Source organism: Perca fluviatilis, chromosome 19, assembly GCF_010015445.1.
Source record: "Perca fluviatilis chromosome 19, GENO_Pfluv_1.0, whole genome shotgun sequence".
Classification (NCBI taxonomy): domain Eukaryota; kingdom Metazoa; phylum Chordata; class Actinopteri; order Perciformes; family Percidae; genus Perca; species Perca fluviatilis.
In genome coordinates this window covers 15,099,386-15,368,249 of record NC_053130.1, presented here as the reverse complement: position 1 = coordinate 15,368,249, position 268,864 = coordinate 15,099,386, and the positions used below count along the sequence as shown (strand labels likewise).

General features: G+C 39.9%; 11 protein-coding genes and 2 long non-coding RNA genes across 18 annotated transcripts in view; 7 read left to right on the top strand and 6 right to left on the bottom strand.

Moving 5' to 3' along the window:
- Positions 1–26,236: 26,236 nt before the first annotated feature.
- Positions 26,237–28,123, bottom strand: LOC120548217 (dickkopf-related protein 1-like). Its single transcript, XM_039784303.1, has 4 exons — positions 27,731–28,123; positions 27,452–27,596; positions 27,125–27,259; positions 26,237–27,006 (listed from the first exon to the last, which is right to left on the bottom strand). The coding sequence occupies exons 1-4, from the start codon at positions 27,944–27,946 to the stop codon at positions 26,741–26,743; spliced, it is 762 nt and encodes a 253-aa protein (XP_039640237.1). The 5' UTR covers positions 27,947–28,123; the 3' UTR covers positions 26,237–26,740.
- Positions 28,124–30,707: 2,584 nt separating this feature from the next.
- Positions 30,708–119,050, bottom strand: LOC120548216 (cGMP-dependent protein kinase 1). Of its 2 annotated transcripts, none has more exons than XM_039784302.1 (18): positions 118,452–119,050; positions 108,732–108,898; positions 91,316–91,429; positions 66,135–66,240; positions 59,612–59,675; positions 52,931–53,008; positions 51,134–51,228; positions 42,168–42,233; positions 39,293–39,367; positions 35,263–35,359; positions 35,009–35,148; positions 34,324–34,413; positions 33,976–34,117; positions 33,355–33,518; positions 33,066–33,188; positions 32,909–32,971; positions 32,734–32,800; positions 30,708–32,602 (listed from the first exon to the last, which is right to left on the bottom strand). In XM_039784302.1, the coding sequence occupies exons 1-18, from the start codon at positions 118,706–118,708 to the stop codon at positions 32,504–32,506; spliced, it is 2,007 nt and encodes a 668-aa protein (XP_039640236.1). In that variant the 5' UTR covers positions 118,709–119,050; the 3' UTR covers positions 30,708–32,503. The 2 variants fall into 2 exon arrangements, with proteins under 2 accessions (XP_039640236.1, XP_039640234.1); XM_039784300.1 differs by lacking the exon at positions 118,452–119,050 and adding an exon at positions 114,410–115,000.
- A 15,324-nt stretch (positions 119,051–134,374) lies between these two features.
- zgc:91976 (uncharacterized protein LOC492359 homolog) lies at positions 134,375–158,411 on the bottom strand. The gene is made up of 6 exons (XM_039783471.1): positions 158,281–158,411; positions 142,510–143,397; positions 142,285–142,402; positions 141,046–141,199; positions 139,443–139,609; positions 134,375–139,015 (listed from the first exon to the last, which is right to left on the bottom strand). Exons 2-6 carry the CDS (start codon positions 143,130–143,132, stop codon positions 138,839–138,841), a joined length of 1,239 nt encoding a protein of 412 aa, XP_039639405.1. The 5' UTR covers positions 143,133–143,397; positions 158,281–158,411; the 3' UTR covers positions 134,375–138,838.
- Positions 158,412–161,325: 2,914 nt separating this feature from the next.
- LOC120547789 (multiple inositol polyphosphate phosphatase 1-like) lies at positions 161,326–176,461 on the top strand. The gene is made up of 6 exons (XM_039783470.1): positions 161,326–161,962; positions 162,046–162,240; positions 163,340–163,437; positions 164,509–164,639; positions 164,974–165,371; positions 176,131–176,461. The coding sequence occupies exons 1-5, from the start codon at positions 161,395–161,397 to the stop codon at positions 165,350–165,352; spliced, it is 1,371 nt and encodes a 456-aa protein (XP_039639404.1). The 5' UTR covers positions 161,326–161,394; the 3' UTR covers positions 165,353–165,371; positions 176,131–176,461.
- Positions 166,907–176,461, top strand: LOC120547788 (multiple inositol polyphosphate phosphatase 1-like). Its single transcript, XM_039783469.1, has 5 exons — positions 166,907–167,578; positions 168,713–168,907; positions 172,308–172,405; positions 173,812–173,942; positions 175,733–176,461. The coding sequence occupies exons 1-5, from the start codon at positions 166,990–166,992 to the stop codon at positions 176,109–176,111; spliced, it is 1,392 nt and encodes a 463-aa protein (XP_039639403.1). The 5' UTR covers positions 166,907–166,989; the 3' UTR covers positions 176,112–176,461.
- A 3,130-nt stretch (positions 176,462–179,591) lies between these two features.
- Positions 179,592–198,651, top strand: LOC120547674 (bifunctional 3'-phosphoadenosine 5'-phosphosulfate synthase 2-like). Its single transcript, XM_039783209.1, has 12 exons — positions 179,592–179,768; positions 181,958–182,072; positions 182,229–182,464; positions 182,646–182,784; positions 182,958–183,076; positions 193,288–193,401; positions 193,961–194,072; positions 194,285–194,490; positions 194,766–194,901; positions 196,670–196,938; positions 197,070–197,299; positions 197,815–198,651. The coding sequence occupies exons 1-12, from the start codon at positions 179,742–179,744 to the stop codon at positions 197,954–197,956; spliced, it is 1,845 nt and encodes a 614-aa protein (XP_039639143.1). The 5' UTR covers positions 179,592–179,741; the 3' UTR covers positions 197,957–198,651.
- Positions 198,652–200,364: 1,713 nt separating this feature from the next.
- ptena (phosphatase and tensin homolog A) lies at positions 200,365–211,695 on the top strand. 2 transcript variants are annotated; one of them, XM_039783207.1, is made up of 10 exons: positions 200,366–201,169; positions 205,054–205,138; positions 205,255–205,299; positions 205,396–205,439; positions 205,643–205,881; positions 206,307–206,448; positions 208,085–208,153; positions 208,672–208,838; positions 209,603–209,872; positions 210,568–211,695. In XM_039783207.1, the coding sequence occupies exons 1-10, from the start codon at positions 201,091–201,093 to the stop codon at positions 210,751–210,753; spliced, it is 1,326 nt and encodes a 441-aa protein (XP_039639141.1). In that variant the 5' UTR covers positions 200,366–201,090; the 3' UTR covers positions 210,754–211,695. The 2 variants fall into 2 exon arrangements, with proteins under 2 accessions (XP_039639142.1, XP_039639141.1); XM_039783208.1 differs by lacking the exon at positions 208,085–208,153 and having other exon boundaries at positions 200,365–201,169.
- A 12,959-nt stretch (positions 211,696–224,654) lies between these two features.
- Positions 224,655–230,622, bottom strand: LOC120547672. Of its 2 annotated transcripts, none has more exons than XR_005637098.1 (4): positions 230,525–230,622; positions 228,796–228,833; positions 226,506–226,589; positions 224,655–225,699 (listed from the first exon to the last, which is right to left on the bottom strand). It is a non-coding gene; the product is annotated as an uncharacterized LOC120547672 (long non-coding RNA). The 2 variants fall into 2 exon arrangements; XR_005637099.1 differs by having other exon boundaries at positions 226,506–226,592; positions 230,525–230,615.
- Positions 229,928–234,761, top strand: fas (Fas cell surface death receptor). Its single transcript, XM_039783205.1, has 9 exons — positions 229,928–230,106; positions 230,553–230,641; positions 231,455–231,589; positions 231,698–231,815; positions 231,965–232,032; positions 232,155–232,253; positions 232,455–232,501; positions 232,922–232,943; positions 233,636–234,761. The coding sequence occupies exons 1-9, from the start codon at positions 230,033–230,035 to the stop codon at positions 233,929–233,931; spliced, it is 948 nt and encodes a 315-aa protein (XP_039639139.1). The 5' UTR covers positions 229,928–230,032; the 3' UTR covers positions 233,932–234,761.
- A 2,409-nt stretch (positions 234,762–237,170) lies between these two features.
- Positions 237,171–257,577, top strand: LOC120548563. Of its 3 annotated transcripts, XM_039784907.1 has the most exons (6): positions 237,314–237,525; positions 248,795–248,842; positions 252,444–253,453; positions 253,619–253,774; positions 254,020–254,112; positions 256,532–257,577. In XM_039784907.1, the coding sequence occupies exons 3-6, from the start codon at positions 252,821–252,823 to the stop codon at positions 256,625–256,627; spliced, it is 978 nt and encodes a 325-aa protein (XP_039640841.1). In that variant the 5' UTR covers positions 237,314–237,525; positions 248,795–248,842; positions 252,444–252,820; the 3' UTR covers positions 256,628–257,577. The 3 variants fall into 3 exon arrangements, with proteins under 3 accessions (XP_039640844.1, XP_039640841.1, XP_039640843.1); XM_039784909.1 differs by lacking the exons at positions 237,314–237,525; positions 248,795–248,842 and adding an exon at positions 251,993–252,156; XM_039784910.1 differs by lacking the exons at positions 252,444–253,453; positions 253,619–253,774; positions 254,020–254,112; positions 256,532–257,577 and adding an exon at positions 249,468–250,962 and having other exon boundaries at positions 237,171–237,525.
- On the bottom strand, positions 239,115–241,443 carry LOC120548564. The gene is made up of 7 exons (XR_005637195.1): positions 241,242–241,443; positions 241,008–241,134; positions 240,788–240,908; positions 240,648–240,712; positions 240,342–240,469; positions 239,817–239,911; positions 239,115–239,713 (listed from the first exon to the last, which is right to left on the bottom strand). It is a non-coding gene; the product is annotated as an uncharacterized LOC120548564 (long non-coding RNA).
- A 4,954-nt stretch (positions 257,578–262,531) lies between the features above and the next one.
- LOC120547654 (cholesterol 25-hydroxylase-like protein) lies at positions 262,532–263,446 on the bottom strand. The gene has a single exon (XM_039783184.1). It carries the CDS (start codon positions 263,435–263,437, stop codon positions 262,652–262,654), a length of 786 nt encoding a protein of 261 aa, XP_039639118.1. The 5' UTR covers positions 263,438–263,446; the 3' UTR covers positions 262,532–262,651.
- A 1,034-nt stretch (positions 263,447–264,480) lies between these two features.
- Positions 264,481–268,864, top strand: part of LOC120548155 (inositol 1,4,5-trisphosphate receptor interacting protein) — a 4,894-nt gene continuing 510 nt past the window's right edge. Inside the window, exons 1-2 of the mRNA XM_039784213.1 lie at positions 264,481–264,611; positions 266,963–268,864. The exon at positions 266,963–268,864 is cut by the window's right edge and continues 510 nt beyond it. Coding sequence (XP_039640147.1) covers positions 267,030–268,628 — 1,599 coding nt within the window. The 5' untranslated portion in view covers positions 264,481–264,611; positions 266,963–267,029 and the 3' untranslated portion in view covers positions 268,629–268,864. The remainder of the gene's footprint in view (positions 264,612–266,962) is intronic.

Sequence of the window (268,864 nt, the reverse complement as noted above, 5' to 3'; positions counted from 1 at the left end):
TGATTGATAATTGTCGAGAATGAAAGTCCCCATAAAGAGGTTTTTGCATTATCACGTACAGTGTGGACACAGTATTAGTAAGTTTACTGTTTGATTTGTGCACCCGTGTTTGTTGATCTTTGCTCCTGTGTGTGTGTGTGTGTGTGTGTGTGTGTGTGTGTGTGTGTATATATATGTGTGTGTGAAAAAGAAAATACAGTTGCCACACTTGTATCACATGTAAATACTACACATTTCATAAATGTGTAAAGAGATGTTTGATAGCTAAAGCCATAACATAAGCATGAAGATTTGATTTTCTGTGTACACAGGAGGAGTGGCTAATACATTAATGCATATTCTACTTACTCAGGAATGTGCTTCCCAGAGACAGGTAAGCACTGTTCTCATTTCAAGTCCACCGGCGAGCCTCCTGAGTTTCACCTATTAGCATAGCCTATATAGGATATCCTGGCCTACAGCAGGCAATATGGTAATCGACCCATGACTCATTCTAAAGGAGATTATCACAAATCCCTAACGGAGGCAGGAGAAAGTCCTTATAATACCTATCCGTCACCATTGCTTATTGCATGCCCAGACCTGGAGGGCAGGACTCTTCGTTTCCTCCAAAATAAAATGATCCAATTCACTACTTTAGACTTTGAGGTCATATATTCATTCACTTTTGCAAAATCAGTTGAGGATAGGAATACAACTGCAAAAAAAGATCATACATTTTATCTAATCCTGAGCCCAAATACAGAGGCAGAGAGTTGTGTGTTTTGTGAGTACACTCCACAGCTACAGGTGAAATTACAGCTCATGCCATGCATCCGGTGTGTCATTATTTTTGTTATGCAGTGAACTCTGGCTTTTTACTCATTAAACTAGATCAGATCTGCAGCTGGCACAGGGACAGATGGGAATAGTTCAATACTGCAGGGTAGACTGGGGCTGTTCGCAGGTTGGTTATTACAGTGGAGCCACATTAGAGGGTGCTGTGCAATACTGTTTGTTCCAAACACACCATCTGGCGTAGAGGTCATTTATTTGATATACAGCAAAACTGTGAGGTGAAGGTCTTTTCTTTTTTTTTAACAAGCTAAAGCCTTGATGATTTTCTTTGAACAGGTGCTTGCTGCTAGTTTTCCTGATTTTGGGGTTTGTTGCACACACAGTACGTACGTACAGGATTCTCTGATTACTGTTTAAATGCTAGGTTGTTCCCTGTGGCCAAAACTCATTAATCGGTCTACGATAATGAGCTGATAATGGAATATTAAACTGTGAAATGTAATGAATATGTATGAAGAGTATGTATAAAACCCTGGTGGTCTACCCTCCATTCACACAGCTTTAAGAATGATCAGTTATCTTATCTCAAGATGAAGAGCAGAGACACAGGTATGTGTTGTCTTTCTTGCTTCATCAGTGCCAGATGAAGTTACGTACTGTATTGTATTGTTCTCGTGGGCTTATTGAGTTTGGTGTTTTTGTAGCTTTTGATAGCTCATTAATCCGGCTGACAATTGATGGTATTGTAGGAGCTTCGGCCTTTACTGATCAATGCTAAATTCATCAAAGCTTCCCCATCGGCCATAACTTCATTAACCACAGTCCAATATATACACATTCTGCAAATTCTCTTTGGGGCACTCGGAAGCCACTAATTTCAGTGGTGATCAATTTGGCTCTCACCTTTTTAGTTTTGCCCTGCAGCTCAGCCACCTGTTAAGATTACACTTAACCCTGCTTCTTCACATTTCAGCACATCACTGCTTGCTAATTAGATTTCCTCTAGCGTACGGAGTCAAAACTCTGATCGGGGAGATAGCAGGAGAAGCCAACTGAGAATAACTTTTAGGAATCCCTGCATGACCCTCTGGAAGCATTTGAAACTGTTAATCCCAGAGAGAGACACCTTGAGAAATGATAAAAGTCCAGCAAGAACATCATGAGCTAGACTTCCTTTTTTTTAAAGGAACAAAGTATTTGCAGCAATATAGCTATATATATATATATATATTAAATCGCTTCTCACAAGTTATTCCCATGCAGGCCTTGCTTTTCTTGAAGAGTGAACTTGTTGAATTAAATGTCATAGTTATGAATTGTTACTATCTCTCAGTCACTGTGTATTCCCCCCGTCAGTCATACAGAACATTTGATTTTCACATTATGAAAAGGAAGGCAGCAGAGATGATAATGAATTGTGTGATGATTTGGAAATGTGGTGCCATTTGCTTCCAGACACATTAGTGAGACCGGGTTGCATTGTTACATAAACCAGTGCCTGTCATTTTAGCAACGTTTAACTCTGTGATGCATTTCAGAGAAAAAATGAACTGATGTAAACCTGATGTTTGCCTTGAACATGCCCTAAGTGCAGTTCAACCATTTGATCAATTAATGATGCATTTTCAGCCTCATGTGAACACAGATGTTGTACACGACCACAAGATGGCGCCTAAAACTCACAGCTGTGGCTTGACATCTGCCTGTGAGATGAAAAAGCAAATGAAGTTGATGACATTTGCTTATAAAGAGGTGGCACTGACAGAGTTGAAATTAAAGATGAATCTATTTGACTTTTACTTGATACTGCAGGGCTGCTTATTTATCTGATGTGGGATTATTTCCCCACTAAGTGATGACATGCTGTAAATAATGACACTGATATTTATCTTTGACCAAAATAGGAACATGAAAATAGTCATAACAGAGTAGTTATTGCATTGAAGTGGGTCATATTTTAGGACTGTTTCTGAACTACACTTTTCTTTTGTTGCCGATGTTGATCTAATTTTAACTTGATTGTGTTTTGACTGCTAATTAAATATTATTCACAGTAATAAAAATAATTGAGCTTTTATGCTTTTGCTTTATAGAAATATAGCCATGGTTAACTGGTACTGTTAACATGGTACTGTTAACATCAGTCACTTGTTACTGCTCCTGCCTGCCTAATTAGTTAACATTTCTTTCAATCAGATTATTTTCTTCTTTCTTTCTGGCATGTAGAGGACAACAGATCACTCCTATTTTCAGAGAGCGGTGCTTAGACAGAGGGTAGATTCAAGTCCATCATCATCTCCTCATTTCCTGCAGCTATTTAAGACTGCGCCTCTCCAAAATAGGCGCCCGATGACCGCAGCCGAAGCTATCTGGGGACCTGCTTTCAAACTAATTCAAGGATATTAGGATGTCTCAGAATGTTTTGTTTTGACATTTCTATACCTTCGTCAACCGTTGTGTGTACAAAGCGTGTGCCATCTGACTTAATGCCATTTTAGAAGTCATCTCAGATGCTTTTAGGTTTCCATAACTATATATTGTACAACTTGAGTGCTTTATAATTTCTATGCTGCACATTGTTATTTTGGAAATGTACTCAAAACCCAAAGTAAGGTTTAACTGACACAGACAGGTCACACACACACACACACACACACACACACACATTACAGCTTAGTGAGCCCAGTCCTTCGACATCCCGCCCAAAGGTTATATTCTATCCGAAATGTTGGGTGTGTAGCAAAATACATGCTCCACACTGTCTGGCTCTCCTAATGAAGGGGTTTTTAACTGGTAGTCCTGTGTTTGTACCATGTATCATGCATCACTATATCACTGGATACAAGGTCAGATTATATCTCATCCTATATCTGCCAGCAGTGCAAGTCTGCAATGAGAGCTCAGTCTATTAGACACAGTGGAGACATTATTCCAGGACATGAAGCCACTATTTAAAAAAAAAAGATTCTGATAGCTTTTGAGGCATAGAAATATGATTGAATGCTTTTTGGAGGTTTTTCTGGTCTCATTGTTCATGATTTTATAAACAGCACATAATGGGGATTTTCACAAAAAGCCTCTCTTGTGTTATTCTGAGTCAGACGAAGCTGTACGTGGCCAGACTCGTCAGCTTTCAGCACCCACAGTGTTAATGTATAATGTCAACGCAGTAGGGAGCCTTGTTAAAAAGCAATTAAGCCAAAATGATTTAAACATTGTGCGGTTTGGCCATTGGCGAGCCTCGAGGTACACACTGTGTTGTTGTCTTAAAATGAGAATTTCACTGTCTGCTTACACTGAAAACCGCTATTTGTGTGAGTGTAGCTCCAACCACACTTTCCCACACCCGCCAAACCATACCAAACCACAGACTTCAGATGAGTATGCGCACCACACTCAAACACAGACACACATACACACACACACACACACACACACACACACACACACACACACACACACACACACAGTATTCACATGAAGAGTAATTGAGGGGTTTGACTAGTTTTTGGTGCATTAAAACAGTAGCTGTTTTAAATGACAGGGGCTGAGACATGCTTGCATTGATGTCTGTGAGTCTGGTAAAGATGGCTGATTACTCAAAGAGGACGTGGCATTCAGTAACTCTTATTATATTTCTCTTTATTCAGTGGAGTTGGACTGAATCACACCACTTAAGCTGTTCCTGACTGTAATACATTCTTAATCCATGGCTTTCTTGCAAGTTACATTCATTTCGTGAGTGATTTCAGGGACAAGCCTTTCTGCAAACAGTTTTATACTTGGTCTTATTTTTGATGATCAAAACATTACTGCTGACAATTGAGAGTCTTCAATGGGCAACCTAGAGCTATTAAGTTGTTCGCCCTGTTTCCAAAGCAACAGCTCATCCCATATTCCATGTGATAATTTGCCATTATGTGTGTGTCTCCCAGTAAGTCTACCAGAGTTACGTAAGCAGCTTCAATTTTAGTTCCAGTGGCCGTTGTCTTACACTAAGATTAGTGCTAGGCCATATAGTCAGACACATTTTAGCTGTTGGCAGATTGTTAGCTAACGCTCTGTGTGCAAATGTGCTCATCACAGCCAGACTGCTTGGATGTGGTTTGGAACATCTGTGTGGTCCCCAATCCAGAAGAAGACAGACAGGGGAGAGACAGAGTGTGAGGAACAGTGGAGGGGAGGAGTGGTGGGACCCCAGGGCTGCTCAGAAAGAAGCCCTCAGTTTTTCCATCACTGCTGTCGCCACCACCATGGTGGCGGTGTTGCCTGTGAGCAGAGCCAGGGGACAGTGTGAGGCAGATGCTGTGTGTGTGTGTGTGTGTGTGTGTGTATGTGTGTATGTGTTGTGTGGGAAAGAAAGCGAAAGAAAGATGGAGGAGAGAAAGCAAGACGGGGACAGTAAGCAATTGTGGAGTTTCTGGTGACAGTCTTTAGTTGAAAGTTAGCCTGGCAATTCATGGAGTTTTGGGGGGGGGGGAAAGGTCTTAAAGAAAGAGCCGTCGAAACCTGCTGCTAAAAACAAACTCCCCACCACCAGCAGCAGCACCACAGCCCAGCTCCCTGCCTGTATGCGTGTGGTGTTTATTTACGAGCCTGTTTAACCACGGCGCGGTCCCTGTGGTGGACTGACACAAGATGACAGCAGCCTAAATGTCTTGCCCTTTAAATCCAGCCTAATGGCCGCTTAGTGCTATGGAGACAGGCACTGGGATAGGCGCCTGGGGTCTTTTCATAGGGGCCCTCTGAGTAACACATCAGCTAACACATCTATGGGCCACCATCCAGAGCCTTATTACTACCTGCTTCTGCGGCTGTGGCGCCACTGATTTAGCCATGGCTATGTGTGGGGGGACAATACGAGCATGGGAATATAGACACTATCCACCTATTACAGCTGCTCTAACAATGATTTGGGATGTGAATGTCTTTTTAATATCTGGGCCTGTGGCGTCTGGGACAGTTTGAATAGCCACTGGATGGCTGGTTATATGTAGAGTTCAAAAAACAGCAATTTAATATGATGCTTGGGATTTCTGCGCTCCACAAGAGCAAAATTCTTAATTCTGACCTTACAATTACATTTTTTGAGCAGAAAAATTGCATTCTTTTTTGTTGTTGTTATTGTTGTTTTTAACATTTCACTGCTGTTCAGACTAAAACACAAAGAGTTAATCCCTTGTGTTTTTGCCTGAAGTAACCATGTGGTAAGTTAATAGTAGATGTGAGTGTTATTGGGCAAATTATATGCAATATGATAGCAAACATCCACTTCACGTTAAAACGGCCGGCGTAAACACACCATTCATAACTACATACCATTCTGTGTGGGCTTGCCAGCCAATGCAATTAGACGCTTTCTGAGAGGAAGAAAAGATTATCATCCAAAACCTTGTGCCTTGCTCAATTCGTGTGAAAAAAGAGATGTTTATTGTGAATCAGATTCTGCCTGTCAATAATCCACTACAGATCTTAATTAAAGTCATTCTGATCGCACCTCTGGGATCTATGAGAGGAAACAGGCAAAGGGAATAAAGTTGGCCACAAATCCCATGGGAATCCATCTCTGCCTTAGAGTCTTCTCCTGAATCACCTGTTGGCCTACCTCACTGTTGTTACCCCAACCTCAACTTGTTGCTCAATGAAGCACACACACACACACACACACACACACACACACACACACACACACACACACACACACACACACACACACACACACACACACACACAAAGGCTTTGAGCTTCAATCTGCATGCTTCGGTCCTGTGCAAACAAAGATCAGACCATACTCATTGGGCCGTGTTTCTGGCACTCATCAGGCTGTTTGTACTGCAATTTCCTCCCTGCTCTTATCCATGTTTTGTCCACTGTCATTCCAACGGGATTATGGGATGCTTTCATCATGCAGCAGCCTTAACTGAGGCAGTGGGGGTAATGCAAAGGAGGCATGTTGTTTTGCTCCTCTCATCACACATAGTGTTATCATCACATGCCATAATGAATGCTGCAGTCTGGAGTTATCCCTAGAGCTTATTATTATTTTGTTGCTGCTCTCCTGTCCATCTAAACAAATACAGTGTTTAAAGCAAACTCATATTCATTCCACCTCTTCCAATCATTGGCAAATGCTGAAGATACTGTATAGCATGTGTCCTTAGAGGCTATAGGTATCATTGCATTAAGAATGAGGAATACTCTAGTAATATTATAATTATCGACCTCATTTACACATACATGCTTTTTTAGCGGCATTCAATCTAGCATTTTGGGCCTCATTCATGAAAAGTTCGTACACACAGATTTGATCCTAACTTGTGCATTACTTTTGTGGGATTCAGCAGTGTTTTCTTAATTTTTTAAAAGGCAAGAACACAATTTGCAGTAGTAAAATCAACTGATGTGTTGATGGTAAGCATCTTATTATGGTTTGTGGTTGATCCTTGGCCATAAAATAGCAAATAGCAAAGATGTTATATTAATCAGATACAGGACAGGTATATTATTGTGTCTCTTGTTCAGTTTTTACAACCAAATTTAAAAGAAGAAATAAGAAAACATTTGTGTATGAGGCTAATTGTCACTGCCTGTCTATCTACGTTCTTATTGATTTACAGCACTGAATGTAACAAAAGAAGACAAACAGAATAGTAATGCAACCAGTTCCATTAAATTAATGATCCAGCCTAAAGTAGATACTTGTTCCAACCAGTTGACTTTTATAGACAGTCATCTCACGGTCAACTCAGTTTAGTATTGATGTCAAGATACAAGGCTTGAATGTCTTTTAAAAACTAGTTTTTGTAAACATGCTTTTGTGCAACAAAATTAGTTTTTACTGTCAGTTGTCTGTTTATTTCAGTACTATTTTAAAATGTGCAGTATACATACATTACAATTTTTTTAATATCAGCATATGTGTACACTTTACTTGTGCTATTTGTAATCTTCCTAAACCAATGATGTCAATATCCTGATCTGCAAATTCCTTAGAATAAGTCATCAGAGTAGATTAAGGCTCTGTCTAGACACAATCTATGGTTAGTTTTGTATTTTCTCTTTATATTAACTAAGGCTTTGGTGAGGTTAAGATTATCCAAAGACATTGCTTCGAGGCTTCGGCCACTCGTGCCTCTAATCTGCGGGGGGACAGTTTAGTTGATTTAGTCTTTGATGAGGTGACCTCCGTCTCCAATACTGATGAGCTGTTTGTCGTCACCACTGCCCAGCCTTGCTTCTGTGGTCTAGACCTGCCGCCTCCCTTCTATCCAAGACCCTCATTCATCCCAAGACAAACAGACACAGTCATTACAATTAAGCAGTGCTATTAAAGGGACAGGCAACTGGCAGATTAAGAGAGGAGAAATGAAGTGGCTCTTTGTTATTGCAAGCAGTCAACTAATTAAAAGTTGAGTTAGTGAAGTTGTGTTTGTTTGTCCATGAGTCTAAATATACTTATTAGCTTGCATGTGGGGATTTGTGCACAAACTCACGCTCTTGGAAAAACAGCTTTGTGACTAAAGAAGTTTTTCTAAGTTAAAAATGCACTGCTTTTGCTGCTTTGTATCTCAAGAGCAAATAAAAACAGGCCAGCCAGAGGAGACGCTGAGGGCTCAGACTCCGTTCTTGAGGGGCCTTGAGACTTGAAGGATTAAGATTATGGGGGAGGTTCTTTTGAATGACTGATAGCACAAAGTGAGAGAGGGAGCATGGCAGGGCAGGGCAGGAGTCTGTGTGGCGGACCAGCAGCAGCTTTACTCTTCAATCAGTGAGATGAAAATTGCCACTCCTGTCAAAGTAGAGGTGTTTACTGAAAGGAGGACAAGGGAGAAAAAGAAATAGAGAGAGACCTCTGGAGAGGGAGAGTTATGCAACCTGTATGGTCCAGGGTTCCCATGGAGCAGTGCTTCTATATGTGGCCAATCAGGGCTAGAGTTGGTACCTTTCAAAGTCTGCGGGCAGAAATAGCAGAGGTGTTGAGAGATAGGATTGGGTATGATCCTTCAATGATGTATATTGCCACAAAACAAAATTGCACATCTCTGAATGTGGCTAAAATGTGGCAAAGAGAATGACAGTTTTTCGGGAATAAAAGTGGAGCATCATAGCGTTGGACAGCTGTATGATACACTCTATACTATCTCTTAGAGAAAGCTTTCTACAAGATATCAGGGAAAGTGAGACAAAAATAGCAGCACCTGAAGCTCCAGAAAAAATGTTAAAGGCTAAGAGAGGCTGTCGACGTGTAAAATGTCACTCATGACATCAAAACTTAATCATTCACAGGGGTTCGGGCATAATTCCCATTAGAAGTAGCCTAAATCTAAGCCTAGTGTGGTTTGTATCATGGTGGTCTCAATGGTGATTTATGATACAGTAGGGCCTTGTGGCAATGCTGCCCGCAGTGTATTCAGTGTCTGTCTAGATTTCATTGATTGGTGAGGTGATGGAGAGCTGCAGTCAGGCCTCTTTGTCGAGGCGGGAAGTCATTGTTAGGGCACTTCAGCAGTGATGAGGATCCTTCAAGTTTTATGACCTCTGTGGCCTTAGTGAGGTATTTTTAAATGTAAGTTTCCTTTAAATTTAAGCTTTCTTTCAAAGTCTGCCATCACGTTAAAGAACTTTGTGGCCTTCATAATTTAGAGCAATTTGCAATTTGATGTCACCAAGAAAGTCTGCTAGATTAAATGCTCATCCATTTAGCTTTTTAGGGAAAGTAGATCATATTTTTGTGGAGTGCATTCTGACATCTTCATAAATCAGCCTAATCATAGGGTTGTGGTACACCCCTGCCTTGTTTGTGTCTTTGTTAATGCCATGCACATGTGACCAATAACATGCTTGCATAGATGAGTGAGCGCTAGCGCGCTCTCTCAGCTGTAGAGGCGGTTAGACGTCTGCTCACATTCAAAAACCTATTGTGGGGGGAACATGCCAGACGTTGTTTGGATGTTTTGCTGTGGGCTTTGGCATTAAGCAGTCCTCCACATCATAGGTAGCCCCTACAGAAGTGTCTATCATCTTTACATTGTGCCTACATTTTAGCTTCAACTTACCTTTAATCATCTGGCATTGCCCATTTTATTTTTCTTTACATAATGGCTCACTACATCGATCATGATGATGTAATATATAGATCTTGCCCTGTCGTCTCACACAGCAGAATATATGAGTTTATCGTCATAGAAGCACACACTAGAAGCACCTTTATTGCAGCAATATATTTTACCAGGAAGAACTTGCTTCAGGCTAAACGCAGCTGGGCACCACATGCCTCATATCCTTGGTGTGTTCCCTGAACCGTTCAGAGACAAGATACTGCTGCCGTCTTTGTTTCACTTCCCTGGATTCTCATCTACGTGTCTCTTTCTCTTATCCAAAGATGTATATCATTTACTGTATCTACAGGCTGCACCCATCATCAGACACTGCATTTAAGTTTTCTTTAAAGAGATCCAGGCTGTCTAAAGTGGAGGCAGGCCTTGTTCAGATAGCAGCTGATGAATGCTGGAATGCTTTTGGTCTTATCAAGTTGTTGTCACGATCTAGCCACAGCGTGCCAAGCCTGAGCGACACACAAGTGAGACACGATGTCATCTTGAACTCAAAGGTTTGCACTACGCTGTGAGTCCCGCTTTAAATCAACATTTCCTTCTGCTGCTTTTACAGCTTCATGTCACACACAAGCATCTCCAGTGAGAACAAGGGTGCAACTTTTCATATTTAGATGTAGATTTCTGCAGGAGCATCTAATTTATGTTTTTGTGTTAAATAGTGGCTGTGTGTTGGTTCACAATCCAATATAAATAGCTCTTTGAAATGTCTATCTGTCATGTGCTGAAAATATGTTGCACTTACTGTATTTTTCCTATGAGATCTATTTAGAACATTTGTATCTTGTCAGGCTTATTAGGGACCTGTTTGTTGTACGAAGTGCTCTTCTGTATCGCCTGCCCGACTCATTTTGATGTCCCAGTGTGCTTGTTACATAGTTTAATGTTTTCCACTAGTCTTGTTTTTGCTTTCAGTTAAAGATGAAGTATCCATTTACTTTATGATTATTTCTGCACTCTACTTTATAAGGAATGTTACTATAATCACTAATTCTAGTTTCCCACATGAAGAAAACAAAATAATAAATCCAGTGGGTAAATACATTTGAACATTGTGGTAACCATCAGCCCAGTCACTGAAATATGGCTAGTATTTTTTTCATACCCAGAGCACTGGTGACACAGGCGACAACAGTATGACTGGCTGTCTGTCAAAGTTTCCAGCAGTCGCTTGTAGACTACGGTGAGCACAAATCTGGTTGTGATTACTATAACGGAGACAGTAAATCATGACGCAGCATGAGACTAATTTGTGGTGGGGAAAAAAAAGACCCGGCCCTTTTTTTTATGGAGTCGCAGTTAACTACAAAAGACACATTAACATGCGCGAAAGAATGTTTCAGTGGCAGAAAATGGGAGAAGAGGAGCAGCCATGAAAATGGGAAAATAAATCTACTGTTGTTTTATGCTAATGAAATAATGTACCGACAAATTAAGAGAAACACCAACATGTCTTACGTGTCTTAGTAAGGTTCTGGGCCACCATGAGCCACAAGAACAGCTTTAATACTCTTTGGCATAGATCCAAGATCAAGTATGTGAGCTCTGCTAGAGGGATGAACACCACTCTCTTTAAAGATATTCTCTCATTTTATGTTTTGATGATGGTGGTGGAGAATGTGCGTTAAAGAGCTGTGCCGTGGCTGGCCCACTCCTCAAATATAACTGCCCTTCGGGGCTATGGTGGCTACTGAGATACCACATGGGTGCCACAAGAAATGTGATTGGTGAGCTTGGGCTTCTTGTGCTTTCTCATCCAATTTTCTGATGCTGGAAGACAGAATGTGAAAGTAACACACATCTGGCAAAGACCTTTGTGTCCTGTATGGAAGCATCTGTGTTTGTTATGCTTCTCCACTCATTTATGTGTGTGCGTGTGTGTGTGTGTGTGCGTGTGTGCGTGCGTGTGTAGGAAATTATAAAAAGCCCCGAATCATCACTTGACTCAATCTCCTTAATCGTATTACAACCAACAAGAAAAATTGGAAAAATACAGAATGAGTAATTCTTTTTTGTTAGCTCACCTGTGTGGATTTTGTGCATTTATACAAGAGTCCCTGTGTCTCAGATGCAGATCTAACTGCATTTAAGTCATAATTTTCCACTCTGGTTGGAGGCCTAGTGAGTCAGCATCAATAAAAAATGTAGGGCCATCATGCCTTCTTTGAGCCAAAATCTAGCACTACAAACAGCATGCAGATAAAATGGGATTGCCTTGCATATCATCTTTCTAGGACAGCCTAAATGGCTTATTAGGACACTTAATCCTGGTCTGTTTGTTTTGGAACAAAAACATGTTTTTTACTTTAAAACCACAAAATATTTGACATAGCCCACAAGAGCATCCTGCCAGAGAGAGGGGTATGGGATAATAGGCGTTGTAAAGACTCCTTCATTTTTTTTTCAAGTCTCCAATACAACACAAACAATGTTTAGAAGTGCTGTCTGCCCCTTAATGTTTGGCTGTTGAGATGTTTTTGTCTCTACTGCTCTGTTTTTCAGTTTTAACTCCTTTGAATCTTACTCTCTGGGTCAAATGATTCCCTGGCTTCACAGCAGTTCTGTGGTGGCTCCACTAATGGCGCTGTAATTTTGCATCCCTTTGAACTTCTCCCCGACCGTTGTGTTACCTGAAGTCTGCGCTTCTCTGAGGTTTTGGGATGGGGCAGGGTAGCTACCCTCTGCAGCCTAATTAAATGTAATTGCTCCATTTTGTAGTGGTGCCCGTGTGGAGAGGGGAAGCCTTGTAATAAGGGAGATTGCGTGAAGGGTCCGAGGATCACAGACGCCAAAGAGGAGCCACGAGGAGACGATCGGAGACGCTTCCCCCTCTGTCGCCTCCTCTGTCCTGAGCAGACCTAGTCATTACCCCCACCACTCTTCTCACTCTGGCTCTGTCTCTCCTTTCCTCTCTTGCTCCTTCATCCTCTCTGTCTCCATCACTCTGTCTTCCATTCACTGTCATGCACGTGCACATTTCAATATTCCACTCAGACACATGCTTCATATGCAGTTGATTTGTTGTTCTCCCTGATCTTAAATTGTGCCATCTGGACATGAAAGAGATCCACGTTGCTGCTGAAAGATAAAACCTGAGTGTGTACAGGAAGTGTCTGGAATGATCTCTATGGCATTCACTCAGGTGGCGTCACAGTTGTGGGTGAAAAAGCTGGAATTCTTGGAATCCTTCAGGAACCTCTGGGACACCGTCACTGAGTCAGACACCAAAATGGGCTGTTTAGCCTCCTGACACTGACTGGTGGAGCGACAGGAGACACATTCTTTCCGGGAAAGAAGAGAGGAAAAAAAGGAAATTACAGAGCAGAACAGAGACAACATGACACACAGAGAGAGGGAGCGCCAGTTTGACCGTGACCCTGTGGGATGACAGGCTGACATAGGATGTGTGATGATGTGTGTGCTGTGGGTACAAAGGTGACTTAGATCGAGGGATAAGCATCATTCTCCCTCTCTGTTGTCTCTTTTTTTTGGGGAGGTGCCAGAAAACCCTCCAGTGGGGATGATGGCATTCCTTCCTGCTGCTTTAGCTCCACATACTTTTCCTGCTTGAGGTTGTCCGGCGATTTGCCTCCCTCGTCTTCCTCCTAGTCCTCCTCCTCCACCGCCTGTCTTCTCCGTTCTATGGTGCCAGTGCGTCTGCCACACGGCCCGTTAAGTCTAATGCGACACAGGCTCCGGATCACATTTCAGCCTCACATGAGCACCCCCTTCTTCATCTCCCCCCATCCTCGTCCTCCACACCCTTCCCATTTCCTCTCTTCCAAGCTGACCAGACCTGGTCCAGGAAGTATGCATTTGATCGGAGAGGGCAGATCAATAAAAGCTTAGGATCCCAAAGCCTTCATTTGGTTTTTTATGATTCAAGAAAGTGTCAGCTAAATGATTTCTCTGCTTGTTAAAATAGTTTTGTGAAGCTGGAAATGGGTGGCAGTAGCCAAACGTCTGCTGAGATGGAGTCGAGTCGCGGGGGGGTGGGGGGTGGGGTTGGCTGGTGTCTGTGTGTGTGTGGTGTGTGCTTTCCTGACAGTGAGAGTAGGGGTCTCTCGACGAGCAATGATAAAAGTTGAGGAGGGAAACATCAAAAGTGCGGTGGGGAACGAGTGTGGTGAGATCGCACACAGTGCCGGGCCTGCTGTCTCTCTCATGACCTCCCTGTCATGTGGCTTCCATGAGAACCAAACATCCAGCCACAGTTGTTTCCATACAAAACCAAGCTCCTTTGGTGATCTGAATGCTTTTTTTCTTCTTCTTCTTTTTTACTACCACAAAGCTAATCGTTTGGCTGTTTTTGCACGGCTGCTTTTTTCATCTCATTGTGTGTGTGTGTGTGTGTGTGTGTGTGTGTGTGTGTGTGTGTGTGTGTATTGGAAAGTGTCAGTATCACACGGTGGCAGATTTAATCATTCTCATTTGGTGTAAAATGTAACAGCGATCTGTGTCATCGCTTTATTGCGAGCCAAATTCTCTGTGCTATGTGGTCAATCCCTCCGTCACACATACCCATTCTGGTAAACACAGTTGAAAGATACCAAAAAAAAGCTTCTTAATAACCTGTGCTACTGCTCCATAAATCTGCCAACCTTATCACGCTCCTGTTCTAAACAGGGGGCATAACCAATTAACGATGCCTACACAGTAATTCGCTGTCTGCGTGTTGAATAACTCCTCACTCCCAGTTCCCATTAGTGGCTTATAGCTGCAGAAGTTCATAATTATACCATGAATTGTATATGTGCTTGATTTGTAATTATACCATCTGTATAATTATAGATGCATGCTTCCTCTGCAACCTGTTTTGACACATATTTCGTGAACTCTTGTGATCAGAGCTATTGGTGTGTACATGTTATTGAGTCAGGGATTGCAGTAGATCTTTTGGCAAATGGTTTTGTTGTTTCCAAACATTGGGTAAAAACTGTTTTGGTATTAAAAAGTGGAAACGCTTCAACTCCTTTTCTCTGAGGATGAGACTATCCATCGCTTTGATAAAGCCGAATGGTTCTCACTTCTAAAGAGGCCAATTTTATTCATTTATTTTCTATTCTTAGCAAACATGTTTTTTTCTGGGTTGGTACAACTGGAGTTATGAAGTATTCGCAACATGAAAATGCATATTTTCTAACCACGTGTCTACTCATGATTACTGCCTTTTCACTCCACAGTCATGGTATAGTAGGTGCCCTGGAATTAATGTAATTGTTTGAAGAGTAAAGTGTAAAATCAGCGTCAGATGGCGTTCATTCATGAGCTTATCAAACCCAGATGGAGCTATATTTTACTCAGCATGATTCAAATATCCATCTCTTTGAGTCTGCTTGCAATTAAACCATTCAGTGAACGTTCAACAGCCTGAGAAAAAATCCAGTCTATTGGAATCAGTGGGACACAAAGCAGGGTGAGCTGTTAACACCGTGAAAGACCACCCCAGATTTTGACTGTAAATGATATTATACGTCCGTCAGGCCTCCTAGTCCTACATCAAAGCAAAGCAACAATAAAACTGTGACTGTTTTTTGCCCTGTGTGAGAAAATCAGGAGTGTTTTGAGTGCTGTAGAGTTAATCTCTTCTTTGGATACACAACAGTGATGGCATTGCTCTGGAGGTACACTGTATGAAACACAGCCAATCAGGTGAAAAAGGGAGAGAGAGCCAGAGGACCAATAAAAATTGCACCATGGAAAACTCCAGATGTTTGGTGAGATTGAGAAAAACAAGAAGAATCCCTGTCAGAAATTGCCCTCGAGTAACATGGGGTTGTAATTTCAACCCCATTAAGATACTTTAGTGTTAATTTGTTTAAAGACAAGGAGCTGTTGTGTTGTGAGAAGAAAGCCTATTGTGTTGATAGTTGGGTGTGGACAGCGGCAATTAGATGTATATCTGCAATTGTTGGCAAACGTTGTTTCTTAACTAATGGAAAATATTTGTGTGCAGTTGATTAACAAGAAAACTGAGAATAAACCCACAGATACAATGAATTAAAAGTGTGTGTTTTGTGGCTAAAGAGAAGAAAGGCAAAGAAATATGTACACAATTTGACATTAAAGTGTAACTAACTAAATGACAGAACGGGGACTGCCTGTGATACAAATCATCTTCTAACCACATAATGAGATGGTATAAACGTGTTGCTTTAAAATGACATGGCTAATCCTAAAGGCAGCAAATCTGTTGTGTATATCTCTCATGAAGTTCAAAAGATTAAGCTCCTGATCAGGTAACAGGTAGCTCAAGGGGTGGAAACTTGCATTAAAGTCTCTCTTTTTTTCCTTTCACTTTCAAATATGTACTGTCGCAAGAGTGTAAATAAGGTTAACCAGAAATGTGTGGTAAGTTTCTTTTTTTTTATTATTAATTTGAGCGGAAAAAAGGGACCATTTGGGGACTGGTAAGTTTCCCACATGGACTGAGGTGGACTACTGAGCACTGGATAAGCTTCACTGGGGTCAAAGGGGCAAGATCCAAATGAGAGAAAAAATAATATACGTATTGGCCTCTCTCATTATAGTGCAGTGCACCGTGGGGACTTCCTGGGTTAATAACTGGGATGGGGTTTGCGTTACTTTGTGTCTTAGCAGCAGGAGAGGAACACAACCCTTTAATACAGCAGCTTCAATTACACCACATCAGGAAAACGATGTCCCCTTAGATCCCATTAACAAAAATAATACTCACAAACTGTGGCATGTGTGTGTCTGGTGCTGTGTGTGTTTGTGTATGCAGGAAGAACTTTAAGTTTGGTGGGGTAAATTTGACTCCTCAACTCACAGAACCGCATCAGAATTCATACATATGTCAGAACTGTCCTTAAGTCAGCGCTGGAAAGACTAATGTGTTCAAAAGTGCACCAACATCTGTTCAATTGCTGCCATTGATAATCATCTCAACTACCGGCAAATTGCTGCATCTTATCGTGGGCAATTAACAAAATACGGAACTTCTAAAACACCCTCTGGCTGTCTTTTCACTTCCTGAAATTCTCTCTTTCTCTCTCTCTCTCTCTCTCTCTCTCTCTCTCTCTCAGCTGCTCAGACATATGTGCCCTCATGTCAGGGGGAAGCCTCTTGTAGTGAATGCCCATTGAAGGAAGCTATTTTGCCAAATGCCAAAGCCATTGAGTTGCTTCATATCCTGTCAGATAAGAGGCCACAAAGAGCTCTCTTTTTTTTTCCCCGTCTTCCAAACCATTCCTAACATCTCAACATCCTCCCCTCTTCCTCCCCGCTCCCCTCCTACATCTCTTGTTAGTTGATAAAGAGCGTTGTAATGTCAGGAAGGACACACATTCCTCACAATGTACTCACAGATCTCTGAGGAGCAGGAGTTTTGCTTCCTCGCAATGTGTGTGACAGATCAGAGGCAAGAAGGGAGAAAAAGAGAGAGGGAGATGAGAGGAGCAGCAACACAACATTTTAGGGGGGACTCAGAAATACATGTAGTAAAATAAGGGGAGAGAAAATTTAAAAACACACACACTCAACGTTACCTTAGCTATTCTACTCTGTGGAAAAACTGAAGCTCTGAGGGCCAAACTTGGCATCATGCTGATCGTAATGTCTCAAAGCTCCAAAGTGCACCAGGTTAAACGATTTAACTTTATGTGATTGCACCGCAGGAGTCAACAGTAGCAAGTTTTCTAAGTCCATTAGTTTGTAAATTACATTCACAGCACAACACAAAGCCTCTGTGTCTCCAACGAGCCAATGTTTCAAAATCTCCCCTGTGGCAACATTTGGACGTCTCGCAAGTAGAGTGCTCAATAAAAAGCAGGTTTGGTACTCAGCCCCAAACCATTAGTAGTGAGCTGAGGCACTCAACGTTGTACACAGGCGTTAATTGCCTCATTGTCTGTAACTTTTTTTGGAATACTTTTTTAATGCTGTTGTTTTTGTAGACAAGATTGTTTGGAAAGGATTGTAAACACCTGTGTGCTGGGAAATATTGTATGTGATCCGGACAGTTGGACGCTATATAGTCTGTCTCGGCCAAATAAGTGAAAAGCTGCCAGTGTGTTTGTTCACAGGCTGGTGATCTTTGTTATCTCACAGAAGCTTATGGCTCTTGTCCAATCAAGGATCTTTTATTACGTTATTCTCTTTCATCTGTAAGCCATTCTTTGGTTTCTTACTCATCTTCTATTCCAAACCTGAAGCTGATCTGGAAACTGTCTCCAGATGCTCCAGTTGTTGTCTCTGACTCTATCCGTCTAATCAAGAAAACAAGAGAAAACTGCCCAATTCAAATGGTGACATTATTACCTCTGAGCATCATCATGCTCGAGCTCCTGATAATAATGTTTTTAACGTTTTCACTTCATGTGGATTAACAATCACTGAGCTTTTTTTAAAACCTTTCGTTCTTTCCATTCCTGCATAAGTCAACCTTGGCTCTTGCTCATTAGATTTACAATCCATAACATTTTACAGTCCATAACTGCCTTGAGTTTATTTTCATTTTATTTGCACATTTTCAATTTGTCAACATGAACTACTATCAATTTAGTTGCCCCGCTGACTCTTCAGAAAAGGCTGCTATATGTAGCGCTAGCAAAAAACTGTTATATACGAAGCCTTCCCAGTTTGGCTCCTATCAAAATGGCTGAGATGCTTGTGGCTTTGTGATTAAGCTGCTGCAAACCACACAGCCCAGGGAGAGTAAACCCAACATTTAAACCAAAACCCAGATACAGGCAGCCTGGGCAACAACAGTGGCATATTAGTAATTACCCCAAGACAAAATGTCCGTCATTTCTGTGTAACCCACATTCAGGCAATTCGGCTTTTCAGCACATGGAATTAAGTTTGGAAGGCTTTAGGGGGTTTGGAGAGAGTATTATACAGCTATTTGACATCCCTGAATTGTCTGGAGGAATTCAGAAAACTGGCTCAGGTGATTAATGTTGAGATTTTCAGCTTCACTATATTGTTGTCCTGACTTTTTTCACGTTATTATATTTTTTCTTGCATATTTTTCATTGTTCTTTTAGTCAAATACAGATCACCTGGTAGTTGGACTTCAAAGTGAGCAACAATTGGATATCATTACTTACCAAGTCCCTGTGATTCCCTTTTCTGGCCAGTGGGACCTTTTCTAGAGGGGAAAATAACCCATCTGTCCAGCAAATGCTTCCATATGGACACAAAGAGTGGGGCACATTCCTGTGGAAATGAAAGCAGGTCCTTTAATCTAAGAGACATAATCAATAAATGATAAGGCCTGTAGCTGCAGGGGAAAGCGGTAGTTTGAAGATAACTTAAGGCAAGATTAGTGATGGGACAAAATGGGGTGGTGGGGGGTGATGTTGAATTAAAACATTATGCATGGAGGACTGGAGTTAGTTGCTTGGTAATCACGGGTTCCTATCAGCTCTTTAGATCACTTCCTGCGAGCTTAGCTCAGTCGTATTCAAGTGATCATTGTTTTATCTGGAAGGAATGCTAATTGGAGTTGTAGGGTAGCCAACCCTTGCCGACATCACCAAAATACACTATGTGGTCAGTCTAAATGAGACAATAGATGCTTTCACAAGAACTATTATGCAAAGGAGACATTGGAGTACCAATTTGGAATGCAATCTCTGTCTAGCAAATTTGTACCAACAGCCAAAGACAGGAAAAGGAGCCTGAAAGACAGATAGCATGGTTAATGACTGAGTATAGAGAAGGGCTGAAATGTACATTTCAGTAACAGGGGGTTAGACTGAGGCTTCTGAGCGTGATTCAAGCCCCTCGGGAATGTGCTGAGTTGGACATTTGATGTGCAAGATAACCAAAGTAGTGGGCATTTTCAATCAACATGTCAACCCATATTTCAGTAGAGATTCAAAAATAACACCAAGGATGGAGGGATGGTTTTAGGCTTGGCTTTGATTTCATGGTACTATAGGCTTAAAGACCAGAATTCTATTTGAGTGCCAGGAGAATTTGTTCTTCTCTGGAGCTGTTTCTAATGATATGGAATGACCCAGACGAGTGCTACTGGTCTAAAGGTCCCTAAAATAGAGATGCTTATTTGCAATCCCACATTTGGACCATCCACACAGAGAATGGCAAACTGTGACACCATGCAGAGAGTCTAATTTTCCCTCTTTTATAGTTATTGCTGAGAATTCGCTCTAACAAGCCTGGCAGCCTTTGAAATAATAAATATAGAAATATATCCTTTGACATCTGTACTACTGGGGAAGAACAGCAGTGACACTGAAGAGTTGAGGGCTCATGGCATTCATATTATGATTCAATCTGTAAAGCAACTTTTCAATTGTTGCTTTTTTCCCCCAGAATCCTTTCTCTTTCCTTCAATCCAAACAATATCTGCCTATTCTTTTCTTTAATGTGAGACCTGCGGCTTCAGGGTGCATGTGTAGTTTGTGGTTTGTACTAGCAGGGGTATTTGTGAACGGATCCTTTCAATAGCCACAGTTTATAAAATTAGGGAAAAAGATGTCATGCACGATAAATGTAATACTTTGTCTCTGGCGTGTGTGTGTGTGTGTGTGTGTGTGTGTGTGTGTGTGTGTGTGTGTGTGTGCGTGTGATTTATACCTTTCTCTAAAATGTCAGCTGTGAGAGTGACAGTAATATAACGTTTCCCACCCACAACGGGGGAACACACACACAGTCAACAACCTCAACATGGCTTTTTGCTGAGGCTATAGGGTGTTCCCAATCATTTCCTTACCCACAACATAGACAATGAGCATGCTGCACTATTAAGGTTTGGTCCTGTGAGTGGAAGAACCAAGCAGTACATAAGGAAATAAAGCAGATTTCAGTCAGGCTGTAATTTGTGGAAAACTTGCTGTTTGAAATTAACATCAAGACTTTTTAACTTGTCCACTTGGGGCGGGTGTAACAGTAAACATTGGCAGTGATGTGGAGAAGAGCTGTGCAAACATCTGTAAAAGGAAGTGAACTTGACCACTTCGCTCATTTACATTCACTGGGTGTTGCCTTTTGTCAGCTCATTTAGGGCTCCTCAGATGTTGGTGTGAACAAATCAACATTTAGATAGTGTACTAATGTGCTGCTGAGAAGACCCTCTGAAGATAACTACCTTTGATATGACCCCCTGCGACTCACACTGTCCCCAGCTTAGCCCCACCAGCAGGGGCAAGACAATCCATTTGCCCCCAAGAGAGATCAAAGCCCCGGCCTCCTCCTTTTCATTCTATTACTAAAGACTCCACCTTTGCAAAGTCCCTACACAAATGAGATTGTGCATCAGCCATTTTCTTTGGTGGGGTTAAAGACAGTGTTTTTGAAAGGACAGAAAACAAGCAGGGACATTAAAGAGTTTGGCTGATGAAAGAAAAGAGATGGATGGGGAGAGGTGGGGGGGCTACTTGAAAGGAGATGGCGAGTGGCGAAAAGCTCTGATTAAGGCCTGATGACTGTTAATGGGACAATGGTTGAACTACTGGGGCCATTACTGTGCCATTGTCTGTTAGGGTGCTTCTCTATTGAGTAAAGGTATGCCATTATACAACATCCAGGGCTTTTGATGCTCCTGCTTTAGCACAGGGATATTTGTCCATGTCTCAGACAGGCAGGCTCATCTCCTGTGGACAATGTTTTATTAAAAATGAACCAAGGGCTCGAAAACACCTATTCCCTGCCCCTTAAACAAATGTTGTCTGCCTGCTTTCAGCATACTGGATCAGGCACGGTAACCAGCTATGTCTACTGATGGTGTGCACTCATACTGGGGTTTGCCTCTCATCAGTACCATAAGGTATTTTTCAAAGTATAAGGTTTCTGCGGTCAGCACAATTCAATCAGCTATGCTAATTGACTGTGACTCCAAAAGCCTGCCCTCTTTCAATCTTATATAACACATATAACTTTCATTTTTTTATTGAATAGCGACTCAGTCCGTGTTAGTTTTCCATCAACTCTCGCACTCTGCAATATATTTTTTTTTACTTCTTTCATGCTTCTACGTGAATAATGAGTAAATTATATGTGTGAAGCAGCTTTGCGCAATGTGGTTGTGGCTGAGGCAGACTTAACATAGCAGCCAGGAGCTGAGCCAGCTCTGGCCCTGGCCCTTGTCCTAGCCCCAGCCCCGGGCCGCCAGCAGCAAGCTCTTGGACCTACCATAATGAAGAGTATGCATTTGTATAAACAAGGGGCAGATTGTTTGTTTGCACTGAATTGGTCGCAGCTGTGTAAGCACTGGGATATGTTGCACATGGAGGGACTGGAGAGAGTGAGGGAAACCACCTGAAGGATACAGGTGGTGGAGGATGAACTGAAGTGCCTACATGGTCCTCGAGTCATGTCACCACTGGCTTTGCTGGAAACAGTCAGAAGCAAAGGGAAAATAAACATGTACGTTCAAGAGTCCAGAAGGCAACAGAGCATAGCAAAACACAGGGTATTGTGGTCAGGTATCTCCTTACTTGGGCTTCCATGCAGTGTTACTGTAACATGCAGCTTAGGCAACATAACATGACCACTTGTTTTTGTTTTAGCCCAACACACTTAACAGCCATGCCTTTACAGCTGAAGTCAGAGCAGCCGAGTTTCCCTCATGTGGTAAACGGGGACTTAAACATGGTATGACATCATCAGAGAGGGACCTGAGACCACAGAGGAGGTGTCAACTGCTGATGGAAGGAACACCAGAAGGATCAAACAAGTCATTCATGAGCCTCCCCTGGTTAGTAAACCCAGTGTCGCGGCTCTGTCCCTGGGATACAGTGAGAGACGGGCTGGGCCTTGTGGTTGCCACATGGAAGCCCCACACACAGTTCTCTGATTAAGTGGAAATGTTTCACAAGCATCATGCTGATATTTTAAATGAATAGTTCAACATTCTGGGAAATTGATCCTCTCACTCTTGGAAAGATGCCTATTTCCCAAATTGCTCTTTCTGTGTTAGAGGAGGCTACAGACAGCAACAGGTTAACCTAGCTTAGCATAAAGACTAGAAACAGGTGTAAACAGCTAGCCTGGCACCGTCTGAAGGTAACAAATCCACTTACCAGCATCTGTAAAGCTGCACAGAAGTGCTGGGCAACTAGATGAACCGTTCTTTGTTCTCATCTCACTCTGGGAAAGAGAGATTATGCTTTAATATTTTTTGCTCAAATCTATGCAAAGATAGAGAGATAGATTGACAGAGAGAAGTGAAATACAATATACAAATACGTAGGAGGTGAGTGAGAACAATTGTCCCTGGCAAATTACCTGGCACGTAACATGAGACCCAATCAAAGTACAATATGTCATCACCTCGCTCTGTGAAAAGCCTTGTTTCCCCTGTTGTGTTGACATCACCCAAAAGTTAAATCAGTGGAGCAAACCTGTTCACCTGCATTCACACACTCAACGCATTGTACTGAATAAGTTGTCCTTTGTTTAATTATTATTTCCCAAGTATAGGGAGATTTCCTTAGTGCTAGTGCTCAATCAGGCAGACTGTCATCCCACAGAGATGAATAGTGAGCATTGTGCTTCTTTTCTATGTTGTGATCATTGCCAGCACCCAGAAGTTTGACACCTCCCTGTGAAATTGTGTTTACATAAGAGCTTGATTTTGATCCGAATGCTCATTCCAGAAGTATGCCATCTCTTTCATCTGACAAAATAGCAGGCATTGCCTCTGTATACACTGCCTTGTTTCTTTACCCTTTCATCTCTGATGGTTCACTCATGAGTAACTCAAGGATGTCTGTCGTGGGTGTTTGGCAGTGATGTTAGAATAACAATGGCAGATACGCCAGGTACTCAGGCAGAGAAAAGCTTTATTGTACCTCTTAGATCCTGATGGGAGATAGCAGATTTTAAGGCAGCGGTATAAACAAATACATTTGGGGTAATACCCATTAACTGTTATAATAATACCCTCCACTTGATGAATATCAATGCAGCTAGGCCAGAACATGGTTTGGTTTAAGTTTGCAAACAAAAAACACATAAAATGCAAGTGTTAATCAGTATTTTCATGAATTATTGCACGCATGCGTGTTGTCAAGAGAAAAGTTTGCTGTAGTTACATGTTACCAGTTTTTGGATGCGTACAGTAGCATGAAAATGCATGTTGTTGGAAATGCTGATTCATTTTTGTGGCATGACAACACCAAATGTTGTTGGTTAGGATGCCATTGCTTGGGGGAGTGTGCTGTAACTCCAAATCTCTCACACCCCAAGATTCGCCTCTGCAAGGGTGTGTAAATGTGTGTGTACATGTGTGGACATGTGTTTGTATATGTGTAATCGCTGTGAGGTGGCATGTGGGGACACGGTTATGTGTGTCTGTTGTCTTGGATGCAGTTGTTGTTGCTGTTGTTTCTCTGGAGTCCACTAAATGTACCGTAGCTGAGTGTGTGTGTTGTGTGTGTGTGTGTGTGTGTGTGTGTGTGTGTGTGTGTGTGTGTCTGTCATCATTACACCAACCACAGGCCACAGGCATGTGCCCTAACTCAGGAAGGCCAGGGTGTGTGTGACACACACACACACACACACACACACACACACACACACACACACACACACACACACACACACACACACACACACACACACACACACACACACACACTCAGAGATTCCAGGACCCCCACAAACATGACTTGGCTGAGCCTGCATGGTATATTGTACTGCTGACAATGCTCCCATTACTCTTAATTACCATGAATAATGGACACTAAATTGTTTAAATGGAGCGCATTTCTGTGTGTCTGCATGCCTTCTTGTCAATGCATCTATCCTCAACAGTTGTGGAACAAATATTAATATCCTTTACGTAAAAGTAGCAGTATCACAATGTGAAAAAGGTCATGCATTCAAAATGTAAATAACTTAAGTGATAAAGTGAAAATTACAAGTATCTTACTCATTATGCAGCAATTTTATATTTTTTAAAATCTGTATCCACAAAGTAACTGGTAAGAGCAGCTACCAGATACATGTGGAGTAAAAAGTATTAGTGTCTCTCTGAAACGTAGTGAAGTAGAAGAACAATGGGAAATACTCAAGTAAAGTACCTTTAGAATTATACTAATTACAGCACTTGTGTAAATGATGTTAGTTACTATTCAACATTGATCCTCAATAACAGTCAGAATACACCTCACCTTGTCTTCCTTTGACAAACATCAAATTAATGTCTATGGGAGTAAATAGATAAAGAGGTTATATGGCTCGGTCAGATATCAAGAGTGTCTTGTGCTCCTTTTGATCGGACATGAGAATCAAGGAAAAAGTACAGTCATTTCTTCACCATCTTCTAATCTAAGCAGGTCTAATTACAGACACCAAGGTGATTTGGGTGGATTCTTAGCCTATACATTAGAGCACATATATTGCAAAACAGCCAGGAAATGGGGTGTGCAGTGTAATTGGACAGATTGAGAACCAAGATCCTCCTTTTTTTGGAGTTGCATCACAAAAACTGCGGTGCACCTCATTTCATGAATCCTTGTGTAGATTGAGTAAGACGAAGTAATTAGAGGCTTTAGTTTGGATAGCTAGCTATCTGCTCTGCTGCACATGAAGGCAGGGAAGTTATAATTAGAAACTAGCCAGCAACACCAAAGGGTTAGGTGGCAAACACTCGCCAGGACACACATACTTTGTTATTACCCCTTTGCAGTTATCATTTGATATGGCAGCATCCTGTCCTGTTTTTCATGTTATTCTGATGACATAGCCCCAATGTACCAGCATCTGCTTCCATAGCAGGATGTGGCCTGTTGAAGCTCCAGTATTGACTCATCAAAGTTTGTTGCTTGTTGTAAGCATGTTTTGTGTGTGTGTGTGTTTGTTTGTTTGTGTGCACATATTCCAGAAATTGTGTGTAATGAGTTTGAGAAGCATATCTGGGCCAAACATTTAAACCATCCACTCAGCCTCAACCACTGATTTGTGAATACTGGGCTATGGGTTTAAACACCACCAAGTGATTGTTCAAATAACTCTTGCTTTTCCAGAAGGGAATGATTGTTATTTTGCAAGATACATTTCCCACTCGTACCCACCGTTAAGTGAATATTTGGATTTAATGGTTTAGACCCTAACTGCTGCAGGATAATTTATATGTGAGGCATTTTGAGGGAAACCTCACTGAAACAATTTACCAAGACGTTTCTTTTGTGTGTTTTTTGTAGCACTGTGGATCAGAAAAACTATTGCCAAAAAATAATGGGCAGAAAGAAGGACTATGGTTATCACATGATGTTTAATAAAACAAATATATTCAATTTTTTATATAACATTTTCTTATAAAACAATATATATATATATATATATATATATATATATATATATATATATATATATATATATATATATATATATATATATATATATAACACATTTACAATGCATGCAGCACCAAGTCTTTATAATACTGGTGTTGACAGAATTCAATAGCTCAATTAAGTGCCACCTTCAGGATAATATTTACAATACAGTAATTTACTGCAATAACTGAGGCTTGAAGTTCCATAAAAAGAGAAACAAAACAGCTCTGCCATTACCGAAGACATGAATCGATCTTTCAAGACTTCTGAAATGTCACTTCCTAACTTCCGACTCCTCATCTGTTGATAGGGAATTGGATCAGTCCGTCTTGCACTGGTGCATCCCTCTGGGTGTATCGCTTTTCCAGGAATCATGTCTATCCTTCCGGATGCTGTTTGTGTCAGCAACTTTGGCAGGATAGAAAGTCTTAGGTGTTGGGTGTCTATGTGTATCAGCATCTCTGGTGTATGCAAGGCTTAAAATTGTTTGTCAGTGTCTGTGACTGATTTGTGGGTTTGTGTGTGTGTGTGTGTGTGTGTGTGTGTATTTCTGTCTCTGTGTGTGTCCACGCTTTTGTGTCAGCGCCTCTGACAGATGTGTAGGTTCCGGGCGGCAGTCCTGCTGACACTGTGGTCTCGCTCTCCTTTCTCTGGTCGGCAGGCCAGACTGTCGCCACAGTCGCAGCGCTGGAACAGCTCCAAGCCATGGGTGCCTTTCCTGCGGTGGCGTGTACACACCTGACCCTCTGTCAGCACGGGCTTACAGATGCGAGACCAGAAGTGTCTGGCACAGCACAAACCCTCAGAGCAGTCTGCAGATCTCAGGCAAGTATCCCCCTCCTGGCCTGGAGATAGAGGAAAGAGAGAGCTGAAAGTATGTTACATGAAACAGACTTCACTGAAAACTGTTTGTGTTGTTACTGGAACCTCATAAAGATTGATGATTCTTCACAGGACACTCACCTTTTGCAGCATTAGGCTGATTGCTGTGGGCAGTGGTAGGCTTCTTGGCGTGATGGTCCATGGTGTTGTTGTGTTTGTGCCATCCAGTGATAATGGATGCATCTGTACCATCTATGTCATTTGCCTGGCAAACACCTAGAAAGGTCAAAAGAAATAATTGGATTTAGGGTCTGTATTTACCACTGGCGCAAATTAGACTTAATGGATATCAGTAAACATGCAGACAGTATGACTACAAGCAAACTATTCCCAGTTATCAGAATATCACCAACAACTTGGAAAATCAGAAATGTCAGTATTTCTTTTAGGTGGGATGCCTCTACTCACCATTGCTGCAGCGGTTTCCAGCACAACACATAGAGTCCCGTGCGCAACGCTTCCGGCTCTTACGGCATGGCAGGCAGGCGCCTCGGACGTCGTTGCAGAATTCATCACCTCCACAGTCTTCATCATCCGTGCAAAGACCTGACTGCTATAGTTTGATAACAAAAACAAAAGCAGCGTGTCATTGAACTGTTGAGATATTACATACCTACAAAACGTACATAACTGCATCGTTGACGGTGGCGCACTGAACTGACTTTTACGCACGGGAAAGTTCATTACCTGCAAGGTGTCTACGGGTAATTTGTGTCCCATGCTACCGGAGGGAGAGGTGCGCGGACTCGGACTGACGGTATTGGTGCCTTTGCCAGCTGAAGCACCGGGCAGGTTTTTGATGGCATTGGAGTTCACCAGGACTGTCCCAGTGTAAACGTCCCCAAGGTATCCAAACAGCGTGAGATACACAGCCAAGAAGCGATGCGCTGGCGGTATCTGCATGATTTTCCTGTTAAATTCTGCTGTGTTGCAAACACACGGAAACAAATCCCCTCTCTTTTGCTGAAAAAGATGGCTGTGTGACAAAGTCCAAAGCGGCCTTGAATCCTGAATCACAAAGTTTCCAGAGAGTTTCGGCACGATCCTTTCGAAGCCTCCTGACTCACAGTCCTGGGATGATCTCTTTATACATGTGTCTTCCCGCCCCTCGCTGTGCACAACAAAGGCGGAGGGGTGGAATTTCAAAGAGAGCCCCACTGTACGGAAATGGCCATCCATTCTCCACGCACAGGACTACGTTTCACAATGTTTGTAATGATAATGACCTGCAAAGTCGGAATGCCCATCCATCACTATGTAATGCATATTGGAAATACAGTACGTCCACACTCAGGACTTTCTTCATCTAGTTAGTATAAAAACAATTATATATATATATATATATATATATATATATATATATATATATATATATATATATATATATATATATATATATATATATATATATACATATATATATATATATATATATATATATATATATAATTTTGATAGTCTAACCACATTTATACAACTCTTATAATATAAATATACATATAAAATGGTATCTAGTTTTAAATTAAAACACTCATTATGAGACAACACAATCATTGTTTTTTCCCCAAAAAACATTGATGCCAACAGTTCATCATTTATTTTAATATATTTTATTTGAATGACTTCGGACTATTACAGCCGTAATCAATCTAAAATAACACATATATATGCTACACGTATCTGCTACAAAATATTGCAGCACATTTGATCTGTTAACAGATTTATCTTTATGAAAGAAACTCACCAGTGTTCCTGCAAATATGGCATTTGTTTCTTTCTTCATGAACTCCGTTATCTGTCTTTATAAGAGGTGTTTGGTTATTCCAGTTTCTTTGACATTCAAGTAGCCAAAATGCCCTTTGGTTGTGTGAAGACAGTGATTGAAGTCACTTGCGTCGATTAACTACTTCATTTGATCCTTCTGATTGCAAAGGGGGCAATTATCCTCCAAAGTGTGCTCGATTACACCAGTGGCGGACATCAATGTGTGGGATCTGCAGACCATTAAGGGGTGTGAAAAGTTTACCGAATTAATGGACTTCCGTGGCGAGGCCTTTCAGGGTTGACTGGCACTTTGAGATTAAAGGCAACTCTGATCTTCCTACTCTCTGACCCTTTGGGCTCCTCCACTGCAAGAAATGTCCATCCTAAGGGCAAGTCAAATAAGTCTTAAAAATGTATGTGTTTGACTTTAGTCTACCAACCAAGCCAGGTCATTTCACCCTTTTGACAGCAACCAGCTATGTTCTATCTCCTAATCAGCTCCTGGAAATGATTGAAACAAGTGAAAGTGCATTTTGTGACTCAACTTGTTTCCCATATGCTGAGAAACAAAACAAGCAGGTGCTCAAGTGCGTGATGGAAAGGAGCCCTTTAGTTTAAGCTATCTTGGCACTTGGACGTCATCTGCTGGTCACGTAGCTTATGTTTGAGTGTGAGGCTGTGTGTGTGTGCGTGTGTGTGTGTGTGTGCGACAGAGAGAGATGCGCCATAGACACCTGACAAACACACTGTAGCACTTTGCGCGTTTGAATTGCTGCATGTCTTTTGAAGTAGAGCTTTTATGTCCACTTTACTAAATGTCAGTGCTGGTAAGGTGAGCTCCTTTGATGCACTTTGATCCTCTTTGATCTCGCAGAGGTGTCACCCTGTTGTTATGACCGAAGCCATTTCCCTGTCCCAACCAAACAGATTTGTTGTACGAATAACACTGAGACCAGAGAAGCTGAATCATCTGCACTTACCAGTAAAGTGGATGACATTAACTCTAGGACCGATTATTAGATATCAGGCAACCAGTTCACATCAGGCTGAGGCAGCTGGTTTAAGAGAGATCCGTCTTACCTGCAGCCTCCTCTTGTGGCTGGTACAGCAAACTGCAACATCTCCACAGCACATGCACGCTTTCTCATTCCGAGATGTTTAAAAATAACTAAGAGACAAACACAACTCAAAAGTATTGTTTTTATTCTATAATTTTAAAAATCTTACAGGTGGCACTCTGCAAAATTAATGTACAGCAGAATAAACAACATAACACAAGGCAAATATCAGGAAACATTACAGAAGGCGGTCAATATAAGACTCAACATCAGCGGTTTGTAAAGTGATGGCATACATAAGGCTTTGTGATAAACATAACCTGCAGCAAGAATACTTATGGTATGCCCACCGAACTAAGATTTATTCTCCATCAACATCATCCAATGATTTATATAATTTAAATGTAAGTGTGTCAGTCTGTTTGGGATGAAATATGAGTTGGGCTGTGTTAAAATGAGAATGTGGATGATGACTATGATCGATGCTATCATACAGTCAAAGATTGTCAACAGTGGTGAAGAGAATTTTTTTCTCCAATTTGTGAAATGTTCAAAACTGCAAATCATTCTTGCCATCTCTACATGCTCAGATTTCATGACTGAACCAGGTGATGGATGGTCCCTCAGAGCTATGATTTATAGTTCACTTTATATCAGGCCAGCTGTGGCTGACTTCATATCAACATTCATAGAAAAAAGCATGACATTACAGCAGTATCAGGTATGATACATTTTTATCATTTTACTGTTAATAAATGTTCCTGTGAGACAAATCAAAAGGGGTAAGCAGAAAAAGGATTTCATTTGCAGTTTTGTCAGCCATCAAATGACTTGAAATTCTCTTTCCATGGTGATTAATGTATTTATTAGATATAACAAAGGATGAGGTGCAGCCATCTAAGAGGACACACGTTTTGAGGTGTATATGTGTTCATGCAGCATCGAAAAGGGACTTGTGATGTTAAATTTGTATGCCATTGATTTAAGGCACTTACATTTCTTTAGATTTTCTGCTCTGATTGTTGGACATGAGAGAGGTGATGAGCTACGTGAAAAATCATGGCGCTAGTGGTAAAAGTTGTGAGTTCCACACAATATAATCTCCTTTGTCGCTGTTAGTCTCTGGGAGACGTTTTAAAATATCCATAAGATGAAGGTAAGTCAAGATTGTCTTAAGATAATGTGGATTTGATCAATTTTGCCTCCAAAGAAGAGGATGGTTAGTTTATATGGATAAACTTAATGTGTTTGAAAACCTTGAGAATACAACTTAGCACAATGCAAAATGGTGTCAAGTGATATCAAACAAATCTTCACTCAAGATTACAAATTGACACAAGTCTCCAATTTTCTAAATAAGGAAGTCAAGTACGATACAAAGAAAACGAATAAAAAAAAAATCACTTTACAAAAACAATAACCAGTACTGTCATCTCACCACTGCTTATTATAATTTATCAATAACAGCACCAAAGACATTGAAACCATGTTCACAGTTATGTCAGAACTACACAGGGGCGAACTGAGGATGAGGCATTTGGGTGATTTAAAAACAAATTTAAGAAGTATGTAGGTAGAGAACCATTCATATGCATAATTAAAAGCATATTAAGGAACAAAAAAAGAGTGTGACTTAATCTACTGAAGCTTAAAATGAGCTGTAACTGCTGATTTTCTCAGTTCATGGTCTTAAGTGCATGACACATTTGCTTCATGGAAATACTAGCTGACATTTCATGTGTGTCGGTGGGTGATTTATTACATTGAAAGCAGGGCCCTTTTAAGAGTCACATCACTTTCCACTGAATGAAGTGTTTGTGCTTTTCAAGGTAGGTTAATCTTATGTAAAGGGTACTAAGTATTTGCTTTTAGCCTGGTTGTGAGAATGTGTGAGAATGTAAATTCAAATACTATGTACCGTACATGCTGTGTGCCATATGGATGTTAAATAAGAAGAAAATGAGACAGTGACATTCAGGTTAGTCTTGAGCACTTGATACCAGTTTTACTTGCAAACTGTAGTGTGTAGATCTCTGGAAACTATCAGAGATTGCAGCAAGCAGCTGCATGTCAAAAACCAGGGAGCAACTGCAGTAACATCTTAAACCCTCCCAAAGTCCTCCAAACATTTCACCAAATATTGCGGAGAAACAAACACAGAAATAAACTCAATCATCAGCCTCCTCTCTTTTTTAACAGGCCACATGTTTCACACTCTTACTTATTCTAGAACCAAAACAAACGATAGACAATCTATGGAACATTCATCCACCCACCAAACACCTTTCCCTGTTACATGGGAAAACCTGGCTCCATAATTAGCCTCTGTTGTTTTGTGTATGTATTTGTGTATCCATGCACTTTCCTTGCCTTTGCTTTTAGAGCCGAGTGTAAGACAAGAAGTGCTACAGCAGTCCCATTATAAATGCTTGATCCAGAGCCACAGTGAAATAAAGGCATATCGGTGACCCAGAGGGTTTTGCCATCCATCCGTTTATCTTCTTTTCCATATCTTCTCTTTCTTTTTTAAGCAGTTTTTTTTTTTTTTTTTTTTTTTTACAACACAGCCATGTCCTCAAGATGGCCTCCATGCCAACAAAAGAAGAGTTTCTTTTGGTTTTAAGTTGAGAGGAGGACTTCAGAAATCAACGTCCCAGCCGGAGTTGTCATCAGGAGGCGGGTCCTCGTTGTCCTCAGGGAAGTTGTCGAAGTTACTCGTGTCGATTGCTGATGTAACCTGGTGGAAAGAGAAGAATCGTTCACAGAAAGACTAAACAAGCAGACAACAAGTGGATTGTAAGTATGAGATTGACGACAAAAGAGAAACTAGAAAGAAAATTCTAACGAGTATCAGCAGTGTGCACTTACATTAGGGATAATAGGAGGCGTCAATGTCCCCTTCTTCAAGCCCTCCCAGTTAAAGCCCTCAAACCATCTAAAGAACAAACAGCATTACTTCTTAATTTCATAATCATGTTTTACTACACATCAGGAACAGAAATGTATAAATAAGAGGATCATATTAATTCATAGACATGCTTACTTGTGCTTTTGGATGTCTTTGACACCATTTTTCAAGTTTCCCAGTCGTTCAGAAGGATTATCCCTGCAGTAGAAAAAAAAAAATGATGATTCAGCATACAGACCACTTAAATTAATGACTATGAGTTTAAATTATCGCTGGAAACACAGACGCTCACCTGCATAGCTTTTTAATTAGGTTGGCAGCATTTTTGGTAATTTTCTTTGGAAATTCGATCATGTCAATGCCTCTCAGGATGATGTTGTAGGTTTTCATAGGATCAGGGCCAGAGAATGGAGGGCTACATAACAGGCAAATATAGTAGTCTTGAGTAAAACAAGGTTTCTAAATAGCATTTTATTTGTTGTAGATTTTGTTGTTGTTGTTGTTGTGTATGACAACAGATATGCCATCACAGGGAACACTTAAGATATTAGTTTCATGGACATGCCCAGGCTTGTGTGTACCTGCCAGTTAAGAGCTCAAACATGAGGATTCCTAGAGACCAGTAGTCGGCTGAGATGTCGTGGCCCTTGTTCAGAATGATCTCTGGTGCTACATACTCCGGCGTCCCACAGAAGGTCCACGTCTTCTTCCCAAACCCGATCTTCTTGGCAAAGCCAAAGTCAACCTGGGCAACAAAAAAAGAAATTTGAACCATGAAGTTGAATAGGAATTTAAATTCATATCATATCAACTTGGTCCTTTTTTTGTATGAGATCATGTTCAATTTTATGTATAATAATGGAAAAACTGAAAATTGTGTAAGCATTTCAGTATTACAGTTTTCACTTGATTCTTTGGCATGATGGATAGAAAAGCGTTGAGCAGCTGGTTGCAGCTCTGCCAAATGCTACAAACTGGTTTCTCCAGCAGGAGAGTAGGGAATGGCGGCACCCCAAAAAAAACATAATCCGACTTAACCTCAATTATATTATAATCATACTTTTATTTACTGCCAAGATGAACTATGTTTACGTTTCATTTGATCCTTCATTGTAGCATCATAAAAAATATGAGATTTCTCTTGTTTGCAGCATTTCTGACATTCAGTTTCTTTGGGTGATAATCCCTTACTGATCTCTTACCAGTTTGGCATAGCCCCTGTGGTCCAATATAAGGTTCTCTGGTTTGAGGTCTCTGTAGATGATTCCTTTGGAATGCAGGTAGGCGAAGGCCTCCACCACACACGCTGTGTAAAACCTGGTGGTTGAGTCCTCAAATGAACCCCTGGAAACCCAGCAGGACAACAGATACTTGAGGTGTTAGGACTATTACTGTAACTGCAACTCTCATGTTGTAGTACTTACTCTTTGCATCACTAGCATTGACAGAAATATGACACAGCTAATACCATTTAGACTAAATGGTATTAGCTGTGTCATATTTGTGTCAAAATGATTTAGTTATATCTGACCTGGTGAAAAAGAGCTTACCGGTCGCGAAGAATGGTCCACAGCTCTCCTCCTAAACAAGCCTCCATCAACATGTAGAGGTACTTGCTGTCCTTGAATGTTCTATAGAGTCTGAAAACACCAAATAGATGTTATCTCAAACTGCTTTTAAATGAAAAAAATATATGCACAGGACATCTAAATTTAAAATTGTATCTGTATGCATGCTTAGAAATATAATTATTTAATCAACACAAATACAACGCCTAGTTGTATTTGAAGCAATTTTACACCAAAGTACCTATCTTTTAACCATAGTTTATGGTCAGAAATAGAGCCATTTTGATAATACTTCTAGACCTTTATATAGCTATGCATTATATACTGTATACTGTATAGTGTAGCATAAACATAAAAGTAATGTGCCTTCCTATTTTCTTTCAGGGTCAAAAGAAGTGGGAGCCTTTTCCAGCATACACAGAGAAGAAAGCAGGAAAACCACCTTGTTTATATCACCAGAGTATCTTAGGAACATCACAGGTAGACGCCCAAACACTCACATTCATTCTGCCCAATATACTTGATATGCATTTGTGAGAAAACCTTTATTAGCATGACAAAGAATCAGGTCCTTCTGGTTCTGAGGTAATAAAGTACTGATTCTTGTGACATGTACGGCATATACAGTAGATTATTTATATTCAGTGAAGCTGTTCATGCTGTGTACCTAACAATGAAGTCAGAGTGGGCCTCCTGCATAATGAGTTTCTCTGAACGAATGTGCTCCTGCTGTCTTGTGTCGACAATGTGTCGCTTCTTCAGGATCTTCATGGCAAAGGTTTTGTTCTCATCGCTCTTGAGCTGAACCTGCAGTGAGAAGGAAAGAAAGAAATTCAAATAAAAAGGCCGGCCTGCACATTAGCCCGCACAGTTTGTTAGACAATTGTGAAGATGTTACTGTCACAGTGCAGTGCCCCTTACCAGCTCAACACGACCAAAGCCACCAACTCCCAGAGTGTCAATGATGTTAAAGTCAGCCAGGTTGAGATTAAAGAAAAACGCATTCTCTGCTTCATACCTGTGGTGCCGGGAAAATGGGAAAAAAGACAGAATGGGAACAGGATTAGAGATGAGATGAAGGATGATGAAAGAAGAGATAATCCACTTTCAGCAAACTGAGACAAAATATCCGTCTCTCCTTGTGCTCATTTGTTTGCAAATCTTAGAGGATTTAACTCATGGTAATCTATTGAGGATGTTATTGAGGATGTGGAGTGTATAAATGTGAACACATGAACAGGATGTGTTTGAGTTTAGTCCTCTGGTCGACGATTTTGACCTCTCTTTGAACACATACAGTCTGTCCCCATTCTTGATAGGAAAAAGAAAAAGACGGAACGACTGTCACATGAGTTCAGTACTCAGCTGGCTCTGAAGACATGCCTTGACTCTGCCACCGAACACCCCAACATGCCATTGCAGACCTGCACATTTTGGCAGCGCAGATTGTTTCCACGTGTCCATCCCTTATCCCCAGATGCCCCGTGTCTTCTCTGGTTATTGTTTGATCCAGACAGACAGAGTTTCATCAGCTCAGTCTCTGGATCAGTAGGCTTAGGACAGCCTTTTCTGGGTCACTCAGAACAGACAATCAACCTCAACGCAAGGCCTTTTCTTGCACAAAAACAGTACAGCTGTATATGCCAATGACAGACATTTATCAAAAAACACCCCAACAAGGAAGACTTGTTTAGATTAATCCACAGTCTTTCTTCATGGCACAGCAGGGATTAAGTTTATGTACATAAGAGTTAAACAAAGGTAATTTTATGAGTACTGTTCTGGGATAGAATTTGATGAATAAAATGGCAAATGAGACTTACTTCACTCTAAGCTTATGCGGCCATTTGAGATGTGGAAAGAGGATTTTACTCCATCAGATCCACCAGATACGTCAGTTACACTGCGAGCCAGAACAACAGAACATTTTCCCTAAGCTGCATACCACTGGGCACAGTGGGGGCATGTGTTGGCAGGTTACTAAGCCAGAACGCTTCTCAGAAACACATTAGGTTACTAGGACAGCCAGTGTTTTATTTGTATATAAATAGGCCCTATAACTAGCATTTATATTCACAGGTAATCCTTTCATAGATTCACAGGTAATCCTTTCATATTTTTCTCCCCTCCCATCATCTGGAAGGTGGCCCAGAAAACACTCCAAATCCCCAAATGCTCTCTGATTAACAAAAGGATGGAGAGATGTAACCGAGAGTACATGCATTCCTGTGTGTGGGAAGGTATTATTAATAGGTCATGGTGTCCGACACGTGCACATACACAGACTTCTGAGTGCACATAATGAGGGAGGTCTCACAAACTCTGTCAGGATCATTTGACATCATGCAGGTCTTTAGAAAAGGTTTTAAAGTAGTATTATCATTTGGCCAGCAGATAGCAGCGTTGCTCCATTTGAAGTATCGAGGTAAGGAGCAAATACTTGAAGCTGATGAACAATAACTCCAAGCATTTCAAAGCTGAACCAAAAAATGAAGCTATTGTATAAGGTGGCAAGAATCAATCCATATATCTGACGAGCAGACCAAGTGGGACTGGAACCATACCGGACCTTGAATAAAAACTAACACAGAGCTCAGCTACATCCAACACTGTAATGTAACCCTGGTTAGTTATTATAAATATGTGTTTTTTGACATTGTAACTTATTACTATTACATGGCAAATATGTTACTAGCACTGCAATACAAAGTGTTCCTATGCCGGTCAAGTAGCACCCCAGTGGGTGATAATCTGTATCAGTGAACGGATGAGATCATAAAAAATGATGCAATCCCCATGTGTCCAAGTGTGTGTGTGTGTGTGTGTGTGTGTGTGTGTGTGTGTGTGTGTGTGTGTGTGTGTGTGTGTGTGTGTGTGTGTGTGTGTGTGTGCTATTGTCTTCATTTCCTTTGGTCTAGCCTGACTCAAGAGAGAGTAAGGAGGAGAAGACAGCGTCTCTGACCTTAAAGCTGACTCATTAAATGTCACTTTTATTTACCAGTTATTCTGGCTTATTGAACTCCTATACCTGCTCAGACATGGGATGTGCGGAGTCATACTGGGCTCATATTTTCTCATAATTCTTCATTATGCTTGATGAGCCATGATTAGCAGTAAGTGGAAAGTAAAGTATTTATTCTCAATACAGGACATCTGCAAGTGTCATAAACATAGATCTATTAGAGGATAGTTTAAATTACTTATTTAATTGGAGCTCCAGGAAACAGAAGATTTTCTAAATGATTTTTTGCAAGGAATTTTAGGCCTTTATAAGACCGCTGTCAGGGCATGGGGGGTAATAGAGTTTAGGAATGGCATGCAACAAGGTCCCTGACCAGACGCAAACCGGGGACATTGCAGTTTATGGTCAGAGCTGTAAAACACAGGCCACCAAGACACCCCAAAAAAGCTTTAAAGACTTCTGCAACTGTACTTAAGATATGGGAATTTAGATACATTAGCATACATATGGACTCTCATCTCGCCTTCCACTAAACAAAATACTTAAATCTAAGTTTTATGCATGCAGAAATACAAGTAAAACATTTCAACAGAGACGGATGTATTGGTTGTACGTTGTTTAGAATGAAGCTGCTCCGGCAGAGAGAAGCAGCGGCTTGATCAAAAACAATGTGCACATATTGCACATAGCAGGGAGGTAGTCTTTGAAGAAAAGACCTGTCAACCTCACAAAGAGCAGCTGTAGTTTACTGTATAGTTACAGTACTGCTACATGGTGCTTATCCGCTGTGACCAATTAGAGATAGTTTCCATCACAGTGGGATCCTGACTCAAGCTTTCCTCACTAAGAAACAAATGTGCTCTGCTGGGCGGGGAGCGGCAGCAAGAGACGACACACACACACAGTATGCGGGCAGGGAAAGCTACCTTAATCAAGGTGGAAACGACTTCTCTGTGACAGATTTGAGGGAGCAGAGAAAGAGTGGCTTAATTTCAAGAGAAACTTCTGTAGAGAAAAGGGTAGATAATGAGGTTACAATGATGGCCATGATTTGTTGCTCATTTGCATGAAATCAATCTTACTAGCTTATCTACAGACTGCATAGAGAATGCACACTGCAGGTGTCTTTCTATCACACACATTTGCTGGCAATCATTAGCGGTAGTGAGCCATCAAGGGGGACCTGGCCAGCGCTGAATGCAAACCAATGCACTCCATCCCATAACACCCTGCATTGTCTTCTCTCATTCCTAAGTGCCTCTGCCCAACACAATAACTGGTGTTATGTTCTGCTCTTCGCTGACTAAATTCGACTGACTTGCAAAAGATGACTGACACGCTCAGTGGTCAGCTACAAATCCAAAGCATCCAACAGACATCTAGTCTGCTTTGTCACCCGTCTTGTTCTCTCTCTGTCTCTCTTCACTCAGTCCATCTATCAATGTCTTTTTTTTTTCCTTTCTGGGGCGATAAGCTGTTCCTGCTTTCTCACTCTCTGTAATCTGTCATTAACGGGTTCTTGTTTCTCTTCACCTTGACTCGCAACATAGCACAGAGTGAGCGAGGTATCAGATTATGCCAGAAGATGTCCACTTTATTGCCAAGGTCCCTTCTATAGTGCTTCTCTTGTTTCCATAGTGATGATAAATAGAGTACATATTAATTCCTCCAGAAATAGAGGCGGAGGTCATATCCTCTGCTGGCCTGCCACAGGAGTATTGTCTTGTTATATAACAGACCTAAAGGCACAATGCATTAACAGTTGGCAAGTTTACCTAAGAACAATGTTCCAGCTGGTGGGCAGTCAGGATATGGTACAACAATTTCAAGATTTATTGAATGTGGAAATGAATTAGCAAAATTAATTAATGGATTAAAACAAAAGATAAACAAAACAGAAAGCAAGCCAAACCACAAAGCAAAAAGATCTACATGAATAGTGGGTATTTTAATTCATTTGAACATATCAATACATTATAATTGTCTTACTTGGCTTTGGCATCAGCATCCTCATGGCCTTTACTGGACACATCCTCCAAACCTCCAATCAGGTGCTTGAATGAACTGCAATACAGATAGTAAACATTAAAGCAGCAAACGTTTCTGAGACTAATTCATTTGTTCAATCAATAATCTATAATCCAGCCAAAAGCAATGCACATATTCTCCATTTACATTATATAATGAATGCAGGCCAGACCGTCGTAAAAAAAACACTGCCAGTTACTATTAAATATTCATCAGTCTGCTTTTAGAGACAAGCCTGTAAAAATCATTGTAGAACAGATGAGATGACAGAGCTACCCTGATAAGGTGTAAAATAGTGTGATAGCAGATGGGGGAATTTTAGAGACAAAGGGAGGTTGTGCATAACTCTTTTTAATGAATAAATGATAGAATAGAAAATATACTGTGCTGAGTGACAAAAAGTAACCAAGTATTATGATAGTTATCATTTGACATAAAATTCCCATGACAATATTTATGTTATTAGTACTTAAAGTCAGTTAAGTTATTCAACTGAAAGAAACGATCATGTTCTTTTCAGACATTCAAAATAAATGTACAATTGTTAATTCATCATTTTTCTCACTGGATTGCCAGAACTTAATTAAGTATAATTATGATTACAGAGGATATGAAAATGAAAGACATATTACAATGAGATGTTGCGGAATAATAAGCTACATAATATGCTAAATAAAATCCTCCAAAGTTGCACTCGTTGGGAGATCTGGTACATGAAAAATAACATTTTCATTCTCACTTCAATCTCTCTCTTCTCACTCATTTCTCTCTAAAGTATGGCTGCCTATGCAGAAGACTCTAAACATCCTGGAAGAACAACACTGAGACAGTTTTCATGCGAGGCTCATCAAGCTGTCAGCAAGACGATGTAATACATCTGGTGTTTTCTCCTGTTGAAATCATAATGCCTGTAAACTGGGGCTGTTTCAAAGCTGAGCTTTTCTTTAAATGTTTGGCTCCTTACAGTGTCTATTGCCCTGAGCCTGTGACTCCCTGCCATTGGTTTTTATTCTCCTTTCAAACTGTCTCTCTCTCCTTCATTTTCTCTTGCTCAGCTCCTGCAATTGTCCTTATTTGGCACTGTTTTGTTTTTAAGCATTACACATGCAGAAAACGAATAAATGCACTAATAACCTGGAATTTGCACCAATACTGGCTTGGTTGACACAATGACCGATAGTTTTGTGGAATGTGACAGCATTAGCTGCTTGTATGACCAGCAGAGTAAAATGTAGTGATAATCACCTGTGCTGGATGACTCACTCACTATCCCCTCTGCTAGCTTTGAGGATGGCCCATTTGTGCTTACCGTGTTCCCTGAGGCTAGAGTGAGGCCCTGGGTAAGCTGATACCATCTCCTCCCTACGCCTAATCCATCTGTCCCTCTATTCTCAGCACACAACTCGATGCTAGAGACAGAGATGGTCAGAGACTAACCATCCTTAGTTAGAGACCTGAGATAAACGTCTTTGCATCTACATTTTTAAGTACCATAAAACCATTATAAACATTGTATTAAAATGTCAAACCATGTCACTGCAAAGTGAAGCTAAAAATTTGGTTTTGTTCTTCGATAATCTCCTGGCAAACATAAAAAAATAGCCCTTGTTAGTCATTCCTGCACAAATGTAGCATAAATCAAAATCCTTAACTGAAGTTGATTTAAGATGTAAGACACATTCTTTCATGACGTCAAATCTGTTTGTATTGTTTGTATTTAGAAAACATGTACATGAGAATTAGGTGAGTCCTGAACAAATAAATTGAATGAATGAGCAAACTTGAGGTGATGACGTGATTGCCTTTTATGTAGTCTCGCATTGCCAGACCTATCTATCCTATTTATTATGTCTTGTATATTCTGTATGTGTGAAGTGTGACTGATATTTTGCTGCTGTAGCACTGAAATTTCCCAATTTACTATCTATTACTATTAATTATCCAATCTAATCTCCACAGCGCTGCAGAGGAGGATCTTGTTAGTCCACACAGCATTCGGGGATAGGACAAAAATGTGCTCTGGTTTATTGCCATTTCTATAAACCAACAATTGTCTTGTGCGGCGCTCAGCGCCGGACACAATAATGGTGCCTCTGCAAAATAGCCTCGGTAAGGAACTTGTTTTGGTGGAACATGTGCTCATTCGAGAGTTGTTTTAGTCGTGCAACAAAAAACTCAGATTGGACAGATAGTCTAGCTAGCTGTTTTGATTTACCCTGCAGAGATCTGAGGAGCAGTTAACCATAGTCCTCATAAATCCACCGGAGTTTAGAATGCCAACACAATGAAAGCGGAAGGTGCGGGACATCCGGCCGAAAATGAGGGACATCCGGCAGATCTTCTGGTGGTGCTGGAACAATCCCCTAAATGAATCGTCGTTGATTCAGACTAACTTTTATGACTCCCAAACTTTGTGAGCAGACATTCAAACAAGACGCTGTAGGGAAGTGAAGTGAAAGAGAAGCATGATCCTGCAAAGGCACAATCTATTTCTCACCTCACATTTGTTGAATTTTTTTACATTAAATTTATTGGATTATTTAGGATAAAATTGACATTTCCATGAGAACTTTAATGTTTTTTGAAAGTAATGACAACTTAATTTGTGCCATGTTCATAAGGTGGGTTCATGTCTCAGTAAAGGTAGCACTTGTATAACCTGCTCCAAGAAATGTTCCTTGCCTGACCATCATGAGCAAAGCAGCAGATGTGGGCTAGTTTTAGACATCCATTCATTCACTGAGCTCTTGCACCACTTTAATGCGAAAGAAACAAAAGTATCAACAATGTAGAACATTCCTTATGTTATGTGAGGAATAACTTTATTGATACTCACTCTCTATCGATGACTAGACAGGTGACTGCATCTGCTGCAATGACGTTGGCCGTCCTGATGTCCTCCCTAGACAAAAAGATCATACAACACAATCAGGCACGATAGCCAAATTGGCACATTTCATCCACGGTTCACAAACTGTGGCCATTATTAAATCACAATATTATTTATTTTCAATGCTTTACTAGAGCGGTGATGATGGAAACAGTCAAAATGTAACACCTGCATATCAGTTATGTCTTCACTCCATAAATGCCACTGGCACACAATGAAAATATTACTCTAAACAGGCAACACACATCACTTGGCATTACTCTTTATTATATTTGACATCAGGTTCATCTTCCTCTGATGATGATGCTTCTTCAGAGGAGTTGCCCCAACTGCATGAGGCCTCTGAGTCTGTATCCCAAGAATTCATCCTTCACTGTGAAAGATTTTCTGCACAGCGATAAGCTCTAACTCTGAACCAGCGCACTGCCCAGGGCAGCCCTCCAACAAAGACACGTCTGTCGTACTTGTATATAAATCTCCAATCCAAGTGTAGTGTTATCCACTTTGACGCAGAGTAGAATATTACAGACGGGATACTCTTCGGGGGATGTCCCATTAGCAGATTATATTGTGCCCATTTTTTTGAAAAGAAAAAAGATCATACTCTGGATTCATTTAACATTCCAATGTGAGCAAAAAAAAAAAGCTAAAACAGACTTTGCTCTTGATTCGAAAAGAGGTGATTCAATTCAATTTAAGTTCTGACAGTAGCTGGCAATCTGTGTCTGATCTGAACTCACATACGGCAACCTATTTCAATGAGCTGAGGTGACAATTCCTCCTCGTGCTATGTCAACTCCCTTTCCCTCTTCCAAACACACCCCTCCTTGTGCACAAATTCACACACACACACACACACACACACACACACACACACACACACACACACACACACACACACACACACACACACACACACACGCTGCCTCACTCTTTCTGCTGACCCCTTTGAATAAAGGTCACAGCTGGTAGGGGAACAACACATTTTGAAAGGTGAGGACTACAGAGGAGTGGGGAGCAGCGGAGAGGTAGTGTTTGTCAGGGGCAAAGGATATATTAACAGATGACTATTGGGGCTCATTACTCATACAGTATTTCATTCACCTCTGATAAGCTCCTCTGGCCTGCATCCCTGCTCTTAACACAATACTCTGGCAAACACTGCTCCACCTGTTCTTCTGTTTGCCCACAACAGCATTCAATACCATGTACATAAGTACATTTACAGTATTAATAACCAGATTAATGGGTGAAAGAACAACAAATGTCCCAGTTTGGATGAAGACACCTTGTTACACCGGGGTTGTTACTATTGATTAGGTGATCATTTGTTTGGGGAACAAGAGTTGTGATGAGTGATAGTCCGTGGGAATGACTTCTCAATGATCACAGGACTGAGGTGGGAAGAGAAGAGAATAGAAGAGATGTTTTGGGATTTGTGTAAGTCATAAAGGGAAGCACAAGAGACCCTTATAACATAGGTTTAATTTGATGATTATTCAAATATTCAGAAGCTGAATAGGGGGTCAACTTGCTCTGTTAAGGGCTGTTGAGGCACACATGCTTGTACAGTAACGTCCCAGCTGTGAATTTGCAAGTGACAATCTGCCAGCTGTAGAGTCACTTTTCAAATGTATCGCCCCCACTCCTACAAGTAGACTTCTACATTTACCTGCCTCTGTCGAGTTACTTGAACAATCTTTTTAATTCTTGTCATATACTGTAGAGTAGGCATTACTGTAGTTTCTGAGTAACGGACCGCTGACTTTTTTTCAGTGTGTTTCCACCTCTCTTGGTCCTTTGACCTCCTTTAAACTCAAATTCACTTAATCATGGTTATTATTATCTTATATGTAGCTCATATTATGATATTGTTAGGGTGCAGAAACAGTTTTTCTTGTAACGTTTCATTATTTTTATACTTTAAAAAAAAATTAATTTCCCTTCTCTTTCTCCCACATTTTCTTTTGCCCAGTTGGGATAATGATAGGCAATGTTAAAAATTCCATTAAAAAACTTTAAAGAAGAATGTCAAGGATTAAACAATTTAAATAGCTTTTATTCTTATTTTAATATAAAATTTTAGAAGATTATGCATCACCTTTTCTAGATGGTAGATATTTCAACCAAAGGCAACCCATCACAAACACACACAAACATACACACACACACCAGTGTCCTTATTAATGATAATGAGCTACAACTACAGCGACAACAACAATCTGTTACAGAAGTTCATTTGTCTCATAAAAGGAAGTGTACAGTGTTTATGTCATTTACTTTTTACATGAATCATCCTAAAGAGACCTCAAGGGTTTCATATTAGAGAGCAGCTTGTTACACCTGTCCCCGGTTGCTCGACTCGAGGAAAACAACTTACTGTGACATTGCGTTGATACTAGCGATGTTCTATGTGAAACACAATCGCTAAACAATATCTGTCAGACTGATTCCTTTGCATGCTGCTGAGCCTAAACCTAAGACATTCGCCAAAGATGGCTCTGCACTTGTTAATTGCTGCGCAACAAGAAACGCATTGGAAAACAGACATGCACACACACACACACACACACACACACACACAAGCAAACACGCACTAAAAACAGCTGCATGCTGTGTCTGGAATGTCCTTTGGGCTTACACAGGAGGGAGCCTGTGGTGTTGATTTCCAGTAGATAGTTGAAATGAACCTGGTAATTGGACAGTGATCTGGTGTCCCTGGAAGGGGGGGTTATGAAAATAACGCACAGGCTTGGAGGCTGAGAATTGGGCAGTAGCTATGAGCTGTATTGAGGAAAGTAAAGCTGGGGTAAAGCCTGGGGCAAGAACAAGAGGTGGCTGTGGGATACACAGCCAATAATTTGTGCTTTAATTCTGTGACCGAGAGGTATTCAGGTGGGCCTGGATAGTTGTGTCACAGGTTGGTATTAAAGTACTTACTGTAAGTCAATGACTGTGCCAGTGTTTTTTGTGCATCTATTTCCCATTAACTGCAAATTACATTTCTTAATACATTTGTCCTACTCTCCGAGGCAGCCACTTTAGATACGCTTCCTGATTGGTGCATTTGTGTGTTTTTTTCTTTTCCAAGCCCGAACATCCAAGTGTTGCTGCTAAACATTGTTTCAGTCACAAGCTATGGAGTTAGAATAACCAAACAAAGTGTGGAAAAGATAATGTGGAAAGGTTACTCTCAAGTCTCAGATGCCACAAAAACACTAACTGGGAAACCGTGTTTATCATGTATGGAAATTATCTTAGTGGCCTTTAGTGGCAGTGTTTGTATTTATTATTTTCCAGTCTGCAATTGACAGATCATACCGCTAGACTGGTACATTCTTGTGAAATTGTTAGTTATTTTGTGAATTCTGCTGCAGCTCACTCTCAATGCTTAATGCTGTTTTCAGCTCTCCCACCCCTCAATCCCCATTCCCCCTTGGGTTCCAACACCTAAAATACATTATTGGCCATAGGGGAAAGTCTGAAGAAACAGTCCCTATTCATAACTGCATCACAACACAACAATGTTGTTACCAAAATAAAAAAGGGCAACATGGGATTCACTTTGAGAAAGTACTTCTCAAGCAGTCTTAAAAAAGCTTCAAATCTTTGGTAGCAATTTTCATGCCGTGAAGGTATGAACTGAGAGCAGTGGCTGTATAAAATAAGACGTGTCTTAAGTCTAGAAATCTATGGTATGCTTTAGAGCAAAATAAAATGTACAGAGGATGCAGACAGGAACATCCAGCAGCAATGTAAAATATACAGATTTGTAGTTAATAGCAGATGGCAGCCAATGCTTTGACTCGTGGGGGATGAGCTATTAAAAGATTTGAGGTATGAAGTGAAGGGAGATGGGTGATTCTACAAATCATTCAGCGTGTGGTGTTAGCATTTGCTTATTAGCACAAAACACAAAGTACAGCTGAGGCTCATGGGAATGTCATATTTTGTGTGTAGTCATGAAAGTATTTAAAAAACAAATTAAATATTTAATCTAATGATGGCACTAGATGAAAGGTTAACAAACCCAGGATTTTTTTTGCTGTGTCTGAGGTGACAGTGCTAGCCACTGGGCCACCGTGCTGCCATGTGATATGTATTAGGATACTCTGTCATGGAAGGGTAATCCATCCAATAGTTGATAAAAGTTATGGACCGACTGACACTGCCATCCCTTGAGCCATGCTACTGGCATGGCTAAAGCCCTGCAGCATGTTCCTTGTAGCAGTGTGCTAATTCTACTGTTACTGTCGCTGTTTAAACATGACTAACTTTGTTGTGGTGTTACAGTAACTTTCCAGATTTGATAAAAACCCTACTATAAATGAGTAAAAACTGATGTGCAGTGTTAATATCTGATAAACCTTCAAAGTGGACTTCCTAGTTGGTTTAATTTTCTCACCGGCACCTATGGCAACACACCCACACTGAGACAGCCTTTCTCTGTGATTTATCAGAGGGCTACTGTTAGTCTGAGAGTAGTCAGACACCAATCACATTTCTGTCAGTGACATCACACCTTTTTTTTAATAACAGTTGCTCATCCTCTACTGGAACCCACATACACACAAAATACACCCAGGAGAGGAGGTCAGGGCAACACACCGTCTGTTATTTTGATGGATCTACATCTCAACTGAAAGTTTACACTTCACTAGTACAGGAAGAATGTAACATGATATCTATTTCATTGTCTGATTAAATGTTGTTTTGGACCCCAGGAAGACTAGCTGGTCGTCTATAGGTCAGCTAATGGGGATCCTTATAATACAGTTTTTTACAATCCCTTTGGCACTAATTTCAGAACCTTGACGTCATTTTTCAAAACTCTAGACACAAAACTCAAAATGCACATTTTTCAAAACTCTAACACTTTTTTGAATTGCTTGGATACAATACACATAAACCTAAGATCATTTGTTAATTCAACAAAGATCACCTGTTCAATATGACACAACTTAACATCAAAGTACTACTATTTCAAAAAGCAATTCACACATTACATTTTAGATGATTGTCTATTCATTTCATTACAATCATCTAACTATCAATTCATACAACTACTCAAAATGATAAGTAACTGTTGCATTACTCTCAATGCATAGTTGTATGGAAACAGACAAACAATATTCCATGTTTAGATCATGAAAGTTTCAAGATAACAAGATTCATTGTCACCAATTAGCGTGGAGCATGAACCAATTAGACTACATTATCTATGGATGTAAAGTTTCATCATCCTTCTTTACTGTAATGTACTACTGTTTATCAGACACTGTTTCTATGGTCCCATGTACACTACATTATTACATTACATCCATTTATCCAAAGCGACTTACAACTGCTATATATGTCAGAGGTCGCACGCCTCTGGAGCAACTAGGGGTTAAGTGTCTTGCTGGTTGAATAGTTGAAAAGTGGTTGGGAATTGTGGGAATCAAACCCAGATCTCCCACACCAAAAGCATGTGTCATAACCACTGCGCCATCACCACCCACCATGTACCACCTTTCAGACTATTTACTGTATTGACAGTACTGCACTGTATGGATGCAGGCCCTTGGAATTGCTTGTCCAATTCTGCCAACTTGTTACTGATGATTGAGATATATACTTTATATATGCTTTATATATAAAGTACTGTATGTATATATATGTATACATATGTATATGTATATATGTATGTATATATATATAATACTGCTCAGTGTATAATACTGCTCAGCTTCCAGGTATGAATGTGGAACTGTGTGAATGTGACAGGTCGTCGTTGCAAATGCAAATGCAAATGTTCTCAATCAACTTACCTTGATACTGTAAATAAAAGGTAAATACAGTAAATATATATATATATATATATATATATATATATATATATATATATATATATATATATATATATATATATATATACTCATACCACATTGGTCTGTAGTATTCTCTCTACTACTGCAGTACTTTTACAGGGATATATTTATATGTAGTACCATAATGAAACATGTATCACCTATTCTGTACTACAATATTTAATGATTGTACGAACGATGACCCAGTGAAACTATGGGTAGCTTGTGTGTGGGTGATCTAAAGTAACGTTTCAATGGTATTTCACAATAAATTAGTTTTTTGAACCAATGATTGTGCAAGTGCAATATTTCTTTAAAGATATGAATGCACAATGCAATGTTTTGAACATTGGACAGCCTGTGTTACAAGTGATGATCATTTTGAGTTTTGTGTCTAGAGTTTTGAAAAATGACATCAAGGTTCTGAAATTAGTAGCAAAGTGATTGTAAAAAACTGTAAATACAAATACAAATTCCTAAAACATCCACCAACTATACTTGAGTATTCATTAAGGACTAACCCTTTAAAGAAAACATGTAATCTGATATTTCTTTGGCTGCTTTAATGTACACATATGTCACACACCAGCACTCACACAAGCTCGAACAAAACCATCATGGCTAGCAGGACATAACAGACTTTGATTTGTAAATATGTTGTTCTCGCAGATCAAAGGCAACTTCTTCAGATGGACAGAGTAGCCTTTGAGTAGGGGCTATTGAGTTTCATGAGCAAGGACACACACAGTTAACTTCTAATTAGAAAGATGGCCCTGCAGAAGAGCCCTCTGATCAAAAGCCTAGTTCGAAGATGGCCAGCATCTCAATCATTTAAATTTGCGAGACATGCTTGACCATCAAAGATGTAGTTGAATAGGCTTCTCCCACTCAAGACACTCCAAAACAAAAGGCGTTCGTGACAACAGACGATGAACAGCAGATGCCGAGGTGGGGAGAGCACTTTGTTTTAGTGGGATGTAGAAAAAATATGATTTTCTTGATTAAATAAAGCTGCTTTAAAGAGCGTTTCAAAACAGCAAATGTTTTGATGTAACTATATGAATATATTTAAGGATATGTGTGATGTGTTCTTGTGTGTGTGTGTGTGTGTGTGTGTGTGTGTGCAAATAGGTCATCGACAACATGTAGCACAGCTGCTCCTCAATCCATTATGAATGAATACTTTGTCTCATGCTCTCTTTCATCAAACAGCACGTTTCTATGTCTCATTAGTGTAGAAGGATCAAATTTATATTTGGAATAACCTTCTCCTCCCACTGCCAAGAGATCAAGCTTCCCGTGCCTAACATGTTCTGCATGCATATTAATACTTTGTCATCTTTCATATCCTATGGTCATTAGCTTTAAGATATGGGTAAAGCCCAAAGATCTGTGCAATTCCAGCTGTCGCCTGAACATCCCATCTAGCATCTGGAGAGTTCCTTTTGAAAATAACACATAAGCTGGCATTTATTTTTCACAGGATACTGCTTTAGTTCAATTTAAGTGTCTTTTGTGTTTTAAAGTGTTTACTATATGCGTTTGAGGCTTGAAAGCTAATTTAAAGGCTTTCTTTCGCAAACACTTTTTTTTTTCTTCCACAGCATATTTCTCTGTTTCTACCTGACCTCACCCATACACACCGCATTTACAAAAAAAAATTTATCCCTCCCCCCCACCAGGCTCAGAGTACAGTCATGACAAGACAGGACAAACAGCAGGGTAAAAATAAAACTTCAGGGCCCTGGGCTTTGATGCCAGAAGCCATATAAAATATTTTTATTACACTGAAGTGTTCTTTCAGTGAAAGTATTCAAGGGCATCAAATGTTAGCAGTAGCTGTGAATCATTGGATCCCTAAAGTATATACAGCCTGGTCAAACTTGTCTCAGTACATATTCACACCTAGAAATTCCTGGCACAGGCGTACATAGATGTTTGTACTATTCATGCTTGGCTTATGTCTGTGTATTACATGTTTATCTCTATTGACATGAGATGCTGTCTTAGTCAGTTACTATGCTCACATACGTAACACAAATGTTTCATAACAGTCGGTGATAATACATTATTACAGTCAAGGACAGCATTAAGATGTCCTTGATATCAGGATGCGCTGGCAACCAAGACAGGAAGTGAAAAGAAAAGACAAATGAATCTCAAGAGAAAGAGAGAGTATAAAGATAATATTGTCTCACTAAAATGAGTCTCCAGCTGAGAGCATACTATACCACTGTCAAACACAAATAATTAAAATAATATTATTTATATTAATTATAATAATAAATAATTACTTTTCCCCTGTGTTGCTGTGTGCAAAAGATATCACAGACAGGTTGTTGCTTGGTGTGGTTGTGAGGAATCTACACTGTCAGTTGAACATAAACTTTTTTTTCTTTTGATCGGGGCACAAATAGAGCTTGACAAAGAGAAGCATGCCACAGTAAATGTGTGTGCCTTTATTTGTACATTCTGCAAAGGGAGTTGGAGATAAAATAACTGCATATTTAGATATTCATGCTGTTTAAATAATTTTGGCTAGGAATATGATACGTAACCAATCATTTAAAAATGTTTGCTGTTTAAACCTGATCTCAACATATTTTTTCAGTTGCAGAAAAAATCCCATCTGATAAAAAACATTTGGATTTCTATGACAGACACTTTTTCTTTCTGACAAGTTCAAACTTAACAAGTTTTCTTTGGTTCAGAGATGGAATATTTGTGTCACATCTCAAAAGCGTGCCTGGAACAGCTACAGTAAATCAGGCCTGAAGTTGTGCAATGTGTGCACAGCTTTAAGAATTTCCAAACACTTAGCAAGTTATCATGCCTCTCAGGAGAAGTGAGTGATGGAAAAAAAATAAGGACAGATAGGAGCTGGAGGCTGATTGATAGCAAATTAGAAAGGATAGATACATGTTAAGTACAAGAAAGAGGATATTAAAAAAAAGGTTGCAAGTGAAAATTAGAAGAGAAGTAGGTGACAGTGAAGGAGAAAGAAACAGCGGGAGAACAGAAGATTTAAATTGGAAGAGGCAGTGTTATTAGAAACAATCTTACCCTTGCAGCGCTTTCTCTCCAAACCAGTCCCCTTTTCCGAGGCTGCGCAAGTAGACAGGCTCTCCGTTGGGCAAGTCTTCCCTGGTCACATTAACCTGGTGAAAGGACAGAAACCAGGCCAGGCGGAGGAGAGTTAGAGAAGAGAAGAGTAGTGTGACAGGGAGGAAGATGGGATAAAAAGTGAAGAAAGAAGGGGTGATGTATAACAGTACAAAGATGTGTGGCAGGTAAAGGAAAGTACATTTCATTTACACATCATTCCAAAAGAAGGTGGCATGTTTAATCTCTCAAGATGGCAGGTTAATCACACTATTACAAACAGTGGAGAAGACCCGGTGTGACAGATGTCTCTGTGTATGGGTAGTCTATTACAAATAGATGACTGCCATCTCTGGGAGGATCTGGGAGGCGGCACTGACCACTTCATTAGCTAGATGACATGTGAGCGATGGCACTGTGCTGTGCCGGAAGACTTTACAAATCAAAGTAATGGCACTTGAGAAGATTTTAGAGAAAGTGAATGGAGATGGTCGTTTTTGCCTAATGAAGGATCTTGTCTTCATCCATTACTCAGTTCTGCGCAGTGGTTGCAGCTTATCCAGCACCAGCACACTGTAAAGCTGCCAACACCGGCATGACAGCATAATTATTAAAGATCTATTATTATCATGTGAGAGCATGAAAACGCAAAGAGAAGAAGAGGGACTTAGGGAAGGTAAAAGGTGTAGGCCAAAGGCAGATTATGTATGTGTTGTGAGATGCTAAAATTTGGTGTGATGTCCTCTAGACAAAGTGCATCCTCAGTGGTCTAAATGGAGACAAAGTGAGAGCTGTGGGAATAGCCATGCGGAAAGCATTGATAAGGTCAGGAACGCTTGTGTGTGTGTGTGTGTGTGTGTGTGTGTGTGTGTGGGTGTGTGTGTGTGTGTGTGTGTGTGTGTGTGTGTGTGTGTGTGTGTGTGTGTGTGTGTGTGTGTGTGTGTGCGTGCGTGCGTGGGTGCGTGCGTGGGTGTGTGTTTGTGTGTTCATGTCTGCGTCCATGTGTTTATTTGTTTGTGATGTAGTTGTGCCAATCTTCTGAAGTGGTTTGTATCTGTTTGGGGTCAAAGGAGAGTAAAAAAGATGGGATATCTATCTTCATCCTTTACAATGACACTTACATCCTGGACATATGAACTGTTCAAAAATAATGTGAATTTGTTTTACTCACTGGGACTTGAGGGGGAATTTGATGGATATATTTAGTAAGTTCAAATCTTACCGTTTGTGGATTTAAAAGACTGTTAAAACTTTTCATTATTATGTTGTTAACAAAAGTACATACAGTAATGATGATGAGGAAGATGAGGGGCGGTGGAGGAGAAACATGAACAGTGAACGGAGCATCAGGAAAAGGATAAAGAAGATATGGATGACGAGCAGGGAGAAAATTAGGAGGAAGAGTAGCGGCATCAAAACATGTTAACAATACAAGCACATGAAAGACCACCAACAGTGTTGATGTCGGACGGGACAGTGTGTCATCTGCACTCGGGGTGAAAGCCAGTGTTGATGACAGAAAGGTGAAATGAAAGTGACTCCATTCGCCTTCCTAGATGCTCCCAGAGCATCTACAAGAGATGATGACAGAGGCGGCATCTACCTTATCTCAAGATGATTGATGACAGCCATCTTCCACCCAAAAATACTTCCACTTTGCTTCAAAGATAGGTGTCTTTTGCCATGTGTGGCACGATGCTCTGCGTTGTTGATGTTTTGATGATTATTTAGGTGGTAGGCTAGAGGCACTGTTCTCACCTTTCCCTTACTGATGATGAAGAAGGTGTCTCCTCTAGCCCCCTGTCTGATGATGTACTCTCCATCTCCATAATGTGTCTGTCAGAAGAGAAGACCAGAGACGAGAAGTGTTATTCAAGCACACTTTCTTCACACGTTCTTTTCTCTTCTTTTTCACATTGGAATTGAGACCTCTCTCACCAGAGACCAAAAGTACTCTGCAGAGGAAGTAATGCTAAATAAGGTGCAGTGAGATAATAATAACAAAGACATTTTCTTGTTAATACCACAGACAGGTAAGCTGTCCAGTCTGTTTCTCTGCCTTCCACCCACTGCTTGCTTGGATATACCCTGTGACCTTAAACATGAAAGAGCAGGTTAAAAAAAAGAGTGAATAAATGAACACTACTGCATCAGATTTGAAAGCAAATCACACCTACTTTCCAAGAGTAAAATTAGTACAAACATCCATCAATTTTCTATACCAAGTAATCCTGTTCAGGGTTGTGGGTTCCGGAGCCTATCCCAGCATGCATTGGTTAAGCACAACATCTGGACTGGTCACCATGCACAAGGCCAACACACATAGATAGAAATACACTTTCACACACACATTCACTCTTTGCGTTGAAAAATAACCTTTAGTGCCAAATAAGGAATACATTTGCTTCAAGGGTATAGTGAAGTGATTCGTAAGATATAAAGCACAATGGAGTCACTGATAAACCCTGATAAGGACCTCGGGCTAACATGTATCAGTTTTTGTTTTTCATAATGCAAGTCCTGGTAGAATCTTCACTTCCCAGCAAAATACACAATATGCTGCAGCAAGCCTAGACTGAAGACATACCTCACTATCTCTTGTTAGATCATTAGCAGATACCACACTGCAGTTGACATTTGCCAGGTTTCTATTCTCACACCATTTCATCTAGGAAAAGTACCTTACGTCTTAATTCACACTGAGCAATGTTTTTGTGATTCATGTCTGCTGTGTGTCACACAGAAGCAGAGCATGTTAAGAGCTGCAGTTCAGATCCATTTATTTATTTATATAATGTAGCCTTATTTCTCAAGCATGTTCTAAGGAGAGGAAATCTATCTATCTAAAACTATCTAATCAAAAATCAATTGCAGACCAAAATGAGTTATTATAGTAGAGGAGAAGACACAGGACAGCATGATGGATTTAGCCATTATGTGACCCAGCACCACCAAACTATAGGACCTCTGCACGTACAAGGAACAACATTAACTTATCTTTAAAAAGATAGAAAAAACCTTGAATGGGCCATGTCAAATATCACGCACCACTGATTGGTTGATTGTGGGGTGACGGGAATCAACAGTCTATGACTACGTTTACAAGCTGTCAATTTTCGGGTTATGGTCGGTTTAAGGTCACTATTCGGGTTTCTGAAACATTCGCAATAACCCGTTTACATGCGTGAGCAGAGAGAGTTACTCCTACATAGAATTTGTAATCAATTGGCAATATCCCGACGTAAGTACGGCGACCACGTTAGCATCTGGGGCGTAGCTCTACGGACAACCTTAAGACGCAATAACTTTTCGGTCACCTTCTTATAAATCTCACTATCTCTGTACTTTCTGCCGTAAACAAAAGACATTATATTCATGGTTTTCACCACACTAATAAAGAAATTGGTTTCCTCCTCGCTCCAAAAGTGTGGTGCTGTGCTGCGTTTACCTCTACTTCTTGTTTACTTCCGGTATACTGCGCGCAGGTTTTCTGCATTGACATATATATAACTATATTATTATAGTATATAATTATTATTATAACTATGTTTTCTGGCGCATACAAGAAGTTCCTCTAATCAAAAGACCAAGGTTCCTATGCGAATAGAACATGCGCAGAACACAAATCAATGTTCCTTTTGATGGGGATATGCCGATACGCGTTTACGTGACCAAAATTTCGGGTTAGAAAAGGGGTAACCCAGGTAGCATATTCGGGTTTTTGCCAGTGTTTACATGGCCGTGCGCGACCGGTTATTGCTAATATTCCGGTTTTGAACGGGTTATTGGTTGCACGTAAACGTAGTCTATGAAGCTAATAAATACAAATTGAATCAACTTCCCAACACTAATATCTCCCTCAGCCAACATTGCAAACACATTAATCAGAGTACATGTGTAGGCATGTCTAGAATGCCATGCAAAACATCTAATTTTCACAGGGTTAACATTGTGTGCATTCTCTCAGCTCACTCACACATGTTGTCCCTGCACCAACCCTAAATGATTATCTTATTCATCTAATTGCTGGCAAAATAGTTTGCACTCTGGTTAGAGAAGATTTGATCATACGGAAGGTTATCTGATAAGAGTGTGGTTCACAAGAGCTGTGCCGTAGATCATCCCACAGGCTTGTTTTTACATGCTGACAAAATAAATAAATAAATTCAGATTAGTTATAAGGCACAAACAGAGATCTTGAAATTCCCAAATATGTGAAACTGCTTTATGTCTGCTTGCATTACCCACAGCTCCATTTAGCCATGTGTCTTCCATTTTGCAATATCCACTTCACCTTTTTGATGTGGGTGGTATAGCTTGGAGCCTCCCTCATCCAATGTACTTGCCCACAATCTCTTTCTTTTCCTTGATGGAGTTGACCATCGCCATAGAGGTTGTTATGTGTACGCTCATAGATTTACTTTTCTTGCCCATCAACAACTGAACTGTGTCTATTGATTTACATTGTTACCCTGCTGAACTCTTTAGCTGTTAGGTCTTTGTATTATCGTCAATTGAATCATAACCCACTTACAGAAATGTTCCATACTGTGACAATCTTTGTAGTTGTACCGTGGTACCTATGCTACAAATAATATACTTTTTATTGACCATGGTATAAATAATCTACATTATGTTATTGGCCATTGTACCGGCCATGGCCCAAGTGACAAACACTGTGCAATGGCACTGACAATTATATACTGCCATGCTACAAAAATATAAAATGACACAGCAGTGTAACAGTCAATTGATAGCACTATGTTCATATCCAGTAGATTTAGCATGGTGCAATATTGATCGGTATATAAAATGGCACACAGTAGTTCTCTACTTATGAACTAAAACATTGTATGTTTATAAAGTTGAGGTACCCAAATTTAATATAATATAACCTGGGGTCCTATTTGTAGGCCTATCTAAACCCACCTGGTGGCAGCAGAAAAGGGTTGTAGTGATACTTAGTAACTAAGTAATTCTGGATTAATGCATGACGTAGCCTAATAGATCCTCAGTTGCTGTTGTTATTTATCATATTCTTTCAATAAAGGTCAGTGGCTTATATAATAGTATTTACTGTAAGTGGTGCTTTAAATGTGCTTGGCTCAATTGCCCGTCATGAGTGGATAGCATCTGCAATGTCAAGTTCCCGGGACTGTGGTAAAACAAAATTACACATGGCCAAAGCCTTTTATGCCACATGGGGCTGATTATCTGTTGCCTCGTCCTACAGTTTGATTGGCTAATTACCAAGTAGTGTAGTCGTTTGCTCGTAGTTGTCAGAAGTTAGAAGATAGTACTGTTAACTGCAGTCACCATGAACAATGTGGATTGTCTTTGACAGCACGAATTTAAGTCTGCATTTTGAAGAAAAATTTCAGATGAAACACCTCGGTGCCCACCAGCCACGGGATATTGTTATAAACCAAACCGCTGGATAAGAATAGTCAGATTTAACTGGAGTGATTCTCTAGAAAAAAAATGGCTAACTGCTAACTGGTAGCTTGTGAGAGAGGACGCTTTTATGCTTCTGGCGTGTTTTTCCTGGCATCTATGTTACTTTAGTTACGTCAAGAACAGGCTTTCATGATTTCAAGCATCTATTGTATTCTACAAGTGCTCACATCAAGTCTAAAAGCTCTCACATATTGCACTATATTTGCCTTCATATACAGTGCCTTGCGAAAGTATTCGGCCCCCTTGAACTTTTCGACCTTTTGCCACATTTCAGGCCTCAAACATAAAGATATAAAACTGTAATTTTTTGTGAAGAAGCAACAACAAGTGGGTCCCAATTATGAAGTGGAATGAAATTCATTGGCTATTTCAAACTTTTTTAACAAATAAAAACTGGAAAAAGTTTGCGGCAAAATTATTCAGCCCCTTTACTTTCAGTGCAGCAAACTCTCTCCAGAAGTTCAGTGAGGATCTCTGAATGATCCAATGTTGACCTAAATGACTAATGATGATAAATAGAATCCAGCTGTGTGTAATCAAGTCTCCGTATAAATGCACCTGCTCTGTGATAGTCTCAGAGGTCCGTGTAAAGCGCAGAGAGCATCATGAAGAACAAGGAACACACCAGGCAGGTCCGAGATACTGTTGTGGAGAAGTTTAAAGCCGGAATTGGATACCAAAAGATTTCCCAAGCTTTAAACATCCCAAGGAGCACTGTGCACAGCGAGCAATATTGAAATGGAAGGAGTATCAGACCACTACAAATCTACGAAGACCCGGCCGTCCCTCTAAACTTTCAGCTCATACAATGAGAAGACTGATCAGAGATGCAGCCAAGAGGCCCATGATCACTCTGGATGAACTGCAGAGATCTACAGCTGAGGTGGGAGACTCTGTCCATAGGACAACAATCAGTCGTATACTGCACAAATCTGGCCTTTATGGAAGAGTGGCAAGAAGAAAGCCATTTCTTAAAGATATCCATAAAAAGTGTCGTTTAAAGTTTGCCAAAAGCCACCTGGGAGACACACCAAACATGTGGAAGAAGGTGCTGTGGTCAGATGAAACCAAAATCGAACTTTTTGGCAACAATGCAAAACGTTATGTTTGGCGTAAAAGCAACACAGCTCATCACCCTGAACACACCATCCCCACTGTCAAACATGGTGGTGGCAGCATCATGGTTTGGGCCTGCTTTTCTTCAGCAGGGACAGGGAAGATGGTTAAAATTGATGGGAAGATGGATGGAGCCAAATACAGGACCATTCTGGAAGAAAACCTGATGGAGTCTGCAAAAAACCTGAGACTGGGACGGAGATTTGTCTTCCAACAAGACAATGATCCAAAACATAAAGCAAAATCTACAATGGAATGGTTCACAAATAAACATATCCAGGTGTTAGAATGGCCAAGTCAAAGTCCAGACCTGAATCCCATCGAGAATCTGTGGAAAGAACTGAAAACTGCTGTTCACAAACGCTCTCCATCCAACCTCACTGAGCTCGAGCTGTTTTGCAAGGAGGAATGGGCAAAAATGTCAGTCTCTCGATGTGCAAAACTGATAGAGACATACCCCAAGCGACTTACAGCTGTAATCGCAGCAAAAGGTGGCGCTACAAAGTATTAACTTAAGGGGGCTGAATAATTTTGCACGCCCAATATTTCAGTTTTTTATTTGTTAAAAAAGTTTGAAATAGCCAATGAATTTCGTTCCACTTTATAATTGGGACCCACTTGTTGTTGATTCTTCACAAAAAATTACAGTTTTATATCTTTATGTTTGAGGCCTGAAATGTGGCAAAAGGTCGAAAAGTTCAAGGGGGCCGAATACTTTCGCAAGGCACTGTAGTTAAGGTTACCCAAACTGATAACGCATACAAACGGGGATTGAATAGCAAATTGAGGAGAACAGGTCACGATATGTGCTCAATGGAATTATCACCTGTGTTAAACGGTGTAGGAAATGTGAAATAGTGCATTCATTTAACATTTTTCAAATTTTCTAATTTGCATCTGTGCAAAGTAGCTGTTGCCACATAATCTTTTCCACCTAAAATGCCACTGGTAAGGCTATATGGATAAATCAATTGTTATTGCTCAAGTTCAACTATGAAGATATGTGATGCAAAGATGATATGACATGATATGGCCTGGTTAGTCAATGACATGTTCACTAATTAGGTTAAACAACTCAACAACTTTTTTTTTCTTTTCTGTTTCTTTTCTGTAGTTTCAATGTTTGGGAAGTAATTGCAGAAAAATGTGTCATTGTGCAAGTTCTTGAGAGTAACGATAGTCACCATTGCAGGGGTGCTTGTAATTATTTATATTTATATTGAAGAGCTAATGTATATGTCTTATTAAAATAAAGTTTTTGTAGGCTACACAACTAGAAACTCCTACCCAAACCAGCGTAAACATTACATGGCCAATCCATTCCTCAGGGTAAGTCTTAAGATTAAAAAAATCTGCAACAAGTTTTCATAATTAAAGTCCTTTCTAATCTCTTGAAAGCAAAATGATCTGGAACTAATTTATCTTAAATACAAATGATTGCACATATACACTTAGTATCATTGAATAACCTAAAAGAAAAAGTAGGCAAAGGCCATATTTTAATGCAATTCAACATATTGAAAGCCTCAATGTTAGCAGCACACATCAAAGTGTAAATGAGAATGCGTTTGCATAACTAAATTATGCTGGAAAAAACATCAAACGAAGTGGTGTGCAGATGGGTAGAAAATTTGGGAAACATCTCAAAATGCACACTCAGAGTAAAGAAAACATTCTGTAGTTAAAAGGACATACCAATGATTTTCCATGTCTTAATCATGTTACAACTGCTGTCCATTTTGAAAAATAAGCTGTTTTCAAGTTTTAAAAGAGCAACTAAAGAGCAACAATCTAATAATCTAGTAAGATGTGTGGAGATATATGCTTTGTGCTGCAGATGTCACAGGCTTTGAAAAAGGCACTTACCTCCTCAAGGACATCAGCAAGCTTGCTCAGAATATCTTCCTGCAGGTCGTGGAATGTGGGAACGCTGTAGGAGAAGGGAAAAAAGGGCTTTTAGATCGAAGAATAGTTTCAAACATATTGCATTTATTGCTGATTTAAAGCTGGGGTTGACAGTTTTCTGGGAAAGGAAAAAAGACAACAGAATTTGAAAATACAGCCCTTCTCTTGCAGCTCTCCCCTCTCTGTCCTAAGCCCCTCCCACCAGACGAGCAACCTGCACGGGCATATGCATGATTGTGATCCTGATGCTATGTTGGTGTCTAAGTCTATATATATATTATATTGCGTATATATTGCGTTTATTGTGAGTCTCTCCTTTAGACTCTCTTTTTTATAAGTCTGTCTTCCTTTTTTGGGTTGCTTTGCAGTGTAGGCAGTTGTTGCCAATGCTGGAACAGAAATGCTTTCTGCATGATTTTCCACCATTGAATCGGGTTTTCACCATCTGAAGGGAAGTGCACTTGCATCTGCATTTGTAGAAAAGCTAATAGGAGCACTCGCTCTCTGAAATAACTTGTGATTGGCCAAAGTTTCCCATCTAGGGCTAGATTTTCTAAAGCCTGTAAACAGAGCCAAGAGGAGTTGCAGGAGTTTCTCACACCACTTTACAATATGCTAAAAGGTTATGGAATGTTTGCCCAGTGATGCCAAAGACAAACTTCCTGCCTAACCCAGCTTTAATTCTTTTGTTTTTGGATAAAAAAACTTTGAAAGAGTTGACTAGAATAGAAGCAGACCTTTGATCTGAAGTGAGCAACATACGTAGAGGAAACAGAAACACACAAAAATCTATATTATGCTATGAGAGTTGGCTTGCATATTGTATTACAGTATGTGCAATATAAATATTTCAGCATGTACTGGGCAACGTATCGAGTTACACAGCAGGGAATCAGATCCTAAGGGTGAATACACCAGCATGAGGCTCTAATCTTTGCTCCGTTTGCTTCCCGGCAGCATCAATGAACGCTATTTGCCTGTTATCAAGCCTACTAAATAAAACTGGCCTAATGTTTATCAAGGGGGAGAGAAAATAACCCCTGTTGGTGAACAAAGGACTTATCGCCCATGAAGCATCTTGTCTTGGCCCCCGACCAAGGCCCTAGCCACTGTATTGATCCTTGTGTTGTTGCTTCTTCAACAGAGGCACTAGTTAACCAGCTAGGTAGTGAACCCAACTCAATTCCTCGAGCTGCGGAGCTGTCAACATAAACAAAAAGACTCTATTGTAGTAAATTTTCAACAAACTTTCATCAAATTCAACAACTTAATTGTGTTACAGGAAATTAATTAACAAGGCCAACGGGGAAGTGCAGTTTCACTAATGTGGTGTTTTTGATCATTTGAAACATTCTAACATCATTACACCGTGAATAAAGACTACAAATAATTTCTGTGGTGATCTTGCAAACACCTAGAAAAACCAACACTTTGATGAAGGTTTGATTAATTTGAGATTAGATTCAACTTTATTGTCATTGTGCAGAGTACAAGTACAAAGACAACGAAATGCAGTTTGCTTCCAATCAGAAGTGCAAAAAGAGTAGAAAAGTGCAATGTGATATTCAAGTATAGACAGGACAAGAAATGTAGTGCAGTGTAGACAGTAGTGTACAGTTGGTTTACAGAAGGTGGTTTAGAGTAATATAAATTAAATATAAATGTGTGCACTGCAGTGTATTAGCAGTTACCTTATAAGAGCGGAATAAAAATGGCTCTGTAATATGAACAATGTATGAACAACATGTACAGATATGTGCAATGTAGCAGCAGTAACATTACAATAGTAGGAAAAAAATAACATAGATAAATGCAGTGTATTATTATAATGCTTTCCCATGCTCATTTTCCATGTTTTTTCATTTATCGTTGGGCAGATGGCATCTTTTTTCATGCCTTATACGTAGACTTTTATCTAAAGTAGAGTCAGAGGGAGAGGGTAGAGTCAAAGCCCACATGTCTAAAAATATCAATTCACACCTATATGCATTTTGTAAACTTCGGTGATGTTTGTCAGTTCATTAGACACTACCATCACAGTTACTCTTCCTGGAGCAATGTGTTTGAGGGATTACAAATACATACTAGTAAGAGGTAATAAAAAGCAAACTCACTTCCTGTATGTTATACCATGTGGGATTTCTCTGTTAGTTTCTCTGTTTTCCTCCTCCACAACTAGTAACAACAAGTATATCATTTCACAGCAGTTTAACTGTGGGTGGAAGACTCAAGGTCCAGCATGTGTTTGTTCTTATACACTAAACATACTACAGCTCTTTCATTACATGTTGCTAGTTGCTAGTAATGCTAGCAAGCCGATACTCCTTTATCAACCAAACACACAGAGTGAGCCCAAACCAAGCAATACGTATGTACATCTATTAAATATTGACTTATCTGTTGGACTGTTATATAAGAGCCGCTGAGAGGCAAGAACTGCCATACAGTAGGCTACATGCTCAAATCCTCAGTAAAGAGACAGACAATGTCTTTTTTTAGTCAAAGCCATCACTTAAATAGCTTCAGTCTTAGGACATGAAAGTAAGATCAATAGAATATTCCTTCATGGTGAAAGGGTACTGTAGATACAGCAGAGATTGAAGTGGCTTTATTGTGACTGACCTGCAAATCTCAGACTATGAAACTATCCAGGGAGACTGTTCTCGACCGCTTTTGTCATTATGGTCAAACAAAAGTTTTTTTTTATGTTTCCCTAACCGGCAATACCATGCATTACTGTGAAAATTGCAGTCCACTCTCAGAAGCAAAGGGAGAAATAGTATATTGGTTACTGTAAATGGTTATACTGCTGTAAACTAGTTCTGATTGAGTATACCCCAGCCCTCAGGTCTAAGTGAAGAGGTGAAGGTGACAATGTCTGTGATCTTTCCCAACATTAGCTATGTAGCCCGGGCCACATCGCCTAATATTACCTAGATGTGCGACCGCTACACGGAAAAAAAAGGGGACACGCCGAATCTCTAGATGAGCCGCCATTTACCCATATGGTTAAACCGCCTGTGACAGCACAGTACAAGTTCTGTATGTATTTATTTGTTCTGCTTTCAAATCCTTACTTAAAGTAAAATGAGAGGCATTATCAGCAAAATGTACTTCAAGGTGGACATTTCAGGAGGGGGCGGGGGAAACGACTCTCCAGTATTTTGAATTGGTAGTGCAGTAACTATTTTAACCGCTAGCTGCCAGTATTACACACAATATTACATATTGCACCTTTAAATGCTTTGAGAGCCGTCTGTAAATTATTTGGAAAGCTACAAGCAGCAATACAGGAGGCCAAGCAATTAGCCCTTTCCAAATAGGCATGTATTTATTTGTTCTGCTTTCAAATCCTTACTTAAAGTAAAATGAGAGGCATTATCAGCAAATTGTACTTCAAGGTGGACATTTCAATTCTTATATAATGCAGGATAGTTTTATGAATAATAATGCATTATATTTTCTGAGTAGAATCTAAATCTGCAACATTCTCTGTCATGTAAATGTAGTAATAAAATGTTTTACTATGAAGTAGAAGTACACAGTAAGTCAGTAGTATAGTTAAGTTGCATATTAAAGGTCCAATATGTAATATTTGTACTGTAATAAATCCAAAAATGACACCAATGCCTCATCAGATATTAAGGAAACATGTTAAACTGAAATACTATCTTTTCTGACAACAATGCTAATTTCAGTATTTTTTCTTTTTGAAATTTACATTCCGTGACGGAATTTATGTTTATGTTTTGATCTGTGTGTTGTTATCAACGGCCCAGTTTGACAGCCAGGCCGGGTTGCCAGATATACCTGTAAAAACGTAAACCCAGCGCGCTACAGCTGTAACGTTAGTACAGCCATGAAAGCAGCAAACAAACAAACAGGATCAATGGAGATAGATTCTACCCGACCTAAAAAAAAGAAAACAGCATGTTTCTAACAGTTGCGTGACCAGAGACGTAACAACCCCCTGGTAAATAATGGAGATGTATTTGAAAGATGGAGACAGCTTAGAGCCCAAAAGGACGCAGAGTTGGCTTATTTTCTCCTGAACCGTTAAGCATTAGCTTCAGGCTAATTTATCACAGCCACTAGGGACGGGCATTTTTGTCATTTCAACATTTGTGTTCTCACATTGAATTATATAGCTAGAGTACCGCGAGTTGTTACTCGCAAAAAACAATTGAGACACAGCCAGTAAAGTGATCCCGACTGGTCCTGGCTAACGCCGCCATGCTAACCCTGCTACCTGTTAACGTTACCGGAGAACCAGGCAAGGCCCCCCCGGCTGTTTACAGCATGTAGCCTCGTCAGCGGCTGGAGCCGACAATGGTGAGTTATTTTAAGCCACGAGAGGGGCTGTAAATCGGAAAGAGAGGACTGTGAGTTTGCAGTGTGTTTAGCGATTTTTGCCATAATTCTAAGCCAATGAAGTGTGTCGTTCCGGTAAGGTAGTGGTATTTTTAGCTTCTATTTTGTAATTCTAAGCCGAGGAAAGTGGCCTGACTGGCGTGTGGAGAGTACTGGTGTTGTTGTGTTTTTAGCGGTTCATACTGTAATTTTAAGCCAAAAAGTGTGTCTGTCAGTTGGTTACGGGCTCAGGCGCGTGGAGCACGGGCTTTATGACTGTCAATATAGCCAGCATCTACCGTTAGCTACCCGCGCGCTGTGGAGTTAATGTCTGGCTATGTGAAGAAAAGTGTCTAGCAACGTTGTTGTGAATGCTGCGGTCTCAGCCTGGCAACCCCCGTGAACTTCGAGTCTGGGCAGGAGGGGGCGGGGGAAACGACTCTCCAGTATTTTGAATTGGTAGTGCAGTAACTATTTTAACCGCTAGCTGCCAGTATTACACACAATATTACATATTGCACCTTTAAATGCTTTGAGAGCCGTCTGTAAATTATTTGGAAAGCTACAAGCAGCAATACAGGAGGCCAAGCAATTAGCCCTTTCCAAATAGGCATGTATTTATTTATTTGTATATATATATATATATATATATATATATATATATATATATATATATATATATATATTTTACAAACCCAAAGTTTGGATAATACCTTACATCATTCAATCAATGTGTTTCTTTATTTTCATGACTATTTACATTGTAGATTATACGAAGGCATCAAAACTATGAATGAACACATATGGAATTTGTATTATAGACAAAAAGTGTGAAATTAAAGATAGAAAACATGTCTTATATTTTAGATTCTTCAAAGTAGCCACCCTTTGCTTTTTTGATAACTCTGCAAACCCTTGGTGTTCTCTCAATGAGCTTCATGAGGTAGTCACCTGAAATGGTTTTCACTTCACAGGTGTGCTTTGTCAGGGTTAATTAGTGGAATTTTTTCCCTTATTAATAAAAAAGGAAAGCGTTGGGCTACTTTGAAGAATCTAAAATATAAGACATGTTTTCAGTTATTTCACACTTTTTTGCTAAGTACATAATTCCATATGTGTTCATTCATAGTTTTGATGCCTTCAGTGAGAATCTACAATGTAAATAGTCATGAAAATAAAAAGGAAACGCATTGAATGAGAAGGTGTGTTCAAACTTTTGGCCTGTACTGTATATATATAATATATATAGTAATTTAGAGTAAACCTCTATAAATGGGCGCCTGCTCCGCCAGGTAAGCTACCCAGGCACCCATATAGGCATGTTTTGAATAGCCAGTGCACTAGTAGGAGTAATTTTTGAAATAGTCAGGACTCGTTTTGGAAGGTGTTGACATACGACTTTTTCGGTAGTTTAGGTATGAGGATTTATGTGAAATGTCAAGTGAAAGCTGGATTCCTGCCTGCCTTGAAACAACTCTGTCAAATAGTGTCAGAGTGTGTGCTTTTATTATTTGAGGACTGAAGTAATACGGTACACACACGGAAATACAGTGGCCTGCATATATGAGAGGAAGTTAGAAAACAATAGAGCAGCTTCTTATGAGAAAATGAAGTGGTATATGAAATATAGGAAAGATGTGATATAATTTTCCTAAGTGGCTTGATGAAGACCAAAGTGGATACGGAAAAACAGGAAAGTCAAACAGAGATAGGGAGCGAGAGAGATTTATACTGCATTTGCATCTCATGCATCTTGATCACCGCACAATGCTCTCCCTCTGTCTTTTGATGAGTCTTTCTTTTATCCTATTCTCCATGCCGGCCTTTTAAGTGATAATATGCTTCTGGTGGTTAGAGTGTAGGGCTCTCTGCTAGAGATAGGGATATTTAAGAAAGATGTTACAGGTACAAGGTATTTTTCCAGTGGGATGAATGGCACCTTTAGTGACGCACCAGCATTTCATTGTGAGTTATATCATTTATAGGCAAAAAAGAGGAGTAAGGAATCTTCTGAGGAACAGCTCACACATATTCCCCTGAATTCATTTTGTTAATTCATTCACTGCATTTTAGAACAAAGCCCCATTCTGGACTATATTTCTGTCATTGTAGGACAGTTAACAGGCTTTCTCACCTTTTCAGAAACTCCATATACTCTGTGTGCTTGATGAGACCTGTCCTCATCATGATCGTCTGAAAACATTGTCGGTCAATGGCCCACAGCTTCACATTTGTTAGAGCTGGAAAGGAGAATACACATAAGCAATGTCATGAAAGACAGTTAATACCCTCAAGCAATCAGAATAATAAAACAGCACATTTCTATGCGTTATACATGCTCAGCAACATTTTTATGCTTTGCGACTTTTTGTTGGCAATATTATTACAATTACTTGCATGAAAATGTTTCTTTAGCCGCTGATCAGGCCTGCAAAACAATTAGGAGGCATTCTGAACAATCAGTCTTTACACAGCAGTTGAAGATAATTGGTATTTTTGGAATACCTTGCATGGATGGCTACTTTCAAGTCATGCTACAGCGTTTTAATTGGTTTAAGGTCAGGAGTCTGACTTGACTATGCTCAGGTATTTTTTTATTAGTTGAACCCCTTGAGTTACTGATTGCTCTTTGAGTTAAGGACAATTATCAACTGTGACAAAAGACAACAGATACCCCTGATAGAAGCATCCATGGAGCGTCCATGTAATGTAAGATAAACATTAAACGGGCAGCAATACGGGCATTCATTTCCTCTGTAGTATCTTTCCATGGACAAACTCATGTTTTGTCAGTTTTCCCATTACATACATTTTGCAGCTGCGTCAGAATTTTATGAAATGTCATGAGGTAGCAACAACATGACTCTCTGAAGCAGTCCGCTCCACTGAACTCAAACGAATAGCCGTCCGCTCTCTCTACACTTTCAAGGAAACTACTTTGAGGATGAGCATTTTAACAGTAACAGGACATCAATCACTCGCAAAGTCATGACAACCAAACAAGTACAGCCATATGAGTACAGCCTTTTCTCCTCATGCAGATTGACAAATAGGGATGAAAGCCTTGACGACTGCGTTCCCATGGAAACCACTCTCACGTGGGTCCCGCGAAATATTACAGCTACAGTAGCTTGGCAAATAGCAATATGGGGCACTGAATTTGATGAATTTACTGTTTATCAGACCACAAATGAGACAAAAATTAGTTAGCTAGCGCACCTCGCAATCCCTCTGCCTCACTCCTCGCTGCTAGAAGTCTACTTCGCTGAGAGGAAAGCAACATTTCTGTTAACCCTCACACTAACCCTTTTAACTCGCTGCTGAAAAGAATCCTCAAGGAGACACTGTGGCGATTTTCTTATTGTGGCTAGATAACATTGAATGCCCAGAATGCATCACTGTTACGCTACACTTCTTTGACACCTCTTTCAATAATGTAGGCTACAGTGCTATTGCCGCAATCCTTACAGAATACCCAGTCCTTAAAAGAACAGAAACAGTGCTAAACCTTTTCCATTTTTTTTTCAATTTTTATGCCGGGTTGGTGGTTGATGGAGACCTGGCTCTTTCAAAATTCCTTTTCTTGTCATGTTCAGTGTTTTGAGCCTCAACAGCTCTGTAGTCTCTTTCAATCAGAATATGTCTCACCTCGACAGATCTCTGTTGGAACCATGTGGGTTTTCATCAGAGCAATGGACCTCTAACCCACACCTGAATCTCATAATGTTTCCTTTCTTTTTTAGATGAAATTGGGTTGGGGGAGGCAGAATTTCTTTTAACAAAACATGTCAAAATCCCATATTCCATCTAGCTGAGCCACATAGTGACTTTTAGAGTGCAGTGCTTCACTTTGTTGACAGCAGTTTATGGTAATTATTTCAGAATAACGTTGGGGTTTCTCCCAGTATCATTATCTTTTGCAACAAATGTTCTCATTTCCACTTCACAACTTTAATTGTGCAGTTATACAGTAGGAGTAATAAAAATAAGATCTGACCCCAAAACAAATCTGGAGATCCCCAATGAGCACTGCAGCCACAGGGACATGTAGTAATATTAGAAGACAATTCATCAGTCTGCTTGGTAATTTCTTTCAGTCTATCTCATCATCCCAATGTGACATTTTTTCACAGAGTTTTAGATAAAGCAAACCTAAGCTTTCCTTGTGAGTACAGAAGTTTATGAGCGTGAGGATATTTTTGCACAGAGAGGTGATTCTGGCCAAGGAAATATTTTACTGTTTTTAAAACGTCTTATAACCTGGCAAATACTAGTAATGTAAATATGGCTACATGAACACACATACACACATGAAACATACACCTGTGCTAATGCACTAATTCATATACTCCATGTATTTATTTACATATACACACACATGAGTGACTGCACACACTCCCACGGACACCACAATTATTTCTCTGCAGACCAAGTGTTTGGCAGCACTTTAAAATAGGGCCAAACCTCAGGAGAAATGCCCTCATTACACAGACTGACACTGTTTTTAGTTCAAGACACTTTCTTGGAGCTGGAACCCCAAACACACAGCATGACATACAAATGTATACAGACACAGATGTGTGGATACATAGATATGCAGACATCTTGTACAAGCACACACAGATATCAGATACACAGAGAAAATGCACATACACACAGATACACACAAGTATGCTGTAGATATAAACACACACATGCTGCTGTGTGCATATACACATAAACATGCACTGATACCAGAGTCCAAACACACATGTTCCACACAAGTTATATATACATATATATATATATATATTTTTTTTTTTTTTTTTCTTTTTTTTTTTTTTCTTTCTTTCTTGTTCTTTTTTCAAACAACCTACACTATATCCCGGTCCTGTTATGTCTTACTTAATCAAAAGTTTTTTTTCTGTAGGGGGGATGTGGGCAAATTACTCCAAGGTAGACTGAGGGCCCAATAAACCTGGAATATGGAAATAGGTCTAGAGAGAAATTATTAGAGTAGCCTTCAAATTTGACCCCTAAGCAACAAGAGTGGGAGGTTAGACATCATTGCCCACTATGCAGTGAGCAATAGAGTGTTTTGGCGTGTGGGAGTGTGGGGCAGTGGGAAATAAGATATGTAGGGAGCCTGCAGTGCACCACAGTAGGTAAACGTATTATTTGGAGGCTTGACTAAATTGCGGTGAGACTCAGGGATCTAGTTATCCTGAAGTGAGGGCACAGATGAATGTCTTAATGCTCATGGGTTGCCGACCATTAGCTTCACAGCTTTCTGGATGTACATAACAACCCATGCAGTGCTGTAGAGATGCAATGATGTTGTCTGTGAAAGGTTTTGAAGAATTGGGTAGTGTGTTGTTCCAGTGGGATGACCATTGGAGCTTTAATAATCATGCTATGGTGGACTGGAAATGCATGCAACATGAAACCCACAAGTGCATACTGTATACAGGGGGTAGACAAAAACACCTGGGCAATCCAACAGAGGCCTGACAGCAATTGAGCATAATTAAGGCCACTTGCTCTAGATTGCATTGTATTGTTGTTGCATCATATTGTAACTTATCTGCTGTTATCATGCCCACTTAATGTAATGCACATCATATTCAGTCTTAGTCTGTGAACATGATCATTAGCATTTGTCAAATTCCAGTCATATCTGTTTTAGTTTTGCAGTAGATTTCATGGTGAAAGTTTAAGATATATGCCTTAATTCTCTTTTTTTTAAATGGCTTTAGTGCAACACACATATCGTGTTGGGGAGTGTCAAGATATTTGATGCACGTCAATTGACGCTTCTAGCATGCATGCCATCATGCAGACAGAGGAGGTAGTTTAGATACTGTACAGTAGCCAGGATGTGTTGGCTGGAAAAACTTGTCCATGCTTTTATCTTCAGTAGACTTGACTACTGTAACGGTGTCTTTACAGGTCTCCCTAAAAAATCAATCAGACAGCTGCAGCTGATTCAGAACGCTGCTGCCCGAGTCCTCACTAAAACCAGGAAAGTGGATCACATCACTCCAGTACTGAAGTCTTTACACTGGCTTCCAGTGCCTCAAAGAATTGATTTCAAAATACTTTTACTGGTTTATAAATCACTAAACGGTTTAGGGCCAAAATACATTTCTGATCTGCTACTACACTATGACCCACCCAGACCTCTCAGGTCGTCTGGGACAGGTCTACTTGTTGTCCCCAGAGTCAGAACTAAACAGGGGGAAGCAGCGTTCGTGTTTTATGCTCCACATATCTGGAACAAACTCCCAGAAACATGCAGGTCCGCTGCAACTCTCAGTTCTTTTAAATCTAAGCTAAAGACCTATCTTTTTGATGTTGCTTTTCCTTAAATAATCTATTTTATTAACTTTAATTTCTTATACTGCACTGTAACTTTTATTCTTATACTGCACTATCAATTTTATTCTTGTTTTAATTTGTTTATTAATGTTTTAAAATTGTTTTAAATTGTTTTCTAACTGCTCTTTAATGTTTTATGTAAAGCACTTTGAATTGCCCTGTTGCTGAAATGTGCTATACAAATAAAGCTGCCTTGCCTTGCCTTGCCTTGGCTCGGGGAGCAAATGTGATAAAATTGCTGCTTTTGTAAAAAATGTACTTCCATTGATGGTGCGAAGGTGGCCTCTTGATGTGCATCAACCTGCAATCCAGCGGTGTGTGGGCATACATAGAAAGTAGTTGGTGCAGGTGTTTTGATGCGTGTAATATGCAACAGATGTGTGTTGCACTTTGTTAAATCTCAAATATAACATTATGATAGTTCCTTCAAACAATGGTTTTTGTATGTGCATGTAAAGTTTGTAATTTACATACATTTGTATTATACATTTTTCTTCCTAAATTAAAATCACTATAACCTCAATACACACCCTGCTGATTACTGTTTAACACCTATTTTATCTTTGCTTCTGAAAGCTCCTCTAAATTGAATGTAATCCCACCTCAGTAAAGGATGGCTATTCATAGCTATGCTGCCCACAGCTGAGCACTTTGTCATTATCATTTGTTCGTGCTCCTCCTTTTCTTCCCTTTCCTTGAAGCAGTGCAGTGTAATCCCACCGCCTTGACTTTCTCTGCAATTACTTGCAACAATAGATCAATAGTGTTGATTGTGAATACTAGCAACCTGTACACCTAGCTCCTTTGACATGCCAGGCCTCAAGACAGAAGATCTGTGTCAAGCCTGAGGAAAACAGTGAGAGATAATGAATGTCGCCACAAGATAGAGTGCAGGACAAGGCATCATTCATTTGGCTCAGTCATAATTCATTGTAACTGAATTTAAGCCAGGGCAGTATGCAAATGCTCCATGTGTGTTCTTATAATCCAATATTGGCTCATCATATTATATAAATATAGGATGAGCTCAACAACATTTATTCTCTGTATTCTGGTCATGACAGTTTACATGCAGAGTGTGTGGGGGTTTGGAAACATCAAAACTGTGCGGTACTGTGACTGTAATCTTGATTTTTGTTGCGAGTGCTATGAGTTTTAACGGGGTTTAAAATCACCCAACACAGTCAACGTCCACGATGATTCTGCATATATGAAGTATAAAGTGTTTGACATTTGCACTGCAGAAAATCCACATTCCTTTCCAGAAGCCCCACGGGCTATATGAAAGTCCTTGAATAAAGAGTAGACCAGAGTCTCAAGCAGTGGAGTATGCAAGGAAAGGTGTACACTCTAACGACAAGTAATATATTTGTTAGTAACCTAGTATTAACATGGTGTAATGCCGGGCTATTCAATTGGCGGCCCCAGGGCCGGGTCCGGCCCCTGAGGGATTTTGTACCGGCCCGTGGAGTGAAGTGTAGTTATTACATATGGGTAGTCTCATACATCGCATGACTATGGTTAATTGTACATTCTTTCGTACGGTAGGAGGCGGTAGCGGTATGCACCACTGAATATCAGACATATATTTTGGGGGGACCACACATAACCAATCAAAATCGCCCATTCGCGCTCTAGTGCATAGCTCTAGTGCCGCGCTCTGACTTCCTTTCAAGCCAAGTTTGGCTAACAAGAAAAATGTCTCTCTCTACCTTAAAAAAAAGAAAAGTTGACTCAGAGAACAGGCAGTTCAACAGTGAATGGACAGAGAAAAAAAACGAGTGCCTCGCCGTGTGCAAAGAGTATAATTTGAGAAGGCATTTCAAGACAACGCATGCTAACTTTGATGCTACTTTCCCTCTGGGCTCTGCTGCTCGGAGGCAGAAGATAACGGGGCTTACATCTTGTTATGAGCAAAGACGTCGCATTTTGTTTTGGGCCTGTACAGATCAAGAGAGAGCAACTGCGGCATCGTTACGAGTGGCATGGATATTGGGCAAAAAGAAAAAGCCGTTTACAGACTCAGAGACAGTCAAGGAGTGTATGCTGGCATCCATTGAGGAGGTGGTAACAGATGAGAAAACCCGAAAAAACATTATCGATTGGATCAAGCAAATTCCAATTTCTGACACGTCAAATATGAGGAGAGTCGAGTCCCTTGCATCGGATGTTTTCGAGACGCTTTTGGACAAGCTGAGGAAGGCCGAGGTGATGTCTTTGGCCGTGGATGAGTCGACTGATAACAGTGATGTTGCACAGTTGTGCCTCTATGTGCGATTTTTTGATGGGGAATGTTTTCGTGAGGATCTGCTTGGACTAATTCCCATGGAGGGGCACACTACCGGTGAGATTATCTTCACCAAAATTGCTTCATTCTTTGAGGAGAACAACTTGGATTTGGCACGCGTCAACATGTTGGTGACGGATGGTGCGCCCTCGATGGCGGGCAGGGATCAGGGGCTCGCCGGCAGGATGGCAGCTGCGGCTCCGCAGGTGAGATCTCTGCATTGCCTCATCCACCACAGCCTCCTGTGTGCCAAGCTCAGTGGTGAGTTAAAAGAGACCATGGACTCTGTTATGGCAATTATAAACTTCATCCGTTGTACCTCCAGTTTACAGCACCGACTTTTCTGCAAGCTGTTGACTGACATGTTTGCTGAATATAAAGATTTGCTCATTCACAATGACATTAGATGGCTTAGCAAAGGAAACGCTTTGAAACGTTTTTGTGAAATAAAAGAGGAGATTCTGGTGTTTCTCCGGTCTTCAAAATTGAAAAAAGCTGGCAAGTTTCTGTCTCTGATGGAAAATGATGAGTTTAATGCCGCTGTTTGCTTTTTGAGTGACGTTTTCCATCATTTGAACCAACTTAACATGGAGTTGCAGGGCAGAGATAAAACAGTCGCAGAACTTGTGGAGAAACTTCATGCTTTTCAAAGAAAGCTCTCACTCTTCTCTGCTGATCTTTGTCCAGCCAAGATGCTCCACTTCCCCACATTGAGGAAATCTGGCCTGCAAATTACTGAGATGATGTCAGTGTTTATTGACTCATTGAAAAACAACTTTGCCACTAGGTTTGAGGATTTCAGCATCTCCAGTGAAGTGATGAGATTTGTGAAGGACCCTTTCTGTGTGAATGTTGAGGCAGACTTTGCGTTGAAAGTGAAGGAGCTGGTATCGTCATTGGATGAGGGGTCTTTTCAACTGGAAATCATTGACATTCAGTCATCAGATGACTTGCGACAGTCATTGCAGCAGGCAGGTTTTGAAAAATTCTGGACCCATGAAGTCAGCCGAGAGAAATTTCCACATTCAAGGGGTCTTGCACTTTTTCTTTTGACAATGTTTGGCTCAACATACACTTGTGAGTCATCATTATCACACATGAATGCCATTAAAACTCACAATCGCATATCCCTCACTGACCAGCATCTGCAACACTGCTTGCGCATTGCCCTGACAACATATACACCTGACTTCACTGCTCTTGCCAAGTCAAAAAAATGCCATTTCTCTCATTAGATGACAAATGTTGGCAAACTACATGCAAGGTAACAGGCATAACTAGTCAAGTAAGAAATGAGGATTTTTTAACACTATGATGCAATTAACATCGTTTGTCACTCCATGTTATGCACTTCATGTTTTTCTTGATGTAGTATTATTGCTTTTGAAATGTTTTGCCTTGATAAAGTGCCATGCACTGTTATGTTGTTTTAATTCTATTCTGTACCACATATGCACTTTGGTTATATTTTTGATGGTGGTTGCCTGTCACTCAAATGACTGCAATCTTAAATATCTGTGATATGGCTGACCTAGACTGATTGTTAAGGTGTCTGATTTATGTTCAAACTGGACAAAAGTGAGTACAGGAGTAGTCCATGTGAGGATTTATGGGGCAGTCTATTTTATTTTTTGAGAAGGAAAAAGTGTGTGTTGTATTCAGTTACCATTTAGCTGCATTTCTGTTTTCAACTAGTGGAGAAGGGGGACAGTTTGATATTTCTGAGGATTATTTCCCTCTTTACTTGTAACACTGAAATGTATCTCCTCATTGTCAATTGAGGATAATGAGCTGTAAAGTTGGTACAGTTATGTGCCATTAAGTGGATGTTTTCTGTTAGTTAATTGCATTTCTCTAATTGTCTGTGTCTCTGATTTTTCAACATTGTATTGTCTTTTGAATGGAACAATGTCTTGGACCTGTGTGTCTGAGTGTATCACAATGTGCATATGTTGTTCTGCATTTACAAAATAGAATATATTGACTCCTTCAGTATGTTGTTGTAATTTCTTTATTTGTTACTATAATTACTCATATTCTCCGGCCCCTTATTTTGCCTCAGTTTCATGAACTGGCCCCAATTCCAAATTAATTGAATAGCCCTGGTGTAATGCATGTTAATACTGTAACTAACTAAATCACTGTGCATTATTTGACAGAAAATAAGTTCTAAAATAAGCTCCCTCCCTCTCCATGTTCGTATCTAATCTGTCAACAAAAGCCCTGCCATATTAAAATCATGACACAGTTGTGATTTCTGTTCATCCTCCTCTCCCACATCAAATCAAATCATTATCACACGGCAAAGAAAACGTTTTAGAAAACCTTGGAAATATTAATCAACATGAGTCTTTGGGTCCATGTTGGTTATGAGGATGTGCTCGACTGTGAATGATCATTTTACCACTTGTGATTAACCTGGGGTTACACAGCTCTGTGAAAAGGAGTGGCATCTCCAAACTAATTAGTGGGAACTCCCACCATAAGAATCTTCACCCTGGACCACTGTTTTAAATGTTTGAGTTTGTGGGCATTTGAATTGGTTTTGAAATCTGTGACATGTTTCCTCCTGCAACTCAATTTCTGTCTCTTAAGTCCCCCCCCCCATCCCCTCTATCCTTCCCTGTAATGTCTGAGAAAATGAGAAAATCAACCATCCTTTTCTCACTGACACTAAGACACACACACACACACACACACACACACACACACACACACACATTGTCATGTGAACTCTACTCCTTCGAGACCTCCTGTCTTGTTTTGGAAAGGGTTAAGAGAGCGATGCTGTGAGGGCTGCAGGGTGGAAGAGTGTAACCCCCTTTCCCCCTAAGTCATTAATAATATCATAGCCAAGTCTGATTACATCTGGATGAGCTCTTTAGAGCGTGAGAAAGCAGGATGGGTCATTTACGCCAGACAGTGTCACAGAGTCTGAAGAAAAAAATTAAACAGAGGAATTCTCTTCATAATTATAGATCTAATTATTATTTTTAGTAATGCTTCAAGGAACACAAGACAGTGTAAGAAAAACAGATAGGCTGAAAGTTTCTAACAATCCTACACCAAAGAAAAACAGCCTTTGATTGACATGATTTGTTGTTTTCTTGTCTTTAGTAAGGCTGGCAGCGTGTGCGCTTATGACAGCTTTCACATCTCAGTGAATCCCAACATAGAAAGGTAGCTGGCTTAATCAGCTGCCGTCTCCAGCTGCTAGTTCTGCCAATGCTCACCCCATGTGGGAGACAGACAGCTGAACATCATGCCACCCGCCATCCACCCACCATGCTCACCCACGCTATGTTGTACAGAGCACAGTGGAAAACCTGTCTTTTGTTGCTAGAGAGTAACATACTTAATTGTTGTTATATTAGGTATTTATATTTGGTAACACTTTATTTGAAGGTATCGACATAATCGTGACATGACGCTGTCATAACTATGACATGACACTGTCATGAACGTTTATGACTCCTGTCATTAAGTGTCATTCGTTTTTTTGTCATGACAAGTTGACATTGTTTGGGTTGTCTTGATTATGACAACTTGACATTAATCAAAGTGACATTACCAGAAGTTGTCTTGGTCATGACAAGTTGACATTACATTTGTTTGGGATGTCTTTGTAATGACAACTTGACGTTCAATTTCTTTGGAGTGTCCTTATTAAGACAACTTGACATTAAACAGGATTACATTATGTCAAGTTGTCGTGACAAAGACATCCTCTGGTAATGTCATCCTGGTTATTGTCAAGTTGACACGTTCATGACAGTGTCATGTCATAGTTATGACAGTGTCACGATTATGTCGATACCTTCAAGTAAAGTGTTACCTTATATTTCTGTGGCGGCGATATAACAAGAGTTTAATATTAAAACCATCTAAGCTATCGTCCAACAATGTCCACCATTAAAAAGACACCTAAACGTGTGGGAGTCATAATATTTAAATGCATTAATCTAACACTGAGCACAGACGGGATACGCTTGTTACATTTTGGTCAGAAACTTCCTGTCAGAGGCTGATTGAATAGGAGTATTCCTTAAAGCGTGCTTTTAGCCTTCTCTGTCTTAGAGAAGATCTTAAACACAATTTAGCACTCATCTCTGTAACATTAACAAACCTCACTCCCAACCTTTATTCATTAATTATAGCCAAACTGGTTCGGAAGTTCATCATAAACATGCACACATTTAGAAGACTGGAGTTTGGTTGTTTTAAATTTGCATCCCATTTCATCCATCTAAAGTTAGCTTTGTGATTGCAGATTTGTTCATGTTACTAATATCTTAAAGGTCCCATGGCATGAAAATTTCACTTTATGAGGTTTTTAACATTAATATGCGTTCCCCCAGCCTGCCTATGGTCCCCCAGTGGCTAGAAATGGTGATAGATGTAAACCAAGCCCTGGGTATCCTGCTCTGCCTTTGAGAAAATGAAAGCTCAGATGGGCCGATCTGGAATCTTGCTCCTTATGAGGTCATAAGGTTCAAGGCCACACCTCCACCCTCCACCTTGCCCCCCTCTCCTCCTCAATAGCTACAGACACAGAAATGGCACATCCTAAGGAAAGCTCATTGTGGGACTGGCTCGAGTTGCTGTAATTCTGCACCAAGGCTGAAGTTTTAATTGTAAGTTTGAACAAAGGAGAAGGAAAGAAATCTACTTTTTGGTCAACCGAGTACGGGAAATGTGTAAACGGGAAGTCTGCTCAATACCACAGCAAATACACAATTCATAAGGAACATGTAAAGGAAATAAGGAGACTTAGAAAGTTCTGTATAGCAGTTTTAATATATTTTACTGTTCAATGAGATAGGTACAATCCAATCTTATGAGTCATGATTAATGGACTTAAGTATACTGAAGTCTAGATATCTATATATATCTGACATCACTGACATGCATGGTGCAGAGTGAGCAGATCTTAAACCTCCAATGGATGGAAGAAACAGGTGAACGCTATATATTTGTGGGCAAGTATTTCAATTACGGAGATAAATTAGTGAAATGGCAAAACAATAAAATGCCCAAAATGGTGATAGCTGTATGGTAAAATACCATGTATTTCCATAAGTTCATTTTAGGTATCTAGAAGTCTAGAAACAGAAACGGTGAAATGAGGAGAGGGGGTCATAGGCGATGGAGAAAAGTGAAGACAGGAAGCGAAAGAACAGTGCATTTATTTAAAAGAAAAATAAAGCAAACTGTAACATATTGTTTTCTTTAAAAGCCTTTAATCATTCCAATTAATTCTCAACAGGCTCCTGTATTTGGTTAAAATTCATCTCTTCTTTTCTACACAGATTTCATTTCATGATTGAAGTACTGCTACCTGAGCTGATGACGTCCATGGTAAGCAAAACTGCTCCTAGCTAGAAAACTAGCTGGTATCTACTGCATCTGAACACCAATAAAAAATTACCTTTCAGCATGAATTGCTTTTGCTCATCGGTTTGTGAGATGCATTTTAATTGTTTGTTGTCCTCATCATTATATACAACCAACCAGAAACTATTTGCCACAGAGGAAATCAATTCGAATAACCTGATAAATTTTAGTCTGCCCGGCTTTAGAAAATCACATGGAGGAAATGAAGTGTGTTTGCTATTCATCAGCAAGGAGGTTATTTTTAGGCCCTGGTCCAGGTTGTATCAGGTTGTATCAGATGACACATTTCTCTATATAGCTGGTTCGGTGGAGTACTCAAACTGTCAAATTACTGATTCGTCAGGCAGTGAAATACCCTGGGAACACACATTGTCACATATTGTCGGATTGAGTCATGTATTGTCTCAACGTAATAAATTAATGAATGAGAATAGTGTCTACACTAAAAACACAACAAAGTATGAGTTTTCTTTTTTTTTTGACAAAAAAAAAAGTATCCTTTTATCCCATTTATCCTCACTATTTGAAACAGTTTATGGTACCTTTCTCCTCTAATTATCAATTGAGACACTCTATACAGTCAATAGCTCAGAAAGCCTTTATATTTAAAGCTCCTTGTGATTGAAATTAATCTACCAGTAAATATTTGATACATATCATCTTTCAAACATGCCCGTTCGTCTTATAGTATGAATTGTACATTATACCACCTCTTTATATGTTTTCTAACTTTATTACTTATATATATATATATATAATATAACTTACATAAATACGCTATGAATGATTGATCAAATATCATGCTCTGCTTGGAGTTAGATCTCCTGATGTGGTTTTAATCATTTAATATTTAGTTGTTTTTTTTTGCTTTGTTTTTGTTACATTTGGTTTTGTTTAATTTTTATATATATATAAAATTGTTGTATTACTGTCATTGAGGGCCCCCTTTAAAACGAGATGGTACATCTCAAGGGGTTATTCCTAGTAAAGAATTTCCAACAATAACAAGAAATAACTTGTCATTGTTTAATTTCATCAGGCAGTCAAAGCTAATGAAATCTCTGCACCCAAAAATACCCAGTGAAGCTGGAGTGATAATCTCGACCCCTCCCCCTCCACTGCTTTGCCATAATGTGATGAATAAATGTTTCTGTGAGTGAGTGACTGCATGCCAGCATAAGTGCACATACTCATTGTATATGTGTGTACTGTATGCCACTCTTGTTAATTCTTTTCACAAGACAGTAATTATTCTGATAAGATGCCTCTTTCCTCTGCAGGAGTGCTACATTCAGCTCTGTTTATGAAATCTGTGGAGGAACTGTTCATTATAGGAGGAAAAGATGTATAATCAAATGAATGACAGGCCCAGAGATTACAAACGTCTTACTCTGTTCAGGGATCTTGTGTGGTAAAAAACAATTCTGCCATGTTTCAAATATAACATCTAACTTATTACAACTTCAAGAGCACATGATAGTCTTTGTCCCTTAATATTTGTCTTAATCCTTTGCACACTACCTCCAACCTACTCGTCAATATAAAGTGATTTTTATTCCGCCACCAGCAGTTAGTTTCAGTTTAACAGTCTGTTGCTAGTAGCAACCAATACTAGCACATTCCCATAGCAGTTTAATATTGGTACATCCAATGTTTTCACAGCTCTGTGACCAAGCAAATATTGTCAGGTATCTTCTATCCAATCTCTAAATGACCTTGTTGGACCACTATATGTTTACTTCATTTATTATAGCTACTTGGTAGCTTATAGTTGTTCTTCCACTTTCTTCCTGCAACCCTGTCTCAGAGAAATTACATTTATAAATGTGTTTCAAGAGACACGTAATGCCACCTGAATTATGTTTTTAGCAACATAATGAGGAAACATTTTTTATGAACGTATCGGCAAACTGTTTCGGCAAAAGAATAATACTGTATAAATTATAGAAAACATCACATCTTATTCACTATCATCTACTTGTCATGGGGCATGAAATTAAGTTTGGTTTTAGGAGGCTGTGGGTCAACAAATATAAATGCCATTGCCTCTCAGTCAGGTACTTTAATTGTATTGATGTGGTACCAAACATCGCGGGCTCTTCACTGCCTCAGACCAGAATTGGCAAGACAAAATTTACTTGATGAAACTGTGATGATATATTATATATCAAGCCCTTTATTTTGCTTTTCTAACCCTGTCCTTGCACCCTTTGCCCGTCATACAGTATGTTCTGCTGCTTGTATTTTTCCCCCATTCAGGTAAGAAACAACAATCAGTCTTTCTTGATGAAAGGTCGGTCGCACATTCTCTCTCAGATTTGCTCAACATTAGGGAGTCTAGCATTTCAGCTACAAATGGTTACATTGTATGCGTTCTAGACTGCTGGATCCACCTATCTGATCTTTGCACTGGAAAAATCTAACTAAATTCCACATTTAAATCTGTAACATGCATCTTGTTCCACACTCATTGATTTTGATTCTCAAGGTGACATTTTCTACACTGTGCTAGAAACAGCTTGCTTACCATAGATAGATCATCAAGTTCATAAGATCAATAAGTCCAAAAACAGCCACAGGTGGGTCATACATGTTTAGTCTGTGAAGGATTAGCTTTCATGTTCCTCCCAACCAACCTCTTCCACTGATCACTATCCATATCTGAGACCCCATTTACACGTAATTTTAAAGCTATAGTGCTTAGTTTCTGTCGCCCTCATGTGGAATTCTAAGTAATGACAACAAAACTGTCGGCGCGTCCACATGACACAAGCCTTCTGTGATCGTGCACAGCCCCCACCCTCCTCCACGCAGTTGCTCGTAGCCAAGGAGCACACGGAGGATTAACAAACACGATAGAATCTTCAGAAGAGGTAATTATCTTCACGTGAATTGCCGGATGACACAATCTTCTGAACATAGCCATACTGAGAAATACAGAGAGTGTTGTGTGGAGCTGATAGTCTTAATTAGCTTTGTAGCAACTCACTGGCAATGGCTTGAATGTAACGGACGTTCATTAAAATCGAAACGTTACTCACTAAAGCTTTAAGTCTCTTGTATCCCGAACAAATATAAATTACATTTAAGGCCTTTTCATTTCACGTAGACACATATGCGCTTCTGTTGGCCAGATTACAAATCTGATTGCAATCCATTTTTTCCCACAAATGCGCTTGCAAATCTGGGTCTGCCATACTCCAGTTCAGAGGGTGATGTTAATGCATCTGAAACTGCTACAAACACCAGAAGACAAATAGCTTCTGCACTTAAGCAGGTGAGTTACAACAAATAGTAGTTAGCAATAACAGCTATCTAACTAATAACCACCACCACTGACCATTAACTAACATCAACAAATAGATGAATTGAATAACGAGCGTGATATCTTCTTAGACTCATTTTCTCAAGCGACATGGAGAACGACACCTAATTTCAGTGTAACTTTCCATTAACATGCACAGACCCTGTAGAGTCTACTTCCACAGAGCACATAGTGACGTAGTTACATGTGGACAGACGGATGCATTACCTTTTTAACATCTGGCTTGATTGCGTCTCGGAAGGCGGTTTGAGCAACCAAATTCTTTTTGGATGCATTTACATTAATTAAGTTAAGTGTAAATGGGGTATAATATTCCAGACAAGTAGCACCTGATTTAAGGTATTGCTAAGTGAAGCAGCTCCACAGAGTTTCCTGAGCCATGTTCTCTAGCAGTGCTGGGGTTATAACTTCACTAGCAAATATCATTTTGTAAAACAGACTTTCCCCCAGAGCAAGATTTTCATATTATTAGCCTGTCCATATTGTCACTTGCAACTATTAGCATAAAACAAGAAAATCATTTGTTCAAAGCTACACCTGTGGGGCTGTTTTCTGACTGACTGACTGACTGACTGACTGTGTATTGCTGCTGTCTGAAGTTGCCTCTCTCTGGATGTTTTAACCTTTTAAGCCGTCTAGAGCCCCAGAAGAGCCTCTAGCTCCGGGCTCACACCTGCTCTCCAACTGAGAATCAGGACAACAGCAGCAGCAGGGGCCCTCAGTCCACACACACACACACACACACACACACACACACACACCTATAACACATGCACTTAGACAAGAAAGTACATACAAACTCAAATGCCTTGATGCAACTAAAATAAGGCGCATTGTCAAGTTATAAGCACCAGATAAAAATACAGGCAGTAACAACCTCGACTTCAAACAGCAGCAGCAGCAGGGGCCCTCAGTCCAGACCCACACGCACACACACACACACACACACACACCTATAACACATGCACTTAGACACAAAAGCACATACAAACTCAAATGCCTTAATGCAAATAAAATAAGGCGCATTGTCAAGTTATAGGCACCAGATAAAAATATAGGCAGTCACAACCTCGACTTCAAACAGCTAGGTAGGGGCTTCCCTGCCACCATTAACATTTTACCATCAGATTTTTTGCTGCACTCTGGCAACAGTGTTACCATGGCAGCCATGAAAACGAAGATTTTTCCGCGCTCTGTCCCACTGGAATTCTATCTACCGATGCCATTCTTTCCATCTTCTTCTGTCCCTGTTTCTGCATTGTATTTACTTATCTAATGAAACCCTTTATCCTATGGCATTATAGTTTTCCTGTACCTCTGAACACATCAGCACGAGGTGTTGGAAAGAGACGGAATGAATGAATGAAAAATAACTTTTGCAACAAAATGTGTTTGTTTTTCTAACAATCATAAGTAATTCCTGTTGCTTTCTGTAGTGCAATTTAATATGTAATTTCATATGTGTTATCTCTATTGCTCTGTTTGTGTAATTGCTTGTTAAATTCCAATGTGTAATGCCTGTGTGTAATGACATTTGCATATTTACTATTTGATGCATTTACACGTATGTCAGTCTCTCATTTCCCTGCTCTTGGTTGCACTTCTAATTGTGATGAGTAGCCTACAGTTGGAAAAGACGTAGCAGCACAGTAGATGGTGCCTCTGTGCTTCTCATTAAGAGTGCACTCACTAGCTTTCCTGATTCTAAGAGCTCTTCTCTCCAACTCTTTACAGCCCAGCTCTGGCTAATGATGGTGCTCTGTTCCGCACACAACCACACTAGGTTCACAACATAGAGTATAATTTGTTGTTTTTCTTAAAAGCTGCAGTGGTGTTAAACCTCCATGGTATACATTATATACTGCTAATACTCTAAACATACTTACATCTACTCTCTAAGGTCATCTGTCCATTTACTTAAAAGTGCAATGTGTTCCCTCTTCAGCAAATGTGGCTCTTCTCTCCCTTAGTACATACTGTGTGGATTGGACCTGCCACTACTTTAGATATTACAGTTGCAAATTATTTATTGTCATAAAAATTACAGAGAAGCAGTCGGTTTAAAATCTTAGGCCCTGTTCAGACCTGGTATTAAAGAGCCCCTATTATACTCCTTTCCAGCGTCATAATTGTACTCTTGTGGTCTACTAGAATTGGTTTACATGTTTCTCATACTGCCCAATGCTGCAGTGCCTCCACCTGAAACACTCCGTCTGAGCTCTTGGCCCGCCATCCTGAAAAGCCCAGTCTGCTCTGATTGGTCAGCTGGCCCACTCTGTTGTGATTGGTCATCCAAATTCAAACAAGCCGCTGGGCATAATAGGGGCTCTTTAATATGCTTCTTGGGTAATCTAATCACAAGTGAACAGCTAACGGTGTTCTAAAATTCAGCTGAATTTATAGGAAATTGCCATATTTGAAGTGCAAAGTGAAAGTGCTCACTCTGGTTTTCAAAAAGCACAGAAGGAGGGTGCTTTTACATGCTGCACTAACTTGATTTTTATCACAGTGAAATCAAATTGTATAAAATACTGTTATTTGTATCTGCTGGCAAGGAAAATAGCTGTTGCTTGGTATTCTGAGAGCATGAGAGCAGTCCCCAAGAATGAGAGGAGGCCCCGACTAGGTACTGGTGTTGTTGAATCATACTGCCGGGTCAAAGAAAGGCTGGAGGGGATCTCAGTCCCTTATCAAGTCATGTGAAAAATGTTAAAGTGCAGAAAGAATGTTTTTTAGGTAGTTTGCTCTTCTTAATAAGAGTTAAAGAGTAAGGCACACTGACAATCAACATGTTTTATTATTTAAACACAACAGACCCCAGCAAAAGCCGCCATTCTCCACCAGTCATAATGTTTAACTCAGCCTGGTCTCACAGAATTCCGTGAAATGACAGCGCATTACATGGTGGTGGAACGGAATGTGTGAAAATTCCATGTGGCCACCATGGAAAACAATGCCAATGTAAAGTCAATGAGAAGATGACGTACAGTAGCATTAAGAGCGACTAAGGTAGTGAGTAGTATGTAAGGCCGAAATTCCGCGTAAGGAGGTTGGTTGGGGTGGTGGATAGGTCAAACACAGGACTTTCACCCAGGAGACCAGGGTTTGTGTCCCGCATGTCACGTTTCCTAAAGTCGCTTTCTTCTTTTCCTAAACCCAACCATCCGGTTCTTCTTGCGTGTCACGGAACCGTAAGCCCACCCATGACCTTTTCCTTAACTTAAGGGGCCGTGTTTATTTAACAGAATTGTTCCGTGGGCCCATCACAGAATGTTTTGCGATTTCGTGAAACTGCCACAGATTTTGAGTTAATTGAAGCTGCAGATCTGCAGCTTCAATTAACTTAAAATGTTGATTTCATGGAATTCTGTGAAATCAGGTTGGTTTAACTTGTTGCCTGGTTCTCCATGGAGTCAAACCTGTAACCAGTGTTGTAATGTAACGGAGTACAAATACCAGGCTCGACATAAGCAATGGCCCGATGGCCCGCCCGGGGCCAGTAAATACGTATGTCGGGCTGGTTGCAGCCACAGTCACTGGTGTGTGCGTTACTTCACGCAGCACATGTAGCCTACTGACTGGAAACGTTACCGAGGATTATTTACCAGATGGGTAAGATGGCGCAGATGAACGCTACACTCGTTACTGTAAGTAAGTAGCCTACAATAAAACCTCCATGATTAAAGAGTCAATAATTATCAATAACCCACGTACCTGTTCTACAGGCAGAAACACGTAGAAACCCATATCTCAGTCTGATCTGTCTGCGCTGTCCACTCTCGTCCACCGCGCTGTGCAAACACAGCTCTACTCTGCAAACAGCTACTTTACAAACAAGCTAAAATGAAAGATGTCAGTTTGTAGTCTGACTGTTTGTCATAATTTGCAACCAATCTTGAACTTTGGACAAACTCTTGTAAACGTAGCTGATTTCTAAACGAGCCATCCTCTCGCTGGAGCGGTAAACCTATGGATGTATTTTAAGACCAAAACAAATACACGTGGCTACTTAATATGCACGTGAATGACGCGTTCTTCATTGTTGACGATGTTGCCAGTTGTATTATTTAGCAACAGAATCGTCTTATTTCAAATTAGGCATACAGGACTAATCTGAGATCATTTTCTAGTTAAGTAGCCTATCTAGTTATCATTATGGATTTTCCATGTTTTTAGGGGTTTGCTTACTAATGTAAAAAATATAGCATTAATTTAGTAAGAAAGTGAAAATATCAAGATGACAAGATGATGCGTATTAGGTATAATTTTCTTTTCTTTATTTGAATGTAGTTGATGACCCCTGGTCTAGCTTTGCTGATAATGGCACAACATCCAGTGGCAGTGGCTAGCTTTTTTCCTGCTTTTTTGTCCTTTTCCAATCACACCTATGATATTTCTTTCAGGGCCAGTAAAAATGTAGAAGGGGCCAGCAAAACTCTGATCTACTGGCCCTTGGGGCCAGTGGGGATTTTTTTATGTTGAGCCCCAGCACCCCACCCCCCGACAATAGTGGTGAACTCGGTGAACAGGGTAGTGGTGCAGATAACGTCATACACCCGTGTTGCAAGAAATGTTTCTGTACATTGATGTCAGCTCTAAACATATGCTGTTTGTTCTTTGAACTTAAGAGAATTGTGTCTGAAAAGTCCCTGAATATGCTTTATGCTTTACTATAAGAAAGCCACAATAAAAGTTCTAACCGCTTGCTTTTAAAAAAAAAAACTTTTACTTTTACTTTTGATACTTAAGTACATTAAATATCAGAAAATTACTTTTGATACTTAAGTACATTAAATATCAGAAAATTACTTTTGATACTTAAGTACAGTATATATCAGATACTTTAAGACTTTTACTTAAGTAATATTCTAAAAGGTAACTTTCACTTCTACCGAAGTCTTTTTCTAGTACGATACTTGTACTTATACTCAAGTATTGCTTTCTAGTACTTTATACAACACTGCCTGTAACTTATCTCACTCACTAAGGGCAGGGTGATTCCTGAGACTGAGCAGAAGTAGTCTACTACACATACACCCTTGCACATTTACACACACTCGCATGCACATTTTCCTCTCTTTGATTGATTAGAAAGACAACTGTTTGCTCACTCCCCAGCGGAAGGAAGGGATTTTAAACAGCTGAGCTACAACTCTATCACAAGGGCCATTCTCAGAAGTCTCCAGAACAATGATGTTGCTGGGGCTTAATTTTCTTTCTGTGATGCCATGATATGAAGTGTTATTTTTAGTAACACGTGTGTGTGTGTGTGTGTGTGTGTGTGTGTGTGTGTGTGTGTGTGTGTGTGTGTGTGTGTGTGTGTGTGTGTGTGTGTGTGTGTGTGTGTGTGTGTGTGTGTGTGTGCAAGCCTGCTGCTGGTAAATACCCAACATATACTTGATGGGTAGAGCTGAATAGGATTTCTCTCCACCTCATCCGGATCTCCCTTTAAATGCTCAAAGTACTTCTCAATATGAATTATAATGACATTGTTTTTGTTTTTTTGAAAAGTATAATCTAGTCATATAAAGCATTAGTGTGCATTAGATATGATCCAACTGAGAGCACAGCTGAGTTTCTGCAACGACGTCTGAGACTGCTTTTTCCACCACTATCATTAAGATGGAGCACACAGATAGTCAGTCTCACTGATTATGTTAGTAGTGACTGGCAGTGACCTCACTCTCTGAGGAAGGACTGGTCCTAAACAATGTCAGGAGTCCCAACACTCGTTTAGAGCCACTGTGACTGATCAATACGCTAATTTGTGTGAGTGCCACAAGCTCGTCTCATATTTGTTAGAGCCATAATTTTGTTTCCTAATTTTCTATTTCATTTGCTGGTAATAAAAAGTTCATACTTTACCTTGGGAACAAAAATCTTGACTTTACTGGTTGAAAGCTATGGAAAAGGCTACTGTAGACCACATGCCACACAACATGTGCTTGTGACTAATGTGTGTTCATATTTAGAGCAAGTAAAACAGGTGACGGCTTGTTAGCAATTTTAAATTAAACAATGAGACCTACAGAGTAAAGTGCACTACTGTTTGACCGTGTCGACTGTGTAGTGTAGTGTTAAAATTATCTATTAATTGTTCAAATTAATTCAGACAGCAAAGTAATCTGCAGCTATTAAGGTTAATCATTTCAAGTAATTTTTCAAAAAAAAAGACAGTACCTACTGTATTGGAAGTTACTTCTCCAATGTGAGGATTTGCTTTGATTTGATTTTTTATATCATCGTAAACTGAATATCTTTTGTGTTTTTGACTGATGGTTGTACAAAATAAGACATTTGAAGACATCACTGTGGGCTGTAAGAAATTGTTACAGGCATTTTTGGCTATTTTCTGACATTTTATAAAGCAAAAAATGAATCAAGAAAATAATTAACAGATTAATCGATGGAAAGAATTGCTAGTTGCCGAATTAACCCTTTTACCGTGATTTTGAAGTCACAGCTTAAGTTGGCATTTTCGAGACACAGACTGCGCCACAACAACAATATTGCTTTAAATTATTTCTTTCCCGCTGTTCAACTTCGGTCAACAGCTTTATAATCGCACCATCCTGAATTGCAGCCTGTCATGCTGTCCAAGTCTTTATAAAGCAGTGGCATTTTGATGCTATAAAAAGATATTATTTAGCAAAAGGCCACCATCCCTCTCTCTAGTCTGTCTGCAGACAAAAAAATATAAATTTTGTCCTGCTTCCCTTGAGTCCACTCCCTTATTTTGCTGTCACTGCTGTCCTGTATTTATCACCTCTCTCTTTTGTCTCTCACTCCTACCCCTTTCTTCCTCTTTTCTCTTCGGTCAACATCTTCCCAGTTGTTGTCATGTGAAAATGATCTGATATGGATTTTGATGGCAAGGGGATGTCTCAGGCAACATTTTTCTCTCAGGCTGCATGTGAAATTCCACCTCATTTGCAAAGACTGGCAGAGCCTACCCCCAAATGTGTAAATAACTACACTTGTACACAAGTGTCCTGAAACTGAACGTAACATATTGATTGGTGGAGCTTGTTGGGGACACTACGCAGCCTAGGAGTAAGTGCTGCTCAAAATGTTGAAGTCAGGGCAGACTTTACAGGATCCATTTCTCTTGGGAGAGTCCAAGCAAGTGTTCACACATGAAATCACCTAAAGGCTGAAAAGGATAGGGATTGAAGGAAAACGAATATCCTTGTCAGTCCCTCCAGGAATTTTCCTGGAAATGCAACAATTAATACAAGTTTAACCAATCCTCGTATTATTTTGTAGAGCTATTAATCTTGTCTCATCCCTGAAATACATACATACCGCTTAGAATTGTGTAATTGGACAAACACTTGCACATGTTGCCACATAAAATGGTCCAACACAGTTTTTGTAACAGTTTAGAAATGAAACGTTTATTATTGATTTACTGTATTATCTATTTGTTTTTCCGAGCCTTTTGTTTTAATATTGTTATTTTAATTGAACAGACTTCAGAAGTAATTTCATTGTCATGTACGTTTCTTTTGAGGTTTCTTTTGTTTATTTCTATGATTTCAACACAGATTTGTTGGTCACAATGATAAGTAACACAAAACAAATAAGGTGCATCCCCTGGACACATGGGTATTGAGTTTACTGCTTCCTTTCGATTTTAATGTGTCAGAGACACATGGCGCGTACCTAGCAACTTCACTGGGTTTGACAAACAACTTGCAAAGAACGAAAATGAAACGTGTGATAAAACATCTACAGTATCACAGTGAACATTGAGTCTGCTTTTATTGTTTTCTGAATCATGTTATCCCTTTGTTGTAGGTGCAGATTGATTTGGAAAGCTAGCAAACATACACACTGTGACAAATTTTCTGAAATCAAGCCAATTTCTGAAAATTCTGAAATTAATAGAATCCAAATTATGCCTGGAAGATAGGAAAGACACAATCAAAAATCTAAAACTCTGTACTATACTGAAATGGTTGGCACTAATTTAAGTAAATGGGCTAAAAAATGCTGTATCACTTTTATGGTGCTTTAAGACTAAAAGCAGCTAGCCTACAACACATCAAGCTCCTTTTACGCTCACTGGAACAAATTGAAATGTTGCACACTGCACCACAATTGAAACAAACACTGCAAATGTAATCATTATGTCAGCTACCTAAAGACTGGGTGGTGAAAAAGCCTTGAGTTGTTCTTGATTGCTTTGAGTGTGTTCAAATCATACCTGCAAACAATTTCTCTAACTTTAATTATTGCACATAAATGGCTCTGGTTTTCTTAATAGGCAACAGACTCCAATAATGTCTTAATTATAACTATTAGCAATAATGTCATCATATTTTGAGTTACCTTTGCAGTCAAAGGATGGAGGGGGGCTACTGTACACATTTTTGTGGAGTCCACATTAACAGGCTCATCATCGAAATTCTACCGAGATGTAGTTATTCATGCATATGTGAGAGCTTTCAATGTCAATTACACTGAGGATATATCCTCCTCTATAGGGTTCTACGTTCAGATCAAATTAAATGTGTTAATTGGAAGCTGAACCCAAATGCACACTCATCAGGTAGTTGCATGATTTCCATCGGAGGCCGACACCTCTTATACCCTGGGGCACAATTCCTCAGTACATTCTTCTAGAGACATACATTAAAACAAAGACAACCACCCTCTGAGACCCAGTGTCAGTGACCCTGTTAGACAGTAAACACACTTCTGCCAATGTAGACAATTACATCATTCGTTCCATGCAGAGTTTTTATAAAGCAGCCACCTCACCAGCTATGCGCTGACGTACACTTCTAAAGATCGTGGCAGGAAGTACATGCTGGTGGGCTGGTGGCAGGCAAAAGAACATATAAAAGAAAAAGACAGACACTCTGTCGCCTCTGGGAAGGGGAATATTTCATCCCATAAAAGTTGACTCATCTCCCTGTGAGCATTTGTTGCCATAGCAACAGGAGCTGGGAGTTTCTGTTAGGTTGGCTTTCTGTTGGTTACTGGTAGGAGATCATGGGACATGAAATGGGTCAGTAAGGTGAGTGCAACCTCGCTGCCACCATCAACAACCCTGGTTTCCTCCACACTCAAACTCACGCCTTCTTGCCCTTGTCTACAGGCCCAAGGGACCCCCTGTCCTTCATGCATTTATTGATACCCTTCATTCATTCATTCATTCATTCATTCATACCTGGGTCACAAACAAAAATCAACCAGGCCAGATTATATTGAATAAGTATTCTTAATGGTCTTAAGTGCCAGCTGGAGCACTCAGACACTAACCTACATTCATTTATTACAATTTGAACTGAAAAAAAAAGAAAAAAGAAAATATTTTCACCACCCAGACCTTATCTCATCTCACCTTTTTGTCTATTTATTATTCTATCCAAAGACACATTTTCCAGCTATTTCCCATTTCCTTCCTTACATAAACACACATTTTTCATCCTGACACACACTCTTCTAACACACTTGGTCTCAAATGTGCGTAGACCACCATCTGTCCTATCCTTTCTCAGTCTCCTCTCCTTACTCTGTTAGGCTGACTATTCAAATCCCCAGTCTGATAGACCACATATTCACCCACTGTGCATCCATAATAGTTGGAGCTTTGACACATAAAAGAGTAGACCTTGACATTCAGCTCACGGGGGTCTGCAAGACACTTAACTAGAGTGTTGTGAAAACACATAGTGGCGATAGTTGTTTCATCATGACTGAGAAACAATGCTTTCTGTGCTATACAGTGACTGTGTGATCCGCCTCTCTGTGTCAACGTAGGACTGATATCCTACAGGCAGAAAGACCCCTAATCCTCCACACCAAGGGAACAGATTTTAGTGAATGTGTGTTTGTGTGTGTGAACAGGTGACATTATCCATCAACTGGGGAACATGGGGACGTTCAGCACAGACTGATGTGAGCACTTTGGATATTTTTCCAGGTGTCTGTGGAAACTCACTCTTGACAGTGGCAGTCCTGGTGCAGTTGTAGAGAATAGCCAGCTCTCCAAACACCTTTCCTGGCCCCATGGTGCAGAGCTTCAGGCTCTCCTTCGTCACCTCCACCTTCCCGTCTGAAACATGCAAAGAAATACAGGTACACCATTAAGCATAATACTATTTAAATGACATGTTCATTTTGCCTGATAAGCCAAAATGAATGAAAAATGAGTCCTCTGCTACATTCAATATTTGCAGCAAACAAAGTTTCAGCAATGAAATGGAGTGGATGATAGGTGTCTGAGGGCTTCTGCTTCATTTTTGGGGCCACCCAGCCAAGGTGGTCTTAAATCACTGGGCTGGAAAAAAAATAAGATTATTTTGCAATGTGGAGTTTCCAAGGGCTACTGGCCTCCTACCAAGCCTGTGCCTGGCCCTGTTAAATAGCAATGCAGCAAGAAAGAAAATTCTACTTAAAGCTTAACACTCTATAACTCACAGACACAGTATGGTATGCCTTAAGGTAAGGACTGGTGCATTCGACCATTCACAAAGAATCCTCTAAAACATTATTCCTGCAGTATGTATGGAATCACATAGTCACTATTCACATCTGTCTCCAAAGTAAACATATGTTTGCATTAAAACAACATTACCTACCATTTACGGTATATGAAGAGCACTATTTAAGGAATAACTAACTTCATTTGATTAATCTAATACATTTCAATAACAATACTATTTTGCCAACAAAACCACATGCTAAACTAGAAGGGCACTCGAAGATCGCAGACCTCCACCAATGCATGCCCTATCTCAAAATGTTTGCACCACATGAGTGCAGCACAAACGCTCTATCTTGCAATGTTAACGAAAGTGAAAAATAATATGTGTATCTGCCCCGTGATTTGGATCTGCTCCAAAATTTAACAGGTTTCTCCTTGGCCCATGCTACACCCTTCAACCAAGCCTCATGAAAATCAGGCCAGTAGTTTTTCTGTAATCCTACAGACAGGCAGACAGACAGACAGACAGACAAATCAAACCGAAAGCATAACCTCCTTGGCAGAGGTAAAAACACTACAGCTACAATCATCCTGCTGCGGAGATGCATGTTAACATCTTAGCAAACCAACGCAATGGCTGCTTCCACTGTATTAAGACAAGCCTCTTCGAGCATGTACACTTTCCTGGAAACTCAGCATTCCAGCGGGACCTTAACTCTGATTCACAGAGCGCAAAAACCTAAAGAAAAGTCTGCTCTAGGCTACTGATAAAATATGGCAAGATGATAAGAGCAGGCGAGTCATCCACAGAGAAAACAATTTGACACGTTATCTTATTAAAGAGAGCTGGGAACTCCTTTGACAAAAAGCCTCCAAAACACTTACCCTGTGTCATGATTAGTTATTTTCTCAACTTTGTATTTTTTTCCACTTGGAACTTTAGTACACCTTTTTCACAATAGTAAACAGTACATCAACCATTAACACCCAGCATGAAACTATACATGCAGAGAAAATCTTCAACCATGTGTGTCACCATCTTAATGTCTACATGTACTACCCTGCTGTTTTCACTACTCATTTTGTGTCTGAGCTTCCTGTAACACTCTCCTCTTTTTCCACTCGAATGGAGAAACAGCTGGAGATCAAAATAACTAACTGGGATTCCTCTCCATTCAGCATTTTAACAATGCAGTGCCTATGCAACCTTCATTATTATCAGCTTAAGTAATCATAATCGCTATCTTAGATTTAGAAGAGAAAAGGTCCGTAGTCCTCAGAAGTTCAACCAAACAATGAAGATTTAACTTTGGTAGGGAACACAAATGTTCAAAAAATGAAGGGTCCAAGGCACTCTTCTGGCAAAAAGTTAAAAAGCCTTTATTTGGATGGCTATTTCATGTTGAAATTACTAGCACATGTTAAAACAGAGCTGAGTAACAATCCACCCGTAGCGGCACAATCAGCCTTCTTTAGTTTTCTTAGATTGATTGAAAAGCCTACGCAATAAATATCTTTCACATCTCTCAATTAAATGCTTCTTTCAGTTTAGTAACAATTGCACATATAATCACGGGACTGCTTACTTTCAGAAAGATTTGCAGTTTGGTTCTTAAAAAATACAAAACTAATCATTGTAGATTGTAGTTTCTTGTATTTTGCATTCTATTTTCTACTCCTTCACACTCATTAACATAAAAAAGACAACTTTCTGTGCGCCCCGGGATTTCTCTCAGGAAAGAGGGAACCCCTGCTGCTTGTTTACAAGAGCAACTGTAAAAAAGTTTCATTAACTGAGTATAGCTGAAACCATTTTTGTAGCGTCAATCTAGCCTTGCAAAGTCTATGAAGACTATAAATATTGAGCTCAATTTGCTGCAAGAATTAAGTCTGGAGAACAGCCATTGAGGATCGATTGAGCCCAACAAATATGTGCCATACTAATCAGTGAACTGTGAGGGGTGATGAGATGCTGATGTGACTTGTGACTAGGGATGGGGATCGTTGATTTTTATTTATATAACGTCTGTTACGGAGCATCAGAGAGCAGCGCAGACATTTAAGTGACACCGAAATCCGGTTCACATGCATTCCGAGTGTTGATCCGTACAGACCACGGATCAACTATGGTCCGTTGCACCACTAAACAGAACTATTGTTGTTTTTATTGCAAGAACTGTGAGTCTGTGACTATTGATTTCTTCTGTCTCTGTCGCTGTTTTTGTTTTAACGAGCTGATTAAGCGGCCCACAGAGCGGTGCTCTCTGTAGCCAGTCCAACTATGTTTTGAATGATTTGCGGTGGGGAGGCTAGTTTTTACATATATGGTCTTTACACATACTGTGCTCGTAAATAGTTTTTCCAGTTTGCGCATTTATCTATTTTTAGACATAACATTATATGATCCACCAGTCTCTATAGCAGTATCGAAAAGCTCTGACATTATTGATTTTCGGGTTTCGAGAAAACCGGGTCCTAATAGAACCAGGTCTCGAGACCAATCCCTACTTGTGACCTCTCAAAAACCCTGAGCCCTTATTACATCTGGGTGTAATAGACAATGGATGATGAATAGTTTAGAAGAAAATTGCCAATGGTTTCCAATTCGAGAATTGTAGGCAAAGACTAAAGTGTGTTTGTTGCCTTCATCTAATCGGGTGTAGAAAGGGTGTTGATCTGAGTGAAGGAGACTGTCTATCATCAATTGTACACCCAATTTGAAGTGTCTCTAATAAACAAAGCATAAATAATTTGCTCTGATCCATCAGCAAAAGAGTACCAACATGGCCTTGTAGTGTCAGGATGAAGAATCAAAGTGATGTATAGACAGACATAAATGCAATATATGTCTGTATCAATACAGACTATTGCTGCCATATTTAAATGGACACAAGAAACAGAACTTCATTAAGTGCAATGAAGGGTGGACTGAGTTTTAGTAGCAGTGTCTTGTGGACAGGTTCCTGTTAGGACAAAGACAACCACACATCTGGTAGCAAAAACGTTACACACGACTATGGACAAAGCTAATAATTTCCTGTGAATGGCCTTGTAATTAATCCCTGAGTGAGGCGAGCAGTTATAGCACAGTGCTTGTTTTGGACTGCATGCTGTGAGGGAATTGCAAGTCAATTAAATAATCCAATTAATCAGTTATTTGAATTCCACTCGTCTTTTTTAAGAAACTACTATTCAGAAGTTCACAAGAATCCATCCACACAAGCCAACACGTGATCCAGGTCATTTCCTGTTTTTGTGTCTAATAAAATCCGCTTTATCAAAATACTTTATTACAGTAGCTCCAAATTAACTTGTAATTCACCTCACATATGCACGTTTTATTCAAATCTTATTAAAATAGCAACACCATAGGCAAATACACAGCTCTCTCATTGGACAGTCGATCTGATATCAAAGTACAGTACATTTACATCTCACTGAGCCATTTAACAAGAGCTGTTTACTGTCCTGTCTAAAGGCAAATCAAAAATGGAAAAGAGGAAGAACTGAAACATTGATGATGCATAAAATATCAAATGTATAATGTTAACATGCTATTAGCGTTTTCCCTGTCAATGCATAACAGCATGTCTTCTCCCCCTAAGGTGGTGTATTGTGTTAATGGCTGATCATTTGAATGCACACAGTACTCCACATTGCGGGGCATCAGGACAGACCTCAGAGAAGACTTTCCTCTGGCTCCAGATCAAATGTGATTCTGGCAGCATTCCAAATCAAAAAGCTGCCATCTTTTGGGTTGACTTTATCTCACACCGGTGCTGACACTGATAAAAAGTTGACCCGGATGTGCTCCTACTAGCCCTCTAACAGGAGTGATTTAAATAATCCTCTATGATCTGAAGAATATCTAACCAAAAAAGTTATTTTTTTATTAAGATTTCTGTCTTTTAGAGTAAATCTAATGAATTGACATGGTTAGATTAAGGATAAAGGCATTTATGTAATTAATCTACTCAATTGTGCCCCTGCATGTTGCATGTGACACAAGGTTCTCTACCCCCAAATAAATTTGGATAAGAGGAAATCTGTTGATTTCCACTGTTGTCTTTCACACTGACGCCATTAGGCTGCGTCTATAAATAAAGAGTTTTAGGGGTCAGGCGCAGGATACTGTTTAATTCTTCCTCCTCTTCTTTCATTGATAGTTTATGTTTTTTCAAGCAGCACAAAATGGACATCAAGAAACAGGATGTGGGGGAGTTCAAAATCCCTAGAGGATAACATATAACCACCATCCCATCTTGATGGGCCTTGTTCTTCCGCCACTGCTCAGGGGTCCGATTACCCGATCCTATCCATTAGAGCAATGGAGGAACACTGACAGTAGATTAAGCAGAACATTGTTGCATCCTGCTCCAACTGGCAGTGGTGGCCTAAAGGTTAGGGAATCAAGCTTGTGACTGGAAAGTCTGGACTGGCAGAATAATCTGGGTGGGGAAAGTAAAAAGCAGTGCTTGCCACTCCTTCATTACCACCATTGAGGTGCCCAACACCTACAGCTCCAGTAGAGCTCAGTGCTCAGTGGCCAGCAGATCAGACTGGGGTTATAATGGACAGCTTCACAGGGGTCAATGTGTAACTGTGTGAATGTGATCAGGGCATTCCTGAAAAAGAGAGTGTTGCTCTCAGTGACCTGAATAAATAAAGGGATCATGACCACTGAAGGTTTTAGGTGGTTCAACACTATCGTTGGCACTTCACAAAAGTGACTTCAGGTCAGCAATGATATGTCTGTGAGAATAACATTATGTCTGAAAGTTTGAATGTTTTTTAAAGGAGAAAGCCATGGGAGAAACAATCTCTTTTTGGTTGAGCGTGGGATCAATTCATCAGGGACTGAAATCCCAGGGTTTAAAATTCACCATCTGCTCTATATGTATTTAAAAAAAAAAAAAAAAGTGGTTTAAAAGATCTTATAAATTGCTACATAAATAGTGGTCATAAATAATGGCCATAAGTGTCCTTTGATTCATCAGCTCTGAGCAGTTATTTGTGTTTTTACCTTGATTTTCAAAGAACCCAATGTGACCTCTCAAAAAACACAAATGTTCATACTGTAGCTGCCCAGTCATAAAAAATGAGACACATGAATCAACACATTGGGCAGACATCAGAAAATGAAAAATAAAATAAGATGAGGTGCATCTCAAGATGAATGCAGCCACTCTGCTTTACATTCATTGAAAAGAAATTGAAAGGGCTGGATGTCAAAACGATTGTGTTTGGGATTGAGGCTAAATAATGGCTTAGTAAATTATCAAAATCAAAATTAAAACAATTGGTAATTCCTCCCGCTCACAGAACTGTGACCATGGTTCAATAATGAGGACTTGCTGTTCAAGCACAAAGCATGTATAATTTTTCTCTCCAGTTAGAAAACAAAACAAGCCCTAGAGTTTAAGAAAATACGGATGTAAGCTTGAGCCAACAGCAAGAACAAACACAAAGGCAGAGAGTAAGAGCACTTCATGTTATTAATCAGGGAGGGTGGCTCAGAATTGGAGAATCTTATATGAAATTTAAAGCTCCCCAGTAATGAAAATGCGAAACACTCAAGTGTTGTTGTTTCAGAGAATTCCTGTTTGTATGACTGCAGGCTGAAAGAATACAAGCAGCAAGATGATGCATGGCTGGTGACTGCCAAAACAGGGATAGAGTGTGGGTGTAGTAGAGGTGTGTTGTCTTTGACTTGTGGAATGCAAATGTTAAGATATTTTTAGACGGTGAGTGGTTACCTCTGCACGTCACCCTGCAAAGTTGGTGTTCTGCATCTCTGGTGGGCAGCGGGGTGCAACTCTGCCGTCATGTCTAACAGCTACATCTGATCCTACTAACAACCTCTACCATACACTGCAGGCGGCTGCTATCCATCTAGTCTAATCATATCATCGCTTAGCTTAAGTTGTAGCTTTAAGCATAGAGAATGGTTAGCAGTATGACACAAATATAGCAATTTCAGCTAATGAGTACCATACTATTGGCCCTGATCAGATAATAAAACTTGAAGCTCATGATGCTCTTAAAGGTCCAATGTGTGGGAATTTCTCCCATCTAGCGTAGAGATCATATGTCGCAATCAACTCTCTCATGCCACACAGTTCAAAGTACGTATTACAGCTACGGTAGCCTTCACGCTTTTTTTCAGCAGTATGTTCTGTATGTCCCTTACCGGCTAACGTATTTCAAGATGGCGCATAAATATGGAGCGTCTACCCCAGTTCATGCAAACGCAAATGTAAAATTTCAAGTCAATAGGAATACTTGGAATTGATGGTGGTGGTTAATATTCATGAAAATGACAAGTTTTTACACACAGATTTTGAGAATGAACAACTAAAAACGTTACCCACTGGACCATTAAATCTTTTTAGTTGATAGACATACGCTCAGTTGCCAGTTTATAAGGTACACCTAGCTAAAACTAATGCAGTTTCATACAACAGTCCTGCATGAATCCTACCTTCATGAAGGTTATAATGTTCCATTTTTGTTGAATCAGATTTAGAGAGATTCTGATTCAATTTTAAGATCATTTTGGAGTCTGCAGTTTATAATGCTGACAGGTGTTTCTATTACTTTGTCCACCCCATTTATATGAGGGCAGGCTAAATAGCAGAAATACCTCTCTATATAATGCAATACAGTCCAACAGCAACACAATCTATATCCTCCAAAATGACCATACACTTGAATGAAAAAGTGTTATTATTAAGTCTGGGCCAATAGTGTGATATTAGTTAATTAATAATAATAATTAATAATTAGTTATTAGCTAAAATTGATATAGTAATCGACTTATACTGCTAACCATTGTCTAAACTTTAAGCTATAACATGCTATATTTAGCTATATGGTTAGATTAGGTAGATAGCTGCAGCATGTAAACATAAACACTGTTCGATGTTTGCCCTGAGTCGTCCATCCCTGCTCCACAGAGAGGCACGTCTGCATCATCTCCAAAAAAAATACACTTGTTGACTTTCATCAGCTTTCTGTCAACAAACTTGTGGATCAGTCTGCATAGCCTTCTGCAGCTTCCGAAATCTGAAGATGGAGTAGGAAGATTGCAGTTCCTGCACCGTTCAGCGGAAATCCAGTAATGTTGTAAGAAGTTGTTGTAAGTGGTACCAAATAATTTCAACATCTGCACGCACACAAGCATGCGAGTGATCAAGATGCTTTGGTAATATCATTGGTCGGTTACACTTTACTAGAAGGTATCTACATAAGAGTGACATGACACTGTCATGAACGTGTCATAAACATTATAAACAAGTCATAAACGTTTATGACATAACGCTTCTTTTAGTAAGTGTCATTTGGTTTTTGTCATGACAAGTTATGGTTAGGGTTAGGGTTAGGGTTCATGTGTCATGACTGTGTCATGACAGTGTCATGTCACTGTTATGTAGATACCTTCAAGTAAAGTGTTACCCATTGGTCTTTGTTGTAGTCATGTCAGTTGTTTTCTCTCAAAACCTACTTTCAACTCTTGAACTAAAATAAAATTCAGTGAAACATTTGCTGACTGACTAGCGTTGCACAACTTTCATCTGTTATGGCTGCAGTGCACTCAGTTCACTTTCATTTTTTTGTGTTCCACCATTCCTTCTAAATTGACGTAAGCAGAGAGTTTTGTTTATATGCACTGCTCTACGTGTTGGCTCTTTGTGCAAACTAGCTGACGTCGAACACTCTTAAACGCATGCCATTTTTTATTACAGGAGCAACAAAAGGAAATGAAAAAAGCTGTGAGAAGGCAAGTGGAAGAGAAACAGATGGACAGCAGGGGAGGAAGATGAGGACGGACACCTGATGCTGTAGGTGAGCACTGTTGAACATCATATCATTTGAGATGATAGCACTTCACATCCTTTTCAGTTCAACTCAGGCACCCTCGCACAGGGCTCCCTGCCATCGGCACGGTGGGAAACTGCACTGCAGTTTTTGTATATGTGGTCTGTGAGACCTACAGACACAAAACGCAAGTCGAAAGGATACGAGGGACAGCTGGTTTGATCCTTTTTACATCATTTTACCTTTGAGACAAGGGTACAGCAAGAACACACTGCAGTGCCACTTGTCTACTTGTAGAGCCTTTCAGCCTCACACTGAAAGTTACTTTCATTCAGTGGCAGTAATAGGACATTATGATAGTCTACTGCTACTCTCCTAGTCATAAAACTCAGATTATGGCTTTTGTGTTGACAAGCTGATTGATAGCCTGAGTAGGGGGCAGTGAAAATGATCATTTTGTATTCCCAGACCAAATCACAACATTTTAATTAGCAGTTAGCGTACATGCCATGTGCACATACTGTAGCTTTTCTTTTATGCAGACAGATGTAATTAGACAGCGTCAACATCAGAATACAGATTAATATGGCATCTGAAGTGCTACAATAATGGACCTCTCTCATTTCCGCAGCCTGCTCTCAACTCATTTTAGTAGCCGGCTGTGTCATTACAGACATGAGAAGGCATTTACAGGGAAATGTGGATTCCGTGTCAGTGTTGTCAGAGAGTAGAGAACACAAATAGTTATACTTACATACACATTGAGTATTTTCATACATACAAGTATGCATATACATATGACAAGACACTTAGTGTTGGCATGCTAGTGGCTCTGTGAGGCTGTACTTAGGCACAGCTTTGAGCTAAATGCTAACATGCTGATGTTTAGCAGGTATAACGTTGACCACGTTCTGCAGTGCTGGACAACACATTGACATTGCCATCCATAGAGCCATGTTGTGGGCTGAAAATGATTTCTAACTTTCCATTTTTTCAGATTGCTTGAAGATTACATGCTGCTCGAGCTAAAAAGACTTGAACCTCCTTGGCTCATGTAATCATTGTAAAATACCTTAGATAATGTCAAGCTTTTCTTATCAAGCTTAAGACAAGGCTGTTTATCCTAGTTTAAAAAAAGTTGAGATAATTAAGAAAACAGCAATATGCTGCATCTGCGTACGAATACACCAACAGTATGCAACACAGACATTCACACACACACACACACACACACACAAAGTCAGCTTTGAGATTTGTACTTTGTAAAACTTATATGAAAATGTAAGAATTCCCATGCTGGGGTGGAGAGCATTTGACAAAGGCAATCAAAGTTCAAAAAGAGATGAAAGATTTCCCACTGTTCCAAGAACCCAAATCACCAGCAGATCCACTTCAACATATGCCATAGGACATATTGGACTCCTCAGAAGAGATACGTCTCTAAAGGCATTCCTACTCCCTATTGCACGTTCTGCCAACCTGAACAAACTGGAACTTTCCTGCACATGGTCTGGGAGTGTGAACAGGTGCATGAGTTCTGGAATAAAACAACATCAGTAATATCTGATGTGATAGGATGTTGAATTCCTACTGACCTGATTGTTTTGTTACATAATGAAGACTCTAAATTACATCTGCTTGGGAGACAGAAGAAAGTTTGGCTAGCCGGCTCAACCGCGACCAAGAAAATGATAGCTCAACGCTGGCTCCCCCCCACTCACTCACTTTGTATAAAACAGTGGTTGGCGTATTTTCTGGACATAGTTATGCTTGAGCTCTCTACAGCAAGGATTAACAAAGTCAAATCATCGACTATAGATCTATGGAAAGGTGCAGCAGCACAAGTATCAGTCCTAAACATGTAACATATGTTAAAATATTCTCATACGATGCTTGTGAGCTCTTTTTGTCTGTCTGCCTTTCTTCCACTCCTCTTATGTCACACACACACACACGCTACTTTCATCGTCTTTCCAGATGAGGAACTCTCAAAAGCGCCGTTAACCACAAAGAAGGGATGACGGCTCAGGGATCATAGACAAATTGCTCATTAATTCTTGCTCTGTGGTGTATTCATCGGCCTCTGTGGAGTGAAAATGGGGATCAATTCTTATTGTAGAGTTCAGAGGTAAAAAATAAAGGCCATCTCACACTAATCAGAGAAGAGGAAAGGAAAAAAGAAATGGGGTGAATAGGAAAGAAAGGGAGAGAATATAAAGAGAAAAGCCGAATGAAAATGAGATAAGATGGACAGGTGGGAAAAGAGAAACAAAGAAGGATAAGACAGTTGTGTAAAGGAAGAAGTGATGAGCAGGTGGAGAAAGATGGGTGAGAGGACAGATTGGGGTCAAAGCCGGTAAAATGTGGGGAGTGGTGGAGGGAAACTCTGGTGCATGTTTCTGGTTTTGTATTTAAGCATTTCAAATTGAAAACTTGAACCTGTGTGTGTGTGTGTGTGTGTGTGTGTGTGTGTGTGTGTGTGTGTGTGTGTGTGTGTGTGTGTGTGTGTGTGTGTGTGTGTGTGTGAGTAGAGTGTTTGTGTGAAAATGAGAGAATGAAAGAGAGAGAAAGTGACAAAGGGAACAACTAAGAGGCAGAGGGGGCAAATGAGAAAAGACACTTGCCAGAGAGAGAATATTTTCAGGGCAGATGGTGCACTGCTCAGCGTAGGTAAGATTATTAGTCTGCAACACATGCATGCACGCCATTTGCACATAAATGGCGCATTAGCTGACGTTTTATTCTTCTTGATAGAGGTATTTCAGATCACTAGCCTATTGTATGTCAGCAAAACCAGCACGCCACCTGAATTTGGTGCATTGTGTAGAAAACTCTCATTTCCTGCTGCTTTGCTCATGTTTTCCACTGTGATTACTGATATTCTTAAATACATTTTTTGTATTTCTGATGCAGCTTTGATCTGTAGAGGCTTTGCATCTGGTTAAATCTCAGCTTTGAATTAGAAATCAAATTGTGAATCGGCAGAAAGTAAAAAAAAAATTTCTCTCACAGTAATCGTTTTTTCATGCCTGATGCATCAACAGTTGACATCAGCCAAGTGAATAAAAAATAATGAAACGCACACATACACATGCTGTGGGTATATACAATTTTAAAGGTGTAAGTGAATTAATATATATCTCTCTGTGACATTTGAGGCAGCAGCAACATAGAAATTGCTTTTTGATTTAATAACGTGCAACTTTGTCAATCTAGTTTCTCTGCACTTATAAAGGGGGGCTACCACCTAAACCTGTCAGCCACCTTTAACGTGTGTGTGTGTGTGTGTGTGTGTGTGTGTGTGTGTGTGTGTGTGTGTGTGTGTGTGTGTGTGTGTGTGTGTGTGTGTGTGTGTGTGTGTGTGTGTGTGTGTGTGTGTGTGTGTGTGTGTTTAAATGTCATTCCAGTTACAGACCCCTCACCTTTTCCCCAGTGGACGTCTTAATAAACCCCCACTGACAGCCTCACTAGAGTTATCATGAGAGCCGATAGCCTTGAAGAGTGCCAGCTATATGTGACTGAATCTCGGGGTCATAATATTATTGCACGTCATGTTACTAAGAACACACACAAAGTCGATCTTGCATTCTATTTTAGTCCCAGGTAGTTGAAATTGAGTTCCCCTGAGAAGAAGCGGGCAGGGTGAGTCTGAGTGCCTTCAACTACAATTGGCTGCTGTACAGTGCTGTCAAGATACAATAGGCAGCAGTGGTTGTATTGGATTTTGGCTACATGCTGTAATTGCTAGGGCCAATCAAACCAAAAAATATGTAAGCCTCAACATTTTATTTTCCTGAGCTGCATTAGTTAAGTTGCCAGGCAACAAAGCGGTGCAGTGGGTTTGTGCACTCACGTTTCTGCAACCAAATGTATTCTATTTTAATATCAGCTTATTAATATGCAAATATATCATAATAATCAGCTGATAGTGTATTAACAGCAGTAGCTTCAGTAGCTGTAGCAAATAATACTAGATAGTGCTTCAAATTTGCTTTACGTATGGTGTTCCACAACTACTGTATGACACGGAGTCACACTCAGTTGCCCCTATTGATTACATCTCTATACTACTATGAGAGAGGAGCCCATCTCCCTTTCCTCTCCTCACTGGCCAGTGAGCACAAAGGGCATCTCTCTGAAGACTCCAGTCTATAGCGCAGTAAGAGGATGAGTCCTGCAGAGACATTCCTTCATTTAGTCTCTTACAGATTTTTTAGGAGATTGGCCAGCTTGACACGTGGTCACCTGCGAAACTGGTTTGTCTTTTGGCTGGTGGCCATTAAATTGACATGAGCGTTAGGATGACAAACTGATATATTTTATACAATGGCTGACGATTCCCTGTTGAGTATTAAAAAAAAAAAAAATGTTGAGGAGCTCTGGAGATCTGTTTTCATGTCAGGTTTTAATAACTCCGCCTGTACATGGTGACAGAGTCGTGATAAGGTTCTGGTAGAAGCTAAAGAACATTATCACAGGATAAAATATGCCATGAAATGAAATGCAAACAAACACCTGTGCCTCTTAATTAACAGTGTTGCTTATATTTGATTAAAGATGCATGCATACAGATCAGTCGATGCTCACACACACAATCATATCTACCAAGTGTCTTGACTGTCATATCAAGGAGTCAAAACCATCAAATACTCCTCTTATAGAGAGAAACTAGCATTGGGCCACAGTGGGTAAACATTGCTATTCATTGTTATTCAGAGGTATATCTCAGTCAAAGCAGCAGGAAAGGAAAATGACTGTCAGGAGTGGTTCAGCATAAGCTTCAAAACAGCACACTGTTCAATTCTGAAATATTCAGACATTCAAGGATACGATTTAAGCCTCACTTAAACCTGACATTTTCTTGAAGAAATCTGTCAAAATATTAGATTTACCTTGCCTAATGGGAGGTCAAATTAAATACTTGGGATTCTATCCAATTTGTGTGGAGAAAGTGTCAAATCCCAAGCCTATTCTCAAATCCCCTGAACACCTCCACCTGAAGGAAATGGTCTTCAGTGCATCAATGGTTGCATTGAATATGGTAACCTGTCAAAGAACCTGTCAATGTCCTGTGAACACTTGGGGTTTTAAGCTGAATCTTTTTCCTTACTTTTCAGTCTGCCCTCCCTGTACACATAGTAAAACTAAGAAAATATACACATGAGAGCAGATAGCTTGTTCTCCCTAAAAGATAACAAATAGAAGAAAATACACAATTTAAAGTCAATATCACGTATACCTGCATCCTCCAAGCTAGGCCTTTTTTTCTTTGAAAACACTTGTTTCTCTCAAGAAAGATAAAATAAAAAAAGGAATCTTAAATGAAAATTGAAAATATTCATTCATATAAATGCAAAGTTGGCAACAGAAGAAACCAGGTCAGGAGAGACCTCATACATCCTGTTAACACAATAAAGTTGTCAAACAGAAGAAACCTGTTCAGTTAAGCTTACTTCTCCAAACTGTAGTTAGACACAGAAATACAGCACAGATTTTCACACTTCTCTTAACAACACCAAACTATTAAAAGTAAACATCTCAAGGCTTATATCTTAAAATAACTAGCTGCTTTTTTTTGTAAAAATGCCCCAAATTCTCTATTGTCAGCTTCCCAAATGTTTTTTTTTTTTGGTCTATGAATTTACATTGAATGTCTTTAAGTTGTGGATCCCTAGTGGGACAAAACATGCAATTTAAATTTGTCAACTTGGGCAGTGTGATAGATATTTTTCATGATTTTCTTGCATTTTAACGATCACCATTATTATTGCAAGTTGGACTAAACGTTCTCTTCACAGGATTGCATTTTGGCCTAAGCCCAGTATTCAGTGTGTTTATGCCATCCAAACTAATCATCAATTCTCTATTCTCAAAGTTAAGGTTTCGGCTCAGTTTCATCTTTTAACAAGTTTACTCGTACCATTGTCAACAACATTTCATGACAGTTGAATGATGACTATGAAGTAAATCAAGGGGGTTTTAATGTCAAGGAAATACTTGATAGTAATTGGATAAGATAATAATAGTTATTATCATCATTAGCCACCTGTACGGGTCTTTGCAGACAACACATCCAATCAAAAACCTCTCTCATCTCCATGGAAACATGAGCTTTTGTCTGAGTTGCAATCAGTAATTTTAAAGAGGACTGTCAGTTACAGCCCAGTGGATGCGACCAAAATACAACAAATCGCTACAGCTGCCTCATCATGGCTGCGAGCCAGTTCCAGGATGCATTCTTTTTTATCAGCTCCTGTTTTGTCTGATCTTTAATTATCAGGTGCATCTGCAACAAAAGCTAACTGCTCTGAGGTTTAAACAGGGAGGCTGTGATATTCTCTGAAACATCAGTCTAGGCTCTCATTGGAGATAAATAACTTATGCATATGCTCTCATATTAAAAAAAAGAAATATAATGATGTAAAGCACAATTATTCTATTTTTTTGAATTGGTGTAGTTTACTTGTGCCTTTTATGGTTACATGATGCATGATTTCAATGTCAGCCCCATGGCAAAACGTCAATGATTAGCCTGCCAAGTCGCAACAAGAAATGACACTACTGCCTGAGCACTGAACACTTCATTTGTTAGGAAAATGATGTACAATGTTGAGCAGACACAGCTGTGTGTTTGACATGGCATGGCACACTTAGACATCCTGTCAAAAAGTCCCAGACTATGACGGGCTTCCACAGACCTTGGGCTAATGCTTAATTTGTTTTTTATGCAAAACAAGTCAGGCCAGGGACAGTTAGTGTGAAAACTGCAGCCAAGGGACACGAGAGAGTGCGAGAGAGAAGAGAGAGAGAGAGAGAGAGTAGAAAAGAGTTAAGGGCAGCAAGAGAGAGCTGGCAATGTTTATTGAATATAAATATGCTAAGCCTACCCTAAGGATTTGAAAATAGGAAAAAATTAGCCAAACATTTGATATTAGTCACATATAACCACTCTATTTCAGAGAGGAAATCACAAAGCCCCTCAACAATTATTTCTCTTGCAGATTTTTATCTTTTATTTCTCTTTCTGTTGCGCTCAAGAGGAACCTATTCATCATGTCAGTGTGACGCTTGCTCATTTGTGACCTACTGTAGCGTGACGAGCCACCTCTGGTTCAATCAACTTCCCCCAGCCTCCCTTACAGGGAGAGATTCAAATCTGCTTGATACCTACAGAATGGGTGACCGGCATTAAAAGACCACCGGCTCACCACCTAGAGCTTTGTGTCCTCGCTTTCTGGCTTTCTGGCTTTCTGGCTTTTCCTGTTTTCATCCACAACTCCCCTAACAGAACACAGTGGAGCAATACTGATGATGTGGTTTCTAATTTCTTTCATTGGTTGTCAATGAATTAAAGACATAATTCCCTGACTTCCCCAAATTCTCTCTCAGTTGGCTGTTGTACAGCCCACAGTTGTGTTTTGCATAGAATTTGCATTAAACCAGTTACATATTCAACTTCTCTCTGCAGTCTACAGATAAGGGCGGCGAGTGACGTCCTTCTTCCACACAGAAACAGTCAACAGAAGCACTCAGATCATTTCCTTAAGTAAAAGTGCCAATACCACAATGTAAAAGCACAGCGGTATGATCAGCGAAAGGTCTACAGCCATACCAGCATTTCTGTTATAAAGAAACATCAGCATGCTAACGTGCTCACAATTACAATGTTAACATGTTGATGTTTAGCAGGTATAATGTTTACTATGTTCACCATCTCAGTTTATTGTGTTAGCATGCTAACATTTGTACAGCTATGGCTGATAGGAATGTGATTAGTTTAGCAGGTATTTGGGCATACATTCAGTAGGATTCACCCTCTGGGCACCATGAATGTACACACCTTTATGACAATCCATTAAATATTTGTTGAGATATTTCAGCCTGGACCAAAGTGGTGGAGTGATCTGCATTGCCATCCCTAGAGCCACACTTATCTATTTATCTAAGATGGCAGTACTCATTTCAGTCTAGCATCCCAACACAAGAGAGCCAAGTGCAGAGTATGCTTTCATAATATTATAGATTTGTAGTAGAATTAAACTAAAAAGTGGTCTATCTTAGTTTAGAAAATTGCTTTGTTGTTATTTTAGTTGTACCTTCCCATAAATCTATTCTTAACAATGTATGGTTGAATGGGGCATCCAGGAATTGTATTTCTAACCCAATAATCAACATGGTGGCCGACATTAAATAATAGTAGCAACAATCAATATCAGCATTCTTCCTAGTAGAAATATTAACCTTTAAATGCCACTGTCTATATACCCACTAAAAAGATTCTAGCTTATCACTTCCCAGTTTCTTAATTCTCTTTCTATCTCCCGCTGTTCTGCCATGTCGTTTAGGCTTTGAGGGAAGTATTTCCACCAAACATTTTGAACAGTTAGATTGCCCATGCAATTGTATGTGAGAACCAATTACAAATTATAAAGGTTTGAGAGAGGAAGTGAGCAATAATAGTGATCTATATGTGCTATATTTCTATATTTGAATCTGTATTATGTCTGTGAATGTCCATGTTCACCTCTATTTAATGATCAGTTACATTGTGCAGGCATTGACTGAGGCCATTTTCCCTGAGGTCGACTCTATTGCTAGGGACGATGGCTTCCTAAATGTTTTATAGTGGTTTTGACCAATCATGTAGCAAAAATGCCTTTTCACAAATCCCTTATCAGCGGCAGCGTGGATGTTGTGCTGCTGTTGCTGTCATCAGAGGTCACACTCTGTATCATCAACGCTCATTTTACAAAAAAACATGCTGAATGAATACTGCTAAAAAATAATGGAAGAAAAAGGACTCAGCAGGCACACAGTATCACACAAAATCAAATCAACGGGACATTAGTGAATAATACAGCATCAAAAAGTGTAGTTTTAAATTTTAGTTCATTGTGCTGCAGAAACCCGTCAATAATGTCCTTTCATTTCGTTTCTATCATTGTCAGGCTGGCCCTCTCAAAGCTCACCAGACACATCCCTACAGATCCCCTTCAGTCTGTTTATAAAGAGTAATTATTTACATCTTTTTAGGGTAATTGCACTCTTTGTGCTTGTGGTTTTCATTTCATTGCAGAATAGACATTTTGCCTCTGTTCATGTGTGCTTTTACCTTCCATGACATAAACCAGTGAGCCCACATCGCCTTCCTTAATGATACAGCTGTCCTTTCCATACTCCACAGGGTACATGCAGTCCACGATCTCTTGGATCTGCGACAGCTCCAGGTTCTTCATGAAGTCATTGTCCAAGATGGCCTCCTTGATCAGATCCTTGGACCTGGAGACAAAGTGAAACAAAATCACCACTTTGCAAACACAAATTTGTACAGCATTGCTAGAAAGACATAACGAGATAGAATTAGAGAGAGAAATTAGTACTAAGAGTCTAAATGTATCACACACAAGCCTTGAGCAAAAACCTTGGCTGAGATTAAAATATTTCTCTAAAATCCAGTGAAGGATGTTGACCAGCATCATTATTATCCCAGACTCCCCATCTCATTGGTGGGCATGCCTTTTCAGCATTTACTTCAGGGAACTCCTTTGTTAGACAATTTACAGATATGAGAAAGATGAAAGAGACAGTGTGGTAACAAGTTTCCAGAGTCTCAGGATTTTCATTTATTTGAACCAGGGTTTCTTGTTAGATATTTGTTTTATTCTGCCCTTGAGCATCAGAACAAGTTACTCCTGGGAATTGAGTTAAGAAGACTCAGGTGTTGCACCTATTTTTCAATTCCCCTCCCACAATATTTGTTCCTCCCAAACCTCCTTTCTTTTTTCAGCAGAGACTGCACACAGAGGAGACGATGATTTAGTTTTAATGGTAGTTCAACAGGCAGGCGTGCTGATTATTTCTAAGGCAATTAAAATCTCACTCAAACTGCACAGTAGCTTTTCTAAAACCTATCCTCAATTCAAAGACATCAGGGTAAAACCTTTTCTCCAAATGCTGCAACAAGTCAATAAATAGCTAAATCCATGGTAATGGACTGTTTCCATTCAGGGGTGCACTTGTGAAAGCCAAATAGGCCTTAAAGACTGCATCAGGGCATTTCACAGGTAAGTATGTTTTGCAATGACTATGCAAGGAAGGGAGAACATTAACTTTTAACAGTAAAAGCTGATGTACAGTCGTCAAGGTGCAGCTCAGTGCACAGAGCACTTTGTCAGGCGGGCTAAAAGAGGACATTATGTCAAATGATCATTTGGATCGAGGAGAACACAGATGCTATTTATGTACCATTGACGGAGGAGAGACATTTGTTCTTGAGAGGTGTCCGCGTGTTGACAACAGGTGAATGAGAGCCAGGCACAGCGAAGGTTGAAACCGTCAAGTGTCAAAGAAGTGTCGAGAGACGGGAGAGAAATCTGAAGCTGACTCTAAGATCTAAGATCACTCCTTCATTGAAGCATGTCATCACCAGAGTCAGAGTTGCTCGGCTGAGTGCTGCGTTGTCGGTTTTGAGAGTGTCAGCTGCATGAATGAGGTTAAAATGTGTCAGGGTTAATCCTACAAGGAGTCCCCTCCTGAGAAGCTAAAGTATTCCCTAAAAGCACTCTCTATCTCCTGGCTGGTATAGGACTCAAAGGCACTGGTGAACTGCCTCTAGCCTTTCTTTGCTCTGTGCCCTTTCCAGAAACAGATTTCTGGGTGCATTGTTGACACTGATCACCTGAGGAGCTTAAAGCTAAAAGGGCAAATAACCTGGAAGGCATTTATGAAGCAGCGCTCCCTCGACACACAGGCTTCTCTACCCTGCTGCCAGTCAAGCAGCAAAGTCCTCCACAAACCACACAGCTACACAAACTTCAAGCTCTAAAACGTCAATGTCTGCCATGATACAATATCAGCAGTGCCCAATTTTTTGTTTTTAGTTTTATGTACTGAGCATTATGCGCATGCCTGTGTTTTCAAAACAGGCACTATAAACCCCTCTGCACATTCATATGTAAAGTGAGGTCATGTTTTAAAGTCAGTGTCTTATTCCTCCTCAAGAGCTTCCATTCATTGTTTAAGGTCACACGGATGCCTTTGAATCCATTCAATCTTGTGACACATGATCGAATCTGTGAAAAAACACTGTTGCTCCTTAAGATGAAAAACTGTGAGCGAAGCAGCTATCATAGCTGGCACGTAAATCTTCAACCTTGGCCTACCTTTACAGATCTTCATTTTGACACCATCAGCTGAGTGATTCATTTTAGTTTGAGTCTCAAAATAGCATGCCGAAATATCCAAAACAATTTTCTCCTAATGTGTGTTTTTCATTCAACACTCACAATAATTTTCAATTAGTCCTGTGGATCCCCAAACAGCTCTGCTTTTAATCTCTCACAGCAGTGATGCTTGGAGATGAAAGCATGGAACTAAACTAAAGACCAATATTGTATTAGTTGTCACAATATATTAGGATAACAGAGATTACTTAAGTTATTTAAATAAAGTACAAACACTGGATTTATATACTAATCTCAGTGACAGATCAGACATCCCAGTATATTGAATTTTCGCCATGTGTACACCACTGTACAAAAGACGTTCTATATAGCAGCATCATTATTATCCCAGACTCCCCATCTCATTGGTGGGCATGCCTTTTCAGCATTTACTTCAGGGAACTCCTTTGTTAGACAATTTACAGATATGAGAAAGATGAAAGAGACAGTGTGGTAACAAGTTTCCAGAGTCTCAGGATTTTCATTTATTTGAACCAGGGTTTCTTGTTAGATATTTGTTTTATTCTGCCCTTGAGCATCAGAACAAGTTACTCCTGGGAATTGAGTTAAGAAGACTCAGGTGTTGCACCTATTTTTCAATTCCCCTCCCACAATATTTGTTCCTCCCAAACCTCCTTTCTTTTTTCAGCAGAGACTGCACACAGAGGAGACGATGATTTAGTTTTAATGGTAGCTGCTCCCACTAGGTTTTAAGGAGTATATCTTAGTAAAGTTGTTAAGTGCCATTCTGGAATATGATGATCCTTATGATGCTTACTGAGTTAATGATGCTTTTAAAATAGGCTTAATTGTATGCATTTTATGCTAGCAGAACTCTGCATTTTTCTGCATATTATTAACTTAACAAACAGGAACAAAATGGAAATCTTTTATTTTCCTAGTTGATCTCCAGCCCCCTGAAAATGTGCCTCATTGACCCTCTTTTTGTTACTTTACTCCCAGGAGATTTCTGGCCTTCTCAACCCTGATCTGGACCCCCCGACTTGAGCCTCTGATAGCAACGTTGAGCAACGTCTTCTAACCAGACCCTTATAAAAACATCTGCCTTCCTCTCCTTTGTGAGGATGATATATTTGCCTTCATCCACTAGTGAAGTTTAGGTCTGAGCATGTTCAGCCTTCCTTAAAAGGAGAAAATATGCTCTTTTAGAAGGAAAAAAGAAGAGGGGTGGCAGAAAAGTGGGAGAGGCTAACAGAAATAGGAGGGAGACAGAGGGAGAGGGATGGATAGCGTATGTGTAAGGAACGCTGTAAGGGTCTTGTAAAGAAGATAAAGTGGGTGAGAATGAAAGAAAAATCTAAACATTTAGCCAAATCCAACAAGCATTATCGCTACACTTCAATAACCAAAACAAAATGAAAATGTAATTGAGCTGTCTTTGTCCCATGAGGGCACTTGCGTTTATCAAAAAGAAAAAGAAAAACTCTATTCTCAATTGAGCAATAACAAAAGTTAGTAGAGTCTCACAAAAACAAAATTACTTGGATATAAATTAATTGTTCTTGAACTTTTGCAAGTTGCTCAAGCAGAGATGTACAAACAAACTGAATAACGATAATAACGCTGAACCAATGAGAGAACAGTGCTCAAACACGCTCAAGTCATTTGCATTCAACAGTCCGCTGCTTTCCAATCATTATTTTTTCATGTATACTTATTAGGAGAGACAAAGTGAGCAAAATGTAATTCTGTGCGAAAAGGTGCGGCAGACACTCAGCAGAACATTTAAGCTATAGTTGACCCTTTGATGGAAGTTCAAACAACCTCTTGGTAACAAGCATCATTTTCAATTCCATCATGACATTTTCTTTCAGTTTCCCTGTGGGGATTTTCATCTCAAATCATGCAATCATTCTTTTCCCATCATAACTGACAGATGATTACATTGAAAGGACAAAGTCGATATTTTTTTTTCTTCCCTTCAAGGTCTCCCTAAAAGTCTCTTTGGCAAATCTCTTAATGGAACAATGCATATACAGTAAAAGATTACTATCATTATGAAATTGTCACAGTATTGCGTTTTCCTCATGTGCCATTCCAAGCCAGTGTCCGGGGTCTCACACTTATTTATGAAAGGGAGACAAAGAAAACTAAAAAACACCACACACAAAAACAGTGCTTTTTGCTAACGCACAGAGCTGACAAGTATAACAAGGACTAATGAACTTTCCTTGCTCGGATAAATAATCCCCTTTATTTTTTATTTTCTTTGATGAAATCTTTTGAGCTTTGTTTATTTGCGTGTCGAGAAAAAAATGGCACATCTGATCTCTATGCAAAGTCTGAAAACACCAACATAGTATGGAAATAATTCAAATAATTGATTTTAAAGAAGATCAATAATTTTATTTTGAAAACTTCATTCTGCTCATTTTAAAGTGCTCATATTATGCTAATTTTCAGGTTTATAATTGTATTTAGAGGTTGTACCAGAATAGGTTTATGTGGTTTAATTTTCAGAAAAAAACATATATTTGTTGTACTGCACATTGCTGCAGCTCCTCTTTTCACCCTGTGTGTTGAGCTCTCTGTTTTAGGTACAGAGTGAGACATCACACTTCTGTTCCATCTTTGTTGGGAGTCACAAATGTGCAGTAAGTACTGCTAGCTAGTCAGGTGCAGAGTATGAGGGAGTGCCACGCTAGCAGCTAGGCGAGCATTATAACGCGTGTTACAAAGTGAAGCTGAAGCCAAAAAGCATAATATGAGTACTTTAAGTGATATGACATATCCCAATATGCATTTTAAATCTGGATTTAGTTTTGAAAATGTATTGATTTTGTTCAATATGTCTATTTTTGAATGTGCTTTCAGAATGAATATATTCTTCCTGTCCTGTAAGTGTTTAATTTATAATAACACAACCTTCAGGTTTAATGCTGGATTACTTCACAACAGACAGTTTCCGCTTGACAACCAGACCTCATGTTGCAGACCAAGCTGAGCAGGAGAGAGATGTTTTGTTGAGAGTTTGAAAAGAAGAGAGAGAGAGAGAGAGAGAGAGAGAGAGAGAGAGAGAGAGAGAGAGAGAGAGCTCTAAACAAATCATAAGGTAAACATGCACAGAGAGCCTGTTAAGACTGCCTGTTACAGAATCACAGCTTGTGTAAAATGGGCACTGGTACATTACACAGAGCCAACACCAGATCTCTAAACCTATAATTCCCATCACAGGATGACAGCTAATTTCTCTCTCATGTTAGGCTGTGATCAGGCGTATTGATTTACAGCCCTTTATCACGGAGCTGATGAAAATCCTATTGATAACTGGACAGTTTCCTGTGTGTGTGTGTGTGTGTGTGTGTGTGTGTGTGTGTGTGTGTGTGTGTGTGTGTGTGTGTGTGTGTGTGTGTGTGTGTGTGTGTGTGTGTGTGTGAAAGAGAGAGCTCACCACCTCATCCATATGTGCTACAGGTGCCATACCTGCTGCGCCACACTTAACATTAGTGAATCAGAAAGGTGAACTCATACTGGAGCTGATATAAAATCTTATTATCATTTTCGTTATTAAAGGTGAATATTATGCGTTCATAATTTGGACACCTACTGTGGGCTTTTAGGGTAGAAAGGTAGGGTGACATGGCTAAGATCCTGGATGTCGAAGGCAGTGGGTTCGGCCGAAATTGCCTGCCTCTTCGTCCGCTGCTGCTCATGCAGCTCACTCTGCTTGTGGACCTGCTGGGTTGCCGGTTTGATAACGGAGCGGTATTTGTCCAGCTCGGTCTGTAGTCTCTGTATAAGCTCGTCTTTCTGGTCGAGCTCTAGTTCCAGTTCGTCGATGAGCGCGTCCCTCTGGCGCAGCTCCTCAATCTTCTCCTGGAGCGCGTACTGGAGGTCGCGCAAGGTGCCCATTTCAGTTGGCGACGGGAGTCTTCCCAATAAGTTTATCGAAAGGTTTGCGGTCTAGTCTTTATCCCCTCTCCTCTACCACGCTGCTCATAAACTTTATCCGGCATGAACAGCTTCAGAGGATGCAGCCCCTGTCTCTCCTGGGGGGGAATCCTCGCCGTTGTCCGTCACGAGCGGATGTTGGGAATTGAAGCGAAGGTATGTTCGGTGGTTGCTGCGATAACCAAGGTGAGCCAGTAAAGCGACTCAACCACTATCACGCAAAGTTTGCTCTCTCTCTCTCTCTCTCTCTCTCTCTCTCTCTCTCTCTCTCTCTCTCTCTCTCTCTCTCTCCCTTGGCGGTGTGACAGCAGAGGACCGTCCTCCCCGAGTGCGTCAGGCTGCGACCTAGAGAGAGCGCATGGCGAGGAGGGCGCCTACAGGAATCTGTGGCACAGTGCAGTCTGCCACTCAAAAGCACTCGTCGCAAATGAATAATGGACTCAGTGAGAAAGCCACTGCTCTGGGAACTATGTCATCATACCTCAGCAGATCACCCTGAGGCAGCTCAGTTACAAATAGATGAGCACCGGAGCCTTAATGGAAGTTGAAGGTGATGGAAACTTAATGAACCTCAGTGTTAAAATAAACAACGCGTTTGTTTGTTTTTCCCATCTATTGCTTGTATTGTGTTGGACTACTTGTGAATTTAACCAAATGACTTTAACCAAATCCCTGATAGGAACTATTCATTTTTGTGACAGATTCCATAGAGGAGCAAGTGAAGGTGCTGAAGGCACAAAAAAAAAATATGAATGACTGATGCTTGCAACTCTCCACAGCAGCTCCACATTCCTCATTTACTCTGTTGACTCTAAGCGCTGCTGGTTACTGTCCACATTATCCCAAATGAGTCATCTGAAGCTCAGGAAGCATTTGGCCTCCTGTGCTCTGGACAAATTCAGAGGAGGATAAACTGCCAAGGACAATCTGATAGGATAAGGAGCCACAACAGCAGTTACTGTGCTGAGAGGATGAAGAGTCACATGTTGACAGCCAGGACAAAAAGCGAGGTGAAGGACATTTCTTTGGCTCTGAGGATAGGTGTTTTTGGTGTGGTAGTAAAAAGCATCTTCTTCCTGACAAAAAGCGGAAAACAACCCTGGAGAGAGCCAGTTGGTCTAACAATAGATCGCAGCTGCCCTCGTGTGGTGGGATAAAGTATCAACTCAGCCACACAACAACAAGGTGGCATGCACTGACGGAATGGGATCAAAAAACGGCCCTGGCATTTGCTACACACCGGCCCTATTTTTTTCAATAACCTAGCTTGGAAATCAGGAACTTTGCCTTCCTAGTGTATCTTTCCACGCACTTCGCTGCAGTACAATCTTGAATATTTGTGGCTGCATGCATAAAATAACTTTAACTTAAAATTTACCAAAGACAAATTATCAGTATTGGCCCATAGGGGTCAATAAGGGGGGCGGCCCTTTTGGCATTTGCCCAAATTCCAGATGGCCAGTCCGTCACTGGTGGCATGCCTCTGCTCTGCAGGCAAACATGTCCATCGCTTAATGATCCTACTGGATGACTGAAATAGGTAATCATTGCAAATGCTGACATGTGCAGTAGTCCTGTGTGCAACAAGTAAAACAAATACACATCAGCAGCTTTGCAAGCAATGCTAAACCTGTTTTCAGACATCACAGAAATAAAAAAGTATAAAATATAAGCTTTCTGTGAGACATTACACGAGATAAAGGAACCGTGAGGAACACCTGTTCAACGAACAGTGTATTGGCTGTTTAAGTCATTACAGTCAAATAATAGCTTTATATATGCCCCCCAAAAGATTTGTTTTATTGTGCTCCTCTCTAAATACAAAGTTCTAATAAAGTCGAGGCAGCCTTCTTCCGAGCTAACTAAAAACCATCATATTTTCTTGTATGTCTGTCAAGGGAAGGAGGGTGCAGGGCACAAAGCCCGAGCAGCAGCAACGTTTCCTTCATATCAGGAAACTGCAGGTGACTGGAGCCTTCAGGCTCTCTCCAGTCCAGTGTTGCATCCCCACATCCTCCAATCATCAAAAGGCCCTCCCACTGTCCTTCAAAGCACCTCTGCGCTTTAAATTTCACCTCTCTAACCATCCAGCTCAGCCCTTTTCCTATGCAGATCAATAGAAACAGGATCCGTTGCTCCATGCTGCGGTAATCCGATGAGCAGGGCGGTACCCCGGTTGGTGCCACGTCCCAACTCTAATGGGGGTCACACCGTCTCTGACCCCGCGGCAGCCCAGCGGGCACAGCGGTGCAGGTGGAGCCACTCCTCCAGACACCGTTGGCACCGAGAGCAATCACATCATCTTACTGGTGTTTTTTTTTTAATTATTATTATTTTTTACAAATGCAGGTTTACTACCATTTCACTGCACAGAGTTCATGGCCTTGTGCAATTAGCCAAGTTGTCCACTGAAAGGCCATTCAAGCACATCAGCTCATCAGCTGAGTTTACGCATAATTTGACTATTTTCAGAATGAACCCTGAAAGGCTGAGAAGTACTTTATTAGTTTTGTCTTGAATGTAGCTTGTTAGTCATTATTTCTCAAGGAACCTAGGCCATTCATGACCTCCATACTTCATTCTCAAATATTGTTATTTCATTTTTCTTGTCTCAGGAATCTTTCTGCAGACGTTTGTGTTAGTTTGAAGTCACACTGATTATCAGTTAATGAGTGCAAACGAGGATCTGCTCTGTCTGCAGTTGAAATGAAGACTGGAAATTGTCTAGTCATCTTAATAAAATTAACCCTATTGTCTATTGCAATAATTGAGTCAGCAGATTGGTGTCTGCTTGTGTGTGTGATATCAATATAGCAAATGATTTATCCTGATTGGATTGTTATAATAGAAATGAAGTTGAAAATAAATTAAAAGATGAAGACGGAGAATGTCAAACTTTTTGCTGGAAGTAATTACAGCAAAATCAAAAGGAATAGACTGAGACAACGTGAAAAGTATGAGATACTAATTCATTATTACTATTCAGGTTCAGGCCTCCTTTGAAACCCTCAAAATCAGGACAACCATACCCTGAAGCTAAAACGGGCACCCAAAGGTGATGAAGGAAGCATATGGTCAAACAAAGCGTTTTCTAATGGAGTATTAAATATCCTCAGACATGCACTTCGGGTCCTCAGCGTCCAGCTACTAAAAGCCAATAATGCATCGCACTTCCTCCTGTCTGTGTCCTGTGGGACTGCCATGATGGATCTGATCAATTAGGAGCTCTTTCTGAAGCTCGCATTGGAGCTGCGTCATCGGCCCCTAAGAATGAAAGTGCTCGTCCATTCATGGCAAACGTCTCCATCTCCAATTTAGAAAAAAAGAAAAGGTAGAACAGACAGAAAGAAAAGCTTTGTGTAGATACAACACTGAAGTGTCACTAGAACGTGTGTGTGTGTGTGTGTGTGTGTGTGTGTGTGTGTGTGTGTGTGTGTGTGTGTGTGTGTGTGTGTGTGTGTGTGTGTGTGAGTAGAGTGTTGCTATCAACACATGCACATTCATGTCTTAATCTTATTTCTGTGGAGAGAGAGAGAGAGAGAGAGAGTTGTGCTTCCTTATAAATAACAGATTCACAACCATCCATGGCAAACCTTTTGATTCTGGTAGTGAAGGGAAAACACTCCGAAAGATCTTTAAAGATGGCATAGGGGCGTAATGGAGCAATAAAGTACAAATGCCTGCTCAAACATTCTTACCAGTCGGACTTGGCATATTTCCGAAACGCCTGCCTTGCCAGGTCCTGGTGTGTCTGAGGCTCCGCGGAGATGCCCTGTGCCCTGCGGGTCCTCGGTCCAATAAGTTGAGCGCTGGGCAAAACAGACTGACATTTGTGTAATTTTCTCTTGAGTTCTTGAATCTCGTCTTCCCTGTCCGCCAGACGCCTCTCCAAGTCCCGTATCCTCTCCTCCTTTAGAAGTAGGATCTTGGCAAAGTCGTCCTCCAGGTCACTCATGTTTAAATCGGCGTTAAACTTTGCCGCGATTCTCCGCGATACGGACAAAAACAATGAACTCCCAGCACTCGCACAGGTTGTGAAAACGGACACAAATCCCCCTCTAAATACGATAAGTAAGATGATGCTCCGAGAATCCTCCGTCCACGTGTTTGTATTGCAGAAGAAAGGAGCAAAGCGGTGTTTAAAGCCGGGGAGCCGACGGTTGATCGAGCAGCGCTTCGCTACAGTCCACCGAGCCTCCGGGGAGCTGCTGATGATCCTTCATTGAGAAACCAATTACAGCAGCTCTTCCTCTCCGAGGACGCACGCAGACCGTCAAACTGGGTACTAAAGAGCCGAGACTACTCCTGTAGTTCACCGTCTCACACTGCAAACACATCACAGAGAAAGCACAGCGCTGCTGCTGTCAAATATTTGTTTACCATCTATCTGCACAATCCCGAGCCCCCTATGAGCTCCCCTCCCTGTCCTATTGCAAAAAAAAAAAAAAAAAAAAAATCAATTGTCCCGCACTCCCTTCATAGGACAGTGGACGTGTTTGCAGTGGTCACATTTTATATATGGTGTAAGCACACATCAGTGAATTTAAAGTAATCAGGCAAATGGCCTTTATAGGCTAGAGAGGTTGCACTAAAGTAGTAGCCTATTGATGTTATTATCTGAACTCAAATGATTAAACAAATATAGAAAGTTAAAAAAATAAAAATAAAGCATGGATAATGAAACAGGCCCATTTGACAAACAACAAAGTGTATAGCCTACATTACAGATAGAAATTCAGACTCGAACAACCAAATGGATGATTCAGACGTGTCTGTTATTGTATGCATAAAGCAAAGTTAATGTACACAACAGATTTGTATGCTGTTATCCTTCTGATGAGAGTAATCAGTAATTACATACTTTGGCGACAGTGCTCATCACTTTCATCCTCAGTATGCCGCGCGGACAGTTCAGTAATAGATCATCGCTTCTCCTGCTGTAATATTAATCTCCAAACCCAGCCAGACATTTCTATGTACCATTTTTCATTCTGCTACCTAAATCTGTTTCAACTCAATGAATTCATCGAGGGGGGAAAAGGGAGCTCATGGGCGCTAGGGGGATGTTTCATTAAGATTCCGAGTTAAAAATAGAGTGAACAGATCTTCCCTTTGCTGGTGTCGTTCAACATATCTCACCCTTGTCTACTGCTTGCATCTTGTTATTCCACCACTTTTTATTAGAGACAAATGCTTGTTGCTGGAAAGCGAGGCTGTATGGGTCTTTTTTCATACCATAACTGGTCCTCACCCTCATCTGCCATCATGTGAGACTTGTGATAACCAGCTTAACTGTGGAGACTTAACAGGTGTACATTGCAGTGGTTATCATCATGAAGCACATATGATCAGCTTATGTACTGCTGTTTAACTCTGTGAGTGTGTCTCACAGTAATGGTGAGCGGCAAAGTGAATGCAATCAGCACTCAAAGACAAGGTGAGGACCCGATCGTGCTGTTATCAATGTGGAAAACAGTGATTGATTAATTATGTATGCGGCAGACACTGTGCCCATTACAACAGTGGTAAATTAAGTGTCACCTTCTGTGGCCCTATCCATATCCACGGAGATGCACGGAAAAAGCACTATGACATCCTAATCAAGAAAAGGGCATTCATGCATTTGGACAAAAAGATGCAGAATATCATCAATCTACAATGTCTTTGATCGTATGTTATTACCACAATCGATACCCACTATCACCACCTGTACCTATACACACTCATTACATCATCGCCATGACTATATCTGCCTCATTGGCCTAAAAGGTGTATCAGTGTTGCCTCCATACTCGACTATTCCCGTGTTTACACAGAGTGAGTAATGCTGCACTACCAGTTTCAGCTTGTGTAGTCTGAGCACTACATGGGTCATCTCCCTTGGATGTTGTGAGTTAGGTAATGGACGCCAGGTTAACCTCATGGCACCCAGAGATAGATGTTCTTGACTGTGCATCGGAGTGGACGTTCACAGGCGCCATTGAGTTCACAATTGCTGAGTCTGGCCGCGCTGTCCTGAAGGCTTCATGTGCTTGTCTTTGCAGTGTTTCTAAAGCATCTCTGGGCAGAGAAAAAAACGGTGCCCTCTCGTTCGCCTCAGGGACAGATCAGCTTACGGAAGAGAAGAGGGCAGACATTAGTCACTGTTTTCCTGTAATACACTCACACACACACACACACACAGATGAAATAGAGAGAGGTATCTTGGGTATACTCAGACATATGCTTGCACATCACTATCACCCACGCACACAATTGCATGCAAAGATTTATGTAACCATTCACAAAGCTAAAATCCTTTCAGACACACACACACACACACACACACACACACACACACACACACACACACATGATCATGCTAGTATGAAAACCTTAGAAGGGATTACTTTAAGTGCAACAGTAGGAGAGGTATGCTGCTGTGTCTCTGGAGAATCTTCCCCCTTGAGCCCCTGATGTCTTTGATTCTACATCTTACTGTGCTCTCTGTGTCTGTCCTGCCATCCCAATGAGACACCACCAGCTGGCCGCCTGCCTGGGCCTGCCATCGCAGGAGAGGTGATATGAACACTGGGAGAAGGTAAAAGACGGAGAGAGACGTCCTGGGACGAGGACGGGAGAGACGCTGTAGCCCGGGGCAATCTATTTTGAAGCCTCTCCAGTCCCGTAAAACACTTCAGCAAATCTTGCACTTTAGCAACATTATCATACACCAACTTCACATCACATCGATGTAGTCTCACATGGTAACATGATAGCATATCCAGAGTTGCAGATTGCTCACACTGGATAGAACCACAGCTCAGGAAATTGACTTAGCAAACCCAATGATGATACTTCCTTCCTGCCTTCCTGTATTAGTTTTATCAAAATCAGATAAGGCAGAAATAAAGAAGATGAAGAAGGTGTATTTCACAGTTTTTTGGGCTGCAACTAACAAATATTTTTATTATTAATTAATTAATCTATAAATGAATCTCGGAAGATTCTCAACTGGACTTGCAATAGATTATTTAAGAGGAGACTAATCATCTTTAAAGTGGCTATATCAGATATTTCAGCATCTTTTAACTCGTTTTGGTTTTACGGCCTGAAATGTTACTGTTTTGGTTCACTCTCATTGCTGTCAACGCTGTCACAAAGTTAGCAACTTAGAGAATGATGTAAGTAGAGTGAATATTGGACTTACATTCATCAGGTGGACAGAAACACAACTACAAGTGAATGCTAATGTTGCTCCGTATCTTTTGGACGTGTAATTAGGCAACAGTTTGCCAACAAGTTCACTATTTCAACTTAAAAGGTGATTATGTCAGCGGTGAGTTTACAGCTAGATTCCACTGCATCTATGAGGCCAAATAAATTAAGGTGAATCATTTAATCGCATGATCCATAAAATGTGACAAAATAAAGACAAAGTTGCCATCTTCAAAATTGCTTCTTTTGTCCAACCAACAGTCTAAAACCCAAAGATATTACCTAAATTAAAAAATATTCACATTTGAGAGGAATATTGTTGGGTATTTTTCTGTAAGTCAACTAATCAATTAATGTAATTGTTTCAGCACTAGATGCTGCTTGAAAAGTAAAGTCTAATGAGAAAAAACTCCAGTACTGTGATCCAATGATGACATGACTGTGAGAATCAGCTCTAGTTGTGGTGTTGCAGAGAGAAAAAAATGTCTTTTCTGTGAGGTGAACGGGAGGTTAGGGGTCACTGGTTGGAATGCTGCATTCCCCTCATCTTCCAGGTGTGCTGGGTGACTAACATTGTTAATGACCTCATCATGTGTATGGTGGCCCTGAGGGCTCACACAAGCAATCCCCAATTTGGCAATACAAAAAGCAAAAAATACAGCAAAGAAATAAAGCACAGGCTAAATCAGCAATTTGACAACATGTGCAGCATGAAGAAACACGCTGCAAATACAGAACACTCAAGTTGATTGAAGAATGATTTAAGTTTAGTTTAGTTTAGTTGCATGATTCAGATCTTATTGCAGATATTATAAATATCAAAATACTTTCAAAATACAAACAAACTGACAAACTTCAGTGTGAGCTAGCCTGTATCTTTTTCAGTTTTGCAATGTTTCTTTATTTGCCTGAAAATGTGGTATCTATCTGTCTGTCTATTTGCAGCACATTTACACATAGTATATGTGTGTCAAATATAATTTTCTTGCACACAATAGATATTTCATTTGTATGCCCTGTTGTTTCAGTGATGTAAAATAAAGTGGTATTAGTAAATGAAAAAAAAGACACATTTTGATTTGGCTTTGTTGTCACACTCTTAGTCCGCTGATGTTTTCGTGATAAGTAAATGGCTCTAAAAGGGCTTGCTTTATGGATAAACAAATCGGACACATGGTAACAGGAGAAGACATCCAGACACACATATCGTCATCAGCTCCCTCTGCCTGATTTCACCAAATCCACTCCAGATCGCTTCTAAATCAGCTCATCTTTCTGGATCTTTTGCTCGAAACAGGATTATTTTTTGCTCCTCCGACAACTCTTGGGTGTAACAGAGGTGTCTCTCTTCATGCCTGTCCCCAGCTGTCTGACACTTTAACATCAAGGAGCAGCAAGGAAAAAAAGGGGGTGTGGTGTTATCATTACAGAAATGTTCTCATTTTGCATCAGGATTGGAATCTGCACTCATCACACTATTATTCCTCGAGAAATGGACAAAGCCCTGGATGTATTGAATGAAAAGACACGTTACATAAGCTGTGGAGAATCCCTCTCATCCCTCAGGCTGCTGCACTAAAGCAACAAACTAATAAAGGCTAGCAGTAAAGGTAGTAGAGGTGGGGTGTAATTGATGGTTTTGTGTGAAATGAAATGACCCAGTTGATATCTTAAGCTCACCTCAAGCCTCTCAGCCACACACACACACACACACACACATATGGATGCTGTTTCACTCTCTCCACCTCTGCCTCTCTTTCTTTGTGTTTGTGTTAGCGAAAGCACATGTTTGAAAAGGTCGTCACCTGAGACACATTTGCGATGAATAACCGCCTGAGAGGATGAGCTGCTTTCACGGTTTCTTGGAGCTCGAAACTTACATTGCGAGGTAGTCCGTCTCCAAAGAGGCTTCTTTTTCTAGGTTAACAAGCTGTAAACACACCTGAGTGATGAGTCACATCACAGGAGTGCTGGGATCTAGCATGCCATTATCAGGCTGTTAACAAGGAATGCGTTTAATGGAAGCTAGTTTGAGAGAGCACGTTCCTCCCCCGGTGTAAACCATACCATATGGAGGCTATATGCCCAACACAAGAGGGTTAGGAGATAAATCTTGCGCACAATTTTTTTTCACAATGCCTAACGAGTTGGTTTTACTGGTAACAGTTTGATGTTTTCTCAGCCCTATAATGATCTTCTCAACCATTTGGTAGAGCATATATTGACCTGTGAATTATGTAAATAGATACCCCCTAACGAGTCTGATGGGTTTATAAATATTCACAAACATGTTCTATGGGAAGAAATTTTCCATTACGAAAAAAAGTCCCTGGTACCTGCTAACAGGTACTTTTTTTAGTATCACCTCTGTCCAGGTTCCAAGCGAGCTGAGCCGATACCAAAAGGTGACGTGAAAACCCACAGACTGCTGATTGGTCAGAGAGAATCGTCACTAATCACTGCGTCATCATTGCTAGTGACAGACGGGGGGGTCCTGAACAAAACCGCCATTTTTAAATAGTTTAGCCAGCGGTGTTTTGTTTATTTTGCTGCCTCCAGCTTCTTTTGAAACAAAATTTGTCTTCTGGCAACAGCCACATGCCAAGAGTAAAAAACAACACACCTTCGACGTTCTGTGTGTGTGTCGCGTTAGGTCACGTCAGTTTCCTGCGGCGTCGCTATGACGACCAGCCACGCTCGCCTCAGGCATGAGGCAGTACTAAATCTGCAATGGAAAATGGAGGAAGGGGCCCTGTGGCCGGGTCGAGTCGAGCCGAGTAGAATAGAGTCGAGTCGAGCAGGTGCCATGTAAAGGAAAAACGCCATATGTAAGTTTGCCAAATCAGGTAGCGGATCGGTAGTTCGAATGAGACAGCAATAATGGACAATTCCACTTCCAACCTGTAGGGGGACCGAAGAGGAAAAGTGCATTGGTGTTGCTTTAATGGCAAAGGTGCTGTTGCAAACAATTAAAAAACAAAATAAAAACCGAATAGTTTTCTGGTTTTAAACTGTCAGTATGAAAAAAGTTATTTAATCAGTATGTTTTTAGGAGGTTTTTAGACAATACTCTCACTAATCAGGTAAATACAGAGTGTATCTGATAATATTGGTAATAATGATTTAAAAGAGCAAACTTTAAGTACAATGACAGTTGTGGACATTGACCGAATTCACTGAGGTCACTACTTCTGCCCAAAATGTGCATCTAGATCGAAGTGTAAGGGAAAACTAGTCAGCTCCAGCGTCTACCTTCACTGTAACTTTTTTCTTTGTTTGGCAGAGTCTCTGCATGTGTGGTCAGTTGAAAAAAAAAAGGATGTTTGTTGTTAGTGCCCAAAAGATCTGTGAAATGCTGTTAGAAGTTCCTCCTCTTATCTCTTAAAATGACATTCTTGTAAAGCTTTTGCAAGTCACCTATGCCCGTTATTCAGCTTCAGGGGAACGCCTGTTATGAAAAGGGAAATATGTTTGATGTAACTTAGGAGGTTTCTTCAGCAGAAATAAAGAAGAAATTTGCTACAAGAAGCGAGGGGAAAGACAAATGTTCTACCAAAGCGCATGGTTATTGATGACCTCATTCATTTTCCTACTTAACAGCATTTATAGAAGGCAGTAAACCTCATCAGAATAGAAGCTTTAAAATGAAAAACATGCAGAGGGATTCTCAGACCATACAATTAGAAGTAAAATAATACAAACATATAGACAGCAGGAATGTGAAAGAATAATGAGCACACACAATAAATACTACAGTATGAATAAGAACAGATCTTCAGAAGAACAGATCAGATCTTAAAACAACAAGCGACTAATGCAGGCTTATTCATTCATTTGTTTAGACTAGACTAAATACTTCAAAAGAGCTTCATAACATGTTTTAACTGTCCAGTTTATAAGAGATTGCCAAAATGGGCCGACATATAAAAATAACAATAAATGTTAAAAGTCTCTGTTACCATTTCTACGCTGCTTAACAATAATATAACTGCATCCATTTAGACAGCAACATGAAAAATGAAGGTTTAAAAACAGCCTTGCACGTGGATTATCATTTTTAAATACTATAATTCAATCCCACTTGAGCACTTGAAGGTTATATTGTCCTCCATCAGACTGTGTGCATTATGAATATATGAATGAAAGGAGGCGTGCTGAGATTCTTGTGACCAATGGCAGTGTCTGAAAGCGAGCATCATACCTCTTCAGTGAGATCAAAGGTTCTGTCTGCTCCTATAGCTCCATAAAGCTCTCTGAGCAGACATAGTGTATTCCCAGAATATTTATTAATCCAGCCCTGACCTAACCTGATTTTAAAAGCAGGCATCTCCTCTTATTAGAAGAGGATTGCATCAGTAGCTGTTAGTAACTCCCTGCATAATGGAGAAGCAAAGTCAGGTAGCAGTGGTGGAGGAAGTATTCACATCCTCACATAAAAGTAACAGTACCACACCGTAAAAAGAAAAAAAACTCTATTAAAAAAGTCCTGCATTAATAATGTTACTTAATATTATTACATACAAATCTCATTTTTAATGAATCTACTGATTGTTTTCTCAATTCATTGTTTTGTCCATAGAACGTCAATGAATGGCCGTCACAATTCCCCATTGCCCAGAGTGATTTTGTCCAACTAAAAGTCTAAACTACAAAATGTTTCAGTTTACTGTCATTTAAGGCAAGGAAAAGCAGCAAATCCTTATTTGAGAACTGGAACCATGACATGTTGGGCATTTTGCATGATAAAAATTAGCAAGAAATATTCGCTTGCTTATTGTCTCTTGATCCACAAACCGTTTCAGCTCTAATTTTACATACAGTCAGGTTGTTTATAATAATGCATCGCATGTTTTGTGTGTGAAATCGTAATCTGTAGAATTACTTTTACTAAAGCTTGAATAAAAAAACTAATGCAGTGGAATAAAAAGCGCAATGAAATGGAAACAGTCAAGTTAAGTAAAAGTAACTAATATTTACACTTAAGTACAACACTTCCACACTGTGTAGCTAGAAGACAGTAGCAGCTGTGAGCCATAGAAGTCTAAAATCACAGCTATTGGACCCCTGAATTCCTCGGCATATGCCTGTCTCTGCAGGGTTCCCAGCAAAGTAAGCAAGCTTTGCACAACCTGTGGAAGGACGTGAAGTCACTGCGGAGGAAGGTCCAAGCGTTTGGAGCAAGCTCTGACAACAGTGCCACAGCACGCTTTCCCTTCAAAAAGCTCATAAAAGTCTGCCCAGCTAAAGATAGACACAGGCAGTCAGGAGGGACAGCAATAAATCAGTAGGAGACCCCCAGGGGTACGAGGAACATTAAGATGATCCTCAGCATGTCACTGAACTAAACTCCTCTCAAAATGTGACCTAAAGACCTAGCAGTGTAGTATGCTCTGAAGCCTATTATGGTGCTTTAATGTTCCAAACAATGACTTGAACATTTGTCATACTATTTCATACACTAATAGTAGCTCTAGGAAAACACTCTCCTGCCTGCACGGTTGATCCTTACACCTAAGGGCCTCCACATTCCTGGCTCAGCTGGATATTCACCAGGCCACCACCTGCAGCATGTCAGCAGAGTGCACGGAGTTAAGAATCCCCCCTCCTCCCTGTGAAACCATTTACCGTCACGCTGACTGGTAGGTGCTGTAAAAAGAGTGTCTAAAAGCACTTATAGGACCTGTTAATGAACACTGTCCGATAATACAAAATCTGAGGCAAAGAGGAGAAATTTAAAATGAAAAAGTAATTTTAAGATCACAGTCACACTCAAAGCAAAGAACTGAGATCCCACTGTATATACAATGAAGAGAACTGCCAAAGAGATTACAGTTGAAAAGGACAGTTGGTGTGGTTCAAACCAAAAGGCTCACATCTTTGACTGACATTTTCCCACCGTGGCTGAGTGCTAACACTGGGTAAAAGGAAAGACACGCCGTCTTGTCTCAGCTGTCACTTCAGAGCCCATGGTGGGAAGAAGAAAGAAAAAATGCCCATACTCTCAATCACATCCACAAGCTGAGATCCCCTCAACCACCGAAATAACACTGGAACATCTTTTCTTCTTCTCCATCTCTTTGTCTTGTTCTTATTGTTGTCTTGTTCAGATTGGTGTGAGTCAGTGTTTTGCCATTAAGAGTTTGATTGTTGAAAAGATTTGAGTGACTGTAATAATAAAAAAAAAAACATCAATGATTTTCGTTTGGCAGCTAAATGCACCGATCTGCTTTGATGTCTGATTCAAGAAAGCATCCTTCGGCAAGACGGACCTGGCTCATTTCCATATTTGAATAACAAAGACAACACTGATTGATATTAAGAGAGATTGAGATCTTTTCTGCGGCTCCTCCTGATTTGCGCTTTGTTGTAGTTGCCTAGTTGCCTAGGAGCCAGCAACGCCCGCTTCATTTTCAATCGACATCACATGGCGCCAGAGGAGCTCACCCAGAATAACTGAACAGGCCTCCAGAGGCAACTGCTCACTAATGTAATATGTACGAGCTGAGTGGCCATCTCTTTGTTGGATATCACTGCAGAGAGTTAGTGTGAGAGATATTAACAGAAACAGAGAGACATTCTTCATAGATGCTTGGATAAATCTGTGCCTATAGTACATACCAGCGTACAGTATACATAGACCCCCAGTAAAAATCTGACCATGTTTTCTGGATGAGCTCACATCACTGTTCACCGCTGTGGAAAAAAAAATGGTGGATGACTCAGCCTGAAGAAACGCTTGAAGATATCTGGCTAAAAGTCAAACATGGCAGCCGGGAAACACTCCTCGTCTTCATGTTCCAGGCGTGCTCACTTTTCATTTGCGTGTGCTGCAGTAAATCAGCCATGCAGGCCTCCATTATCCTTGACCTCATACATGATCATCAAGACAAACAGCATCACTCAGTGGATACACTCATCCAGTATAGATTCAGATTTCAGCTGCAGCGTTTTTCTAATTTCCACCATTATTGCCTCTTAAGCTATATCATTATATATACCTTTCTTTTTATCTGATCTATAGCATTTGTCCCACAAACCCATTTTTCTTTTTTATAGCAGAGCAAAAGGTAAGCCCCCCAAAAAAACATGATTATTTAACAGAGTGGACTTGAGAGGATCAGGTACATAAATCAGCTTTTAAAAAATACAATAAAGATGAGACAGTGAATAAACCTGCCTTTACAGGCTCTACTTTTGAGTTTTTTTTAAATCCCTAAATGGAGCAGCTACAGGACATCAGATTCAGAGTAAGACGTTTAAAATAACAGTTGATTGTTTGATGGGTTGAGATCTCTTCAGAAATGTGCTTTGGTGCTCTACGGAACTATAAAAGTATCCCTAGTGATCCAGTAGTTTGCTCAGGGACACTCATGCTCTCTGGCTTTAACAGCTTCATCACTCTCTATATGTGGTCTTTTTTATTATTATCCCTGGTCGTGTTGTAACTTTCTGAACTAACATGACAGTCACGTAAAGTGTTACATAAAACCTCACAGTCTGAATTTATCGCTGGCATTTCCCTGTTTCCCCATCTGCTGACCAAAGCTTTGTTCTTCTTTTCAAATGCCATCCCCAAAGCTAAAAAGTCACAATGACATCATGGATCAAAGGCCGCTCTTGGCTTTTTGAGGCTTTTGGCGTTTGAAAATAATCCACGTGTAGTAGGCAGTCAGACAGCGGTACTTGATACGAAGCACGATAATACAAGAATTATCATCAGTGCTACTCCCCAACCCACTGAGAATAATCAAAGGAGGAGAGAATAGGAGGGAGGCTCGCTTTCAGTCGACGTTGCATTGGCTGCCATATTTCAAAATCACTCTCCATTGATTGATTCCCTGCTGATGGGCCTTTCAGAGCCTGTTCAGGTCTGGATTCTGACTCAATGTATTCCAGGGGTGTCAAACTCATTTTCACTAAGGGCCACACTGGAAAAAAAGTATCGCACCAAGGGCCAGACATGTATAGTTTTTTGACATGCTTTTATTTCATCGAAAAAGTAAAATATCTTTGACTCAATTATTGCATGTATCATATAGTCTTCTTACAGTTTGGTCCATATAAAGCCCTGAAAAAGTGAGCAAAAAAGCTCCAAAGCCATCCTAGAATTTAGTAAATCAATCAAAACAATGATTATATTTTCTAAGTATGCTACCACACAGCTGACTCACAACAACCTCTTTCACAGCCTGAATATGCAAACTCTCTGCTTCTGGGGGGATTTCTGAGACTCAAAGTCAGCAAATTTGCCAAATTCTGCTTTGAGTGTTGTGTAATTGCAAGTTGAAAAAAGTTTCCCATGTTTTTGGTTTGGCGCACAACTAGGCGGGCCAAAATTTATTGTGAACCTAAATTGATATGCGAGCCGGATCAGAATGTGCGAGGGGCCAGATTTGGCCTGCGGGCCTTGAGTTTGACACATGTGATGTATACTGATGGAAAAAGGAACATTTTCTGAGACATTCATTTTTTATTATTGTGGGCTTTTACACAAAGTTGTGAAATGGTCTAATAACCAGCAAGAAAGCCAATCTTAGTCTTCCATAATACCATGTGCCATGTGCTCTATACTGTAGGTACAAGGCCATGCAGCAAATGATCATTTCCTGTGTGAGTTTATGTGACAGGACTTGACACCGCAGCGGGACAGTACCAGGCCACACACTGCTGCTGCGGTTGCTATGAGCAACGCACAAAGGTGCGGCCTTTACCCCAAACTCAAAAGCAAGTCAGCCATTTTACATTTACTGTGCAGTTTTGGTAAAAAAAATGTCATCATTTCCAGGCGTCAGAACGAACTCCTCCAACAGATTTAACCCGGTCAACTTAAAAATCAGAAATTTGTGCAACGTTATCGTCTCTCCAAAGGAGCCCAGGACGCCCTGGATTGAAATATAAATATATATAATATAAGAGAATGTAATATCCAGCAACTTCTGCATTATATCACAAATACTTATTAAAGTTCAACATTTAAAGCTGCTCAAATCAATATGTGTGATGTGAAAAGGGGTCAATTATAGTGACGATCCCAGATTTGTAGTTTCCCCAGGCTCTACAGAGCTTTTTCAATTCAATTTAATTTATAGTATCAAATCATAACAAGAGTTATCTCGAGACACTTTACAGATAGAGTAGGTCTAGACCACACTCTATAATTTACAAAGCCCCAACAATTCTAATAATTCCCCCAAGAGCAAGCAGTGCGACAGTGGCGAGGAAAAACTCCCTATTAGGAAGAAACCTCGGACAGACCCAGGCTCTTGGTAGGCGGTGTCTGACGGTGCCGGTTGGGGATATGATGAACAGTGGCGATAATAGATAAGATAAGATAAGATAAGATAATACTTTATTGTCTGTTACACAGGGTTCCAGAAAATTGTCTTTGACAATAATAGTCACATTAAAGATAATGGAACAGCGACTTCAAATGGTAGTCGTAGTAGTTCATGTCATTTTTAGCATCTCTGAGCTAGTTGTTGTGATTGTTCTGGATCTGGTTTCCAAACAAAGAAGGCAGCTGTTTTCAGCAAGAAAGTTCTGATTTACCCACCCAGCGCCAAACTGTCATCTGCTCCCCCAAACATGTCTGCAACATGGCCTGTTTCCATAAATCCATTAACAAAAATAATCTACTCAGCAGCCAGAGATCAGAGAGTCTGTTCAAGGATGATGCATTAAAAATCGACCTCGCAGGTTGGTGAGAAGACCGAGGACATCCATATTTGTCCGGTCTGCTGTGCCAGCACTGGTGGCGAGGACTGTGGACAGATGGCACGGACTTTTGCAAGACAGTATGTCGCTCTCTGAGACGACTCCAGCTCGGACAGGAACCTGCTCCAACACTAAGATTATGGGAGGTAGAGGGAGCAATGTCACAAACCGTATCCCAACGTAACAGCACTGCCTGAGCTCTGGTCATCACATGAACAGCAGCAGCCATATTCATTCTGGGTGTGCAGTGCTTTGATCACATCAAGTCTCCTCAGAGCAAAGTTTGTTGATGTTGGAGGATAGTGTTGTTTTTCTCCTGACCTCGCCACATCTCAAAAGTTGTAATAAAATAAAAAGGATATAAAATGAGTCTTGATGTTTTTGAATGCTGATACTTCTTTTTTTTAAATGATCAATTTTTTTAATTTATTTTTTCATTTTGAACAACAACAACAGAACAGACAAACACACTTGAACAAGAACAACCACCCTTTCCCACCCCCCCACCCCGAGGAAAAGAAAGAAAAAAAAGAAATCACACCTTGCCTAGTCGCCCCCTTCTCTACTTCTTGTGATGCTGAGGTCATTAGGACTGATACCTGTGCTGCTGCACCTTTCCATAGGTCTATAGTCGATGATTTGGCTACGTTAATGCTTGCTGTAGAGAGCTCAAGCATAAATATGTCTACAAAATACGCCAACCAGTTTTATACAAAGCGAGTGGGGGGGGGGGGAACAGTGTTGAGCTATCATTTTCTTGGTCGCAGTTGAGCCGGCTAACCAAACTTTCTTTTGTCTCCCAAGCAGATGTAATTTAGAGTCGTCATTAAGTAACAAAACAATCAGGTCAGTAGGAATTCCTGATACTTCTTGTGACCCTGATTGACTGACTGTAGGTATGTGTGTACATACCCTGATTGCATGTAGGTAACACACAACACATGGAACATTGAAACAAACGGGCTACAGAAGCAGAACGCCACACCGGGTGCCTCTCCTGTCAGCTAAGAACAGGAAACTGGGGCAAGAAGAAGACAATTGGATAAAAGATTGAAAAAAATGTTGCCTGGTCTGATGAGTCTCGATTTCTGTTGCAACATTCAGATGTTTTATTAGCCTTCTTTCTCATCCCACCCACTTTCCGAGCCATCCATTAATAGAAAAATCTCCATTTGCACACCAACAACATTATATTCACAGACTAAGTATGGTATTACGGTGAAAGACTGCAGCACTGCTGAGAATAGAATAGAATTTGCTTGTGAACCCATGAATCAGACTGTTGTTTATCTTGGCTTCACAGCCTTGAGGGAGGGTAGGTTACTCTGTAGCAGCAGACAATGTATTGTGATGCAGTCGTGTAACTGTAAAAAAGTTTCAATATTCACATATTGAGTCACAGACAGTAGAAAATGACTGACAGCCGAGCGTGGAAAATAGACTGATTGGAAAACAGGCTGCTGCAGTATGGACAACGCCAGAGCAACATGGTTACCCATTATTCATGTTGTATAATCATTTACGGAACATGATTTGGATAATATCTAACTAACTGAGTCAAAAGATAGCATTTTACCACCCCAAACTCTCAAATGAAATGCAAGGTGACAGTAATTAAGAACACAGCCTGTTTCTGTCCACAGCACAGACTGAACACCTGCATATTTAAAATATTTTCAGCCACATTAAGCTGCAAACCGTCTTGAGAGCATCACTCTGGCCTATTTAATGAAGTCAGCTGAAACTAGAAGATCTCTGGAGCACAGACTCACTCCTCCCTCTTCCTCATTTGTGTACAGTAGTAGTGTGTGGGAGTTGGGTTTGGCTGGCCAGCACAATCTCTCCAGGGTGGCAGCAAATTCTCATGCTAGGAATTATGAGGATCTCTTGCTCTTTTAGCAAGCAACTACCCCCCATTTACAAAAATCAGCACAGATCAGTCATTTCATAATTTGCAAGATACACTTTTTGGACCCATTTCCAAAGAGGATTGGGTTAAAGTCAGTAGCTTACTTTACATTTTTGCTGTCATAAAGGCCCAGAAAACCTATTTTCATAATCAGATTCTTACATGAACACTGAACTTTCTGACACAGCTAGACAGTTTTTGTTGTTTCACATGAGATATTTTCTGTATTTGTATTGGTTGGGATTCTTTTCTATGCACTGATCAGGATTTGGCAAAATTTGAATCAAAATGTGATGTGGGGTTGTTTGCTGATCAGAATACACCCACACAGTGCTGATGAAGCAAGCTTGCTGGGTTTTTGAGTGTTAATATAATACCTGGCAACGTCTTCTCAAGCGCTAACTTTGTTGCTCATTTAGTAAATAATATTCATTGTTAAGGATAAAAAAAAACATGTTTTATTCCACGTGTTCAGGCATTATAAGTTATTGCTATAAAACAGCTGGGGGAATAAGAGGAGTACAAGAAGACTTGTGTTGAAACAAGTGTGATATATTTGAAATACTAGCTAAAAGGCCCAGAATGAGCAAAAGTAATGGAGCAAGTAACCATGTCAGACATACTTGCAGTAGGTGGAGAGCACAAATACAAACTGGAAGCAAAAACACATTTAAGGAGAGGCCATCCCCGTCTCTGTACTGGTCTTACTTATGCAACTCAATGTGTCCATCTGCTGGCTGTTAGTGGGTCTGCCATGATGTCATCTTTTGGCCCCCTTAAAGATACCAACAGTGAATAAAATACATTTTAGTAAAAGGTTTTATTCAAAAGCGTCCCAAGTACAATCCCGTATGATATCTTACAAACATCTGAGAAAAGAGACAATGTGGGTGAGAAGTTTACAGAGGAACATACAGGATAAGAAACGTTTATATATATAAAAAAAAAAAAAAAAATTCCAACTCGATTGGCAAACTGGAAGACAAACCTAAACTCCAATCTTCATCCTCAAACATTAGAGAGCCATGTTTGGACCGTTACTTCAAATATTATCTCATATCAAATTATGGCCAAATGTGAGGAACCTGCTGTGCTCTTAAAAACTCAGAAACCGTTCTCTAAAGTAAAAATGATTGGACAGGGAGGACAAGCCTGGACTCTCATTTGTCTCAAACATTAAGACCCTTGTTGGCATCGAAAGGTATGCGCTTCATGAGTTGAAAATAATGTCATTTTCTCACCCGGTCATTTGGACATGTGTCATCATATGTTTAAAGAAATCAATCACTTATTTGTCTGTCATTATTTATTTGGGATTTATATAACCTAAAGCTTAGTGCAGTTTCTCTTCAAACCTAATCCATTTGAATTCACAAAATCTTTCCCTATAGATGAGTTGTGCAATACTTATTCTTTACATTTCAGCCATAGTTACACAAAGAAAAGCAAAAAAGCAAACAAAAAAAACATGTACATCATTAGGATTATCAATAAGGAAGCATTGTCACATTCATGGAAATTAATGTTATACTGAACACATACATATGGTCAAATATATCACCAGCGCTGTGCATCATGCTTCAGCTTCTTCCCCACACAAGTTCCATGTTGAGCTACTTCTAGTTTTGGCATTGCACTTAACGAGGCAATACAGAAGATAGACAGACAGACAGACCGACCGTCTTCAAACTGGAAGGTAGCAGCTTGATTTAGTACGAGACGAACCACACAAAGTACGCGCGCAGATTTATTACAGACATGCTCAGAAACTTTACCTGAAGGTTCTGTTTTCACAACTTTGACATTCCCTAAACTCAACACGTGTTGACATTGAACATTTTCCTCTAGATCTCATTACCACCACAAAGGTTACAAGACCAGACAGTAATGAGGATAATTCGGATTTCAAAATGGGACTCAATGTGGGGAAAAAGGGAGGGTCTTGTTATCTCCTGAGCAAAAGATGACATTTCCAGGTCCAGAATAACTTAACTCTGCACCTTATACCTCTTATACCTCTTTCACACCAAGGACCAGGGTCAGACCGGGGTTATCTGACCCGTGTTCAACCCTTATTTTGTCAATTCAAACCAAGCCAGTCAACACGTTTATCCCTGGTCACGACAACTCAGATATGACCGATCCATACCAATTAGGTCCACCTCACTTGCTGGAAATTGGCGAGGTGGACAGCCAACGTCACACAGTCCAGCTGCACACTACAAGGACTGGTGTTTTTTACTTGAATTCCTTATTGTACAGTAGGCCTGCAGTTTGTAATGCGTTCTGCAGAGACGTGTGGTGCGAGCTCGGGCGAGCAGACAGACCGAGAAAGAGAGAGCGCGGAACGAGCTGTGAATGAGAAAAATTAAAGCTTATTTTACGATTGTTTCACAGCAATTACGTTATAAAGCACATACGACCATCAAACACTCAACAGTAGCAGTAAAGAAGGGAAGTAGGCTAGTTAGATGACCATTTTAGGACCAAGTTTCATAACAATAAGAGCAAAGTTAGGCTTGCCGACTCATCTTACAAAAGAGATTCTTGCCAGCCAGCAGCCACACTGAACTGCCGGCTGCAGACCTGTGTCTCGGGCGACCGGGAAGAGAGCGTGGCGGTGCCGTGGATGAGAGAATTATACAAAACACTTATTTTCATAAGTTTATTTTCTAAAGCTGGGTTTTCAGAGGGCGCTTATATCAACTGCAACACCATTGAGCTGTGGGACCGAGCAGCCAGCTGTGGCCGGCTGGCGAGTTAGCTAGCTTGCTAATTCCACTCAACATGCCTTCATGCTACGCTGGTTAAAGACAGTGAGCCAAACTAAGTTGTCACTCATCTGGCGATAGCAATGTGCTTTGCTACGCTGTGACAAGAGTATGTGAATGAAAAAAGTTGTTACATTTGATCAATTTAGTGGCCAGACAGCTGGCTGGTTTACTTGCTAGGGGCATGCAACGGGGCTCAGTTCTCAGTCTAGCACCAACCACAGTGCAGAGGGAGAGTTTTACGGTATAGGCCATTATTAGATTAGTTGATTATGCAGGTTTGTGGTTATGTTGAAATAAATATACCTACACAGGTAGTTATGCATCTCGTACATTTGCCCCCTTGTAGACATAATTTGCCAAAATAGATGTTCCAATAGGTTGAACCCATAGACTGTATAAAGATGGATGACTCATCTCCACTTCCTCCCACTGTACAAAGGTTAGCCAAATTATTACAGATACGGCAGGACCCCAGGAAGTGCCCGGGCTTTGAAGCAAAATGAACATAGCAGCTCAACAGCGGAATGCAACTCCTGGACAGTCACGTGATGCCCTCTGGTCAAAAAAATGCCCCTTGACTTGCATGGCGAAAGAGATGTGTGAATCAGGAAATACATTTTCTTTTTTGCATCATACAACCCCAGCGAAAGGACTCCTTTCGCTATCAGAATTTAATCCATTCGGTCCGATAACATTCGGAAAGTCTAGAAGAGCCGCACAATTAAATCATTTAATCCACATTCAATTTAATGGAGAGCTAAACTTGAAGTCGCCGGCTCAGCTGGCAGAGGTCTCTAGTAATTAACAGGGCTCCACCTCAAAGCTGTATCCAGGTTTTATTATACATCAAAAGGGTATAGCAGGCCCCCAGGATATGCATATGGAACATAGTGGCCAAACAGTGGAATTACAACTCCTGGTCTGTCACCTGATGTAAGAAAATGAACATTTGAACAAACGATCCAAAAAATACAAATTTATTTAGATTTTTTTTTAGCTTGGCCCATGTCCCATCTGCCAACACTGAGGTAGTGGGATTTATGACCTATACTGTTTTGGCTTTATTTTTACAGTCTATGCATCAACCCCTGTTCAACCCAGATTTTAGAAGGGAAATTTGAACGCCATTTTAGCCAGTTTTGTGTATTGTGGACTGGTCAGATGAGATGAGTGACAACCAACTACAATTTGTGCCGCCGGGATTGTTAGCTGGTTGTGTGCAGTTTACACTGAAAAACGGCCCATGTCCAACCGACCTCTAGACCTGGGTCGTGACGCAGAGTCGATCAACGCGGAATAACCCTTTCAAAACACAAGTCAACCCTGCTTGAGCCCACGAAGTGAAAGTGGTATTAGACACGTCTTCTCCAATTTCCAATCAGGCAGTGATAAGATGCAGATAATGTAGAGGTGGAAAGTAAAATTAGCAGTCAACTGAAGGTCAGTGATCGGGCTATGAACATGACTTGTGTTGGTAAAAGACAGATTGGTAAAAATGAAATGTTAGACATTAAAAAAAAAAAAAAAAAAAATTACAATTAACAGTCATTATTTTCTATTAGAACAGCATTAACAAACTAAGCACAAACAGACATCGTAAAGCATTAATAAATAAACAGGATATTTCACTGCACTTCTTTTTGGGTACACCGATTTTCTGGTAAGGCTGTGGCGTAGTTGTTTTTTACATTCATGGGAACGAGACTGTTAACTATGTACCACCCCGTACCACAGCGTGGTCACACCCGCGGCAGAGAGACAAGACACATAGTACTTGAACTGTTTTACAATCAAGCTAAGAAAGGCACTGGAATAACGTTATACCACATTCGATTCTTATGCTCTCAATTATTCATGTTGAAAAAGGTACAAATCTAAAAATATTTTGTTGGACATCATTAGTTTTTTGAAAAATAAAGTTTGACATACTTAAAAATATTTTTTGCACCTTTGACTCATTTTAGCAAGGAAAGTTTAAAAAAAGTAATTTGCTATAAAAGAAAAGAAATACTTATGGAATTTTGGTTATCAAATGAGCATTTGATTAACACAGTTTGCACTAAAAATCTTGTAAGAACATGGACATTACTTATGGTTTTGTGCAGAGAGAGAAAAAAAAAAAAAAAAAAAAAAAAAAAAAAAGTATTTGAGTCCTTGTGGCCAAAATTCTTTGAGCTTTAGTTTGTCGAAATGCTTCATAAACTGTTGTGGCCCACGAAGAGGAAAAGACACAAAACATATATTAGTGCTCTGTGTTGGCAAAATCTACCAGAAGAGAAAGAGGAACAGAGAATATATATATATATATATATATATATATATACATATACACACACACATATATACATACACAAAAATACTAGGTGGGTCACAGTGCTACCCATTTGGACAGGGATGTGTCTGTTACTAGAGGTGAAAGGACAGCGCTACATTTAACAGTGCCATGTTCCATGGGTAAAAACAGCACTTGTGGAACTCATAGTCCTAGTCCTCACTGGATTTCCAGTTTGCTGTACTTCACACTGCGGTTCCACTGCAACGATCGCCATGACAACGGCAGCTGATAGTTACGAGGGACCGTGCCATTGACGTTCTCTTCAAAGTATTTGAACAGTCTGTACCACCAAACCCGCGAGAACGGGTTACCCTGTGACGTCTCCTTCAGCGACTGAAACAAAAAGACAACAATACTGCAAGTGTGAACATTAAATATTAAAAAACGCAAATGTCCTTACTAGTTCCTTTTTGCTTTGAGCAATTTATTTCACATTATTCAGAAACTGTCATTTCACATTGTGTCAGCTGTCCTTTTTTATCCTAAGGGCGTACTCACACTTGGCCCAGTTGCCTTGAACTGTGCCAGAGCACGACTGTCCCCCCCCCTCTCCCCCGCTGGCCTGCAATCACACTGCAATAAAACATTCAGGGCCAGAGCACGCTTAAGTCATTACATTGCGGGACTCGCCGACTACAATTTCAGTTCATCTGTAAGGTAAGAACCAGACTAAGTGTGCCCATTTACTTGACTTACTTCACTTTTACTTTAATTCAAATTCCAATGGAGTAACATAACTTGTGCCACATGTTGCACTCACCTGCTGGTTAGCCATAGTGTGGTACCACCAAAAGAGGCGTGTAGTGATAAAGTATGCAACCACCACATCCACAGTGTAGTGGTCATGGGCAAGAAGGATGCAAAAAATCCCTACAGCGCTCAATGTCCAACAAAACCATTGGTACCACCAGAACCGCTTGGGGGAATCTGCCAATCAAACATGAAAAAACGAGGAGGGTTAATACACCGGATACACAAAGCAAACCCAACAGGCTGAATTCTCTTTAACAGCTAAATGGACCAGTGAGCGTCAGCCAGTTAGTAGAAAAAACACTGCATTTGGCCCCTGTAAGTTAGATGGAGCATTGTGGCTCTTTTGCAGATATTAACCAAACTGTTCTCCGTTTCACCACTTGATGTCACTGCTGTGGTGGTAAAGCATTTCAGTAGCATGCGATGTAGAAGAGGGAAGAACAGTTTACTCAAAGCATGAGAAAAGTGCCTACTAATGCCTACAACCTGACCCCACAGTTAAAATGCTTCGGTCTTCTGACCCTCCTGCTTAGTGGTGAACCAAGTGAGTGCATAAACCAAATATGTTTGATAACGGAAATGCCTGCTAAGGAACAGAAAATGTTACGTAACAGAGCAAGGTCTAAACACACTGATACTAACATAAGTGGTTAGTGCAACATCTCTACATTTCCTTTATGTCTACACTTCCTGACACAATTTAGAGAAGTGTTGCAACAGTCGAGCAATGGCACGCTTCATCAGTGAGATACAGATGGTGGTTAAAACAGTAGTGTGTGTGTGTGTGTGTGTGTGTGTGTGTGTGTGTGTGTGTGTGTGTGTGTGTGTGTGTGTGTGTGTGTGTGTGTGTGTGTGTGAACCTCAAATATCAGCTATGAAATTGAACATATGTTGTAATAAATATGGCTTAATGCCACTTCATGAATCAATAGGTGTGAGAGACGACCTGCTTGCTCTTGGACTTCAACAGTTTAACAGCCCGGTCAGCATTTCTGAATAGTACATAATTCTGTTGACATCTGAACTGACCTTCTGAAGGAAATGTGCACTACAGTATGGCATTTGGGGTGGGTAAATATAAAGATAGACTTTGAGAAAGTAAAATCTCAAAAAGGGAACCTGCTAAGCTCTGCGGTGCCCTGCAATGTCATACTGCGTCCTGCTAAACCCTGCTGCTTCCTGCTACGTCCATCCATGCTCTGCTGGGCCACGCTACATCCTGTAATGCCCTGCAGCGCCATGATATGACATGAACTACTACGACTACCATTTGAAGTCACTGTTCCATTATCTTTAATGTGACTTAAAGTGTTAAACGGCACCGTCAGACACCGCCTACCAAGAGCCTGGGTCTGTCCGAGGTTTCTTCCTAATAGGGAGTTTTTCCTCGCCACTGTCGCACTGCTTGCTCTTGGGGGAATTATTAGAATTGTTGGGGCTTTGTAAATTATAGAGTGTGGTAAAGTATCTGTTAAAGTGTCTCGAGATAACTCTTGTTATGATTTGATACTATAAATAAAACTTAATTGAATCTTCTTATGTGCCTCTAAAAGTAAAAACCTTCCTCTACATTCTTACTTAAACTATTGTACAGACACAGTGGAACTTACACTCTTTGATGAAGAGGTACGTTAGCGTTAACATGACTGTGTGGCCACTGTACAGATAATCTCCACACATGGTGTGGGAACCTGTGATGGATAGGCCCCCACCAGCAATCATCTTCATTATTCTCCTTGTCTGTGCCTCCCAGTTCCCGAGAAGCTGAAAGAAAAGAAACACTTAAATTAATGAAAGTATAAAAACTGACAATATAACTGGTAGCTGCTAAAGAAACATTATGTGTAAAAGTAGGATGCAGAGGAGAAAGATCAGCAGCACAACACAAGTTAACCCAGACAGGTGTGTACATGTCTACATGGCATAGGTGAGGACTATTGAGTATTGTTCTGCACCTTTTTAAACAACACATCAATTTCCCTCACTTTGCAGAGATAATCTCATTGCATAGGTATCCGGTATATACATTTAGTAGAGTAAAAAGATTTCTTTCAGCCAATATTTCCTCTAAAATATTAGAAGTTTTAAAATAAAAAGTAGCAGAAAGTGCAAATATGTAAAACTAAGTTGTATATACAGTACTAAAGGATGAGAGTGGTGGAACGGTGTAGAACATGTTTGACCTCAACACGGGAGGCCGCGGATCATTACAGTCGATGAGGATAACCTCAACCCTCACATTTCCCCAACACTTAACTACTTAAGCAATTACAGTTGCCTAAACCCACATTTCCCTAAATGTACTCTATCAGGATTGTACCTGTGGTTGTTTTGATCAGTGTGTACCCATATAGCTGGGATTTTGTGTTCTAGAAGCACATGCATGAAGAAAAGTCATGAACACCATGCAAATGTTTTAAAAAGCTATGAGATGCATAGAGAAAAGACAGAATGCATCTATTGTATCATCTATGCTCACCAGGATTTCTTTTTAAATTTCAAAGATGTCAGTAAAGCAACAGAAACGCTGCACACATTGGCTTTAAATAAAGAAGGAAATGAAAATGCTTTCCTAGTAGAGCATTTACAATATTACAATAACAGCAACTACAAGGAAGTGAAGCAACCACTTGAAGCTCCTCTTACTCGCAGAAAAATGGACTATCATGTCTTACAATCAGTGTTCAATGGAGAGCACTCAAGGGGCTTTCAGCTTACAAAAGAGATTTCATTTTTTGCTGAATTTTTACATTCAGCACATTTGTGCCAAAAGCAGTTAAGTAAGAAAAAAGCCTTTCATGCTCAACAAATCTACAATGGTGAGAGAAATAAAAGTGTGTCTATAATACCTTTGGAGAGCATTTGAAGTGCATCCCAGGAACAGGCAGAGTGGTGATGTACATTGTAATACACCGGTACAGATAGAGTGTGCCCACAATGAAAAAGAATCGCCTGCCTATAATTGACCTGGAAAAAACATACAAGAAAATGAATTATGAAATGTTCATTTAGTTGCAAATCAGATTAAAAAAAAAAATAATAATAATAATATGTCTGACTAAACTAGACTGTACCTGTGCTTGAGTAGAATCCACTGTATCAGCCAGAGTCCCACGAGCAGCATGCCGTTAATCTCACAGATGGAGAAGGCCCACTCCACCCTGTCAAACAGGTCGAAGAATTTATCAGGCAGTGGTGGGGTGTGCTCCTTCGGCGGTACTCTTTCATGGACCACTGAAATGACGACAGTGGTGGTAACGAAGCACACCACCGCATAGACAAACGCTATGCCCGTCTTTCCCCACTCGGCAGGGAACGAGGTGCGCGTCGTTTCTCTTGTAGGGATGGGGATGTGGACCATCTCCATCCTCAAGTCCTTCATCCCCAATGTGCCATTCCTCTGAGGCTTGCTAGTTCCGTTAGGTAGCCCACCAGCATGCCCATTTGCATGCCCGTTTTTGTGATCCTCAATATGAGTCTCTATCCGCAGCGTCTCCAGCCGCTCCAACAGCTGCTGCCCGCAATCAGACGACACCAGCGAGAGGGGAAGAATCTGGAAATCTTCCTTTTTGAGGTTGAGCAGAGCAGGACCGTCCGTCTGACGGAGGGCATCTATGTACTCCAGCATCCCCTCTTTGCTGAGCCAGTCAGAGACATCCTCTGCTGACCATGCTGCCACCTTCTTCATCTTGGCCATGTGGGCAGTGTGGAGGATTAGGAGGGTCCTCAGACTAGAGGGAAAGGTTCACAAGAGGTTTGGCGGTCTATGGGGCAGTGGTAAGTCCTCTCCAGTTTTGGCACATGGTGTTTCTTGCACCCAGAGGGAGCCAAGCCTCCTCTCGAAGTGATGTGGGGACAAAGTAGGCAACAGGGTCACTCTGCGTGAGGGCCAATAGACAGTAGGTGAAGTGGCCTTGTGTGGCTTTCTTCACCTCATCAGCTATTACCGACACTCTGCACACCTGTTAAGGAAAAATAAATTGCTGTGAATAACACACTGGTTACATAAATTGAGCCAAACAAAGTTGTCACTCATCTGGCGATAGCAATGTGCTTTCCTACACTGTGGCAAGAGTGTGTGAATAAGACATTAAGTTGTCACATTTTATTTATTTAGTGGCCATCCACCTGGCTAGTTAGATAGCTTGCTTGCTAGTAGAGATGCACCGATAGACCGGCCGATGACCGGAATTGGCTGGTTTTCACGTGCTCGGCCATGACCAGCGACCGGCAGGTCAGTCTGACATATGCCGATTTCATGCCAGTCAGCGCTACAATTAACTGACAAGATAAGTTATACGAGTTACAGTTCTCAAGGACACACGCACACGCAACATCAGTCGCTTTTGACTTTCTCTCAACTTTTCCACCGTGTGTCGCGCGTACCCACTCGCGGTGTGAAGCGCGTGTCCGCGCTATTCTCGCACATGTAGGGAACCTCGTGAATTAACCTGCAACATGTCAGCTGTTTGGAAATTCATCAGCATGTGTGCAGAAGATAAGTTTGCAAAATGCAACTCCTGCAAGGAAAAAGTAGGGCGTGGAGGGACGACACCAAAACCCAAAAATCTAATTTTTTGCGTGTGAATTTCCCACACCAAGAGTAATTTATATAGTTCTATTTTATAGTGCTCCATTATCTGTTCAAAACATGTTCCATGTTCTGTGCAAAATGTTCTATTAAAGAAAAGTAGTTAGAAAAAATTAAATCAGAATCGGCTAAAAAACGGTATCGGCTGGCCTAACTCAAAGAAAATTCGTAATCGGCCCAGAAAGCTGTAATGCATCTCTACTTGCTAGGTGACTCCGTCTATAGTCTAGCACCAACCATGGTGCAGAGGGAGAGAGTAAGAGGTCTACGATCTTTAAATTAAGTTTTACGATCTGGGACAATATTCTATTTGTTTATTTTGTATTGTGGTACATACTGTTTCTACAGTTTGATGGAGTAACCAAGTCAACTAACCATGTAATAAAAGGTACTTAACCTGTTTGCCTCTCAAGACAAACAGCTAACCTGTAAGTATAGCCGATCAAAAAGAATACTATCCTACCAGTTCTTTCACAGATCCTTGCTTTTTAACTTCAACTTTACTTTGTTTTCCATAATGTGTGTTTCTCATTCAGGCAACAGCCAAGGTTTAACATTAACAAGGAGATGAACTCACATCTGCTGCATATCATGAGTTTGTTTATAGACCGCGATGTCGGCGGGGGACACTGGGTGGCCCTGCTTGTGTTCAGGAGAGTGTGAGTTACAGCTGGAGGCAAGTCCTGATCTACTGCATGGATACCAGGAAAGAGGGAGGAAGGGAACTGGACTACAAGAAGGAACTCATAAATCAGAGTGAAGGTCAGCGCTGAGCACTGTGTCAGCCCCACCCCTGTAGAGAGGGCAGCCAGCCAGCAGTCAGGCCCCAGCACAGCCAGCTCAGCTCAGCTCAGCTACAGCCAATAGCAGCTAAATACACAGGCAGGCTGGCTGGTTGGCACGACAACAAACTGTACATCAGTACCTCATCTCACATCAGCTCAGAGGCCTGTTCATTTAGGCCAGCAAAACAGGGCCAAATAAATGGGCTATAAACTGGTTTGTCAACACCTGGCGTCCGATTTATTCCTGCCGAGGTCCATACAACAAATTGACCTAATAACCCCATGATTCTAACGTAACATACACACACTAAAATGCAAGTGTGAAAATAAACATATGGATAGCATCATGCAAACAGCGCAGCAGGAGAGTCCTCATTGCAACAGCTTAGCAACGTGACAACCCAGCTGTGTACCTTAACATAGTGTGAAGAGTGCAACAAGAGCAGTATTGAGTGGAAATAAAAAAGAGAAATAAAGAGAAACACAGAGACAAAGAGCACTTGCATCAGGATGTTAAAAGTATATTGTAATTATAATTTATTTATTTGAACAGGGACAGTGCACAAAGAACATTAATAGATGTCTTGTGCTATGAGACAGATCAGAGATTAGCTGTCACTGAGTCAGCTGTATGCGGAGGACCTTTGGTCTATGAATCAGCTTACAGCATGCTCGGTGAAGAAATAATCTCACTCAAAAAAGGGAAAAACAAACTAATCCTGAAACTAATAAACTAACCATGTCTGTGAATACAGTAGTCTCCCAGGATTCTGAATACGAGGGTTAAAATAATATGCAATTTGTAGTTTCTATGCTAAAAGTGCATGAGAATATGCCTTTTGGTAGTGGAAAGATGCTATCGTTTTCTTATTCAAGCAGAGACCTGGACATGGAGAAAAATACAAGTATCTGGAGAAAATATGTATGCACTGAAAAACGTATGTATGCAATGAATTTCTTTTCATTGTAGTTTCATTGTAGTTTGACCCTGCAGGAATATAAGGTTGTGTAAAATACATACTACTCCCAAGTAAATCTGTGTGTGTCGAGGTTAACCAACACCTGATGGCCACGTGGCAGGCTTTGATAAAAATGTTTCTCCCAGAAGCAAAACAGATGAAAATCCTCAAGACAATATACTTTGAGGAAATGCTTCAGCCTTATGATATAGTGAATTTTGATACAAGATTTACTCCCTAACATTTTGACCCTGAAAGCCTTTTGGTTCCCTTCAGAACTTTAGTAAATATGACAACGCTAGAGAAAGACAACGCAGGAGGATTATTTTCAGCATTAGAGTGTGTGCTTACGGAACAGGGAGGTTACAATTGTCATAGGTTTACCTACTTACAGGACTGACATTCATTTGAGAATGTTTAAGGTGTTGAAGGAAGTGGCTTTTGTTTATCGGACCACAAAAAGAGACACACTCTTGGCATTACGCACACGATAATAGTACTGGGGTCTTTGAGGGGATTTAGAGTGACATAACTGAACATAACTTTTAACTGAACTTTGAATCATAACACTGCTCATAAACCTGCACAGAGTGGCTTCTTTATCAGACCACCAAAAGAGAGAGAGACACACACGTGAAAAAGAAATCTTAGCGTTGAACCCTGCCTGTCCAAAGCTAACCGGTTTACAACTATCATTTGAACATGACTTAACTTTCTTAAAATCCTTATTTACCCAGTGTAGATTTCTTTTTCAGTAAATCCCCTACTCCATATTCACACAGGCATCAGGTGAGCAGCTGAGTAGTTTAGTTCAAAGTAATATTTGACTTAAAATCTTAGTATACAACGATTACCTCCTGAAGACTCGAAAGGTGGCTGTAAAAGTTTGTTGTTTGCTTCGTCACAGAAAACAGGCTGTTGTCAGATGTATTAATGGATTGTAGATCATTAGTATTATAGTGACAAGTAGACTCGAGGCACCTAGGTACTGTAAATAATAAGGTGATACAATTATTTGTTCACTTTAAAAAAGGTCCCATGACATGGTTCTCTTTGGATGCTTTTATATAGGCCTTAGTGGTCCCCTAATACTGTATCTGAAGTCTCTTTCCCAAAATTCAGCCTTGGTGCAGAATTACAGCCACTAGAGCCAGTCCCACAATGAGCTTTCCTTAGTATGTGCCATTTATGGGTCTGTAGCTATTGAGGAGGAGAGAGGGGTGTGGCCTTGACCAACTGCCACTTTGCTCGTTTGAAAGCCATGATGTGTCTCTCATGGGTGGGCCAAATTCTCTGTGCGGGCAAAGCAGAGAAAGGGGAGGTAACCTTGCTCCTTATGACCTCATAAGGCCATTTCTAGCCACTGGGGGACCATAGGCAGTCTGGGGCTCATATTAATGTTAAACCTCAAAGTGAAATTTTCATGCCATGAGACCTCTAAATCTTCACTGAAACTTCTACTTAGTCAAATTTCTCCGTTTAGAGGAAGTGAAGCATCAGTTTTGGGTGGAGTATCACTAAAGGGCTTGCCCAAGGGCACCTCAGTGGTGGAGATTCTGTTGGGCGCAAACACTAGGCTACTAAAATGTAGCCTCGTGAGACCGTCCTGATCTCGCGAGCTCCAGTTTTCCACTCGCACATCAGTCTGGCATCTTGAGATAGAGAAAATTTGGAGCCATTCGCCAAACGACCGACCAATCAGCATTGGTTTTGAGGCGGGTTTAGGTGGTGATAGACGGTTTATCCAATCAGCGAACCAGTATTTTGAGCCAGGGTTTGAACTTCTCTCACCAGCTCTCCATTTTCATTTTTTACACAACTCCGTTTCCCTCGATGTGTTGAAGACTTAGGTGCGCGTATCTGACAGACAGATATATACCACCATATCATTGTCTAAAATGTTGAAAAGCTAGAGCAGATAAATAAAAAAATAAATAACACTCAAAAAGCTTGCTAAAGAAGTCCAACTACAATCATTAGATCTGAGAAAAGTAACAGTCATTTGGCTTAGGTGCTGCCCAAAACCGCTCGGGTGCTGCACCTAAATCTTATAATGGGAGTGAAAACCCTGCACCTATTTCTGTCACTTTTAAGAGTGCAACACTATGAATGGCTGCATCAAGACACTCTCAAAATGTGCACCTTTATCTCCATATTTAAAAACACTATCACAACTAATCTGAAGTCAATCAAATTAAGCCCAAACTAGTTGAAGCTGATTGAGGATTAATCATGACAGAACCATCAATATCAAGAAAGACCGAGCTCCAAAAGCAGCATTCAAAGATACAACGCAGTTGAAACATCACAGGCATAGATAAACGTTTTAGTGGTTTCATGTCATCACATCCTCTTACTTTCAGATATTTCTCTGCCATGCACACCTTCGCCAAGCAGAAATGCCCGCAAAGATTTGAAAACTGCTGACAGATTAACAATTTTTTTTTAATCAAAGTAAAAATAACAGCGCTGAGAGCAAAAAAAGCTAAACTAGCTGTTTTCATTCGAAAAAGTGAGGGATATAAAACTGTATCATACTCCAAAAACATTACCGCAACTGCACTTCCCCCTCATGTGGTAAGTCTTTCCTCTCCGAAGGTTTGGTGGGGCGGAGGTGGAGGAGGTTTGGGTGGTTTGCGCACAAGGCAGTACATGTGACATCACCAGAAAAAGATCCCACCCAGGAGTGACAATATGTCAAGCCGACACTAACATAAACACCAGCCGTAGCCCATCTTTAGGCAGCTTAGAGTGGTACGAAAATGACTCATTCACAATGGCTCTGAATGGCCTTTCAGAGAAGAGGAAAGTCGAGATAGAGAACAGCCAGCAATGAAAACACAGACCAACGTTGAAACTGAACTGCCTCCGTTTCATATAGACATGCAGGAACTAAACATTTACTTGTGCTTATAGCAGCTACTCTACAGTTTGTTCTTCTAAAGAATCCCGCTGGTCTACCACTTTGAAGCTTTTTTTAAATGCATGAGCTGAATTTTGAGCTTCATAATAAAAAAAAAAGAAAGAAAAAAAAAGAAAAAGAGAGAGTTCCCAAACTCCTTCTCTTTTCATCGGCTCAACAACATTGGCCTCAGAGGGGAGGAAAATTGTTTCTCTGACCGGTTGCCACCTTCTGTCTTTTAGTTTCCACCTCTTCCTTCATTCTCCTCCCTGCCTGCGTGATCGGTAGCCAGCGCCTATTGGTTGCATCTCCCACTCTCTATTGCCGCACATTTGTTTCCGGTCATTAATTTTAATTTCATTTCATTTTGGCCTTTTAAATCTCCTGTTGAAAAAGAATGGCCTTCATAGGTGAACATGAATAAGATGTGAGAACAGATATCACACACACGCATGCTAGATGAAAAAAAATCAAATTCAGCGATCCTTAAGCAAATTTGTGCAGTGCTGGTCATGGAGTTGATGCTCACGAAAAATTTAAATGGGGAAAGGTCAAAAAACAGTTTAACCAGAAAAGAAAAAGAAATCAAAGAAAATGGAGGATAGAAAAAGCTGTGATTACAACAGAACAAAAAAAAATAAAAATAAAAAAAAGGTGCCGACAGCATAAAGATTAGAATTAGAATGTTTGTTTTTAGCAACCATGTTTGACATGATAGGAGAGTTGCGGTCAACCACCACAGTAGATCCTGAGTTCTCCTCAAATTACAGTCGATAGACAGGAAAAAAGTAACTACTTTGATAATTCAGTCCTTTTTCACTTTTCATCCAAAAAGGCCAAACATTCTCTGGTTCCAGCTTCTCAAATTCGAGGATTTTCTACTTTTCTTTTTCAATATGACAGAAATTGACTATCTCTGGATTTTGGACAGTTGGTCAAACAAAACAAGCAAGTGGAAAACATCAATGTGGGCTTGGAGAATTTTACAATTATTAAATGGACTAGATGATTAACCAGCATCAGAATTGACTCCTGTGTCGGTACAGGGGCTCTAAAAACAAAAACGGAATTCACATTCACAAGGGCCAACAGACCAGTCCTGAATGTGGTTTCAGTGACACGTTTCATTTTTGACAGCTCATGTTGCATTTAACCTGGATATGTGTATGTGATACAGAAAACGGGTTAAATATTTGAACAGAACAGACATGACATTGCACAACCAGCAAACAATGTCAGTCATATAAAAACCCAACAAAGATCATATTCCCTCTCGAAAAAGCAGTTTTTGAAGGAATGCTTTGTTTGTCCTTTCCCTGTGTCTGAAGGGTGTGTTTTCCTCTTCTTTGTACACAGTGTTTGAAAGAGAAGTTTCCTTTTACATGCGTTTTATCTTGTGAGGGAAACTGACAATATCTGCAACACCACGCTCTCACCTGTATATATGTTTACACCTACTATACAAACCCGCAGGTAGACAATGCAAGGCCAATATTTACACAACTGGGCCAGCCTGGTTGAAGGGATTAGGGTTAAAAATTAACTGTGTATGTTCCCGCTTACACAGTAGTCCAGTCCTATTTAATTATTAAAATGAGTTTATATACTACAGTATGCTGGGACTCCTGCCATTTCTAAGAAACTAAGTTCATAATCAGAAGGAAAAAAGGGGGGGGGGGAAATCACTTATATCTTAAGCAACTTTGGTATTTTTTTCTATTATTTTATCTTTTATATTTTACCACTTATTAGGCCTAACCATTCAGATAGCAAAACAAAAAAGTATTTAAAAAAAGATCCACTTGCAAGCGCTTAATGGCCTAAATAGTGGCGCTTACCCACTGCTAGAACCAGCACTATTCGGCTGTGGTGCTCCGTCCTCCTTTTTCACCACAACCACCAGCGTGGCTGGTCGTCATAGCGACGCCGCAGGAAACTGCTGGGACCTAACGCGACACACACGCAGAACGTTGAAGGGGTGTTGTTTTTTTATTCTCGGCATGTGGCTGTTGCCACAGCCAGAAGACACATTTTGTTTCCAAAAACAAAAAAAACAACACAGCTGGCTACTTAAAAATGGCGGGTTTGTTCAGGACACCCCCGTCTGTCGCTAGCAATGATGATGCAGTGATTAGTGACGATTCTCGCTGACCAATCAGCAGTCTGCAGCTTTTCACGTCACCTTTTGGTATCGCCTCCGCTCACTTGGAACCCGGACGGACGGGATACTTTAATAAAAAAAATTTAAAAAAGTACCAGGAACCAGGGACTTTTTTTGCGTAATTGAAAACCAAAAAAGGCGAGTAGAGTCGAGGCAAGTCGAGCAGGTACCGTGTAATGGAAAAACACCATAAATAAACTTGACAACTTACTAATCAAACAAAACCTCTTTCTGTCTCCTCTTTTTCATGTGCTCTGCTGCTTCTAACTCATGAATGTCTAATTTATAGGAAGCCATAAAAACAAAAAACAAAGCATCACATGATTGTTTTGACTGTTTGATTACGCTGTTGTGTATACTATATATATATATATATATATATATATATTATAGAAATCAACAGCCTTGGAGCCTTCAACAAGACCATAATCAATATCAGAACCAATGCAGATGGGCCTTTAAAAAAGGTGAATTACAATCAGCACAGGCACCAATTTTACATTTTTAAACTAAGCCTACACAAGTTTGGCTCCCACGCTTAGTTTTCTACTGTCAAGAAATGATGTGTGTACTCGACAGCTTCCTTGAGCACCAGATTACTCTTCAGCTCAAGGACCCATGGCCTACAGCAATGGATCAATATATCTGGGATGTGGATAAACATGCATACAACAAGCACTGAACAGGACCTGGAGACAACACCAAGCTTCTTGTGATAGCACACACCACACACACACACATAACAAATCATTCCATTTACAAGAAATGCTTAAGCAGTTTTATCAAATACAAGGTCTTACAATGAATAAGCTTTTAGAGAGGGCTTGACACTATCACACAAGCCATTGTTGAAATTTAAGACGGAGGTCTGATGACAGCTTGACTGAGTACAGTTACTGTGAAGTAAGACCGCAGATTTGTGTGTGTCGGGGAATAATTTTTTTTTTAAAAAAACAGAAGCTCCAAATCATGCATTACATAACATCCTCCCACTATTGCACTTTTAATTTTGTCAGATAACTTGACTATAGTTGGGAGGATAAAATCTAAATAGGGCAGTTAAACAAATGATTAGTTACCATTTATACGTTTCTTAGTGTAGGCATTTAAAGTGTCACTGAACTTTTGGTAACTCCATGATTGACTGTGTTGAATTCTTTGCATCGCCTGCATTGTTAGTAGACAAACTAAACTACATAATAAATAAAAAATAAAAAGATGTGGTATCAATTTTGCTTCACCTTTTTAACATTCAAAATTCCATGGCATAATATATTCATTACAATTAGCCATTTCAATTCCTTTGCAATGTCAGTTTTTAATTTCAAACAAGGGACTAAAGGCCTGGACCCCCTTGTCATTTATCCCTAAATAAATTAAGTTAAAGTTGATGAAACCGGCCATAAAAGCATGGATGGCTCCTGCAGAAGTCTTGGGGAGTGGGTGGGGGGTTGAGTAATAACCACTGTACTGGTAGGTCATATGGGAAAACCACCTGTGGCAAAGTTTATAAGTCACTTATTAGGATTGTCAGGCCCTCACAGCCCCAGAGGACCAGCACACAACTTAACAGAAATTATATCTGAGACAGCACACAAGGGACTGGTCAACAGGGAGTGATTAGTGTGCAGCAAAGCATATAGCCCATATTTCCATGATTTGTTTAATCAAAATCATGGAACTGCAAAGGGTTTGTATCAACAAGACTGAACAAACTGTTTTTAAATGGCTGACACTACAAATTGTACTTCTTAATTACAATGTTAAAGTGTCAATAAAACCCAGTAACGAGAGCAAAGTTAAAGTGACTGGAGATAGCACATCAATAAGTGCTGTGGTTTACAACTCACAAAATTCAGGTCTTTCTTGGATTTGAGTGAACCATACTATTTAAAAAACACCCCAACATAACCTCTCCACGCGTTAGGACGTTTGAGACAGCTATGTTGTATTTTAGGAGCAGTAACTCACACTGAGTTCTGACCTGGGATTTCTGGGTTTCTTTGACCTGCACGGTCTTCAATGGAGAGAACATCCGTCACATCCCTTTGATGACCATGTTTGATAATAAAAAAAAAAAAAAAAAAAAACTACACACAACAAGAAAATCCTTATTCTCTTATCAAGGAAAGAATGGGGGAAAAAAAAATCCTCCAATGAGCAAGTGGTTTACTCAATCCTTTTTGTTTCACTTGTAGTACTATCTGCATTCTTTAACCATGAAGGGTAAACCAAGCTTGAAAAAGGGTTAGGCAAGTGAAGGCGACAGCCACAACCTCAGAGAGTTGGCATATGCTGTATATTATCTTGAACAGTCATCTATAGTCATACAGTGCCTTGCGAAAGTATTCGGCCCCCTTGAACTTTTCGACCTTTTGCCACATTTCAGGCCTCAAACATAAAGATATAAAACTGTAATTTTTTGTGAAGAATCAACAACAAGTGGGACACAATCATGAAGTGGAACGAAATTTATTGGATATTTCAAACCTTTTAAACAAATAAAAGACTGAAATATTGGGCGTGCAAAATTATTCAGCCCCCTTAAGTTAATACTTTGTAGCGCCACCTTTTGCTGCGATTACAGCTGTAAGTCGCTTGGGGTATGTCTCTATCAGTTTTGCACATCGAGAGACTGACATTTTTGCCCATTCCTCCTTGCAAAACAGCTCGAGCTCAGTGAGGTTGGATGGAGAGCGTTTGTGAACAGCAGTTTTCAGTTCTTTCCACAGATTCTCGATTGGATTCAGGTCTGGACTTTGACTTGGCCATTCTAACACCTGGATATGTTTATTTGTGAACCATTCCATTGTAGATTTTGCTTTATGTTTTGGATCATTGTCTTGTTGGAAGACAAATCTCCGTCCCAGTCTCAGGTCTTTTGCAGACTCCATCAGGTTTTCTTCCAGAATGGTCCTGTATTTGGCTCCATCCATCTTCCCATCAATTTTAACCATCTTCCCTGTCCCTGCTGAAGAAAAGCAGGCCCAAACCATGATGCTGCCACCACCATGTTTGACAGTGGGGATGGGGTGTTCAGGGTGATGAGCTGTGTTGCTTTTACGCCAAACATAACGTTTTGCATTGTTGCCAAAAAGTTCGATTTTGGTTTCATCTGACCACAGCACCTTCTTCCACATGTTTGGTGTGTCTCCCAGGTGGCTTTTGGCAAACTTTAAACGACACTTTTTATGGATATCTTTAAGAAATGGCTTTCTTCTTGCCACTCTTCCATAAAGGCCAGATTTGTGCAGTATACGACTGATTGTTGTCCTATGGACAGAGTCTCCCACCTCAGCTGTAGATCTCTGCAGTTCATCCAGAGTGATCATGGGCCTCTTGGCTGCATCTCTGATCAGTCTTCTCATTGTATGAGCTGAAAGTTTAGAGGGACGGCCGGGTCTTCGTAGATTTGCAGTGGTATGACACTCCTTCCATTTCAATATTATCGCTTGCACAGTGCTCCTTGGGATGTTTAAAGCTTGGGAAATCTTTTTGTATCCAAATCCGGCTTTAAACTTCTCCACAACAGTATCTCGGACCTGCCTGGTGTGTTCCTTGTTCTTCATGATGCTCTCTGCGCTTTACACGGACCTCTGAGACTATCACAGAGCAGGTGCATTTATACGGAGACTTGATTACACACAGCTGGATTCTATTTATCATCATTAGTCATTTAGGTCAACATTGGATCATTCAGAGATCCTCACTGAACTTCTGGAGAGAGTTTGCTGCACTGAAAGTAAAGGGGCTGAATAATTTTGCACGCCCACTTTTTCAGTTTTTTATTTGTTAAAAAAGTTTGAAATAACCAATGAATTTCGTTCCACTTCATAATTGGGACCCACTTGTTGTTGATTCTTCACAAAAAATTACAGTTTTATATCTTTATGTTTGAGGCCTGAAATGTGGCAAAACGTCGAAACGTTCAAGGGGGCCGAATACTTTCGCAAGGCACTGTACATCTGTTCATGTAGGCTGGAAATGTGTAATTTCAAGTATCTTCCTAATCACTACTGTGATTATTACAAGAGGAAAAAGAAATAAGATTATTGTACTATACATTAGTATAGGAACATTTTTCTACACAAATTAGATCATTAACATACATTGAGATAGGTGGAGGCTGAGGGACCAGCAAGTAAAGGAGGGTAAACAAACAAACCATCTCTTATAGTACTCTTTTTGGCCCTGCTTTCTTAGAGTCTCTTTTGCATTCGCACTTTGTACATAACGTACATAATTTGATTTCAATCCGTTTAACCTTGTTTCTGTTTAATCTTTATGGATAGTTGTGAGCACAAAATGACACACTGGCCAAAGTCACAGCAGCTATCCTCAATATAGCATCATGTTGCATTTTGCCTTTAAAAATAGGCCAAAATATGTACAAACTAGGGCAGGAACAGGCAAACATAAATTAGGCTACAGTACTTGGGTGCTAACTGATGAAATATATGCATTATGTATACCCTGCAGGAGGATGTAAGAAACAAGTCAAGACAGGGGGATACCTACCTCAGGTGTAAGCATGCTAGACAATAGCAAAAAAATAAAATGCTGGCCTTCACAGAGTACTTAACATTCCTAACCAATACTCAACTCCCCACCCTTGTCCACATGCATTTGGCATGTGGCTGCGTCATCTAGTATATAGAACCTTACATACACATCCTTTCTAATTGTCCAACTGTGCCAACTTCATTTGAAGTTTGGCTTCTTCATTTAGGCTATTCAAACAAAGCCCAGCCAGGAGATAGACTACTTAAACACTGCCCTTCTGTCTAGCAAGGATTATTCAAATGTCATCTCATATTTCTTTTCTGAAATAGGCCTACACAAAATCAGGCTACATAAAAGTGCTACTAGCCTATATTTCCAAGGCTGTTGTAGGCCAAAGGAAACTGGGACATCATGTGAGTGGCAGTAAAACTTCATGTGTTTCTAATTATGACAGAAACAAGATTAAAGCCATTACATATTGTTTCTCTGGAGGCAAACCAAATGATCAATGGCTATTGGCTGGCACTAACAGTACCATAAACTAGAATAACAAACAGGCCAAGGCTATCAGGTAATAGCATTATACCCTAGCTGTGATTTGAGTATTGAGGCTCACGAACGCTGGGAAGGAGCAGATACTCACATTTGCAAAAGAGACCGTGAATTTCAAGTGCCAAATGTGTATCAGTTTAAGAACGTCAGACCCACACAGTGTTTTACCTAGGTATCTGAAGCTGTGTTGTAACCAATTCAAAAACAAACTGATAAGTGATACAATAAAATTAATTTTACCAGGGATCTACACACTCTTTTTAATTAATTAATTAATTAATTAACAAACATTTAATGGGGCAATGTTTTGAAGCCACCGAGATCTACTTCATGGTTTGTTAGGCGAACGGACTTTGTATTGGCAGGGACGTGTAACATCTGACAATAGGAGAGACAACAAATTAGAAACACCTCTTAATATAATGTAGTTCAGCACAACACTGTGACCTCAGTAATAAACATTGAATTTACACCTGACAAAGTCACCAAAAACTTAACATTACAGGCTTCGCGAAGATAAATGTGACGGCACTGCGGTTTTGTTAGATAGCATTATATTGTACAGGTGTACCTAATAAAGTGTTTAAGTCAGTGAATAAAGTCTATTTGTGTCAACTGGATGGAGAGAGATCCGGCATTGGTGCCTAGAAACGGGGCTTTCATAAGATCATTTTAACTATGGTGTTCAAAGAAAAATATATACACTAATGCAGCTTTAAACTGCTGAGCATATAACATCAGCAGATCATCTCCATTCTATTGTAAAGTTTTGAATTAAGAATCTAATTTTAATATAATACATTGGCTGTTTATCTCCCCCATATTTATTTAAATTTAGTGAGTTTATGGTAAGTTATAATACTTGCTGCGCTGATATTTTGAATCTATCTATCTATCTATCTATCTATCTATCTATCTATCTATCTATCTATCACTTTAAGACAAAATAGAGTTAACTTATTTTCTAAAGACAACAGTAACATTAAAGCGCTTTTTTCAGAGAAGGTTTATGATCTAAGCTACTATTGGTCAATATGTGTGGTAGACAGTTTCCCAAGACTGAATCATAGCTGTGCCTACAGAAAACTCATTATTTCCAGTTGTTGATAGTCTGACATGCTTTGCTTTGGCAACAATAAACCCCTTTGACTCACTTTAACATGTTGCCTCCTTGACACTCACTGCAGTCATACTGTTTAGGTCTGTGAAAAGCTGCTTTATCACCAGTTTCTCAACACCGACACCTCACTCTCGATCAACGTCTGTTGGCTCATCTGTCTGTCCAGGTAGATTTATTATGGCCTTAGTGGATCTTGGTTTACCAGTCATTCACAGCATGCCCCGATAGCTTGGCAGTAATGGGTCTTTTCAAAAGACACACCTGTTCTCAAAACATACCTGTGATCAATTTTTCCCATTTTTCCCAAAATTGAAAAGAACGAGTCTATAAGACCCTGTGGGAAACAGTGCTGAATCAGGTCACCCGTTCCGCCCTGTTCTTAGACGAGGCAAACGCATTTTATATAACTTTTTTCGGATGTGTTTTGGGCAAAACACATCCGAAATAACTATGACCCTGACAAGAGTCGCAGAGCAAAAACACACGTTTGGCTAGGTTAAAATTTACAAAGAAAGAGAGCGACTGAGAAGATATTCAGCGATTCACTGCAAATGTAGTAGGCACACCTGTGAGATAGCGTTACATTAAAATCATGCTGAAAACACTGCGTTCAGTCACATAAGGGCCGCGGCAACCACTGTGTAGCGTTAGTGTGGTTTAAGAGCTTAAGGTCTGATCACCTAAAATACTGGCGTCTTCAGTATTTTAGCTAACGTTAGCTAGCTCGCTAGCTCAAACACAGCCTACACTGGGCTCTTGAAACGTTAGCTAGCTACATGATTGTGGATTGCAAGGCTGAAAATGTTTATTTCTAACTAGCTGAATATCATCCAACTCTAAATTTGGCTCGGGGTAAAATCAGATGAGATTAACGTTAGTTTCTCTGCCAATCCCGTTGGATTGGGATTAACGCTGAAGGGGAGATGGTTTGTCGTCATCCGATAACATTTCAACACAAGGCCAGCGAGCAGTAGTTGTTAACGCTAGCTAACGTTACATTTGGTGATAAATATAACGTTTAAAAGGTGGTCTGTCAAAAGTGCATACCGAGAGCAAGGCAGTGTAACATACAACGGTGTTAAACTCAGTTTGTGCCACAGTAAAACACATTAACCAACAGTTAACGTTACCTTACCACGATTTTGAGCCAGTGTATATATAGCTAACTGGCCAACCACACACAGGGATGACAGCTCAGCGGATAGCTAGGTCCTCTTTCGAAAAAAAAAGAGAGAGTAACTTAGTGAACTAAAATATGTGTAATGTAATTACCTTGCCGTCGAAATGCTGAAGGACTTCTCTTCAAATGTTGGTTGGTGGTTATCACCGCAATGTGGTATCAATCCCTCATTCCCTCTCCGCTGTTTCATGGGTAGAAGGTTTGTGACCGGAGAATCTGGGAGTTCCCTTCATAGCGTCACCAGTGTTGCCTTCATGCCCCATAAAATAAAATAAGATTAACTTTATTAATGCCACACTGGGGAAATTCCTGTGCTACAGCAGCTCAAAAGAAAAAAGATTGTGCGATACTCACGTGCACACATGGCAGAAGACGGAATAAGGATCAAATTCAATTTCTATTTAATTTTATTTATAGTGTCAAATAAATCATAACCGACTCAGAAGTTATCTCAGGACACGTTACACATAGTAGGTCTAGACCACACACTATAATTTACAGAGCCCCAACAATTACCCCAAGAGCATGTATTTGGTGCGACAGCGGCGAGGAAAAACTTCCTTCCCAGGCAGAATACATACAAAATACATACATACATACATACATACATACATACATACATACATACATACATACATACGTATACATACATACATACATACATATGTCTCGAAGTACCTCGAAAATCTTGCAGTGTTTACACCTATGTTCTTACCTATTTTTATTTTTATTTTTTAACTGCAATAGCCACACTTTTCTATTTTTATCTTACGTATCTTTACTTATCTGTATAGGCCTAGGCCTAGGGTATATATAGTTAAACTTTACTTACTAGAGAGAGAAAGAGAGATCAACTAGCCTACAATAATACCTAACTATATTAACAAAAAAACCCGATGAACTGCATCTCATTTCTTAGTTTTTATTTAGGTAAATTATGCACGACAAGACATAGTCTATATGCAAGCTCTGAAGTTGTAGCACTGGAGGAGCATTTGAATGCAGCAACAGTGACAACTACGAAGAAAATGCAGCGTTGGAAGCGCACAAGCCAAGCCCACTCACATATCTGAAGCCATCTATTGGTGAAGTTCTGAGCAGACCAACTATTTTAAAAATGACACACCCCATTTTTTATGTAAACTATGCTTTGAAACTTTAGCACCAGCGGAATAATCAAAAAATGTGCAGATGACTGAAATCAAAAGCAAGTTCTCAATGTACTGATTATTTAGCTAATTAGATCAGAAAAATAACAAAAATACATTGTATATTTTTGTTGTGAGGGCTTCACCAAAGTTCAGGAGAAGAAATAAGGGGGGAAAGGGGCAATGTAATAGGTTGAGCAGCAATATGGTTACTAAATGTCATCATGACATTTATTAACATGTAACAACTAGGATTGTAGATTTTTAGATAAATATTTTAGATAAATATGCAAGTGTCATTTATCTAAAGACATATAAACTCTGGATGGTATTGCCCTGGCCTCCAGCACTACTGTCAGAAACTTAGGAGTTATTTTTGATCAGGATATATCCTTTAACGCCCATCTAAAACAAACCTCAAGAACAGCCTTCTTTCATTTTCGTAACATTGCCAAAATTAGGAATATCCTGTCTCAAAACGATGCTGAAAATCTAATAAAACTAATCCTAGCTTCTGGGGAGTTTACTCCCCGGAGTCCTTATGTTTTTTCACCCAGCGTATTTCCTTGGAGAACGTTGGCACCAAGATCCTGGTTGCAGCTGTCGCCGTGGTCCTGCTGCACTCCCTGCTAAGCTCTGCAGTGCCCTGCAATGTCATACTGCGTCCTGCTAAACCCTGCTGCTTCCTACTACGTCCATCCATGCTCTGTTGGGCCACGCTACATCCTGTAACGCCCTGCAGCGCCATGATATGACATGAACTACTATGACTACCATTTGAAGTCACTGTTCCATAATTAACTATTATCGCCACTGTTCATCATATCCCCAACCGGCACCGTCAGACACCGCCTACCAAGAGCCTGGGTCTGTCTGAGGTTTCTTCCCAAGAGGGAGTTTTTCCTCACCACTGTCGCACTGCTTGCTCTTGAGGGAATTACTGGAATTGTTGGAATTGTTGGGGCTTTGTAAATTATAGAGTGTGGTCTAGACCTACTCTATCTGTAAAGTGTCTCGAGATAACTCGTGTTATGATTTGATACTATAAATAAAATTGAATTCAATTTAATAGGATCTAAGTATTGAAATTAGAATACATTTGCATTTTTAACAGTCTAAGTCTAAGGTTGGAAAAGCAACAATTAAAAATAGATTAAAGTGAAATGCACCTATAAGATTTGGTAGACACAGGCTCCCAGATAGCTCAGTTGGTAGGGCAGGTGCCCATATATTGCGGTATACTCCTTGGCGCAGGGGACCTGGGTTTGACTCTGACCTGCGGCTCTTTGCTGCATGTCATTCCCCCTCCCGCTTTCATTTCTTCAGCTGTCCTGTCAATAAAGGCCTAAAAATGGCCAAAAAATTATCTAAATAATAAAGATTTGGTAGACATTTCTACCAAACAGCATCTAGTGGTTAAAAGTCTAACTGGCAGAAAAGTCACAAGACAAATAAGCACCACAGTGACTCATTAATAATGTAGAAGGTATGGGGAAATAAATGTCATCAACGGATGCCCACAACACTGCACAAGGTTGTGCATAAGGACTAGGTCGAAGTGAAACTACTGTAACTGTGATAATAAGTGTTAGGCATAAGAAGGTTGTCAAACCAGAAAGTTGTGGTAAGAGAGTAGATAAAAACAAATGACATCACAACAACACTGTCTTCCTAAACCACAACGTCACTGTGTAAAATATTTAAAGCATCATAAACCACTTTTGTGGTTTTCGTTCAAGTGGAGCCAATGTTATAATACAATCAATGAAACATTTACATAGAATGGAGCTGGATCATGTTACACAAGATATCTTGATAATCTGACAACACTTCTGTTTTATTTTCCATTCTAAATGTTTTCATTTTTCTTTTGAGGATGTTAATCACTGGCTACTGTGTAAGAACGTGTTTAGTTTGCACTTTAGGATATGCTGTGAAGAAAATGGGGTCAACAAACTGGACTCTGATCTGTCCCATTTTTGACGCTGTCACACAGATGTTTTGGGTTTGGAAAATTGTTGGGGACAGCTGCTTTTCGAGAGTCTCCTTGGGTGCATCATGTTGACTTTTCTTTGGAAATTCACTTTCTTTAATTTCCTCATCATCTCCTGCTGTCATAATTATGTGGACAATTCGGACAAACCAGCAATCGCCAAATATTTCAACACGAAAGGGAGATACGAGGAAGTAAACCCATATCTAATAGAGGACATACTTGCAGTAAACAGATCTATTTTACAGCCTCCATCTGCAAATTGTCAAGAAATCCACCTGACTGCAATAATAAGACACGGCACAAGGTACCCGACCATCAAAAACGTCAAAGAGATGCAGCAGCTCTACAACATCGTCCTACACAATGCCTCGGGCCAAGAGAGCTGGCTGCGTGAAATCCAGACTCAGTGGACGATGTGGTACACTGAGGACATGGACGGCCGACTCGTCCAGAAAGGTGTGAACGATCACAAGCATCTGGCCGTCAGGCTGTCAAAGCTGTTCCCCTCACTGATTTCAGAGGAGAAGCTCAGAGGTGGATTCATCAAATTCATAACCAGCTCCAAGCACAGGTGTGTCAACAGCACACTGTCCTTCAAGGCAGGACTGACAGAGCTGTGGGCTATTACAGGTACGACCTCGATTCATGATCCGAAGAAATATATTATGATTAACCTCTTATAGACATTTTCAATATAACCTTTTTCTGCCCAGATAAGGAGTTTGACCACGAAGTGAATGACGCTCTCATGAGGTTTTTTGACCAGTGCACCAGGTTTGTGCAGGAAGTTGACAAAAACTCCTCAGCTCTGTCAGAGGTGGATAAGTTCAAGCAGGGACCAGAGATGAGGAGGGTCACAGAGAAGATTGCAGACCACCTCAGAGTCCCCTACAATAACATCACACAAGGTCATATCTGCAGAAGCCTTTTTACACTCTTGAGTGTGTTGTGTGCATATTATCAAAGTATTAAAGGTCCCATGGCATGAAAATTTCACTTTATGAGTTTTTTTTAAAACATTAATATGAGTTTCCCCAGACTGCCGATGGTCCCCCAGTGGCAAGAAATGGCGATGGGTGTAAACCGAGCCCTGGGTATCCTGCTCTGCCTTTGAGAAAATGAAAGCTCAGATGGTTGCCTCCCCTTTCTCTGCTTTGCCCGCACAGAGAATTTGGCCCACCCATGGGAAAGAGAGAGACATCATGGCTTTAAAACAAGCAAAGTGGTAGTTGGTCATGGCCACACCCCCACCCTCCACCTTGCCCCCCCTCTCTCCTACTCAATAGCATTTAAAGCTACAGACACAGAAATGGCACATCCTAAGGAAAGCTCATTGTGGGACTGGCTCTAGTGGCTGTAATTCTGCACCAAGGCTGAATTTCGGCAATGAGACTTCAGATACAGTATTAGGGGACCACTAAGGCCTATATAAAAGCATCCAAAAAGCAGCATGTCATGGGGCCTTTAAGCCTTGATCATAGCTCCAAATCATCTATGCTCTCAGTGTTCATATGTATATATGTATAGTGTGCATACTATACTGTACGTGTCCAAGGTCTGTTACAGGTTCATGAAAAGAGTAATTATTGATTCTTGATTAAGTTTGCCTTTAACCCAAGCCTGGTACATTAACAGAATTGAATATGTGTCACAGCCTGAAACAGACTATTTACTAATTACTGTATCAGCAATGTATCATTAAATTAAAAACAAAAACTGTAAAGTAGTCGGGAAACTAGTGTGCAGAACATTGCAGGGATCATAATTGACACTGGGTGGAGCTGTTTACTAATTTGGAATTGAATTACTGTAGCATCATAGGCTTCAAAAATGTGCAATAATTAAGTACCTATCTAGTGATTTAGTTTTAGGATTAGGACACACGACTTTCTGAGCAACTGTAGTGTTTTGTGGTGTAGTTACTTTTCTGGCATCTCAGCTTTTTAAATGGCTGCATTTCCTGCATACTTTCACAACTAAAGATTTTATACCAACCTCTCGTCGCAGATATGACTGAGGCTGCATTTTACCTGTGTGCTTACGAATTTGCAATCAAGGCGGTGAACTCCCCTTGGTGTCAACTCTTCGATGAGGATGATGCAAAGGTAGGAGCAGTTAGGGGTCAACGGTATGTACATTTTATGTGGCAGCAAGTTTGTTTTAGTCTCTGTTCTATTTAAATATCCCAATAAGCCATAACAGCATGACAGTTCATCCACCATTAATGTATTATTCACACCAGTGCTTTTTCTACAGTAACATGTCAAAATGTGTGTTAGAAACTGCTGATACAGCCCTACATTCCAAAAATCAAAAGATTTCTATATTCTGCAACTTTGGCAGCCAATTTATGTATTATTTCTCACCGTTGTAAGTTCATTTATTTATAGAGCTCTTCATCACCAAGTGTAGACCAGGATGTTTTCCCACATAAGCAAATACTGTTCAAATTTATCACAAGCAAGTCTCCTAGGACTTTACAGAGGGAAAAAGAAACCGAGGCAGGGGGTGAAAAGAAGCAGCACCTCTATTGTACACAGGGTTAGTGTAAGGGTTATGTTTAGTTTTAGGGTCACAACAAAGGCACCTCAGCTGATCAGACGGGGAATTTGGGCCAACCAGAAGAGCACTTAGTTCGACCACGGGCACAGAAACTAAATTAAATCTAAACTATTAAATCCAACAGAAACAGGACAAAGCAAACAAACAGCCCTGTCTAATCTAGGTCAGAGGAACACAGTGCCCTTAACAACAACAACAACAACAACAACAACAACAAAAGAAAAATCATTTAGATATCCTATTGCTTGTTTCTATGGAGTATACACTCAAAAAGAAAAATGACAAAGCGTTACCTTCTCTGTTTTGCTACACCATTCATTCATTCAACAATCAAAATCCTTTATAAATCCCACAGCGGGGAAATTCCCAAAATGTTGCAGAAGGAAGGGATAGTGCAAAAAATATATAAAAACCTATAGTATTACAGAAAACTTATGGCAATTATAGAAAGTGTGTTTTATGTCTTGTGTTACAAGTTGACCTAACAGGCAGCTTGAAATGTTATCTCACAGAACGCAAAATTGCTATCTTGAGAAACTCTTCTTCTGAAAGTCTTTGTGTAAAGGCCACCCACATACAGGCTACATTTGAACTATCTGCATCTGCATAAACAGGTTATGGAGTATGCAAGTGACCTGATGGAATTCTGGAAAAGAGGCTATGGGTATGATATCAACAGCAAGTCCAGCTGTATTCTCTTCCATGACGTGTTTAACCGGCTGAACAAGGCAGCCAGCGAGAACAAGTAAGTGAGCTTTAAATTGCTTGCAGTCCAAATATGTAGGTTAAATATGCCGAAGACTTAAAGTACACAAAGACCAGTCTGTGTCCTTCCTCTTAGTTACAAGTATGAAGGTTTAAAATGTGACCTTAGACACATATAGACAGATAAGAACTGTGGTGTAAACACTTGTCTAACAACCCAGACATTACTTGGTACCAATTGCATATTCTCTTTTGTAGCAAGTTTTTATCTTCTCTTGTGTTTTATTTACTCTTAACACTTCACTTTTGAAATATAGCTCCTTCACAGCAGAAACTATGTTAAATTCTGAACCCCTATTTGTCGTTTATGTCAGGTCAGGCCAGCAGGTGACTGAAGCCGTGACAGTCCAGGTCGGCCATGCAGACACTCTCCTGCCACTGCTCACCCTCCTGGGCTTCTTCAAGGACAGTGATGCCTTGACTTCCACCAACTACGCCACACAGACCCAACGCTCCTTCCGCACCAGCCACATGTTACCCTATGCAGCTAACTTGCTCCTGGTGCTATACGACTGTGGGGGAGGCGACCTGAGGCTGCAGCCACTGCTCAACGAGAAGCCTGTGACTTTCCCCGGTTTGACTGACCAGCAGGCCTCCATGCCGCTCTATCAAGACGTCAAAGATCACTACAGGGAGCTGCTCCAAGGCTGTGACTTTGAGACGGAGTGTCAGCTGTTTAAGAGTCCTGCTTAAGTTTAGGCAGACAGGGGAGATTCTGGAAAATAGGGCATTACAAGTAGCTTTATTCTCTTTTATTTGCTAAAACAGAAAAAAAACAATATGCTCCTACCATAAATATGTTACTGGTTGAATGAGCATTTTTATAAATGTTCTCGTTTGGAAATTTTAAATATGGATTTCTTACACTTAAACATCTTAAGGAGGTACTAACATCTTTTTTGAAACACAGCTTCAAATATCTTGAACTCATCATAGACAATCATTACATTACATTACATGCCATTTAGCCGACGCTTTTATTCAAAGCGACTTACAATTGCTATATATGTCATAGGCCACATGCCTTGGGTTAAGTCTCTTGCTCAGGGACACATTGGTCAACAACAATCAACTCAGTTTTGATCAACACATCACTGAAATCCATAAACGATCCCAGCAAAGAATCAATGTCTTACCTACACTCAGAGCACTGTCTGTTGCCCCTGACCTGTTCCAACCCATCCTGCTGTACTGTTCCCTGCTTCTTCACCATGTTAACCATCTTCAGCAAAAAGCAGCATCACACGCACTGCCTCTGAAATCATCTGCCTGCCCACTCCCAATCTCTCAGATATGAACTTCAGAGCCGCCACACATATAGCACTTACGACACTGATCAGCCCCTCAATTGACACATTACTTCTGTTCCATCTGGCCGGAGATACAGGACCCTTAAATAGAGAAGAGCTTGTTTCAGCAGAAGATTTGTCCCCTCTTCAATAGCAGCCCTGAACAATCGGCCTCACAGACACTGTTGTGAGCTGGGATGATGAATGCATTCATTGAGATTTGGTGTACTGACTATGAATGTGATTTGTGGCTGTGTACGTAGATCTATATATTGCTATACTTATATCTGTATGTTGCTGTGTGTTGCTATGGGTACTGGCTGTGAAAACAAATATCCTTCTGGGACAATAAATCCAAATCTGAAGTTATCAATAATGTTGTTGTTTTTTGTCTGGGGTGTGGCTTTCAATTTTTTTGAGGTACTTGTACTTTACTTGAGCATTTCCATTTTCTGCAACTTTATACTTCTACACCACTACAATTCAGAGGGAAGTATTGTACTTTTTACTCCACTACATGTATTTCATGATTTACATTGCAGATTAGGATTAGTAATACAAAAAATATAATCAACAAATAAATGTATTATAATGGATAAAGATAAGACTTTATTGATCCCTTGGTGAAATTCACAAGAAAAAAACTTTAAAAGCTGCAACATTAAAATAGGCTATAGGCCTACACATTATTGTATCAACAACATTAATTCATAATTCAATAATATTGTTCTGAAATGGGGCATGCTGTATGTTATACTTTTAAGTAGCCTATATTTTTATGCTAATACTTTTTTGTGCAGGACTTTTACTTGTAACAAGAGAACTGAGACTTTTCCACTACCACTGAGTAAAGTACAAGCAGACAGTCGTGATTACAAGTGGCCAATGTCCATTATAGCCCATTATGTAAGCTCAGCGTAAGTTAGGACAGGCTCTGTGTAACGGATTGATTGGACAGTCCCACATTCAACGTCACTCAGTTTTGAGGTCCAGTAAGTAGGTGCGCACACGGCCATTCAAACAAAGCTATTTGGCTACATCATGCCGATCGTGTTTTGGAAAACCATAGTTGTTCATTTCACCATCTTAACTGGCGTTTGCTGCTGTTTTCGTAACGATGTGAATCATGGGGGGAATCCAAACATACCAGCGATCGCCAAATACTTCAGCACGAAAGGGAGGTACGAGGAAGTAAACCCGTATCTCATAGAGGACATACTTGCTGTAAACAGGTCTATTTTACAGCCTCCATCTGCAAAATGTCGCGAAATTCATGTGACCGCCATAATAAGACACGGTACGAGGTACCCGACGAGCAAAAATGTCAAGAAGATGCAGAAGCTGTACGAGCTGGTCAAGAGCAGAGCCTCGGGCCAAGAGAGCTGGCTGCGTGAAATCCAGACTCAGTGGACGATGTGGTACACTGAGGACATGGACGGCCGACTCGTCCAGAAAGGTGTGAATGATCACAAGCATCTGGCCGTCAGGCTGTCAAAGCTGTTCCCCTCACTGATTTCAGAGGAGAAGCTCAGAGGTGGATTCATCAAATTCATAACCAGCTCCAAGCACAGGTGTGTCAACAGCACACTGTCCTTCAAGGCAGGACTGACAGAGCTGTGGGCTATTACAGGTACGACCTCGATTCATGATCCGAAGAAATATATTACAGTTTTCTCAACCGATTTGTCACATTTACTAAAACAAACTTACACCTTTAAAAAATCTAAGTACAATCCTCACACCATGTGGTACGTTCAGCACATCACTCGTTGTGACCTGCAAAAGGTGATAACTCCATCAAAAGAATGAACTCCTGTTTCAAATGTAAATAAATCCATCAATGAATAAATCATTGGAATCAAAACAAAAGGTTCCTTTGTCATTGCTTAGACCAAGACAGTCAAAATGCAGACATCTTGTCAAATGACAGTGTACCCTTAAAGTATGATAGTTACCCACTATGTAATATTGGCCAGTTGCTAACATTGTATATTTAGGCAGCTGAATAGTATTGATGTCAGCCATGGCACACACTATACTTTCTCATTGCACACACCAGCCATCTGCAAATAGATAAAGAAAGCTTGTAAAGACAAATATGCAAAAGTATCAGGAATACTGTACAAAGTGTGCAAGAAACAAGAAAATATGCTGCAAATGTTTCAACCTCATGGGTCATCCAATCTCCTCTCAGTCTGGCCACAACATTTTATCAACATCACACCTGATATGCTCCCTTCCAATGCAATGAGGGAAAAATCTTTTGGCATGATGCAGTCACCCCCTACAATAATCAACTGTGATATCCTCACCTGTCACCTGTTTGCATTTGGTTGCTCTAAATTGTGAGGAAATTGAATTTTTCCCCATCTAGCCTATGTCTATCCATCTGACAACTTTTACAACAATACCACATACCTATTATGTATCTTATGTGTGACAGGTTATTGTGATTGTTGGTTGCTCTGTTTTGCATGTAGGGATTTAGACAATGAACATGTGTATCGTTGCATTTGAGAGTAATATGATTCAATAGCAAATTAATGCAAACTATTTTGATCTGCAAGGCTTTCTCGGTGCATTTTGTTCCAAAGCAATGATAAATGACTATTAGTCATGTGAACAATTAACCAAATGTTAATTTAAATAGTCATATAGTTTGACAAAGTTTAAAAGCCTTTCGACGATTGTGCCAAAGCGATTGAGAAAAACTTTATGATTAACCTCCTATAGACCATTTTCAATATAACCTTTTTTTGCCCAGATAAGGAGTTTGACCATGCAGTGAATGACGCTCTCATGAGGTTTTTTGACCAGTGCACCAGATTTGTGGAGGAAGTTGACAACAACCCCTCAGCTCTGTCAGAGGTGGATAAGTTCAAGCAGGGACCAGAGATGAGGCGGGTCACGGAGAAGATTGCAGACCGCCTCAGAGTCCCCTATAATAACATCACAGATGGTGAGTGGTGGAGGAAGTATTCAGATCCTTTATTTAAGTAGAAAAAAACAACATTACAACATTATAACACTGCTCCTTTACAGGTAAAAGCCATATGCATTCGGAGTGTTACATCCAGTTAAAGTATTTTCCACCAAATGTATGCTATGTTTTCTGTATGTCAACTAGTTTATGGTAATTTGATGAAACTGTAATGACAAGTCTCCATTACAGAAACACAACATTATTTATATTAGGAAGATGTGCACACAAGAAAAAGTCAAAATAATAAAGGTTTGTTGTAAATATGTTACATTTCATTTTTGTGTGAAAATGTTTAACACAACCTTACTCATCTGTTTTAATTGGTATTATGAATTTGTATCCTATATTGTTACAGTTTTCCTTCCTGAAGATTTATCTGTGTGAACCTAGCTTGAACCAATCCCCTTTTACTATGGTGTCTTTTTTATCTATCTACTCTCATGCCATTGACGTGAATGGAGCGATTGTTAGAAAATGTTTCATAACAGTGTTAGAACTAGATTTAGACACAGGGCCCCGTTACGAGACAGGGCTACAATATTACATAATAATGCGGGACCCAGTTGATATTGAACTTTAGTGGTGCAATTTCCCAAACATATAAGTAATCAAATGAAAACATTTAAAGAAAATGTAGGCCTACACACAGTGAAGCTTGGACGTTTGGTGGCCCCAGAATAATTGCCCACTTTGCCTGGTTGGGAATCCAGCTTTGGTGCTTGTTAAGAAACAATCCTATCGCAATTGTTTTGGGGTTCATATGTTTGATGACGTGAGAGTAGAAAAATAAGATAGGGGCACCATAGTCCATATCCACGACGTTCCACTTCTGGGATTGTTCAGGCGCCGCCGGGAAATTCCGTAGGATGTCTTTCATTTCGGCTGGATGTCCGTTACCTTCTGCTTTCTTTGTGTTGGCATTATAAACTTCGGTCGATTTATGAGGACTATTGCTTAACTGCAGGCTAAATCGAGACAGCTAGCTAGATCTGTCTAGATCTATCTGTTGAATCTGAGATTTCTGTTGCACGACTAAAACAACCTTTGAACGTACACATGTTCCACCCAAACAAGTTCTTTCCCGAGGCTATTTTGCAGCGGTACCGTTGCTCCCTGCGTCGCTTAGCACCGCCCAAGACGATTGGGATGCCAATAAACCAGAGCACGTTTTTCTCCCATCCCGGAATGTTGTGTGGACTCGTCAGACCCTCCTCCGCAGCGCTTTGGAGGAAGGTCTGACAATGCGAGACTAGGGGCACCATAGTAAAGGAGGATTGGTTAAAGGTAGGTTCCTGCAGATAAATCTTCAGGGAGGAAAACAGTGTACAATTGATGATACACATTAAAACAGATGAAAGAGGCTTTGTTCAATTATCACAAAATGGAATTTAACATTTTCACAACCATTCTATATCATTCTATATTATTTTTTGGATTATTATTAATATTGCATTGATGTGTAAGTAGCATTTACTGTAACAGTAAATCAAAGTAATTACAGCTGTCAAATAAATGTAGTGGACTAGAAAGTAGATTAACACGTGAATACATAAGTAAAGTATCTTAAACCTATACTCAAGTACAATGTTGAGTAAATATACAACTTATTTATACCACCACTGGTATAACTAAGTTATATACGGGGATGGCCAGATTTGTGACTATCTTTTCTAATACTTTGCTATTAAGTGTTCAGTTCAGTTGAATTTCAAACCAAACAAAAGGGATCAAACTTTATTCTTAATCGTCACATACACAGTACAATGTAGTGAAATTCTATTACTGCATTTAACCCATTCTAAGTATTAGGAGCAGTGGACAGCTATACGTACAGCATCCGGGGAACAATTTTATTTATATAGCTCGTTTAAAAACAACCATAGTTGACCAAAGTGCTTAACAAGCTAAAAAAATCCAAAATGATAATATACACAAACAATACACAATACACAATACAAAATAACCAACAGTAGAAAAAGGTCAATGTATCAAAGCTCAACTTGAATTGAAAGCCAATGAATAGTAGTCTTAAGCTAGGACTTGAACGTTTCAACACTCTGAGATGTTCTTATATGAATTGGTATACTATTCCAGAGGTTCGGAGCAGCCACTGCAAAGGCTCGGTCACCTTTATTTTTTTAACCTGGATCTGGGCACATCGAGGATCATCTGAATGGAAGACCTCAGTGCTTTGACAGGTGTGTGGACATGTAAAAGCTCCGATAAATAAGAAGACGACAACCCATTTAAAATCTTAAAAACAAGCAATACAATTTTAAAATCAATCTTGAAACAGACAGGAAGCCAGTGGAGTGTGGCCAAAAAAGTGTGCTGTGTGAATATTTATTTACCTTTATTATAGTGTCCAAAGTTTCTTAAATGGATAAATAAAACTGAATATGGTCTGTTACTTACACGTACCCAAAAGAAAAGAGCTACTCTCTTGACTGGCATGAGTTGTTCTGTCCCAAACGAGTGTATTTGTCCTATATTTCTTTTTTCTTTTTTTTTCTTTTCTGTTACATTGTAATTTCTTAAAAGATGTTCTGTTGGAAAACTATGTAATTTAGTACTCAGTATAGGGAAAATAGAAAGTAATGCAAAGTTCAGAGTATTTGAGTTTATACACAGTTGCTGATTTCAGAGTATTTTTCCTTAAAACTGCCTCATTCGAAGCCATTAATTAATGTATTATTAAAAACTTTACTTTCCATACATGTTTAACTGTATGCTTGCCTGTCAACAAACTTCACAACCTGACCTGACCAATACATAGCTGGCCTGCAATGTATTGATTAAATACTCTCAAAGTCACACTTGCAATTAATTGGAAATAATGAATTGAAAGTGTCCCATTTGAACAATGTCTCCAGGCATTTTCCCAATAATTAGTACCAAATGACACAATACTTTATAGGAACCTCCCCATCAATTCACAGATATATATCACTTGATTTCCAGGAAATTGTAAGAAACTTTTGGCCCCCTTAAATAAAGTGTTTGTCACAGCCTAAAAACCTGCTCAAATGCATCTAATGCCATTGTAAACACAAAAATCACTGTGTTAAGTCAATATTGGGGGGAAAATAGTGTGCTGAACATCCTATTGGTCATTTTTCACAGTTGGTATATTTGCACAGTAGGTGGAGCTGTTTTCTAATTGTAAAGTATGTAACTGTAACAGTACTGTAGCCAATATTTACCTCATTTGTGGACTTAAAGAAGTGCCAGAGACCTCAAAAGTGGTGCAGTAATTAAGTAACATGCACCATGGTGTTTAGGATAATTTGGGTCATGTCCCAGTGCTTTTGATTGTGTTTGTTTTAATGGCTGCCTGGCCTGTCTGATTTCACTACCTATCAAAATTCTTTTTCAGATATGGCCGAAGCTGCATTTTATTTGTGCGCTTATGAGTTTGCCATCAAGACTGTGAACTCCCCTTGGTGTCGGCTTTTTGATGAGGTCGATGCACAGGTACGGTCCTCAGCTATTCAGTGATTGTAGCTTTACTGTGCTGGGTGGAAGCATGCAGGTAAGATTCCATCATCAAAGTTTGATGAGATGGTTATGGGTCAGTAACCTGATGTGCTTGTTTAAGTTAAGTTACTCTTAAGCATTTATCACAATGGATTAGACTGTGAAGTTAATTTAAAGGACAAATCCAGCGCAAAATGAACCTAGGGGTTAATAACACATGTGTACCGAGTTTGACCGTTCTCTGGGATATGTTTTCCTGCTAATCGAATGTGACCAGTTTTATCGCAAACTGCTAATTACCTTATAACACTAATCATCGGGGCACGGGCACGTACAGGCGGGCGCCATTTTTGGAAAACAGTCACGACCAGTCGAACAACGAACGCCATGCAACGTGAGCTGAACTGTCACTTGAAATCTCCCATGGTTGCCCGCCTGTATACGTGAACGGTACTGTCTTTCTAAACTATCTTTTTAACAAACTGTCTGTACACTTACAAAGTTCTCAATGCTTCTGTTTACATGTAGGGACCCTCATTATGCTACCGTGGAAGTGTGGTGCTATTTTGAGCCTTGTTAGTGGTGTAGAAATAGCGATTTACCCTCTGCCCCGAAGGCTAGCGTTATAAGGTAATTAGTGGTTTGGTCACATTCGATTAGCATGAAAACAAATCCCAGAGAATGGTCGAACTCGGTACACGTGTTATTAACCCCTAGGTTCATTTTGTGCCGGATTTGTCCTTTAAGTATTTTTTTTTTAAAGTTTGCTTAAATGTATCCGTAGCAAGTCCGCAAGAAACAGAAAACCTAGATAGGAACACAAAGGAAAAATAACAAGATTTAAGAAGAAAAAACTAGGATAAAGCAAACTAACAGACCTATCTAATTGTTTTTGAAGTACACCACCATTAGTCTAAGACCCTCAAATCATGCAAGGAGTTATGAAATATCTTGAATATGTTTTATATGTTTGTTTGAACATGAATTTAAACGCCTGCTGCAAATTACCTTCTGCTAGAAACTCTATATGAAATCTGTTGCATTACTTCTTCCTATTTAATCCGTATTGTCTCTGTTGAATAAACAATTAAATACAGTAAATAAAAAGGGAAGAAACGTTTGGAAGTTCAAGTTAGAGAAAGACTTGTTCGTAAAACAAGTTTCTAAAAAAGCAGTAGGTAATACTTTCTTTGCTTTGCCAAAGTATTCATTCATTGAGAAACTTTTTTGGCAATATTCATGTCACAAAGAGTGTTTATGTCTTGTGTTACAAGCTGACCTCACACTCAGGAGGGCTGAATTGTTACCTCACATAACAAAAGACTGCCATCTTTTTTAGTCCTCACATAAAGCCCACCTGACATCCAGACAATCAATGATTTGTACTGTATCTGATTTGGCAGGTTATGGAGTATGCAAATGACCTGAAACAATTCTGGAAAAGAGCCTATGGTTATGATATTAACAGCAAGTCGAGCTGCATTCTCTTCCATGACTTGTTTAGTCGACTGAACAAAGCCGCCAGCGAGAACAAGTGAGTAAATCTTAAATGTCCTTCAGTATATAAAAATGGAGGGTGCTGCTGGTGCTTATTGTTAACAAATCCAATGAAAAAACAACAACAATGGATCTCTCAGTTCTTGCCAACATCTTTTCCCTGCCTTTAGCTCTTAGCCCCAAGACCATTCATTGCTACTAAAGGTTTAAATGGGTAAAATGGGAATTTGTTGAGGACTATTTACAGCAACAGGACGGCGTTTATGAGACTGACTCCCATGTTCATTGTAATAAAAGAAGATGTCAACTGTTTGGCTCATTGATGTATTTTAATTTCATTTGGAACCACAGTGGAGGCCTATGGAATAAGCTATATCAAGTATTGGTTAAACAGGAAATAATTGTCAATGAATTGTTGGCTTTCTTCTTTTCATGGGATTTGTAGACAATAAGAAAAATATATAATATCACCTGCCTTATACTTTAAATCACTGCATGGTAATACGTAAAGTAATAATTTAATACTGCTGACTAGATGGATTAAAATGGAACCCTTTGGGTAATATTTTACACAAAGATGATGTTGGTGTGGCAGCAAGGTCTGGATGGGATTTTGACAAACTACCTTTAAATAAAGTACAAAAGTGCTAGCATTAAAATATACTTAAAGCTGCAGTGGGTTGAAAGAAAGCAGCATTTGAAGTAGAGTGAGACCTCTTCCTGCAGCTCTCCCTCTCCTCTCATTGTTGCACGGGCATGTGCAGAACAGCCAATAGGAACGCTCTCTCTCTTTCTGAAATGACCTGTGATTGGCCAAAGATTCTCGTCACGGGCTAGATTTTCTAAGGCCTGAAAACAGAGCCAAGGGGAGATGCAGAAGTGTTAGACCACTTGAATTACAATATGCTGATAGATTATTATAGCATTTATGCCCAATGCCAAAATAAATTGCCTACCACAGCTTTAAAGTTAAAAAATAAAAGTACTCGTTAAGCAGAATAGCCTATTTCAGAATCATAAATATATTATTCTCCCACTCCCTAACTAGCTGATGTGTGGTGAGCGTTCTGGCGTCTGGCGTCGTAAGGCGTTGTATGGCTGCCATGCATCACCCAGGTGGGTGCTACACATTAGTGGTGTTAGAGAGCAGTCCCCACCCCCCCTCCCCCCAAAAGCGCTTTGAGTGTCTATGATAAAGCGCTATATAAATGTAATAATAATAAATAATTATTGAATTATAATTACTGATGCATTAATGTGTAAGCATCACTAGTGTTGCAGCAAGCAACTAGTGGTGCTTGGCAAAGATAGCCTCTTGATAGCTCAAAAACATCTGGTGCTCTATACAGCAGAAAACAAAAATAAGAATTTTAAAATCCAATGTAAAATTAGTTCTGCTTTATGGTGCTGAGACCTAGAGAATGAGAAAGACCACAATCAAAAAAGCGCAAACCTTGCCTGTGTTCTGACGATTTATGCTGTCTTTTCGAAATGCTAGATGGTTTGATGGTTTCGGTGCTCGGCCATGACATGTCGTTATGCTTGCTTGAGTATTGGCTGGCACCACAAATTATACAGATTTCTGGAAGTCAGAGGTGGGTTGGTGGCTGGGCCAGCGGAATGCTACGTTTCTTGGAAGTCCCTTTATTAACCTCCCTCGTCTTTTTTGATTAACACATTTTTCAGAGGTAACAAGTCCACTCCTTCATCCAGGCCTGTGTGTGTGTGTGTGTGTGTGTGTGTGTGTGTGTGTGTGTGTGTGTGTGTGTGTGTGTGTGTGTGTGTGTTAAGAGGCCTGAAACTGATGTTGTATATCCTGTATCTCAGGTCAGGCCAGCAGGTGACTGAAGCCGTGACAGTCCAGGTCGGCCATGCAGAGACCCTCCTGCCACTGCTCACCCTCCTGGGCTTCTTCAAGGACAGTGATGCCTTGACTTCCACCAACTACGCCACACAGACCCAACGCTCCTTCCGCACCAGCCACATGTTACCCTATGCAGCTAACTTGCTCCTGGTGCTATATGACTGTGGGGGAGGCGACCTGAGGCTGCAGCCACTGCTCAACGAGAAGCCTGTGACTTTCCCCGGTTTGACTGACCAGCAGGCCTCCTTGCCGCTCTATCAAGACGTCAAAGATCACTACAGGGAGCTGCTCCAAGGCTGTGACTTTGAGACGGAGTGTCAGCTGTTTAAGAGTCCTGCTTAAGTTTAGGCAGACAGGGGAGATTCTGGAAAATAGTGTCTTTATTGTGTTTTATTTGCAGAATGGAGTTAACACTATGGTCCTAATAGAAGCACGTTAGTTTAAATGCCTCTCTGATATAAACCATGAACAAATCACTGTTTGGCCTGGCCTTTAATCGGATTGACGCAACCAGGAAGCTTTTGCACTCCCTGTCTTATGGCTGAGAAGAGGCATATGGTGTTTCTATAACTGATCCCAGCCTTGCAATTTAATTTCAAGTTCACCTGTACCATTACAGCATTACCACTGCTAGATTGCTTATTTTTGCAAGGCATCTTTCCAGGAATTAAAGGATTTATTTTTGCATTGAACACATTTCATATTGCTCCAACCAAAATCAGTTCCCCTTGGTTTAAATGAGTACAATATTGTGTGATCATTATATATGACGAGACAATAGGTGGTGTTTACGACATTACACATTCCTTACAGTTCATTTTAATAATTTAATACTGCTGACTAGATTTATTGAAATAGAACCCTGTGTAATATTTACATAAAGAGATGAAGTTGGTGTGAATGGGATTCAGACAAACTTCCTTGAAGTTTACAAAATACCAGTAGTGGTGGAAGAAGTACTACTCAGATCTTTTAGTAAGTAAAAGGAGCAATACCATAGTGTAGTATTATGTTAGAAGTAAAACTCCTGCATTCAAAACGTTATGTAATTAATAAAGTACAAACGTATTCGCATTAGAATGTGCTTAAAGTTCAAAAGTAAAAGTACTCGTTAAGCAGAATGGCCCATTTCAGAATCATATATATTATATTATTGGATAATAATTATTGATGCATTCATGTGTAAGCATCACTAGTGTTGCAGCTGGTAAAAGTGGGACCAGTTTTACTACTTTATATACTGCCAGGTGGCTAATCCATAAAAGTACATCATCATTTACGAGTTGATTATATTTATATTAATAGTCTGACTCTGTAAAGTAGCTATAACTGATTAAAGCTGTCAAAATGAATGTAGTGGCGTGAAAAGTACATTTAGCTCCAAACTGTAGTAGATTTATAAAGTAAAATAAGATGGAAATACTCAAGTAACATACAAGACTTAGTACAAAAAAAGAACAGTGCTTGCGCAAAATACAAAATATCAACACAAAAATCAACAGCAGCAAAATACTTATCAACAGCAGCACTTGTCTAATAGCCTATATAAGAACATAACTTTTCTATTTTTAACACACATTTAGATTTCCGAAGCGTTCTATATGATCAAAATATAATACAATGCTAATATCATATTCTCATAATAATAATTTAGAAGGTATACATTTATTTTGTATGTGATTGAAGACATTATGCTGATCGTATACAGATCTTTTCAGATTTATAAGCTTTTTTTTAACCTTTTACAACCATTTAGCACTTGTTCCAACAGTGTTTAAAAACGCAAAATGAAGTATGTGTAACTTATGTGTAGGCTTACCGTATTCTAAAGAGATGAAAGGTGTTCTTTTTAGAGGTAACCCCAAACCATTAAGAACTTAAAGACATGAGTAGAAGGTGTTATTTTAAAAGTGAAGCCAGTTTAACAATATGGTTACCACCACCCAGTGTTAATCAATTATAGAACACATCTACTTCATGTTGTGTGAACGACTTTGTAACTTAGTATTTATGTATTTATTTCCTAGCCCTCCTTCCCTTTCCCTAAGTGGCTTTGCCACTTGTCAGACCGCCATTGTATATAAGAACCTGTTCTTAAAGGTGCAATATGTAATACGGACAGCTAGTTTTTAAAATACTGCAGTACAAATTCAAAATACTGGAGAGAGTCGTCTCCCCTGCAACCTCCTCCCCAGACTCGAAGTTCACATTGGTTGCCAGGCTGAGACCGCAGCATCCATAGTCTTGCTTTGCCAGACTCTCCAAAACGCGCTGAAGGAGCATCCACAACAATGTTGCTAGACGCTTGTCTCACATAGCCAGACATTTCACAGCACAGCGGAGTAGCTAACATTAGATGCTGGCTATTGACATATTGTCATAAAAGCCTGTGCTCACATGGAGCTTAGTACCCAACTGACACACACACTTTTTCAGCTTAGAATTACGATAAAAACCGCTAAAAACACAACAACCTCGCCGTCCTCTCCACCCGACAGACATGCACACTTCCTAGGCTAAGGATTACGGTAGGAACCGCTACCTTGCCGTCCTCTCCACCCGACTGAACACACTTTATTGGCTTAGAATTACGACAACAATCGTTAAACACACTGCAAATTCACGGTCCTCCCTCCCGACAGCCCCCCTCTTGGCTTAAAATAACTCAACGTTGTCGGCTACAGCCACTGAACAGGCTACACGTTGTAAACAGCCGTGGCCCGCTTGCCTAGTCCTCCAGTAACATTAGCAGGGTTAGCATGGCAGCGTTAGCAAGGACCAGTCGGGATCACTTTACTGGCTGTGTCTCAAAAGTTTTTGCGAGTAACCAACTCGGGTACTCTAGCTATATAATTCAATGTGAGTACACAAATGTTGAAATTACATAAAATGCCCGTCCCTTGTAGCCGTGATAAATTAGCCTGAAGCTATTATAATGTTAGCGGGGTTAGCCCTATGCTTGCGCAGCCCTATCCCACATTTCACATTTCTAAGATCTTTCTTAAAATTAGGCCCTATGTTAGGGTTAGGGGGAGCAGAGCTTGCTGACACGAAGATCATCAGACCAGAGCCGCAGAAGGGTTTGTCGTGACTTTGCCTGGAACGCAGGCTAAAAATTGTGTCTGGAATGCAGCATAATGTTACAGCTGTTAGTAGCACACTGGGTTTACGTTTTTACAGGTATATCTGGCAACGTGGCCTGGCTGTCAAACAGTTGATGAACACCTGTTGTGGTGTCCTTGAGTGCCAGAAAGGCGCCTTTAAATAAAATGTATTATTATTATTATTAACACAGGCCATAACACAGAAACAGAAACAGAAATTCTGTCACGGGACGGAAATTTCAAAAGGAGAAAATACTGGCATTAGCATTGTTGTCAGAAAAGATAGCCTAGTATTTCAACTTAGCATGTTTCCTTAATATCTGATGACGCAATGGGGTCATTTTTGGATTTATGACATATAAATACATAATAATAAATAAATAAATATATTACATATTGGACCTTTTAATGACCTGTATAAAAAAAGGTTAAAAAAAAACATTGAACTTTGAATATTTCTACCCTGGAGAGTAACCTAAACTTTCTGCCATTTTTCTCCGATAGAATACAATGGACAGTGTCTTACAGGCTAATGCTTTCTTTACAGTTCTGCTTCTTTCTCGTAAAATAAACATAGAGATTTGTTTTTGTAACCTGAACTGCGCCCAGTAGTTGTAAGAACCTGTTGTGGTGATTCTGGCAATGCAAGATGGTACCAAATTATGCAGATTTCTGGAAGGAGGAGGGCTGGAGGCTGGGCCAGCGGAATGCTACGTGTCTTGGAAGTCCCTTTTAAACTCCCCTCGTCTTCCTCGATTACCAAATTTTCGGAGTTTACAACTCGACTCCCTCATCCAGGCTGTGTGTGAAGCGGTCCCAGGCAGCCCCGGTGTTCAGCAGTCCGTCGGCGGTCTTACACTCGTGCAATATGTCCGGAGTGAAAAAGCTTCGTACGGTAAGTAAATGTGTACATAACGGAGACGTCTGAAAATTCAAGCTGTCATCTGATTAGCCCTGAAATGTTTATAAAAAAGTTCAGCCAAGTGTTCGCGAGCCAGCCAGCGTCCGAGACGTAAAACTCCTCCCAAGCAAAAGGCTATGTGTCAAATTAATCTTTTAATATGCAGTAATAACACGCTGCCATGCGCTATAGGCTATATGTTCTCTTTGACGATACTCCGATGCAGTGTCAGTTGATTACTTTTTCCTTAAAAGTCTTACCGGTAACCCTCCATTGTTGCTTAAAAATATTCTTTTCTGCTACGCCTTGTTCACTTCTGAGCCTCTTTACTGTAACTTAGCCTACCAGGTGTGATGGTTACAGACTTGCCTTGACTCTGAATAGGCCGGTTGTTTTAGGAACGTATCCATGTCAATTCGGCCCATTCATAACAGTGAAGGGGAGAAAGAGGCCAATGTGAAACGGCAGTATGATGCACAGGAATGCTGCTAACTTGGAGAACATGTGGAGTCATGGGAATGACTTACGTGAGAATAACGAGAAATGTGTATAATTCACTGTAATGTACATATGCACAAACCTGTTTTGTGTCTTTTTCCATTATGACAGCTTTTGTCCCATAAAGCTGCATTTTGTAGATACACCCGCACCATTGTAGACAAGATGACTCTACCATTTTTCACAATTGTCTTGATTGTATGACAAATACAAAATAATTAATTGAGAAAATGACAGACCAGTTGACAATAAAAAATAATCATTAGTTGCAGCTTTAAAATCACCTGTGATCTTTGTTAAGTTACCCAAAGTGTAATTATTACTTTGATAAAATGCCCACTATTTTCTCATTATTGTACGTATGCCTTCAGTTGAGAAATTTCAGATCACTGCCTGAGAAAGAAGAAGTAAGCTGATATGCTTGTGGAAGAATAGTGCTACTGTCTACGGCTGTGTGTATACACAAACTGGAGGCTATTTGTCCTATGGGGAAGATTATGTTCATCAATAGAGCAAGTATGTTTGGACTGCTTATTAGCTCTGAGTAGGAGCTGCAAATTACTTTTAAATGCTGCTCAAGGTACATTAATGCCACTTGATGACAATATTATACATTTACATTCTTCAATACATCCGCAGTATTGAATGTCACACGTTTGTTACCAAACAACTGTACTGTAAATTTAGTTTGTTATGGTGTGATTTCTATTTTTTAATATCAGCAATGCCCAGATTGTTTATCCATAAGCCCAGCAAATTTAAAGATCCACTCCACTAGGAAGCTAACAATTAAAATAAAACTTAATGTGGTGATCTTCCCCACCTCCTTGATTGAAAAACAACTTGTGTGATGTGTCAAGGTATTTGATTTTTTTACAGTCATGGCTGTGTTTGTATATGAAAAAAGGGCTTTGTACATGCAGATTGGTAGATGTAGACTGAACTGTTTGTAGAAAGGTTATACTGTAAGCCTTGGGGATAATGAGTAAATGGAGGAGGAGGAGAGTGTAGCAAAAAGTGAAGCAATGGGATGGATGTAGGGAAGAGGGTAAAGTGGGTCCAGAGGGCGAGCGTGTGGGCATGAGCACTGCCACATCATCGCTGTGCTGCAGGCAGCACACTGGACACATTGTCCAGTCAGTCGTATGCCTCCCTCCTCTACCATTCCCCTCTAGAAGTCAACACAGCCCCATTTATCCACAGCCTGGTCCACATAGTCACTTTGGACAGTGCAAGTAAAACTAGTCATGCTATGCTAAACTGAGTACTAATCACTATGTAAAGTGCCATGTCATGTTAGTTTGCATGATATGACAAGTCTTGTTAAGTCAAACGGAGTCAGGCCTACGTCTTTACATTTTAAGATTAACAGCCTCTTTTTTTCTTATGTTAAAACAGCTATTTTGTATATATTTGTTTCTGTATTTATTGTTTATTTCATATTAATGTTTGATATGATTGTTTATGTATGCACCAACCACCAAGGCAAATTCCTTGTACTGTGTTACTTACTTGGCAATAAATCCTTTTCTGATTCCAATACAGATTTTATTACTTAAATAAGGGAAGATGGCTTACTGCAACCAGTGGTCCTTGCTTATTTGTTTTATATCAAGCTACTGTAAGTAACTCCCCCAGGAATATTTTAGATTGCCTCTGTCTGAGCATGTGTTCTTCTATTTCAGGATCTTAACAGGTCGACCAATGTGGTGTTCCAGGCCCACCATGTCAGCCGGAGCAAGAGAGGGCAGGTCGTGGGCACCAGGGGAGGCTTCAGAGGCTGTACCATCTGGCTCACCGGTGAGTCATTACAGTCTTATATGATATCCATCTACTGGTCATGAGGTGGCTTCTTTCTCTGCTACATAGGAATACTAAGGGTTAATCTGATATTGACTGTTTTAAAAACAGTGCTGTCATGCTTGTATGTCTTGTCTTATCATATTTTTGGTCTAGGTCTATCAGGTGCCGGGAAGACTACCATCAGTTTTGCCCTAGAGGAGTTCCTCGTGTCCCACGCTATTCCTTGCTACTCACTAGACGGAGACAATATTCGCCACGGCCTGAACAAGAACCTGGGCTTTTCTGCAGTAGACCGCGAGGAGAACATCCGTCGTATTGCTGAGGTTGCCAAATTGTTTGCCGACGCTGGGCTGGTGTGCATCACCAGTTTCATCTCTCCTTTCGGCAAGGTTAGAAAACATTAACAGTTAAAGGTATATGCATATGTTATATTTAAATAGCTGAAAACATCTAATAAAGGGTTTGATGAAAGAATGTTTTATCCAAAATCAAAAGTACCAGCAGTGTGGAATACACATCAAACCTTTAAACTGTATTCAAATGAAATATATGTACTATTTTCTTCCACAGGATCGTGATGAGGCGAGGAAGATCCATGCAAGTGCCGGGCTACCATTTTTCGAGGTGTTCATCCACGCTTCCCTTGAGGTGTGTGAGAGCAGGGATGTAAAAGGACTTTACAAGAAGGCTCGTGCTGGAGAGATCAAAGGTCTGTGGGACAATGCTTACCTCAGCAAACTTTCTCCCAATGTCTTATATGCTGTCTCTCTCTGGTTGATAATGCCAAGTCATCAACACTTACCTCATTCAAGTAAAAATGGAATATCAATGCTAATTGGGTTTCAATGACATTTCTTTGTATGGTTTCACATTTGTTGCCAGGTTTCACTGGGATTGACTCAGAATATGAGTGTCCGGATGCGCCAGATCTTGTGTTGAAAACTGGAGAACTCTCAGTCAACGAGTGCCTCCAGCAGGTGTTGGAGCTGCTCAAGGAGCAGGTGGGTGTTACATGACCCACTGTACTATACATATTGTATCTCACACAGGCCTTTATCAGTGTACGTTTACATTTCTGTATGGTGTATGATAGACTTTTTTTCTGTGTACAAGACAAAGTTGTGTGTTTTATGTTAAAGCACACAGGTTTCAACTGGTGTGATGAGGAGGCTACTACGTGGGTGACATAAATGTCAAATGTTAGTCTGCCAGTACACACAATACTATATCTTTTTTTAAACAAGCAGCTTATGCCACAAAGCAGGTTCAGTAAACTTGAAGAGGATGTTTTTTTTATTGTTCTTTGTCAGCCATGGATTTTTCAGTCCAGCTATGAAGACTTTCACATGAAAGAGGAGGGGGTTGTAACATCTAACCAGACCGGAATCAGGGTGACCATTAGACAGTGTTTGGTTGCTCAGAGCAGATGATGCTATTGATCACAGAGGGAATAGTAAGTCATTAAAGCAGCAGCAGCAAAAAAAAAAAATTCTGCTAAAAGAAATTAACTACAGCATATGCACACAATGTATCATATAACATATGATATCACAATAAAAAGTCATTAGGTCTAAAAAAAAAAAAAGTGCTGTAGAATATAGTGGGGCAGTTAAGCAAAATGATAAAAGTAACACATTTGACACAGATGTAGGTTTACATGTTGAAAAGATATATTTATCGGGGCGCTGCAAATTTGGCATTTGGGGGCAATGGCAGCCTTTTTATAGACGTTTGTTTATTTAGGATCCTCATTAGCTCCTGCATTCAGAACTAGCTTATTTTTCTTTATCCATTCAACCACTGATTGCAGTCCTTGTGCTTGGGTGTTTAACTCATGAAATGTAGATGAAGACATATAAATAGTTGAATCATCTGCATAGATCAATATACTGACCTTAATTTAAAACAAGTGATAAATCATTTGTGAAAATAGTGTATAACAGCGGCCCAAGACAACTCCCCTGGGGAACTCCAGAGCTCATCGCTCCAACATCAGAGTAGCTACCATTAAAAAAGACTTGTTGTTGTCTATTTGTCAAATAACTCTTCATCCATAACATTGCTGACTGAGATAAACAATAACATTCAAGCATAATAGCACCTACTAGTTTCTTTTGCTCAATATCTCTCATCCAGTCATCAATCATATGAGTTAGAGCTGTAGCTGTTGAGTATCCCTTTCTTTTCTTTTTTTAAATACTTTATTTGTACATTTCCAGTTATAACATGAAACAATCATATTCTCTATCTTACAAATAATCATAGAAAAACAATCCCAACAAGACAAAGACAGCCCAAACCTAAAATCAACCTGACAGACTTGTCACAGACAACAGACGGACAGGAGATTTAAAAAAAACAAGTGCACCCAACATTCCTTATGACAGGATCAACCAAGGGCAGGTTTAAACATTCATAGTCCCAGTTCCAGACCAGGTAAATTGTTCACATAAGTTATCAGAGGGTCCCAGGTTTTGTAGAATCTGTTGATGGTACCGTTGAGGGTACATCTGATTTTTTTTTCCAGCTTAACATTCTGCATAATGTCCCTAATCCAGTGGTGGTGTGATGGAGGAGTAGCAGCCTTCCATTTAAATAAAATCAAGTGTCTAGCTAATAAGGAGGAAAAGGCAATGACCCTCTGTATAGGAACAGGGGGAACAGATCCCGTTGTATCAGAAAACCAACCGAAAATAGCAACCAAGGGAGAGGGTGAGATGTTATAAGCATAAGCATTAAAGATGACTTTAAAAAAGGATGACCAGAAAGGAACAAGTTTCGGACAAGACCAGAACATATGATAGGAAGTAGCTGGCGTCTGTTTACATCTATCGCATAATGGGTCTGCGTTCGGAAATATTCTTGCTAATTTGGCTTTTGAGAAGTGCAACCTGTGTAACACTTTTAACTGTATTAAAGAATGTCTGGAACATATGGAAGAAGAATGGACTCTAGTAAGAGCCATATCCCATTCCTCATCAGACAGCTGCGCCCCCAAGTCATTTTCCCATTGTTCTCGAATATGTGAAATAGAGAGGTTGCAGCTATCCATGATATGGGAATAAATAAATGATATTCTTCTCTTAGTCAGCATATTGACCCATAATAGGGAATCCAAACAAGAAGGAGAGGGGAGTGTAGGAAAATTAGCAAACTTTTTATGAGTAAAATCCCTAATTTGCAAGTATCGGAAAAGATTTGAAAAAGATTTGTCAGACCGAATTTTCTGGATAGTTGTTCAAAGCTAGCAAAAGTATCATTAACATACAGGTCCTCAATACTATGAATGCCCTTGTCATACCAAATTTTGAAGCCATTGTCCATTAGGGATGGGTGAAAAAGATGATTGTGTATTATTGGTGAGTGAATAGAAATACTCTGAATACCCAGAAACCTTTTGAACTGATTTATGATGCGTAGTGATTGAGTTACAATTATATTATCCTTAATATTATTAACTAGTGATGGTAGAGATGCGCAAAGTAAAGCAGGGAGGGAGTGTGGGCTGCTTTTAACCTTTTCAATCTGGAGCCATGCAGGGATCCTATCATTCCAATCTTTTAACCACAGAGAGATTAAAATTCGCAGCCCAATAATACGTGCGCAAATTTGGAAGTGAAAGCCCACCTACATCTTTGTCGTCTTGACCATTTCTTTATGTTAACATTGCGGCCTGATTTATTGTTCCGTATATAGGAGGAAATCATTTGATTAAATGCCTTGAAAAAAGACTGTGGTATATAAACAGGCAGTGCCTGAAACAAATATAGAAACTTTGGTACAATGTTCATCTTTACAGAATTTGTTCTCCCAATAAGAGATAGTGGCAAAATATACCCAGATATGCTACCAAATTCCTATAAGATTTTAAGGATTTCAGGGGTAGTTGTGATGGGTTTGGTGACATGGTAACAAGTCGTCTGCATAAAGCGAGACAGTGTGTGTTAGGCCACCACGTGAGATACCTTGTATACTATCATTGCATCGAAGAACTATGGCAAGTGGCTCTATAGCTAAAACGAAAAGTAACGGACTCACTGGGTCTCCTTGTTTTGTCCCTCTGTGAAGAGGAAAATACTCAGACGAAATACCGTTGGTATAAACTGAGGCAGTTGGATCAGTGTAAATGAGCTTGATAAGGTGAGTGAAGTTAGGGCCAAAACCAAACCTGCCAAGAGTATGAAAAAGATAACCCCACTCAACCCGATCAAACGCCTTTTCGGCATCAAGCAATATTACTGCTTCTGGGAATGGAGTGCTAGATTCAGTATAGATGATATTAAACAATCGTCTCAGGTTAAAATAGGATTGTCTGCCCTGGACAAACCCAGTCTGATCCTCCGAAATGACATGAGGAAGAACTGTCTCAAGCCGGAGTGCAATGGCCTTTTAAACACTTTGCCGTCACAGTTTGTCAAGCTGATTGGTCTATAAGATGAGCAATCACGAGGGTCCTTATTCTTCTTTAATAACAGTGTAATAGACACCTGGCGAAGTGTAGGCGGAAGAATGTTATTCTCCAGTGCTTCTGCATAGACTGAGAGAAGAAGAGGGGCAAGTTTATCTTTAAATTTTTTATAAAAATCAATTGAAAACCCGTCCGGGCCAGGGTCTTTTCCACTCTGAAGGGACATTATTGCGTTGTTGATTTCTTCCAGTGTCAAATTTGGTTCCAATCGTTCTTTAGAGTCAGGGTCAATAGTAGGAATGTTCAGATTAGAAAAAAAAGCGTCAAATTGATTGTGATCAGGTGTTGAATCTGAAGAATATAATTTAGAATAGAACTCTTTAAAGCAGTTGTTAATAGCCTGATGGTCCTCCGTTGAGGAGCTGTCAGGTAGCACAATTTGCGAAATAATACGCCGCTTTTTGGCGGAGTTGACTAGCTAATACTTTGGAAGGTTTCTCCCCCTCTTCATAGAATCTACTACGGGACTTAAAGATGAGTCTCTCCACTTGGGTGGTAGTTTAGAGATCAATTTCAGTTTGTAAGCCTACTCTCCTCCTAATCAAATCAGGGGTCGGAGAACCAGATATGAGCCTTTCCAGAGCCTTAATTTCTTAAGATAGCTCCTCAATATTCTTATACTTCATCTTCCTAATATAAGCAGAGCGAGAAATAATCTGTCCCCTGAGATACGCTTTAAGTGTCTCCCAGAGGGTTGAGGCTGAGACGCCATCAGTCCTATTTACCTGCAGAAAGAAATCTATTTGTTCTGTAATGAACTTCACAAAGTCTGAATCAGCCAGTAGGAGTGTGTCAAGCTGCCATGTCCGTTTTGTCCTCTGAGTCGGAAGAGTTACCTTAACACTAACTGGGGCGTGATCAGAAATAATGATTGAATCATATTTACAATCTGTAATAGCATTAAGCAAATAGGGGTCAACCAAAAAAAAATCTATCCTGGAAAATGACTTGTGTACATTAGAGTAATACGAATACTCCCTCTTAGTTGGATGTTTAAATCTCCATGGGTCTATAAGTTTATGTATATCTATGAACGACTGGATTGTTTGCACAGATTTAGACGGTCTTGGTACAGACTGAGAAGAGCGATCCCAGACAGAGTCCATCACCAGGTTGTAATCCCAAGCCATAATCAAGTGATAACTATCCAGATTAGGGATGGAGTTTAGCATCTTTTTAAAAAAACTATCATCATCCAAGTTTGGGCCATAAATATTGACCAATACTAAGCGAAGTTTAAACAGCTCTCCCACAACCATCACATATCTGCCATTTGGATCCAAGATAGTGTCTGATACAATGAAAGGAATCTTTTTATTAATATGTATAGCTACTCCTCTACCTTTACAGTTAAATTGTGAATGAAACATTTGCCCCACCCATTCTTTGTGAATTTTAGACTGGTCTCGATTTTGAAAGGTGGGTTTCCTGTAGGAAAGCAATACCAACCCCAATATATCGTAAGTGAGAGAGAACCCTTTTTCTCTTGATTGCCTGATTCAGACCCTTCACATTTCAGCTTATAATTTTCATGTCATCTTTACCTTGGACAAGATGTGAATTACTCTGTGTCATTAGAGCCACTCAATTTAAAAATACCTGCGTCTACCCCATTTAGATGATAAAAAAGCCAGATAGGTGCACAAACTGTATATAGAACAAATGCCACATAAAAACTACTACATATAACACATAAACAAGCCTTAAGAAGGCTATCCCCCCCAGAAGCGGGTAGCATTTGCATGCTACCCACAATGATGGATACTTTTTTCAACCATTGATGAACCCTCCAACAGTATATTAAGTGACCTGTGACATCCATAAGATATCCATAGATTGCAGAAAGTCACTGTAGGGAGACCGGTGTTAATCATAAAGAAAACCAAAAAAAAAAGCATTTAGGAGGGCGTGCATATATAGTGTTACGTATGATGTGTATACACACCTTCATACACAAAACGTCCACTGCCACTATGAACAATGCTAACAAAATAATACTATAAAAATAGAAAATACTGTCAGAAAATAGGACAGAATAGCCATATCAAATGATACCACCGTCTCTTTTAAATGATTACTGACGTCATTGGCCCAATCATCAACCTCAATCACCATTCTCCGCAGCGTGTGAGGCGGGGCGTCCGTTATCATCGATTACATTGTTATTGATGTAGGCCAGCGCCCCCGCAGGGTCGGTGAACTTCATACGTTTCCCGTTGTGTGTGAACTGCAGAGTGGCTGGGTAGTAGAGGCCGAACTGGATCTTTGCGGCTTCTTTTTAGACTCGGAGAAGGCTGTGCGTCGTTTGTTGACATCCGGGCTGTAGTCAGGGAAGATGTGAAATCTTGATCCGTTGAAGGAGAGCGGGCCCTTCTGTCTGGCGAGGCGTAGGATCAACTCTTTAGTTTGAAAGTGATGTAGCTTAACAATGAATGGCCGCGGTTTATTGTCGCCATCAGCTGGTTTTGGGGCCAAACTTCTGTGGGCTCTATCCACTGACGGCAGCTTCTCAAAACTGTCTTCCCCAAGCACATCGATGAGTAGTTTGGTGATAAATTCTGTTGGTCGTGGGCCCTCCGCATTTTCTGATATCCCCACAATGCTTATATTCTGCCGTCTAGTGTAGTTTTCCAAGTACACCAACTTCTCCCTCAAAGCATTGTTCTCTTTAGCCAGTGAAGTATGGGAAGCTTCCACGCTGCTCAGTCTCTTGTCGAACTCATTCAGCCCGTCCTCCACATCAGTAATTCGTTGGCCATACACACTCAGGATCGAATGTAGAGAGGCAATAGACGCCCGGTTCTCCTCCCGAAACGAGTCGATAGAGGCTTGCACAGCAGTAACTGCATTTGCCAGCGCGTCCATGTTGTTAGCATTAGCACCTATGTCTGCGCTAACGCTAGCCGAGGAGTTCGAATCGCCTCGTGTTGTGGTTTTCTCACTTTGTTGCTTGGCCGGTTTGGGAGGCATTCATCCACTCATAAGGTAGTTAAGTCACTTAGTGTGTGTTTCCAATGGAGTTTGAACGGTTACGAGGTCCAAAATGTATAAATTTGATAGATTTCTGCGGGAGCTGTCGGAGACACGTCTACTCACCACTCATGCTCAAGCGCGCCCCCGAGTATCCCTTTCTATATGCATGTTGACAATCAGTGATTAAATAATTCAAAGAAAAATATTCTATAATCTGCTCACATACTATACTGTCCATAATTTTACTCAACACAGGCAATAAACTTATAGGACGACTATTTGACCCTGAGAAAGGTAACCATACATTTTTAGGCAATGGAATTATTTTAGCAATTTTCTATTCTTGATAGACATTCACTTAAACTTTGGTTTATAATATGACAGATAACAGGGGCAATTAAGTCTGCAACCAATTTAAGTAGTTTACCGTCAAGGCCGTCCACACCTGCCGGTTTATCTTTACAAGTTTTCAACATATTTTCTACTTTGTTAATATTTACTTGCCCAAATTTGAAATTACAATTTTTTCTCTCATGATTTTCTCTTTTATTAATAAATAAGATATCTCATTCTCTATTTTTGTCATATTATTTCTTAAATCATTTATTTTATATATAAAATAATTATTAAGGTGGTTTGCAACCTCGCTGGTTTGGTGAGGAAATGTCCAAAAAAGATTGAGTTTGTTTGGTGCTCTTTCCCATTAAGCTGTTCAGCATATTTCATAAGTTTTTACTATCATTTTTAATATCATTAATCCTGGCTTTATAATACATTTTCTTTTTCTTTCTATTTAAATTAGTTAGAAAGTTTCTTAGTTTATGATAGATTTGCCAGTCTAATTGATAACCAGATCTTATTGCTGTTAATTTTGCTAAATCGCATTCCACCATATATTCCTTTAACTCCTTATCTAACCATGGTGTACTGACACTTCTGACTGTAAACTTCTTCACTGGAGCATGCTTTTCCACTATAGGCATAAAAATATCAACAACATTTTTCAGTGCTTAATGAGGATTTGTTTCAGTAATACATCTGACCAACATATCTCTTTTACATCATTTCTAAATCTGTCCCGATCAAACCATTTGTATGATCTCTTTTGTATTACTTTAGGTTCAGGCTTCTGCACTTTTGCTCTTCTAACAACTGCAATTAAATTATGATCACTACAGCCAGTCGGTATAGATAATGCCTTTGAGCATAGCTCAACTGCATTAGTGAAAATATGATCAATACATGTGGAAGTAATTGTGCCGTCACTCTTAGTAAATATTCTAGTTGGTTTGTTAATTACCTGTGACAAACCACATAAATCTGTAACATTCTGAAGCCTTTTTTTAATTGAACAACCTAATGTATTCCAATCTATATTCAGATCTCCCATAAAATAGATTTCATAACCATCACACCTATGTTCTAGCATTTCACATATTTTATCTAGATATTCACGATTCACACTTGGTGGTCTATAACAACAAATGTGGCATTTGTATTTGCAGCCATAGTGCCTCCACCTCCGTTGGCATTAAATCATTTCTAATTTTAATTGGTATGTGATCCTGAATAAAAAATGCAACTCCTCCACTGCAATGCATTTCTATCCCTCCTTATGAGACAGTATCCCTGTATATTCAAAGAGCAAACAGTAATTGTTATCTTCCTGTTTATTTAAGCGACTTTGAGTTTGTGAAAAGCGCTATATAAATTCAATTTATTATTATTATTATTATTATTATTATTATTATTATTATTATTATTATTATTATCTAATACCCAGACTGCATCGGAGCGCTCCCTAGCAAAACAATTATACATACACATAACACACAAACACAAAACCACACATACACATCCCTAACTGTGTATGTATCTAACACAAATAAACATTCACTTGCATTGTCACCTAACACGTCCATATCTGCCAGCTAGAGTTAGCCGACCTCCACTTTTGAATTTTGTCTTATCCTTCAATCCATGAAAAACTCAACATAAACTAAATTAAATTATAAATTAAGAAAAAAGTATATATATATATATATATATATAAAGAATATAGCCTACTAATTTGATTTAACAGAAAAGAGATTCAATATAAATTTTCTGGGGGTATCCATAACTTTTGTCCTTAATTAAATTAAACGCAGTTCTTAACTTTAACTGTTTAAACTAGAATACACAAATTCAGCATCATATTGCTTTAGAGAATAGAATAGAATAGAATAGCCTTTATTGTCATTGCACTGTGAAACGAAATTTAGGGTGCTCTCACAGAGCCACCCTTGCACCACACAAAAAAAAAACAACAACAAGAAAACAGGGAACAACATATGTCCAGACAAATTCAACATTGTTTTGTGTGGTCTATACCTTTTCATTTCCTTCATTATTTTTCTACCTCCTGACTTCTCAGGATTTAATCACTTTCTGCCGCTTCCCTGTCCTTGAGGTATTTTGTCTCGCTCTTAAATGTGATGATAAGAGTGGCTGGATGAATCGCAGCGTCCCCTGGATCGTTGGTGTGATTGGTTGAAGGACTATCCAATGCGCCCAGTGGCATTTGAGCGGCGTCCGTTGGTCCCTTTGGAAATGAACTGTCAATGAACCTTTCCCAGACCCACTCTCAATTACAACTGAGAAGAGTCTGGTGTCAACCAGGCTAGCAATCTACATTACAAAAGTCAAACTGGAAAGACAAGTGTAACCCTGACAGCAAAATACTGCTCTTGGGAACAAAACCAATAAATACCTTCATAGAAACAAAGTGTAACATTGCTTCTGCTGCCAAGGCTCAAGCTTCACTGAAGGAAAAGTTGCTGATAAAGTTACTGAGTAGCCTAAATGTTTTCTACTGCCCTGTCACTGAGGCAGAGGTGACTTACTTTTAATTAAAACAATGCTATGTTAACAGGACCAGTTTGTACAAATATTTTCTTAAGTTGGCCTCCTGTAGATGGGAATGTAGATGCAGTAATATACAGATCTCTCTCAGGAATCATGTCCCTCTCTGTCATGGATACATACATACTATATATTAAAATATATTTGCCAGTGGCTGTTGAGAGATTCAAGCAATTAAGTGTCACAGCATGTTATTATCAAGTTGAGTAATTTCTACATACAGTATCTGTATTGTTGACTGGACTGTGTTTGGTTCACTACCTGAACAGTTCTGACAAGCAGCCAGCTGCTGGTTTATTTCTAGGTTTTAATAGTGACTAAATAATTTCAAACAACAGGTAAATGCAGAAAGCCACCTGGTAAGATAGAAAACCAACAGGACTGTGAAGGACAACAAAACTAATTAATATTGGATATAATGCAGCAGGTTTTAGAAATATAACAAAGTGCACAATTTATTATTTTTTTCATTCTGGCTTCAATCTCAACATTGATAAAAATATTCTTTAGTAGAATAAATATTTTAAAATGTATAATGAACATTTGACAGTCAATCTCCTGGGCCATTTAGACCTAATATAAACTCATGTTCACTAATGAAAGTTTGAAGGAAAAATATAGAAAATATAGCCAAAATATTAACAACTTAAAAACTTTAAAATCTACAATTATGTACTAAATGCCTTAAGTAATTCCAGCCTCTCAAATGTAAAGATTTGCTGCTTTTCTTAAAATGATGAAGGCCATTTTGCACTTTTTTACCCTTTTATACTATAGAATATTATTGATTAATCATTAGTTGAAGTCCTACATGACCAACCTTTTCCAATTATAATATAATGATTCCTCTTTTCTCCTTGTATATAGAATATTGTACCAGGTGAGATCATGGAGGAGGTGAATGAACTCTTTGTTATGGAGAACAAGTTGAATCTTACTGTGGCTGACGCAAACACACTTCCCACCATCAGCATCACCAAGGTAACCCACCGCTCCAGTATAGAGGCTACCTTTTCTTTTTTTGTCACACAGCAAATGGACAAGGGGGTCAATACTGGACTTGGCAGAAAGCTGCTTATGATGAGCTCATAAACATTCCCCACTGTTTGGACCCTGTAATGGTCTGCTCTATTTGCTCTGTTTCACTCTTTATTTGTGTGTTTAAAATAAGAAGGAAAAAAAAATTACCCTTCCATCTTCAGTCTATTATTCATCCTTGGTTGTATATGCAACATGTTTTCTCAGACCACCTTGGTATGGTTTAGTGAGGAAGTTAATATATTGATTATAAATAATCCAGCAGCAGCAATGTCTCATTCAAACGCAGCCCAATAAGGCTCTCATATGGTGACAAGTGAAACTCTAGCATCCAGCATTCTTACTTCCACAATTCAGTGATTCTTTCATTCATAGTGTAATTACAGACTTGTTGGTGAAAGTATTGATATTTACAATACACTGGATACCATCAGTGCAGTTAAATCCATAAGTTAAATGTTTTTTGTGCTGTTTATCATGAGTAATTATTCTTTGTGCACAGTTGGATCTACAGTGGGTGCAGGTCTTATCGGAAGGCTGGGCTAGCCCTCTGAAGGGCTTCATGAGAGAGAGAGAGTTCCTCCAGGTCATACACTTTGGCAACCTGCTGGATGGTAAGAGACGGTTGGTTAGTCATTTACTCTTCTTATAACCTGCCAGGACACGTACAGCAGGTTAGCATTAACCTAGCCGCTCGTAAGTGACAATAACATTTGATTGTGCATATCATGTTTTAATTGTTATGCAATTTATTTATTTTAACATTTCTGAAATGATATTTGCTTTGGTTTACTGGTTGAAATCACTGGATCCTCCTTTGTCTCAGGCGGGGCCATCAACTTGTCTGTGCCCATCGTCCTGCCTGTTAGCACCGAGACCAAGCAGGAGCTGGACGGCTGTGCAGCTGTAGCTCTGGAGTACCAGGGTTCCCGTGTGGCTATTCTCAGGAACCCAGAGTTCTACCAACACCGCAAGGAGGAACGCTGTGCCAGACAGTGGGGCACCACTTGTGCACAGCACCCTTACATTAAGGTGATAAGGCATTCATCAAATGTCTTCAACACACACATTTATAATTTCAATGTATGCAACATGATTGCACTGCAGACAGTAAGATACCGGTACCTACATGATTATTAACTTCCGCTGTGTCAGTATGGAACTTTGTTATTTTGTGGCAAACAAAACATAAATCAAGCCCCAGAATAAACTTAGTTCAATGGCAATCATTTTACCTCAATATTAATCCTACATGTAAATATTTGAGTCCACAAAAAAAGTAATTCTCTGTTTATCACCTTGTGCAGATGGTTATGGAGGGAGGTGACTGGCTGGTAGGTGGTGACCTGGAGGTCCTTGAGCGAATCAAATGGAACGATGGACTTGACCAGTACCGCCTTACTCCACAGGAGCTCAAGCAGAAGTTCAAAGACATGAAAGCAGGTTAGAAAGTTGAAATTACTTAATCACACTTAGTGTGTCCATAGACAATTATAACTCTGCTCCTATAACAGCAAAGACAGGTTGTTCCTCAAGAATCTATATTGGGACCAATTTTATTTTCTGTTTATATAAATAATCTTCATGTGGAGGATTAAATCCAGCAAAGTACACCTTTACGCAGATTATACCATTATTTATACTGTGGCACCATCTTTAAAAGTGGCAATGGCCTTTTACATTTAAATCTGGTGCACGTTTCCGTACACATCTTTATGAAATGGTTCTGTGGACTTCACTGCGTTTATGGAGAAAAACCCATATGTAAATTTTTATTGCAAAAGCTTTACCAGGAAAATTACAGCAGTACATATCCAGTTTACTGACTTTTTAATCCAGTAACTATAACACTAGATCATCAGAGGAAATTCTCCTCATGGTCTTGACCCTCCGAACAGAACTAAGTAAATCTGCCTTTTCATTTCTCGCCTCACAAGCTTGGAATGAGCTGATTTCCGTATGTTGTCTATGTCTGTTGGAATGTTTTCGTATGCTCTTTGTTTTTGTGATGTTATCTGTCCCTGTCTGTACTTTTTGTACTGTTTTGCTGTCAATCTTGACCTGACTCCATGGCAGAAGAGCTATTGTATCTCAATGGGACCTTTCTGGTTAAATAAAGGATAAATGAGGATAAATAAAAACAGTAACAATTAGGGAACACACACAAGGGCATGCCATGTGCTGTAAGTAGCTACTTATGATTAACACAATTCCATAAATAAAATATCCATTGCACCTAGTGAAAAAATGAAAAAACGTAAACATGAAAGCAATGTATTTAGCAGTGCACCATTTGTCTTTCAGACGCACTTGACAAAGGACCAGATAAAAAAGTAAAATGGTAAATTTATAGCTGCATGGTGATTTTTGTGATCTGTGGAGACATATGTCTTTCTAAAAAAACTATGAAATATGATCACCTGTTTTCACTCTCACCCGCTCACTTTGATGTGATTGCTGAGTTCAACATTGTGCCATGTATTTATCTGCACCACAGTACAGTATGTATTTTCTTAATTTTAGTTTTCTGTATTTTTTGCTGCTCTGTGGTCCAATCCTGAGTTTTGTTATTGGTGCAAGCATGTTTTTCATGTGAACTTAACAAATTAGGCTGAAAATAGTCTGTTTTCTTATTATTGATTTTCTTATTTTTATTCTAAACCCCATCAAAAGACCAAAACCACCAATCCATTTGTCGGTCTCTCAATATTTTGTCTGTAGCTCTCACATCCAAGTTTCTTAATTCCTACTGAAGAACTACGTTTTTAAACGGTTCAGAAATATATACTGCTCATGTCTGCTCACATTGATGAATTTTTAATAGTTGGGAGTTTTTAACAATGGAGCTCTATGACATAGAAGAATGCGGTATAATATTGATATAATATTTTGCTACACAGAAAATACTTAGGTAGTGAGATCAATTATTTTTTTTGTTTTGGTCTTTCGTGGGATCAGACTTATCCTTTCACACAAATAACAACCAAATTTATGAAACAGTCCTGAGTTATGTAAAAGGCAGTATGAGCATGTCTGCTGTGACAGCTATTAAAATGCACAATATTCTTCACATATTTTGGACTGTACAGATCATGAAGCACAACAGCTGCACTGTACAGTACTGCTGCTATTATACTGTAATACTGCTGCTATTACTACAAATACTGTGATGTGAACTTTATTTTGTGGTCATCCATGTTGTCCTCCTTAGATGCTGTATTCGCATTCCAGCTGCGTAATCCGGTCCACAATGGTCACGCCCTGCTGATGCAGGACACCAAACGCCGTCTGCTGAAGCGAGGCTACAAGAATCCAGTCCTCCTACTGCACCCACTGGGCGGCTGGACCAAAGATGACGATGTGCCTCTGGACTGGCGTATGAAGCAGCATGCTGCTGTCCTGGAGGAGGGCATCCTGGACCCAGCCAGCACCGTTGTTGCCATCTTCCCCTCACCTATGATGTACGCTGGGCCCACAGAGGTGAGAAGTAGTGGTGGCTTATTGTTCAGTCAGAGGTTACGATCAGTCTGGCATTATACCGTTCAAACATTTACCCATGATATCTATGTGTGATTAAATATTAACCTTCATGTGTTCCGATGTGTTATCAGGTTCAGTGGCACTGTAGAGCCAGAATGGTCGCCGGAGCAAACTTCTACATTGTTGGCAGGGACCCTGCAGGCATTCCTCACCCAGAGACTAAGCAGGACCTGTATGAACCCACCCACGGAGGCAAGGTCCTCACCATGGCCCCGGGGCTCACCTCTGTGGAGATCATCCCTTTCAGGGTCGCTGCCTACAACAAGACAAAGATGGCTATGGACTTTTTCGACCCAGAGCGGTAAGTCAAGAAAAAAGAAGAAATACAGTATGCAGGTTTTTCTTACATGTCCTGTTGTCTATTACATGTTTCTTTAATATAAAACCTGGACTCTACTGACATTGGTGTCCTGTTGTGAACCCAATCGCAGGGAAACTAGAGCAAATGCGAAGGACAAAGTGCAGTAAATCATTAGTGCTCACCACATTTTTTCAGACATTACATTACATCCTTCTGCACACATTTGTAGGCCCAAATCTTTTTAAGCCAAAACATTTGTAGGCCCAAATTATTCAAGTCAAAACATGAATTTCATGGTTATGTGAACCACCTGTGACCCTGCATCTTATCTTGTTGGCACTACAAGCAGATTGTAATATACATCTCAAGACAACTCCCTAAATTATGAGGCTGAGTGTTGTGGATTTATATCCACCTTTTGGTATTTCTGTGCAGATATAATTATGGCCTAATCATATGATTCTGTCCTGCCCACTCTCTCCATACTGCCCTTTCCTCATTCCTCACTTTTTCAGACATGCGGAGTTTGAATTCATCTCTGGAACCAAGATGAGGAAGTTGGCTCGAAGTGGAGACAACCCTCCAGACGGTTTCATGGCCCCCAAGGCCTGGAAGGTGTTGGTTGAGTACTACACCTCTCTGCAGAAGGATTTATAAGGAGTGTTAAATATAACACCCACCTCTCCAGGAGTATTTTAAATAGATAATTTTTTCTTATACAAAAATACTTTTAGATTGCTTTGAATTATGAGTCATTCTGGTATGGGTGGGTGTTTTGTCCAAGTCTTCACCAAATCATAAAAAGTTGTCTTAAGCAATTAAATCATTCAATTTTGACATTCCTATAAACCTATGTGATTTATAAATATATTCTATGTTTATATGCATATTAATTTAAACTATGTATTTAAAGGTAACTTGAGAGTCTTTTATTTTAATTTTATGTAGGAGCACATCCCAAGACATGAAATCATTTTTAATATTTGCATGTACTATCTGAGGGATGCAAAAAAAAAAGCATTTTATGGCAATAATATCACTGTCTGTCGAGTTATTCGTATGACCTGATTGAAAGTTACTTGCAGTTGTAGGACTACCTACAGTGCCTCTTTGGTTTACATGTATGGATGTTAATTAATTCATCATGTCAACGTTTCATATTAGTGTAAAATACAACAGATTGTTTTATAATGTGAAAGTGCCTTTCTCTCAAATGTCAACATTGTAAAACAGAAATCGTTTAAATCTCTTGCTGGCGTATGCCTGAAATGTCTCTGAGATTTGTGTGATTTTATAAAGTCGCCATGTACATTCATGTAATAAAGACCTCCAATTTTAGGAAGATAAATGCAGTAATGAAGCTTTTTATTATGATGAATACTGGTCTATTGTGGTACTGTAAACTAAACAATGTTAATGTTATGGATTGAAGTGGGTTTTTTCCAGTGATACCTCTGTCCTGATTTTGTCTATGTGCCACTGGTTATGCAACACACCCTATATTAACTTTTGTGTGTACAAGGTGCATACTTATCAGTTGAAGGTTAAAGTTGACCAGGCAGTGTGGCATTCTGGGGCTACAAAGACAAAAGTACAGTGCTGCCATCTGCTGGCAAGAAGTGGTACAGGAAAACACTAAAATACAAAACAAGGAACTATACTGTAAATGTATGTAAAAGGACGCAGTCACTGTGGGTTTCTCTGACCGGAGGTAGGCTTGATAACACCACTCATCACGATAACGTCTCTCACTGACACCAGACCTACCAATAGTTTTGTCCATATTGATAGCCTGTCAAATGAAGGGTGAACTTTGGTAAGCAGCAGTCCAGAGTGGAGATGTTCATAAATGGTCTAATAGCCTATCTTTTGCACATTTGTTTACAATGTAAAAACTGGGGTTGGTTCTGGATTTGCTTTGCCAGTCAAATCTTTTATAACAGATTAATGAGAGCCTGAGACGCTTTCAAATTATACTTGGGATGGTTGAGTGAACTTGATGAACTGATTAATTTTGCCAGTCATTAATCTGTAGGGGTTACATTGCTACGAGATGAGTGTTCGTCTATGAGGAGAACCAGTATATGTACCAGATTCCATATTAGCCTCACATGGGATGGGATCAGATCATTTAATCTGCGATGTTCCAGGTAACTCCATTTGAATCTGCTGAACTGCACCTACGGTAGGCTACTTTATAAAATCTCCAACTACTGTACCTCCAACATGTCATGTCACTGAGAAATGACCAGGATGGCTACTGGTGTAAATCTCTTGTGTCATACAGGCCTAATATTTCTGAATTTAGGCTAACTTTATTTTAACACCACATAAATGTGATGAAGTCACATTTCCACTCAGGTGTTCAGTACTGGCATGAAGGTTAATGTCAAAGACAAACGGCAATTGGAACCAGTGAATTTCTGTCACAATGTTTCATTTTCTGTGGATTGACTAATTGATTATTTAACTAATTGGTTCAGATCTAATCCAAACCCTGTAGAGTCCTAACCTAGAATTTATTTCAGATAAATATTTTGGATGCATCTAACTGGATATGTGCGTCAATGGCAACAACGTAAACCACATTTCAGTCTATGGTCCATGCAATTAACATCGTTGGTATAATTTAGGATTGATTTGAGGACATTGTATAAAGAAGCCAATGAATGTACTGCAAAGTATATTGATTTACATTGTAAACATAATATCTGTGTCTTATGGACTGATATGTTACAAAAATATTTTTGTAAAATGACAGTTTAAACCGCGAAAAGTGACATTAGGTTGGAAACTTCCCTAATTACAGCCACACGTGATCACTTTGACAGAAGGGAGCGTCGCATGCGGACTCACTTTATCCTTCCGCGAGAAGCACGTAATAACTCGATTGTTGCGCTTTTTAGGGTTAAAACGATTACATATGTAAGTAGTTGTTCATCGGATTCTAATATTTATTGTTGAAACAATATGAGTTAATGCTGCATTTGCCGGTTCAAATTAAACTGTGGAACTATATAGTGAAGGCGGCGGGATATTTGTTCTAATATCCCAGCCTGCTCTACCTTCTTTTTTTCCTTCGGTGGAGGCCATGATGGGAGCCTGAGAGTTCAGCTGGAGCGAGAGGAACGAGAAAAGAAGATGATTCCCCGGGACGGAACTGTCAAACCAATCTGTGCAGATTTCTGATCTTTGTATAGTCTATATACATTTAAGGTGGAGCCTGTCACTTTTTTTCAGATGTGTTCTTGGCAATCAGTCGATGACAATGTTGAATCGTTAGGAGGCTTTTGGATCGAAAAAGGAGCTAGCATAGCTGCGCTAGCTAACTCGTTAGCTAGCGAGCTAGCTACATCTAAGTGACTGGATACGGGTTTCGGGAACCGGTGAGTTCTCTATCCTCTTGCTGTCAATCGCGGCGGCTGCGATTGAGCCATCGGCTTGGACCGTGTCTGGCATCTAAAGGACAACTGCATGTATTTAATTCGGGGGTGTTTGCAAGACGATTTGCAGGATTGGGAAAGTCGGGCCTGCACGGAGGAGCAGAGCAAGGCCCGTCTTTATGATCCAGAGGAAGCCTTTCTAATCCTACCGACAGCCACCGCTAGCTCTGCTGGCTAGCACGTCTCTGCGAGGACCTGCAGAATTCAGAGAGCAGCCAGCGACGGAGAGCAGACCCACTGACTGCGACATACACGATAATACAGCAAATCCTAGGAAAAAAAAAACTGTTCTCATCATTTAACCATAACGTTACCCCATATAGACTCCTGTCACCTGCTAACGTTACAATGGCTGCGATTATAAAAGAAATGGTCAGCCGGAACAAAAGGAGATATCAAGAGGATGGGTTCGACCTGGACTTAACATGTATCCTTTCCTATGTCCCTTATTTTCACGGCATCCGGAACATTAACTAGTAACGAGTAATCGTTGCATTGAGTAGTAGAGCTGGAACCAGACATGTCAGTGGAGTAACGTGAGGTAGTTAGCTTACCTGCTAACTTAGCGAGCTGGCTAGTTGGTCAGAGAGCGCAGCTTTGCTGTCACCCAGCATGTTTGAAAGATGGTGGATCTGTCAAACCAGCACGCATAAATGTCACAGTCGTATTATTGCTGGAAACCCCCTTTTCACTGGACATTAGTTCGTGTTTTGGAAAAACGACAGGGCATTTAACTTGCATACCAGTCACCCAGCGGTGGACCTAGCTTGAGGTTGTAAAATTGTTAGCGGCATTGAGTAGTTTTTCTTTTTTTATTATTCTTGTATTAGTTGGTGTTTGAAGGCAGGTAGATGGTGTCTAGTATTCATCTCAGAATGTCTTTCTACTTAATGTTTTATGTTTATAAATCTGGATAGACTATAGGGTAGGTTTCTGGTGTATGATGCAAATAGCTGAAAAGACTAACATCCCTGATGTACACTCACCCTTGCCTAACCTGTGTCCTCTATGGGTGAGTATTCATTGATGGATTTCAACAAATCTTTGAAAATCTAATTAACAAATTCCTTTCCCTTTGTGGAGATACAATCATTTCCAGCTTTAAGCATTGCTATTTCAGTCCCTCTGCAGGACTCATTTCTCATCTATTACCACTGATAATAGTTGACCTGGTTCCCTAGTGCAGTACCACTGATACTGGAGTTGGTATTTTTAGGTTTTTGGCTGGTGATAAACTAGATTAACAACTGATGTGGTTGAACATGGACGGCTGAATGCAAAATCTATTGTCTGACAGTACTGAGAGAGGGTCATGGTTATAGTTGGATGTACATTTGACTTTTTATTAGGATTTCAAAAATCCTTTTCGGCCTTTTGAGTCCCGAGTTTGGCATTTCTCGTTTCAGAGTTGAAACAAGTAGACGAATAATGGATGAGTCAATTTTGATAATTGGTTGATGTTTTTCTTTCTTTCTTTGTTGCAGAAATTCACTGCCTCCACCTTCTCAAATGTGAAAATGTGCCTGTTTTCTTAGTCTTAAATGATATTAAATTAAAAATCGTTGTTTTGGACTGTTGGGTTATTGGCCAAAACAAGGCCTTGGAAGATGCCAACTTAGGCTATGGGAAATTGTAATGGAACATTTTTTTAACTACTTTTTTGACCCCTTTATAAACTGACTAATGACTAATCGGATGGGTATGGGGCAAATTAATAGATAATGAAAATGATTCTAAATTTCATCCCTATCTGGATCCGTTCAGCATGTAATTTAAACAGGTCTTGTTATTTATGGACATAATTTGCTCTGGTTATCATCAGTAATTGTTCCATTAACTTGGCAACGTTGCTCAATAGTTTTGTGTTTTTGTAGAAGAATGTAAATGTGAAGCTGAGTGCTAGTTACCTTGATTCAATACTGCCACTATCGATAACATATTGAACAGAAGTGTCAGCTGGGATGCATGTTTGACTGCAGATGCTGAAGAGTGTGCATCACAATATTTGATCAGATGCTTCTCACCTGGTTTTCTAATGTGGTAAAGCTTGTGGCATGACTTGTCTCTAGAGCTTTGTGCAGGTGTGAAGGGTGCACGCCACTCAAAGGTGGCATCTTTCTTTGGCTTGAAGTCTCCTCTTGTTCAGATGTGGGCCCTTTCTAACCATCCCTTTCATCATTTTTGGCATGGTGTCTAAAAACAATATGGGCTCGCTGCAGTTATGTAATGCAGTATCACAGTTCTGGGAATTGCCCTTAAAATAGTTACCAGTGATCTTGTATTAGTGTTGCTGTCTGAGAGCTTTCTCCCTCTCTTACCCTCTCAACCCACCACCTCTCCTTTGCTCTTTTTCTTTACTACTCCCACTGTAATTCTCCTCCCTGTGCTTGTCCCCTTTCCTCTGCTCTCCTCCTTTCCTTTCCTCCCCACCCCCTCCTCACTCAGCGCTCGCCCGTTCCCACTCTCCCTTTCCCCCCCTCTCTCTTGCTCTCAGTTGTGGATTTGGCGTATGCATAGAGCTAAGGCAGGGATGGCTTTAAAGAAAAGGCGTGCCTGAAATGGCAGATTTTCTTTCTTTTTTTTTTCCCTCCTACTTGGAGCTTCCGTCGGGGGTCCCGTATGTGCGTTTCCTCCCAGCTGCATAGACCAAGCCCCCCCATGCCCTGGGCTGAGGCTCTCCTGGGAGCTCTGGAGCTTTTTTAGAATAGACTGACTGGGATCACTTTGCCATTAGGTCCAAGTGTTGGCATAGCCAATCAAATAGTATAGAAAAGCTGTATTTGGCTCCTAATTAAGTCTTTGAGGCATTAATGGATGGGATTATGGCACAGTGTGTACAGATAGGCTTCTCCGTCCTGAGCTAAAGGGAAGTAGCTTGGCTGTATGCAAATAATACTATAGATTTGCTATTGGGCTTGTGGAATTCATGCATCAAGACCTGTGTTGATGCATGTTCTGGATTCCAACATGTTTCTATACCAGCAGGTCTACTGATAGAACAGTGCACCATGGAAAGGGTTGTTCTTGTGTGTTTTTGCATGTGCAGGTACTGGTGTGCACACCAGCTAAGCCAGAGTTGTCAGATGCGTGTGTCAAATTTTTCTGACCAGTTAAAAAGTGATTTGACTCTGGGGAAAATGGGTCTGCTCAAATGAAACCGACACATCCAATTAGAAATATTCAGCTTTTCTATTTTTGACACCGTGGCACAGGAAGTGTAAGAAAAGGTTGCCCTTTAGTCAGTGGTTAAAGTGTGAAATCCCACAGCCATGGCGACAAGCAGACTTCAGTTACAGGTAGGCGTTGCAGCCGAGCCTCAAAGACATGCGCGCCAACTTAATTATTCTTTTCTCTGCAACATGACACCCATGTGTGCCTTTAACATTGTATGTATGTATGTCACCGTATAATTGGCTACGACATTTTCCATCGCCATCCTGCGCCGAAATATTGAGGACCGTTTGATGATGTACTGGTGTAGCACGAGCGAGGTGGTGCAAACAGAAGTTAGACTGGTAGTGGAATCAGGTGCATGCGGTTCGCACTTGTCTTGTCCATCACCGCATGTCATAGGAACGCAACAGCTTCCTTCTGCTGCATGTGCAACCTGCGAGTCGTAACACAAAGGACTTATTGTCTGAACCATTTTCTACCGGTGCGTCTTCATGTTGCCTACGTTCGATATCATAGATATTCAAATTGTTCCGGCTGAGCTTGAAAGAGGGATAAGCCGAACATTTGCAATCATCCCAATATAACTTTGGGCTCTAAAAATAAATGCAGGTCAGGGAGCGGAGACTCTCCTCGTGCACCCTCATGTGGGCCTGGCTCGTGCAGGAGAGCAGTTACTCCCATCCTCTCTGCCTGCTTCTAACTGTCAAGGCCATCTGTCACCACACACACACACACACACACACACACACACACACACACACACACACACACACACACACACACACACATCCCTTCTATGTGCTCCCATCTATCCATAACTACAATGACACTCTCATGTTGACATTGTCTGAAACTTTTTTATACTCTGCTCTACACCGCTGCCTGTCTTTGCATTCTTGTCATTGAGCTCAAATGGCAAATTCTTACGCATTGTAACTTCTTTCAGCTAAAGAAATGCATTTCATTTTGAGTCTTGTTATATAGCTCTTGAAAGCATAGGCAGAACTACTTATTCTTCCAGTTAAAGATGTGGCACTGGGCCCCTCTTTATTTGCTGCTTTCATGCCTTCTTTTCTGAATAGGCTTGATTTCCACAGTCCTGCACAATGTACATTACCTTGACCCCTGCCTAAACAGATATCTACCCAAACATCATCGCAATGGGCTTTCCAGCGGAGAGACTCGAAGGCGTGTACAGAAACAATATAGACGATGTAGTACGGTGAGTTATGTGATAATAGAAAAGGGAAATGTAAGAAAGTACTTTTATTAGAGAATATTGGTGTCTATTCGTTTTGCTCTGGCACGTAAATATATTATGTTCTCTCCTGCAAACAGGTTTTTGGATTCAAAGCATAAAAACCATTACAAAATCTACAACCTGTAAGTGTTCCACATTTTCTTTATACCTGAACTGCTCTTTGTTTGCTTCATAACTTCCTCTGTGTGTTTGCTAACGTGATTGTCTTCCCATTTCAGCTGCGCAGAAAGACACTACGATGCTGCCAAATTTAACTGCAGAGGTAGGCTGCTTTATATGTTCCATAGATGCTTTTCCTCAGTCTGACCTAAAAGCTTGATGACACAAGGTCCGGAGAAAAAAAAAAAAAATCCCACAAGATGTCTAGCGTGTCTTCCTCCCTGTCTTGTCCCCTCTGACCTGCTTGATCTGTGTCCTCATTTCTTTTCTTCTCTGGTTACAACTTTACGTCCCGTCACGCATCAGTTGCACAGTACCCCTTCGAAGACCACAACCCTCCTCAGCTGGAGCTAATTAAGCCGTTTTGTGAAGACCTGGACCAGTGGCTCAGCGAGGATGACAATCACGTGGCGGCCATCCACTGCAAGGCCGGGAAGGGCCGCACTGGAGTCATGATCTGCGCCTATCTCCTCCATCGCGGCAAATTCCTAGAGGCCCAAGAAGCGCTCGACTTTTACGGAGAAGTCAGGACAAGGGACAAGAAGGTGATATGTCCATCTGAGACCAAATGTCTCAACACAGCAGCCGTTTATCACTTCAGATCAATTGTTGCAACTAGGGCTTTTTTATTTTCATTATCGATTAGTCTGCCGATTTATTTAGTTTTGTCCATTTATCAGAAAATTGTGAAAATAATAGCATTTTCCCAGATTCTAAGGTGACCTAGTGAAATTGCTTTTCCAAAATCTACATAAGGTAATAACAATAATCTATGTAAAACAGAGAGAAGCAGAAAATACTGGTCACAGATCATATTTGGCGTTTTTGCTTTCAAAGTGACTTGATCACTTGTCATTTTTTCTTTATTTGTTTTGTTCCAGCTCTAGTTGCAAACACTTGGAACACACACAGAAAAGAGCCAGCCATTTTGTACGTTCCGGATCTCTAAACATTGTCACTGTTGTTGCAGGGAGTAACGATCCCGAGCCAGCGCCGCTACGTCTACTACTACAGCTACCTACTGAAGAACCAGCTAGAGTACAAGCCGGTGGCTCTCCTCTTCCACAAAATGGTGTTCGAGACTCTCCCTATGTTCAGCGGGGGCACCTGCAGTGAGTCACGCTCATGTTCAACTTTAACTCCAAACTAGGGCGTAGGCACGCATATCCCTGTTCAAACGGAACGAGAGACTTGGATGTGCTGTGCACTGTAGGGCTCACCCACGCTGCAGTTCAGCACCATAGAGCCGCGCAGGTCATCGACGGTGGAGTTGAGTCGTCCTGTGCCGGCAGTTTTAAAATCAAGTGTGGCCGAATTTCGCTGTAGTATTTTTAGACCTTTTGACTCACAAGGGCAGCTTCTTATTGATCAAGTCCTCTTGCTGCTGCTTACAACGAGGCCAACTCATTCTCTGCCCACAAAAATTACGTTTTCAGTCAGACACCTCTATTTGTCATGACGACATTTTCAAATGTTATCAGGATCATAGGATGTCTGTTCTTTGACTTCTCCCACTTGAGAAAAACAAAAATTGGTAAGAGGTTTTTGAGATAACAAAACGAGTAAAATTTTTAACTCAAACTTGTGCAAAATTGAGCATTTGAGCCATTTTTTTTAATTTATTTTTTTAGCTTCCTCATGAGGATTGCTTTCATTTGTTCATTTTCTGCTGTGCAATACTTTTTTTTTTTTTTGTGCACACTATTCAGAGAAATTACAATATGCACTGTTTAAACAGAGTAGAACACTTAACGCGCTGCACGAGGGAAGTACACGCACACACTGGACAGTACAGTCAAAGCCAGATACGCTTTGTGTGCTTTACTCGCATGTAACCAGGAAGTAACTAAAAGTCAGTAAAGGTATTAAATATTTGGGTCAATGATTTCTTTTTCTTTTTTTACATGCGTTAATAAGTCACTGTAGTTGATTTCAGTCGTGTGTGTGTGTGAGACTAGTAATATGCTTGATTGTAAAAGTGTACTGAAACCAAAATGTTATCATTTAACATCAGTACTGATTTTTAGCTCTCCATATCCTCTAACTTATACCGTAATTCAACTTAAGTCACCCAAACTGAGACATTTGTGAGTTCTTTGGTGAAATATCTAAGCAGATAATGAGACTTTTTTGGTTAAATAGGTTTAATAGTTCTCATGTTATTTTATTTTTTTATTTCTCAAAATGTGTCTGAGACACACAATGTTGTACCTTTTCATGCATCTAATTTGTCCATTATTATAAACTATCTGGTGCTTTTTCACCCTTAACACCTGGCTGTGCTGAATATTCCCTGACTGTATTTCCTCCTAACACTCCCTTGAAAAAGGCCCTATTCTGAGTTTGACGTCTTAATACATGTACACACCCACAGGTTTGACTTCACCATAGCCGTAAAAAAAGGAGAAGCAAGTTTGATAATTCTGTTACAAATACCCTCCATGTCACACATTTGTTTTTCTTTTCTTTTTTTAATTCACAAAAGACAACTGAAATGTCTTTTTGGTTGTCAGCAATGTCAAGTACCCCCTTCCCCTTTGAGCATCTTACAATCCGCCAGGTCAAATGTTTTAAGATGCATAACTCCACTTTAAAGCCACGTACTATATGTTGTTTTTAAGAAAAGCTATGTCGATGCTAATATCTGTAAATATTTGTGTAGAGCTGTTGTTTGTGCCTGCTGTGCTGTGAAGCCCCTGACAGGCCAGCCAGGTCCTGTTAATGATAATCTCCTTCTTTCTCTCTAAGGGGACAGTACCTTTAAAAACAGGAGCGAGCCGACCCCTCAGGGCTTCAAGAAAGGGAATTGGCATTGGGGTAAATGAGCCTTTCATCCATTATCATTTCACTCATTTGCCTTTTTTATATGGCCCCAGAGATCCACTAGGCAGGAGCCTTCTGATCTAGGCATGTTGCCTAACAGGATATAGGACTAGTTTACAGGTATATGAAGTTCTTTCCAACACCACTCCCACCCAGCAGGAAAAAAGAAGGGTTCAAATTCTTCTATATGTAACGTAACGTGTTGCGCCGGTCCAAGACCGTGACTGTCTGTCAGAATAGGGTCATATGCCTCTGGGTCTGGGTCTCTTTGGGTGTTACATTTTGTGGGCTTTCCCCTTCCTCTCATTAATTTTAATATACTGTTTTCACTTATTCAGGGAGGGGGGAGGTGGTGGTGTGCTGTTTCTTTTTCTCAAACTCATGTTATAACACTGCTGTCATGTCTAGCCCTTTTGATTCACTCACTCTTCTTGTGTTTTCTGTCTCTTCTCCTCACAAATCTCACAATCTTGGTGCAACGCTGACCTTTTATTTTTTATTTTTTTTTGCAGATCCCCAGTTTGTGGTTTACCAGCTAAAAGTGAAGATTCACACGTCGAACCCCGCTCAGACGCGGCGCGAGGACAAGCACATGTTTTTCGAGTTCCCCCAGCCGCTGCCAGTTTGTGGAGACATCAAAGTGGAGTTCTTCCATAAACAGAATAAGATGATGAAGAAGGTTAGTTGTGTGTTCAGGGGCTTTCATTGTAGCTTAGTTTCACACATTTCCGTCGGTCATGAAGAGCTTATTTAAGCTGTTGATTTGTCATGACGTTTGCTAGGTCAAAGAACAATAAATGGGCATTTATCTAAGCATTTTCTTGATGAGCTTGCTGCCAACAATTATGCTTTCTTTTTAGGACAAGGCTCATAGCATTCTGAGTTTGTTTTTTTTCTTTAACAAATCCCATGAAAATGCAACTTAAGTATAGTTGTTTTTTTTTCTTGCAAAAGCCTGATGTAGTGTATTCTTCTCTGCCATAGACCTCTTTTCTTGTCCAAAAACTATTAAAAACTCATCAATTGGCCAATGTTATTAGTTCCAATGTTACTTCATTAGCAGGGCACTGTAGTTTTATTTTGAATCGATCCGTCCTGCTGCCATAAATACTTGAGAGAATAGATAGATAGATAGATAGATAGATAGATAGATAGATAGATAGATAGATAGATATTCAATCAATCATTCACATCTTCAATAGAAACAAATGGGCTCGAAGCTGAGTGCCACACCACTGTCTGTGGTAGGGAAGTCTGAAAGTACCTAGAGACGGACTAACACATTGATGGTTAACATATATATTTTTTTTTATCATTTATTTGACAATAAGAAAAATATAGAATAACACCAGCCGTATTTAAAAAAAAAAAAAAAAAGTTCCTTTTTTTTAATTCTCTATTTCGCCCAATTTCTCAATAAATCTCATTAACTCTGCCCTTCAGGATAAAATGTTTCACTTCTGGGTGAACACGTTCTTCATCCCTGGACCAGAGGAGAGCGCGGACAAGATAGAGAACGGGGCGGTGAACAACGCAGACAGCCAGCAGGGGGTCCCGGCACCGGGCCAGGGCCAGCCGCAGAGCGCCGAGTGCAGGGAAAGCGGCAGGGAAAGCGACCGGGACAGGGACTACCTCATCCTGACGCTCACTAAGAACGACTTGGACAAGGCCAACAAAGACAAAGCTAACCGCTACTTCTCGCCAAACTTCAAGGTAAGGATTTCATTTGGATATTTGCTGGATAAAAGGATTGATTGTTATATTTAAAGGTCCCATGACATGGTGCTCTTTGGATGCTTTTATATAGGCCCTAGTGGTCCCTTAATACTGTATCTGAAGTCTCTTTCCCGAAAGTAAGCCTTGGTGCAGAATTACAGCCACTAGAGCCAGTCCCACAATGAGCTTTCCTTAGTATGTGCCATTTCTGAGAGGGTGGGGGGGGGGCGCAAGGTGGAGGGTGGGGGTGTGGCCTTGACCAACTGCCACTTTGCTCGTTTGAAAGCCAAGATGTCTCTCTCTCATAGGTTGGCCAAATTCTCTGTGTGGGCAAAGCAGAGAAAGGGGAGGTAACCTTGCTCCTTATGACCTCATAAGGAGAAGATTCCAGATCGGCTCATCTGAGCTTTCATTTTCTCAAAGGCAGAGCAGGATACCCAGGGCTCGGTTTACACCTATCACCATTTCTAGCCACTGGGGGACCATAGGCAGGCTGGGGGAACTCATATTAATGTTAAAAAAACCTCCATAGTGACATTTTCATGCCATGGGACCTTTTAAGTCTGTCAAATCAGTCATTAGTTTTATCTATGATTGCTGCTATACAAAGTAATGGAAGGAGCAATGATGAGACTTGTTTGCTATCATTTTAATGCACAGACTGAAGTTAGTTTCTTAACTTGCAATTCCAGGTGAAGTTGTATTTTACGAAAACCGTGGAGGAGCCTTCGAATTCTGAGGCAAGCACTTCGACATCCGTCACCCCGGACGTTAGCGACAATGAGCCAGACCATTATCGATACTCTGACACCACTGACTCTGATCCGGAAAATGAACCTTTTGATGAAGAGCAGCACACGCAAATCACAAAAGTGTGAACTCTTTTTAAACAGGAAAAGAAGAAATTATACACAAGAAAAAAAGGAGAAAACTTGAATATAAACTCAAAAGAAGAACCTTTGTCCCTTCCCTCCCCCAGACGGCAATAGAATATCATCATGTCAAATGCCAATTTTAGGGAAAAAAAGATAAATATCCTGACCAATATATTGTTTTTTTTTTTTTGTTTCTTTCTTTTTTTCTTTGGCAGGGCCATGTACCATGTGCGAGGTATTGACACTGTTGCCCCATGGGAAAAGGTGCTGTAGCTATAAAAATGTGTATATATATATCTATATACATACGTATATGTATATACATATATACATGCATATAAACTTTTTTTGTGTCAAAGACAATGGAAAGAGTACCACAATCAGGAGATGGGAGTTGAAGTGTGGGAGAAGATAGAAGAAAGAAAGAAAGATATACTAGGATTATGCTGCTCCTTCTCCTGTCTAAACCAAGGCCAGTGCTGCAGTCACTTTGTTTCACTCCCTCTCTTCTCCTCCTCCTCCCCCCCCTCCCTTCTCCTTTCATCTTTTACTCTCTCTCCCCCCTCCATCCTATCCTCCTTCCTATCCTCCTTTTACTGTGAATGCTTCTTGTGCTCTTTGCAGGCTGTCTCACGTGACTTTTGGTCTTTGTGCAGTACAAACTGCATGCGGGCAGTGGGTTTGGGGTGGGCGGGGTTATGAAGAGGCTGTGATGATGTCTAAAGCATTGCCATTCCTGTTCCCACTGTGTATACGTTAAATTATGCAGAACAAGGCATCCCATGTAATTGTTAATGTTTTTTTTTTATCCTAAGATAATAAAAATATAATACACAACAGCAGGGAGACAAGTGTTTGCAATAATGTCAACACTACATTTAAAGGACAATGGTGATTTGCATGTATTGGAATTGGCGTCCATCCCTAATAAATGTATGCAATGTTGTCTTTTCTTAAAGAAACAAGCTTTGAGATGTGTCTTCTGCGTGGGGTTCCCCAGTGCTTCGAGTCATGCTCAGAAAATTACATCAGGTTTATGTAATGTTCTCCCTTTTTGCTGTTCGCAGTTAATGAAAATCATGCAGAGCGCAAATGAATTTTGCGATTACGAAGTTGTCCTCAAATGATGAAGCCAATGCAGTCTAACTTGACACCGTTGCTGTCAACTGAAGTCATGATTTTAAGTGACAGCTCCCAGACCACTTAACTTGAGCATGTGAGTCGCTGGAGGAAAATGTGCACTGCACTCAATGAGAAAAATGCTGTAAAGCAGGTTGTCGCTGCAGCTGCTGGAGCTGTGTTAACAGTAACTTCCTGCTTTAAAGGTCAGCACTGCAAATAGCTGGTGCGACCTGATGTAGGGAAGTGATGGAAGGATTATTATTGAAAGTTCAACTGAGGGCAAAGAGCCCACTTCAAACCCATAAGTGACTCAACCAGGGAGCTGAGCACTGACCGTACAATAATGTTAATCGGTGAGAAAAGGCATATGCATCTGTTTATCAAAGCAACCGTTTAAACTCTTCGAAACTTGTCTGCTAATTACATTTCACACAACTGAGCTTACGCTTGTATGGAGAACCTTTTGTTGCGATATTTCTGCCAAATATTTCCATTTCCTGAATTGATTTCAAAGTAAACTGACCTCCTTTTTAACATTTTTTTTTTTTTTTTTAGCATTTATGAGCCAAACGCAGCCTGACCTCATACCAAACCAGCAGTGTCGCATGCACAGTGGTCGCTGCTGGGTAATCAAGGCGTTCTCCACATGAAATGAGCAGAGGAAGGAAAAGGCTACCAGCCCAGGAGGGAGGAGCGCGAGGCCTCGGGTAGATGGAGCCTGCTTCGCTTGCAGGCTTGTGCGACTCTCCCAAATGAAAGTGTAACAGGATTAACTACCATGTCACTGTGATAGCAGAGCAGAGAGTGGCCCAAAGTCTCCTGATAATAAAATAAAGTATGAATTAAACATATTTTTTATATATATATATATATATATATATATATATAAGTTCCCCCTTTCCTTTTTACCTTTTCTATTTAAACTTTTTAATCCTCGGCTCTCTTGTGTTTGATAGAGACATCAAAGCCAAACCAGTGCAGCGTCAAATGAGACAGGCAGTAGTCGCAGGGGCCCCGACTGTAATTGGCTGAGCTGAGAAGGAGGAAGAGACTCTGGTAGATTATTAATGAATGTGCTGTGCTGGGTTGAGGGATGCCTCAGCTCTCCACAGGCAGGCGAGACTGAAGAGGGCTGACTTCAGTAGAGCGTTTGAGCCCGAGAGTCCACATTTTAAGCTTTTGATTGCCCTCCTCATCACATACATAAACACCGACACAGCAGCATCTGAAATATTAATCTAATCAATACGCTGCGTCATTTGTACGTCTCTGACCACCGGCTCCTCTGTTGATTTTTCTGCATCAACCAGCTCTCTTGAAGATGAGACAAAAATGGAGGAACAGGAGTTTTGGAGGAATATTTACTTTTGTATATTTAAATCAGAATTTTTCTCCATTATGTGGGTCAGATATTATACATCCAGCTAAATAAAGATACACTGTTTTAGGGTGTGACGTAAAAAGAAACTGAACAAATGATATGGAATTGTATTCATGTTTCATCTACAATCTGATAGACAAATGGTTTTTTTTTTTGCTGTGCTGATGTCTTGATGACTGTTCCTTCTGAAAATGGCATTAAGAATAGGTTTGGTTTGCTGACAGTATTGAGACAGGAGTCAGTGGTGCAAATGCATCTTTTGAAAAAACTGTGAACTTATTGTCCCGTTGGCGACAGTGCTTTATTTTCCCTCTTCATTAACTATTTCATTGCATGAAACGCCAGAGGGGAGTAAACAGAACAGTAAAGAGAATCTTTAGAAGCTATTGTGACTGACTGTAGCTGGCCCGGCTGGGAGTTTTGTGGGTGGTGGTTGTTTGGTTCTGATTTAGTGGCTCATAATTGTTATTTAGTATCTCATAATATTGACATGAGCATTTGTCATGTATAACGGTCAATCATCTTTTGTTATGTTTTTTTTTTTTCTGGCAAAATATAGAGATTTAAGCATAGTATGATGACAAAATGAGGGGGTAGAGGAGTGTGTGGGGGTCAGTCTGGCCTACAAAGAGAAGATAAGCCCAAGCTGGTAACCCCATTTCCCTTCCATCTGTTGGTAGCAGTTGTAGAGCATGGCTGCACTCACCAGGACCTGGCAACCCATCCCCCAAGCCCTCTTTCTCTGGCTGACTGCACAGCTGTGTTGCGTTTGGATTAGGCCAAGAATAAAACAGGAAGTAGAAATTAAACAAAAGCTTAAACACACACACACACACACACACTCACTCACTCTTACACAGGCAGTCTAAGTTACCAAAGACTCAGCAGCAGCACGAGTGACAGCCTGTGGAAAAAGTGCACACACCCACATGTGTAGACCATCTCACACACACACACACACACACACACACACACACAAATAAATATACTACAGTATGAACAAAGTCATACTCTGCCTCCCACAGACTCACATAAGCCCAGGCGGGACCACAGGCATATCATCTCTCTGTGCCCACACTCATGCTCACACATATGGTCTTTTTACATGCTAAGTGCCTCTTTGCCTCTCCTTCCCTTTTCATGGTGGTCTGAGGAAAACTAGCAAGCACGCTCAATCGGTCTTGCAGCATGCCAGTATAATGATGCTAAAATGGGAGTATTTTGGTTATGAGATGACACGCATTTACATTAACATTATATTCATGACACAAATCACTCTGATTAATATGGATTCAATCTTATCATGCAACCACTGACATCCACAGATGTACAAACTTCTTTTTTTTAAATAAATATTATTAAACGTATTTTTGGGAATTTTTGTTTTTATGCAAGAATCCTGATTAATCTATTTTTGGTCGACCTTCAACAGCAGGAAAAGACTCATTGTGGATTGCAGGCATAATATGCCTTTGAAAGTAGCATCCACCAGCAACAAAAATCTGAGTAGAACACTAATGAGAATACATTATTAGATATTATCACTACATTATCCTTGTATAACATTTTAGCTCTTAAAAGTGGCATTATTTTCTATGCTGTGAACTTGCTCCATCTTTCAGCGAATCCTCTACGTGGTTTCTCTTTTTGTGTGAATGCACCAAAATAGCCCGACGACAGCCACAGGAACTATGGTGAATGAGGAAGTGGAATTGGGAAGAAGAAGGAGATGTTTGGAAACATGTAGCTGTACGTGTGCATGAAGTAGCACAGAGTTAATCTAGCTGGCAAGGTGCATTTGATGGAGATCCATTAAAGTGCTTCTCGTCATGAGTTGGACGTGCTGTTAACGAATATACGGTAAATGTTTTTCAGATGTTATTTTTACTGTCAAGACCTGAGTCAACTAATGAGTCACACCAGCTCTGTGTGTGTGTGTGTGTGTGTGTGCGTTTGTTGACATAGATATGCCAACATGCTTGACAGTCTGTGTGTGTTTATGGAAGCACACACAGCACATGGAAATACTTACTGTATTGCTGTCGCCTTTGACCCCTCCTCTTCTTCAACACATGCGCGCGCGCACGCACACACACACACACACACACACACACACACACACACACACACACACACACACACACACACACACAAAGTGCTTATTCTATGTGATCAATGAAGAGCATGTGTTTCCATTGTACTGAATAACACTCAACATGCATAGCCAGACGCAAAACAACGTGTACAGAACCTTTACCATAGAGCTCTGCATACATACAGCCAGCTCAGCATACATGCACACTCACATTTCTACAACAGGAACTTGCATTGTGTTTAGGGAACCCCGTAGTGAAAAGTGCTCCTGCTGCAGGGCTTTGCTGTGCTTTATGTGTGCATATTTGAAAATGTATGTTCATACACCAGAGCCTGTGCATTTATGAAACTTTACTTTGACAGGCTCGGATCCCTACCTGACTTTTACCCTGAAATCTTAGAGCGGGTGTAATCCTTCCCCCGAGCCTCCTCCTACTCCTCCTCGCTCTCTTCCCTCTCTCCATCTAGTGTCACCACGAGGGTAATATGAGGCATATGGCTGCTGATGACAGTCCCTAATCCTCACGCTGATGACTGATAGTTAACCGCGCACTCCATCCCCATCTCATCCTTACATACCAAGAACAAGGGAGGGAGACGCAAGCGTGTTCGGCTGATCAGCCTCCGCTCTCTGTCTCTCCCAGCTGAGAGTCATTATCTGAAATGACTGATGTGAGAGCGGCTGATGGACAAGACCGATACTAGTGTTTGTGCTGGAGAGTGAAAGTTAGAAATGGTACTGCAGACCTGCAGAATTTCAGAGAAGAGGAATTGCTTCAGGGTTTTACAGTTCATGAGATGCATACAAAAACAAGCCTTTACTGTACATCCTGAGAGTTTGTGGAGGAAATAGTCAGAATAAGGGATCCAAAATCTGGAAACACTCAAGTTTGGGTTCATTTTTAATTTTTAACAATACAGTGACTCTCAAACAGTCATCTTCAGCCAATGATGCATCCAGACACCGGTCTGCAACTTTCTGCATTTCTGGTTTACCCGTGGTTTAAAGTGAGCCTATGCATTTCTATCTGCCAGTTTTTATGCTCATTTTCAATTTGGAAAAAGTCCAAATATCGCAAAAAAAAAAAAAAGTATGCTTAGCTGAGGTTGAAAAGTTTGTGTAACGATAAAAAACAAAATACGATAAAGTGCAATGGAAACAGACTTAGCAGATAAATAAAAACATCCACTGAATCTTCGGCTCCACTAAAAAGACAGAAGAAAACATGGAGTTATGAGGAGACTGTAATGCTCCTCAAATGAAACAAACCTAAAACCATATTTCCATCAAGTTTTCTACATGATTTTCCATTTAGCTGGAGAATTAGTACCAGCTGTTTATATCAATGCGCTCAACTCCTATTGTTGACACAACGATAGCGGGATAGAAACACACATTCATTCGAATTTTCTTCAGCAGATTTTCTAGAAATTTGGTTAAAATTTGTGCTACTTTTGGATGGAAACCTGACTTATGTAACAATTGCTGAGCGGCCACTGTGGCCACAATTTATTTGCAATTACAAGATGATGGTTGATGGCATTTTAATAATAATGACATTTGGAGAAATATATTCACTTTCTTGCCAAGAGTTCGATGAGACGGTCAATACCACTCTCATATCTGTCGGGTTAAAAATGAAGCTACAGCCAGGAGATGGTTAGCTTAGCTTAGAATAAAGACTGTAAGCAGGGGGAGACAGCTAGCCTGGCTCTGTCCCAAGGTAAACACAAACACCTATCAACACCTTCAAAAAGGTCCCCGACATGATAAAAATCTTGTTTATTAATCCGTACAAAAGAAACAAAGTGTAAAAACGGAAATTTGTGGTTTTAAGGGGGGTTATGTGCCTGACTATTTCTTCGCCTTTCCAACTTTTCCAGTGGTTGCCTGGAAATGTCAAACTATTCTTTTAAACATGTGGAGAGGAAAAGAAAAGGTTTATACCAGCAACCAATGGTCCACACACTGGACCGGCTGAGCTACAGTTGCCCAGATAGTATGTCAGTTTCCTTTTAGATGAAAATATCCAACTTGGGGTGAGTAAACCTACATCCAAAACCAAAAGGTCTTTTTGTGATCTATTTGACAGTATGGTATGAATTTATTTAAACCTTCCTACCTATTTTCACCGTATTGGACGAAGCAGTGGGCAAGTGTGCAATGGAAATTTCTGGTGTACAATACTTGTACAAACAAGTGACATATGTGACATCCATAGGCCTAGTGGATGTCAGTCATGGGAGTGGGTAAGCGCAGTCCATCCTCCCATTTAGAGCCTGCCAGTCAGCCAGCCACTCAACCAGCCCTGGAACCAGCCAGCCAGAGCTTTTTAAAGGGCCTGTGATTTGACAGAATCCCGTGGGGGGAGACGGGGGGATTAGGATTAGCAGCTGTTTCCCCTCAAACACTGGAGAAGATACGCTATAGCTACACCACGCTGATGGCAAATTAAATGATGAATTGAACATGCGTGCGTCGCCTCAGATAATGTGCTAAAGCTCCCCATTTCATAAATAGCAAGGAAGTTGTCCTTTTCTTGAACCCGGCCGTGTGGATCGGCTGTCACACACACATACTGAGTAGCAGGGAGGAAAGCAAAGGCATATTGCGGCCGTGAGAAAGGTTTAAAACATCATCACTTTAATCTGGGAGCACAAAGCCAGCTACAGATTATGCTTCTGCCTCTCAAGCGATTCTGTTGCAGATCCGGTTTAGATGACCCCCGCTAACACCCTCAGAGACAGGGGCTTTTAACCCCAAACAAACACTGATAGCAAGCAGCCATCAAATGAGAACACACAGTGAGCACACACACACACACGTTATCCACATCCATAGCATGTGGACTGTACCCACCCACAGCATCCCGAAACACATACACAAGGGCACCCATAGCATACGCTCACAGCCGTAGACAATAAAAGATAAACACGCAGGCTTATGCCCGTTCCACTTGCATCCATTTCAGGCTATTAAGGAAGACACAAAAAGCCCAAACTGTTGCGTAGCTAACAGGTTTTGAGGTAAAACTGACACAATTGCTGGTGTGAAGAGACAGCACACAAAACTGCCATCCCTGACACCGTCACAGAGAACAGAAGTGAGGATGACACTGCAGTGATGTTGTCAAAATAAAGGGCACAAAAGCGTGTGTGAATTATTGAAAGATTTAAGCAGGATCACAGAGAAAAGTCCAAAAGATGCTGAACTCCTCTGCTGCTGACCTTGTGGACCTTATAACCTGTATTAAAGCAGCTGTCGTAACACACACACACACACACACACACACACACACACACACACACACACACACACACACACACACACACACACACACACACACACACACACACACACACACACACACACACACACACACACACACACACACACAGTTTTGCTCTTTTAAACTGGAGCACCAACCACACAATTAGTTCCCTGTGAGTTAATGACTAGTCCTCTCTATCACTTATAAAAACCCAAAGGCCACAGTGAATGCAGAAAGAACCCAATTCTACCCCTGTCTGGCATTTCTGTCCAAATACTATTTCAGCTCACAAGATTGACATACTCTGTCTAATTCACACTATTTTCTTTTAAAACAGCTAGCGCATTATTTAAAGCAATTCACAATGAACCAGAACTTAACATTTGCTAAAGAGAAACAGGCGCAGAGCAAACAGAAATGGAAAGAGGGAGAAAGTGGGATACAGGAGAGAAAAAGGATATTAAAATTGAGTGAATTCGGTGGCGGTTCACCACAATACACTTGAGACCTAAAGGATGAGTCAGAGAGGAGATGGCCATGTCAAAGAAAATTATGAAAGCAGAAGACGAAAGAAGGAAGGGGTGGGGGGGGGATTTTCAAGCACAAGTAGCATTCTGTTTGAACTAAGCTCTTGATTTTGAACTCTGAGAATAAATTATAACAATGTCATTATATCTCAGTCAGCATCTGGAGCACCAAAGCTCATAGAAAAGATATTTTCTGGCTAGACAAGGCTGTGTTTTTTCTTTGCCAGTTTTTGCCCAACACTTAAATGAGCCTCAATCTAATTGGTCTTACCCCCACTCCACTTTAGCCATTTGTGTCTTTACGTAGAGGAGTTTTTTTACACTTTACAATTGCAAAGCTTAACCACTCAAACCACATGGAAAATGTCCCCACACCCTTAAATAACGGTTACACGTGTGTGACTGTGTGTGTGTGTGTAAAAAAAGAGAGAGAGAACGAGGTAAAGAGAGCGAGAGCACACCCTGATGTTTCCTGTCTCCAAATAAAAACGGATTGCTTGTGTGTGCGCAAATACAGTATGTGTGTCTGCGCATGTGTGCTTGTATACCTACATTCTACCAAGTGCAAATTTTCATTTTTGACATCTCACGCATGACATGAAAACATGCAACAAGCTCCTGTAGTCGAGACGTTATAAACCGCTGACATATTAAAATAAATGTCAGTGCATCCACGTACATAGGCCTATAGCACACACACTCACACACGCCACCTGTGACATTGCCACTCATTTCTGTGTGCGCAGCACAAGTCAGATAAATCACGACAAGAGTACATACCTAATAGCCACCGTGTATTCATCCTGCAACACACAAAGCCAGATTTGATCAGATTGAATAAAGAGCATCAGACACAAGACAAGCTGCACACTATCGGCTCTCATCTCTGTGATGTCTTAAACATCCTGATGCAATACAGGAGACGTAAACATGCCATTTCATATCATCACTTTTTCTAAAGATAATTATTTTGGCATTTATTTGACAGGAGAGCTTAGACTTGAAAGGGGGAGAGAGAGTAGAAATGACATGCAGCAAAGGGTCGCAGGTCGGAATTAAACCCGCGGCCACTGCAGAAAGGACAAAGCCTCTGTACATGGGGCGCACGCTCTACCAGGTGAGCTACCCAGGCACCCCCATATCATCACAATTAACCCAATATCACATTATTTCTGAATGATTTCAACCATGACAGAGACTTCCATCAGATAGAAAATGACAAAGTGCTGAGGTTTCATGTCTGTTTACTTCCTCTGTGATTTCGAGAGAGAGAGAGAGAGAGAGAGAGAGAGAGAGAGAGAGAGAGAGATTGAGTATGTGCATGTGAGGGTGTGTGTGTGTGTGTGTGTGTGAAAGAGAGGCCCTATCTGTACTTGAACACTCACCACTACCACAAATAAGTGAGTGTGATTCATCACTTCCTTCCTATTAAGCATGAATAGCGCAGGAGCAGAGGGTGTAAACCAAACGCTACAGTTCAAAGCACCACACTCTCCGCCCCTCTGTACTATATGTACAGCATGCACCTGCACGTCTTTATTACATAAAACATCCTTATTTTTACTTGATATAAAGTGCATTTGGTATGTAAGTCAGCTTTTCGGAGCATTGAAGATGCTATATGTGTGAAGCGTCTGTGCATGTGTTTGTTTGTGTGTGTGTGTTGTGTATGTGCAGTACTGTTTGTGTTGTGTGTTACAGGGCCTCCAAAAAGCTCTGCTCTCGACCTCTGGTGCCATCTGCCAGTGACAGGGCAGAAATGCAAATCAGATGCAGTCAGATAATACACCACGCTCGCTCTCTCCATTAGAGCAGCCTACAGAAATAAACTAGGTCAGACAGACCAGCAGCCCGCTGTGTGTGTGTGTGTGTGTGTGTGTGTGTGTGTGTGTGTGTGTGTGTGTGTGTGTGTGTGTGTGTGTGTGTGTGTGTGTGTGTGTGTGTGTGTGTGTGTGTGTAATAAGGCACATGCGCCTCTCTTTGTGTGGGGAGACGGCTATACATGTGTGGGGGGGATGGGTTTCCAGTTAGCATTAAGGGTTCATAACATCCTTAGGCCTACTTGTGATGCTGCACACTGAACAGTCACAAGTAACATATAGACAAACAGCAGCTCATCCAGTCAGCACTCCTTTAAAGATTTCAGACAGAGAACGCACTAGTAGGCTGTGTGATGGGGCAAAGGAGCAGGGTGACAAATAAAGGCTCTTATCTGAGGCTGAAATTAGCCACAGCCAGAGCGCAACTGATAGGGAGCGTATTAAACTCTCGAAAAACGAACCACCCGGGAGGGTGATGCAACGCAGAGGCAACACTGGTGTAATGCAGACAGATGCGTTCCCCTCTCTCATATCGCTGCGACGCCTCTGAATTATGAATGAGGCCCCGTGCACCTTCTTCAATGCAAAAGCCTTCTCCTCATAATGCTCACAATATACTGTTTGTTTTCATTAATGCCTTGCACTCAAACGCAGCCTACCATCATCATTGTTGGTTGAGCTAAAAATCTTAAATAAAAAGGTTAACAGAGTATTTAAATCCCCTTTTGTCTGAGGACAGTCAAATCAAACAGCACACAATGCAGATGGCACATAGGTGCCAATGTAAGATAATTAGATTGCTTGCTATTGCATTTGAGGAGCTAAACAGATTTATGATTTACAGGGATACAGCAACTTTTTGTCAAATGCAGTATCTGATCTACTAGTTCAAGGCTTCAGTTCTGTGTCCCTTTATTTAGTTGAATGCTGATGCTGCATCACATTCTGTTAATTTGTATTATTTCAAAAATGCATGCTGCACTAAAACGTGTAAATCTTATTTACCTAAAACACTTTTTAATGTCTTTCATAAATCCACAGTGTGGCCTATCACTAGTTTGAAATCTGCTATTGTCAGAAAATAAATCTAGATTCCAAAGAGGCATGCAAGGTTTATAAGTTTCTTTGACTCATTCTATGTGATAAACATGGAGCAATATGAGCTCAATAATAAATGACTGCATGCCTTTCAGAATCATTTCAAACATGGGCCTTCTATTTATAGAAGCTCAAACATTTCCTTCTCCAGCTAACTTTCTCCAGTTTTCTTTCTTCCTCCAACTGATTTCAGGCACAGATTGTAAATTCGGTCACAAGGGAGGGTCAATGATTCTCGTTTCCTGCAGTTTGGTCCTCTTTAACCAAATGACTCTCCACTCCCTGAATTCTCTCAAGCTCCACTGAGATATCTGCAGCCACTTGTGTGTCTGCATGTTCGTGTGTATGAATCTATGTGTGCTTACACTAGTTCATAATGTGCATGTGTGCAGTGTGGCATGTGTCTGCAGGCATGGGAGCATGATGCATGAAGTTAGATGAAAAGGTGACATGAGATGAAAAGGTTAATATTTTCCAGGCAGGTGGGTGGGAGGTGATAGCTATGTGTGTTCATGTGTGTTTGATTACACATTTATGTGTAATCATGTGTGGGTGAAGGAGAAAAGTTTCATGTAAAATGTTGCTGTGTTCTCAGAAAAGTGGATTAATTTCCCTGAAGTGAATATGTTACACGAGATTCATCGGTTCATTATGTTAAAAAATGATCAAATCTCAAAAAGATTTGAAATTTGGAGAACATTAGGTGATGGGAAAGAATAAAAATGTAATATTAATTTATAAGGGGTTTCTTATCATTAAGAGATACTACTTTTTTATTCTGCATGTATCCTGTTATTGACTCCACACCCTGCTATGCCCTGCTACGTCCTGCTGTGCCCTGCTACGTCCTGCTACACCCTGCTATGCCCTGCAGTGCCCTGCTACGTCCTGCTACACCCTGCTATGCCCTGCAGTGCCCTGCTATGTCCTGCTACACCCTGCTATGCCCTGCTATGTCCTGCTACACCCTGCAGTGCCCTGCTACGTCCTGCTACACCCTGCTATGCCCTGCTACGTCCTGCTACACCCTGCAGTGCCCTGCTACGTCCTGCTACACCTTGCTATGCCCTGCAGTGCCCTGCTACGTCCTGCTACACCCTGCAGTGCCCTGCTACGTCCTGTTACACCTTGCTATGCCCTGCAGTGCCCTGCTACGTCCTGCTACACCCTGCAGTGCCCTGCTACGTCCTGCTACACCCTGCTATGCCCTGCTACATCCTGCTACACCGTGCTATGCCCTGCAGTGCCCTAGCTAGTGGCCTCTAGCTCACCCAGTAATAAAGTCACTCTATAATAAAGGGAACCCCCCCCCAAAAAAAGAAGCAATAGCTGGATGATTCAGCCTCATATCTATTACTTTTAGCAAATATTTCAACATTTTATTCATTACTTTCAGCTAATGACTTCACCCGTTTATTCATTACTTACTATTGACTTTTAGTTAACAGTTTCAACTTCTTTGCATCGCTTGCTTTCTTAGTTTTCACACACTCAATTGTGTGTTACAGTTGACTCCAGGTGTGTAAATATATTTTTAAACAAATGGTAATTAGTATTTTTTTCAAATTAATTGCGCTTCTCCATATTACCACATATCCCCTAGTCTTGCATGCCAGACCTAGCTCCACAGTGCTGTGGATCCCCTGACAACTGCAGCAGTACGCTACAAGCAGAGGTGGGTAGAGTAGCCAAAAATTGTACTCAAGTAAAAGTACTGTTACTTCAGAATAATATAACTCAAGTAAAAGTAAAAAGTAGTCATCCAAATAATTACTTGAGTAAGAGTAAAAAAGTACTTGGTGAAAAAACTACTCAAGTACTGAGTAACTGTTGAGTAACTTCTGATTTATTTTTTAACACAAGCATTCAATCAGACAGACAAAAATACAAAATAATCATCTTTAGGCAAATTATAGTTCATCCAATCAATAAAATCAATTAAAATTAATTAATTACAAAATAACTTAAATTAAAATAATCCAGGTAAATTCAAGTACTTAATAAAATCAATAAAATAATAATAAATAAAAAATAAATAAGCACGAGTAACACAAATTTCCAAACCTTTATACTTTTTTACCAGGCTCTGCAGGCAGAACTAGAACAAGGTAATGTAGCTGCTGTTTCACACTTTTACTAAGGTAAACATGCTTTCAATATGAGGCCAGGGGTGTTCCTCCTCGTCTGGGTCTGCCGACGGTTGATTCTGACATTTTTGTTTTGCTACGACTGTAAAGCTAACCCGTCCCGCCGCTGAGATTGAGTATGGTCACATGACGAGACTGCACAACTACGTTTGATTGGTGAAACACAGTCACGTGGTAGAGCCTTTAGCCGAAGTCTCTCTCTCTCTGTCAAAATAAAACATTAAAATGAGGCATACGCGGGGGTGGGGGGATAAAAACAATGACGCGTAGAATACCAAAGAGGTAAAAAGAAAAGTACCGAGCTCATTGTAGCCTAATGTAGCGGAGTAAGAGTACAGTTTCTTCTTAACAAATCTACTCAAGTAAAAGTAAAAAGTATAGTGATTAAAAACTACTCTTAGAAGTATAATTTTTTCAAAAACGTACTCAAGTAATTGTAATGGAGTAAATGTAACGGAGTAAATGTAACTCGTTACTACCCACCTCTGCCTACAAGTACCCCGGGTTGGAAATGTAGATCACAGCAACGGTTTACGCTAGGTTAAGAGACTAGGAGGACCACAGACATATAAAGCATTCACATATTCTGCATGAGGGCAGACTCACAAATGAGCGAGGGGTTGTCCTAGAGGACAGACGTCCTTTCATGTAACGGTTTAGACAAAGGACAAACGACTGCAGTGGACCTACCCGGAGGACAGGTAAAGGACAGGAGAGGCAGGGCTGGAATCAGTTTTGCCTGGTCTACCGGCTCAGCTCAGTCTCTCCCTGCTGCCGCTCTGTTTTGATTAAGTCCCTAACCGGATTTTCCAATACCAATAGTCTCAATAAATCCATCTCTATGGGACATTCAACTGGCATTATTCTTCTCTTTCCTCTGTGCTGGGGAAAAGCGCTCGGCACAGTTTGGAACAAGACATCCAATCGGCACTCCTCTCCATTGTCTTCCCCACCAGACAGCCCAGTGAATGAATGCTCTCGGCCAAATCCCCCCTCCATGTGCAGAGGCAGACTCCCTTGCCCACAGATGTGCTCAGCTCTAATTAGGCAGACCGCTGTACGTGTTGCGGGGGGGAAATCTCTTTGCACAGACATATCGTCTAGTGGCAGCTTTACAGATTTACGTCTTTTAATCTAGTTTGTGTGCATGTGTGTAAGCTGGTGCTGAGGGAGAGAAAGACAGTGAGATATTGTAGCTGCTTTTGACAATTTAGTGATGAACCCAAACCTACAAAACAGCACTCAAAGAAATATGTGGCTGAGTATGTGAGAGTGTGTGTGTGTGTGTGTGTGTGTGTGTGTACACTCATGCAGTTACAGAGCGTACAGTATGCTTCAGACCTACAGAACTTGCTGAACATTCCCCTGAGACCTGCGTCATCAGCACAGAGGTTATTTCCTGTAGCTGAAGAGCAGCATGACTCTCTTCCTGTTCTGTGTGTGAAGAAGCATCAGGTTTGTCAGCCCTTCAGTCCCAGTTCTTCTATACTGTACACAGGTTACAAGGCAGACAAGCAGTTAGCAATAGATACATTTTGCCACACATTAGTTATTTCCTCTCTCACTCTTAATACATTCAACATATCCCAAATAAAGTTATCCCTTCTTGCATTATCCAATACCACGGTTTCAGCTTCTGAACATGAGCACTGAATGCGGAGAAACCTCATCAGTCTGGGTCTTTTTAAGGTGAATGTTTTAAATATTCACTGAAAGCCACAAAAAAAGAAAAACTGTCCCGGTGGTTATGTTTAAATGTCAAAGTCGCAGCAGTATAGCTACTCTGAATTGAAAGAGCAAAGCCAGTCCCTTTGGAAATATAGTTTTCATATTCACTCTCAAGGCATTCATGGACTATGATTACTACCTTCAGGCCTAAAAGCTTTGGCTCTTTAAAGAAGTGCTACATCTCAAGTTAAAGAAGAAGCTCAACCTCAAAAAGTAAACATTAAATATGAAGCTGTCTTCCACAACATGCATGCGATTTTAAATTAACAGATGCATAATACTTTAGGGGGAATATTTCAGCTAGTACAATACGTGGCACTGACATGTATGCAGTGACATTTCTGGAAAAACTCATTGCTTTGCTTGTTATTTTGAGTTTTGAGTTACCCCTGTGGTGACCCAATTTCCACAAAAAAACTGTGCATCAGTGACTATACTTAACTAAATCTATGAAACACACTAAAATGCATTACAGCATTGATGAACTTTAGCATGCAGAAGCAATGACAACGAGTAAAGTCTCTTTCTGTCTGGTGTTTCTTTTACCCAAACAAAAGAGCTGTTACCTTCTGCTTCTCCCCGGCTCATCTCCTCCCTCTTCTTCTCGTCCCTGGGGGAGGCTTTGCAACACGGTCCCTTCCAGCAGCTTCCTCCTCACAACAAAAACATTGTTCTTATTCTATTTTATTTTTCTCCCCTCCATCTCAGTGGAGCTATTACTCTGCCTTATTCTGCATATGACCTGGGGGCGATGGGAGGCGGAACACATTGGCCATGGAAGATAATGTCCTTCCACAGAGCTGAAATCTACGAGCTGCACTTCTCTGCTGGTGGTTTTGCAGCTATTTGGTTTTGTTGCAGTACAGCGGAGTGGAAGAGAGTCATGCTCTCATTGTGGCCTGGTTACAGTTGTATATGCTGTTATTACATTAAGCATTAGCCCACTCAAAACAAAGACTGAGGCACCAAAATACATGCGTTTGTGCCAAGAAGACCATGTCCAACTCATCCACCCATTTATCCTCGAAGCTAGCAGCGGAGGGAGGAGGCTATCAGATTTACTTCCAACATTTGAATTGTATAATGTCCATATGTATCTTTTTTTTCAACGCCCACCTAGAAACAGTTACTTCTTTGATAAAAGAATGAATGGTATAGTGAAAAAATGGTTGTCATTGTTTTGTCGTCGATCCAGTACGCCTACTTCCTTTACAGGTTTGGCTATTCAATACATGTTAACTGTTTCAACTCTGAGAATATATTACGTAAATACATTCCAAAAATACGAAGACTCCACAGTCATGCTAGCAGCGCTGTGAGGAAGTACTCAGGACCAGTGGTACTTTGAGCTAAATGCTAATGTCAAGTGCTAACGTGCTCAATGTTAAACTAATGTTTAATTAGCAGGTATAATGTTGTTTACCATCTTAGTTTAGCATGTTAGCATACTAACATTTGCTAATCTGAGTTGATATGGACGGAAATGGTATTAGTTTTGCACATATTTGTTCGTAAACTTTGAGAAGATATAATTTTGACCTGATGATGGCCCTAGTTGAACAGCTGTGGATACATTTCACTTAAAAGGCACAAAAGTCAACCTCATAGTGGCACCAGAATAAAAGTCAGGGAATCACCAAATGAATTAGCCTTAATCCTCTGCAGACCAAAAATATCTCTACAAAATTTCATTGCCATCCATCCAGTAGTTGTTGAGATATTTCATTCTGGACCAAAGTGGTAGACCGACTGAAAGACCGACATTGCCATTCCTAGAGCCATGCTGCTTGTGTGGCTAAAAATATGAATTCACTCACATAGAGAAGCTGCCGATTCATAGTGTGCCTCAGGTAATCTGACTGTCACCCTTTGTATCTCTCTTTTTCCTTGTATGCATTTATATAAATAAGTCAACTTTCAACCTTGCTTTGAACCGTAGCCCTTGAAAGCAATTTTACCAGGAAGATGATGTTATTTTATTTTACATTCTGGGGCGGGAGGGGGGTTGTTCTGTGTGTGTGTATTTCTTATGTATAAGTACAAACTTAATGCTTAAGTGCCTTGTGTGCGACTACTGTCCTGCGGTTTACCCAAAGCCTTTATGCCAAGGTGTTGGTACACACATACCCCTTGTCCTTTGTGTTCTATAAGGAAATGCTGAACGTACTTGTACGATCACAATCTTGAACTCTTGTACAATCTGCTAAAAACACCAATAAAAAAAGAGTTTGCAAAAAATCATCATTTTCTACAACACCTGTGTGTGTGTGTGTGTGTGTGTGTGTGTGTGTGTGTGTGTGTGTGTGTGTGTGTGTGTGTGTGTGTGTGTGTGTGTGTGTGTGTGTGTGTTTGTGTGTGTGTGTTAATTTTGCTCTCTAAATGGGCCAAATGAGCAGGCAGCAGACTGGTACAAATCCGACACTGGGACTCACTGGGACTACAAAGGGCTGAAATGTGATACACTTGCAAAAACAACCAAATCCCACAGGAGTTCTCCTCCAAGTTAAGTTCTTATTCCCCAGCCAAATTCTTTTTTTCTTCACTTTTGTTCAAAGATAAATTTGCTGTTAACTACACTTGGCAGAGATCAAACAAATATGACGTGGGGGAACGGGTGGGGGTGTATGGGGTGGGGTTGAGGCATTAGTTTCTTAGTTGCACAGACAGAAAGGATTTCCTGCTACAAAAAATTGGTTGTCTAGCACATTAAGAGCTTCATCAATTCACTCCACAATAACTTCATAAATCAAAGACAGAGTTTAGGATTATATTGATGTGTTTAGTATTATGAAAGTATACTTTCATACAGAACTTAATCAGGGTGGCAGGTATCCAGCTGTGCAGTGCTTTGCTTACCTGCATCACCTTCTTGTTATCTTTATTTTGCTGATTTCCTGTGCAGAAACAGAAAAAGACAGTTATGAGTTAGTAACTGGTCGAAAATTGCATGTTTTAAACTTCATTTTACTTTCACAAATCACCTTTCTTATCTGTCTGGAACCCAAAAGCATGGGTATTTGTTAACACAATTAAATGATGTCCATGGTTTTAAAGGAATGCTTAACAAACATAATCCAGTAAGATAAGCTAAATCATTGTTGGGTAGTTTTCTTGGTGTGTACTTTGTGCTGTGGATTGCAACAATCAGATGCAATTCAATTCTCAATCAATTTGACTTATTCTCTTACAGTATACTGCATTTATCTGCCATAGGCTATATGTTCATTTTTAAAAGTAAAACAATCCACTGTCTGTATTGAATGTTTCAAACAATACTTTGTTTGAATATACTGTATGTGACTATGCCACAAGAAATTAGAAGCAAACTCCTCCAGCCATCATATAATGAACAAAGAGCAATAACACCACCTAGTGGAACAATTTGAGTTTAGCATGCATAAGGGAGGCATCTCCAAACCATAGTTGTTACTGGCTTTCCATTCACTGTACAATGAATTCTTCTATAGAGAGATAGAGAGAGCGTGAGTCTTTTTAACCAGAGCCATTGAGGTCATCGAGGTGTGTTTTAGCAACATTTGAGTATTTTACATTCAGCAATTAGAAACTCACACGTGGTGGGTATTTTATTAGCTGATTGCAGTGCTTTTAAACTCATAGGTTTAAAATTGATTTATTTTAGGCTGACAAAAAAAATAATAAAGGCTTCAGCATTTCTCCCCCAGACATCCTAGCATGGAGATGGCTTTAAAACACCATTTAGTTTGTCAATTGGTAAATAAAATTTGCAGTAACTATAAATGACCAGCTAGGCTAACTGAATGAATGGCCTTCTGTTTGGTCTGTGATTACAGTTTTCTGAGAAAGGTGAGAGGAAACTTAAGTTACACACAGTTGGAAACATACAGTAGCCTACAAAAATATATGAATGTTTGTTTTATGAGCAGGCTATATTGTAAACTAGACATACTGTACGGTACATTGGTGACAGAAACTGAAAGCAAGAAATTCCCCATGAATCACCTCTACCATGAATCCCCGCCTCCGCAGTAGGGCGGTTACTGTAAACTAACTTTAACATTAGCAGTTTGTTCATTTCTTAAAATAGACTGATGTTAAGCTATATCACATCAGCATGATTGCCGCCGAGTCAAGCAGGTGTCCTGCGTGGTTTATCACCTTGGTCTTGCTCTCCCTCCTTGTGCTGGCGTAAGTAAAGTTACATAGATCACTGATATGAAGTCTGTGAGCTAGCTAGGCTCCATGATGGTGTTATGTCAAAGTCTGTACCCCGATTACGTGGTCGTTAAATTTAGGTTAACGCTAAATGTATAGCTAGCTACTTAGAGAGGAATGTTAAGGTGTATGGGGTAAGGTTGGGTTGAGGTTAAGTATCACATTAGACGGCATGAATTGAGAGGTTTTGGGCTGACATGGGGAAACAAATAGAGTAGCGCCCGATGGGTAACGTTAACGTTAGAATTCGTCACAACACCTGAGTTCAAAATTCTAGATAGGTAGCCTAAAATCTAGCTAACCGTTAGCAAATCGTCGACGAGCTAGTGCGATTTCTTTTTTAATGTAGTTATCGGTTATTTATTTCAACTAATATAGTTGTAAAACTTACTTTCACTTTCGTTTTCTGTCGTCTACAGTGCCTCTTCATCAGGGCGAAACAGAAGCAATCCTTGTATCGATGGCTCATACGACCATGAGGGGAGGACCTGTTGTCTGTGTGGTGCTGGTAAGTGTCTTCTTATTATTTGGACTTCTGGTTAGTGTCAGTCAGTGGAAACCTGTTGTATACTGTCCATGGTGGTTACATGTGAACTTAATGGCAATATGAAAATCAATTTACAAGTTTAGCTTCCTTTTACAATTTTTCTCAGTTTTTTAAAAACATTCAAAAACTCACACAAAAAGGCTAAAATCAATAAATCCCGTGCAAAATGAAACTGCTTTCAAAACAGTGTTATTTCTTCTCAAAATGTAATTTTGTGTTCAAATGACACACGCGCACACACACACACACAGACACACACACACACACACACACACACACACACACACACACAATCATGACATTTCTTAGAATCAGTTGAACACTAAGCGCTCAATGTTAAAAACTATTATGAATGGAAAACTGAAGACTTATGTCTTTTGCATGTTCAGTGTTACACTAACTATGTTTGTACACGTCTGCTTTCATATAAATAAAAAAAACACATATACTGTAATATAAACACAATAGCCTATGTGTTTGTGTGGTGAGTAGTCACAAGTTTTGTGTTGTTGGACACAGGCTTGTCACGCAAAACCTTTAGCCACAGCAGAACGATAACATGAAATGTTAAGATCAATATCTTAACATTTCATGTTAAATATGGCCATTGTTAAATATGGCCATTTCAAACTGTTAGTGTGTGTTTTGCCAGAAAAGGTGGTACAATACTAACTCTTAGAAATGTTTGCATGTGGTTGCCTGTGTGGGTGTGTAAATCATAGGATGGACCAAACTGAGTAAAACATTTCCTTCTGCCTCTGGCTCATACTGCAGGTCTGCACCTGGAAGAGCACTGCACTGCGAATCTACAAATTGGAAAATGCAAGACCTGTCCTAAAGAGACATACAGCAGTCACCCTAATTACCAGGAGTCCTGTGAGCCCTGCACATCCTGCTCCCAACCCAATGGTATAATAGACAGTATTTTTTTTTTTTTTAAGAAAACATACAGTTTTAAGAAAGGTGAAGGTCTGTCAGCCCCTCTAATGTTTGTTGTGTGGTTTACTGTCCTTTTAGCCAATCTAGAGGTGGACGAACCTTGTACCCCTGCCAGGAACGCTAGGTGTCGATGTAAAAAGAATCACTATTGCAGCAGCAACATAAAACCCTGTATAATCTGCAACCCTTGTAAAGTGTAAGTTCTGTTCCTATATGTAAACTTAAAAAATGTATGTAAAGCTTCTTAAAACTTGGTCTTATTGACTGCCAACAGAATTTAAAAAATAATTATGTTATAATAATGTTAAATACTGTCACTCACATTTGCTTTACTTTTGGTTCAAGATGTGATGATGGCATCAAAGTAGCCTGTACAGCCAACAGTGACACAGTCTGCAATGAAAAAAATGAAGGTATGGTTTAGTTAGCATTATTGTATCATGGTGGCTTCAATCAGTATATTTCCATGTAATTTATAAACAGAAATGGTGTAATTTTGTTTGTGATAAAAATGTAATGTGTCTTTGTGTTTCAGAGGATAATAAAGTAGGGATAATAATAGGCATAATTGTCTCGATGCTTGTCATTGGACTTGCTGTTGGACTTGCATGCCTTTGGAAGCGGAGACGCGACCGTGAGTATTTCTACTACTATGCAACTATATTTAATGGGACTAGCAGAGGGCACTAAAACATCATGTTACCCTCAGTAGAATAGCAAAATACAGTAATAATACCAGAGGTTCAGTTCACATTCAATTCAAGAAATATTCAGATTTATTGATTTTTTTGTTGTTTGTTTGTGTTTTTTTTTTTATATCAATTGTCAACATAAGGAAAGAGACGACACCCAGTCGAACTGACAGATTTTAATGGACCTGAGGTGAGTTTTTCACCAGTCCAATGTGATCTCTTTTAGTCCATTTATAACTCTCTGACCTGCTTTAAGATGTTTGGCCTTTGTTCGGTTTTATCTCACCTCTTTTGTAGGGGTGGGAATCACCAGAGGCCTCACGATACGATATCATCACGATACTTATGTCACGATACGATATTATTGCGATTTTGATCATGAATGATGAATGCTTTTCTGTCTCTCCTCTATCGGCATAGCTGCCCCTTTCTATAGGAGGTGCTGGTGGGTAGTCTGAAACCTTTGGTGTCCATGTTAGTGTGCTTGCTGTATCACTACTATTGTTGTGTGACATATTTGTAAAGCTTGTGTATGTGTAAGCAATTTGTTATTTTATCACTGTGGAGTTGTAATTTATTTACTAACATTCATTCTACTTCTGTTTCTCAGGAGCAGAGTCAGTTTCTTAGAGGTAAGAAAAGCTGATTTTTATTTTACAATATTAGAGCTTTAGTTGCTATTTCACTATATTTTGAGCTTGTTAGATGAAATAGCGGATTGATTGATAACCAGAATGAATTTACATTTCATTTTACGTCATTATTCAGTATTATATTGTGTCATGTTCTGTTTGGGAGGGTTGTATTTTATTGAGTTTTTTTCTAACCAATGAGTGAGTGAGTGCCAACATCATTTTTAGTTGACATGTTAGCTGCAGTGGCAGGAAGCAGTTAACTTAACAATGGTCATGACAATTTGAGAGCGACGCCGATTTCTGCCCAGTTGTTAATGATCTGTTAGTCGAATTGACAACAAATGTCATCTACACTTTTTACCATTAATGTAATTTTATTCTGGCCTTTTTCATGGATGTAGTGTTTTTTTGTTGCTATGGAACAAACCTGCCTACAAAGCTCTGATTGGCTCGGTTGTTCTTTTAACCGCTGTGAATTAGCACAACACCAGATCTCGGATGTGAGCCGTGATTTGTCTGGAGTCAGGCCAGATTGGTGTTGTAATTGTGACACTTTTTAATGACACTTAAACATAGCTCTTTTGAAGCTGCCTGTGTGTTTTTTTTCATTCACTAAAATATAATAAAGTTGTGATATGTGTTTTGTGCTTTGTTGTATTAATCACCACTTTTCCTGTCGTTCACATAAGCTCCAGTTGTGGATCTCCAGCCTCACCTGCCTGACATTGCAGAAGTGATTGGGTGGAGGGATATGGAGGGTGTAGCGATGCGCAGCACTATACCAAATGCTGCTATTGAGGCTTGTCAAATGAACCACCCTGGTAATATTCAGGAAGCGACACTTGAACTACTAAAGATCTGGGTGGAGAAGAATGGCCGGGAGGCTTCAAGAAAATTGGTCCAAATACTACAAAGGAGTAGAAAAAGGGACACAGCAGAGAAGGTGATGGATATATTGTCTAGACCAAATAATAATCCTGCTTGAAGGTCTGTTGTTGGCACCTTTTACATCTACTGTATGAATTGTTATTATTTTTTAAACCAATTGATGTTTACATGATAGGATTGAAATGTAAATACGGATTTAAAGGTCCAGTGTGTAACATCTTTAGTAGTTCATTATCAAAATCTGTGTTGCCCATTACCAAACTTGTCCTTTTTCATATATTTACCACCACCATCAATTCCAAGTATTCCTTCTGGCTTGAAATTTTACATTTGCGTTTGCATGAACTGGGGTAGACGCTCCATATTCATGCGTCATCTTGGAATACGTTAGCCGGTAAGGGACATACAGGACATACGCTAAAGGCGGAGTAGCCTGTTGCGTTTTCGCTGTCACATGATAAACGCACAGGTGCTGCTGATGGGTATCGTAGCTTCACGGCCCCGGCAAGTATGAAGAAGGAAACATGGAGGACCACACGTATTCAAAATCCAATCTTCTTCTACGCTAGATTGGAGAAATTCCTACACATTGGACCTTTAAGATTGTATGTAACTATTATGAGTCTTTGTCTGAACTTCAACTTTGTAAAAACAGATCTAGAATGCTGTTATAGAGAGGAATCCCTGTTATCTGCTTTAAATTATGGATTGAGATGTTTTCTTCAACTATTTACTTCCAGTTCTGGGTGTGGAAGTGTTCATAAAGATTACATTACATTACATGTACTGAAGTATGCCTCCCTCCCTGTGTTGAATTAATGAACTTAGTTAAAGGCAGGAGGAAGTATATGTGCCATTTCAGCCACAACTTGTATATTGTTTAATAAACGTGAATAAATGTATTACTGGAATAAAGTATCACATGCATTTTGGTTCCTAACAAAGTAACATTATTGCACCCCATAATTGTTTTATCAGTTAAATTATTATTAAGTATCCAGTAATTGAAAAAATACAAATAGACCTACATCCTAATTATTCACCCTCGTCGCTACATTTTTGTTCTCGGAATTTCAAATTAGAGAGGAAAGTCAACAAATCTTCCTATTTGAAGAGCTAAAATCAGTAAATTAGTCATTATTGCTTTGCAAAATAAAAATATATTCAAGTAAAATTGCTGACAATTGCAATTCTGTCAACTAATTATTTCAGCTCTAATTGGCACCCTGCATGTAATTTAAAGTGCTACCCTTTAGTAGGAAGTGATTTTGATGAATATAGAAGTATGGTTGCAGAAAACGATAGTCTTCGTTGTCGTTCACTTAATTATGAGTATGTGTCAGAGTGTGACTTAAAGTAGCTTTTCATTTTGATCCCAACATTGCATGTTTTGGTTAATTGCCCAGTTTGAGTTTTGGCAGTGTGTATATCTTGCATTTGGTTTTATTAGTAGATGTGTTGCATGTTTTAACAGTTATTATTTGCATGGTTTTGTGGATTTGCTGTGTTTTCCTAATTGTTTGTTGGACTGGGAATCAAGGTTATGAGAAGTAGCTGTTAGTGCCTGGACCGCGCTGCCTCCACAGCTCATGATTGGCCACAGGATCGAATGATGTGCTTGTTAGAGGTGGATGCAAAATAGGTGCAGACAGAAAGGAGGACAAAGAAAGAGAATCATGGGTGTGACTGGCTGGAGGAGAGTTTTGTTTTTAGTAAAAAAAAATGTTTTGCTGTGCAGAAGTAACCGGTTTGATTTTAAATAAATTACTGAAGAAACCATCCTGTGGAACTGAAGTATTTTAACAGTGGAAATGCCTTTTTTAGCTGGTAAAAAAGGACCTCACACAACCGTGTGACACATGCACAGAGAAATTAAACTTCTCTGCATTTCACTCATCCTATACATAAGAGCAGTGGGCAGCTGCAGGTTCCCGGGGACTGCTCCAGCAGTTTTAGCCAGTGCCTCTTGGTCAGGAGGCATTGACAGGAGCACTAATCTAACATACATGTTTTTTGTGGTGGGAGGTAAACCCGCACAAACACGGGTAGAACATGCAAACTCCACACAGAAAGGCCCTGCCCGGACAAAATGAACCAGAGTGCATGACTGAAACAAGAACCCACTGCCAGTTTAGTAGTGGTGATGTGAAAATACAGGGTATTGCCCTAAATGATCACATCACCTATATACCGATTAGTACACTTTTCCTTTCATTTATAGTGGTTTAGTTGCTCAATCCAAGTTCCACATTGTGTAAAATGCTGATTGAATAGTGATAACAAGTTGGGATCTGGGAAGTCTGGGGTTGAATATTACCTTTCATAAACCTTTTGAAGATGATAATAAATTGAGCTTTGAGATTGTATTGAAAGGAGTTGTAGTGGTGGAAACATTGTGAGAATGTGTAATAAAAAAAATCAACAGTGAGGTTATTCAAAAAGTCTGAGAAAAAAGATGCATTTTTATAAATATTTGAGTATTTAAAGCAGGAAACTAAAAGACAGTGTGTAAAGTCATCTACATTTAACTAACTATATATTTTTTATTTACTGTAATTGTGTAAAGACAGTTTTCTCCTTGCAACATTACCTTGTTTTAATTGTGTCATATTATCTTTCAACTTAAACCTAAACCAGGTCTTAAAGCAGAATGTTTTCTCACGAATTACTGTAGACCTGCGATAACTTTTTCTTGGCCACTTGGGGACAGCAGAAACAAGTCATGAACACAACACTGACATACTGTATCTACATCACCTTTTGCGTGAATTGATGATATTGAAAGTAAAGAGTTGCTAATTTACACACATTGAAAAAAGTGAAACCACTGTGTCATTTATTTAGTCTAGTTGAAAATCATGGTTTCTAGGATAAACCTGTTTATTTCCGTTTGCATAAAAGCAGATAACACTCCCCATAGAAAAAATTAAAAGCAACAATTGTACTTAAATTCTATTTTCACTTTAAACCAGAGGTTTTCATGTCACGTGATGTACTGCACGACGCGTAACCCGACCGAACCCTTGCATCGTTCTGAATTTTGCTGTTGTCCGCCATTACCCGCGCTCGATGAAGACGTCGTTTGGTTTTTCAAGGAAACTTCGTTTAAACAAGGTAAGCAGTCTTATTGTGTTGTTTTAATGTTAGCGTTTGTTTTCCATGCTCATTTAAAGTTTGTGGAATGAAGGGCAACTACTTTACAACTGCTTTTGTAATTTGCGCACATGTTAAGCTAACGGTAGCTAGCTAGGTAACATTAGCTAGCTAAACTAAGTTATTTGCATTCTTTTCACATGCACAGGGAGATTCGTTTGTTGTCTCTGTGTTTAAAAGTAATGGTGGTATGATAACGCTCGTATTTAAATCATGCTTAAAAACTAGGAGAGGGCCTGTTCTGCTCTCTAGACGTTTTCTTCTTTTTTTTGCCGAGGGCGGGGAGGTGCACCTCGCGACGCGAACACCGCGGCTACCATAAATTAAGCTGTATGTGGAAAATCGTTCCCCCGTCCGTCGACATGTTTCCCCTAACAATACCTGAACTTGAACCACCTTATCGCTAACCACACTGGGGTCGCTACGCATTTAAACAAGAGGGAAGTACTATTCGACGGTGGGAAAGACTTTGACACAACAGCGGCTCGCACACGCCGTACACACAGAGCTGGCAGCAGAGCAAAATGAGGCGAAGAAGGTAAAACTCGTCAACGTCGACATTTTGTCGCATTTCACGGCTTAAATGCATGTTACTGTAAGTGGCGTAAACCTTCGGAGTAAAAGACTAAAGAGCGCGGTGAAGTTGGCTGGACGTTTGATATTCACTTGATATTCGATTTTAACTTCCTGTTCTGTTGTTAGGTTCTGTCTAAGGGGCCGTCTACAAATTACCGTTTTGGTAGATTGCAAAGAATTTTCTCAGACATATATTCACCAAAAATCAATGAAAGGGACTTTTCTCATTCCGATTGCTGTAGTAGCTGCCAATAGTAAGCCTTTACTTACTACAGGTCATATTTGTCTCATATGTCACATGATGGTGAAACAGTATGCAATTAAAAGTTTAAAATATTCACCAAAAATCTACCAAAAGACATTTTCTCATTCCGATTGCTGTAGTAGCTGCCAATAGTAAGCCTTTACTTACTACAGGTCATATTTGTCTCATATGTCACATGATGGTGAAACAGTATGCAATTAAAAGTTTAAAATATTCACCAAAAATCAACCAAAAGACATTTTCTCATTCCGATTGCTGTAGTAGCTGCCAATAGTAAGCCTTTACTTACTACAGGTCATATTTGTCTCATATGTCACATGATGGTGAAACAGTATGCAATTAAAAGTTTAAAATATTCACCAAAAATCTACCAAAAGACATTTTCTCATTCCGATTGCTGTAGTAGCTGCCAATAGTAAGCCTTTACTTACTACAGGTCATATTTGTCTCATATGTCACATGATGGTGAAACAGTATGAAATTAAAAGTTTAAAATATTCACCAAAAATCTACCAAAAGACATTTTCTCATTCCGATTGCTGTAGTAGCTGCCAATAGTAAGCCTTTACTTACTACAGGTCATATTTGTCTCATATGTCACATGATGGTGAAACAGTATGCAATTAAAAGTTTAAAATATTCACCAAAAATCTACCAAAAGACATTTTCTCATTCCGATTGCTGTAGTAGCTGCCAATAGTAAGCCTTTACTTACTACAGGTCATATTTGTCTCATATGTCACATGATGGTGAAACAGCAAACCTGTCAAGACAAAGAAAAAGGCGAGATTTCACATTTAGTTTTACATGGGGATATTAGCATTATCCATAATTGTCACTAAAAACTATCAATTACATCAGAAATATTGGCGGTAGTATACTGACATATTATAGAATTAAAACAAATTCCTTTTTAATAAGTACTAATGATGAAAGAGCAAGAGGACCAAAGTTATGATATCCCTCAAAGCAAAACTGTAAATCTGGATTAAAAAGTCTCTATGGCACAGAAAATGGTCACCTATTAATCCCTCTGTTGCTAAACTGAACAGATGCACAGGACGTGATGTGCAGAGCACTTCTTTAAGTGTCATGAATCACTAAAACTAGTTACTCATTGAACTGAAATACGCAATTATGCAATTAAAAGTTTAAAATATTCACCAAAAATCAACCAAAAGACATTTTCTCATTCCGATTGCTGTAGTAGCTGCCAATAGTAAGCCTTTACTTACTACAGGTCATATTTGTCTCATATGTCACATGATGGTGAAACAGTATGCAATTAAAAGTTTAAAATATTCACCAAAAATCAATGAAAGGGACTTTTCGCATTCTGATTTCTGTAGTAGCACATAGAAGGCCCCTTCCTGGTTGTACTACAGCACTTGCCTTCTGAAAAAAAACATAATCCTAATTTTGGTGAATTGTTTTTGCCAAAAACATTTAATATGTGTCATATAAACAAAGATTCATGTCTCCAACAGTAATACGCACATAGAAAGCCCCCTGTTGGTTGCACTACAGCAGTCACTTTAAAAAAATAACTATAATCCTATTTTTGGCACATTTTTTATTGCTTAAAACATGTAATACTTTAATCATTCAAAATAATTGTTTCCATACTTTTTTCACTGTAAGTGCTCAAAATGGTTGAACTATAACTATTACTTTTCAAAAAGACACATACTTTTTGTGGGTATTTATCTCAAGAAATGTCTTCAAACTACATATAGAAATATTTTAGTAAATACTACAGGAAAGGTGGTTGTACTAACACAATTACTTAAAGTGTAAAAAAAAAAAAGCATGTATGTGTGGGTTATCTTGCCAGGCTTCCACTTGATGTTAACCCAGTCTTTTCCGGTGCATCTTGAAGTACTGTCTACAGGATTAAAGGAAAATGTATTTTGGTTAACCTTCACGTCTAGTGTATGTAGCAAATATGTGTGTTACGTATCTATTTCCATTAATCTATTTGATATTACTCAAATCTGTGGCCAGCCTTTCTGGAGTCCTCAACTTCATTTGGCACTTGCAGAGGATCAACCACAAAAATGTGGCTTGAGAGGGCATGAAGATGCTGTTTAAAAAAAGTAACATATTAAACCATGTAATCTTCAGGAAGCTTATGTCTGCAACACCAGAAAAAAATAATATATATATATATATATATATGTGTCATGTAAAAATGTTATGTAAACTTTTATGCTAATGTTATGTAAACTTTTATGCTAACTGAAACAAAAAAGGTGGCACAACTAACTGAAATATCGGTATCACACATTCATTCTTAATGACCACATCCACAATGTTAATTGTCACATAGAAAATTATTTCAGATCTGTATTAATTATGTGAATAATGAAAACTATCTAAAAAAATTCTAGCTTTATTTACTTTTTCTTGGTGTGTTTAATGTTCCTTTTATATGCAGTTTGTGTACAATTACCATCGTGGCAGTAGTTGAAATTTTGGATCCTGTAGTTACCAGACTTAAACCCCAAACTCACCTACAGCCTCTTTAGCTAGGGCTGATACACAACACACAATCCCAAGGGGTATTTTTGTTTGGTATTTGTGCTGCAGTCATTCCTAGGCACTGCGTGTGAAACCATCTTGTGCAATTTCCACACTGAATCTACACATCGATTAAAAAGAAAATGTTAACATAACACCGTTGATGTAATTAGACATTATTTGATTACTTTAATGTTTTCTCTGGAATTTGACTCCAGATTATCACCAGATTATCACCAGATTATCCAGTATTCAGATTATTTATTGATGTTTTAAATCAAATAAACATAAATTCTCACCCAAACATCATCTCCAGCAGGCAGGTTCTTATTTCCACAGAAGGAGCAGAACTCATCCTTTGAAACTGATAAAGAATAATAAAAGTATATTATTATTTACTTTGTAGTAAGGGTTTAACATTAAATATTCTGAAATATACCTGATGCCATGAGAATTTCTTCTGCCATGAGTCTTCTTTGATTTTTAAGAGACTCTTTGGATGAGTCAATCTGAAACGACTGTGACATCTTTGGAAACTCCATCACTGTCATCTTGGCCATCTGTACGGATGGCAAAAAAACACATGCATTGTGTATGATTTCACATATTAAAACAAAGTTCTAGAGCTATCATAAAGATCGCATGTTGTACAGAATCACCTGCATGACAAAGACCCCACAACTGGTTACATCTTCCTGAAAGGTGTGGGTTATCTTCCCAGGCTTCCACTTTATGTTAACCCAGTCCTCCTTTCCAAGTCTGTTCCGGCGCATCTTGAAGTACTGTCTACAGGATGAAAGGAAAATGTATTTTGGTTAACCTTCACGTCTACTGTATGGCTTTAGCAAATGTGTGTGTTACGTATCTATTTCCATTAATCTATTTGATATTACCCAAATCTGTGGCCAGCCTTTCTGGAGTCCTCAACTTCATTTGTCCCTTGCAGAGGATCGACCACAAAAATGTGGCTTGAGAGGGCATGAAGATACTGTTTGAAAAAGTAACATATTAAACCATGCAATTTTTAAGCCTATGTCTGCAAAAACAGTAAAAATAACATAAGTAGCTTTGTTTTGGTAAAACACCAAAGCCACAATTGACAAACCTTTTTTAATTACCTTTTAACATTCAACTAAAAACTTCACTTAGAATTGACAGATTTGTCAGGTTGAAGTTCCACAATATTGGTTATTAAAGAATGATTAAAAAACTGAAATCTTAAAAGAGGATAAGTAGGGGCCACAAATGAAATACTGTTGGATGAGCACAGTGCTTTGTTTGGACAATACTTGGAAATTGTTACAAAAGGTAAGTAGCGAGGCTTGGACCCAAATGCAGTTCAGTTCAGAGTTGAGAATTTATTTACAAGAAAACTACAAAAAAAGGTGTCCATAAACTAGCAGAGCAAAAACAAGTTCCAAAAAAATCACAGTGGAAACTAAAGACATGAAAACTACAAGGAAACTCAGCAACAGGGAAACCGCAACTCACCCTCCAACAGTACACAGACAGAACGTAATGATCCCACAAGACGCAAAGGAAACACAGACGTGACAGAAATGATTTCATGAAGATAGGGATGAAGATATTTAAAAATAATATAATCTTAAAAACAATGAGGTATTAATAGCATGCTACAGCATGGACAACGTTTGGCTAAATAAGAAATATGTCACAATCTTAAATCTAGCACTTTCTTCGAGTTTATTACTTACTAAAATGTTTAAAGCTCTTTACCTTTCATTCAAACATATTAACATACCTACGTGTATTTACTTGATAAGGTTAATGGCATACTACTTAATGACTTCAGACAACCCTTTAAATGCACAAACCATGAGCCATACAGTTCATACTGTAAAGGCTCATAGGATTACATAAGTTGCTGTACTCACCACAAACTACCAGTGCATATTTCGTATATTAACAAATCCAATGGCTCCATCATAATCATCAAATGTGACCTGACAAAATAAAGTAGTCATAAAATTGTCACAGTAAGTACAGTGTTATTTCTGTACAGAAGCAAAAAAGAGAATAATAAATGAGGACAATTTACTTATCCTACATTTGTCAACCCTTGCCTGGCCATCTGCTCTCTTGTGCCATGTAAAATTAGTCCCATTACATAGTGATTCATGTTGTATAGTCGGTCAGCAGACTTCTTTGAATTGAGGATCACTTGAATGTAGCACCCAATCACCTTTTGGAGAAAATGTAGGTAATCATAAAATCTGTAAATGCCACTGTCAACATGTCAGAGAATGGATCAATAATGCAACACCTTTGCTCAAACTTTTTCTGAAGTCACACTCCAGACCTTCTAGTCTGACATCCTTGTTGCATATCATGTTATGCAAAATAAGTTATTTCATTTTCAGATAAACTTTGTAAATAAATAGATACATTAATTACACATAAACAATGTGGGACAACAACAGTTTTAATGGTATACTTGCCTCGCCTATGAGCAGTTCATCAGGCCTTAAACTGAGAAATTCTCTGTGCCGCAGGGGTGAAATCAAGCTTCTGTTTCGCATATCTCACAACAGCCACAACAACTTCAGTTGAATTTGATTTCCAAAAGGGCATCAACCTACAAGCATACAGTATGAACACAAATTTGTAATCACTTCATACATCATTTGCAAACTCATTAAAATTTTTGCAAACTCAAGCTCTAGTCCTGGTACAGAAAGCTGCCATTGAACAAGCCCACCCTCATTTTGTAGTCATTAATATTTGTCACATTATTAAACTTTATGCATTTCTAATATTAATGGTAATACCGTAACTACTGGTATATGTTTCTAACTGAAGGATTCAAACTGGGTAATTTGGTGAATACAGCTGTGTCAATCATGCTTTAATTTTTTTATGTTTCCTTAACAATGTCTTTCTTGCATGTACAGCATACATTTTATTTTAGTGATCAAATTTGTCATTTTTAACATTTGATATGTTTGATGTGTCCTTTTAGTAGCTAAATATGACTTCATGACATTTGAAGATTATTACATCTTGTTTTTATTCACATTTTACACTCTTTGTGATTTGGGGTTATAATATACTAAAGAAGATGTGAACACACCTCTGAACCTTCCGCATCAGTGCTCTCATCATGGCTGTTCGTATCACCATCACTGGCCTCTTCTGGTGTTGTCTCTTGGCTGGCAGGGAGTTGTAAGACCTTGTTTGAGCATCTTGTGTCAGTTTTGTTACCAACACTTCTTATTTTGCCTTTGTGTTTCTTTTGTCCCCTTTTCTGTTTAGGTGCAGGCATTGTGTCAGGAACAGTATAGTACTTGGACTTGCTCACTTTCACATCAGGTTTCTCATTCTTCTTGGCCCATGTCTCCTCTGAAAACTTTATGTCTGTGGATCTTAAAGGCTTAGTGATGAGGCGATCTGGCAAGTCATGCTGCATTGTGTGCTCTATGTACCTTCCATGCAGAGATGTGTACATGGTGCGAATGAAGGTTGCTGGTCTCATGTGCTTTTTTTTTCGCAGGATGTGTTGCTTCACTATTCCGAACCATCCTTCAACATGACAATTGGTTTCCCTTGTTTTCCTGTTGTCCTCTGAATCCCTTTCTTCCTTCCTTTTGTCGATGTCAGCCACATGTCTTCTCAAGTCTCCCAACATTATTCCACTCCACATGGGAAATATGGCCATGTAGTTATCCATTAGTGCTTTGATGATCCCAGGGCAGTGATAGATGTTCTCTTCCGGTGACTCCTCTGTGGTAATGGCTACTGCAGCATCTTCATAAACACCTTGGAAGACAGCAGAAAAGGGTGATCTGCCCACAATGGTCTTTGCTTGCTCAATTTCTTCCTCAGGATTAATGTGAGTAGGATCTTCTTTCACACTGGGTTCACACTTGAACCGGCGAATTACTCTTTGAAGTGCTTGCAGGCAGTCTTTGACAGCTGTAACGTTGGTCTTGGCAAGCAAGATAATGCAAAGACACTGGAAAATCTCGACGCCATCTTGCAATGACTGGCTGTTTTGCAGCCTGGCAAACACGAATATAAGAAATTCACGGTGTCCTTTATCTGTTACATGTCTGCCAATTACTTGGGCCACAGCTTTCAGCACATGGGCAGAACAGAGGTGGATAAATGTAGAGCTTCTGAAAGTCTTCCACTTCTGTTTGCCCCTGCAAATGGCAAAACACCGGTTAAGGTAAGCTGAAACGCTTTCTTTGTTAAAAGAAAGAAAGGAGAACCGCTTGAATCAGGGCCCAACTGTAGTCTGTCTCCACATGCCTGACTGTATGTACCGTAGAATTTTGAGACAGTGTGGAGAAAGCGCATCACCAGTGGGAGATGGATGGAACGGTGTGGTCATTTGACAACATCTCCGCTACTGGTAAAGGTGGTGTGCCCCGTCCCTCTCCGGCCAAAACCAGTGCGTTAATATAACATACGCTTGTTCTGCTCTGGGATTTTAGACACCACACTTCCTGTGGCGTCTAGGTAAAGGCTTACTGGTGCTTTCTTCCTCAGATGGCCAACCAAAATCCCAATCCCTGTCCGCTGCTACATATGAGTACTGAATGGGTCAACTTGAAAATCTTGGATGTACCCAGGGAAATGTATGAAGTTTGTGTCACATTCCCTCATTATTTTTTAGTGTCGAAGGACCTCCAACACCACATTTTCATTTAGGGATGCAGCCTTCCTGACTTCAGAAGATATTGCTTTTAAAATGTCTCTGTTAAGAGATCTTGTCAGGTTACCTGCCCTAACTTCTTCACTCGGTGTTTGACTGAGGAGCTGGTAGTACGTATTGCTCACTCCCTTTTTGACTTTTTTGGCAATAGGTACCTCTTTTCATACCCGAAGCTTTTCGTTTCCTTGTGTGTTGTCTGAGGTGACACACATGTCCGTGGCGGTAAACAGTTAGGGACACCTTTTTTTGTTGTAATGTTGGCCTTTTGCTCATCCAAAATGTGTATTGTGCCCGGCAGGAGGGAAATGTACACACAGCCTTGATATGAACATATGGGCAATTTCTTTTTCTGCTGTTTTGCAATCGAGCATGTTGATATTTGAAGGCAAGAACACAGCAATGGTTTGTTTGGTTGAATTTATCATAGATCACATGTGTCCATGGTTCCCTTAATTTTTTTGTTCCTTTCTCTGGTCTGATTGACCTCCAAGTTTTATTATCTAAAAATATTCTGAACTTCTTAGGAACTGGAGAAATCTTTCTAATTGTATTCTTTTTGTATTCTTTTTTTGTTTGAAATGCAACCACTTTTTTGCTGTTACAGGATTTGAAGCATCCTCTACACTGTCTTCTGCCTGATCGTCTCCATCTGTAGCCACAGAACCACTCTCTCTACCAAGCTCTTCATCACTTACATGTGTTTCATCCTGTTCAGTCTTTTCTTCCTGATCATCTTCGTCTGTAGCCACAGAACCACTCTCTCGACCAAGCTCCTTATCACTTACATGTGTTTCATCCTGTTCAGTCTTTTCTTCCTGATCATCTTCGTCTGTAGCCACAGAACCACTCTCTCTACCAAGCTCTTCATCACTTACATGTGTTTCATCCTGTTCAGTCTTTTCTTCCTGATCATCTTCGTCTGTAGCCACAGAACCACTCTCTCCCAAGCTCTTCATCACTTACATGTGTTTCATCCTGTTCACTCTTTCTTCCATCATCTTGTCTTTAGCCACAGAACCACTCTCTCTACCAAGCTCTTCATCACTTACATGTGTTTCATCCTGTTCACTCTTTAATTCCTGATCATCTTCGTCTTTAGCCACAGAACCACTCTCTCTACCAAGCTCTTCATCACTTACATGTGTTTCATCCTGTTCACTCTTTTCTTCCTGATCATCCGTCTTTGCCACAGAACCACTCTCTCTACCAAGCTCTTCATCACTCAACTCTCTTTCATTCCTTTCAGACGGGGCTACATCATCATTGAACTCAGGCAAGTTATCTATGATCATGTCTGATCCAGCTCCTTTACATACATCTGATGGAATACAGTCTTCAACTTCAGCATTAGTTTTGCTTTCCTGTCTATGCACCCTGTCTCTAAAAGACCCTCCTGTTGCTGCTCCATATTACCCACAACCAGTGTTTTTGGAATAGTTTTTAATTCCAAAAGTGAAATGGACAATTCTGACCATAGATCTGAACTGTAAGTGGCACCTCTCAAGTTAACTTTTGAAAATTCCCTCACAACAGCCTCCAGTCCTCCTGCTTCCTCCCATAAATCTTTCTGGGATCCTCTCTTTCCCTTTCTCAGTTTTGGCATTTTCCTAAACAAATTCAAAGGACAATTTAAAATGTAATAGTTGATGAAAACGTAATACTCAAAGACACAAACAGTATTTTTTATAGATAGACATCAGTAAAATGCTCTTGAAGGTGGTTCTGTCTGTGATGTTTTTTTTTACCACAAAAGTTGCTTTGTTAGTGATTAATTTATTCTTTGTTATTGCAAACATAAAACTAGGCCTAGACTTTGTCTCACTATAATAATTATAAAGTAATATATAATATATTAAAGTAATTAAACATGATAAGTTAGTGTTCTATCATCCTGTCTTTTGTCAAGCTCTTGAATGAAGCACATAGACCTAAAACCCCCATCTCAAACCGCTGTAAATTTTGATATAATTTGACCACAATTAAATGTAGCTCACCCAATATTTAAGCCCACCTTAATATACCAGACCACCTTAAAGTGCTCATATTGTGCTTTTTGGCTTTTCCCCTTTCCTTTATTGTGTTATATATCTTTTTTGTGCACGTTATTGGTTTACAAAGTGAAAAAGCCCAAAGTCCACCCCAAAGGGCCTTACCATCTCCAACAGAAAACACTGTTCACCAACTGCTCCAAACAGTTCTATTGTAGTCCAGCCTTTACTTCAGAGACAAACGTGGTCACTTTGAAACACACGTTATAATGCTCGCCTAGCTGCTAGCGTGGCACTCCCTCATACTCTGCAACTGACAAGCTAGCAGTACTTACTGAGCATGTGCAACTCCCAACAAAGATTGTACAGAATTGAGATGTCTCACTCTGTAGCTAAAACTGAAAGCTCAACACACAGGGTGAAAAGAGGAGCTGCAGCAATGTCCACTACAACAAATATATGGTGTTTTCTGAAAATTAAACCACATAAACCTATTCTGCTACAACCTCAAAATACTATTATGAACCTGAAAATGAGCAGAATATGAGCACTTTAATGTTCTCCCCCTCCAATGTATCAATCACTCTGCTCTACTGTCCCTACTGCGCTCCCCTCCCCCGATACCCCAGTTTCTTGCAACATTATCAAATTTTCCCACAGTGAAATGAGTGCCAGCCTCACTATACACAATAAAGTAATAGTCCTAAACTGTTTTTGCATTTTAACATGCTTGCAAATACAACTTTAGGTATCACATGATAAAAAACATGTTTTCCCTTCCCTACAATGCACTGCACACCAAGCATTTACTTCATAAAAACTCAATAAAATATGTTTAAAATTTGACATGTTTACACTATTCATCAGTAACCTATTGTTGTATTTTACCTTACCTTAAAGCCAAAAACTTCGAATAATTCCATATATTTGAGGAGATAACTGCATGTGCATGTGTGTTTCTGTCTGCATCACAATCTTCAGAATAAACCCTGCCCCCACCAAGCACATGTATATGTAACACTTATTTTGTTCCTCTAGAAACAAGAATTCTAACTTTGATTCCTTTGACCAAAATAGAGGAGGCAAGAACAAGGCCTGTAAATAGATGCTGTTTACAAACATGGTGTTTCACCATCATGTGACATATGAGACAAATATGACCTGTAGTAAGTAAAGGCTTACTATTGGCAGCTACTACAGCAATCGGAATGAGAAAATGTCTTTTGGTTGATTTTTGGTGAATATTTTAAACTTTTAATTGCATACTGTTTCACCATCATGTGACATATGAGACAAATATGACCTGTAGTAAGTAAAGGCTTACTATTGGCAGCTACTACAGCAATCGGAATGAGAAAATGTCTTTTGGTTGATTTTTGGTGAATATTTTAAACTTTTAATTGCATAATTGCGTATTTCAGTTCAATGAGTAACTAGTTTTAGTGATTCATGACACTTAAAGAAGTGCTCTGCACATCACGTCCTGTGCATCTGTTCAGTTTAGCAACAGAGGGATTAATAGGTGACCATTTTCTGTGCCATAGAGACTTTTTAATCCAGATTTACAGTTTTGCTTTGAGGGATATCATAACTTTGGTCCTCTTGCTCTTTCATCATTAGTACTTATTAAAAAGGAATTTGTTTTAATTCTATAATATGTCAGTATACTACCGCCAATATTTCTGATGTAATTGATAGTTTTTAGTGACAATTATGGATAATGCTAATATCCCCATGTAAAACTAAATGTGAAATCTCGCCTTTTTCTTTGTCTTGACAGGTTTGCTGTTTCCTGAAAAGGTCACAATTTTAGCCATTACTGAATTTGGTAAGTCCGGGAATTAAGTGAACATTTGCATGTATGTTTAATTACGAATTAAAAACCCAAAATAGAGATGCAGCTGATAACCTAATATATTTCAACATATACTAATACTAATGTAATATCTATTAGTAATAATGTAATTAAAATTGCTTTAGTTACATTTGTAATGTAGTGACTGGCAGTATGAAAGTGTCTCCTCACATCTCTAGTCAAAACAAATATCACAAAGTTACCCACCTTACAGTAAGTTCATTTGACCAGGCAATAAACTATTAAATAAATAGTAAGTCATTTCATGCAGTTTAAGTAACCTTACAATTGATTTAAATGATTGCAGTAATTGTAAGAACATCAGTTTGTTTTTCATACTGTATAAAGCTATTCACTTATTACAGCTTTTGAATAATTGCAAAGTAGGGACATATGGAGACAAGTAATGATACCTCTACAACTAATGAACTAGTAAAATGAAATATCTTTGCTTTAAAAAGGCGTTGCTTTCCTGCTGAAGTAAATGACAAAAACATAACTGTTTATATAAACTGCATGTAAATGTACCATTCTGCATCACGTAAACTGTATTAAGTGGCAAATTGGTAAGGTGGGTCTACTTTTCTTTCTTTCCTAGTCTTCTGATGAATGTGGAAATGCAAAGACTGTGGTACATCTGTTTCACGAAGATCTGAGCTACTTAAACATTATAAGCTTGAACACAGACATTACGGACGTCACCATTCCTATCGCTGCATCTATTTCAACTGTCCATGTACCTGCAAGACTTGGAATGCACTTTTGAGCCACTTGTCAAGATGTCATCAGCAATCCTCACAAACGGAACTTACCACATTTAAATGTCTTTTATGCAGTTGCAATCAACGTTCAAATTTAAAAGACTATTTTCAACATATAGCGCAGCACCTGAACAACAGTGAAACGGTAGTTTGTGTGTTTCAGGGGTGTTCTTACAAAACAAATGTGTATGGCTCGTTCCGAACTCACAGAAGCAGAAATCATAAGGATTGTTCTGAAACTGACCTAAAGCCTGAAGTAGTTGAGAAAAAAGGGTCAAGTGTAAATCTTTCTGCTGAAAGTCATTGTAGCAGTATCCAAATTGATAGTGTTGGTACTGAGCCCTTAGATGAATTAAGTACAGATGACTTGGGTGATTCCAGTTTTGATGTGCAGGATTTAAATGACTTGACATGTAATGTTGAGCTCAAAGTTGCCTCTCTTCTACTAAAGCTAGAACATGTTTGTCTTGTTTCTAGTGTGGCTGTTGATGAACTTTTGCAAGAGTTTGACTATTTAATAGGCACTGCTTCTGTCCCTCTTATCCATCAAACCTTAGCTCAGCACTTACAGAATGGTAACTGTCAAGTAGATGAAACTATTCTGCAAGACCTAGCATCTACTCTCTCTAAGTCAAATCCAATCACTGCTTCTTGTAGTGGCCGTGGCCCTCTTTCCACTGCCTGGAAGCGAAAGACTTACTACAAAAAACATTTTAATATTGTAGAATCTGTAGAATTTGTGCTCGACTCACAAAACAAAAAATAATTTCAGTATATTTCTATTCTAAAATCTTTACAGCAGATTCTAAGTTGTGAAACTTTTTTGGACAAAGCAACTAATTTAAAATCTTCATATGAAATTCTTTTTATGATGGTAGTAATTACAGAGAAAATTTGCCGTTGTCAAAGGAGTGTGCTATTTCACTTATTTTATATGTAGATGATTTTGAAATATGTAATCCCCTTGGTACCTCCAGAAAAAAACATAAAATTTGTGGTGTATATTGGGCATTGGGGAACTTGCCTGCTAGTTGTCACTCATCGCTTTCTAATATATATTTAGCTGCACTTATTCATACTGAGGATGTTAAGTGCTATGGATTTGACAGTGTTTTGAAGCCCTTAGTAGATGATCTTATTATATTAGAACAACAAGGACTGTTCATTGCCAAGTTGGGGAAATCTCTGAAAGGCTTTGTTCATTGTGTAGTAGCAGACAATCTCGGAGCCCATGGTATTGCAGGTTTTGTGGAAAGTTTTGCAGGTAAATATGTCTGCAGATTTTGTACAGCAGAAAATGTAGACATTCAAACAACAGAAGTCAAGTCTGGAGCATTTTTGTGTGAAGAAGCAAGGATATCCATACTGCTCATCTTAAAGTTATTGAAGAAAATTCACTGGCTAGTCATTTTGGTGTTAAAAGGAAGTTATACGCTGTCAGAAAATCTGTCATATTTCTGTGTGGCACAGAGATTTCCCCCCAGATATATCTCATGATCTGTTTGAAGGAATTATCCCTGCTGAGATTGCTCTTTGTCTTACTGTGTTAATTTCAAAAAAATATTTCCACGTTAGCCAATTTAAATGAAGCAATAACAACATTTCCATTTAAGTGGACCGATAAGACAAACCGTCCCCATCTTGTGCCCCTCACCTACGCTGCAAAGACAACAATTGGAGGAAATGCACACGAGAATGGAGCCTGTTGAGATTTCTTCCTTTCTTGATCGGGACCAGAGTTCCTTCAAACGAACCAGCGCGGGCAAGTCCTCTGTGAATTAAAGGACATTGTAGAACTGGTTGTTGCACCTTTTCACACGGAGGACTCTATTTGTTATCTTGACTTCAAGATATCTGAACACAGGACAGTATTCCAAGAAGTTTTTCCTGATCAAAGAATTCGCCCCAAACATCATTACTTGGAGCATTATCCAGGGTTAATACGCCAGTTCGGACCCCTTGTTGCACTATGGACTATGAGATTTGAAGCAAAACATAGCTTCTTTAAAAGAGTAATTCGTCATACAAACTGTTACAAAAAGTACTGTATTCATTAGCTCAAAGGCACCAATTTCAGACTGCATATAATCTGCACGCGTGTAGATTTTTTAAGCCCTCTTTGGAGGTTTCTGATGTTTCAACACTTCCCTTGATGTTATTAATGAGGACATTGCATTGGCAGTAAAGCAAAGACATCAACACATGGACACTGAACCTTGCAAGAAGTGCACCACAACGGCCTTCAACTACAAGATTGGAATTGGTGGTAGCCCATGGGTCTGCCGCTGGACTTCCAGAGTTCTGGGAAATAGTTCATATGGGTGAATTGTTCGTACGAAAGCTTTATTTCAATTAAATGGGATGCCTGGTACCTGGAACATTACAGAGCTTATGACTTAGTCATATCTACTGCTAGGGAACTAAGTCTTGTTGGGGTGCATGAACTGACAGATCCCTACCCTCTGGCTCACTACATGGTTGATGGACGGCGCCTCATCTCTCTGAAGAGATACATACATGCATAAGGTTGAATATGAATGAGTGTAGGATTGGAAATGTTTGAGAATTCCTTGTTTTGCTTTATTTTGCTGTCCTCTCATAATGTAAAAAAGACAATGCTTTAAGGCCATAGCAGTTTGACTTTTGACACAAATGTATGGGAATTTCAGAAAGTGTAAATCTTCTCTTTATCACTATAATGGTGATTAGTGGGATTGTTAATCATAAAATTGGTGAGTAGTAATAAGATGAAAGTTATGGACCATACAACTAATACTAATGTTTTGTTTTTTTTTTCTTCCTGTTTTTACTAGATTCTTTTTGATGGGCTGACATGGCAGTGAAAAGGCCAGCCAAGTTGCGGGTTGTTTTGAATCCTGATGACACCAGGAAGCTAATTCTGCCTGATGGAATTCCAGAGACAATGGAGCAGCTTATGGATGAAGTGCGGAAAGTGTGTGTGTTTAATGGTAATTTCAGACTGCAGTACCAAGACAGAGACTTTGGAGATGCGCTTGTGAACTTGACATCTACTGTTGAACTTGAGGACTTGGCAACTGTCAAGGTCATCCCAATAATTGATGATTGCAGCCAAGGACTTAATCTTACTGTCTGTGATGATTTGTCAACTCAATCAGATGACACAGAGCTCCTTTCCACACCCTCCAGCTCTGTCTCTACAAGAACTTAGATGTGGCCAAGAGAGTTTCCGATACCAACGTTCTCCTATGACACTGAACTGCAGTTAGAGAAGGGGAATGTGGTGTATAGGTCAAACATGACAAGGTTGACACCTAGTTCAAAAACAAAATCTGATATTCTGGAAAAGGTAGCTGAGGAGATATTCAAGTACAAGGCCTACCCAACAGATTCTGACTTCAGTGATGTTGCCGAAGCACTTATCAAGAAGCATCCATGTCTCTCTGAACCTGGTTCATACAACGGTTGTTATGGGTGGAAGCAGCGGTTGAAGACCAAAATGGGCAACTACCGAACTCAGTTGAAGGGCATTGGGTGTTCTGAATTACTTGCAAATTCACTTAAGTCCAAAGCTCCAGAGGATGCATTGCCAGCAAAAAAAGTAAAGAGACCTAAGAGAGGAGAGGCCAACCACATACCTGACATTCCAACTGGAGAGACCCCAGACAAGTTGGAAAAGGAGAGACTGTTACTTCTAAGTGAGGTGATGAAACGAAACAACCGTGCACTGATAAAGGACAAAATGGCCAAGACGTTTTCACTGCGGAGGCATGAAATTGTGGAGAAGGAATTAGGAGTGGAGGAGTTAAAAGTCAGATGGCCCGCATTGTTCTCAATGGATGAGGTATGTAACTTTTTTGTAAATCCATTGCAATAGTTCAGTCCTATAATATTCTTCCCTACCATTAGAAACATGCTAATGAGCCATAATGCATCTTTAGGCCCTAGATGTCAAAAATAAGATCTTACACACCACATCTTGTAATGTGCTATTTTGTTTTTTTTAAAGATCAATGCTGAATTCATGAGGATTACAACTGTTCCTCTTCAACCGCGGTTCCTGGCTTCCTTGGACAAGCACCACAGCAAGCTGATTGATATCATCAGAAACAAGGGAGGAACTGTCAGAGAGAAGACCCGGAACATACTGAGAGTTTTGGATCAGGTATGTATGTATGCTCAGTACATCGAATAAAATTTGCAGAGATTTGTAGAGTTAGAATACACTTTGGAAGATGTGCCATGCTTCTCTTCTGAGTTTGACTGACTTTTTAACTGGTTTACTCAAAGCATTTGTAAATAAAAATTACTGTTTACCAAAGAACCCATGTGCATTGTGTGGCAGTTGCATCTTTAATCAAGTTATACAACTGAACAGCATAATTTTGTACTGTTTGTGCTTTCACCTAGAGTCTTGAGGTAAATCTAAAGAGGGAGTGCCTGCTGAAGTCTCTTATTGTGTACCTTGGGGAGGATGTGGACAAACTTATCAAGGAATATCTGGTAAGTAGTTATATGCAATAATCACTTTGGACAAGATAAAGAAATATTAAAAGTCATACATGGTCTCAACACTTGTCAACTGTCTTAAAAGTACAAACAAATATATCCTACAAAGAAAAGAAAATTCCTCATAACTTTTGGCAAAATCTTTCCGCCATTATTAACCCTTCGCTAAGTTAAGCCCCTCTAAGTAAGACGGGAATTTGCCAGCTGCGAACAGGTGCGACAACTACACAGCTATGCTCCATAGAGTTTCATACAATCTTTTCAGATTTAATTCATTTTCAGGCTGGTTCTGTGGATTTCGGGCTAGTCGTGGTTAAATGTTGTACCTAGATCATGTGTGATATTGATACTCGTTACCTGGCGATGTTTGAAGGACATAATACGTTTATTCCCTTTTCCAAAACCAACATCAACCCCTGTCTGCTAGGTGGCTATCCAGTTTAGCATAGCTAGCCTCCCCCACAACAGCAGGTAGCGCTGTGAGTCAATTTAAATGTAGTGGGAGGTAGAGCTGATTTTGTAAAGATTTCCATGGTAATGTACTGTTTAAAAATTATAACTACTTTTGAGGGTGTTTATCAATAATGAGAAATTATCCAATGTATAGTTTTTGAACGTTAGATGTTAGAAGCAACATTTTTTTTATTTTTAAATGTCTTTCGATATTTGTGTGCAAACTTTTTGGGGGTTTTAAATCCCCAAAAATTCCAAATTTGTTAAAATAAAGCATGTGGCCATAACAGTAATTCCGATAATTTTATTCCTGTTTGATTTGAAGTGTCCTTACTGAGTGTTAAAGGTCCGATGACATGGTGCTCTTTGGATGCTTTTATATAGGCCTTAGTGGTCCCCTAATACTGTATCTGAAGCCTCTTTTATATAGGCCTTAGTGGTCCCCTAATACTGTATCTGAAGTCTCTTTCGTGAAATTCAGCCTTGGTGCAGAATTACAGCCACTATAGCCAGTCTGAGCTTTCCTTAGGATGTGCCATTTCTGTCTGTAGCTATTGAGGAGGAGAGGGGGGGGGGCAAGGTGGAGGGTGGGGGTGTGGCCTTGACCAACTGCCACTTTGCTCGTTTGAAAGCCATGATGTCTCTCTCTCTCTCTCATGGTGGGCCAAATTCTCTGGGTGGGCAAAGCAGAGAAAGGGGAGGTAACCTTGCTCCTTATGACCTCATAAGGAGAAGATTCCAGATCGGTCCATCTGAGCTTTCATTTTCTCAAAGGCAGAGCAGGATACCCAGGGCTCAGTTTACACCTATCACCATTTCTAGCCACTGGGGACCATAGGCAGGCTGGGGGAACGTGACATTTTCATGCCATGGGACCTTTAAGGGCAGAATCAATTCCGCAGAATTGATTGCATCCCTGTTTTCTCAGCATAGATGAGTGTAAAAGATAAAAAAAGAGCTGGTAACAGTGTTCTATTATAGTATTGTATCTTTCTTAAACAGTGTATTTCTGTAGAAATCATTTTAATGTCTGCTCACCTCAAACCTGGCATCCTGGTGCATTTAAATTTACTCATTCACGCAAAAGGCCAATTACTTATTTGTGAGGAAATCCACAGAACAATCTTATACTTTATTTGTTCATTAAGCATGATGTAACGAATTACTATTATGTTGTATATTTGCTTTGATGTTTTGTATTCGCAAAACAAAATGCATTTGTTTATTAATGGGTTTTCTAATTTCAAACCTAATTCCGCCGGGCATGGCTGTGTGGCGTTCTGGCTGTGCTAGCTTCGCTGAAGCTGGTCTTTAGTAAATGCTTGTGATTCCACCAGAAGCGCCGTGTAGCGTTTCACAAGTTGCTGGGCGCGGTGCTCCGCTAATATGTGCCATCTCTTTTTTTTGACGGAAGCCTGGGCCTTGCCGCATCAACAGAGCAGATGAGCCGAGCAGGAAATCAGACACAGAAGAGAATCCGGTCAAATAAAAACAAATTGTAGATACAAGATATTGTATAAAATATTTCTCTTCAGAGCAGCAGTAGTGCAGACATAGTAATGAAAGCCTGGACATGCCAAATATTGCATTGTGTAAGGTATCAAGCTGTGGACAGATTCTGAAATTAATGAAAATATGAAAGCACAAGGCAGGTGTGTCTTAACATTATAGTGCAAACCTAAAAGTATGTACCGTTTATGTTTTTGTTATGTTTTGGAGGAAAATAGTAATACTTCTAATGCTTTACTTGTGATGAGTCAAATGTTTGCTATGAGAAAAATATTTGGAGGAGCTGCCATTTACTGTCTGCTGGAATTTGCAAGTCATTACATTTCAATGTTTAATTTGTATTTACAAATTTGATTGAAAAAACATTTGCATGGGTATTTATTTATATTGGTGCACCAGACAAAGGTTTAATCAGAATAACTTTTAAAATAAATCTCTTGTCTTTTATCAGGTTGTTCAGAAGGACCAAGGTGAAACAGAGCTCGAGAGGTGTACAATGGCAGTGTTTGTTATAAGGGAGGAGGAGGATCCTCTCCAGCCACCATAGGACGTTGGGGTTGTAATAGAAGGTGTGGAAGTCCTTAACAAGCTGCCATCAGTTACACATGCATGTGCCATGTTATTTGGCCTCATCTACGCTCTAAACTTGAGCTATCCAGGTGAGCTCAAATACACTTTTGATGCGCTGCAGAAAATCTTCATGGAGATTGAACCAAAGACAATGAGACGCAGAGTGTGCAGTCTGAGTGTCAGGCTCTAAATAATGGATTATTCGAAGAAACATTTGGATGCAGCATGTTTTTGTTCTGTGTTCTAGCTTGTATTCAAAAACCTAGCAGGAGAATGAAAGGGGTCATTGTTAAATGTAAATAAGAGACACATACTTCAATTGAACAGCCTTACTTTAAGAATTTCTTTTTACAGAATTCTAATTTTTTTGTGGAAACCCATGTCTGGTAACACTGTCAGAGTGTGGTTAGGGTGGAGTTGTGTCAAGTTTAAAAAAAAAAGTTGAACAAATTGAGAGATAAAAAATTTGTTCTGTAAACGGTGAATGAAAAAGTAGACTTGCATGGAAAACATCACTTTGTGTGGTGAGTGTTAATTTCTAAAATGTCTTCTGGTACAAAAGACAAAATGATTGCAATCTGTTTTCAAGTGTCAGAAGCCTTGTTGGGTTTTAGAGAATAGTAAAAGCTAATGTGGACAGTGGTAATATGCAGCTATTATAAGAACATGACTGCTGCTGTTCATAGTTTGCACCCCCAGCATGTGAACTGTATTTTCTCTTTTTTTTGGTCTCTTGTTACATTTGTAATAGTTCAAAATGATGTGACATTCATACATTATAGTCCTTTTTATAGATGGATTGCCACGTTTTAGCACGGTTAGAAAGTATTTTTACTAGGGTTGGGCATCATTTGGATTTTAACGATTCAGATTCAGATTCTTCCTTTCGATTCTGGTTCTTATCGATTCTCAATTCCGATTCTTTAAGGGTGGAGTTGAAACGGGTCACATGCATATTTCACAAATAAGAGGAAAGTTTTATTTTGATTCAAAGGTAGGTTGCAGTTTCATGGGGCTTTTTCAATGTAAAATAAAGCCACACTAGAGCACCGCTTACTGTGCTCCACGGCTGCAACACAACAAGCGTCTGGCCGCTACAGAAACCAAAACTTGCGCATGTTAAATCTGGGACCCATGATCAGATTTGAAACAAAGTCCTCCAAACGATTCCAATAAAGAAACGATTCTGATGGAATCGTAATTTTTTTAAACGATTCCAAGTAGGAATCGGTTCTCGATGCCCAACCCTAATTTTTACACAATACATCTCAAGTTTAAAATGAGATAAACAAACCAGTTTTACATGTTTACATTACAATGTTTTGTAAAGGTTAAGATGTGATTTAAGGTTGCATATGGTTTTTAAAAGAAAAAAACTCTCAAAGACCAACATTTCACTTAACCCTTGTGTTGACCTGTTCTCAAAACGTCTATATCAGAAATATGGCTCTTTTTTTTTTAACCAAATTACCCAAAACAATTTTATAGCATTTGAAACAAAATTTAAATGGATTTAAAACTTGACTAAACTTTGAGATACACGTCTGTGATTATCCATCAACATAGGTTCCTCTAATATTAGTCAAAATAATTCATTATTTCAAAGTTAAGTATAATTTCCTGTAAATGACATGTATTGACCATGTATTCCAACAATAAGTGTAAAACTAGTGGTAATAAGTTGGTGTTAGTGAAAAATGGCATTGAAAAAAGTGACACAAACAAAGTGCTTTTAAAAAAGGGACAGAAACGTAAAAAAGTGTTGATTTTGACCCAGGACAACAAGTGCATGGTCAACCGGAAGACAACACAAGGGTTAATTGTATACATGTTTTTTTTAATACTTGTTTTTTTTTTTTCCCTCAAGTGACTGTGTGAAACAGCTAGCTGCTGAAATATGCATTGCAGGTTTATTTTTTTATTTTACAAAAGGTGATGCACATTTAAAAAAGACATCCCATTAAACAAAGGTCTTTTCATGAGAATATTCTTGTCTTTATTTAGTAATTTAAGCATTGAGTGTAACATGTTTTAGTGAAAATTCTATAATTTTATATTACAGCAAAGTAAAATGTAAAAATGCATAAGATGTTACTATATTGATCTACATAAAGTAATGTTTTGGCTTGTGACTAAAGAAATTATATTAAAGTATTTGTAAATTTTTATATTTTTTTTAGTTTTTTTTTTTATTAAATAAAAAATTTATTTTTAGAAAGAACTAAAAAAATTACCTGTAACAAAATTAGAGTGTTTAAATTAGTTTATTCTAAACTAAAAACTATACTTGGATGTAATAGTAATATTGGGGTTCTCCAAATTGAAAACTTAATTTGGAAGAATGTAAAATAATGGTTTATGGTCTTCATAACAAATATTTTTACATTGTGTGAATGTAAATCTTTAACTTCGGTTAAATAAATATTTTAATTTATAATAAATAAAAATGTATATTTAGACTAAATCAGAAATATAATTTGAGCAAAACTAAAAAAATTACCTGTAACAAAATTAGAGCGTTTTAATTAGTTTATTCTAAACTAAAAATTATACTTGGATGTAATAGTAATATTGGGTTTCTCCAAATTGAAAACTTAATTTGGAAGAATGTAAAATAATGGTTTATGGTCTTTATAACAAATAATATTTTTACATTGTGTGAATGTAAATCTTTAACTTCGGTTAAATAAATATTTTAATTTATAATAAATAAAAATGTATATTTAGACTAAATCAGAAATATAATTTGAGCAAAACTAAAAAAATTAGCTGTAACAAATTAGAGTAATTTTTTTAAGTTGATCCAAAGTACCATTTTTTTCAGTGCACCCAGCGGTCGGGAGCAACAATATCATTCACTTGGAGTGTTTCTGGCCAACCAATGAAAGTAAGTCAAATATTCACACTCTTTAAAGGGGTGATAGAATGATTATATAGGGTATTTCACACTGTTCCTTATGGTCTCCTAATGGGGTATGTAACATTGGTTGGGCTGAAAATGGCCTGGTTGATATTTTATGGGCCCTTATGCATCCCTGTGTTTTGGCCCTATTTGTAACAAGAGCTTTTCTACCAAATATGGTATGGTCATGAATATTTAGATGAGCTGCGCAGTGATTTGTTGAGCGACTTGCCATACGCAGACATTAGAGACGCGCGTTGATTGGTTGAGCGAATCCCCAATACACATACATTAGAGAAGCGACAGAATCTCATATTCCAGACACTGCAATGTTTCATTACCAAATTCACTCCTGAGACTTTTTAAAGCGAGAAATCAACTATATAAAGCTCAAATATGGGCCGTTTTACAAAAATTGATGGCTAATTGCAAATTTGGTAAGACGTGTCGGACTTTAGGAGCTCCACACAGTCTGACGAGAAAGCGACCGCCTGCTGGGCTCCATACCCAGGGCAAAGTCACCCTTTGTGGATACTGCATACGGGGCTCCGCGGCCAGCTGCCGGCATAACTATATCTATAAATAATACATTTACGGTTTTGAATGTCCCAATGTCTTATAAAGCTAACCGTTGTGTCTGATTTGATTTTAAGGCATTTTTATGAACGCAAGGCGTCTTTGTAGGACGAACAGCTGCTTGCTATATGTCCCATTCATTACAATGGGGAAATACCGCAGCTTGCTCACTTTCGCATAACTAAAGTATATTTACAGTTTGAATTTCGTCACGGCATGAATATTACAGGTTCCTCAAGGTCTTACAAAGCTTAGCTAACACTTGTCCGATTTCGGATTTCAATTGAATGTATTTTTGTGAATGTCAGTTAGGAGGAGGCTAGCTAGCTCTCATTGATGGACTCCATCTCACCGCGGATCTATCAATGAGACTCGCGGACAAGAGGCGTTTATTTCCCCGATTGTTTGTTTAAATAACTCAACACACATACCCATTATAAGATTAACTGGAACCTGCGGGCTGCGGTAAAAGATTGCGGGCGTAACAAGCTCGCTGACACTGCGGTCAGGGCGGCAATGTAGCAACCCAGGCAGCACCAACACCGGCACTAAACTCCGACACACAGTCGGAGAAAATTTGCAATTAGCCATCCATTTTCGTAAAGCAGCCCATATTCGAGCTTTATATGGTTGATTTCTCGCATAAAAAAGTTTCAGAAGTGAATTTTGTAATGGAATAGCAGAGATCTGCGTGACCTAGCTAGATTCAGAAAACTACCTGATCTCAGGTCAGTTGTGTAGCCTATGTAAATGTTGGGGCGTGACTGTTCTCTTAAGGTTCCGGATTTTGAGACGCTTACGCAATCAACTCAGCTTTGTTGGGATTCGCCCGTTTTCAGAGGCAGTTTCAAAATATGAGATTTTCATAGTAAAGGGGTGTCAGTGGGATTTTGAGCTTCTATGTATGTCCTATTTACCCACCAAACTGTCGTTATTCAACTATGACAGGGTAAAATCGGTTTTGCATTCTATCACCCCTTTAAAGCTCTGAACAGAAAGGGTTTTATTGCCAAGTCTTTTAACACATACAAGGAATTTGTTTTGGTGTTGTTGGTGAAAATGTAATTTCTTTCAGGAAGACACCAGTGTAGAAGAACACAAAACAATCTCAAGACTCAACAGATTCATGTTCCCTCCATGAGGAAGGAAGGTAATCTGTCTAGCCGGGTTATTTCAGGTCTGCTGATTAGCCTGTCCACTTTCATTTCTCATCATTCGGCCCAAATTGCGACATTGTCCCTTTATTCACTTTTAACATCAGGCAGTGGTGCTTAAAAATGACCATGTTTGTAATATGTAATGACATCCAGACACAGTTTCTAACATCACTTTTCATGGATTCTTTTGTTGAGACATCAGCATTATATGAGACACATCAGTGTTTCTATGTTTACAGCAACTGCACATCATTATCTCATTTTCAATGTCAATGGAATCTGTTTTATTTATCTATCTATTTTATATAAATGATAAGAAAAGGATAGCACATGGGAAGAATTTTCAGTGAAGGAAGATTAGGAGTGGGTGGAACTGAATGAAGGGATATAAAGCTAAAGATGAGTATCTGTAGAGATAAGAGTGACTGATTTGAAATACTAAGAGGTGGGCACTGGGCACATAACATATAGACTGTCAAAATGAAATAAACATGATACAGCAACTTCAACACAGAGAAAAGTAAAGAAGTGTGTGTGAAAAAAGATGAATGAATAGGCTGAACTTTGATAATGTCAGCACCAAAGGTAAATCATTAGTAGCCTTTCTTTGCAGGTTAACAGCAGCACAAAATGTCCTTCACATATTCTGACAATCATGATCTATTTGAAGTCTTCCTTTACCTCCTCCGTACTCCCTGGAGCGTGCCAAGAAGTATGTCCCAGTGTGTGAAGTACGGTGCGTAGTTTACTTTGAATTTGAGGTGGTGGAGGTGACTGATTTGAAATACTAAGAGGTGGGCACTGGGCACATAACATATAGACTGTCAAAATGAAATAAACATGATACAGCAACTTCAACACAGAGAAAAGTAAAGAAGTGTGTGTGAAAAAAGATGAATGAATAGGCTGAACTTTGAAAATGTCAGCACCAAAGGTAAATCATTAGTAGCCTTTCTTTGCAGGTTAACAGCAGCACAAAATGTCCTTCACATATTCTGACAATCATGATCTATTTGAAGTCTTCCTTTACCTCCTCCGTACTCCTGGAGCGCTGCCAAAGTATGTCCCAGTGTGCAAGATGAAGTTTATTTTGAATTTGAGGTGGTGGAGGTGATTGATTTGAAATACTAAGAGGTGGGCACTGGGCACATAACATATAGACTGTCAAAATGAAATAAACATGATACAGCAACTTCAACACAGAGAAAAGTAAAGGAATTTTTTTTAAAAAAGATGAATGAATAGGCTGAACTTTGAAAATGTCAGCACCAAAGGTAAATCATTAGTAGCCTTTCTTTGCAGGTTAACAGCAGCACAAAATGTCCTTCACATATTCTGACAATCATGATCTATTTGAAGTCTTCCTTTACCTCCTCCGTACTCCCTGGAGCGTGCCAAGAAGTATGTCCCAGTGTGTGAAGTACGGTGCGTAGTTTACTTTGAATTTGAGGTGGTGGAGGTCATGATGCCTGGCTCCTCCGTAGAGGCCAAAGGGCACCAGTCTATGTGGAGACCAGGGGAATTCATAGCCAGAGTGCGCCTCCACAGACAGATACATGTTTGTGACAAAGAAGAGCATCTCTGTGAGTGGATGGCAGTCCAGGAGGGCAGGGTTCAGAGCTGCAAAGAAGGCGAGGCTCAGCATCTCCCAGACCCCTGTGTTTTCTGTTGCCAGAGAGAAGGTGACCGTGTAGAGGTGGTGCTCCTTGTGGAAGAAACGGTAGAGCCACAACACCTTGTGATGTAGCAGATGCCACAAAAAGTACTGCATGTCAAACAGGAGGAGGCAGGCTAGTATGTCCGTAACAACAGACAGCATCTCAGGTGCCAGTGGAGGAAAAAACACAGGCCTCCAGTGCCAGTATACAACAGAAAGAGGGAAAATGAAAAAGACATGGTTGTGGAGAATTTTGCACAAGCACCTGCAAGCCATTGGCCATGTGACCTCGCTTTGAGGCTGGATCTTGAAGCGGCGCACCAGGGTCAGTCTGGAACAGAGCAAATCCAGACAAACAAAAGGCAAGCAGCAGCTCAGGTAAACTGTCAGAGAGAAGACAACTGGGAAAAAAGGAGATCTGAGGAAGCTCTGATGTCTTAACCAGTCCCAAAGAATCTGCAAACAGAACATCTCGGTGGCTTCTGAGTTTGTCATCTCTGCAGTGTGAGAAAACGTAACTGTTCTGATACATTTGAACTTAGTAAAGGGGTGGTGTTGATGAAATGTTGCATAAAGGGGAGGGGTTTAACAAGACACTGACAAAGAAAACATTTGTCATGTCATGTGTGCCAATAAATGACACACACAAAAGTGTTTTATGTCTGTAAGTCAGTGGATTTTTGCTTCTAAAGGCCAACATTTTGATTGTTGTTGTAGACCTGAGTAGGCTGTTGTAAGGAATGAGTAGTGTGGTTTTATCTGTGGGTCCTTTCTGTCCTGATTTGCTCAAGCATGAAGTGCCACCTTGTGGATGCAAAATATTTCTTGTTACCACATAGCCTAGTACTGTAACAGTGTAACCATGTTGTTAATTTGTATGCCATTTTAAAGATTAGCTGAGATATTTCATGTAACATTTGACCCACATCAAGGCCCAACTTTAAGAAAGGTTTTTTGTTTTGTTTACATTTTGCAACATCTTAGTTTATGGCTTAAAAGTGAAAATTAGCAAATCAACAAATGCCTTTATGCACACGGTCCACTTATGTTTAAGTTAAAGTCTTTAGGAGTTTCACAACTAGGCCTACTGATGATCTATAGTCATCCAAGTTTTGCAAAAGAATTGGAATATAACCTTCAGAGAACCCTCTTCTTTAGGGGAAGTTCCCTGAAGGTTTCTTGTTTGCTGAGCACTTCCTCCCACAATACTTCCTACAATATCACGTTAATATAAAATAGGCCCCTATGTTTCATATTGAAATGGATACATAGGAGCATAAAATAAAATAGGCCTACATCAAAGTGCACAGTGACAATAACCTAGGTGCAATACACAGTGTATAGGTTGACTTCAGCAAATAGTAAATTCATTCAGACTGATTTACGTTTTTAAACTGGATCACATCAAGTGAAAACTGTTTGACTGTGCACACCATTTATGATATTTAAATTAAATCAAGAAACCGGAATCTTGCTCTTTACAGCTCAAGAAGAGGGGAAGCTGGGCGGTGTCTGTCTTTATGGGTGGGGCGCACAGTCAGGAAATGTGTAAGAAAAGAGCTGTGAAAAAACGGTTTCCCACGTTCTCGCATGAGTTTGATGAGGCTGCGTTTATTGGAGAGCTCACCACTGTTCATCACCATGAACTTAGCCAGAGAACAGCATAAAGGTAGGTTCATCAACTTTTATTTTTTACACCGAATGATTTCTAACTAGGCTACTTGTCTAGACTTTTTTTTTTTTTTTTTAAATTGACGAAGAACGATGTCCAAGCCGCAAACGTGCAATTATGTTGCCCAAATGATGCTTGTTGCAAAATGTTCTGGAAGGTAAACGTTTTAGCTGTTGTTGTTTTCTACAACGCTTTACACAGCATCACACAGTTTGTAAGCTGTTGAGTGACTCATGTGTCTGGAATAATGTTTTTCTGCTGCGACATTTCCGTGATGAGTGAGTGCCGCGGGTTAGCTACTATTTTGTTGCTAAGACAACCGAGGAGGTAACCGTTGGCAGTGTGTGTAAACGACATCACTTTACAAGTAGGCCTACACAGACACGTCATAGTAGAGGTGGAAAGCCGTGTGTTTTACATTTAGGCCTACTCATGTACGTAGAATAACTACATGACCCAATGTAGGGGCTGATTGAGTAACATTTTAAAGTAGGCACTTGTAGGCCTACTTCAGTGGTGAACGAAGTAGGCCTACTCAGATCTGTTATTCAAGTAAAAGTAGCAATAGCCTACCTCAGGGTAGAAATCTAGTGTGAAGAAGGCTAGAAGCTAGTCCTTTTCAAATTTGTACAAAAGTATTAGCATAAAAATAATAACGTTTAAAAAGTAGCCTACTCATGCAGAATGGTCAATTTTAGAATAATACATTATGGATTATAGTAATTGATTCATTAATGTATAGGCCTTGGCCTACATCACTTTTATGTTGCAGCTGATAAGGGTGGAGCTGATATGAATTAGCCCACTTAATATACTGCTGGGTAGCTTATAGTTAATGATAAATCCTCTTCATTTGATAGTTGATTATACTTTGTGTTAATAATCTAAACCTGCAAAGTACCCAGTAGACTAACTAAAGTTTTAAAAGCAATGTATTCAAGTAAGGTACAACTACTTAAAATTGTACTTAAGTACAGTACTTGAGTAAATGGGCACCATACACAACTGACTTTTTGACTACTTAAGTACCTCCATTCATAAAATATTGTAGGCTCCTCCTTACTCCAACATAAGAGAAGAAAATGTATACTTTTTACTCCACTACATGTATTTGACAGCTGTAGCTATTGGTTACTTTACAGATTAAAATGGTTCATATGGAAATGATACAAAATATAAAGAATAAGCTGTGTAAATTATAAAGCAATAATTCACAGAGTAGCCATGCTAATAACAATAATAATAATAGTAATACATTTTATTTATATAGCGCTTTTCAGGGTACTCAAAGACACTTTACAATAAAACCAGTACATTAAGCACAACATGACGATCCAATATTATCAACATTTTGCTGATAATACTTATGTACTTTAAGGAGTTTTACTTTTACCAGAGTATTTTTATATAGTGGTCTTAGTAATTAATTTTGTAACTGAAATATGTTTGAGGAAAAGTGAGTAGGATTCAGGCTTTGTTTATTTTGTTTGTTATTGGTTGGAATGTTTGGATGGAATGAGCCATGTAGGCTAAGTGTAGGAAAACATCCCAGTGAGTAAGTCATGGGAAGTTTCCCCTGGCTCTGTTGCCTCACATACTCTGCGGACATTTTAAAGCTCAAGTCTGACAGAACATCTCATGTGTACTTCCCATTTCTCGTTTCAGTTATTTGCCGAAGGAAGTCCCATTTTGAGCATATTATATGCCTTTATTTTAAAGATCATAATGATGATAGTAATGCAGTCAGTAATTCAATTTAATTATTCAAATAACTTTATTTATACCCCGGGGGAAATTAAACTTCAACTAAAAGTATGAACATTAGCAAGAGACTTATGTAATTTCCTCTTTTGTACAATATATTGCATTAGTTGTGGGTTATCTGATGACGTCCAGGAAAGAAGATAATAATGTCAATGTGAGTTTTTCCCACATTGTTTCACTTAGAAGCAGGATTTCATCTTATATAATCCTTTATTTGGACATTTTCCAGAAAGGGAGGTGTTATTCAGTTTTTGTTTTTGGACAAAATGTTAACCGGATGTAAATGCTAACAGGCACAATGTTGGTAACTAAATAGGGTTATCAGAGAAGGGCAACCAAGGGGCTGAATCTTCCTTCCTCACATGTTGCACAGTCTGATACTGAACAAGTGCGTCACTCAGCCCACTGCCTCTATATTTAGAGGTACAATCTGTGCTTCCCCTAGGGTGGAGTACTACAAAAAATAACTGGATTCTTTTTATAGATACCATGATGTTCATAAATTTTATTCAGGCCACAAACACAATTTTTTGTTTTATATCCACCTGGATTCTCAGTAAAACCACTGTCTGTTTTTGTTGCAGGATCTGAGCTGCAGCTGCCTGGAAGTCTGCGAGGTGCTTAAATGTGTATTTCAGAAACAAGCTGAAGATGCAGGGGGCCATTGCACGAGTGTGTATGGTGATGGCCGCTGCCATATTAAACCACCCCTTGCTCTTTCCCAAAGAGAACACCACACTCCAGGACCAGGAGCTCATAGCTCGCATGCGGGAGCATGAGGAGAAGCTTGAAATGGAGGAGGCCAGGCTGGAGAAAGAGCTTTCCCAGCTGGACTCAAAGCAGGAAGAACCCAGCTCGGAGGAAGGTTGTAGTTGGTACTTTTGGAGCACAGTGTCTTTCGTCATATTCTTCGCTATCGAGATGTGCAGGGTGCAGGGTGGTGCTGACACAGAAATCCGGCCAGTTGAGGATGAAGACATGCTTTTAGAGAGTGGATCCATCACCCCCAGGACGATGGTGCTGGATAAGGATATCCTGAGCGACTTCTGTGACAAATGCACCTACACTTCAGCCCATGAAAACTGGAGGGTGAGGGAGTTTGTTGAGGGTTTTGCCGATGACTTGCTTGAATCGCTCAGGAGTGTATGTGACAGGGAGGCAGACATGGAGGTCTGGGACTTTGTCGGGATTGGAAGCATGTTTGAGTCATGGAAGGTTTGCAAGCCACTGATGTGTGACCTTATAGTGCCGTTCTCGCCTCCAGATCCGTACTCCTTTCAGTTCCACCTGTGGTGCAGCCCCTCCAGTGACATGCCTCCCGACATGCAGGGCTGCGGCAAGATAAAGGTGACCAGGTTTGGTGAGAACGAGGAGGGCTGTCTCTGTGGCAGTGCTAACCTGGGAGAGGACATGCTTTGTCTGTTGCATGGCAAGGATGACACACTCAAAGTGGACCGTAGTCCTGATGAATTGCTGTGCTCTAGAAACACACGTTTCTTAGCCAAAGATCAAGTCATGAAGTGGTTTCAGATCTCTGTAACCAAAGCTTGGGGACGCATCTCTCACAAATACGACTTTGAGGTCACTTTTCGCAACCTGGATGCTGCCGGTGCTCTAAAGATCCGATTCCGTTCAGGGAAAGTCATCGTAATGAACATCATACCGGTGGTTCAGTTGGAGGATACAGATGCTTATTTCGTCTCACACTTTCCATCAGATTGTGACAGCTTTCCTGACCCATACTGGCCCCTCTCTTTTGCGGTCTATGAGAGGAATTTGCTGAAACATTTCGCTAAACGCCTACCACAACATTCCTGTCATTTACACTGCCTTCAGATAGTTACCTTCCTACACAGAAAGCAGACAGGGCTCACAGGAAAAAGTGCCCTGACTAACTACCACTTAAAGACCGCTCTGTTGCATCTGTTGCTGAGTAAAAGGCCCTCTGTGTGGGGCATTAAGAGTGTAGAGCACAGGCTTCGGGATGTGCTCAGCTTCTTGCAGAGGAGCCTACATGAGAAGAGACTTCATCATGTTCTGATTGGGAACAGTAACGTGCCAAAGGAAGTCCAGGTACCTGAGATAATTCGCAAAGCAGAGCCCATCAATCTGTTCCGGTCTCTGGTGTTGCAGAGGGAACTTTATGCAACAACAATCGGGCATTTCCACGAGATGTTGAGAAATGCACCTGTGCTCATACAAGAGTACACACCGCACTTACCAAATGGAGGTTTACACCAGACTAGATGAAAGTTTGTGAGCTTTGGCCAAGTTTGTTTTATCATGACTAAAGCACTAGCAGATCTTTAAATATCATTCAGGGTTACTAAGAATAAGGTTAAAAATAGTTGCACCAGATACACAAATAAAAGGTGCACATACAATTATTTTAGTTACCGCTGATATGACATGTAGTTGTTTTTGTTGCAGTTGCTTTCTTTACGCTTGACAAGGTAGTGTGAATAAGGGACTCCGAACAACACATT

Excerpts from the sequence above, each read along its gene's own strand:
- zgc:91976 (XM_039783471.1), bottom strand. The coding sequence starts at position 143,132 with ATGGCCAAGATGAAGAAGGTGGCAGCATGGTCAGCAGAGGATGTCTCT. Across the intron at positions 141,200-142,284 it reads ACTTCAAATGCTCTCCAAAG|CTTCTCGGGAACTGGGAGGC; the intron begins GTATTATAGACA and ends CTTTTCTTTCAG. Across the intron at positions 139,610-141,045 it reads GTACCTCTTCATCAAAGAGT|ATTCCCCCAAGCGGTTCTGG; the intron begins GTAAGTTCCACT and ends TTTGATTGGCAG.
- ptena (XM_039783207.1), top strand. The coding sequence starts at position 201,091 with ATGGCTGCGATTATAAAAGAAATGGTCAGCCGGAACAAAAGGAGATAT. Across the intron at positions 208,839-209,602 it reads AGAATAAGATGATGAAGAAG|GATAAAATGTTTCACTTCTG; the intron begins GTTAGTTGTGTG and ends TCTGCCCTTCAG. Across the intron at positions 209,873-210,567 it reads ACTTCTCGCCAAACTTCAAG|GTGAAGTTGTATTTTACGAA; the intron begins GTAAGGATTTCA and ends TTGCAATTCCAG.
- LOC120548217 (XM_039784303.1), bottom strand. The coding sequence starts at position 27,946 with ATGCAGATACCGCCAGCGCATCGCTTCTTGGCTGTGTATCTCACGCTG. Across the intron at positions 27,597-27,730 it reads TACCCGTAGACACCTTGCAG|CAGTCAGGTCTTTGCACGGA; the intron begins GTAATGAACTTT and ends ATCAAACTATAG. Across the intron at positions 27,007-27,124 it reads TCAGCCTAATGCTGCAAAAG|GCCAGGAGGGGGATACTTGC; the intron begins GTGAGTGTCCTG and ends CTCTATCTCCAG.
- fas (XM_039783205.1), top strand. The coding sequence starts at position 230,033 with ATGATTGCCGCCGAGTCAAGCAGGTGTCCTGCGTGGTTTATCACCTTG. Across the intron at positions 232,254-232,454 it reads TTGGAAGCGGAGACGCGACC|GAAAGAGACGACACCCAGTC; the intron begins GTGAGTATTTCT and ends TGTCAACATAAG. Across the intron at positions 232,944-233,635 it reads GCAGAGTCAGTTTCTTAGAG|CTCCAGTTGTGGATCTCCAG; the intron begins GTAAGAAAAGCT and ends CGTTCACATAAG.
- LOC120547654 (XM_039783184.1), bottom strand. The coding sequence starts at position 263,437 with ATGACAAACTCAGAAGCCACCGAGATGTTCTGTTTGCAGATTCTTTGG.
- LOC120547674 (XM_039783209.1), top strand. The coding sequence starts at position 179,742 with ATGTCCGGAGTGAAAAAGCTTCGTACG. Across the intron at positions 182,073-182,228 it reads CTGTACCATCTGGCTCACCG|GTCTATCAGGTGCCGGGAAG; the intron begins GTGAGTCATTAC and ends TTTTTGGTCTAG. Across the intron at positions 182,785-182,957 it reads TCGTGCTGGAGAGATCAAAG|GTTTCACTGGGATTGACTCA; the intron begins GTCTGTGGGACA and ends ATTTGTTGCCAG.
- LOC120548563 (XM_039784907.1), top strand. The coding sequence starts at position 252,821 with ATGTGGCCAAGAGAGTTTCCGATACCAACGTTCTCCTATGACACTGAA. Across the intron at positions 253,454-253,618 it reads CATTGTTCTCAATGGATGAG|ATCAATGCTGAATTCATGAG; the intron begins GTATGTAACTTT and ends TTTTTTTTAAAG. Across the intron at positions 253,775-254,019 it reads TACTGAGAGTTTTGGATCAG|AGTCTTGAGGTAAATCTAAA; the intron begins GTATGTATGTAT and ends GCTTTCACCTAG.
- LOC120547788 (XM_039783469.1), top strand. The coding sequence starts at position 166,990 with ATGCCGATCGTGTTTTGGAAAACCATAGTTGTTCATTTCACCATCTTA. Across the intron at positions 167,579-168,712 it reads AGAGCTGTGGGCTATTACAG|ATAAGGAGTTTGACCATGCA; the intron begins GTACGACCTCGA and ends TTTTTTGCCCAG. Across the intron at positions 168,908-172,307 it reads CTATAATAACATCACAGATG|ATATGGCCGAAGCTGCATTT; the intron begins GTGAGTGGTGGA and ends ATTCTTTTTCAG.
- LOC120547789 (XM_039783470.1), top strand. The coding sequence starts at position 161,395 with ATGTTGACTTTTCTTTGGAAATTCACTTTCTTTAATTTCCTCATCATC. Across the intron at positions 162,241-163,339 it reads CTACAATAACATCACACAAG|ATATGACTGAGGCTGCATTT; the intron begins GTCATATCTGCA and ends CTCTCGTCGCAG. Across the intron at positions 164,640-164,973 it reads AAGGCAGCCAGCGAGAACAA|GTCAGGCCAGCAGGTGACTG; the intron begins GTAAGTGAGCTT and ends CGTTTATGTCAG.
- LOC120548216 (XM_039784300.1), bottom strand. The coding sequence starts at position 114,714 with ATGGGCACCTTGCGCGACCTCCAGTACGCGCTCCAGGAGAAGATTGAG. Across the intron at positions 53,009-59,611 it reads TTGCTGATGTCCTTGAGGAG|ACACATTATGGAGATGGAGA; the intron begins GTAAGTGCCTTT and ends CTCTTCTGACAG. Across the intron at positions 33,519-33,975 it reads ACAGGGGCTATGCCAAACTG|GTTGACTTTGGCTTTGCCAA; the intron begins GTAAGAGATCAG and ends TTTGTTGCCCAG.